The sequence below is a fragment of the Struthio camelus genome, chromosome 3 (assembly GCF_040807025.1).
Source record: "Struthio camelus isolate bStrCam1 chromosome 3, bStrCam1.hap1, whole genome shotgun sequence".
Taxonomy (NCBI): Eukaryota; Metazoa; Chordata; class Aves; order Struthioniformes; family Struthionidae; genus Struthio; species Struthio camelus.
In genome coordinates, this window is record NC_090944.1 from 46,337,804 (window position 1) to 46,626,161 (window position 288,358).

General features: G+C 40.7%; 1 protein-coding gene and 1 long non-coding RNA gene across 4 annotated transcripts; both read right to left on the reverse strand.

Moving 5' to 3' along the window:
• Positions 1-61,109: 61,109 nt before the first annotated feature.
• Positions 61,110-168,821, reverse strand: LOC104139890 (uncharacterized). The gene is made up of 3 exons (XR_693170.2): positions 168,650-168,821; positions 65,011-65,283; positions 61,110-61,868 (listed from the first exon to the last, which is right to left on the reverse strand). It is a non-coding gene; the product is annotated as an uncharacterized lncRNA (long non-coding RNA).
• A 305-nt stretch (positions 168,822-169,126) lies between these two features.
• TENT5A (terminal nucleotidyltransferase 5A) lies at positions 169,127-229,972 on the reverse strand. Of its 3 annotated transcripts, XM_068937630.1 has the most exons (5): positions 229,768-229,972; positions 228,428-228,626; positions 178,053-178,157; positions 175,090-175,556; positions 169,127-174,123 (listed from the first exon to the last, which is right to left on the reverse strand). In XM_068937630.1, exons 1-5 carry the CDS (start codon positions 229,786-229,788, stop codon positions 173,344-173,346), a joined length of 1,572 nt encoding a protein of 523 aa, XP_068793731.1. In that variant the 5' UTR covers positions 229,789-229,972; the 3' UTR covers positions 169,127-173,343. The 3 variants fall into 3 exon arrangements, with proteins under 3 accessions (XP_068793731.1, XP_068793733.1, XP_068793734.1); XM_068937632.1 differs by lacking the exons at positions 228,428-228,626; positions 229,768-229,972 and adding an exon at positions 178,621-178,750; XM_068937633.1 differs by lacking the exons at positions 178,053-178,157; positions 228,428-228,626; positions 229,768-229,972 and adding an exon at positions 176,396-176,716.
• Between the last annotated feature and the right edge of the window lie 58,386 nt (positions 229,973-288,358).

The following is a 288,358-nucleotide window of genomic DNA, read 5'->3' on the forward strand; positions in this document are numbered from 1 at the left end:
GAAGTTTGTCTGAAATCCTGAATGCTCAAAATTATCTAGAAAAAAGGATCATGAGAATGGATTCTCGTGAGATTTCTAGCACATCTGCTAATTGTCTTGGGTGAATATATTACAAAACCAATTTTAAAAATAACAACTACTTAGCACTCACAGCATTTTTGTCATTCTATTGTATCTTAAAGATATTTTAAATTGCAGGTGGTATCATATTACCAACATGCAAAGAAATCTGGAGAAGTTAAATATGTATGCTGTGCAACTTTGCTATTTCAACTCTAAATAATAGTAAGTAATTTGGAAAATGAAGCTTTTTTATTTCTTTTTTTTAATCTTGGGTTGGTATCTCCTGAAGTTTATAAGCCTTTCTTAATGTGTTTGCAAGTTAACAAGTGACCCCAGCTGTTACCTTGTCCTGTATTTAAACTCAGCCACAGAGCACCGTTCCCATTTTGAAGGAAAACTGGCCTATGTGTTATAACACCTCTAGTTGTAGTGAGCATGCTTCACATGCTGTCTAGAGCATCAGGGATTCATTCAGAGCTCAGAAGTAACTCCACTGGTTCTAAGTATAAAACTGTGAAAACTATAGATGGAAAGAGCCCATGAGGTTGTCAAGTCTATTCCCTTGCTAAAATAGGACTGAATTGCATCCTGCTTGCTAGTTTCTGTCTAGTAAAATTCTTCAGCAATGATTGCAGATCTTCAGGTACAGAAAAGGAAGAACCATATGCTTTCATTCTCCAAATTCTAATGTATTTGTAGCCTCTTTTCTTTTGTTTGACGCCTTTTAACAGTCTCAAAAGAAGGATTCCCAAGTAATCTTCAGAGATTTCTTTAAGAAGGACTACTCTCTAAATATCTTCTTAGAGATCATTCTCTGACTTTAACTTTTTCCCCCAAAGTATTAGTTTTCAAATTTCCACAAGTAACTGCTATTTTCTAAATTTCACTAAGTACCTTCCACCATTGCCTCAGCTATATCTATGAAGTACACACCAGGAGGCTGCTGCATAACAATTCAGAATTGTTTATCTATGGTTTGAGTTGGTTTCCAACCCACATGACCAGATTATGTCAAGAAACACAATATTGGTTCTGCAAGAACTGCTACAAATTGAAAGCTAGTTTCATGCAGAGCTCATCAGAAATTCTTAATGCTATTTCTTTGTAGAATAAAATATTTTGATAAATTAAAAATATTTTATTTCATTGTTATTGTTTAACTTTCTTGTTTGCTATATAATCAATGCAATGTATTGAAATATATATGTTAAACTATATGGTATAAAGCTCATCTGCACGCACAGAAAGGAGCACAGAGGCATGCTGGTGGTGAGGGGAACCCCAATAACTGGGTCAGGGACGCCTCGACCCAGCCCCCCACCAAGGCTGTCCCAGGGGAGCCATCAGCCCCATGGTGAAAACCATCACTAGGAGCTGACAGAAGAGGTTCCCCTGATCACCTTGCAGACTAGGGGGTGTGGAACTTATTATGGGATGTCAGGGAAGAGTATTTAGGGAATGTATAGGACTTATTATGAGATGTTTAGAGGAGGCGATAAAGACGGGAAAAGGGAGGGATCGAGGTGGCTTGGGAAGGAACAAGCATGGGAAAGTAGAAGGATGAGGGGAAAAAAAGGGGCCAGTGGTGTATTTAGAGATGGGCTGGTCACTGTGTTTATCTGCCCATGTCCTGCACCTAATCCCCACAGTCTATCCTGTCTTCTCACTAAACTCAATTTCTAAGTGTTTTCCTGAGTGAGATGCTCTCTATTTTACGTGCATGAGTGTGCCTGGAGGTCTATGTGGCAGCAACCATGGGCCATAGAGGTCCATGTATCTGTGGTACCAGCAACTGGAGCGAGTGAGGGTATGTCTGTCCATGTGCAGTCACTAGGCAAGTAGGTTAAGTGGCTTGAGAGCCAGATATTGAAGTGGCCATAAGTCTGGGCTGGATATGTGTGTCTCTGTGAGTGAGACAACTGTAGGAGCTGGCTCCTGGAGGGACCAGGAGGTCCTGGCTGCCTACTGGAGAGACCTAGAGAGTATCTTATTTTCCTCTTCTCCATTCCCTGAACTGACATTTGATCATAAATAAAAACTAATCTTTTTACTGAGGTTTGTTTCTGTATGTATTATGATCAGAAGCATTAATTTACAAAGTTAGACAGGTCCTATAAACAATCATTCATTTTCTCATCTGACACGGTTTTTATTGAAATCTTCATTTCCTTGGTAAAAGACTATCCTGATATTTCTGAGCTTTGCTTGTTTTCAGGAAGATAGAGTTACTTGTTTTTCCCATTTACTGTGTTACAGATGTTAGGGGGATGTTCTCCCGAGTAACCCATTAAGATTGCTTAAGGGTTGTTGTTTTGTACCAGGCAACAAAAAGCTTTCTAAATCTCTTCAGTTATTATCTGAATCTTTCTCTGAAGTCTCTTTGGAACCCATTTTATTTTTCTGTAATGGGATTTGGGAAAAGCTACATCTGTAAGTCAGTGACATACGAGGTTCCTCTTTTTCCAGTGGTTGTTAAATACAGTCCAACTAGAAATGTACCATTCACAGACTTCCCAATGTTACTTTGATTTAACTGAGTAGTTGAAAACTGTTGGCATCATTCCCACGGTGGCTATTTTTTTACTGAGTAGCTATATACATTTTAAAAGGCCAATTCAGCCGAAAAGAAACTGCAGCGAAAGATATCTGAAAAGACACTTCTCTCCTCCAAATCCCTGCTATAAGCTTCTACTTTCAACACACAAACAATTTAGCCAATAAATGTTTGGCTCTTGAAAAGCACTTGTAGCCAAAGCCCTTTAGAAAAGAGACTTTAGAAAAGGTACAGCAAGGAGATATATTTGGATATGCATTTGGTCAGGCTTGAACCCTACTGCCTTGACTTCCAGCTCAGGGCCGTGGCTACGGGAGAGGACATCCCATCCCGTGGACAATGCTAGAACTACAGGAACTGCTAGCATGATGTGATAATAATTACTAATACTGTGATTGTTTAAGATTCTGCTGAACAAAACCAGTTGAGAAAGCAAAAAAATAGATCGAGTCAACTGAGGCGAAACCAGCTGGCAAAAGCAAAAAATGTATGACAAAATGTGTGCTTTCATTTGTAAAAGCGTACAAACAACATAAACACACATGTAAGCAATTCCCTTTCATTATGGCTGCTTCCCATCTCTGTTTCCAGTGGTTCCAGCTTTACTTTTACTGTGATAATGCAGTTTGTTCACGTGTTCCCAGCATTCAGGATGAACTTGCTCCCACTAATGCCATACAGGAATTTTGCTCTTCCCTTTGACAAAATTAAAATCGGGACCGTGCCGCCCTATCAGCCTTGCACATAGCTTTAACAAATGCGCCCAGATTTTGCAGTTCGGGGGGTGGCGACGTGCCCTCCTGTCGAGGCAGGCGTCCCTTAGCTGTGCACCCCTCCAAAAACACTTTTCCTTTCACCTTACAGAAATACTTTTTTTTTTAACCAAAATAATAAGTCGACATATTACAGCCGCATAACTGTGTCAGGGCACCGCAGGGGCTGGAAGGTCCCCAGATTGGTGCCAGGAGGCACCTGGTGGGCTGCCTGGGACCATTACACCGCCCCAAGGGTGTAGGGCTGAAGCCATTCAGTCTAAACTTTTTTATTGTGTGCATAGAAAGAAGCAAAAATTAAGCTTGTTAAGGTTTGGTGCAACCCTAATGACAATATTCATTCTCCTTCAGCTGGCGCTAATGGTTAATCTGGAAACAAAATAAAACCCAGCCTGCACGAACTGTCAGATAATGCATGGAAGTATCAGTATCTACTCTCTGTAGACACTCCTTTCCGTACTTGAACTTCACTTTGCTGCCGGTTTCCCATCCGACTTATCCGATGAACTTCTTGGTGAGCTTAACGACAGCAATGAGCCACAAACAAAACATCCACTAAATCAGTGGGAAAAGTTTTATGTATGTTGCAGTTCTTTGCTGTTAGGAAAACAATCTTATATCCTGGAGTTAGAAAAGCTGACAAAGTGTCCATAGTGTTTTTTCTTCATTGTACATACAGTAAGTAACACGCTGACCCAGCCTAGGAGGTGTAGCAATATCCAAAAACTACACATTAATTATACTAGCTTATGGTATTACCTTGAGAACCGCCCTTAGGCTTTTAGCGGTAAAATTATGGTCAGATAACCAGTTACATTTTCTTACTCAGAGGATCCACTTTTTATTTATTTTGAAGCTGTAAGCTTTCATAGCCTGAGATTTGACCATTGTTTTAATCCTATTGGTGTCAGGAGACAACGTGGTAGCCTCAACAGGACTCTCACTTCTCGCATCCCTTTAGGGGAGTTATGTTAGTTCCACCTACTATCCATCTCCTGGTGAGGAGATGTGAGCCAGAAAGGCCAGTTACTTTCAAAATCCTGGTGAGACTGATTTTTGGCAGCCAAGAAAACTACCTTTTTACTTATAAATCTAGTCCAAGCCAATTTGAAGCTCTGAAGAGACAGGGGTGGAAGCTAACAGTGCCAGAGGTACAGTTTTCAGTGCGTACCATGTTCAGAATACGACATCACTTTAAAAACCTGATACGACCTCAGTGGATGCACGTCTGCTGTGGCCCTTTGGCATGGTGGAGCACCTGCCATAGATGAGGACAGCAATAGCTACTTCTACAGTCAGAAATCAGCAATGTTATATAGACACAGCTGACGGGCTCACCTGTCTTTTCTTACCAAAGCCAGACCAGGATTTCAGTTGTTGCTACACCGAAGGTAAACTACTCTTGTGCAGTGAAATTGCGGAATTAGTCTCTACAACAGCAGGGCAACCTGTGCTCCATCTGCTCTTACCTGGTAGCCCTTAAACACTTGTCTTGGAGGAGGTAATCCTCCCACTGAACACGACTACTAACAAAAGTACACCGACCTATCCCAAAATACGAGATCCCAGAGAACAGACAGCTCCCTCCTTTCCCTTGCAATTTTATAAAGTAATAGTTTTCTACAGAGTAATCTCTACAAGTCACCAGGCACAGTTCATTATAGGCTCATGATCCTACTGAAAAGTAAAGCAGATCCAGCTGCTTTCAAAAAGGCAGCTTTGGTTCCCCAAAGTGGAGCTCATGAGTAAACTACAGACAGGGCTGCAACCATGCTCATCTTAGCTACATGCTTTGGTTAGGAGAGAAAAAGGAATTTCACTCCTTCTCCTAACCGCATCCCAGCTTCAGGAATTTCTGCCTGGTATGAACGTTCCCCTTATTACTACAACCACAGGAACAAAACATACCAAAGTGGATGAGAGAAAAGCAGGGCAATGCACCTATATCCTTCTCCCTAGCCCGATTTTATAGCCACAAAGAGGACAGCATACTGCAAGAGACCTTTTCCCCATCCCTGACGACTGAAAGAAATCTTAGATTGCCCCAGGACCTTCCAGGTATGGCTGAGTTTAATCATCAAAGAAATCTTTGCAGGCAGTTGTAGAATTTGCAAGAGCAAGAACTACCATTAGAAGAGAAAAGAATCACAGGAACAGACAGAGGGAAGCGTCACGAAATTCTGAGACCATGGGCACATCCATAAAACTAAAATGAAATCCAGAATTCAAAAGGAGAATTAACCAGAAAAGAATGAGAGGTTTATTTACGCATTTTCAAGTGGAACAAGTTTGAGCATAATGGTCACCCTTAAAAACTACCAAGTGACTCTGGAAAATAAATAACATTATCCCAGCAGTTGCTCTATTCTCCAGGTATTTTCTGTGGGAAAACTGTTTATCTAGAGCAAAACTGGCAAGTTATTAAATGAAGTTTTGCCAAAAGCTTTTGTTAACCATCAAATAGGAGAGTCTAAGAACATATGCCATGCCTTCTGGGCATGATTATAGTCTTATGGCAACATGAATCAGGATTTACTTCAGAAAAGCTGAAAAAGTTCTATATGAAAGCAAATCCAAGCCAGAGTGCTCCAAGCTGATTGGGATACAGGTGTGAGGGTGTTACAGCTCTGTAACTTTCTCTAACATATCGTTTATTAGGGTGACATGAAGCTGCCAAGAGCCTGGCTGTTCCGTAGGAAAAAAATACGGCATCAAGGTGAAGAGGCAATGCCCTATGAACTCTACATCTTTGTGCTACTTTTCCTCGAGCCCCAAGTGTCTTGTCTCTTTTAAGCAGCTGGCTGTGTACCAGATTAACCGAGCAGGGCCCATGTGTTTAGCAGGCTGTTTTCCTTCCATTGCTTCTAAGAACTGGACTTCAGAACTAGCACAATATAGATACTGGCCACATATGTTTGGCTAAATCTCTGTCAAAATTGTATAAAAATAGGACCCTTTCTTCACTCTCTCCCTCTTTTCTCTATAGTTCAAGCTATAATAAGAGGAATGAAAAAGTACTTAATGCTGATTCACCCTCATGTCCCAATGCCTATTTCTTTATGAATGACTGAAATTCTCCTGAAGCATGCAATGCTGGGAAGAAAAATAATCACACTCATGATTTTCCATACAGTCTTACGAGAACAGCTTAGCTAGAACCTTGGCTCAGATGAACTAACTCGAATGTTCTTGTATGTAACAAACATGAAATAAAAGTTAGAATCGCTATTCCTTCCCCCGTACTCCCTCCCCATAGCTACCTCCCAAATTATCTGTTTTTGCAGGTCATGGATTCAATCGGATCATTGTGCAATGTGAATTACATTGCCCTTCCTCAGTGATCAGTGAATTATAAAAGCAAAGAGAGAGAGAGAGCCGTAAGTCTAGCTGACAGCCTTTGCTAACCCTTTAGGAAACACCAAAGATGGGCACACCGGCAATTATGGAAGGGTGCTTAAAAAGCAGTGTACAGCCCCATTCTCTTTTAGGTTGCTCTCACAATGAAAAAATCACCCAGTTCTCCATCACTCAGCCAGGAGACTAGATGTTTTTCTTCTTATGGGAAAGGTTAATCTCTCTGCTTCTGATCTTTTAAATGTCAGACAACAAACTGAAACGGTTCTGGGAAAATGAGTTTATTAAACTAAAACATATAAACAGTTTAAAATTTTTTATTCTACACAGAATTTGTTTAAGTGCTGTTTTTCCAAGAGACGTTTCACGCTAGCCACTGCAGTGTATCTTCTCCCCTGCTTAATGAATGTCAGCTTGCACTGGCCGTAGGCCATGGCTCTGCAAGGTCTCCCTCTATGGCACTCAGGCCCAGCTCGAAAACACAATCACTTCAAGATGTAAAGCGCTGAAACGTCCTACCAAAACACAAACTCAGAGTCGAACTGTGTCAAAAAACATTCTGAGGCAATAACTTTGTCCCAAGAGACTTTAAACAAGCTTAAGTATTCTCTCTGCCCTCCAACAGCCTAACGCCAGTGCAAAAAACTGTATCACGTGCACTAGCTAATTTGACAAAAATGTGACTGTCGGCACAGACTAGCTCTAGACCAAACCTGTCCCCATAGGTGAGACAGTAAGGCAGAGTGCTAGTGAACGTGGAACATGAACTGAGACAGACGTTTGGCTACAAATATGGTATCACTCAGACAGGGTGAAAACATTTTGACAGATGAGTTTTAAACCAGAAAATGTAATTCCTGTCAAAATCAAAACATCTCAAGGGAATGTGTTAATTGTTAAGACATTTTTCTGCAAGTGCCAAAATCTTTTCAACCGGTTTTTTTACATTTTGATAACATCAAAGTATTTTGCTTAGATAGAGCTAAAATTTTTTTTTTTGATTTCATCAGTTGGTTTTATGACATGCATTCTGACATTATATAGTAAAATGTATATTTATTATAGTTCGTAATTTTACATTATGATATGTCAACATAATTGTAAAATGCTGTCAAAGCATTCTAATGTTTCCAAACATAATCTTTTTATGTCTTCATTCCATAAAGGCTTCAAGAAATGTGTTTTGCTTTAATTCAGGATAAAATAAATGATGAAACATCATAATTTCTCACTGGGTAAGAATCCTATTTTGTGAATTGCTCGAGATATCGACCTTGATTTTATAAAGTGTCCCAGTGTAGAGAGCTTGGTTCACTTAAAAAACTTTCTCTGCCTGAAGATTACTGAAGAAGGTTCTTTATATTTTTAAAAATAAAGGAAAACTGAAAAAAAGGCAATTATTTATCAATATTGTTTTGCTCACATGTCTGAAAAGACCCTCAGTTTGAGATAAAGAAGGTGGTGGAATTCATTGTTTTTAGAGATTCTGATAAATGGCAACTGAGGAAGAATTTGTTCTAATTCCAGCTTAGGGATTGCTTTAATTTCCCTAGCTCTGGTCTCTACATCCTTAAGGTCTCTCTTCTCATCTGCCTCAGGGGCTGGCTCAGTTTCTCTCTATCTTGCAGCTTGAACCTCATGGCAAGTAGGCTGGACCAGACCTTTAACCAAGCAGAACTGGGCATGGGCTCAAAAAGGGCAGACTGGGAACACGCTAAGGGAATCAAGTCACAAACTTGGGAACACACTAAATGGGAATCAAGTCACGAACTTGCCAAACTTCTGTTAAAATATTTGCAGAAAGAAAATCCTTGTCATCATGGCCAGTTTCTGCCTAGCACTTAGACCTCTGTCTCTATAATCCCCGTGGTTCTGCCTCTGCCATTCAGGAACAGCTTCTTCCAGTTCTTGCTGCCTCAGCATTCCTGAGAATTAAGCACACGAGCCTCTTTTCTGTGAGTCCAAATTTTCAGCCCATATTTCCAATTCTCTCTTTTGGAGTATACGGATGTGTTGGTGACCTTATTCAGAAATTCAGTACAACTAACACGCACTACAGAAGAGGACTGCTTACCAGTGATGACCAAAAGAATTCTATGATAAAGTTTTCTCAGGTACAGAGAAAGCTTTTAATGGAAAAAAAATCATTGCAAAGCAGTAGGAGGAGAAGACATTTCTAATAACTAAGTACTGTGCTGATTTTTAAGCTTTCGTTGATATAAGCCTAACATCTCCCTTTTCAATTGTGCATATTAAATAACACACAAAATGTTTTTTTTTTTTTTTGGATTATTATTTTTCTATTCCAGGCCCTACGTACAGAAAATAGAACCTCAAAATGAACTGGTAGAATCAGATCTTCAGTTTTATAGAGAAATCTGCTGAGGACAACACCAAAGCATTAGCACATTCGTGTTTGGCTGTACACAGTAAACACAGACAACAAACTCAACTCACATCTTACTGTTAGCTGTCCTTACACACTGACACATCACATATCTACCCAGACTGATAAAGTTAACTGGACTCTTTCTCTATCTTTTCTTTTAAAGTAATATATATTTTAAAAAATGTACAACTATTTCTAACCCAACTACCTCTCTTCATACCCTGCACAACCAAAAATGTGGTCTTCTCCCAGGCCCAAAATTTAATAAGACTTGAGACGCAGGAGCAAAGAAGCAGATGTCAGTCAGACTTTTGGTTACTAAAAATAACTACTGCTTAGAGTTACTCCAGCGTCCTTTAAATTTGTCACCAAAAAAGCAAAGAGCAAATGAGGATGAGGATGGTTTGAAGAGAGAAGATTTAATTGCTCTTTGGTGCTTCACATGCCCAGAAGTGAGGATGTGAGGACAAGCATTTCAAGAAAAAGTCATTCTTAAGTTTGAATGACTGACGTGTCAATTATGGGGGGATGAGGAGGGGAGAGCTGTACATTCTTGAAAGATGATAGCAACCCTTATGTTTTAATGTCACAGTCCTGGAGTCAATATCTTTAAAAACAGCAGATACACACCAGTTAATGCAATTGCAACACATGTGCTTGCCGGGAAGGAATAATGTTGCAGTGGATTACGCGCAGCACACGAAAGGTCCTTAGGACCTTACATAACCATTAGGTTCATTACCCACATTCCTGCATCTCTTACTTGAAACTAGACTGATAATCCTGGGGGGAAATGCCCCCCCTAGGTAACCTGTTCTATTAATTTTGTTTTCAATTTTCAGCATAAAAGATGAAGAAAGAAAGATTGGAGCAAAGATGACCTTTGTCAGCCTCTGGGCCAGCATGCTACTTGAGGAATGTTTAGCCATCCAGTAGAACCGGGACTAAAATGGACAAACTTTCCCACAGATTCTGCCAATGTATTTCAGTTCGCCTAAAATAACAGTCCTGTTATTCCCAGTACCAGGCCTCTTGTGAACAGACAATGTCAGCTCTGTCCAAATTGCATAAAGAAGAAAAATATGTACCGAGATGTAAATTTTAACTTCATTTCCCTTTGTGTTTTTCTACGATATCTACACAAACACTGCTAACCTCTCCGTCAGCACAACAAAAGCATAAATCTCTAAAACAAATGGAGCTGCTTGCTACTAGGGAAAAGTGGTCTAATTAGCTGTTAATATTTCAGCGTCATGCAGCCATGGGACGTCTAGGCAGCACTCACACCCTGTTTAAGCGGAAAAGAAAGTTAGTGTAAACATGACTGAAGCAAAGAATGGGGCAAAGATGACTTCAGCTGTTCTATCTGAGGGTAAATAAAGTACCACAGTTTTCATTTTCTGCCTTAGAAATTCAGAAATAATCATGATGTTTACAAAGCCTCTGTTTGGTGCTGCCAGCAATTCTCAAATGAAGTAAATCACTATATATTTAGGAAAAATATTGAAAAATGTAAAAACTTTTTTCTATGTTTGCATTCAAAAGCTGATTTTTTTTTTTTATTTTAATGAGGATCTGAGCTTGCCAGGAATTTCCAGAGCATGTGCCCTATCCTTTTTATTTCAATCTGTGTACGACAATGACCTTCTTCCTGCATAATTCATCAGAAGGAAATATTTCTGCATGGAGACATCACTAAGGAGAAAAAATAATATTTAAAGCAAAAGTATGGTAGATGTTTCTATATAGATGTGATATTGGAATGCAGATCTGAGTTGCTATAGCTTTAAATAGAAAATCTATATGTCAAAATCCTCCCACCTCGACCTTTAAGAAAAAGCATGATGGACCTAAAATAGCAACTCACTTAATGATCTATACTACTGGAAAATAAAGGAAAAAATTACCAGCTGTTACCTAGAATGTACTACTTCCTTTATGCTATATAGTCATTATTTAATACAGTAAGTCAGATTTGCACCTATGCAGTAGTCCTGTTGCCAAATTCCCATTTCCACTAGGATCCAACTGGCAGCTTGTTGGCCAAATTCGGCCTTCTAACACTTCTTTCTGGCTTATGGCCCCTCTCTGAGAGCAGGCAGGAAACTGCACTATAAATGTCTCTTCCTGTGCTTGCAGAGAGCCAGGTGCTGAGCGCCTGAGCTGCTGCTAGCACCTCCATGTGGGAGAAGGGCACGGGCCTGGAGGACTGCTTGCCTTGCACGTGTTCATGGCTGACCTAGACCCACGAGATCTCTCTGGGGCCAGGAAAAGAGACTAAAAGCCAGAAGCGAGGTGCAAAGACAGGACACTTCACTCCTTGCCCTTGCCCCTTTGCCAGGCAGCTCCTGTAAGCAACAGCCTTTTTGGCACCACAACACAGGGAGAATTTTTTATGATTTCTCCACTAAATGGGGCACAAGCCATACGCTGTTACCTTTTGAAACACTAGGTAGTGTGCCCAGGAAAAGTACTTTTTTGCACATCTTCCTACTCTCATTCCTTAGGTGCGCTGAGACAGCTCGCCATGGCCACAGGCAGCTGAAGCTAGTGACCAGCAGGAGATCGACAAAGCCACAGAGATGCTGTTAAGTTGTCTTTAATTTCCATTTGGGCCCTGTTCCCAATACACCTGGCAAGGGCCCAGGATTCAGGGCTGCTTAACACATAATATCTCATAAGAAACTTAATTACTTTAACTACAGGTTATGAGAAAAGCAAACAGGATCAAGGATATAGCCAGCTGCGGTAGAAGTGTGTTCTGTGTTCGTCAATACCTACGTACTTCATAGCAGGCAAAGAAAGCCACTTGCTTGGTGACTCATTCAGTCCAAAGCATTTACAAGATGTTATATTCTATTTTCTGTTTTCCTTCTGGTATGGTGGAGAGGTAGGCTCCTGCAGTATTTCTTTTTCCATTGCAGATGCATTGGGACCCCAGCCTAGACCTTGCCAGAAGGCTTAAAAAGATTCACAGCAGAGTTTGGTGTGGGTCTGGGAGAAGTGAACATTTGTTTCTCTTTGTCTCAACAAAGCACAGTGCCGTGCAACTAGAAGTGCCAGGTATAGATCTGTCTATGTAGATGAATAGCTTTTTGGAGTGGGAAGGGGGTGAAGAGGAAGAGTCACTATTGGAGATGTCTCCCACAAAGGATTTTCTATTTACATTTGATTACATTTCACAGGATTTATTCCTGCAGTACCATACAGATAAGAGATGCCAAAACACTGTCAGAGGCTTTCCTTAATCATAAATACTACAGAGTGCAATCACAGTGTCAGTAGTGAGCTCGAGCTGTCCTGCATGTGTGTAACTGTAAGTGGGTTTGATCAAACTTAATGAACCTTGCTGCTTTCAGAGCACTGAGGGCCCAGGCTTGCTTCTCAGGATTTCTTCTAATTGTTTTGAAGCTCTCCATTGTCTGATTTAATAAAGACTGTGAGGGGAAAAAAGTGAAGAGGTCATCTAACAAATTTCCCAGCTGCTTTCAAGTCATAACTTTTTATGATATGCTCTTCTGAAAATAGGAAAAGTATGAGTAAAATAAAATGGTACAACTAACTAAAGTGTCACTGTGACCAAAGTCTCACTTTGGCGTCTCAAGATGCTGAAGATGAGTTATGGGGCAAAAGTAAAGGAGACCACTTTTTTCCCACAACCACATTCAGCACTATTGCAGACATGAAAAATATTTGCCATTCTATACAAGAACTTGGGGCAAAGCCTGTATTTATGCATCAGGAATGCCTATCACCGCTACTTTCTAAATAAACATAAAACACCAACAATGCCTAGTTTCATACGTGTATGTAAGTCTATATACGCACACAAGTAACAGAGAGAAAGGAGGCAGTTTACGTCTAGAAGAAGTATGCTGATTAAGTAAAGATTAAAATGCTTCAAAGACTCTCAGGAGATTAAAAGGTGAATTTCCCAGAACAAATGGCTCACCTACTACAGGCTGCTTCTGCATCTAATAAAACACATTCACATGCTAAAGCTTTCACATGTAACCTGCTACTGTCTTTTAAGGTAATCTAAAATCAGAAGGTATCGTTTTAACTCTGAAATTCCTCCAAATGCGTGGAACAGAAAGACTGAAATCCAGTTTGTCTTTACATCTCCAGATGCACTCATTCTCTCTTTTATGAAAAGAGAAACAAATTATGGTCTAAAATCAGATCAAATACTGGGATAGATGCTTTTCTTTCTTTCACAAAATATGCTTGAGGCAGAAAAGCAAAGCGAGATCTTCAAAAATCCACTTACTTCAAAAATCCAATCCCTGTTCCCACACTGTTCCAACCATTGCCCTGCAGTAATCCAAAGGGATCATCAGGGAAAATTTTAAGGCAGCAGTTTCACCCTGTAGAGTTCAGGTCAGGCAAAGGAAACCAACATGGTGCCAAGAATTTACCCTCCAGGATCTGCCTGCGCTCACCACTAATATGTGATCGGGATTTTAAAACATGGGGCTCTGATGCTGATTATTATTAGCGTTATTATTAGCAGTACAGTGGACTATTTAAATAAAACTTAATGATATTTAAAAGGATTTTTGATGGATTCTTAGTGTGATTTATTACATTTTTATGTTACTGGTGAAGAAAATTAATTTTCAGCATGTAAGCTGTAGCCAGAGAAAGTAATCTATCATTGAAACAACCACAGTCAAATTACAGTTCATAATTTATTGGATGGGAGTATACGATCTCCCTGAAATTTAAGTATCTTGGGAGATTTTTGTTCATTTTTCTTGGTAAAAATTGAAGAAAGAAACAATGAGATACAAATTACTTGGCAAGCTGTGGCTTTTCACAAAACCTATTTTTATTCTGATAAGAAGGGAACAATGCAAGTGCCAAAATACTTCTGATCACTCAGACAAAAATGCTATATATCAAATTACTTAAGGATGGATGAAATAAGATTAATTTTGAACAAAATCCCCCTAGTGTTATGCCATTGTTGTCCAGTACTCATATTTCGCCTACACTGAACAAGATTTCAAACCAATGTCTGGATTTACTCATTGAATTTACTGCCCTTCAATTTTCTTTTCCCAGGGAAGGCTGAGCATTATTCTCGCATGCGATAATTGCTAAATTGTTTGCGTCTGTGACTAGAGTTATTTGTTCAAGCCATGACATCCACTCCAGTCACTGCAGTCATAAAATCAAACCAGTAGTTTTTGTGTGAAAAAAACTGTTGGATAACTGTTGTCTATCCTATTGGATAGGCATGGATCCATTTTATTTTAAGGTCGTAATTGGGCAACTGGTGGGAAAAAATACTCATGATTAGCCTGTTAAAAAGGAGAAAAGTGACTAACGGTACACTTATACAAAGTAAAAATATTTTGGAGAAAGAAAGGCTTGCCGCGGTAACGTCAGTGGCGCTGTATTTCTTTACATTACAGCTTGCTATTTCCACCAGTCATTCTGAAGGCTGACCCTCAGCATCCTCCCAAATCTCATGCAGATAACTCTAGAGGATCCAAAAAAGTTCTGATGCATGGTAAAGTGAAGAAGACATGTGAAACCTGTGTTGCACCGTCTCCAATAAACCAATGCAGCAACGCATGTCAGAGTACCTGAACGGACAATTCCAACGGCAGCTCCAGCGGCCCTGAGGCCTCCTCCAGGTTCGGCCATCTTGTGCTACTGATGAAGGTTTAGTATGGCAAACTTGCAGCAAAAAGCCATGCTCCAGTCACTCCCCCGCTCCGTCTTGCTTCCTGCTTTCACATGCTTAAGGTTCATTTACTCTGTTCCCACACATGCAAATAGGTTATCATACTATTAATTCTTAATGTCATGTCCATTGTTAGTCAAATTCATTGCTGTCTTTAAAGTATATCAGTTATCTATTGGGTTTCTTTTCTCTCTAGGTGCAATACGGGGAAAAAAGGAACAAGAATGTCTCTGAAAATTACTCATAAAATGCAATTAAAAGCCGCTTTCCATTCCAGCAGAGGAGGAGGAGATTTCTGTTATTTCCTTGTGCTTCAGATAATATCCGTAACAAACTTAAAATGCCACTTGCTTTTGCAAACTGACTGAGAAAAGCAGGGAGAATCTCCTTGGACAATATCAGTTCCATAAAACAAGGGTTTGTCTTTCTCCCCTCCCCACCAGCGCTCCACTTCCTATAAGACTGTTTGTTACCGAATCTAGGGCTATTTTCACTAAGAGTCTGTTGTTCCTTCAAGTCATGCTGCTGATCAAACATCTGGAAAAATCTTCCACTACTTTGAAGGAGTAAAAGAGTCATGACTATATAGTAATTATATAAGAATAGGTTACCAAGTATTTATTTGCTAAGTAGGCTTTAATCTTTACAAAATTTTTTGTAAACTTCATAATTGTCATAATAGAATTAAAAGAGATATCGGTTCTTAGCTGAGTAATTTTGGCAGGCACTATCCTGCAATTGTCTAAGAGTACTTTTTTACCACTTTCAATTTCACAGTTCTCTGGCAGAAAGCTCAAACTGCTAGGCGTATTGAATGCATATGCCTTTTGCAAACAGGCGTTATGGGGGTTCATTTCGCTTTTTTTTCCCCAGCTACCAAATAAAGATGACAGAGAGAACTACATCTGAAGAAAACTGCAGGGACCAGCCATACAATTACATAGCTTCAGTTGTTCTCATTCTGCTCCCTCTTTAGTGTCAATAAGGCATTATTTTTATATCACAGAGTTGATTAGCCGGTATGGAAAATGAAAGACATTTTCTCTTTTTTTATTTTTTTATTTTTTGGAACACTGAAAGATAGACTGTTCTTGAAACGGTCTATGGACCTAAAAGGTGACCCACTTTCTATTTTTGAGTAGCAAAGAAAGCAGACTTCCCTTACACTTTTGCTGCCACTAGAAGCAATTCTTTCTTTGCTTCAGAAATAGGGTGTGAAAATTGATCTAGCTTCCAGAAAGACATGTTTATCATTTACACCTTTTGCTCTCATTTTATCAGTGAGGGTCAGATCCATCTCTTCCAGTATCAGCTATTCAAAAGAAAGACATTTGGATGAGGTGCTCATCTGGATTTCCTCTATATTCAGCAAAAAGAGATAAATACCTCACAATAGAATTGATCCCCTTTGAAAACCTAAGTCTGAAATAAAATGAATTACTCTCTGTGGAGGCTTCTGAGTCTATTGACCATGGAGTGATGCCGGCCACCTGTGTTTTAGGTAACTAAAGACAGTGAAATCAGTGCCATCCCTATGTATCAGCAACCTCCTCTTTTCACTTTCTCCAAGGTGTCAGTTCCTTCTCCTTTTATTTTTATTTTTTTAATTTCCTGACTTAGCTGTAGGATGCAGGTACTTTTCCTCACTAATAATGAATCTAGTATCCCAGCTCAGGGAGAATAATAGAAAGAAAATCACCAGCTTGTCCAGAGCATAATCAGACTTTCCCTTGATGTCTAAGGACACCTAAGGACATTTCCCTTGATGGCTAAGGTCAAGGCATCTCTCCTTGCCAGTCCTCCCCAATAACTGTGGAAAGTTTTTCTAGCTGCTGGTGACACATCTGGTTCCTACCCATACTGTCCTAGTTCCATCAAGTCTAGCAGAGTCCAAGCAGCTCCTCCACACTTCCTGAAGCAAGCTCAAAGACCACAGTCTTATCCTATCAAAACGAAACAAACTTGAACAGAAACATTATGCACGTGCGCACGTATGCACATGCACACACAAAATACGCTATATAACCATGTATATGTATATAAATATATATTCACATACCTACACACACATATTATGTATGTTACAGATAATAAGCTTTATACATTATATATATTATGTATAATATATATGCTTATATGACACACACATATAAAAATATAGGTTGAAACACACAATAGCTGCAGCTAATGAGACCTAATTCTTTACAACCTATTTACCTTGCAGCATCCTTCCTTGTATACTCTGCCCTAGTAAGACATGACCAGGAAAAATATTTCTCCGTATAACCAAAGCCTTCATGTTTACAAAGCCTTCTAGATCTGTGGTCCCAGAAGGCCCTATTTAGGTGTGTAGCATATTCTTTCACCCATTGACATCTGACCCACTTAACAACTAACAGTATAGATATTCTGAATGTACTTCCTTAAAATCATTTACCACATTTACTTTGAGTGTATGAAGTTTAAATACATGTAGCACACTTAAAAATTTCTTTAGGTCTCTGCAAGAGTCTAATGTATTTTATACTGACTGCCTCGTGCAACTAAATCAAGAGGGTTTAAAATATTTAATAACTATAGCTTGCTCTTTATTTAGCACGTTTGACCAGCAAATCTGTAAGTGCTTTAATGATCATGAGTTTACACACAGAGATAAACTGCAGTTCTGAACTGTGCAGATATGTTTTCTGTCACAATCTTAGCACTCTTACTTGTCCTCCCTCTCCTGTCTGCTATATAAGCAAAAGGAAACAGTGAAAACCTTAAGTTTGTAATGTTTTATTTGAGTGTGAAATCCTGGCTGCACCGTAAGTCTGTTCAAGAAACACCAGACTATGATCAGAGCAGAAGAGAAGTACGAGCAAAGTCACTATTTGCAGATTAAATAAAATTAAAAAATGAAATAAACGTGTGAACATCCCCACACACATCTAGACAAATAAATATTGATGCTGAACATTCTAGTGGGAAACATTTATACCTTTTTTGTGCATTATAACATCACTTCTGTGGCAAATTATTTTTGTAAATTAATTAAACATTTCATACCTTTTGAATTATTATATAGATGAGTAAGCAAAATAATAAAAGAAAGGTCTTTCTTACGCAGATAAAAAGGGAGTGAAGCATGTATTGAACTATTATTGGAAAATACAGAGATTATTTAGTAGTTTTGTCAAAAGAGAGACGTGAATTTATGAGTACATTATTTTGCATGTTATGAGGTCTGTTGAAACACTGGATTTTTGAAATAAGTACATTTCCAGAGAAATAACATTTTAGAAAATCTCTCGATATGAATAGAAATGGGAGAGCTTCTAATTTTCTTCTGACTGACTGGTTCTTTGCGGTGGAAGGACTATCATTTCAGCCTAAGTGCAGAATACTTGCCCTAAAAGAGACACACACAGTTCATAGGCTTCTGGTCAACAGCCATATCTAGAGAGAGATTTTACTGCTTCCTAAGACAGCTTAAAGATAGTAAAGTTGTTTAGCCTAACAAAAGTAATGAGAAAAACATGTAAAAAGTAAAGAAATGTAAATATTTGTGTCTAAGTGGAAAGTGCTAGACCACCAGATATAGGCAATTCTGCAGTAAGTTCTAGACAGTGAAAAGTGAGTATCATAAGTATCTCCAAAAGAGAAGATTTACCATGCAGAGTGTTTATACTACCACACAGGATGGTGACAGGGGACAAAACCAGTACAACGTAAGCACAGAGGTAAGCAAAAAGAAGGTATCTGCCATGTCTCCCAACAGCAACATGCAAAGCAGCACATGGCCGTAATGGGTAAAATTGATGCCTTTGACAGGTTTTTCAGTAAGGGTACCTTAATACAAAATCCCTGAGACTTCCTTTTGGGAATATTTATCCCTCTTTCAGGAATACACTTTTGAGTGAAGGTCTCTGAGACAAAAATTAATATGTAATATATTTAGCTTCCATAACATGGCATGTAAAGATCATATTTTTCCTTAATTTCCTCGGCATAGTAAGTTCCAGTGAGATATAGGGCTTCTTATAGTTATAATACAAGGTGATAGTCCTTACTATAAAAACATGCTAATCGTGCCATACAATAAAGCTTGTGAATGAGGCAGCATCAGCACAAAATCAATTCTAACTCATCCTCCCAAGGAAAAAGTCCTATCAAGTGAAGATGCTTACAGACTACCTGGGCTAAAGTAGAAAGACAGTAAAACAGTGGGAGAAAAACTCCGCTGGCATCAGCAGTCATACCTCCAGGCAAGAGTTCCCCTTTAGCATCTCTGTGAGTGCAGATGGACTCGGCCTCAGCCTGGGGCGATCAGGCAGATCTGCTTCTACGCTCCAGTGATATTCCCAGAGGAATGTAATCCTTTAGACCCCCTGGGATCATGCTTCATGCACCTAACAGCCCTGACTCCCATGTAAAGCGCTATTCTTCCAGCCAAGTGGCTGCTGAGATCTGGAATATGGACCTCACTGTTTGCCAGCCAACAGTTATCTAATGCAAAATGCCTAAACTGAATTGAGGTCACCCTCTTATTCTTGATTTCCTTCAAGAGTAGGCTCCACAGTCAGACATTTTCTTACTCTTCTGCTTCCAAGCTTTCAACATGTGCATGGGGCTTAGCTCACTTTCTAAAAAGGTAGGAGAAGGTTTCAGTCCTCTTGAACTGAGGAGGTCAGAGAACCTAAATTTCTCCCTTTCTGGATAACTGTCTGATTATGCACAGTACTATTTCCTCTCTATGTATTCTAAAACAGTGGAACCTTTCTCAGTTAGACATTTACCCTCAGCACTTACTCTTAAACAGGGAAATGAGGGTTTCCAAATGTATAACAATGTCTAGTGAGCTGCTGACCTCAAATGCATACGCCCCTCAAAAGTGTGATGTTTCAGCCATTTCTGATGGCTAGCCCCAGCTGCCTTCCCTCTCAGCAGTGAGAACTCTTGGTGCATAACTCTCTGAAGCACTAAGCTTTCTCTCTCACTGAAGCTGGAGTACATTTTTTACCTTCTTCATATCTCCCTGCTAAGAAGAGCAGTATCTTTTTTCAGTATTACAAAAGTCAAGCAGAAGGTGGCTTGAACCTTTAGACCTCACCTGGACACAAAAGATAAGATACAGATATTTTTGGCTTTGGTATTCGTGTTTTGTCACTTATAAATAGTTTAAATACCAACAAGAGAATTTCAAAGCATCAGTATAGCCCAAGTTCAGTAAGTGGCTTTCTGCAGTTTGAGGAATAATGATTGGTAGCAATAATAAAATCAACAGAGAAGACAGAAAACTGTCAAGGTAAAAGCATTGTTCTAAGGGAAGACTTGATGAAAAGTAGGATCCTAACAGGCCAGAGTGAAAGGATTTGTGCAGTCTGCCAGGATTTTAGGAGGACGTCAACGCTGTCAGGACAAGAGTGGGCAGCCCGTTTGGTCTGTCCAGTCCAGGCCATTCTCTGTCAGCATGGGAAGGTACCTTTCCTGTCCCTGAGTCCTCCTAACCGTGGAAGCAGCTTTGACGCATGTGGTGTAGTCAGAACAGGTTTAGTTTATTGTCCTGCTCCAGGCTGTGGCAAGCAAGCACAGGGCGGCCTGACAGGTGCCCCTGGGCAGCCTTGATTGCATCATTTCAGACCCTTGCATGCCTTTTTCTGTTTTGTGACCTGCTCTTTCTTTACCTTTGTCCCCACTTTTCCCACCTTAATCCTCTCACAGCTAGACAGCCTTGTTACCTCTTCTGCATTGGTCCAAGTTTTGCAACGTCTGTATGCAAATTTGGTATTTCTGACACCATTACCTAGGTAATTTTGGCCTTGTATGTTATTATTGCATGGTTACCTAGGTACTGCTGGCCTTGCGTGATTGTACTCCCAAACGGTCCCCAATACTCCTCTCCAGTTAGCTGTGAAATTGAGCCATTTCCTACAGAACTCTCCCTTAAACATCTGTGAAATCCAGATATCCGTCACAGTGTTATCTGTAACTTTTACCAGGTCCCCGCATTGTTATCTGTCACATCCAGCAATTCCTTATCTCATGCCTAGGAGTTTCTTATATCCTGTTCAATTAGGTTAACCACAGGCCAGGGCCCAGTCATCTGCCTGCAGCCCTGACACAATCAAGATGGCCCTTGACTTGTGTGCAGGTGCCAGATATGTGTCGAATGGATCAGCCAAACAACAAAGAAGATAAGCTAGTTGTGCATGAGGGAAGAATGGAGAAGTTTAGTTCTGGGCCATCTATCTAGTGTTTTTCCATGTACTGGTCTACAGAAGGGAGGAATGCTTTTTCTTTTCTCACAGACTTTGAGAGCAGGATTCGTGTCATCTAACATGATCTCTCTAAAAGTTATCTGTTTATTTAAGGCATCTGCACTCAATAGAAACAGGTAGATGGCTCCAGCTGGCAGTTCAGACACTGATTTAAGTGTGGGCTTAATCATCCCTGGTGTTTATTTCTCTCCAATGACTACAGAGAGAGCCTGCATAGGTGCCTTAGACCAATTGTCTACCTTGTAGATGGGCAAAGCTCAACCATGCAAAACCTATTTAACAAAGGAGTATTTTTCTCAGCTTATCTTCTCCATAAAAATTTGCACTGCTATTAAGTCCTATTACTATAGGTAATGGCAGTGCTGGTACCCTCTGCTTTAGGATATACGTAAAGGCCCGGAGCATTTAGAGGAAGCATGCAGAAGATGTCAATTGTATAAAAGGCAACTAAGAGGAATATGTTCTTCCTAATTTGGCTCACAATTTTTCTCCCGTGTCTTTGTCAATAAATTGGAATAGGTGCATGGGAGTTTCTAAACGGGGGAGAGAGATGGTTACTTAAAATCCAGCTGCTGCTTTTGTTCATAGGTTTTTTTGGTAGCTGCATTGAGATAGTAGTGCTTGTGCTTCCTTCTTTCGTCTCCTTTCCCAACCCTGAGAGCTTGTTATACAGCTGAAGACCCATTCAGGCAAGTCCTTTTTCCTTTTCCTGTTTTGTGTTTTTCAGTATCAAACGACTACAGCAAAGGAAAAATCTCCCTCTGGTCATCAGCACTAACCTACAAATCTGAAACACAAAAATATACACCAAAACCAGCCTACACACCAGCAGCAGGCTACCCAGCGAGATGCCTCTGGGACACAGCAATGTATCAGGCTGGAGGAGATTAAACTGCTTGTACTGCGAGGGGCTGGCTGGCCTATAGGTTCACTGGCCTATAGGAAGTTTCTGCCTTGTCTAACCAAAGACCGCTTTTTCTCTGCAAGCTGCAGGTGTACTCCAAGGAATGTTGCCTCCCATGCCATTCGTATCACCTGTTTTTCTTGCTCTCTTATTTCTTTTTTTTCTGCTCTCTCCTACCCTCCCCGCCGTGTGAAAAAGCTAGGGAAGGTTAAAGAGAGACGGAATTGGAACCAAAATCTGGGGCATTAATCTGTATTCTTTGCTTCCAGCACTGGGGACAAAAAGAAGTGGGAAGAAAGTGGTGGTTGTTTACTAGCTTTGATTGACAAGTCTATTGCCTTCTTGCAGTTTTATAGGTGAGGTCATCATGCTGGGTGTAATTTTGGGGACAGATGGTGGAATTGGGACAGACAACAAAGAACAGATGGCCAATGAGAAGTACCAGAATAAAAACATGTGGTTTGGAGCTGGAGAGCCTGTTCCTCCTTCCACATCAAACAGTCTAAGTGTTAATCTACTTAATTCTAAATTTAGGTTTTCCGTTAATGTCTTATGGCAGTTACAGTTGGTAACATTCATACGTTTCAGTTCAGCATTTTCTCTTTTGAGGCACATACTCTAACTCACAAGGGGAACATTAGACTAATATTGTCTTTTATTTCAATTTAAACACTAGCTGGAACTGAGGAAAAATGCTTTTAAAAGAGCCGTTGTGTTCCTTTTGGCAGTCACTGATTTCTATTCTCTCCATTAATCTACTGCACAAGACTGCTATAGTATCTACAAAAGGAAGACAGGAGATACTTGGATATGAAGGTCATCTTCACCCTTTTTTGAGAATGCGATAGTCTACGTTTAGTGACATTTTTGAAATCCAGCCTTATTCATCTCAGATTAATAATAGCATCACATAGACAATACAGTCAGAATACAATAAAGTGGAATGATTATGTCATTCAGATACCAATTTGGAAAATACTTTCAGTATTTTCTCAGTGAGCTTGGCGTTAAAGCACCATGTCTTGGGAAAAGATATGCATGGAATAGAATGAAAGCTCCTCTGCAAAAGATGATGTTTAGCATTTCGTTTACTCTTGGAAATACAAAATTCAGCAAATTCACACTGATGCATGTTAAATAAGTAAGTTACAGTCATATGTGGCCTTATACAGGCAAAACCAGCTGTTATTCCACAGCTAATCTGGTTACAGAAGCCTGATGGAAACAAACATTGATTTTTATTTTTTTTTTTTTTTTACCCTAGAGAACACTCTCTGAAGAACTAGAGTGTGCCGCATATGGCTAATAATGACTTTTAAATGTCTCAGGTATTCTCATAAAACAAAGTAAACTTCATTAAAAAAAATCTCTGATCTTATTTACGTGCAGTATAACTCTGTTTACATTAGTGAACTCATTCTTGATTGACAGTAGATTGTATGATCACAGTCACATTAGAGCTGTGGTTTGTTTAAATGCAACACGTGATTTTTGATTACTCATTTTAGTGAAGCGACCAAGGGTTTTCATTCAAAACTGAGAAAGTGGAAGAGAACTGGAGAGAAAATTAATACAAATTAGCACAGGTAGCTTTTGCATATCTTAACCCCAGGTGAAGAAATCTAATTGTCAATACCAAGTCTGATATGATATCAAAGAAGGGCAGGAAAAGACACAGCCATCCTCCCATAGTCAACTTCTATGTACACAGGAGAAAAAAAGTTACAGTAGTAACTAGTTTGGTTGCAAGAATCCATCTATGTGCTGGGTTCTAAAACAACTTCAAACTGTTTTTTTAAATTTTAGGATTAGCAAGTGCTGATCATCTTCTACAATATGTCATTTCCCTTAAATCTTTTTTCAAGAAAAAGTCCATTTAAAAAAAAAACAAAAATATTTCCCCTCCAAATCAATAGAAGCATGCACTATATAATGTTATTCCTAACCAGTTTATTTGAACACAGGTTTGGAAAAATATGCAGCAGCTCAAAACTTGCATTTGGCAACTACAAATAGGAATTCAATCCTCAAAAATTCAGAATCCTAGTCCAAGATCTAGAACTAATGCACCGGATTTTGTCTCCCAAAATTATAGCAAGTAGACAGGTTCAAGACAGGCTGAAGGTCATGGTCCATAGACTCCCTTCTCCTTGGCTGAGAATTGGCAGAGAAGATCTCGCCCCTGCCCAAGTCTTCTCTTTCATAAACATGCAGTGCCCTCTCTTCCCTCCTCCTCCTCCAGTCGGCTCCATCCTGAAGAGCTCTCAGCAAGGTAACTGATGCCACATTACAACCTCTTTGCCTGTTAAGCGTTACTAAAATCTCTGGAGAAGACAGGGACAAATCTTCTACAAAGGAATTCTAAATTTTGCTGAAGGTTCTGCAGCTGTGAAGTGAAGTGTGCAGCTAAAAATCTGAAGTTTCCAGGATATCCACCCAATGTAACTGAAGTGGCTAATGCAAGACAATGGAGCAACTTGAGCTGTGGGATGAAGTTAGAGGAGGCACGCTGGGTAGGACAGACCCAGTTCCTCAAAATGCAGTGTCCCACAGGGATTCCATATTAGAGAGACCAACATAAGAAAGTTAACATTGTTTGTACAATTTGCCTTTAAAATCACCCGCTATTTTATAATTCGTGGAAGTGATATGAATATTCTGAAACTCTCCTGAGCCTTTAATGAATTAAATAAAGTCTCAATCCGGTGATTAATGAGATCTCTTTGCACATTCTAAAAATCCTAACACCTCAGTCATCTTTTTAATACAAAAAAAAAAGAAGTGTCTGTTTCTTCTGAGCTTGACAGAACTGTACTTTATCAGTGGTCTGCTAAAAGAAAAATTTCTACAGTTCATATATCCTTTCAAACTATATGCACTGAATGAGATAAGAATAGTATATATTCTGTGCTTTTAAATTTGCCATCTGTATATTTTACCTGTTGCAAGACAGTTTTGTATTTAACTGGAAAGCCCTTAACTATTTATCTGGAGGTAAGAATAGAAGCTATTTATACGTGAGGTGTGCATGTAGGTGTGCATGTACCGTTTCATTTTTAAGACAGGCAGATGGCACAATAATGAAGACTGTTGTTATCAACAGTTGTGCAAATTTCTCATTGGTAAACACATACACAAATACTCTGTCTACTCTGACGACAAGAGTAAATGTGATTATGCAAGTGCAAATGCACCTGTGCACAGGATATCTTTTACTGTGGAGTCTGCATAAATAATAATTACTTCCAACCTTAATTATAAGGTAGATAAATATTATCATTATTTTGCACATGGCAGAACTGAGAAGTTAAGTATCTTTTTCAAGGCTACTCCAAAAGGAAATAGCCTAGATTAGCGCATTACTTAAATTCACTGTGGACTCAGCTGTCACACCATGCTGTTACACCATGCTAGATTGGGTTTGGTGTGATTATTTCTCCTAGAAGACTCTCCAGTAGATCAACAGGAAGCTTTTAAATGAGAGGAATTGTTATTTGCCATCTTCAGACAATCTAGATACAAAGATGATTCATCTGTTGAAAATTTAGCTAAATTAGTAACCATTAGTTCTTATTCTGCTCATAGAGGTCACACATATCAGTTTTGTCTGTTAAACAGCCTTTTATATAGTGTCAACCCTGCTGCCACTTCTACCTTTCCTGCTACTTCACATGTGTCAATCTGAATCGAAAGCTTTCTCATAGATCAGCCACTCAGCCCATCCTTGTGAGATGGACTCCATCTGAGTTCAACAGGCATTTGAAACATCATCTCATATGCGAGGACGTCTCGATAACATCACAACAACAACCTCTTAACATCAGTTGCACAACCCTTCACCTTCAGAAAATATCTATTCCTGTCTGTTTCAGACAGGATTTCTATCTTCAGCAGGGAAGATGGGGATGACTACCACCTAAGCCCTTATCTCTTTCAGATCATCTCCAGATCCTCACTCAGAGCTGCTGCAGTCAGTACTGTTGACATCTATATGAATCACCAATGCAAGGTGCTATCAAAAGAGCTGTTGGCCCTTGGCAGCCATTGTATAATATTTCATCTGGGGCTCCTTGGTAACCGCACTTTTGTGGACTGCTGAGGGTGATCAATGGATGAACCATTTCTCTCAGGAGAAGCAGCCAACCATTTCCAACGCCTTTTGTTCCTCTCTGACGTGCACTTGTGAGGAACTGCCCAGCTCTTGACGTGGGTGTTCCTGCATCCCCCCAGCATCAGACCCAGGTCTCTATAGACTGCTGTGACAACAGTCTAATTCTTAAATTCAATGTAATGGGCTTCTAGCTGGGGGTGACCACTGCATGACCCCACGCTGCACTGTGGGTTTTGCCACTGCCCTCTGATCCTATTTTTCTTCCTTATCTCTGGAGGCCTACATGTCAGTGGAGTTCATTTGTTCCCAGGTGCTTTTCCCTCCAGTCATTTCTTGCTGCAGCTTCTCCACTTGCTTGCCGAGTTCAGGAAAGAGAACCCCTTATGTCAACTTCTTGCTGGTTTTCACTGTGTGGGACACATTTTTTCAGCTACAGGCCAGGACTTTAGTAAAGACGTCCAAGCTCAGAATTCCTTTCCAGGAACAGACCCCGACACGTGCCAGAATATGCGAAAAGAAAAGAAAACTATCAGTGAAGATGACAGAAGATCTTTCCAATTTTTGAGGTTCTGCCTACCTTAGTGCCTATTAACTTTTTAAATCTCCCTTGCCTGAACTCCCTCACAGTCCTGGCTTGCTTTCTGCACTTCTCTAATACCCACTTCTCATAAAGTCTTCACTTGAAGTCTTTTTCACTTAGGTCACCCTGCCCCTGTGTTAATTGCAGTAGCAATCAAAGGCCACCAACTGGGGTAGCAACTTCGGGCACCCAGTGCCTCCTCAAGCAGCAAAGCTCTAGACCCACTCATGACACAGTGCCTATCCCCAGGCAGACACATTACAAGCCACAAGCCACCACCAAGCAAGGCAAATTCACCTCCAAGAACTTGATATTCTCTTACTTGGATTTGATTTCTACGAATTTCTTCACTCTGTTTCTTAATCATATGGAGCAACATGTCATATCCTCACTTTGATCCTTTTCCTTGAACACAGAGTTAGGTGGGATACACTCATACCACACAGAACAACTTAGTTAAATGCAAATTGAGACAGATGTGTATAATTAGTCAACTTCACTCACTTTCTCTTTATTATACTGCTTTCACAAGTAAGCATGTTGAAATTTAAAGCAGAGTGAGAAAGAGTTTTTGGTCTCCTGAGAGGAACTGTTGATACAAGCTACAAAATGAGGGCTGAGAAAAAAATGCTACCGTACGTGCTGATAGAGCACATGAAGGATTTATTAGGGGCTAGCTACGCAAACTGAATAAGAGGGCTTTTGTCTGGACTGACGACTAATTGACACGAATTAGATTACGAGATAGCTGCCTCAGAACCTCTACAACCAGAACTGCCTACGCCATTAGGGGAGGGCAGCTACTCAGCACAGACCCTCAACAACAACAAAAAAACCATATTTTGCATATTTTGTGTCTGACAGTTTTCAAAAAGACAACAAGGTTCTGTTTGAGTGGAATCCAGTCCAAAAATTCAGTGAACAATTTTGTCACTGGAAAACATGAGAGTTTTTGCATCTTTTGTACAACCATCACTGGTCAAATTCCTCTCTCCATGCACTGATTTGTATTTACAGAAAGTAGCAAAGTTTTTTATCCTTGAAAAAACAGGGTGAGATGGGGGCACATTGATAACATGTGGGAGATTTGGAGTGGCACTGCTGTTCCCAGCACAGGTACTGCAGAGCACACAGCAGCCTTTGCTCCCCCAGTAATTCCGAAGGGAGCAGCTCACTTCTGAATACAAATGTATATTCCATTATCTTCCTAACTTAATATCCATATCTTCCTATCTTAATAACAGAAATTAACTTAGAAGGAAATTATACCTTTGAGGACACTCAATATTATAGTTTATGTCAAACACAGACATTTTGCTTAAAATAAACAGAACAGAATCGATTGGGGAGGGGTTATTGTTCCTCATGGTATGGTTTTCATATTTTATAAGGTCTGATGTAAATGTTAAATGTCTTCAAATCCATTAAGAGTATTTTATGCTCTCACTGTTCAACTTCACTGTGCTTTCTCGTGTTTCATGAAAACTAATGTCATGAGCCCCAAAAGGACCATGAAGTTCAGTTTCATTGAGATGATTAGAATACACAGAATACCGTGGTCCAGAAGCAGCAAGGTGCTCCAATGTTAGACTAACTTTGAAGGTATGAATTGGCTTGGATTTGGGTATGGGCTAAAATGTCTACCTGAGGTGGGTCTGTAAGATTAGTCATAGTGTCTCCTTGTCTCAGGATTTTCAGATGGCTTTCAGAAATGTATTAGGCTCCTTCTGTTTAAGAAACAAACAAAAAACCTTGAAACCACAGAAGACGACCTTTTTTCTTCAGAGACCATGCGAAAAACTCTGAGGCCAATGAACTGCATAGCACAAAATCTGTCTTTCTCTTCCTCTGCCCTTCTGCTCAAGCTGCTTCACAGATGTACGTATTCCCTCTGGTGAGAATGGGAAGAACATTTCAAGTGAAATCTCAGTTCCACAGAATCAGTGGGATTTAGCACTCCCTTCAATCGGGCCAGAATGTTTTTCGAACTGAAAGCTTTGAGTCCTCTCCTCTCCAGAAAGCTTCCTTATCCAAACTGAGGAAAGCGTGAAAAAGAAGGAAAGGATTCACCAGCAAACAGTTTCAAGTAAATGAAGCAAGTTAAATCAATTTTTATTTTAACTTAAACTGCTATTAGACTTACAAGCAAAGAAGGTTTTTATGACATTCTTTCTTTGGCAGTTCTTTTTTAAAAGACGCCTATCTTTGATCGTGTTGCTTTTGCATAACTGTGTTGGTTAGCACTGTTTTTTTTTTTTATTTTATTTTTATTTTTTAAACAGAAATCAGTTACCTAGAGATAGGATAATATTACTAGTAAGAAATGAAATACAGTTTTTGCTCTGCCTGTTCAATAGAGTTGGTTTTGGCATGTTAATTACAGCTAAAGCATGAATAAATATACCTCATCTATTTTTGGACTTGTGTTGTGCTAAAAGCCAATTTTAAACCAGGGCTCAGCCTAAACCATACAGACGGGATGCTAGAACACTCCTCTCTTGTGATATAGGTTCACCTATAATGGTCCATTCAGGGTCAGGGAGCCCAGAGCAAAACAGCTGTTTCATACAACCTCTGACTCTCTCATAGTCAAAAGCTCCATTGAGGCATCTCAGCAGTACAACCAGAAGAGCACAAACCAGCAGGGAAGAAAGCAAATGTGAAAAACAATAATGATTTATCAACATATACCCACGTGCAGTTGTTCAGGTCTACCTGGGACAGACTCACCGAAGTAGAAGCCAAGATGCAGTGCTACAGAGCTGGTCTGCACTTTCATGCATGCCCCATACTGCAGGCAGGCTGCCTTTCCAGCTATCTTCCCTGCTCCCTCCCAGGTAGGCAGGAGCGATGGAAGTAGTGGCTGCTGCATGAAAAGAGCACTGATAGCTGCTAACCATAGGAATCTATGGCTAAATATTTCTTTCATGTTCATTGGCCTGGGATAGCAGTTAAACAGTCCTGACATCCATGAAAAGCTACTAGTAGAAAAGCTGTGCCAAGGAGAGAGGGGGAAAAATCCTTCCCACTAGATAAAAGGAAGGTACAACAGAATTATAACCAAAGATCCAAGTGCCTCGCAGGGTGAAAGGAGATCTTTGGGAAGTGTCCAGGATGTAGATCGACAAAGAAATAAATAACTGAGATGAAACGATACCAATACTCTAGAATTTTTAAAGAATCTCCCTCAGAGAATACATATACAATGATGGTAGTGTTGGATTTTAATTAATAGGTAACACTGGATGTTTAATCTTGTGTCTAGTGAGGGAATGTGCATGCTTGTAGCTCTCTGACCTGCATACCAACTCTGCAGAGGGCTGAGGGCAGGTTAGAATCAGGAGTGGTCCATAGGCAGAAGGTGAGAATAGTGCTGCAGAGGACAGAGCAGGGCTGAGTGAAAAGCTGCCCTGGGGGAGTCTGAGCTGTGCCAGACTAGCAGCCTAGTTGTCCTATAAGCAAGCTCCACCACATAGCTAGGGTTTCAGAGTAGTCACAAAACCTGCACTGGCACAGTGCCACTGCCCATGGTGTGGTAGAGCCCCACCATGGAAGTTGCACCTGGACAGCCACAGTGATTCAGGCTCCACAAGTCAGACACATCCATGCGGTAGTTGTACTAAGAGAAAAGATGCATCTGTTAGCTGGTTTAGTCTAGGACTTGCAAAATCTGAATTCTCCCAGTCTTCTTACTTGACCTTGAGCAATTCACTTCATCAATCTGTCCTCTAGTTTCTCAGCACACACAAAAAGAAGAAAATTTTATTATCCTACCTGGATATCTTGTCTTTTCAGAGTGCAATGTCTTTAGGATGCAGAAGTTCTCACACTGCGGGTCTGAGCTATGCTTACGTACGAGAGAGTGACTGAGGCTTGCAGGCACTACTGGATCATAAATATGGAATAGTTGCTGAAATCTAAAGGAACACGCTGAAAGAGGAACTAGGATGAAACAAACTACAGGTTGAGAGCCTTCTTCCAGAAAAGTAATATTCTAGAAGCTAAATAATTTGTTCTTTGTTGAACTAAATATAATCCCTCTCTAGTTTTTTGAGAGAATTAAATTTGTGTTCTAAGAATTCAGAATGATTACAGATGGACTGCACGAGAGAGGAGTGAACCGCATGCATACAGAAGTTCTCCTAACATTAACCTTCATTAATATATCTCCTGGGTTAGCATCTGGAAACACATAAAGAAAACCGGTGCTTGCTGTTACTCGGTACAAACACATAAAGACCTCATAACAAGAAAAGCGCTTGTATGTCAAAGGGGAAGTATCACTGTCCCTCTGCTGTTTATCAAGGGCATTCAGAACCTGTGATAACTCTGACAGAACGCAGCTCTTCTTATTCCTTGATTCAAGGAGTATTTTGTTACAGAATCAGCAGGACAGGGCCAGGACTTACAGCTTAGCAGTTTCATCCTATTCAGCAGAGGACAATGGGCACAGACACAAAATAATGTTCAAATATTATAGGCAGCTATGCTTAAAAACAAGACTGAAATCTCCCCCTCCACCCTTTGACTTTCAGTGGGCATAAATATTTCCACTCATCTGCAATTGTAACTGTGAAGTACAAAATGATCTTACACAGCATTGCAACACCTTTCCAAATGAAAAAGACATATATATCATCTTCTGCAGGATTTTTTACCTTTACCACTCTGAAGCTCTTAGATCATTTCCTTTGAAACCTTATCCACTCTGAATGCTAGCATTAGCCCAAAAATGAATAGTCAGGCTCTTTATTACAGAGCTCTTCAGTCTCAATAGTAGCTTGCAGGAGGACCTAGATATTGCAGCAGAGATGAATGTAGCATCCGGAGCTCCTGGAATTATATTTGGAACAAGTTGCACTTGTCTTTGTATCTAATCAGTTGAGGTATCCATAGACACACAACTGTTTAAATCAGGCTATTCCTTTTCCAAATGCCTCTGTCCACTTTAATGCCAACGTGGAATTTGACGTATTCCACAGACAAAGCTTGCAGCGTTCCCTCACCCACATTACGGAAATGATGCTGCTCTTCAGAGCCCTGAACCAGATCCCCTGGGTCCAAGAATTTAGCCACGTCTTACCTGGTTGAGAATCCCCTTGCTAAGGGGAAGGGGAAAGGGGAACTCCTAAGAAGTCAACAGCGCTGGCTGAAGTTTCATATCCATGCTTCCTCACCTCCAATTAGAAAAAAGTAATGGGGAAAAGAGAACACTGTTAGTGCTGAGGAAAGGTGCAGCTCTGCCAGTTTGCATCTACAGCATACTTCTGTCCTGACAATACTGAACTAAGTCCACCTTAGTGAATTTGTTCACTAATGTGTTCAACATGGTCCAAGAAAGCTTGAGAATCGGTGACCCGGATTTCGATACTTGAAGTCTTTTCCTTTAAATAAATGGTTAGTCTACATAAATCTGCATACTGCCCTCTAAATTAAGTCTACATAAATAATGCAGAGAAAGAATCTGTCTTACAGTGCCTGTGTGACCAGTTTATTCACCATCTTAACACATCTTAATAAAAAGCTAGCACACTAAGGGACAAATGCATCCTATTGAGCTTCTCTGGGGACTGGAAATGCTTCATTTAACGATACATCCTTTCAGGAAAGCAGCATGCACAATTCCTTCAGTTCTGACCTGTTTCAGGAAGAGGAGGGGTAGTGGGAAATCATTAGGCAATGGCTATGCCTAGGTCACTGAAACAGGGGTAACAATTTTGAACTATTCTGTTCAAATACATAGAACTGTTTTGAACCGTTTTTGGGGAGCTGAAGTACAGTTGTGGACAAGTCTGTATAGGCTTACAAATAGCCGCTTGAACCTTCCCCTCCACAATTAGACCGTCTCCCTAAATCATTAAACAGTCTCCCATGTTATATACATAAGTATCAACAGCTTCCTCTTTGCTAAAATTTTTGCTCCGTAAAATGTTTTGTTATCTTAGCACTAATATGCGAATACCGATTGTCAAACTTTCTTAACATTCCTGTGAATACAGCTGCTTTATCTATTTTACTCTGTCACAAAAAGTGGCTAATAAAACTGCAGCCATTTCATTAAGCATACGTGTTCTCAAATTGTATTTTTAACAGAAATCACCATATTGTTCACAGTCAATACATTTTATAACAAAGCTAACCCCTCCTCTGTTCAGGAAGAGCAAATAAGCCTCCCTATCTGTGGCAATCAGGCAATATTCACTTGCACATTTATTGCTATTTGTTGTTTCTAACTAATTGCCTCCACCACATGATTGTTTTCTCCATCCCATTTGGATGATGGAGACCTTGTAAACAAGCGAAAAGATAGATATAAAAAAATACATGGAGAGACAATGAATAGAGATTACTCTAGACATAGAACTCTTCTTTTGTGTAAATAGTCACTTTGCAGATGTCTGCATGAACAAGTCTATATTTCCATGAATGTTTTAGACAGAAACACGAGGAGGCATGGACCGAGTGGAACTATTATCGTGAACTGGAGTAGGCCTGGACGTTTGCAGAAACCCTTCACCTTCATTTGTCCTGCCGTCCTTCAAAGTTGCATCTGTTTAATATGTACAAGAGGATTCTCTTTATTAATGAAACTTCCAAAATATGCTTTCCGATGCATATACCACATCCATTTGGAGATAAGTTGCTAAACTTCTGCTGCTCAGTAGAGATCAGTGGGAATAAACAGGCATATAAATTGGGAAGAGTATTATTCCATAAACTTCACTGCTAGTGGTAACAAAAGAATTGGGAAGAAATCGATGTGAATCGATGTGACTTTCACATCCCATTTTGTGGGAGTAAGGTGGTGAAGAACTGCCACAGCTTTAACATTTGCGAACTTCATAAATTCTGATCTGGAAATAACAAAGACGCAACAAAGGGATCCCAGGAGAGTATTTCCACAAGTACTGCGGAGTGTAACAACACAGATTATCTCAACACGAACAATACGCACATTAGGTCCCTGGAATTCTTCTTCCCTAGGAATTCAGTCCTTTGCCATAGTACAGTGGCAATCCATGGGATCCTCTGAACTTTATTGTTCTACAAATATGGCTATTTGCAGAAACAGAAGAATTCTCCAAACATTTGAATGAACATAAAAGTATATATGAAATTGTACAAAATAAGGAAAAATTTAAAATGAATGACATAGTCCCAGTGGCCAGACTATACAATTTTTTTAGAAGTCTTCTTATGTATGCTTCTAGACTATGCACCACATTTGTTGCTGCATCCAAATGTGAAGTGCATGATCACTCCATAGCCTGGTTTCCAAATGCAGCACAAATCAGTTCAGAGCTATCCCACATCTTCCTTTCCGCCAGATAGTCAACTGCAAACTGCCTGCGGAGTAGACATCTGTCCTCTGCAGTACCTCTCAAGCAACACATTTTATCACCTTCCTAGAAACACCCATACAAAGGGTAATATACCAATTGCCCCTGGGCAACACGAGAGCAAGAGGATGATGGATAAAACAAAAACGAAACTGAGTCTTATGATCCACTTTCCATGAAGCAAGGGAAAAATCTTTGAGGATCCCTTTACCAGTCTAGTCACTACTAGGGGCTGTTATGTCTCTTCCAGCAGTCAGTTTGGATAGCTTACTTTCAAGCCTGCAGAAGTATCTGTCTCGTCACAGGGATGAACACAGATGAGAGTTTCCCTGTTCTTCTGGGCCTTCGTGACTTGGGAAAGAGGCACATCACAAGGCGAAAAGATTCTCACATGTGCATGTGTGTTTGTGCACTTCCTGCCCTTCAAAGCTATTTAGTTAATTTCAAAGTCTCTTTAAAAGTCATAGTTTTACATAGACTTTTCATGAATGGAAAATGAGTATAAGAAATATATAAACTAATTGCTCTCATTCTGACTTTTTAAACATAACCTGCAGTGAGTAAGTTAGCTGGTTGCATTGTCAGAGATTTTGATGTGCCTATCTTTTGCGTTTTTCAAGTAGGATGCAAAATATATAAGTTTTAAAATCTCACATTGAATTACTCAATTTATGTTCCTGCACATACATTAATTTTTAGTACCATGCAAATGTTTTTATTGGCAAAGTATCCACCACTCTTGAGAATCTAGATTCACAAGATTGTTCAAAAATTGTTATCTCTCTGTTAATTTAATCCTTTCACAGTATATGTTAACACATGACTCTCTAGTAAGAAAAGATGAAGATAAATTTACCCTCAAAATTAGATAAAGGTTTGTAACCAATAGAGAATTGAGATCCTGAAAAAAACCTTTCAATAAGTTTTTATCCTGATTATTTCCAGCTACTCATAGTGTAGACTTTGATCACTGTATATGGGGGGAATTATACATATACCAACATTGGCTGCAATAGCAGAGCTTTGGACTCGATGACCCAAAAAGATCCCTTCCACGACTATGTTTCAGTAAAAATGTTCTCAAATTAGCAATAACAGCAAAAATGCAAGGAAGCAAGCATCTCAGCATATTTCCTACTGTATGTAAACACTCCCCTCACAAATTATTAAATGTGGTGAAACAGGGATTACTGACTTTCACGTTTTTTTGATTTCAGTGAAAATACAGTTTAAGATATATTATAGAAGACCAGAGTTTTTCCCCAAAAGTAAGGAACAAATAGAAAGTGCTTGTCAGGCTTTTTTATTACATATGGTAAAGTGAAAATTTTTGGCTCTTCTGCTTTAATTTAATTGTGATTCTTTCTCTTAAACTCTGGGATGAGCTCAAAGCAGTCAAGCATGTATAAAGATTAGAAGACCCTTGAAAGAATATCCTGTTCTCTCACACAATTTCCTCCTCCAACTCACAAGTCTTGCCCATCAGCCTCTTTCATATCCCCTTTTAGGTGTTCAGGATCTCTGTGCATTCCTTTTAAGTTTCCAAAGGGTATAAAGGCAGGAAAATGAAAGTGTCAGAGAGGAATCAGACTAAGGAGAACCCTGTAAATGGACACTTTTTTTTTTTTTGCAAATATTTGTTTTTCTCATCTTGAGGCCTTCAGGTATGTTTGATTTAAGGCACTGAAAGAGCAATCAGTCTAGCTGGTAGAAACTTTTTCACTGAACAAACAACCACAAGGACTAGAACGGCAAAAGTGTTCACATTGCATCATACCTGGTTGGTAGTAGTTAAAATCTCCCCACTAAATGGCTCAAAGGGGTTGCCAAGTCAGCTGAGGAATCTCACAGGTATTTTTGTGACATTTTACCAGCAGCTCTGATGATAAATAAATGGACTTCGTAAGAAAGCAAGTGCCAATTTCTACTGATAACTTTTGCTAGTATGGGAAAAGATACATTTGCAGAAGTTTTGTATTGACTTATTTTTATGCAAAATCTGCTCTGCGTACACATGTGTTTTGTGCAAACAAAAATCTATTGAGATAGATATATTCAGATCTTGTTTGCAGACTTCTGCAAGTGCCTTTCTAAAAGCCTAAATAAAGAACTTTGCATACAGTAGGCATGGGAAAACAAGAGGTACCTGTTCTGCCAGAGCTGAGTCCTATGGGTCTGCGTGATATGTTTTAGCAGTATCATTCCAGGGAGAAGAATCAGCAGTAGCCTACAGAATAAGAAAAACTTTAAACCAAAGATTTATCCATACAACTCGCTGAGAAAAATCAATGGGAAGTAGGTGGAAAAATTCCATTAAAAATTTCAAAAGCTCCCTGTTAAGTGAGTGAAACTATATTTGTTTCAGGCAAAAATGGCACTGTTGCCCTCCAATAGGGTGGGTGACACTGAAGCACATGGCCCACAATGTCAAAGAAGTTTAGTTTATATAAAAGTTAATTTATATTAATTTATACAAAGGTTCTACATTGTAAAGGAGAAAGAGATGTCTGGTCTGGTCCAGCAAGAGTCAAGCTAGAAACAGCGGTGGCAGTGCGTTACTTTCCAAGGACTCTACAAGCTAACAAGATGCTCTTTAAGGCTCAGGCTTCCCAAAGCAGTTGATCCTTTACCCATATTGTTGCCATTCTCATAACAGAGTCTTTCCCAGTTAACTCCACCCCTTGAATGAGTTATTGCAGGGGAAGTAGCAAATCTTTGCTGGATCTTCCCTAACGGACAAATGCAGTACAGCTGGCTCTTTCAAAATACTCTGCTAACATGAGCTAGAGCTGCGCAAAATTTACTGTGAAACTACAAGCCTTAAACATTGACCCGCACACCATCAATCTTCACCACTTTTAAGGAAGATACACTGACTCCTGGAGAAGTGTTGCTCATCCAGGAGCTTTTCAGCCTGATTTGGAGCCTGGTGGGGCTGGCAAATGGCATAATTTCAGACTCTTCAGCTGTGCCCTGCTCGGTGACTACGGCAAAGGCAGAGTGGAGAGCAGCCCAGTTTGCTCAGACTTATGCCCAAAGCTGGAAGGGTTCTCGGAAGCTGAGAGAGTTAGTGGCAAAGAGTGTGTCAAGCCACATTTTGTTCCCATCATGTGTGCTGGTTTGAGTTGAGAGTATGGCTAACATCTCCATTCTGGAGTCACCTCTCATTCCAGTAAGAGACTGGTCACATTATTAAAGTTTCACAGTGAGCCATTATTTCTGCACTGTAACAATGCTAATATTTTAGCATACCATTAATGGAAACTATAATTTTTATTACCATTTTCAGGTAGCAGAGCCTGAATATTAACTTTAAGGATGCTACCTTGACATGGATATTACTGCACCAAGGAAATAACACTTGAACCAACAAATCACAAATACCCATTATGCCCCCTATGGCAATATAGTTTCTGGCTGATGATGATCTGGGTATGACTCATTCTCTGTATGACATTAAGTCATTTAACCTATATTGCAACAGTCGACTTAGAAGAGTAACACAGGTCTTCAAGCTACATCTCCTCCTCAGTTCAGAAGAGCAACTATATTAGATCCAGACCTCCCTTGCAAAGACATGAGGCATTACTCTATGTATGCACAGTCCCACAATTTCTTACATTTTCAAAATAAAAAATAAGTTAAAACTCCAAATTAATACAACTAGGCACAAGCCCATTTAATATTTTGAGATTACCTGCCTATTTTATGGTGGATAGTCAATGGAAGTGTTTAAGAAGGAAAATAACAGGTCTGCTACACAATGTTGCCTTGTGGCCTTCCTGGCTTTACTTTTGTCTCGATTGCCTTGGGAAGAGTTGATCGTTTTTCATTGTTTTCCTGCAAATTCCATCTTCTTTAGCTATTTTCTTGAATTACTTTTTCTCCCTCTACAGCCAGAAAATGAGAAATTTTTTCTTGTCTTTCTGCAGTTTGCCATTGCCTCCACTAGGTAACTTAGACAGTATTTTTAATTCTTTCTTGAATATTTTCACCCAGAAGCGGTCATCCATTTGTCTGTCATGTACTTCATCATGTACATCTGCTAAATCTAGGAGTGTGAGAATTGCAATGTAGGACAGTTTCCCGCTTCATGCTGAAAAGGCTGGAGAAAATATTAAAAAGTTGAAGCCTTTTCAGGTAGAAATTTGCTGTGGGAACCAATTGCTTAGCATTGTGTTTTCCATTAAAAAATGTTGTACTATAAACAAAATATTTAGCTTTCGGTTGATTAATCAATGATACTGTTGTACTAGCTCCAGGTCATTTATATCCTCACTGTGTACTTTAGGCCCAGGTCCTCAGTCAAAACATGGCTCCCATGATGTGCCCCAGTGTTTCACTGCCTCTGTGAGGGAATGATGACCTTGCAGCACTCCTCTCACTCAAAAGAGGATCATATTGGAATGGGCCACTGTTGATGGAGCCATAAAACAAATAAACGGGAAATCTGTGGCCAAGACAATAGCTGCATCAATATCTTTCTAAACTGAAACTATTACTGACAGTAGTTTAAAGCAGCATGATGCTTTCTAGGCAAAGTTTTGCTGTTTTTTCCCCTAAAAATTGGTTATGTGCTTAACGTGCCTGAGGAATTCACTTGAATTCTTTGAGGACTGCCATCTTGTTCTCTTTTCCGCACTAAGAAAATAAGCCAAAAAGGATCTGAAATATTCTTACAAGCAGTAAAAGCAAGACATTTCTTAAGATCCCTAAAAGCAGAAAAACGTCTCGTCCAGGAGCATTGGGCTCCAGCAACGGAAAACTTTAGCAATACAATTAGCTGGCCTTTAAAAATCCTATATTTTTGCCTAGAGCAAGCTGAAATGATGCTTTTTCTCAAGGTTGTTGGTGTTTTTTTAAGTAACTGGAAGTTATGGTTAGAATTTTCATAGCAAGAGTAGAAAGTTCGTAACATGCGGAAAGCAACAAAATATGGTTCCAATACTGCAAAACTTTCACCAGGGAAACTAGATAGGAGCATACTGAAAATTAAGTACAGATTGTTGGGTCATGAACAGCACAATCCTATACTTGCTAAATAATATTCTCAGTCATCTCAGTAACATTTGACTTTTAAAAAGCTGCACTGATTCAGTTACAGCAGATATGTAGCAGAAACAGCCTGGTTGGTGGTCTTAGCTTTTACAGACTGTTGCTTTAACGCAGTCAAATAGAACAAATTCTGGTGATTTATTGTTGGTCTAGACTTCACTCTCTGGGCAAAATGCCATGAATTTGGGGTCAGGGCTATGTAGGCTGCTTTAAACACATCTTTTTCAAACCAACAGGCACATCTGAGTGCTAATCTTTATGCACTATCCACTAGATTCTTACTGGCCTTCCCTCACCCATTATTCACTGCAAATTTCTACATACTAAGAAAGAATAATAATTGCCTACCAAAATGTCATAGGGAGTTTGCTCATCCACCAGCAAAGGCATAGCTGACACTGAAAATCAGAGCTGTGTGAGGAAGCAGCAAATATGCCATTATACTCACGGGTTTAAAATAACATGTATAGTTAGTATATTGCTTTACCCTTGATCTTCCACCAACACTAGTGTCCTGAAGTGTTGGGACTTACTCCTGTGCTTCAGATATTCTCCCAGCATAGAGATAGACCTGAGACAACCAGCAGAGGTGCCTCCGAAGCACGCTGCTGAGCCATCTGCAGTTCTGCATGCTTGCCCGAGGTGAGGCAAGAGTCAGCAGGTTCCCTTGGGAGAGCAAAGACGTGTTTGGGTGTCTCCAGAAGGGTCAGAAAGACACATCAGTGAAAGCTGCTGGTTCAGAAAACTCAGAATTCGTGTATGAGCTCGAACATCAGCTCATACAAATTGGCTCTATGGTCTTAGTTTAAGAAAAAAAAAGTCAGTAATCTTCAGATAGTGAGGAACCAATTAATAACCTTCAAAGCCAACAAATCAGGTCTTCTTGGATGGCAGATGTACTCAGTACTTCCCTCTGAATAATTCTGGTGCCGGGATTAGATAAAACAGCTATCGGCATAGCAGGCAACTATGCATAAGCTGCCCTCACTGAGCACATTGAAACTTCCTGGACTGCAGTTGCAGAGTTTTGCCTGGAATGTTTTACTGCTGAATTACACTCACTAATTCTTTATATTAATAGTGAGTTTTCTAGAGTAGCAGAGAATAAGACACTAGCCAGATTTCCAGTTGCAATCCTTATTCGACAGGAAGTCAATATAATTATATTCAAATTATTGCAAAGCTAGGTACACAGCTAGTACTGGCAGTCTGTGGCCTATAAAACAGAACTGTATTAAATGATGTGATTAAAAAGAAGCTCAGACCTCATACAGAAGCACTTTACTGAAAGACCTGTGAGCAATTACCACGGTTCTGTAGTTATCCAGTTATTCTGCCACAGATATTTAAATCCACCCAGTATTAACTGCTGCATCCCCCCAAGTAACTAGCACCATCAGTCATATCTTCTAAAAGCTGGAAATAGTAAAGGAATAGAGGCTTTTATAAAGGTTATTATGTGTAATGAATATCAACACATTATAGTGTAGTGTGTAATTTCAATACCCTATAGAGTATAATATCATTATTTGCTAATGTATATGAAAAAGCTTAGCAAACAAACAAGCAGCATTTCCCCTTGGGCTTTTCCTAGGACGTATGTCTAAATGCTCTCCCACACCACTATGCTCATTAGGATGAAGGCTACAGCCAGAGGAAGTATCGTGGCTGGTTCTCGAAGAAAAAGGCATCTCGGACTGGTATGTCTACGGATTAACAAGTAAACAGCGTTACATACAGACACTGCAAAGTAGTTTAATTCCAGTCTATTTCTGGTACTTCGCTGGTGTGTAGTGGCAGCTAAGGCTAAATATTTTGCATACCAGTGCTGTCATCAGAGAAGGTACGTTACTGTTTAGGAATTCTGTGGAAGACATTAGTACCAAAATGCAAGAGAAATAAAAGCGATTTGTAACTAGCAAAGTCAATAGATTAACACTACCCATAGTTAAAACATGATAAGGCAAGGTGAATGTGGCACTTAAAACATTTAGTCCCGGTAAAAGACATTCTATTTTAAAGTTGTACTTTTTTTCTTCAAAACTCAGCCTATTTCTCTTTACCATGGAAAAGTGAATTATTCACAACAGATAATTTAATCAAGAATTTACCTTTTTCTGCTCCTAGCTGGCAAAATCTACCAGTAGACCTCATTTTCTGAAAATTATCTGACATTTTGGTCTTCAAGTATTTCTAGAGATGTGGAGCTGTCAAAAATGTTTAATATAAATTCTCTAGACTGTGTCGATCAATATAATCAATTTGGCCAGAAGAGTTTTGTAGCATTCTCTCTTACCTCTCCCAAGATATACGTCCAACCCATTCCGACATGAGTGATGTTATCAGTTACAATTTCAAAATTGTTTCCAATTAATAATCCTCGTAGTCTTCACTTTTCAAAACATCTCACGCTACGAGAATTTGATAAAGAACAGCCTTGACACATCATCATGATATCAGAAATGAAAAAAAACCACAGCTACTTAACTGAAAAGCCAGAGAAGAGTGATTTTTTTAGTGATTTTTTTTAGTCTGTTTATTTGTTTTTGCAATTTTCTGCATGGAAGTATTTCCTTCTATTTTCCCTCAGTTAGGAATACCTACCACCACCACATGGGAAGGATAGGCAAAAGCAGTGAAATCTCCCTGGGTAAAATAAAATCAGCATATGCACAACAGGCCTGAAAGATGTAAGAAAATATTACCAAAACCTTAAATGAACTTATGTGAAAAGTTATTTTAGGGAATATTTGATGCCGTAAATAAAAAGTTGCAGAGTTAAATCTAAGCATAAGGAAATAAACTAATATGATACACAAGGTGGAAAAAAAGAGGGGGCAAAAAAGATGCGAGTAAAATAAGAAGTATTTTTGATTTTACGTTATTCCTTGCACAAAGATATTTGAGCTTCATTATAAATAGAATTATAGGAGTTATAATCAAAAAATACAATATTCAACTGAGTAGGAGAAACTAAACAACTATCTAGAGAGTGAAATATTATACATGTTTGACCCTTAGATTTGTACAGCTGTTAGCACTTAAGAATAAAGTTGCTCATGTGAAGTAAAAATATTCTAATGAACTAAAATCTGCACTGAAAAACTCCAGGGAACAACTCCTAGCTATTTTAAAATAGGTTCTCTCTGTGGATAGGATTCCAGGTCACTTTGATGAAATCATTGTAGACCTTTTATAAGTTTTGGCTTCATTTGGTAAAATTAATTTTGCAAAAATATTTTCGCAATAGTTGAGGTAGCAAAGACAATGGTAGTAGCAACCTGGAAGATGGCTGTCTCACTGACTGCTTTCTCCTCTTGGGTATTTTATACTGTGATCCCAAGAAGGAATACAAGCATGAGAGGAGAAATCTCCAAGAAGCGCGAAAGGTGTAGATCTGTACACCTTTGCGACATATAGACTCCAGGCTTGTTGTAAGGAGAAGTAGGGGATGCAGTCAGCTGCAAAACACATGAGAATGATAATCAGCATTCAAAAGACAGAACATATTGGCCTGTACAGTTCAAGGGTAAGTATTTGAGACCGTTTTTCTCTCAATTTCCTTCTGTCAATTTAGGCCTTTTCCTCTCAATTTAGGCATTAAATATCCAATAAGGGATCTTGGAAAAGTCACTGTAGACAAAGGAAGGAACTTCTAAATAAAAATGTAGTCTCCTTTTACCCATAAAGAGCTTGCAGTGTTCTCAAATTCCTTATTTAAAACAATTTACCAAAAAATGAATTGGTTTTTCCATTATTCGGAAACAATTCATAGAACATGTTTTATATCTGGAATTTAAACTGCATGTGTCACTCTTGATAGAACATAAAGATGGTATTATATCATTTTAGCTCTCTGCTCAGTTAAGACACCTTTTCCGAATAGAGAATTCTTTGACGCTGAAGCTTGCTTTCCCTGATCTTTCATTAATTAATTTGCTTTTCTTTTAAACCCACAGTTTCCACAAACATATAGCCCAATAAACTTTATCACCTACATGCTCTCACAAAACAAACACAAAACAGGTGGAAGTGGAGGTAGGTATAAGGTTTTATTCAAGGAAATAACTGTGGGAAATCACATGAATTTCCACCTCCCAAAGGCGGAGTGTCTAAAAAGGAAAGATTAATTACCCTTTGAAGGTGCCTATTTCTATAAGGGGAGCCAAGGGTAACAAGTTTATACTTAACTTATAAATATCTGAAGGCAAGTAAGAAACACGTCCCACATGATGCATTTTATCTCTTTATTGTAGGCTTTCTTTGTAGTGCGGCACACCAGATTTGAATAAGAAAAAGCCAGGCATAACTACCTCAGTAAAAATGGCATTTTCAGTACTTTTGAAATTTGTATATAATAAATTTAAAATGAAACCTTCCCCAATCTTTCAAATAGCAACATACTAAAGCATTGCAGTAGATTGCCTAGGAAAACTGTGAACTCCTCCAAGACAGCAAGTCAAGCAAACATCTCATTAAGTTTTGCTAGATGCCCTCTTAGGGTCCTTTCCAGCTCTCTCTACATGATTGCATGCAAGAAAAAATAAATTACTCATTTTGACAAACTTTCCAACATCTTCATGTTCAATAGTTCTCCTGTGTGTTCAACACTCCAGCTAGAGAACTGCAAATTTTTTCTCTGTATGTACAAATGTACATCTCTTTCTACGTCTCCAGTCCCATTTTTTTGTGATTTCCAGCAGGATTTACCTTTGGGTATTCAAAAGAAATTTTAACGGAGGAGCCACCCCTGTTTCTAGTGCTCTCCTAGTTCCACATTAGCTTAGGTGAAAGCCAGGCAATACGGATCATACTTTCCACCTCCAATAGATATCTGTGCTGGTATAGAAAAAGAGCGTGCCTATTTTATTTGTTTTTTCACTGTGTGCTTTGTCAGAAGAAGTGGAAACCAGACTATCAATAAAATGATTACATAGAACTACCTCCCATAAGATTTCCTATTCTACTGTCCAGAAGGGAGTGACACTTTCTAAAACCCTACTGGAGGTTCCTCTGATTACAGACTGAAATAAACACCAAAACTGTGCTTTTAAGGTCTCTTAGAAAGGTTAGATATCCTGTTCAGTGAACATGTTTGATCATCTCTGTAACCAGCTTTCAGAAAAGCCCTGTTGTGCACTTTGCTCCTAAAACAATACTGGAAAATGCTTGTTAGATTACAGATGTGTTTACAGATATTAAGCAGAGTATTGCTACATCTCATTTTCTGCTTCTAAGTTGGAACACGTGTGCAACCTAGGAGCCCCAAGGGACTGTAAGTCAAAGTAGTATTCCTGCCCAAAATGCGACATTATTAAGCTAGAATTTCTAGAAAACCCTGGGCTTCAAAAGACAGCAAGATTAGAGGCATGACAAGAAAGACTATTCCCGATTTATGCAAAAGATATGCAATAGGTGTGACTCATTGAACTCAGCAGTTGTTTAGTGAAGGGTCATCCGTAGGCGAGCTTCACCTGTAACTGAGCAACTGCTCTGCATGTTTAGACTGACCCTTGCCACAGCACAGACATTTGTGATCAATATGCAGCAGATGATAGCAGCAGAGCTATCAGAGCGCAAGTGTATAAAAAGCAACTTTAAATCCCTCTTTTCAGCCACATTTTGAGTTTGCCACCAAAGAAAATGCCTATCTGAAAATGCAATCCAAATGCCGAAGTATTTTGTCCCATACGGTCTTGGAAGATTTTACAGCACAAGCCTAAAATACAGCAGAAGCTGTATTTAGTTCAGCTAACTTTGCTTTGAGGGAAAAAAAAGAAGTTTCTCATATCACACTTACTGGTGTATAGAAACCAAGGCTCTGAGGAGCCATAACCCAGGAACCATAGCCCAGGTCAAAGGACAGAGGACATGCACCATATCCTTAGGCACTCTGTTTTCCATAACTTCAGCTACCTTTCACTGACCTTCCAGTAGCTGTCTTGCAGACAGTCTCCTGTTTGTGAATGCAAAAGGTAGGACCATTTCAATTATAAAAAGTGTCCCAGAATCTCAGGAGAATTACTAAAGTACCTGAAATGTAAAATGCCTCTGCTGTGAGGATTTGGAAGAAAGCAGGATAGCTCGTATACTTGTGAACTGTGCTCCAGAGGACTACCTGAAATGTGGTAGCATGTGCAGAAGTCAGATGCCCATGATCTCCACGTGGTCTTTCCTGGGTGAGCGGCCAGTCGGTAGGCAGTACAGAGGTAGCCTGATGTTAAAGAGACTACTGGAGAGCTCAGTGCTGCAGAGCAAGGGGTTAGGAAGGTCAGGGCTTATGAAGATGATGGTCTCTATGACAGCTCCCTTCATCACAATTGTCCATTCTTGGTAGTATGCTATAGCATTAAGTGCTCAGCTTTGTTGGGAGGGGGAGGTCTCCAAAGGATGTGATCAAATCCAAGATCTCAAGTCTGATGCTGTCTCCATACTTTTATCAGGCAGTAAAATTGTACTTTTTGTTTTGGGGAACTGAGGCAATAAAGTATGTGGGATTTTCTTAGGCCATGGGGACACACGAAGTGTCCATCTGTTTCTGGTGTGGCCTCTCTTCAAGAGGGGAATTGTTCAAATGTAAGCTTTTCTGAAGACAAAACACTTAGAGGAAATTTAACAGATTGCTAATGGACAACAAACTAAGAGCTGCTGAAAATCAAGCTAACACTAGGATTAAGAAAAAATAAACAGAGAACTCCGAGGGTGGATCAAAGAGTTTTCTGGCAGACTGAATTCAAACACTGAGGAGCTCTAATCTGAGTCACAGGCAGCTGAGAGAAACTGTCATGCAGCTTTACAGCATGAAACACAAGGAATTGTAGGCTAGGTGAGTAAATATAGGGACTAGAAGCCACAAGTGGGCACACTTTGGTGCACAAATGTACACATGCGGAACCAACATCTGGAGAATCTTTGTAAAAATGGAAGGGAAAAGAAGAGGAGAGGAGAAAGCACGGAGAGACAGAGTGTGACATATCCAGGTCCTAATGTGACATACTGTGGTCCTAATGTCTGTTCTTCTGTGCACATGCCTTCCACAGGCAAATGCTTCAATAAAAAAGTTAAAAAATAAATAATAAATAAATAAAAAATAAAAATAAAAAATTCAATAAAAAAGATCCAAACACAAAAGAAGAAAGCATATGCTGCTTTCCATGCTGTGCCGGCTTCTGCCTAATTCTGCATTCGTGTGTCCATCTTTAAAGCATGACCTCTTTCAGCAGGAGACTGCTGCTTCTTCTCTGTCTGAGAGGCCCTCAATACACAGGTGTGCCCAAACGACAGCCACGCACCTTTGGTCGGAAGTCCCTGCAGTCCAGGAAGCAGATGTTGTTTTTTTTTTTTTCTCTCTGAACAAAGTCAAAACAGGCTGAAAAGAAAAAGAAGCAAGCAAAACAAGCAGCGCAAAAAATCTACTTGTTTCTAAAAGTGATTCTGGAACACTTTACGTCAGGTCATACGTTCTTTTAATTTCTAATTAGCTTGAAATTCCCTTTGAATTGAGGCAAGTGAATAAAAAGAAGATACGAACTTTGCAGCTTAATTCTACATGCAAGAAGCAGGTGACTTGAATCACTTTTTCACTGTTGAAAATAAGAAGCAGCACAAATACAAATGCAGACAGTACTGAGACAAGATCAAAATTACTGCCCCAGCAATTTAGTTCTTCTTACAGATGTTTCAACTCTCATTCAATTCTATGAGATTTTTCCTCATTATCCTTAATGGTTGACTTCTAAAATAGAATTGCCAGGGTTTTATTTCTGTGCTCTTCATAAATAAACATTTCTGAATGACCATTTCAAGTGCTTTGGAGAAAGCTTGGAAAGAGCCAGCAGCTTTTCTATCAAATCTGTTGTGGAGCTAACCCGCAAGTGCTTCTGTATATCAAAGAGGAAGGATTTGACGAAGAGTCCAGCTGCCCTGTTCCTCATGTCAAAAGTGTTATTTTCTTTTCAACTGTTACAGAATAGCCTCAAGATTACAGCCACTGATTCCGATTGCACAAAGTACTTTTTAACAATATATTTTTCTTTCCTCATGATCTTCTTTAATGACTCTTTTTCTCAGTGAAGAGGAGGAAGCAGTGAAGTGAGAAACTTTTAAACAAAGGCATCATTTAATATATGACACATTATATGTCAGAAAAACTCGAAGAACTCTTTGGTTCAAAGCCAAGCATTTAGAGGTCGACGAAGGCCAGAATGAAAATTGCTTGGGCAAACTCAATCAGGCAATACAGACTTTCATTACATGAATGCACACAATCATTTCTGTTGGACCCCTATGCTCACTCATTTATTGTGTTATGCTCATTACTGTGTACTACACATAACCTGTTTTTAACTTCTTAGAAGGAATTGCCTTATACCTCTCTTTTGATGGTACAAAGCTTTATTTTCAGTCCCAGTGACCAAAGTGGAACCAATCACACCCGCCTAGATCACATGTGAGGTGCCATTTTCAAGAGGAAAATGGCTTTACTGCTCTAGATGAAGGGAACTTGCTTGATTATCCTGTAGAAACACCATGGCGTCAAAGTTTGCCTCTTCCTAGAGTCAGGAAGGGACTGAGCATGATGAGTAGGGACAGATGTGCAGAAGAAACACCTACCTTACTCTCAGATAAGGCTGACTTTTCCAGCAATAAAACAAAAAACATAACCTGAGGCAAAGGTATGGCGTGGAAAATTTTAGTCCTAGCCTGGCAAGGTTAAAAGCAGCGTTAAAAGCAAGGTTAAAAAGAGTTTGATGATAGGAAACATCAAGCAGGCTTAACCATAGACAATACCACTAAGTAAGCTTGCCAAATGTAGAGATCTTCTTACACTACTTCTCTTGGCAGATAGATACTTCTTTCCTAATAGACTTCAAAGAGTTTTAAAATAAAATTACTTTCAAACAAAAAAGAAATTTTACCAAGATCAGTCAGCTTTTGTATGTGTTTTTCCAGTTCCTAATCAGCTCAGAATTTCCTGTGAAAGTCCTAAATCAGATAGACATAGTTTATCAGTAAATAAACAGATGTAGCACAGGTTTTCCCTTTCTAGAGTTCCCAGATTACAGACCTATAGAGCACTTCTACTGAGTGCGGGAAGTGTACTTTACAAAAGTAAGAGAGGCACAGTCTGTGCCCCCAAAGACTCTGCAGTCTAAGCTGGCCACAAATGTTTTTCCAAGAAATTCCTAGCTTATCTATCCTCCCAACTGAACACAGCTTTCTAACAGAAAGAGAGCAAGTTCATTGGCTCACCGGTATACTTCCGTGTCTTTATTTCTATCAGCTGTACAGGTAACAAACCATTTGAAAATCTAGCACTTCAATTGGAAAACCAAAGTTGGCTGACATCATGAAAGGAATTTGAAATCACAGGAATTTCTCTACCAACCTCTACTTCTGTTTTTCTTTGACTTAGCAGCTTTTCCTGCTATTTCTCCATTTTGTGAAATAAGTTCATTGGAATTGGGGGTGGGGAGGAAGGGTTAGTGATAGTCAAGTCACGTGTCTGCCAGAACAGAATACCATATTGCTTGCTATATAATGACTAACTCTCTTCAGTATTTCTGTAACCCAGGTAGGCATTCCCTTCTGACTACAGTTAGCCTTAGGATGAGCCAAGTAATCCTGTAGCCATTTTTAGTAGAGAGGACCAAATTTCACAGGCATACATTGCTCTTTCTTCCTATTTACACAACCAAATGGAAAACCACGTTGCCCTGGAATCTCAGTACATTATACGCTACCACGTTATGGCCCTCCTCAAACAGCATACACGAAAGTCCCATAAAAAATTCCAGAGCAGCAGGACCAGCTGTTTAACTGCCTGTGATAAAATTTTGAGGAAAAAATCACCTTTCAGAGCGTGCTCTCACAAGATCTGGGAAAACCTTAACAGCATGAAACACACACGTCTAAAGACCTCGTTGTGTGGAAGAGAGCACTGAACGATGGGCACCTTAAGACAATGATACTGATCCAAACCTTAGTGATTTTACTTTGAAAATACACATAGTAATGCTTAAATTTGTTTGATATTATTTCTGCACAAGTATAGCCCTCTGCAGACACAGGTCTAAAATACTTCACCTTTCAACTACCACTCAGCTGAGCATGAGGAAAATGTGTTTTATTCGTGGTGATGTATATTTTCTGAATTCCTAAAGAAAAGGGTAGAAAGAAAAGCTACTCATTTTTTTTCTTACCTATCCACAGATTATCATACTTTTCCTTTGCCTAGTCAGCTCAGCTTCTAATGAAAATAAGAAGAAACGGGAAAATATGTAAATGACTGCTTTATCAGAGAAGCTAACAGCAGTATTGGGGTCCCAGACAGGAATCTTCCCAAATTACAGGGCAACGCTGCTTCTGCAGCAGTAACGGAGGCACTCCTCTAGGAGATTCTGCTTAAATCAGTATGTTGCCAATGTATGTGAACCACAGCTACAGAGTTCAGCTTGTAACCTCCAATGTAAACTGAACCCATCAGGGGCAGTACAGACCTACCTAAATGGCACGCAAAATTATTGCAATATTTTTGAGCTCTAAGCCCTCTTGAGGAAACAATCACCTTGACTTCAAACATTATGTGTTTTATATTCTGTAGCAATAAATGCTGAAAGACGTCAATATTGACCAAAGTTTTTCAACCATGTCACCCTAAATGTCCTCAGTATGTTACAGCAGCAAATTGAGTGCAGGTCCTATCCGAGGAGGAAAATTTTCTTTGGCTACTCTCTTGCCAAGAATAGATATAAAACAAATATTGCTTATTACAAATATTTCTGCTGAGATCGTTTCCCAGACTGCTAAGAGATTTATAGCATTTTCCCCCTTGAGATTGGCTCATGTACAAAAATGTCTTTTTACAAACAAGTCAGATTAAAGGGTTTTTTTCTAGATCAAATATACACTACAAAAAACCCCCGTATTTATAAATATATATAGTTTAATTATCAGAAAGGAAGAGATGGCTAGCATGCATCATTCATCTGAACAAGTAGTGCTAAAAGCACCAACGTGCTTTACAGAATAACAGTAAGCAACCTGGCACAATGTTGGAGCAGTTAGTGAGTTCACCCTAAAGGACCTATAAATTTTTCCTAGCTCATGATTAGTGCTTTTTCTCTAAAAATGTCTCCACATTTTTGCATTCTTTCTATTTTACAGGCAGCAAAACCAAAATATCGAAGGGAGAAAGATGCCTGTAAGTCAAACTAGTTGAGCCTACATTGGATGGCAGGTGCAATCTGTACCTTATCCATATGGTTCTGGTCTCCCAAGCAAACCTTGGCCACATCCTGCCTCCAAGTTTGCCATGACCTGACCATGCACTATGCCTTTGTCCTACAGGGTTGGTTTTGGAAGGAAACATAGATATAGGATCAGGAGATGCAGTGCACTCCAAAAGGTCCCCAGTCTATATCGTTAAGGCATGATACAGAGAGTACCCACCAGAGGTCATCTAACCCATAGTTCGGATTACAGCCACTAGGGTTTTCAAAGGCCCTATGCTTGGCACCTGCTTCGGTTTAAATGAAATAAAATATATTATTGATTTCCACCGTGATGAAGAAGATATTAAAACTTTCCTTAAAATTAAATGACCATAACAATTTTAGTAATCTAATTCGGCCATGCTAAGCGGAACATTTTCTACAGCCTTTTCACAAAAGGAATTTCATAACACTAACTTTATTCTTGTTTTATTTCTGTTTTTATTTTCTGGTTTTGCTCCTTAAGAAGTCCACCCCTCCCCTGGCCCATTTGTTATGTGGTTTTACATTCCACTACATTTCCCAGTAATCTGCATAGCCACAGTTCACCAGAAGTTAACTTTTTCTTTTTTTATGCCAACTCTTCATGCATTATGAATGCTACGAATCAGCTAACATTTTAGGCGTGTAGTGAGATGCAAGTGTTTGCACATGATATTTGGAATGAATCCAGTGAAATCAGAGCATTTTCCAGAACTGACAATGTTTCTGACGTATCTATGCTTTGACTACTACAAATCATTTCAATGATTTACCAAATTTACTTGCTAAACCTACCTAGGAAGAAAGAATCTCTTCAGGGAACAGTGGTAGTTTTACTAATGGCAGAGTATAAACAGTGTCAAAGTTGCAATAATTAGTCATCGGTATGTTTGTTTTCTTCTACTACGAAATATCTGAATTATGCAAAGTAGAGTGGAATTATATCATAATATATCCCCGGGGCATGAATCATACCTTGCTGTAAGAAATTCTCTGCCAAGTGTTCTGTAAGAATGTAGAAAATAAGATTCTTGGACTGCATGGCAGCTCCCACTTAACATCTGAAGTTGAGGAAGATGAGAGAGGAAGTCTACATGCCTTTGCACCCTGCTAGGACCTCCAGGATGTTTCATCAGAGCGTGCGTCAGTGGCACCCTAAGTCTTTACCCTTCCAAGGGGCTCTTCCAGCCTATGTTCTCTGCAACTACCTACTACTGTCCGCAGGTGCCACTACCTGCCACAGCCCCCTTTCTCATGGGTCTATGTGCACCCACCTGGAGGGACATATACTGCACATGAAAGAGTTGTTTATGATAGCTTTTCAATATACAGTTTCCACAGGAAATGATATGTTCAACAACGTCACCAAGGACATGTTAATAAATGTCACCTCTGGTTTAGAAACAGAAGTAATAATATGATTGAATCTTGTGAAAAATTTCAACATCTCTTGCATTGAGAACCTGAAGTTATGGAAATGTTTCTAAAAGGATTCCACCAGTCATCATTCTTAGAGCTATGTGTGTGCAAAAATAAAGGAAATGTTACTTTATTCAGCACAGGAACTGCACTTCAAATGCATGTAATTTTAAATGCATAACTCTGACGTTTTCCATTTTCCTTATGAGTTTGCTTCGGCATCAAAATCAAGTGACAGTGACTCATTTCAAAATTCTATTTCTCTACCTATATGTCTACATTTGACCTGCATGTTTTCCCTAGGACCAGGAGCAAAGGTTGAAATCTGAATCCTGATTGCATTTCTACTTTTGAAATCGCAAGCTTAGGCCTTTGCTCTTGGTCTGCATTGCAGAATCCACCAAAATGATACATCTTAAACCACCAACCTAACTGTCTAATGTATCTGCTTTTTGACATAGAACAAATAAGTCCAAACAACAAGAGCACATGGTCAATGTATGTTGGACTTCATACACATTTTGCATTACGGGCCCTTATTTTTTATTTCAAGAAAATGCTAACATTGCTCGGACTACTATGAGGGCAAAATAATCACAGACAGAAGAGCAGTCTGAATGTGCATTGCCTGTAGTAACTTTTTTTGGTATGAGGTATGACAAACGCAATAGCTACAGTGGGTGCACGTGCTTACCTCCTAACAATAATAGCATGGGTTTATGCTTTGACTGGAGTTCCAGGAAACAGCTTTGAGTCAGCTCCTGCTGCAGGTAAACTGGTTTAACAGTCTCACCTGAAAACGGAGACGTTGCAAGCACACAACATGTTATGAAAAGATACGCTCATTTTGTCAGGAGGGAAAGAAAAACACAACTGAACTCTTCCTATGGTCACAGATGTCTGTAATATTTAATGTCAGGTCGTATCTATAAAGGTGAAATTTCTGCAAACTGCAGGGAAAAGCATTGGATCTGTCCAGTTCTCAGTGCTCTGAAGCATTTGACATTTGTGAGATGAAATGATTGTGACACCATGAGCACTTTTTTGGCAGGTGGTGACAGTTCCATAGTAACTGGAAACTTGGTAAGAAATACAAAACTTACATAAACATAATCACACAAGTCAGCCTGCTTCTTCTCTCAGTAGCTCTATGACTGGTGCCATTCATTGTTGCTTTGAAAGCAGCCAGATTAGTTCAGGCTCCCTGTCATTGTCAGAGGACAGAAAGATGGGATTGTATGATGTGGTGGAAAGGGATCTTTCACAGCCACAGCTTAAAATTACTCCTAGACATCCTTGTGTTATTTAATTGAATCATGAGAACAAAATCTTTTTATAGCAGTTCTTTTTCCTGTGCTAAAAGGAAACCCTTCCCATGTTCTTATTTTATAGTTACTACTGCACACCGGAAGCAGTAACTAGAAGAGCTCCTGCCATTCTTTATATGACATAAACTGCAAGAAATCAGCTGTAAGGTTTTTAGCCAATCAAAGAAGGACTTCTGCAAATGATCAGCTGTTCTCTACAGTCTAAGCAAACTTTACCCACAGCGACTTTCATGCCTTTTACAACTGTCTCTGCTATACTCTTTGGAAAGATAAACAAAACAGGTAAAGCAGATCTTTCTGATTTGGTTTTAGACTAGCAGGTAAGCAAGACCCATACACAGACCCAGCTGCCTTAATCACGACAAAACTGTATCTCTACCTGCTGCATGAATGAAAACTCCAGCCAATACCTTTCTGTATAAATCAGGACCATGACAATATGTTTCAGTTCTTAGGACACTCACTTTTATACCCCTGAAAAGGATTTCCTTTTTGGCCATCTCTTACCTCCTGCTTTTCTCCTTCCATTTGCTACTGTGACCTGCTTAGTTTGCAGCCTCTTGCCTTGAGTAGTACTAACCCTGGAGCACTTGAGTTTTGTTGTCCTCCTTTGGTCCTCGGTTAAACAAGCAAGCCAAAAATGTACTTCTTCTCGCCCTAGTGCTTACTAGAGAATACTCTTGGCCCTACCACCCAATTTCAAACTTTCTTCAATAAGGCAGCTAGGAGGTTGCTCAAAAAGGCAACTAATTCTCCCACAAATTTCCTCAATGCCATTATCCCAACAATGGCATCCATAGGTGCAGTACTGGCTGATCCAGATCCAGTTATATTTTAGAGTACCGTCTTGCTCCTCTTCACAGAAAAGGAGGCATGACTCCTGGTAAACTCTTCATAGAAATTGTCATCTCTTCCTAGTTTCTTGCACTTTTAAGGAAATAACCCCAATAATCTTCCCGAAGCTTTGACATGCCATATCTGGTGAATCAAAGCAGTGGCAATCCTGTGGAGTTGTCCCTTTTTGAATGACTGAATGTTTCCTAGAATTGTCAAATTTGACTTTATTCCAGGGCTTGCTTCACTGTCACTTCTTGATTCGTGTTTTTACAAAGTGTAATTTGTAGACAGTAAGTAGCATTCTTTTAGTTCTGGTTCCTTCTGGAATCAAGTTGCACTATTGTTATGGTATGGTCTACATCTTTAAGCAAAGCTGTCAACTAGTTCTTCAATAATATTTATAAGGTTTTTCATATACTGTTAGCTACAATGGAGCAGATATTTGAAAAATATTTCAAATCTGTTTACTTAGAGTCATGGAAAAGGACATTAGCCTACACTGCTTTCAGTTACAATCAGGAACCTTAAGCCTAGGAGAAGAATGAATAAAGACAGAAAAGTCCCTGCACCGAGCATGTTATTATAACATCCAAATGACTTTTAAAAGTACATTGAAGTGTTTCTTCTCTCGTCCTTTACCCAGGAGCGTGTAGAATCAGGTGTCAGTTGGGATCTGAGTTGGTTCTGTAACATGCAGACCTAGGCATTGGTGCTAGGTATTTCTGTATGAGAGAGGGCAAGGTTAAAGAAACATGGAGAGGAAGTGGCAAGATTAATAATGTTCTTTAGATACTAGGAAGCTCATTAGGGGAATTCTGTTAAAGGGTGTGGGAGGAATAATGCAGATAAAAAAAGCAATAACATTGGTTTGACTGCAACTACCTAAATGAATGTAAGAAATGTCCTGTGGGTCAGACCATCTGGTCCAGCACTGTTTCCGATACCGGCCTTAGGAAATGCCATATAGAAAAAGCACTCAAGCTTCATTGCTATCTGTGATCCAGTCCCCTCCTGCTCCAAAAGCGCTCAGAGTCATTGGATTAGGGACATATTCCCTCTAGTATTTGGCTACGGACTGGTTGTCCAGACAGCTGACCTTCACACACAAACACAAGTTTCACTGATAGCCTTTTAACTACCATCTCTACCAATTATTCTAAATGTCCTGAAGGCAAAACTCTCTTTATCACAGCAGTACTATTTCCCTGTCCACCATCCCACAGGATGGTGTCAGTGGCTCTCACATGCCTGTCTCCAGTCCCCTGGGAAGTGCTGCCTCGGCCTGTCCTGTGACTTTACCATATAAGCCCAATAATACGATCTCACTTTACGCAGTGGCTTAAAAGGAGGGACTTCAAAAAATCAGATCAGGTCTGCTGGCTTCCTACATGCCACAAACAGGAACATCCTTGTCCTGTCAGGCAGCCATTTCTTTTTCCACTCTTGGAAAAAATCCTCACACTCAGTACTTAGTGGAGGGGAACCAAAAGGTGACTATTAAGCAGCAGCCCTGTTCCCATCTTTCCGTTCATTATCATTGCCCAGTCCTAAAGTCTGTAGAGTTCAAAGGACCCTTACAGTCCCACTAGTTGGATTAAGATCTGTGCCACTTTAGCATATAATCAGGGTAAACAGGCTTATTAATGGAGAAAACAGCTCCTTTCTTGCTGGTGACTCTGTCCACCTGGACTTCTCAATAAAGAGCTTATTCAGATGAAAAAGCACTACAGCCATTCCTTCTTCTGCTTTCCAGCAGCAGGGACCCAAGGACAGTTGTCCATCCTGTACCATTGCAAGCAACAAAAACATTTTAAAATATTGTTTTCAAGCTTTTACCAAAAGCAAAGGCATGGACTGAGAAATCGCACTGAAAACATTTCATGAACAGTATGTCTCAAAAACTCATCTAAACACAAGGAAGATATTAAATAAAGTTGCTTTCCAAAGCAGAAGGGCAGAATATTCAATAGTCAAACACTTAAAAAAAAAGGAGAAACTGGCAAATAAAATATGTTAATGACCTATGCAGGTACATAATAGCATAATTTGCTTCTTAATCGTGTGAAACGTGCTCCTGTAATTCAATTCTAGATCTTCTACAGTGATAAATGAAGCATCAGGGTAAGGAAAGTAAGTTGAACAGGTCTATATATCTAAAGAGAATAGGATATCTCTGAGCGGTTATTCTACCATGAGTCTCGATCCAGGTAACTGAAGATCCCATCATAGCCTAGCGAGGCCTGAGTTTCTCACCCACCTCTGCTACTTCCTGCGGCAGCACTAGGGGCAATCACACTTCTGTCACTCACTGCACTTCTTTTCCTCTGGCTCTGAGAAATCCCATCCTCCTCATATCCACCCAGGATAGTATTCAAAATACCAGTTTCTTCTTTTCACTTCCCCTCCCTTTTCATTGCTCTAATATAAGCTACTTCTCTTTACTTTCAAAGCTCTTCACAGTTTATCAGTGTCCTCTCTATCATTTCTTGTTCAGTAACCCCCGAGCTCAACCAGCTTACAAAGCTAGTCTTCGTTATCTATTTATTGACTTCATAAGCAAAAAAATTTTCTGTTCAGTTTTGCAGGATGCATCCATAAAGATCTGCATAGACATGCCACCTTCCTTCAAAGCTTTTCCCTTATCTCTCATTTGCTGTAAGGACTTCAAAAACATTGAAAAGGGCACTGCGAATGCTGCCTGTAATGACCATCTTACTTATTCTATTCATGGGGCACATACTGTCTTTTAGTTCTATATTTATATGCAAAAGTATAAAACCTAATCTATAGTAGGAATTCCTCATTTATTGACAATGCAAACAACAGCCATAATTTCAACTATGAAAAGAAGCCAATTTTCTTTAAAAGAAACCAATTAACTTATTTTGCAAAGAATAGTGGCAGTTAAAGATTATAGCTAAAAAGTATATTTTGTAAAAGAGTGTAATAGTGAATGATTTTTTGCCTTGCTAATTTCTCTAGGAAGAACTGTAGAAATAATTATAAGCACCATTCTTCTGTAAGCATAATTCAAACTTTTCATTCATATTCTAGAGCATATCAGAAGAAGGATATGAATATCCATCTCCATTTTACAGCCAAAGAAACTAAAGCAGAGGAGAAATGTTTGCCATCTAGTCACAAGGCAGAGCAATGGAAGTCAGCTCTGTCCCCCAAATAGATGCCTTGTCCTTTGTCTTTTGTGCTACACAGTTTCTCTGAGCTACAAGGGCATGACTGTTTTAGAAAATGCACACTAAATAAGATGGAAGAATCAATTCTCTAGTTTTCTAGCTTTAGGAATATTCAGATTTGCCATAAATTTCACACAGAAGGATCTATCAGAACCAAGGTGGGGGTATTTCATAGGAATTGCAAAAAGTATATTTATTCTCTGAGTACTGAAAACTCAGTTTGAACCCACTGTGTATTTGCCTAAGATGAAGAGAGTGAATTTTTCCCTGGACCTAGTCTTTATTTATTAGGTGTGTCAGTTTGAGGTAAAAAGCTATCAGCATCTGAATCTGAAATGACTGAGTGAAACTATTGAGGACTTCCAAGTAACCCTTTATATTCACAAGTGGCTTACTTTCATGCCCAAGCTTACTGAAGTGTTTACCTGGTAAGTTCATAATACATTTTGCACTACGTAGTTTATTTTTTTCAAAAACACGGAACAATGAACTCCTTCAGCATATCACGGGCCATAGAAGACAAAACTGACAAAACAGTCAGTGATACAGTCACTGAGGAGCTTTTTTCTTTTAGTTTTTCATTTGTCTCATATCTGCGAGGTCTGTGCTGTTCCCTGAATGACTGGTTTTAGAATTAAGTAAGAGAAAAACCTAAAGAGGGCTTTCTTGGCTCTAAAGTAAGCAGTCAGGAAAAACTTTGGGGCTTGTGTTGATGAAGTGCTTGAACTGGCAACTTCTGTTGTTACTTCTGGAACAAGCCTGAGCAGGAGGGAAGACTGGCTGTAATTAAAATCATTACACATTCAAATAAATAGAGCTGCATATATCATTACTGGAGATTGCCATTGAAAGGGTCTCTATAGTGGAGATGAAAGGGTAGGTCACTGTGGAGTCAGGAGAGTTTAGCATTTGGCAAAGATTAAAGGACTTCTTCTGCAGGGCTTGAGTTGAGGGATTTTTTTTTAACAGATTTATGAGTCTAAAATGTATAACTTCAATTGATTTTTTTTTTTAACTCCATAGGTTCAGGTTTATCAATCGTCACTATGTTCCCCAGGTGGAGGTCTCCAGGGACTGACCACACAAGTCTGGTGACTCATACTGCCAGGATGATTATCTTTTAGCAAACAGTAAGGTATTCTGGTTACATATGGTAATGCACCACACTTCTCACAGTACAGCCAAAACTGGAACTTATTAGCTAATGGAAACAGAACATCACATTGCTAAAAGTCTGCAGGGATGGATGTGACCCCTCCATTGCCATCTGAGAATGGCGAAAGAAACAGTTCTAACCCAATGTCTCACACTTAACATGTGCAGCCCTGCTAGTTTCTCTAGTTGGGCTGAAGTGTTAAGCAGAGGTGAAGGCCCCAGCTCCTTCTAGCCTACAGGCCCTGTTGGCACAAAATTAGTTTGGAGAACAGTAAATATCCAGTAATCCCAGAACTGGTAAAAGTTCTCTGAGATTCTGCTAACACAGCCCCTAAAATTTCTCTCATAGGATCTCTGTTGGATGTATACCAACGTTTCCAACACTCCGTAGACTCTCTGAAGGGTTTTGTTAGCATAACAATCTAATAAATCATAATTTGCTATAATAATAAATCATCAGCTGTGGAAAGGTTCAGCTTATATATTGTGGTGGAGAGATATTCCCCTCTTTATATATATTAACCAAATAAGTTTTGATCTCTTCAGTTGTAAACAGTTATGGGGATATTTAGAGGTGCCCACACACACGCAAGATAAAGAGTGAGGCTGTCCTCTGTTTAAATGTCTGAGTAAAGCACCTCATATATTCCAGAGTACTCGAAATCTTCAGTAGCTCATTGAAATGAATTTGCTCTGTGCTTCATGTAGACGTGAGGCCATGAACAGCAGCCATTTGGGGTAGAATTTTTGCTGTTATTATTTTCTTACCCATAGCGTTCAAACAGCTAGCTAAAGATGGTAGTGGATTTGTGCCAAAGCAATAAATCCGTTCCACAGGGAATAAAGAGGCATTAAGATATTAGGTAGAGACTACATTATTCAACATTGTTCCCCTCATGAGGGAAGCAATCACATGTGCTTTTCTGGGGCTAACTAAACCATAATATTATGTTATTTTCCAGGGTAATACTCTAATATTTGCCTTCAGCTTCATTATGAGATGCTTGAACTCTTCAACAATTGTTCATTGGGACCTCAGGTTAAAAAGCAAAACATACTGCAAGCAAACTCAAAGCGTATTTGTTCGGTCAGGTTTCAGTACATGAAGAGCATAGCAAGTTTGCTATCTTAAGCATTAACTTGTTTTGAAACAATGTACTAAGTCATCATTTGAACTTAATCTGAACTTCCTAAGATCATTTTAGTATAGTTATAGCAAGTCATGGCTCCTCATTGCTTATAAAATTAAAGCAAAGCCTAACCCTAAAGACTTTGAGATGAGTCAACTGCATTTACTGAGCCATGGATCCTATTCAGCTAATCCCCCCAGCTTCACTTTAATAAATAGAGCTAACTAATGAGCTTTAAAAACATTGATTTTTGTTGTAGTTTTCTGAAATATATTTTTGCTGCAAAATTCACTTTAGCAGTGTTAGAACCTTCCTATGCATTTGCATGAGCCCATATTATGGTTATTTGTGTTTCTAAACACAGTGTCTGTGATGTGAAGTGAGGCCGCAGAAACACAGTCCCCTCACCCTTTCCCCTGTGAGAGTTGATTAAACCTAGAAAGTCCCTGACAAATATGCAAAGGAATACTATGAACATCTGGGGAAAAAAAATCTGACTATAAACAGAGTACATACTTTATATAGAGATATATATATATATATATAAAGTATAAACTTTAAGTAAAGACAGACTTACATGAAGCAGACTAGTCAGCCATGTGCTGGAGAGGACTGTGACATTTAAGAAAAAGCGGACAACTTTGCCCCACTTCTACTACCTTGAGTTTCTCACAGGTCTCTCTTTTTGAGGCATTTTATTTGGTTTGTAAAATAGCATTTCTGGAAAGTAGTGGACTTGGAAAGGATGGCTTTCCAAATAAGATCATTTGCATTTATCAAAGTTATATATGAAAACTTGTGGTGCTGCCTAGATTTGGTGAACTGTTAACCACGAATTTAGTACAAGACAAAGGAGTTTGTAATCACAATAGTTTTTCCTTATAGACAATAAAAACACCACATGAGTTGATGAGCACAGTACCGGATGATCTCAAGTCAAGCTTTTCACCTACTCAGCTAATATTGTATAACTGGAAGCGATGTTTGAATTTACAATATTATTCTGCAGTGTCTTGGAAAATTGGTATAAACGTGTGGCGCTACAACTAATAAGGTTTCTAAAACATGATTCTACTTCATTTTTAAATTCATATTTATCCAGGAGACAAGGCTGACTTCTGATAATTTTACCCTTACTGAGTTCCAAGATGAGATTTTCCTCCCCAAAATGACATCAGATTAAGCTTAACTGTCAGCTTTTAACAAATGTTTTTTCCTGGCTCTTGGTGGTTTGCATTGTATTTAATGCTCTTCTTAGTCAAACAATATTTCACACAAAGTAAGAATGAATTACTCTCTGCTCTCTGCTGTTTGTGTCTAAATGTTCTGGCAAACTAGGTACAAAAAAATACTTGCAGGTTTGTTTCTATTTACTTTTTACATAGACATTGAGGCTAAGAAATCAGAAATACAGTTATTTTAGAGAGTTTCACATGTGTTATTGCTACTGACAAAATATTATGAAGAAAATTGAAAAATCAAATTGCTTTCATCATTATACTTTTCAAAACAGTAAAGTCCATATTTATAAAGCTATTTGCTCTAGCATGATAATAATGCCACACATTTGCTATAGAAAAATCAGTTTGTATATAGATATCAAATGTCTACTGAAAATCTGATGTTTTTATACCAAAAAGTAGAGATATTTAAACATGTATGTTGTAACAATATTTTTATAGGAATTTTCTCTTTGAAAACATGGAAGCAGGTTCCACTGACCTCAGTGAAAGGCAACTGTCTTCTTTAAATGATGGCCATTCAAAGATTTACCTGTGCAGAGGACCGCATTTAACACATACTCTTACTGAACAGGTATAACTTTCTCATTCTTTTTTCAGTGAAAAATACCAAACTGCAAAACCGTTTAGATAGCCAAAGAGCTGGGCACCATTCCAGTAGCTCCCATTGCAAGACTGGGACATGAAGCTAGGCAACTGGTGCAATAAAAACTGGGTTCATAGCTGTCTTGGGTGAGCTTATAAGTCACTTATAGGCATGATTATATCATATGTTAACAAGCGTCCAGTTTGAATCTCATGCAACACAGAGGAGGGATTGTCTTTCCTTTCTCCTTTGTTTTGTTATTCTTCAGCCTTCTTCTTTCTTCTATGAAATTAGGCCAAAAAATCCCTCTGTTTATTTAGCTGCTTGCACGATTCTTTAAATTCCACTCTCAGTAAACTTTACACATGGAAAAAAATGTAACATTGAAGATAATTGCAGTAGTGTCTCTACTACATATCCACTTCATATCATCTGTGTTGCAGCTGTATTGCCATGTCTTGCATTTTCTACTTAAGTTGAAAATAAAACAACTTTAGCTTCTAGCATTGCTCCATCACTCCTCTCTCCCAATGGCCTGTTCTTCGGCTTCCATTCTCAATGTCCAAAATGCAGGAGAAATAATGGAATCCCTCCTCTACAGTACAAAAGGCTTCTCCTAGATGTTCATTCCCATCCGCAGGTTTGCTGTTAGCATGCCAAAAAGATAAAAAATGCAAGTTACTCAATACAGTCTGTCAAAATATCAGCATTTCACAGTACAAAGCACATACACAGATGCACCTAAGATGATCCAAACCTTCCTTTTCCCCTTTTCCAGGTTTTGAATAAAGAATTAAATGGGAACCTTTGTTATTAAATCCATTTTCCCTCAGTAGGTTCTATTTCTAGACTTTATGAGCTTTCAGCTTCATCTAGGATCTTTCAACAATACCAAAATTCATTTCTAAAAAACCAGGAAAGCAGGGGAGAGGACATGCAGAACTATCATTCCAACTTTTTTCAGGGACCAGCTGTGATACAAAAGGAAGGGGTGGGGACAGGATCAGTAAACAGCCTTTCATTTCTCCTGCAAAGCAAACCAGAATTAAAACCAGAAAGCAAATAGAGCTGACGAGAAAGGGGGAGGAAAGGCAAAAGGAAAGAGGAGAGGATAATAATAATAATACGGGGAGGGGGGTTAGATAATACTTAAAAGTAACTAAAATGAAGATCTGAAAACAGAGTTTGGGTGCGTCTGAAAACTGGGAAAAGGAAATGGTAACAGTAAACAAGAAGCAGACTCCACAAGATGAATAAAGGCTGATAAACAGGTATTTTATACCCCTTGCAGTAAGGAACGCTACAAGGGCAATTCTGGTGATGAACTGCTGTTTCTGCCTAGGCTGTCTTTTCTGGTTGATCTGCCCTGTCCAGCGAGGAGGGCAGCGAGTGCGAGCAGCCAGGGTGCCCATCCCCTTCAGTCCGCAACCCTCCCAAAGACGGTAAAAAAAGAATCCAGTATGTGATGGTTACTTCTCTCACACACCTCTTCTTCTAGACAACACCACATCCTACCTACAGCCGAAATAGCCGGGACCTGCATGAACGTGGTGGAGCCAAGCTCTGCTATGTCTTATCCTGATGGATCACTTCAGCAACACAAGTGGGAGCCTTGCCAGCCACCTCTTCCGGGCAAGGCTCCCTGGGAGCAGAGATGGGAACTAGTCTCCTACAGCTGCTGTCAGACATTGAGGAAAATTTGAGATGCAAACAGTGTAGTTCAGCCCAGAGACTCCTCTGCACTGGCAGTGCCCAAAACAAGAAGGTATCCCACCTAGAGAAGGACAGAGTGCAAAGGTAAGGATTGAAATGCTATAGGCAGGCTTGACATGGAGTATGTGAGGCAAAAACTACTTTGTACCCCCTGTACTTGCTATCTTAGTGTCACAATCATTAACATCTTTGATGCATCCCAAGTTAGCTTTCTGAAGCATCTGCTCAGGGTGGTCACAAAGCCAGGATCTCACAGAATCACAGAATCACAGAATCGTTTAGGTTGGAAGGGACCTCTGGAGATCATCTCGTCCAACCTCCCTGCTCAAGCAGGGTCACCTAGAGCATATTGCCCAGGATCACATCCAGACGGGTTTTGAATATCTCCAGGGAAGGAGACTCCACCACCCCTCTGGGCAACCTGTTCCAATGCTCTGTCACCCTCACAGTGAAGAAGTTTTTCCTCAGGTTCAGATGGAACTTCCTGTGGTTCAGTTTCTGCCCATTGCCTCTTGTCCTGTTGCTGGGCACCACGGAGAAGAGGCTGGCCCCATCCTCTTGACACTCCCCCTTCAGATACTTGTACACGTTGATGAGATCCCCTCTCAATCTTCTCTTCTCCAGGCTGAACAGGCCCAGCTCTTGCAGTCTTTCTTCATAGGAGAGATGCTCCAGCCCTCTAATCATCTTGGTAGCCCTCCGCTGGACTCTCTCCAGGAGTGCCATGTCTCTCTTGGACTGGGGAGCCCAGAACTGGACACAGTACTCCAGGTGAGGCCTCCCCAGGGCTGAATAGAGGGGCAGGATCACCTCCCTCGACCTGCTGGCAACACTCTGCCTAATGCACCCCAGGATCCCATTGGCCTTCTTGGCCACATGGGCGCATTGCTGCCTCATGCTTAACTTGTTGTCCACCAGCACTCCCAGGTCCTTCTCGGCAGAGCTACTTTCCAACAGGTCAGTCCCCAGCCTGGACTGGTGCATGGGATTATTCCTGCCTAGGTGCAGGACCTTGCACTTGCCTTTGTTGAACTTCATGAGGTTCCTCTCCGCCCACCTCTCTAGCCTGTCCAGGTCCCTCTGAATGGCAGCACAGTCTTCTGGTGTGTCAGCCACTCCCCCCAGTTTAGTATCATCAGCAAACTTGCTGAGGGTGCACTCTGTCCCTTCCTCCAGGTCATTGATGAATATATTGAACAAGACTGGACCCAGGACTGACCCCTGGGGGACACCACTAGCCACAGGCCTCCAACTTGACTCTGCGCCATTCACCACAACCCTCTGAGCTCGGCCATCCAGCCAGTTCTCAATCCAGCTCACTGTCCACTCATCTAGCCCACACTTCCTGAGCTTACCTAGGAGGATGTGATGGGAGACAGTGTCAAAAGCCTTGCTGAAGTCCAGAAAGACAACATCCACTGCTCTAATCTCAGTTACTTGCTCTCTACCACTTGGCAGGTGGCTCCTATTTCTGGAAGAGGAAATGCACACAGGTTGGCCGAGGGGGTTGACATATCACTGTGAGGAAAAAAAAAAAAAAACCCTCCGAAAAACCTTATGTAAAACAGTGGCCATTTAAAGTGATCCTTCACTCCTCCCACTGGCATTCTGGTCAGAGTGACATTCTGAGCTGACCCACCGTGCTTTGAGTGCAGGGAAGGACAGAGCAAGCCACTTTTAGCCTGACAGCCACACTTCAGGAAAGGCTCTTGTCTCGCTGAAAGATCTTCTATCCAAACACTGTTGCTAGCAGGTTTCCAGCACTCATCAAGACAGTTCACAAGACAGTGGAGGAGTTAAGAGCCATGATTTCATGAATAAGGTGAAAAGCAAGCTATTGACATTCAGTTAACTGGCATAAGGGTGAAGAAGATCTACTTGCCAGTTTTGTAGAACAGGCTGATCTATATGAATAGAAAACTAATGATACTCTTCATAACCCAGAATTTTAAGCTCATTGCCAAGAGCTCTGACTCTCACAACGTGAAGCCGAAGGCTCTGTGACGTGCTCTCACCTCCTGTACGCCACAAGCCACCCATGTCACCCTGTTATCCCCAAGTGGAGCCTACTAACCTTTGTTCAGCTGAAGCACATCTCACAGAAAGGTGGTTTATCTTCATCTGAAGGCATGAAGAGATGGAAAGTTCATCATTTCTCTCGGTAGCTAGTTTCAGTTGTTAACCAGCCTCACTTCTAACGGCATATGTCTCATTCACTGTTTGAATCTCTCTGTCTTTGACTTGCAAGCATCATTGTTATGACTTTTTCTTGTAAAGCACCTTTTAACACCTGCTGTTTTCCAGACGTGCTGATGCACTACATTCAAGTCACCTGTAAGTCTTATATCTGTAATTAAGAAAGACTGTATTATCATTTACACTGCAGTATTTTCCAGTCCTTCACTCATTTTTTTAGATTTTCTACTGAAACTTAGCCAATTGTTAATGCCTCTTTTAAATTAAATGCTAAATCTGCATACAGATTTCCAGCTTCTTTCTCACGGGTGCAATGTGCAAAATTAAGGACACTTCCCTACTCCTGCTGCTCTGCCTTTGTTTGCTAAGCCATCAAACTGGACAAGTCACATCACTTTACCATTTGGCTGTTCTCATCCCTGAATCTGTTTCAGCATTATGGACTGCCGGTTCCCGTTTGTCAATACAGACTGCCTTCCATGCTCCTAAATGAACCATGTTCAAATACATTTTTTGCACGAGTCCAGGTTAATAAGTTGTCCAGACTATCCTATCCAGAGCCTTATCAGCTTGTCAAACTTACTTATCAAATGACTTGATGAATCATTTTTGTGCTAACCACAGAAATGATCAGCAAAATAGCAGATTGTGTTATCACTTAATGTGACAAAATGTATTGTCATTTAATAAAGACAGCTTCATAAGCCCTTAAGTTATGCACTTCGAAAAAAAGCACAGAACAGCCGAAAGCATGGAACTTGGAGAGCAATCAGAAAGTGAGTAGCCAGTACTTTCTTTAACATAAAAAGAGGATAATTTTAAATGCAAATAGTCATGAGGAATATGAGCATGTTCCGTAACTTTATGTTTTGGTGCTAAAAAAGATACAAGTCTTAGTATTAAATACTATGAATATAATTAGAGTAATTGTTGAGACAATAGTGAAGTATGAGAGACAGTTTAGGAACAGACGTAAGCTTATTCGCTTACTCTATTTAAATTAAATAACTTTGCCAGTTTTGTTTCTAATTCCCTCGTTCCTTTCAGACAAAAAGAAAAATGGGGGAAAATTATATTACTGGAAAGAACTATTTCATCTCTTTAGAAAATCACTTCCTACAAAGTCCAGTTACAGTAGCTTCCTTTTCAACCATGGCACAGGGTTAAGTAATTGGTCTTTTTTCTCAGACAGCTTTAATAGTTTTTGTCACTTTTAACTGACTTTTCCTAAATGCTGACCTGGTTAAAACTCTTGAATAAAGTACTCCTTGGCTTTATGGGTAGCTGGAATCTGAACTCAGATCTAGACCAGACACAATCAGCAAAAACTTTGAAGGCTCTGAATTTAAACTTAGGAAATAGATGAGAGAGAAGCACACAAAATCCAGAGCTAAGCATTCTGTGTGCATGTTGAAACTTTTCTTTAATCGACATAACTCTGTGTTCTTTACAAATATTCCTTCCATATAAGAACTCACAGATAGCTAAGTAACATTAAGCTGTAATTGAAAAATAATTGGGTTTGTTTAGTCTACAAAAGAGAAGCCTGAAGGAAGACATGATAGCAGTCTTCAAGCACAGAAAAGGCTGCTGCAAGAGGTAAAGGAATTATCCCTTCTTCATGTCCTTAGTGATAGGACAAGAAGAAAGGCATTCAAATCACAACTAGAGAAATTCAGTTTAGATATCAAGAAAACCTTTTAATCTGTAAGAATCACTAGGCATGAGAAGAGATTGCCTTGGGTCACTGGTTGTTTCTAAGGGGATAGAAAAACATTTGTCAGGGAGGGCACACCTATAGTTGAATTTTTGAGGCAGTGTGTAGACTACACAACCTCTCAAAAACTTTTCCAACTCTGTGTGTTCTTTTCCTTAATTCTGCCAATTTATGGAAGTTCTGAATATTTACAGAAACTCACTAATTCCATACCTCATTTGAAATGTATATTTATTCCTGAATTGGCATAAAGTAAGCAGAGTGAAATAAGGCTTGTAAGGGCACAGAAAGAATGAAAGTTAATAGAATATTTCAAAAGGCATCACATTACTATGACTAGAAAGAACCCCAGAAACTCATAATGCAACATTCCAATTAAAATTTTTCCTGAAAATATTTCTCAATTCTAAAGAAGAAAGGCATCAGAAACCATGGCTTTGTACCACCTACTTAACATCTCCAGTTTTTAAAGCATAACAGTTCCTCTAGCCCACACTTTCTCTTGAGAAAGTCCAAAGTTCATAAGGAGGAGAGAAACAGATGCACTGTCCATATCCAGACCCGATGACTAATTTTGTAAATAGGCCAAAAAGAAAAAAAAAAAAAGAAGATATCTAGGGCTAGATCTAATGATTTTACACAATATTAAATGACTTTTTTAAAGCCATATACCTGATTTTGACATCCTTACTAAGACACTATGGCCTGAATGACTGATGCACATCTTCTGATGCAAAATTCCTGAAAGTGGATAGTAAAACAAACCTTTTACTTGCTCATTTCATAGTCTTTTCAAGAGAACAATGAAAACATTTTTACCTTTCCTCAAATACCCCCTCAGCCTACATCACTGTCACATTTATGTTGGTAATATTATAGCATAGGAATACTCATAACATGCAAGATCTTTTACCAAAAACATTGCAAGGGCAGCCATGCAATCTCATCTACTTTTTTTTTGTTTCGAAAGCCTTTGCATCCAAATAGACTTTTACAAAGTCTGTCCTACAACCAAAAGTAATACACTCATATGCGTAGGGTTTTTTTTATTTTTTTGGAGGATCTGAATCAACTCTCTTTGATGACAAGCATGCTCTTGGCATTAATGAAAGCAAATATGGTCCCAAATTGGTCATTCAGAGCAGCAGTCAATGGCAGTTTAGTGAGAACAAGGATTGTATTATAAGGACAAACATTTGGTATGATTCAAATCTTATGCAATCTAGAAATAAGCTTAAGGCAAGATTGCTTTTGATGCCTTAGTCAGTCATCCCCATAGTGTGACTTGTCATACTTTTCCTTGCAGAAAACTACAATGAAGAAGTAAAAGCAAAGGGAACATCCAAGCGTGATATAATGGCCACAAATGACAATGGTCACACTATATGAAGAATCAAATGTAAGAAAAAAATAGATAACTCATATACTAAAATATACATCTGCCATACTAGGATTTGTCAGGTCATCTCCAAAATCTTGCCATTTCTTTTTTTTTTTTTCTTTAACAAAAATGCTTGCATAGGAACAATTTGGTTTAGGTTCCAATATAAAAATAAAGTCTATCTGTAGGAAATAGATTTATTAAAGCAATCTGTTCCAGCATACACATAAATCTATTCAACTTGCTACTTAAGCATTCAGAATGCAGCTGTGTATATTACAAAGTTCCCTCACTCTCCAGTTAGTTCATGGCAACTTTAGATAGAGACGGCAGTAGGCAGTTTTTAAGCGTTGTATTCATCAGCACCAAGATGATTACATGGCTCCCTGTGCAGCCACTAGATATTATTATTTTCCTTGTCTTTCCTCTCCCTTCATTTTCCAACTTTTTTAAAAATTCTGACTAATTACACCCTTTTTTATGCACACAGGGATCTAGCTCAGTTTTGGCGTCTGAATGATGCCGAAGTGATTAGCACACGAATTGCAGGGAAAGTCTGTTCAATTTGTGCAAAACTTCTAAAATTTTCACTTGTTTGTCTTCTTTGTGAGGATACGTACTCCTTAGGTTGGCTGGGTTACAGTTCTTCGTGCATTTGGCGTCATTTTCTAACCTTTAGGTCTTTGATACTGTTGCCTGTGCTTTTGCCAATGTTTAAAACAGTTAAAAAACACCTAGAACATCCAAAAACTAAGAACAAAGCATGTTAATGACGTTCACAAACAGAGCCTGGCATGTGCTTTGTACCATATGATTCTAGTAACTATGCAAGTTTGAGTTTATAATCTGAAGCATTCAACTCTGACACTAAATAAGCAAAAAAAAAAAAGTACTCCATGTTTTCAATGAAGTGTAAAGCGGTTTGCATATAGAAGCATTCCCCGAGCATAGTTACATAAATACACCAGTCTTAGTGTCTCTACAGAGGCACAGTCCTGGCTGACATCAGCTGGAAAAGTATTGGAATAACCGTTGAAAAGTATTCTAGAGCTGGTTTTATTGCCAGGAAGAATATTGTCAAGAAACGAAACTACATGGTCAAAGAATATTTTTATACTATTTAAAAATATGTTTCATATAGAAGCATATAACTATTTTCTGTTACATTCTACGCATTTCTCTGCCCTGCAGCAATTGTACAACTAATAGTAAGCTATCGCATCATCTGTTTTCAGGAAAATAACATGGAAAGTGATCTCCTGTGTGTTCAGAAAACAGTGTAACAATATTTTAACAACAGAAATGCAGAGAACAATAGGTATGTTACCGAACGCCACGTTTCTGCCCCAATCCATAAGCAAAAATGCACCAGGACAGATCTGCGTTTGGAAGAGAAATACAACAATAAAAAGCTGTGGAAAATAATGACGGTACCATTGATACTAACCTGCTCTCTAAAATTTTATATAACAAGCGAGCTACCAGTAGTCACAGGCAACATCTAAGAAAGTTGCTACGCTTGCCATAGACTTCTGATAAAAATAGAGTTCAAAGTCCTCTTGAGTGTGCTATTGTTCTTCACTTCCCGTCCTAAAATGTGTTAGTATCAGCTACTGAGCAGCTGTCATGTTGCAGCTTCCCAAGATCTGGCTCTCTTTCTTTGATGAGTGAAGCAATTCCTATATATGCACATATGTACATTGATGTAAAGTTTGTATCTCTTCGGGAATTAGACCTTGATATTTAATCACAAGATGTTGTTTTACTGCTATAAACACCCACCAGTTTTCCCCAGACTACTCAGTCTTGGAACTATGGTACATTGTTTTCAAGAAAAGAATGCTTATTGAGCTCATTTTACATTTCCTAAGACGAGTTTACACATGATCCTCAGCTGGACAGTAATGAAGAGGCAGTATGAGATATAAACCTCCCTTGGCTCATTTACAAAACAAGCTGGATTATTAACGATAGAGCATTATATGCCTCAGCCCTACCAAATACATAAAAGGGAAAGAATACATCAGAAGACTTTTATGGAAAACCATCTATCTGTGACCAATTCTATGAAGCAATGTCATTACATTTTTTCAACAGATGCTTTCTTATTTTCCTATAGTGCTTTACTGGCTGTGCCCTTGAAGAGAGGTCTCCCCTCCGTCCTCTTTTCCTCCATTCTCAGCAAGTTAAAGGTTAGCCAATACATGAAGATCTTTGCCACCTGACGTCTCCAGGTGGTCTCACAATATCTCACCCATATCAGTAGCTGAGGAATCTCAGCATTTACTGGAGAATAAGAACAGCCAGCACTGACCTCAGTGTGTCCCCCAGGACACAAGGGCTGCATCTGTAATCCTCCAGAGGGGATACCTTTAGGTCAAGAGCGCAGAAGCGCCTTGTATCCCGGTTGCGTAGGGCTGGTCCCTCTTTCCCCAAAATAAATGGGCTATATCATGCCAGATAGTGCTTGGCACGATTTCCTTTTGGGCTCCATGCATGGTAACTCTGGCTCCAGGACAGACTAACAATTTGTCATCATTTTCCAGTTCACAATGCCCAAAATAATGCGAGGGCTGTGCTGCAGTCTGGCACAGCTTGCTTTTTATAGCATGACACCAAGGATATGTGCTGCATTACCACATGGGATAATGTGGGAGGAACGTCCGAGATGGATGGAGTCAGACTTGGCGTGGGCTGTATCCATACAGTCTGTCAAGAACAGACCCTGGAACAAATTATCATGTCAATTGGTAACTAGGTCTCCTTTTGGAAGGAAATAGCTAGCTCACTCCAGAATGTATCCTGGGAGTAAACCAGGAAACAAAGTTAGTCTGTAGTGTGGATGCACTCAATTTCACCTTCTACAGAACCAGATTTTACACTACTTCTGAGCACCACTGAGAGAATGCAAATTCTGTCTCTCATATTCTCCATCTTTGAAAGGCATCTTCAATTTTTTCTGTTTGATATTGTAAGCGGATTAGCTCAGAGGAGCATAAACTGCACTTTGTTGTAAAAATGATGAGGCCTACCGCAGTTCTGACCACTTGCATACCAGCACCCAGGAACGCAAACGAACTGAGGAGAAATCCCTGCCCCTCAAGTGCAAAAAATCTCACTGCTGAGGGTAACCTTCCCCTGTGCAGGCAAAACGTGGAAAGTCAAAAGCACACAAACAGAGAAAATGCCTTAAGTCACTTGGGCAGTCCTACAAAGGGCTTTGATGTAGGGCACTGAAAACTCCAGTCTGGTTCTGATTTTGACAGGGATCTACCTCCAGGGAGCAGGGTATGGGGGTATTGTCTTCTCGTCAGTCTGTGTTGCTCATCTGCTGTATGCTGAACTAGTTGGAGCATTTTTCAGCTTAGTCGTCTCATTCCTGTAGATAATAATCAAGCCCAGAGGTCACAAATGCATGTGAGAATCTCTGCTCCCGCCACGCAAGATTAGCCAGCGACCGTTGATAGATCTGTAAGTGGTGTATTGCACACTATGGTGCTCAGGTGAGGTGACAACCAATCAAAATGGGTTAGCAACACAGACAGGAAAATCTGAATTTTATGCTAGAGCAATCATTCTCTCCTCCTTACCTTTCTTCACAGTACTCCAGAGGGGTGAAAGGATTAATCTTTGCCTTTGGACTACAGCCGCTGGCTACATTACGGTTACATTTCTACTTAATCCTGCACTTCTCAGTAGATGCTCTTCAGGCTTTGACCTCAAGGCAGGGAGATGACTTGGAGATGCGCTGCTGGCACCCAGACGACCACTTGTCCACCATTTGGAAAGCTCTCAAGGTTCAGGATCTCAGAAACAAGCTGCAATACTCCTTTGCAGCTAGAGACATGCACCTAGAAGATCACAGAACAGCATTTCCAAAACACGGGACTCATACGATCTCACCAGCTACCTTCTGGGACACTCTCAGACTCAGGCAGCCCATTGCCTCTAAGTAATTCAAGCTCAGCAGTTGCCTATTTGGATGTAATGACCACCTTGTCAGGCAGCGTTCGTCAAGTGAATGTGCGCTGACAGAGAGGCATTCACGACACAGCATTTTTCCTAGCAATAACTCCATAATGTTTTCATGATCTGAGTTTACTGGTTACATTTAAAGTGGGCTGTTAACATTTCTTTCAGCATACAAACTGGGTTCTCATTCCGGATTACTTGATTATTGTGAGATCTGCTAATACACATTTGTTGCTTCTTAAAACTGTTGAGTGATAACGTAAGCCAATTGCCTTAAAAAGAGCTAATATATATAGCATGTAGTTTCAAGTCAAGGAGTCGCCTCAGTCTTAATAAGAATGATGTCCTATATCTGGAAAGTCCTTGAATAACCTTTTCATAGAAGCATGAAACCAAACCTCTATTTCACTTTATCTTAATGCTGCGGGTCATTATCCAATATCAGAAGATATATGCAGTGCTATTTTTTTTCAAATAAAGTTGCTTGTCCTAAAAACAAAGGCAGTCTGCTGGACTTCAGGTTTTGCGTTATCCCCATTAGCCGCATGAAATCATGTGGCATGTTTGTGTGCTAGGACTTTTAGGTTAAATACTGCATATGTTCTATAAAATATTTAATCAGTAAATGGGACCTTGCCATGCTGGGAACTGATTGATCTTTTGTGAGAAGTATGCTGAACAAAGCTGTAATTTAGTCTTTGGCCTATGTCACTTTCCAGCAAGAGATGTATGTTTTGGGTCTCACGTTAACCTTATAATGGTGATTATGGACAAGATGAAATAGATTATCTCTTCTAGCTAATATACTTTGTAGTAGAGATATTAGTTTTAATGGTGGAAATGGAGAACACTGACAGAAAAAGAAATGCTGTTGAAAGTTACTGTTTAGCATCTTTTTAATAGTATTTCCTTAGTAACAGTTGGACAGTAGACAAACAATTGGTTTGTCTACTTGCAAGGACTGCATGCAAGGACTATGCATGCTTAGCTTTTACATTATTTTATCCTGGAACATGTCCTATCAGCTTTGGTTAACAGCCCATCTTAATCTGGGAGCTAAATCTACAACATCTCGAGTCAAACTCTGTACTCTGGATTTTTGATGTTTCATCTTGGCAAACTGTCTGTTTATTCAGTTTCCAGGCAGGCACATAGGGTTGAGGTAATAAGACCAATGAACCAATTTTCCTCAGGAGAGCTGAGCTATCATTTACAGATGTGCTCTAGGCTTTTTTGATCTCAGACATTCAAATCCATTCTTTTAAAGAGTGAAAAATAAAAACGTTTAGCATGCTTCTGGTGCTGTCACTTCTTTCTTCCTTTATTTTTGACATATAGATCCAAGGAAAAAATAATGGCATGTTTTTGGATTCAGGATTAAAGCAACTATGAGACACTGTGGACATGGTTTGTGCTTGTAATTTGTGGAATCTGTGGCTATATGGAAATTAAAATTTTCACTTGGAAAGGCTGACAACAACTACAATATATTTAGTTAAAACACCAGATGTACCTACTTCTCAATTAAATGCTTAGGCTGACATTCCTTAAAATGGAAAACATATGCTCTTTGTAATCCAAATGTATCCAAATCAGGGCCCCTTTCAGTGTGCTTCAAAAAGTCACGTCCTGATGGAATAAGGAATAAAAGAAAATTTCACCACCACTAAAAGAAGTCATATTAATAGGAGTTCAGTTGTAACAGTGTTTTACATGGCTGCCTTTCATACATAAAAAGCCACCTGCAGCTGCTCAGGATCCCAGGCAGCGTACAGCGTACCACAGAGACTCGTCAGCCTTATGGTCACACTGAAGTCACCATGGGGCTCTGCTGCTGGGGCATCCCGATCGTGCAGACTGGGAGCAGAACCCTGCAGAGGGGCAGCTCATAATTCATTTTTATCCGCTCCTTGCAACTTGGGTCTCTGTAAATCAAGGAGCAGAATTCTTAGTAAAGCCCCAGATCTTCAGGAAAAAAATGCTTTATAGCTAAAGAAAAATGTCCTTATATAGAAACTATTTTCAGCTAAAGAGAATAACGGTTAAAAGAGGATTTGTACCCTAACTGAGCTCACCTCTGCCTGAAGGCTTGATCCAGCTGATCCCCAAGACTTTGGCAGTCTGATCTCTAAATTTGACCTGATTCCTCTCAAAGTCAATGATGAAACTCTCTCTCATATCAGTGGTGCAGGACTGGATCTTTCCTTATTCTTATTTAACAACAGTCACAGGAGGATATGGGCAACCACGGACTTGGGGAAATATTAGCGTCTCTGATCCGTACTAGAAAAAAAAAGGTAAACTAAGTGTTGCAGCATTAGGCATGATGAGTTTGTAACAGAAGCTCTCTTATTTCACTTTATGTGGACAAATTCATTTATGGCGCAGTAGGATGCATTAATGCACTCCTTTTCTTGAAACTTAAGTAAAAAGAATGAGCTATCAATCTAAAAAAGCTCCAAATGATGATTCTCGTCTTGAGTTTCTGCAACATCTGTAAGCTGTAAGTCATCAGTTTTGTCCCTATGTATGTGTAAAATCATATATCACTTGAGCGTGTTTGTCCCACCGGGGAGCAAAGCCATATTTTGACATAACATGGAGCCCTGCAACTGACTCATTCACAACACAGGTTTGATCTAAGTCATTTTTATCAATCGCACCAATATTCCCTTTGACTGAGCTCCTATTTCTGAACCAGCTTCAGCAATGTTTCTGTAGGCAAAAGTTTGACCGCAGTGCATGCACTGTTCACTATCAAAAGCGAAATATCTCACCTTCAGGATATCTTGGCTTTCTTTTTGGGACTGCAGTAAGTTAAGATTCACACTAATTTCTGTATATGTTTTGGGTGTTAGAAAGTGTATTATTAGTTATTCTAAGGACAATAAACTCATAATTTCCTTGAGCAGCTTGGTTCACATGACCTTACTTGTATTTTCTTAGGAATTTTTCCTGGAAAGTTCAGGCGTCCTAACTCTCTTCCACTTCAGTCTTTCTGATGGATTTGCTCCCAGAATAAGCTGTAGTTTTCAGATGGCTGGATGGAAAATTTTCTGTGAACCTGCCCTGCTATTCCTGAAGCATCTGGCCCATGAAGGCTTTTCAACAGATCGTCTGTTTTGGACTTCTCTGTTCACTCGGAACCAAAAGGAACAGTTATTTCTGTTTTTCGTTTTAGCTGCTTTGCCTCCCAGTTCAAGCCCTGTTTGAGAGTCTCTCACTGCAAAATTCGCAGGGCCCCATGCTGAATACAAAATAAGATAATTCTCAGATAAGGAATTCAATGCCTCATGGAGCTAATTTTACTAGAAAGAAAACATTTGTCAAATAATATAATTATTATTTCATATTTCACAATAATCTAATACAAATATTTTGTTTGGGAAAACTTTAGTTCATTCTGGAAACAGTTCCAGGGATCTCTCTTCAAATTAGTAAGAAGTTACAGGGATATATTTCCTGGTTCATCCTGTTGCCATGTAATCACAGTCACATAATGCTAAGTCTGCTAAACTATCAACACTATCAGAACACCCTCTGTGACTTTAAATCCACAGATTTAAATGCCATCGTATACCTTCAAATACTAATACAAATTATACACAATAAATGAGACAGTGAAATTTTTACGGCTTTTCCTCCAAATATATAACATACAAAAGCATTTTCTCTTAATCAGAGAAGGCTTTTGACTCATCTGCTGTGCGTATCCCCGCATAGTTTTTTTTTCTTTTTTTAGTACACTTATTATTCAGAGTAACGATTTTTATTATTTCTTTTCATAGTCAGACCTGAGAATTCATGAACTCTCTTTGAAATGTGAAACTCAAATCTGCTTGAAAGGAGGATGTTTAAAAAAAAAAAAAGAGGCATTGCCATTTGAAAAAGATGTTCTTCAGAAGAACAGCCCAGCTTCCACCTGATCTGCAGAACTGTTCTGCAGTGCAAGTCCCAACAGTAACTCATGCTATCAAGTGCTTTCCTTCTAATCTGCCTATGTCCTTGCTTCTAAGGGTAAACAAAATTAACACGCTCATAAAACTTATTCAGTTAAATGACCTTAGATTTCCTCTGCAGGCAGTGTAATAAGCTGGCAAGAGAAATTTGTCTTACTACATAACACAGATTTTCATTGATGGCAAAATGCAGGTGCCAGACACCTAAAGGTGCTCAGTCTGTCCCACTAACCCTCAGAAGATAGCTCACATCCCCAAACGTCTTTCATAACACTGAGATGTCATAAGATGGAGACTAGCTAATCTTGAACACCCATAGAAATCATAACCATTTACACTTTACTTCTGTATTTAATCATTTTCTTTGATTTGCTTTGCATAAAAGACTGGTTAGGGAAGGAGACACTTTTTTCTGGTTTTGAAAAGACTTTGATACTGAATAATCATAAAGCAATAGTTATAACATGAAATATTGTCTTCCCTCTTATCCAACAAAGTTACACCAATTTCTACAGCTGATAATCTGAATCATTGTTTGTCAGCAAGTATTTGCCTTTCGTTGCTCTCCTGGTTAAAATACTTCTTAAAATAGTTCAGTCATCTAATCAGAGAGTTGAATCCATGCCCTGTGAATCAGTCGACTGATTATATGTAAAGAATAAATAATTGAGAATAGGGAGGACTCAAAGTCAACAATCCATGAACCATAATAGGGGGAAAATTGTTGTCAAACCTACTCAGTGACATGTTATGATTAATGCATTTGTATGTATGATAAGCTTGCAATTGTTTGTGAATATAAACAAGAACAAAGGACATCAATTTCCAATATAAATTCAATTGGCTGCAGAGAGGATGTTCTCTGCAGAAGTGCTAAGTGTATGCAAGAGCATACCTGGAAAATATCAACCTTTTACTTGAAACACAGCAAAACCATTTATTTGATTATTTCTTTTAATTAGTGATAACTACATATTATTTTCTGCAGGGCACACACACCTATCTCCTAACTCACAAAAAAACAGGCAAGGTATTTCCTGAACTGGCCCCAGGGACTGAGTATACATCAGCAGGGCGAGCAGTCTGCTTCCCCACAGCCTGCCTCAGGGCACCATTGCAAGCTTCAATCCATAGGGCTCACAGCATTTTTTTTTTCATGCTATTCTGTCAGTCTGTGCCCTACTTGGGACAAAATCACTGACTGACTGATATTCCCGTGACACCAAGTATGGTCTCTGATCTCAGGCAGTTGAATCTAAATGAGTGTTCTAAGTAGGTGACTGGCTGAGGAATACTGAAATTAGGAAGCTGACATATACAGATTTAAAGCAAACAAGGTACCACATTGGCTTATCATTTGCTGTATCCAGAGGTGTGGTCCTACAGGAAAGGGAAGGTGAAATTACCACACTATTCAGGCTCCTGCATTAGCTAAACAGCCAGGACAGCGAGGAAATGTCCAGTATCACCAAGACTGAGATATGTCAAAAGGCCCTTTAACAAACCTTACAATAAGGAGGTGGACCAATGGCAAGGCTGAGATAAGACTTGCCATAGCAAGATCCTGACAGGTCTGAGAAGATGCACTGGGAAACCAGGCAAATCTGACAGGAATGACACAGGTCCTACATCTTTCTGAATTACCTATGGGGTCTTCTCTACCGTCTGCCCTCCCTAGTGTTGGAAGGGCACATGTGGACAAAATCATTTAAATCCCTCCCTTTGAAGTTTTGAATCTAAGCTTTTGCACTTGCGAAGAAACATGGTAAATTCCCTACATTTATTGCCAATGATTTGCATAGCTACATATAGCTGCATATAGCTGCACAGATCAGGTTAGCGTGTGTTAATGCATTGTATTTTTCCAGGCACGTCAGATTTCCCCATACCTTCCTAGTTGCTCAGTGCCCATTCTATAGAATTAACAAGGCACTGAGCACACACTGCGAAAATTTATAAAAACCTCTCAGCTCTGCCAGAACAAAAATAGATTTGGTCATCATCCTATGGCTAGCACAATAATTTTACCATTTTGATGAAATCATGGATTTAAACTTACATGAATTCAAGACTGACAAAAACAGGTAAAATCCAATAGCTAGTAGTCCCAAAGCATTTAGAGGCAAATAAGAACTCCACGCTTATTCATCTATTTTTCTTCTTAAAATGAACACTCTCAACACTTCCCTTGGGGAGGAAGAAGGATTGTCAACACAAAAGTGACATAAATCTTACAAGATTTTATTAGTCTGCAGTTTTTGCAATGATCCTAGTTTAAATCAACTGGGGCAAATATAGGAAATTACGGTCTAAATGGAGAGCCTTTTAAATTTTCCTTTTGCTATAAAGTCACAGAATCACACAGAATCACAGAATCATTTAGGTTGGAAGGGACCTCTGGAGATCATCTAGGCCAACCTCCCTGCTCAAGCAGGGTCACCTAGAGCAGATTGCCCAGGATCACATCCAGGCGGGTTTTGAATATCTCCAGCGAAGGAGACTCCACTACCTCTCTGGGCAACCTGTTCCCCAGTGAAGAAGTTTTTTCTCAGGTTCAGATGGAACTTCCTGTGGTTCAGTTTCTGCCCATTGCCTCTTGTCCTGCTGCCTAATTTATCTGCCATATCTGGGCACCCAGAAGAGAAATAATTAGGAAGGGAGAGAAAGAAAAGCATAGGAGGAAGTTATGAAACCTGACCCAAATTCTGTAGCTGACTTTACCATCTCAGATCTGAGAAACACACACATGCATGCACCACTACTTTAAATTATAGGTGTTTCTACACTTGGCAATGTTCCTCGTTAGCTCCTCGCAAAGGCATTTCTATCCAGAAACCGCATGCTCTTCTTTATCTTAACCCAATGGAAGTTGCTGATCAGGAGCAACTCCCTCCATACTTAACTCATTAAAATTTCAGCTAGCTAAAGGTAGAGACATTTGGTCACAGAAAAAACGCTATTCATGCATAGGACTATCTACTAAGGAAACTCATTGGATATTTTGAACTATTTGACAAAGTATTTAATTGAACGTGAGAGTGAATTTAATTAACACTGCATGCTTGCGGACCCTCCCTTTCTCCTCAAAGAGCTGGCACAGATGTACCAATTGCACTATTCTCCAGGTGCCCAAAGCATTTGCAAGCCAGCTTTAGCACACCAAGAATCTGAAGCTGCAGAGACCCCTCAAACCCAGCCAGCGTAGCTCTTCAGAGCTTTTTCAGCACAACAACAGAGAATTACAACAGGCTCCACGAATTTCTGAAAGACTCCTGGTTCTGCTTTTCTTCTGTAGCAGTTTAAAACTGCTGGGTACAGCAAGTGGCCGCAGCAGAAGCCACCAGCTGTGGGAAATCCTAGACATAAACCCCTGGAAATCAGGTCAGGATGACGGGTGAAAAAGATTCTTTTTCCCAAAACTTAATTTGGTAGCAGTTTAGGGGGATAAGCATCTTTTGCATGCATCAGACCCCGTATAGCTATATAAGAAGCTTGCCAAGATATAATCACATTTTAGCTTCCCCTGTTTCAAGTAAAGAGACCTGAGTGGAAAAAAAAAGAGTTCTTAATCACTTCTTAATTAGAAAAAGAAAACTGTAAACTACTATAATTATCTGAAAAATCTCATTTGTGGAAATTGCAATAACCAGATTGCAAAAAGTACAAAAAAAAAACTAAACAAAAAAACTGAGCAATGAAAATTTTCTCTTTGGTCTATGATGAATTTGACAATGTTTAGCAGGTAGAAAGGCAGTAGTCAAACTCCATTTCAGCACATCGAGTCATTTTTTAAATCATCTCTAACTGAAGTTTAGCCTCATTTTGTAATTTAAAAGATAGACAGTAGATATGCTCTTTGTCCCAGTCAATCACTCTTTTTTTCAATATGCTGGATTTTCCTGGGCCAATTTTGCCACAGAATTCCTCCTACACCTTCCTTTAATTTAATATAAATATAGTTACAGTTATTTTTAAACAAATTAAAAATCAAATATGAATTTGGGTGGGGGGGAAGGCCTAATCTTCAGCAGCTTTGCTATATAGAGTCTAAATAATCAACTAGAAAGTCCACTGTTTGTCATTCTTTTGTCACATGTCCAAAAGGCAAGCAGGACAACATTTTCAAAAATTTGCATGTGACTGAGGGATCTAAGGCTGTTTGAGTTGGGGGCCTTTGAAAGTGTTCTCCGGTTTACAATGAATGCGGTTTTTAAAGTTGACGAACTCCTTCAGTTCTCACTGATTTCAGATGCTATGTAAGTCCTTTGACCACTGAGAAGCTTGAAACACTCATTTAAATGCTTCCACACACATTTAGAAATCAGTTTTAAGCATCTCAGTGTGAAACTTTTGGCTTCTACATCCAAAGAATCATTTTACAGCTGAAAAACAAAACATGCTAAGAGCAGTCCAAAGAACAACTAAGCTCACACACCAGCTCACTGATAACAAGCCAAGACTGTAGTAAGACCTCATTAAAAAGAGTGATAGAATTTATAAAGATTTAGTAGGTCACAGAGATCATCTATGTGAAGGACTGTTCACAATGGTATGGTCATTGTATTATACGGTTTTGTACTGTTTAGTTTTGACTTTCTCAATAGATTTTGCTTCCCTTAAGAGACTATTGCCTTTCTAAGCTACTATGCAATAATTTAAAATTATAATGCTGTGGATAAGTATACTGCACTGTTTTGCCGGGGGCAGGGAGAAGGATGATATTTTCCAATTACAGGAAAAATGAACATATTACATAGTGTACTTCATATAAAGATTTATGAAAGATCATTGCAGCTTTTGAGGCTAAAAACTGTGACACTGGGAACCATCTTCTTTTGACCTAAGTCTGTTTGTTTTCCTCTCATTTGTAGCATGCACCTGACCTGTATATATGCATACGGCCCAGTATGGTAGTTATTACTGTTTCATAAGGTACTATAGCTTCTAGTTACAAGGGCCCCACTTGGATTGGCTTGTAATTAGGCTAGAAAGCATTGAAAAGAAAAAGATTTTTTCCTTTAACTTTTGGCATGTTTAAACATTGTGACTCAGAGCACCAAGGGATCAATAAAAATACATTTATCTCTTCAGTTCCTTAAAACGAACTCTAATCCTACTTTCTGTATTTCCTGTTTGCAAGAGAATGGGAGAAGATTCCTAAGCAGCAACGGAAAAAAAAAATCACTTTTTTTAAAAGTTACTTTTTGATTATAAATTGGGAAAAATCAAGCTCTTTCTGGTATTTTCAATAATTATAAGAGAGCTGCAACTCATTCTAGTGGAGGAGTCAAGAGATATTGGATCTATAGGGAGGCCGAAACAGGCCTAAGCTCTACACAAGAAGGTTGAAAGAAATGAGGACAGATCAGGTCCTGAGCTTACACTGCTGTAACTAGAAACAGAATCTGGCCCAGCAGTTTATGGAAGACTGCCAAGAAAAATCTTGGCATCCTGAGTTAGAGCTGTAGGTGGTTAACAGGAAGATTAAGGTCAAATAAGGAGACCCTCTGCTGGCCTTGATTCCATCAGATAAGACAGCCCACCAAGTGAATGGCAGTCAGATTTCAAAATTTAAAGGGCTGCTCTTCACTGGAGTTCACGACTTTGTCAAACAGAATGTTACATTTCTAGAATAACATGAGTTTCTCCAAATAATGAAACTTAATCATTCTTTATTAATGTGCCAAGCTATTGAATTAAAAGCAGCATTCCCATCATAAATTGAGTTCTCTTCCATTCCCACTGTGCCAGGCACATATAATATATATCACATGGGTGAAGCAGGAAAGAGAAGTGCTTATTTAAGCTATATCTTCCCCATAGTTTGAGTTCATTTGCAGTCTTTGGTTGAGCAACAGGATGGAGGTGCTGGGAATCTGTTGGTGGGCTGGTCAAGAGCCCTGCTACTCCCCAGCCACCTCAAAGGAGATAAATCAATAGCAGATGAATGAGCTTTTGCGCATCTTTCTCCCAAGACTTGTACAACATGTATTCTGGGTCCTCGTTCTTTTTAAAGAAAAGTGCCTAACTCAAATGACTAACTGAAAATCTCACTAAAAAGTAAGACTCTCTATATTTCACGTGGATCTGCAAGCCAAATTAAAGCCTGGGCTCTCTAGGGGTCCTGTTACTTGGTGTAAAAACACAGACTTCACGTATGGACTTTTTTCAAATTGATAGTATGTCACTATTAAGCTTCATAGCTATTTCATGAGTTAATTCTGCCCAAAAACATATCTGGGGAAAAAATGACACAGTCTTAAATTACTGTCCTATATAATATTTTCTGGCTTCCAGTCATCAAGATTTTGAAGAAGGAAATATACTATTATTATTTTCCTTTCACAGGTGCCAGAGCTCAGATTACTGGCCTGTATTCAGCTGCTTTTTTGTTACTCCCATCAAGCACTTTGCCCAAAAATGTCCTGGATTACCACCAGCTTTAGGATGATAACAGCTTAGTCTCTGCTGACTGATTTCCTTTCTCTGTGTGTTGAAATCCCTGAAGACAGAGTCATAAAGAATATTTATCTCATGAATGAGGATTCTTGTGGGCAGAGCAATATAGACACAATCACCTACGTGCCATGCGTATAAAGCCAAACACGTTCTCTGCATAACAATCCAACCACCTCACATGAGGTTTGATCACCTCTCACCTATGATCAGAACCTCATCCAGGTGCAATCTGAGGCTAGTATACACCAGGTCCTGTCCTGCAATACTAATGTCAAGCATCCATCTTTTTGCTGTGCCAGAATCAGAGACTGCTCCTGATGCAACTGACTGGCCCTGAAGAGGAGGCATTGAAATGATCTTGCTCCTCTGATGCTGTAAAGCCAGCAGTCGTTTCCAGCTCTCTGCCTGTTGCAGTCAGTTATCCATCTACTCATGCCACCTACTACAATGCCTTGCCCAAATATTTAAGAATATCAGCAATCGAACACGTCAAAAAGTCATACTCTAGTTCAGTCCATAATTTTAGGCGATTAAAGAAGACCCTCCTCCTCCATGCAATCCCTTTAGAGGTTCTGGCTAATAGAAGTTCTTTACTACTTGCCAACAAAGCCTGCCTCCCGGGTGAAACAAGTACAGGCACTAATGCACCCATGCAGTCCTGGATGCAAAGCTAGCTCGCATCTCCCCAGCTTAGCGCATGAGTAGAGACAACACATGATAGTCAGCACTGACATCATAGAGGGGTCTATGATCTGTAGTCTGTTCTCTGTGGATAAAACACTCTTTGTATCACCACATATACTTTCTCTGTAACATAATAAAGAGATCACGCCAAGAAGTTATAATACTGTCACATGTTAATGCCCCTCTTCATGGAAGACAAAGCACAGAACTCAGCTGCTGCACGCTGCAACAACGGCCAGATATTTATTTGCCAAAATAATAGCATTTTTATTATGGAATCATTTTATTCTGGAGACTATTTTTTCTCGTATCAGACTATTTGGGAGAGAGATGTTGCCACCGTCTTTGATGGATGATTGTTTTAGGAAGGGTAGCTGATAGATCTGCTGATTCTACAGTTTTATTAATGCTCACTGTAAATGTCACACCAGAAGGATTCCTTTATTTAACATCATTGCTACTCAGAAGAAAGCTTAGCTATAGAGAGAATACTTTTATTAAAATGCTCATCACTTTGAAAGGGGAATGAACTATTCACTGGGTCAATATAGGATCACTAGCACAAAATATCACACAGAAAGGGAACATATGGGGGGAAAAAATCAGGATTGACATTATACAATAGGTAGTAATTTACCAAAAAAAAAAAACTTATTTCAAGGCAAATTCTAATAGCACATAATATTTGGATAGAAAGGTGGTTTTGTTTTCACCTAGAATCTACACCTTCTGCACGCAAATGCAGAAGGAACACTTCTGGAGCTAAATATTTGATTACTTATATAAACATTAATTCTATTCAAAATATTTTTAAATATAGGAGAAATATATTAATTTATTCTAAATAAGCAACATTTTTAAGACTTTTCTTCTATAATTCATTATTATATGTCATCTGTCAAAAACTAGCAAGAATCATTTAACAATATCGTATTTGAAAACTTAGAAGAAAAAAACTTTACGTCCAAAGAATTTTTGTTATCAGTGTAGTTCTTTAAAGAAACAGCAACAAGCAATGCAGTTTCCACATGTTCCAGTCTTTACTTTCCAACAGAGAGGAATCTCTTTTATGAGATTTGAAAAATAACTTCATGCGATGGTCAAGTTTTGCTCCAATCTAACTAGACAGTCAAAGTCCTCCAGGAAAGACTGAGCCTGAATGAACCCTTAACATTCTCTGTTGAAAGATAAACATACTCTTCATAAACTTCTTGTTGATCTAAACATCTGTTTAGACTCATGAACGGCTTTTTGGCCAAGTTCAGCCACAGGGAATCTGACATGTATCTTTTTTTTGCTTCCTATAAGTAACAAAATTTTATTTCTGCAGTCAACATGATATACCAGAAAGAGACACAATAACTAAACCAGACCAAGAAAAACACAATCCAAAAAATAAAATAGTTAAAATAATAGCTTGCATACGCTCCTGTTCTCCCGTTCATGTATATATAAATAAGTCCAGCCACGCAGGATCTGAAAGCAGGTGGGTCATCCCCTGCCCTGCTTCTGAATGAGTTCCTTAGCCAGTGTATTACAGTATATTTTGTTGTTTCTCTGGCTCAGTGAATAATGAATTTTTCCGGGCAAAACAGAATTGCATCAAAAAGACCTGAGAAAAGTATCACTCCAGAACATCTTTTAGGTGAGAATGTGGATATATATGTTCAAGATCACTCAGGTGGAGGAAGCCATATACCAGAAGACTACTTTCACCTCTGACCCAAAGGTGGTTTGCCTGTAGACTTTGGGCCATTGGGTATCTGGAGTTTACTTTAAGGGCTGTGCAAACGGTGATCAAAAAATACAAGTCTGCCATCACATAGTCTTTGATTCCTTGTGCAGGAAACGCACAGCTTGGAAACAACCACTCTGTGTTACAGAGCAAGGCAGCATCTCATTCTTCTTCCTACATTTGTAAGAAAGGTACATAAATAAGCCCTTTTTTCAAGAGTCTGAGACAGTGTCTAGATTGCTGAATATACATAATTCACAGTAGACCTCATGTTACTGGATCATCAGTCATCTATTTCAAAGTAGTTGGAGGCTGGGCATTGCCCCAGCATGTATGTGGCAAGAGTTTGATATCTCTAGCTCACACAGACCCCTGGCATTTCTAATAATCTAATTTAAACAGTTCATAATAGTAGTTTCTATTTTGAAGGCTTCAATCTTTCTGCAAAATTCAAGACGAATTTTTGATTCTGCACTCAGAGCCACAGAGTCCCCTGCTCACCAGAGAGTCTTAAAGTTGTACCACGAGCACCACCATGCTGAGGTCTAAGATGCTTGAGAAATCAGTGGCATTCCCGGCACAGTTTCCCCTCTGCTTTTCAAGGAAGACGAGAAAAGACAGAACAAATAATACAGATGTGAACGAGGAAAAAAGAAAATTAAACATTAAGAAAACTAACTGCACATGTTTAATATTAGACATGATAATGAAAAGTGAAAACATAATTTTTTTTGGTTAATAATGATTCATTGAAAGATAGGGTTTATGAGGGCCGGATCAAATTAAATGCCCTGAAAATGATTTTATAACCATGGAATGGAAAACAACGGGACAGTAGAAAACACGTTTGATCTGACCTTCCAAATCTGCTAAAGCGGGTCCATCAGCACCATTATTTTTCCTCTGACCTCGGATAAACTCAGTGTCTGCACAGCATCTTTTCTTCAAAATCAGTAAGGACTGAGCCCAGGGAGACGCTGAGTCCTGTCCGGGAGGTATGGAATTCGTTCCAGTCTACCAAGCCACTTGTGGATCAAACACGAGTCTTGGCACCTCACAGTCCCACCCTTTCAAAGAATGAATCAAAAGTGTCAGTTTAACCTAGTTAAGGGAAATGTTATTGTTTCCATGCTAGATATGGCAATAGAGTATTCAGTAAAAAAAAACCTCTCAGAGAGCACGTACAATTTATTCAATGCCATGCTCCACCCTTGGATTAACATCTTAGCTTTCTGTTCATGACAGCTTCACAGCCAGGAGAATTGGTCCTGAGAAACGTGAAATGAAAGTTCAGTTGCTGGAACAAAATGTATTTTGTAACCCTGAGACCACAAAGCAGAGCAAGGCCAAGATACAGAACACTGGATGCCAAACTAGTATGTATCTGAGTGCGGTTCTTGCATGCATTTTTAGCTCTGATATACATTTGGGAATGGCTACTTCTGTCCCTCACATACTTAAATAATTGCCACTACCAAAGTGAAGTCACTAGCAGCTCAAGGACTGATCTTTTGGGGTTTTCAACAGAGATTCTGGGACAGAGGTGAAGTACAGCATATAGTGGGTTTCATGTGCATTTAAGTATTATTTTCACTACTTTTGTCTAGTATGTGAACTTTGCTGACTGTCACATGCTATATGGCAAAGTTTATCAATTTTTAGCTCAATTATTGCAGGGCACCTGCATGTAGTGTCCTTTGTTAAATTTTTTCATAAATAGAAAAAAAATTTTTTTTTTAAGTAAATAAGAGCATGATGGTTCTTCAGGTTTTCTGGATGAAATGCCATCTAGAACAAATGATGAAAGAAAGCCTATTAACTTAGGGGCTTTATAATCAGATGCCGTCTACTCTGAATAGAGGAGGCAGAACTGGGTCTTATCAAGAGAAGACAAACTTTGTATTCCTTGTCGCTACACTTAAAAAAAAAAAAAAAAAGAAAGAAACATCTGTACTGAATTTGGTCATCATCTCAATTCCATCACTTTACCACTTCCATTCAAATATAGGACTCTCAAACATTCAGTTTTTCAACCAGTTTTTTAATCCTCCTGGAAGAGTAAGAGGACTTTGACATGGAGATGACTTTTCTACTTCAGAACTCTCTTTTCTAAGTCCTCAGAGAAATTATTTAATGAGCTTATCTTCATGTGCGCTGATGGCACAATAACGAAATATATTTCACTTTTTTAGGTTATTGATCATCTCAGAGACTAGAGTTCACAACAACATAGCTGAAATGCTTAAAATAGAGTTCAGTGAACCTTTTGTCATGAAATAGTTATTCTCCTTAAAATGCATTCTTTTTAATTTATTCACATTCAAAAATTATTTCTAAAATAATTTTCTTCCTGATTTTTCAAATATTTGCTATATGGAATTTGACCTTTTTCCACTGGAAAAAGAGGCCACATGGTACTATATGAGTCACTTACCTGAAGGAATAAGCTTGTGCCATTTTCAGCATGAACTCTCAACCATCAAAAATACAACTTTGGCTTTCTAAGCTTGTCATAGTTGCTCGACCTTCACTAGATCTGTAAAAATTCTTGCCAGTAAATTTGTTTTTGGCAAATGCTCTCAAACAAATAAACAAGAAAGGTACAAGCACTGCCAAAGCTAATGTGCTTCAAAACACAAAGAAATATTCATACAACATTTAAATTGTGTCCTGCAAGCATTTCCCTTTAATCACCTGACACAGAATCTTTTTCCCTACCTTGCGTATCTGGCTGTAAATCATTTGTGTATTATGACACACGGGCTGCTTGGTACCATGCCATTGCATACAGCGAACACTGCCAGACTACTGTCACGCTTCGGAAAGAACAGTTATTTTGTTCCCATATGCACCCTACCGTTCAAGCAGCATGTGCTCTCCTATGGCAAGGTCACTTCTCTCTGTACCCCTGAGCTGCAGCTGCAAATGGTAGGCGTATCTGAGCAGTCAGTTCCCAGGCAGAGCCAACAAGGGCCAGAGAAAAGCATTTGCAATGGGAAGCCTTCGACTCTTCCTGTCATTTTCACTGCAAAAAATGTTTCATCTAAAAGATTTGCTCTCTTCAGAGCACAACACAGGACTCATCTTCGTTCAGGCTGTCTAGGACTATACACATCCAGGAGAGTCTTTTCTGTATACCTAGGTGCTGTGCCCACTGTTCAAATTCCCCTCAGCCAGCCCTGGACAACATTCATCACCTCCCCTTTTTAACTCATTTGAGTTTTGCCAAAGAGCACAGAGGGAAGAAAGTTCCCCAAACCGTGCAAAAGCGCTTTTATATTTCTAGTTTGGGGAGGAGGAGGAAGAGCTCAGATACTGAGCCTCTTTAGGTCTCTGATACGAAACCTAATGCTATTTTTCTGCATAATATCACCTGAAAAACCTGAATGCATCATACCTTCTTAATTCTTCAGACTTTCAGAAATGAAGTGAAAGATTTTTAAATTGATGGAAAACTTTCATTTGTGCCTTATATGCCATAGATGCTATGCAGTTGATATTAATGTATAATTAATGTCAACGTTTTATATTTAAATTGATGTTATCACTATAAGGAGGTGAAAGACCTATCACCTGGTACGTTGCAGTTAGCACAGGAGACACAGATATGACAGTGTTACTCCTGAATGGCCTCACATTCATCAGCTGTAAAGTTCATTGCAAATCTCACATTAGCTATTTGCTTGAAATAAAGCCAGCTGTAGATTTGTTTCATCCCTCTGGATTCCAGAAAGCTATCAGCTGTTTCTTACAAACTGCAGTGCTGTGTCCCAGAGCGAAGGTCCTTGTACTCTGCATCCTTTCTCCAAGAGCCGCTAGTGGCAGATGTTCACAGAACAGCGTAAGAACAGAGCACACGTACATGGGATAATCTCCTGTTTCTAGCTACCAGTGGTAGTGCCTGAGATGAAGCTGGCATGTAAAAGACCATATTTAATAGCCACAATTGGACCTAATCTTCTTGTATCTATACAATGCCTTTCCAGCTCTGTCTATACTTTTGGCCTCCACAATGTCCCCTCAGGATTCCTGCAATTTAATTACACATCATAAAGATTTCCTTTTATTTTCTTTACATCTGCTGCACAATAGTTTCTCTGGGGCCTGCCAGTTCTTGCACGGTGAAAAATAATCACTGATCACTCCTCCCTCACATTTTTGACCTCATTCATGATTTAACATGTCTTCAGCATGCCCCTCCCCCAACTTTGCTTGCTGTAGTTTATGAAGGTCTAATTTAATTTGCTTTTATATGCTGCTTTTATGCGCTTCCATACAACTAAAGACAAACCTGCCTTCAAACTGCCTTTGTATTCTAGCCAATTCCTACTTTTTTTTTAATCAAGGAACATTGCAGAAGAATTCAGTCCAAATGAGGTAAAGCGAATAGTTTCAGTATAAGAAAGATCCTTGCAGAATCTTTTATATTATCTTTCGCAAAACTGTATCCAAGTTTCTTCCAACACTTCAGTTCCCTAGGAACCGAAAACCACAACCTTTACACCAAAGTTTGGAAGAATAAGATTCGCTATTATACAGGAGTTACTAGTAGGACTTCATCATGCTAGGAGATGGAGAGATGAATTTCCATACCCGGTTTCTCTTCCTTCATTCTTGAAAAGCATCATAGTCCTGGACTATCCTGTAGTTAATAAGAGCCTGGGAGGAACTGGAAGCAGGTACCAGGCAGGTAACCTGCATACTCCAGTGGCTTTAATAAGGAGCATATTGGTTTGTGATGCAAAAGATTAGCACAAGAAAAGCAGACTAACCAGAAAGAGAGACAGGAAACATCTCATGAATTGGCTTCTTAAAGTATATTCTCTACTTCTCTTATGTGTCTGAAAAGATGAAGACTTGAAAACTTCACCTGGCAAATCGTTTCACCATATTACACAGAAGAACTGAGCATCACAAGCTTTTCTGCTAACGTTTCAGCTAAGTCATCTTCTGTTGATCCCAGCCTGCTGCTCCAAGGTACATTATGGGCAAGGATACAGCAACCATTCTGGCTTTATTAGGATTCAAATATCTCAAACTTTATTCCCTATGTTCAAACCTGCCTACTTTTATGCATTTTGCTATTCTCAAGATTTCTTTAAAAGCACTGCCCTCTTTGCTCCATTTACCTTTTTTGCTTCTAAGTAATGCATATTTCTTTATCCGTGGGACAGATAAAGCTGAAGTCAGTATGTCTGACCCATCACTTCCCTGCTTGAATAAAAGAGTGTTGCCAGGCCTCTATCATCATGGCTTATTAGGAGCTGGAAAGTCATGCCTAGAGCATTAGTCTCTACTGCTTCTTAGTTTATTTGGGGACTGTTGTTTTCTAGATTTCCCCATCAAGCTATAGCTATGTTTAAGTTAATTTTCCCCAAGGAGTACTAAAATTGCATTTAAGCAAATTGAACGTCTTGTATTATTTCTTGTTGGTATTTTTATTTTCAAGACTAAATCTAGTTGAGTATATGGTTTATATGAAATGGTCAGGTATTATTATACTAAGGGAAGTATCTGAAGCTCTATATTTTATGAGAGACAGAAAAATGTTAATTACTTTCTTAACTCTATTTAGTGTTGCCCAGATATGAACCCCAGTGAGGACATGGTAATACCAATAAATGCTCACAGAGAAGTTAAAATTGTCTTAAGATCAAGTACTTCTAAAATCATTGCCTATATCATATCCATTATTTTGAACAGGTATGCCACCTATTGTATTCCTTTCATCTTTGTATCTGCTGTCTTTTAATTCCCGGACAAATTCTCCCCCTCCAAAGTTAAACAAGAGACTACAGTCGGTAGAAGAATACACAACAGTATACGGAAGAGAACTATAAAGACATTTTCCGTCACTGACAGAGTGCTATCTAAAAGAGAAATAATGCCAAGCACATGTCATAGAGTGTAGTTCATCTGGCCTTTTTTCCCTCCTACGTACCTCCCTACTGAAAGCATTGTGATGTAAGTTAATGCTTAGATCTACCACACAAGAGCAAGAATTCAAGATTTCTGTAACAAGACAGCAGTGACCTGCCATAGCACAATGGTGATGGTTGTTTCATTACCGTGAGAGGCACGAGCACCAGAGGGAGTTCTGATCCAAAGGTCAGCAAGTGATAAAATAGTGGAACAGCTACCGTAAGAAATGACATTTGAGAGGGTTGGAGAAATCTGCACAAATCCATGACGAGCATAACAAGAAGCTGAGACTCAGCAGGATAAACGAAGGGTGGCAGGGAGGAAACCCAAGACAGGCATGACATTGTGCATCTGTACAGCTAGCGTTTCTGGTTTGGATCACTGGAAAGAAGTGTGGCGTCAGAGGTGCAGGCTCCAGGAAGCATGTGGGACATGACCACAGCATAGACAAGCATTTTAGAGAAAGGGAGAAGTGGTTTGTTGTTTTTCTCTAGTGAAATAAAGGGAAAAAAGCAAGCTTTAGAAGGTGTGAGGAAAATAAGAGATTGGTTTGGTTTACGATGACTCAGTGACTGTGTTTGTGAACGACTTGGCGTCTTCTACGGCTGGAGGAAAAGTAGAAGAACAGGAGACAGCTTGTTTGCTATATCTCCATTTAATTCGGACAGACAATCAGTTCGCACGGGCAGTTTGTTGAATCTAACAGGAGATGTGGCTGTTATGAGCAAAAGACAGTATTTGAAGCTGTGGAAGGACTATGAGAGGACACTCAAAAAATGAGGGGAGGAATACAAAAGGATGGCCAAAATAACAATAAAAAATGAGGCTTGAGAGAGCATCATAAGATATTGCATCAAAAAGGTAGAATGATCTGTCAAATCAAAGGCTTCCTACTGTCAGGGAAATGTCACATCAAATTCAGCACAAGATTGTTACATAGAGCCACAATGGATTTTTAACGTTGAGACTTTAATTTAGCTTAATTTAATTTACTTCTTACTTTAATTTACTTGAATTTAAAGAAATTAATTTTCTAAGGCAATCTCGTCTGTATACGTAAATAAAACAATCTTTTTATTAGCTCACTCAGCTTTTCACCATTTTAAAAAATAGGATTGTGACAAAACATAGGGGAGTCCAAGATGTTTCTCCCTCTTTATCCTTTACGTATTTACAATAAATAATGAAGTGGTGGAAAGTGACTGCACCATCTCAATATCAATAAACCAAAGAATTGGCAGCGTTAGCATTCAAGTAGCAGGATGCACAACATTTGTATGCAAACATATGTGAGGAAGGACATTATCTCAGAGGGAAAAGTTTACAAATATAGTCTGCTTACCACAGCTGAAAGAGCTTGGACTGAGATGAGAGTGAAAATAGTGAAAAAACAACAGTCATAAGGAACGGTTATGCATCTCTAGGGCAGGATTAGAAGGCAGAACAGGAAGCATTTATGCATGAAAAAAGAAGACTTGTAAAAAAGCCCAGACATTGATCATGGGGATTTCAATTACGCTGACATTTACTGGAACGTAAGTGACAAGTAAAAGCATGTTCTCAAAACACTCAAGGCTCTTGCCATATGGAGCTTTCTGTAAAGTTAACCAGACTGCACCTTCTCGGCGCTGCTGATTTCTAGGCAATATCTGCAAGGTGGCAGACGGGGGGGGTCTACGTGGGTACCGGGCTTCAGAGGCTATGAGAGCTGTAGCTCACAGCAACGCTGCAGTCCAACTGGCTTGATTAGCCACCTCCTTTAGCAGCCCTTACATTTTTGGTAATTCTAGGAAGCTCACACGCAATAGGTGCCCACAGCTGCGTGTATTTTACAGCACTGTGAACGAGAGGAACAAGTATGATGAGGAGAGAGGCAAAAAGCGCACTTCAAAACATTTTCAGATAGACAGCTAGATGGAACTTCAAAAAGTTTGGGGCAGAGGAGAGAGGCTAAATAGTTTAAACCATCACTGAGAGTATAAGCATTCACTTATCCTTGCCCAGTTCATCAGCGTCACTGAACATCCTCTACTTAGAGCAGACACAAAATGACTTCGAAGAAAAAAATCTCAAAAACCAAAAAAAAAAAAAAAAGTTCCCAGAGAGTAGCACTTGAAGGGTTAGGTCAAAGAGAATTGTCTTGGGTGTTGCTCTTGTAAGTGCTTCCTATCCAGCTTGGTCTTGATAATTTCAAACGGTAACACTGCTACGTTTTTACCAGCAATCTTTGCTGCTTTATGCAAAGCTAGTGGTTCTTCTTAAAAGTACAAAGTATAGATTGGCAAACTGTGTGGGATCAAAATGGATACCCATCTAACCTTAGCTATCCATATTTTATTGCAATGAAGTTATTCGCCCTTCTAGCACTCTACTAAGCAGGGCTGGGCCACAACTGTGTAACAAAGACAATAAAACAATAGAACACTGAGCAGAGATGTTTCAAGACAAAAGAAAAAATAACAAAAAAGAGCAAGGAAAGAGCATGAGCAGACGTCTGAACAAGCACATCAGAAACCCCTGTTAGGTTATTCATTTCATTTTTCAGGTTTGTACATACATAATTGGCTGGGGGAAGCAAAGAAACCTCATTTTTACAGGTTGCAACTCCCAGTTTATAGTGAACTCCCTTCCATTTGCCTTTCTGTGTCTTTTCCTCATGATGGCAAGTGTTTGCAGACGACTAAGTTGAACCAACAATGATATTTACATATTTACAAATATTTATCAAGTGGAAAGTTAGCCCCACCTTGGAAAAACCTGATGTTAGCACCAAGGAAAAAAAAAAAAAACTGGTTTGTTTTCATGCAAGTCCCAAGGGCAGAACCACACTGTTAAGCAAAGAGTGCAGCATAGGAAGAGGAGCCAGGGCAGTGCATTGCTCTCACACAGCCATATCTGATTTTTCATGGACAAGGGGAAGGATAAGACCAGTGTGGGCAAGAGCATCCCTCCTTCAGGACAGTGCTGGCTACTGGGATGCTGAAAAAGGCAAGAGGTTATTTTTATCACTTAAAAAAAAGCTAACGAAAGTTCACAATTTTTCCAATAACGCAAAGAGAGTCAGTGAGAGGTTCAAGTAGGAAACACAGGTTAAGTATAGATGGTACTGAGATCCTGGGTTAATGGTAACAATATAAATGCTTTAACTTAGACTGTTAGTCTAAGTTAACAGCTCTTAAATTTCAGCTCTTTGGAGAATCATCGTTTGATCTTTTCTAAACTTTGGAGAGTACTCTGTTCCAAAAATCTCTTCTTAAAATATCTGTGGCTATAACCTGTTTCAGAAGGGTGGGATGAACAGATATATGCTTATATACATATAAATATATAGACATAGATAGATGCACATCAAAACTTCTGAATAGTCATAACGTAATTCAAACCTGAGGGATGTTAGATAAACACAGAGCAATGTGCTAAGAAAAGGTTTATACACAGCTATTAATCTAAGTAGGCAATAGGGTAAGTTTTTCCTCAAGTTCAAGTTTGTATAGGAAGAAAATTAGTGTTGTTACAGGAGATGACTGGAAAATAAGTAGTACAAATTTTTAAAAAGGATAGATGAGTGTGATCTGACCCAAAGATGTAGCTCAGGCGCCCAGCACAAGCTAAGTATTTCAGATCGCTTTATAGTCAATACAAATAAACTGGTTACTAGGCTGGAATGAGGGCAAGCAAAGTAAAGCTTCCACAAGTAAGATGTATGTGTATGTGCATATATGGGCACTTCACATGGGGCTAGTTTCACAAAGCTAAGGATGTATCTACTAAGGACAGATATTTTTAAGATAAGCAGGACAACAAGGCTTGAGTCTAATATTTGTTAAAGGGCTGACTGAAATGATTTCAGAGTTACTGATATTCATGTGTGGTAAGTCCTAGAAAATGGGGAAAATCCCAGAAGACTCGAAAACTATAAGCCTCTTACCAAAAGGGCATCATGATGCTCAAGATCACCTGGTATCAATCCCAGACAAAGTGACGGAAGAGATGACATAAGATTGTATTGACAATGAATTAAATGAAAATGACTAACAGGTTCAGGAGATAATCAGCATCAGTCACTATGGTTTTATGGAAAAATAGCCATACAACAAACAAACCTGATTTCAATTTTTTGAAGGAAAATTACATGCTTGATTGATAAAGGCAATTGCGCTGTTTTATGTTTAGACTTTTGTATTTAGACTTTTGTAAAGCATAAGCTGTATGCCTTAGCGGTTTTACGAAACAGAAACAACTCATCAGGGATATGTATTAACAAGTAGCTAAATCATGTATAAAAAAAGTCATCATTGATAAAAAACGGGAATATAGTGACATTTCTCCAGGAAGCCTAACATTCAACTTTGTCATAAGTAATCTGATAGTAAAGATAAAAATTACTTCTGATAAAGTTTACTGATAGCATAAGTAGACGGACAAAATATTAAATGATAATAAGGTCTGGACAGTCACACAGAATAACTGGTACTTGATTAAAGAGAAATACAAGAATTTATCCTAGTATCATAGATCGCTGGCTGGAAGACATGCCTGAAGGTCATCTGCTCTGGCTTCCCATCCAAAGCAAGCTACCTCCCACACAAGGATAGATTCAATCACCTGAGTATCCTCTTCCCATGCTGCACTACCTGCCTAATGAAAAAGTCCTTCCCAATGTCCTGTCCAGTCAACCTCCAGAACTGCAGATCTGGGCCTGTTTGTATCATCTACCACTAATGAGAAGAGCTTGCTTCCATCATCTTTGTAACTCCCTGCAGGCAGCTGTAGACACCTATTAGACTGCACCTTAGCTCCTCCTGCCTGGTTTGACAAGCCTGGCTCCTTCAGCCTCTCCTCGTAGGATGCGTGCTTTCGGCCCCCGACCATCTCGGCAGCCTTCTGCCCATCGCACATCCCAGTCAGCCTCTTAACACCCTGGCACCCTGGCCCTGGCAGCAAGGTCCCCATAGCTCAGTATGTAGCTCATCTTATTTGTGATGTTTGCTCTCATTCAGCCTGGCATCTGCTGTAACCCCAAATCTTTTTCTCGCAAGATGTTACTCAGCCTGTCACTTGCAAGCCTGTGTTTGATGTTTGACATTGTTTTGTCCCCAATGTGGCATTGTACACTTTTTGCTGAACTTCATGACATTCCTGTTGCCCAACCTTTAAGCTTACCTTAACTGAAGTTCTGCCATTTGCCATGTCAGTCTTCCAAATTTAATACTATATTTATGTATTCTTTTAAGGCTATATTTACATTTCCTAAGCATATTTATCCTCCAGATGCTTCATAAAGTTATTTAATAATATGGACCCCAGTATTTATCCCTGTTGCACAATATTTATCCACACATTACTAGACATCAAGTCACCCTTTAAAGCCAGTAATCCAGCCAGTTTCAACCCATCTGAAATAGTCCATTCATCTAGTTCATACCTCCCGCAGCTTCTAAATAAGGTTGCTGCAGGAGGCAATGTCAGTCAAAAGCCTTGCTAAAGTCACACTGGGTTACGTCTATTGCTCTCCGCTTGCCCACATGGACAGTCATTTAATCATTGAAGGCAGTCATGCTGGTCAAGCATGATATTTCCTTGGTAAATTGAGCTGACCTTTCTGACTGCCTTCTTGCCCTTGAAAATGCTTGTAAATTCAAATAGGACACTCTCCAGGATATTTCCAGGAACGAGGATGAGCTTGACTTGCCTATAGTCCCAAGTCAACCTTAACTTTTTGAAAGCTACCTTTGTCTTTTTTCAGTCATCATGAACCTTCCACAGTTGCCATAATTTTTCACAGGTAATAGACAACAGCTTTGCAATCACAGAGCCAAGGAGTGAACACAAGAGAGAACATTAGTTGGAATACACAAGATTTAGGTATAGTCAGAGCTTTGAGGCACCCCAACCTGATCTCTCATGCTAAAACAAGAAGGATGTAGGTCAGCAAGGAGAAAGAAGAAAGAAAATGTGACACTAGTTGTATGTAGAGCGTTGGTAAGATTCATGCTGGAAATATACGGTATGTTTATGCTACTCTTACTGTAAAGAGGATTTTTGAAAACATTGGCAAATGCAACAAAGATCTACAGAAATGACTGAGAACACGTTGCAGTCAGTTTCAACCTGCTTATTTACTGCGACGATGATGTAGACAGTTTTGTAATTACAGCACACGCAGGCTCCCAGAAAGGGAAGATGTTGGGGATTAACTTCTCTAACTTTGTCACAAAGGTGTAACAAGAGCCACCGGCTGAAAGCTTTTTTGGATGATATTATTTAATCAAGCTCATGACATTTGGCTAAATATATTAGTAACTGGATGAAATATAAGGAATCCACAGATCAGAGAAGGTGATAGAACGGCTCCTTTTGGCCTTTCACTTTATGAATCTTAAATTTTTTTGTAGTACCAATATTATTCTGAGAATATTAAATAATAGCCAGTAAAACCTTATCAGACTGTCAAGTGCAAATTTTCTGAAACTTCTTTCAGAATATGTGACCTACTGAGGAGAAAATCAAGTGCAGACTAACATAGAGGACCTTTCCCCTAAATAAATTAAAATCCTAACATTTTTCATGTGATAAGATTAACATTGTGATCAAAGTGCTGAAGAATTTAATGTAATATATATATATTTTTAAAAACTACTTATACCTTCAGATCAAACACATAAACAGTGTGGTGCTGCATTGTTAAGTGTGATACAACAAAAATCACTAGATTGTTTATGTAATGAGGGTTACAGTCGGGTATCCATATATCCCAGTAGTCAAGCAGATGGGCACCTACATCAAAGCACAGAAAGTTCTTAAAATTGAATCAACCCCTGTCTGAACAACAGATCATAAGATAATGAAGATCTATGATAAGCATGTGAGAAGATAATGAATTAAGTTTCTGTAGAACAATAACACTCTACTGCCTTAACCCTTTGATAAACCTTGAGACATTTCCCAAAGCAACAATTATAGACACTGATGAATCAGTCTTGGCCAATATCAGTCCGAATAAGAATACCAAATATACAAAGAAGCCTAATGTTTCACTTTTTTCCGTGTATTCTTTTCAAGTGACCTCAAATTTTCATGCTGCTAATGAGACCTCAAAGGAGGGTGATGCAAGCTCCCCAGAAAGCCTCTTTTAAGAAACCACTGAGAAGGGGGTAGAGGTCCCAAAACATTTTTCCTTATACCACACAGTGCCCAGCTGGCCAAACAGCATTCATTTAGTTTGTGGATAGCATGACAAATAGAAGAAACAAGTAAGGGGCACAGAGAAATGAAGGATATTGCTGGAGTACAGTTCCTGGGGAGAAGGACAGAGGAAGCAGCAGAAAAGAGGCAAGAGAAGCAGGAGCTGAGGACACTGAGGTTATATTACAACGTATAAAGCTGTAAGATACATGGTTTCACCGACTTTGCCGTTCAAAGAACTCCTTGTTTTTCTGAAGCGTAGCAGTGCCCACTGTCACCCCAATGCCAGGTTAGCTTTTGAATCGTAAGTCTCAAATAGCCCTATTCTTGCTTGCGGTAGTTGCCAGGCCAGGATAAAAGTGGGAAGCCTTAAACAGAAGGACAAGCGTGTCTCTGTCCCCTCACATACACAAAGAAACTGAGAAAGACTATAGCTAGATTAGAGAACAGTGGAAAAGGCCAGATTGGGTCCAGTTAGCCAACGTGAGTGTGGGAATGGTGGGGGTAAGACACCCATCCATTCACAACCTTGTAAAGCCCTCCACAGATCTGATTTACATATGCAGTACAGTCCCCATTCAAACAGCATGAGGGAAATTTGAGCCAAACTGCTTTGTTTTTCCTACTTGCCTTGTACCATTGAAATTTCCCTTGCAGTAAATTACCATAGATAAACAAGAAGTGTCTCAAAAATTAGCATCTGATTGCCCTCGAAATAAACCCATGCTTTTGCCTCAGAGAGTGTAGAGCAATGCTCAGTCCAGGAGCAAGCAAATACTGTCATAGTTTTAGTAGAATACTTTACTAGAAAGATGTCATACAATGCTGAATCTAATCCCCTAATGACATGAGGATTGATAGACAATTACATAATGAAATTCTGTGGAAACAATCAATGAGTGCATTTCTCTGTATTTATATTCCCAGTGTACTATTTACCTTGGTTTAACTAATATTAAACCCACAAATCCAGGTGATGAAAACAGACACCGCGCCAGTGCAAAATTTTACTTAGCTCCTTACAGTTTAAACATGGAATAAATCAGAATATAATTTTGGATGCTATATGATTATATGTACTACCAGATTGGATGGGAAATTCAGAGAATAACAATATTCAAAACATAGATATTCCAGCATCTCCAGAGAAAAGAAAGGTGAACGTAGAAAAGGAAAAGACTGGGAGGAAAATTTACAAATACACTTAAACTTTAACAAATTGGAGAACTGATGTCTGTAAATATTTTCAAAGTAGGATAAGAAGACTGATCAAACAAAATATTCATTCCCATCTTTTGTACTTCATCGTTCCAGATAAGGATGGCCAGCCTAGTTAGGAGGAGTACAACAACCTCTCCTCGTCAATATTCAGGTCACTGCAGAAATAAGCTAAAACGCCTCCGTTAAGTATAAAATAGGGATCTGAAGTTCCTCTTCTGGTCTTCTAAGAAGTGCCGCTGTCCCTGGTCCAGGAGTATCTATGTTCTGACTAGGACTTTCTTGTATTAATATGTGCCTATGTGTTTATGCGTCTCCTTTTATGATGCAGTATCTGACTTCTGAATACCCGGTAATTTATACTCTAGCATTTGCAGCACAATAATGGGCCGAAGTTTCCTGTTCACAACGGGACACTTTGGCTCTGCTCTTCTGAGATGCTGTTTCACAGCTCAGAGCTTAGCTTTCCTTCGTGAGATGCTGCACCTAGAAGCAGTCCATGATCCCTTATATGCTCTTCCCTCTCCCATCCTGAAGCCCCAGCTCCCAAGAAGGAGCCTCAGAGCTTGCTTAACCTGGTATGTTTTAATTCAAAACGCTGTCCTTGTACCCAGGACCAGATCCTATGGAAGAAACCTCCTTTCTTGCCCTCCCATCCCTTCCCCCAGGAGGATTCTGACCTGCCTCTGATCCTTCACTCATGAAATTGGTTTGCAGCCTGTTTGGATTGCACTTTTCAGGAAGCTGTAAAATTATTTCAAATGCATTATTAAAAAGGCCTTTTCACAGCTGGACATTCAAGATTTCGTAGTTTAGGTAGCATTGTAGGAAATATCTTGGCCAAGGGGATTTTATCCTGAGGATCTGAGATCAGGTTTTAGTAAGGAATTTGTTCCCATGCCTTCTAAGACTTTATCACTATCTATTTCTTTGCTAATGACCGTAACACCTTCAGAAGTCATTTCAAATATACCGCTCTGGCACTAACAGCCAGTTTTGTTTTATCCTTTTTCCCCTCAAATATCTTTATCTTGCTAACTTTTCCCCTCTGCACACAGAGCCGCACTCATTTCCCTCTTAGACGCCCGAGTGACTCAGATCTATAACAACACTGCAGTATATCCCACCCACACTAACCTGAGTTCACACCTCAGTTATTTTCATAGAGCCTATTCATAGGCCAGTGTTTGCTAAAGTTTGTAATAAGACGAATAGGAAGAATACTCCATTACAAGGCTGAATACTGTTTAAAACTTAAAAATGTCGGATAGATGCTGGTAACCTGAGTACGTACTACAGTAGATTTGCATAGATTATTGCCAAACGCTATCTGAGAAAATATACAGAGAAAAATAATTCAAGGTGCACAAAAGACACACTTTGTGAATTTCTCCTGTGGTTTTGAATTGAGTATGGAAGGAGAGATTTCTATCTTGACTTACAATAGCATCTGGCTGCAAAACGCCAAATCCTATCTACCAAGTTGATTTTGCACTTCCTTTTCTTCAGTCTTTCCTCCTACTTTTACATTTACCTGTGGATGCTTTCTATAACTTATCTTTTCCATCATCTTTTCTCATTTGTTTGAAGCGTGGATTTGAATTGGACAAAACAGTAAGGGGAAGTGGCTCTCTCTTTAGATAAAAAGGGCTAAAGGTACCTGTGAAAGGCCTGTTTTCTGAAATGCATTGGCTAATTCAAAGTTCACAAAATTCAAAGGAAACCTCACTAGTTTCCGCGCTAGGCAGAGCCCCTTTGATTTAAATATCAAAATAGGAAGAGAATACTTTCCTAAACTACAATATGTAGATTGGGCAGCTATAGTGGATCAGGACATTTGCTTTTTTAGGCAAGCTATTCCCTATTTACATATTTCTGAAGTGAAGAAAATAAAAATAAAAGTTAGCTTGCACACACAGAATAATTTCTGTATTTGCTTGTTTGACCAAAAGGCGTTGTGGGGGGAAGAATTCTTTTGAATGGATTTTTGCTCTTTGCTGGCCTAAGAATAAAACTTTCTTTTGAGAAAGCCATTGACAAGAGATGAGAGATTTCACCATATACTTATGTTTCCAGCATGGTTTTACCAATATTGCTCAGACTTGCCATCAACAAGAACTTGGAGCTTTCTCCAAGTTCTCAAGCAAGAAAAACAACAGTACCTCTTTGTTTTCTAACTAAATATCTTTAATCTCAATTAAAATGGGAGTTTTGGGGTTCAATTTGCAGAGTTTTAAACAGCTAAGGATCTGTCTAGTGTGAAAATACACAATATAAGTATCATTGCTCCCAGTGAAACAGTCTTGGACAAAATACCCAGTCAGTTCACAAGCACAGGCTTTGCTGCAAGCTTTTCCAGGAAGCATCAGAACTTTTCTTCTATTCTTCCAGAAGAGCTTGACTCCACTAACCTATACAATGTAGTAAAAGATATGAGAAAATATACAATATTTCTGAAGAGCGAAATGAAGAAATGAAGTTCCCTGTGGAAATGAAATATTAACAGTGGACTGATTAAATGAATAAAATGGAGTTTGAGAAAGTGGCTTAGGATTTGAGAGAAATAAGCAATCTTTTCTTTTTGCTTAGTTTTTGTATTTAAAGCCATCTACTGTGTGTGCTTTAAAAAAAGTCCAGTTAAACAGAATGAAGAGCTATATAAACACAAATACTACTGGTATTGGGATCCAGCTCAAGAAGGTCAGGTGCAAAAGTTGTCTGGCTACAGTGAAAGCTGTGATCAAAAACTGATTCTGTGTGCATGCCCCAGCACAAACCTTCTGCTACCCAGAATGGAAGGATTCTTGGTGCTTTCCTGTTATGATCTCTGGATTTCAGATTCATAAAGTTTTTTTACCCTCTTATTTGGGGAGCAGGGACAAAGATGGGTTTGGGGGATTGTTTTTTTCAATTAGCTTTGCTAACAAAGTATTACTCCTGCATTCCTTATCACCCTATTATAACTATTTCAGTACAAGTATAGGAATGGGCTTTTTTTCCATTTTTTGAACATGTTATTTTCTGTCTTTGATTTATTCATAACCTTAAAACTCTTGATTACAAAGGGTTTCTTAAAATCTTGAGGTCATTCTTGTAGAAAGGTTTTCCACAACTAAAGAATTTTATCGCAACATTAACAAAAACATACAGAGAACGTATCCACTATTTTTAAAGATTTCTTTTGCTACCCGCCCACGTGAAAAGCATTAGTACAGATTGTGGCGTGATTCCTGAGAGAGATTCAAGATGCTTCATGCCTATATCCAATTTGGACAGCCAGACAATCAGAGGCAGCAGTGTCAGCCAAAGATGGGGATACACAGTCTGTAAACGATACATTGCATCATCACCTGAAGTAATAATTGGTGTCCAGGTACCACAATAGGACAGATTCAATTTCTCAAAGTCCTTCTTATCTTACAGCTTACACACAAGAACATGATGTCCAGCTGAGGACTTGGCATTAACCAAGGAAGAAAAGAAGATTTCCAGCTGGATCCACGAAACACTTCCTTTCATCAGGGAGCACAGTATGGTTAATGTCAAAAGAAGTGTTCAAATAGATTAGCAAAGATCTGCTTTGTAACAAACACATGAGGAGCATGCAGTGTACAGCAATACTCAGCACTCTCTCCAGATAACAAAGCTGTGGCATAAAATATGAAGTTAATAGGAAAGGAAAAGTGTGAAAACAACCAACAATTTGGTCAAAAAAAAAAGTACTCCCAAGCCTTTACAGAATTTTTCACTAAAAGATCAGTTCAAGCACTATTTTTGTCCTGAAAATGAAGTTACAGTATGACATCAGGCATTTCCCAGTAAAATTCAGTTAAAGTGGTTCAATCTTCAACGACACAAATGCAAAAAAACTCTTCAAAGGCTAATTGGGAAGTTTTCAAAGGAGAAAAAGAGAGGCATAGACTTTGTAAGTCAAAACAACTGGGTAAGTATAAAAGCACTGATGAAACCCATCATTTTAATGGTTCTACAGAAGAAAGCTTCAGAGGAGGGACAGCCAGCCAAACTCTGCATGTGAAATGGGGATCAATGCCTGTGCCAATGCACGTGTTCCAGCTGAGTATTCATTACGATCTGAGGGCAGTATTCATAGCGAGAGGAAATGAAATGAAAGAGGTGGATACCAAACATATGTAAGGCTGATCACCGACAACATATTTGAGAACCCTCACAGGACTGGCTTATGGCATTGTATGGAGAAGAATATGTTTGCTGGGGACATGTGCAGAGAAACTGTGCTGTAGAGACTGCTATAAAATTTTTTTTCTCATAACAGTGGAAAAAGTCAAGATCGGGTGGGGGACGGGGAGATAAATGGTACAAATAGCTAAGAAAGTTGGCTCACATCCCTCTGAACTCTTGCCATAAACAATGTCTGGGAATGGCCGGAGGCTCCTCCAGCATAGAAGCTGTGCTCGTTCCAATGGCAGAAAACTGGAATTTCCAGTGCGAGTTCTGTGTGAATTATAACAGGGTCAAGCCGCCCAAACCTACACTTTTCTGAAGATCTGCAGAGAACAGAACTGAAATGCCCACATTTAATTCCACTGTTATTCTTGTCCTGAGTTCTCAGTGGACCCTAGAGAAAACTGAGACAAGCTATCTGATCTGCAGAGCCAAACTCAGCCGATAAGGCGGGAAACAGTACTGGGTGGTTGAAAGATAACATCCCTTTTAAGCTTTACCTCACCAAAGTAACCTTGATTTTTCGCTACCATTCAGCATAGTTCACCGCCTGCTCTATCACTTTGCACAATCAGTGGGAGCAACAAAGTGACAGGCTAATTTGCTTTTAATATATTATTTGAAAATAATATGAGTACAAGAACAGCTTAAAGCTTGTTTTCAAAATCTTCAATGACGGTCCCTGGAAATTACCATTCAAGTCATATCAGAATTGTTTTTGAAGATATTCTCCATTCTCTTTGTTAAAATTACTTCAAAGTGGTATGAATAATGTCTGTTCTCAATTTGTTAAAATAAAGAGTAACTTCATATGTTTCAAACTCCAGATACACACCAGGAACACTAACACTAATAGCACTTGGATTTTATAATGATGAATTAACAAGTAAACAGGAAACCATCATTTTGAAAGTCTCATGAGGCAGATAAGGAATGAGAGAATTCTGGCTCAATATATATCTCTTCACATATTTCCATGCATACCGAATAAATACACGTTACATAAACACATATATGTTTGAGTATACACAAATGTGTAAAGGCTCAAACAGACAATTTCCATATTAGCTTAAATAATAAATACAAACAATTTTAATTTAATGGAATACAAGGGTAGCACAGTTAAGCTTTAAATATTTAAAATGTATCCAGACAAGTTTGCACAGGAAACCTTACATTTTCCTTTTCTGTGCCATATGCCAAGACAATATTTCATTCAAGTATCATGCACTTATTTTTCCCCAGAGGATCTCTGTCCATTTAATGCACAGCATGGACTATTCTCAATGAAAAAACACTTAATGAAAATAAATAAAAATATTTAAGTGTTTAAATATGTAGTCTCATGACTTATTTAGATCATATTATTGAAAACCTGCTCTGGAGACATAAGAAGTTCCATAAGGGCTTATTTCCATGGGATTCATCAGCATAATATATATTTTACATGAAACAGTTATTAGTTAAACAAAACCAAACAAACAAACAAAAAAAACACACAGCCAACAGAAATAATTGGAAAAATAGAAACACAAGCAAGAACTCACAACCAAGTCACAAAAGCCATCTTCTCCCCTTCAGCAGTCCCCTACCCTGAACTTTATCTACCTCCTGCAGCAAAGGAGGGAGAGATCCTGCAGGCAGCAGCTGCCTTTACTGCACAGCCCTGATTCACCCTCTGAGCACTGGACACACTTTTGTGGAAAAAATGATTAGCACTCCGGTAATTCAGACCTGCATTACTGTGCCTGCATACACACATGTAACTCTCCTAAAGGTTACTTAATGGCAGCATTAAGCGCTAGACTTTCAGCTGTCCTATTTCCAAGTTTCCCAGTCTCCTCCTGCCGTGCCACCTCTTTGCTCCCTCACCATCTCAGTACTCATCCTGCCATCCACACCAGGGTCCTTTTATGCAGTGGTTGGGTCCTTCCCCTCATCCCTTTTGGATCCCTTTTTGCAGCTCACTTTTGGATCAAGAGCTTCAGTTCCCACGCCCAAAGCCGCAGCGGTTCCTGGCATTGAGAGGACCGAAAGGTCCCACAGGGCCCCACCGCGCCAGGAGGGAAGGTGCTCACCCAGCTCAGCTGGTGGGACCAGGGTGCTGCAAGGGCAGCATGACGGTGGCAAGGGGTAGGGGCACACGTCGTGCACACCAAATCCTTGGGGAAATTAACTGCAAGCTGTAACAAGCCTGAGCATCAGCATATGGATTGTCAAAGGCACATTACTTGGCCAAACACAAGTATATTCACAAAGGAACAACCCCCAAAAGCACCCTCCAACCCACAAACACCCTCTCCTAATATACTCTGCTTGATCCCAAATGGGACATTTCAAAAATATGTGTATTTTTTATAACTGAAAAATGGATCGTTTTTTTGCTAGCAACCATCATTCCTCTTTTTCCCACTCCTTCTCACTCCAAGGGGGAAAAAGGTCAAATATTTTGTGTGGAAAATTGCAAACAAATAGGTTAAAGTTTGCAAAAGTTATAAGTCATTGAAAACTGTTTTATAATGGAAATTGCCAGGCAGCTTTAGTTATAGTTACCTCTGCCTGAGCCATCTGTAGCTAGCTAAGCAACTCTGATCCGTTACAACAGCAAGCGCTAGCAGGCATTCACACTCTGCAGTGGTGGTAATGGTAAGGCTGCCTGTAGAGCGTTTGGGATATACATTAGTCGAGAAGTCCTAGCTAGCCTTGTGGTCTGCGAAGCACTTGCCTCTGGTCCACAAAGAACTGCTTTGTTACATGATGCTAGATCTCCTCGTTCCCAACTGCAAAGTTGCATTAAAGGACAGATCAGCCTTTCTAATATTTGTCTCAATGGACACAGGCCACCACAGGAAGAAATGTTAGTATAATTGTTTGGAGGAAGGGAAAATTAATGTCATCACGGATGAAAGGGAAGTATGTTCACAAGATGATCCCTCTCAGAGGATACGGTCTGTGCTAAGAAATGATGGGAAGCCATTGCATTAGACCATTAATCTCATTGGTATTTTTGTATGATGAATCCTTTCCCACACCCTTCTACCTCCCCACAGCTTGCAACCAGTTCTTTACTGCACCAGTGGGAAAATAGTAGAGATGTCCTCAGTGAACCCTGGGCCTTACTGACTTCTGTGGGAGTCCTCCACAGGCACGGAGAAAGCTGCCTCGATCTCTCTCAATTGCAATAGAAATAAAACGGTTATTTGCTATGTAAACAAGCTCTGTCACACTCTTAGCAAGACTTTATCTGAAAACTCTCTTTATGAAAAAAACTATTGTAACAAAGCAAATTAGTCCCCCAAACACATCATTTAGACCATTTAGCATATTCATTACAATACAGGCACTTCACTGAAAACACAGACAAGAGGAAAAGGGAAACAAAAAACAGAAATAACTATTCTCTCATTCACATCTACAGACAGAAGAGAATCAGACAGAGTAGATCTCATGTGGTGAGGCTGGCAAATGAAGAAGCAGTAACTCCAAGGGGGTACCTCGGACAGACAACTATGTACCAACATACCACAAACTTAGAATGTCTCAAATCAGGACAAAGAGGATGAAATGTGTTGCCACTGTCCACAACATTATTTCCCTTTGTTGATATGGGAATCGCAAGGTATACAGCAGCCCTTCTCTACAGCACTACTGGCCCAGGATGCACTGGGCCTTTCTGTGTTGAGAAGAGCACTCTGTATGCAAACAAGAATGAAGAAGGTGGATCTGTGGTCTTCTTCTCTGACATGTCTGCTGACAGCCAAGAAAAGAAAACAGGAAGAGAAAATAGCCATCAGTGCAATGTGGCTGCATGAGTCTGACTAAAGAAACTTGAATATATGACATTATCCAAGAAAAAAAAGCAAACAAATTTAATATAAAATATCTATATTAATGCATTAATACATTGAAAATTCATATATGTGCACACATTCCTGCACAAACTTATGTGTACACACATACAATGAAAATTGCAATAACTTCTGCAACTTTTGGATACATTGTTATTTATCAAATATTACTTACGGAATCATAGTTTATCTTGAAATTAAACATAGAATCAAGTTCCTGCATCTGAATTCATTCTAATACTGCAGTATTTATTATATGATATTTTTGGAGACAATTATTTGAAAGATCATAGTGTGAATATACATTTTTATCACTAAAGAGAAAAGGACTTTCTACTGGGAGGACTATAAAATTGTTATGCCAGAGAGCCTTCTAGGGGAAATCAATTATAAGAAAGTAGCTGCTGATTTTCTATTCAATATTTCAAGACATATGTTTTCAATAGCCTGCCAATGGATAAGAAACTTATTAACATGTTTTAAATCCTAGAGAAATCATTAAGAACATCACGAGTGAAGATTCAAATAGCCAAAAATTTGTCAACCCAGAAAAAGGCAGAGGATAGTCAGACGGCTCAAGAGAAATGAAACGCAAAATATTGGTGTTTCAAGCACTGACACATTATCCATTTAACTCAGAATGAGAGTCCTTTCACAGCAGAATGTTTCTCATTTTCAACTGAGAACTATCTTAAGCAGCTTACTGGAATCAAAAACCAGGAAGACATGCTATTTTGTCTCAACAAAAATCAACCTCTGCTTGAGGAACTACAAACCAGATATGCTAGATCATCTCCTTGAATTGCATAGAAGCAGGCTGGATTTTTCTTCTGAATGGCAGACAGGAAATACAGTCTGGAACCCAGAAGTGTATGTCAGAGATTATGGGTATAGTCCTCTGCCTTCAAACTGAGGAAAACAAAAGGCCAGACTTCAGTCTTCATTGGATTGCTAGGGATAAAACACTTTGTGTATCACTTTTTTTTTTTAACTAATTCTTTTGTCTAGTAGAAAATAAGTATAGAAATATTTCCTTTGAAAGGTTTTTAGAGTTCCCAAGGTCTGAATTCATCCCATCTAACTTCAGACTGAGGCACTGAAGACTACTTTTAATCAGTGGAGACTACATTTCTGCCAATCTGAAAAGATCTCTTTCTGTCAGCTGCAGAGGAAATCTTATGGGACTAGCTTTCTTATGCAGATGTCCCAGTTAAATGCCTAAAGTTGGGTGTGATAAAACCAAACTTAAGGTTGTACGGCAAGGTTTCCAGCTTTTTATGTTCCTAAGAAACTTTAATTCTAACCGAAGGATGAAGAGAACAACCCCAACTGTTTGTAGCTGTCAACATAAAATAATGACAATCTCTATAAAAAGAGTTCACCTCAGCCACGTATGTCCACCAGTGTCTCAAGAGGTTTGGGAAGGGTCTGGTTCTTTTTCCCTCTAACCACATCCAGAGATGATTGCTCTTTCAAAGCCACAATGTAGTCTGAAGATATCTTATTAAACATCTCATTTTACCAAATCTTTTTTGACAAAAACAACTGAACCCAGCCTTTCACTAGCCCATCTTGGTCCTGTAGCTCAGTATAGAACAAGACACCTTTAGTCACATGTTATTTCAATCAAGGCTGTGTGTCTTTTCATGATGGATCCTCTAGAAATTACAGGGCACAACTCAGAAATCATTTGATGAAACTGTACAGCCCATAATACATGCACGTCAAATCAGGTAAGCCTGGCGGGACCCATTTGGACTGACATCCAAGACCACAGACCTTTCATACCTGCTCCCACTGCTGTAAATGACTACTTTAGAGAAGGGTACCAACCACAAGGCTCTTTTACAGGGGCTGAGAATAAGAGGTTGGGTCTGACAAAGGCAGCAGAATAACAAGACAGGTAGGAAGGAGAATAAGCAGTTTGCTGGAGCTGACAAAAACATTTTATAAAGAAATCAGCATCCATGCTGATTTTTGCTTTAAAGTGTTGAGAGTTTGATAGCAGCCAATTTCTTGATTGTCAAAAGAACAACTTAGCATTCACTCATCACATGAAATAAACACTGCTTGCCTCCTAGGCAAATCCATAAGATACACACTGTATTTTCCTCTGTTTGCAATTATTCGCTATGAGCTCGACCTGACAGTTTCAGAGCCAATGCCTCACTAGTGGCCCCTTTCCCCCTCCCTGGGCCTGGACCAGATGGGAATGGGGGTACACAGCACCATACTGGTTTCCTCACAATCACATGGGTCTCGTGGGTACGAAAATTACAAGTATGAGGGGTAACGTAGCCCTGCAGGTAGGGAACGGCTGCCACGAAGTGTCCACAGACAGAGATGCAGCGTGAGAGGGAAGGCAGGTCACGCCAGCAGGCTTCCCCCATTCACCACTGAGCTGGAGGGAGTAGGAGGACTCCAGTGTGACAGACCATTAGGTCTGCATCTGCCATGCTAGTCACATTCCCAGCATTCCTTTTTCCTCTTCATGTGTGTCTATTAACTCATCCTCTTTAGATTTCCATTTTCTCCTCAACCATATAAAATATTAAAAGACTACACATAGAAAAAAGCAAGAACAGAATGATTTTAAGAGACTTTGGGAGGTGGTGCATTGGAGAAAGAGACCAAAACATAAACACATACCACTTTCAATGTGAGAAGGCCTTTTTTAATTTTTTCTAAAGGGAACTTCCTCATTTTGGTCACTTCCTCTTCTCTTTTTCTCACTGATGCAAACATATATGCACATGTATACACGCCCACAGAATACTCCTGAACTTATAGTCCTTTAAAATCTTTCTCTCTGTTCTTATTAGCTGACTTTTCTTTAGAATGACTGAGATTAAAAAAAAAAAAAAAACCAACACAACAGAGGAGGCAAATCTGAGGTAGGAATGAATGGCCAATAGCAGGACTATGGAAAAAAAATGCAGAAGCAGTGCCAGATAAAAACTTTCCTCAAACTATACTCCTTGCAAGTCTATATTGCCAACAGCCCATTGAATCAGCTGAGTTTTGCTTGGGGTTAGATAGCTCTTAAAGAGTGATTTGTAAGGTCAGTGTTTATGGTGGACAAAAGAGGAAATATCCCATGAGCTAAAGCCCCGTTACAGCAGTCTTCACATTATGTCCTCACAAAAGAGGAAGACAGAAAAGAAACAAACACAAACAAATTTCTGGACAGATTTGAGCATTAAAGTACTAAGATTAGATGAAAGGTACAGCTTATTTAAATTATGAGCATTTGGAAAAATAATGTCTTTTGTTTAATTTTACTGTCTAATGCCCCGTACCATGCAATATGGAAGAATTTAAGAAGAGTTGACTCTGTTTAAGCACTAAGGAGTGAATTATATGACCTTTTTAGTCTGATATTTTATAATTCTTCAGCTCATGACTGGAACTTTTGCTACTTTTGCGGTGCCAGTAGGGAAGGTGCTACAATATCACAAATAAAAGTAATGGGATCATCACTCCTACTAATCCAACCTGGGTTGTCATTTCCAGTTCTCCAGTACAGAGCACAGCCAATATAGTAGAATTTTAGACCATTCTCCAGCTTTCAGTTCACCAGAAACATCCCCACCCACCTTAGAAAACTTTTCATATTCAAGATAAGAAACTTCAAGAAAAGTGATATGTCATAAGAAAGGAGGAGGGTACAGTTCCTGCAATAGCAGGCAATTACTCCAGTGAAGATGCCCAAAGATTAAGAGGGTCCAGTCATTGCAGCAGAAGGACCTAGACCGTGGTTTTGAGACTCTGCTCCTAAGGTGAAAAGGAGGTGGACTAGCTGGAAGCTGGCCTCCAGCTAGACCAGAGAGGCTTAGGTTACTCCAGGCACTGGACAGTGCTCAAAAAAAAACCCAAAATTCCCAGCAGTTCTTGTAAATCTGATTTGAGAGTAAATCTTTTCTGGGCGTTATTTTAAATCTGACTACATGAGAAAGACATATCAAGACGCACCTGAGATTTACAACACAAAGGTAAAACAAACAAATATCCAGAAGACAACTTCAACACTTAGCAAAATGAGATGGAAAGGATGTCTGCCTGACCCTGTAGATGACTAGTAGTAAGGCTAATAAATGTTAGTGTTTGCACGCAAATGCAGTCAGCTAACACTGACTAAGTCTGCTTTCATCACTCCCTTGAGAGCATGAGTAAGTCTCAACACCCTCATACACGTGGTAGAGGTGAAGGTGGAAATTGATATCGCCCTTCATACAGTTGCCTCCGTGTGGTCAACAATCACCTAGTATTATTTATATGCTTATTCTTCACAATTTTATTCAGTTTCATATGACCTATTCATATGGTTATTTATATGATTATTATTCATATTTTAGAGTCCATATAAAAAGACATAAGGCAGGGGGAGGATGGGAATTCACATAGTCTTTTCCCTCTCTGACTTCAGTGATTCTACCATTGAATGCAAATATTTCTTGGTCTGTGAGAAACCTTGGTTTACTCTATGAGAGTAAGTCATCGCATAAAATATTAAAGAAATTCCCCTAACAGTTCACAAAATACTTCCTTTTAATTAAAAAATTACATACTTGAGGTACATATCAACATATTGAGTCAAGTCTTTGCAAAGTCTTTGGTCTCACCTAAAAACTAGGTGATAGAAAACAAAGTGATTTTTTTGATAAATTTGAAGGAGGAATATGATTTTGAACTCTTAGTCATTCTCATGTAAAACTCTATCCACAATCCTCAGATGCATGTGAGGTTTAAAATTACTGCGATGTATAACCACAACTGCTGCCTCTAAGATATGTGGAAATATCCTTCTGCTTTATCAGTCCTGATAAAGCCTCAGCTTAACACTAGATGTGATTTGGGAAGCCGTACTTCAAGAAAGACGTAGTTCAACTGGAGAGCATCTGGAGGAAAAAAATGAGAATACTCATAGTGGTGGAAAACTCCACCTCCAAAGCACAGGCTTCTAAGCCTATGAAGAAAAGACCAAAGAGTATAAACAAAACAGGAAAGAGCATATGGCTCTGAGTGTATAAAAAGCCTCCAGCAAAGGTGGATCTCAGTGCTTGCAGTAGACAAGATAAAAGTAGGGTAAATGATGAATGAAAGTAGCATGGAAGATACAGCTAGATTTGAGAAAAAGCTTTCTAATTATAAAGATAGTGAAGTATTGGAATAGATAGCACATTCTAGGCCTTTAATGCTTGCATCTATAACTGCAAACATCTGTTAACTTATTTAAAAGCCAGCTTAATTAAATCAGCACAAATCCCTGTGTGGCATTTCGTTGAGTTAGTTAAACTAAAAATCAGAGAATCCTAGGACTGGAAGGGCTCTCAAGAGGTCACCTAGTTCATTCCCTGTCCCCAGGCAGGATCAACTTGACTTACGTCATTCCTGACAAATGTTTGTCTATCTTGTTTTTAAAAGACCACCAAGAATGGAGACTTTATAACCTCCTTAGACAATCGTGTTACTATAAGAGCGGTTTTGCTAGTCTACACAGTACAATATTACACAGCAGTAGCGAACTAGGAGCATACAGTCAGATACCAAAGTGATAAAAAGCAATGGATTAAGCAAAGGTAATTGCTTGTAATCTTGTGAACATATTTATTACCATCTTTTAACAAATTACCATGCATCAGCTGACAGATGGTAACTAACCAAGTACACACACTACCCTATCACAAATACGAAATAAAGTAGATTTACTTAAAACGAAGTTAAGCCTTTTACCTCCATTTGCTAGGGGCTAAAAACATGTACATGACTAATTATTTTTGCTCAATTGGCAGCTGGTTACTTATTAAGTCAGGATAACTCTATTTTGCCTCTAAGCTCATAAGTAATTTACATTATAGGTTGATTTAGATAGGGCTATTTGAGAAGAAGAAAATTATTCTACTTACAGTGTTTGCATACTTTTCTTTGCTATATTCATATGACTAACTCTGTGAGCTCTAACAGGGCATCAGTAATGATACCTAAAATCATCCTGCATATAACAGCCAACAACACTCCTAACCACTTTTTCCAAAACTACTTCCCATACTTTCAAGACACAGGCACCAATACTGTGGAGTGAAATCTGGTCTTACCTCTGTATTTAGCAGAGAAAGAATGTGCTGGAGAAAGCATTACTCTCCTCAAGCATTTTTTCTTTTCAGTTTAAGCCTGACTCACTTTGCAGTTGCATTAGTGCAGCATAATACCTACACTGCTAGACTGCCCTGGTTTCTTAAGGAAACACCTCAGACAATTGCACTGTGTCTCCATCAGTGCTGACAATAACTTTTAGATGCACTGGTCACATTCACACAAATTTGACAAAAAAAAGATTGAGCCTGGATAGAGGAAAGACATCCATATTACTGCCTGGACTAGGGCAAGGCCATAATAACTATATTGGACTGCACTTCAGCAAGGCTTTTGACACTGTCTCCCATCACATCCTCCTAGGTAAACTCAGGAAGTGTGGGCTAGACGAGTGGACAGTGAGGTGGATTGAGAACTGGCTGGATGGCCGAGCTCCGAGGGTTGTGGTCAGTGGCGCATAGTCTAGTTGGAGGCCTGTAGCTAGCGGTGTCCCCCAGGGGTCAGTCCTGGGTCCAGTCTTGTTCAATATATTCATCAATGACCTGGAGGAAGGGACAGAGTGCACCCTCAGCAAGTTTGCTGATGATACTAAACTGGGGGGAGAGGCTGACACACCAGAAGACTGTGCTGCCCTTCAGAGGGACCTGGACAGGCTGGAGAGCTGGGCCGAGGGGAACCTCATGAAGTTCAACAAAGGCAAGTGCAAGGTCCTGCACCTAGGCAGGAATAATCCCACGCACCAGTCCAGGCTGGGGGTTGACCTGCTGGAAAGTAGCTCTGCCGAGAAGGACCTGGGAGTGCTGGTGGACAACAAGTTAAGCATGAGGCAGCAATGCGCCCATGTGGCCAAGAAGGCCAATGGGATCCTGGGGTGCATGAGGCAGAGTGTTGCCAGCAGGTGGAGGGAGGTGATCCTGCCCCTCCACTCAGCCCTGGGGAGGCCTCACCTGGAGTACTGGGTCCAGTTCTGGGCTCCCCAGGACAAGAGAGACATGGCACTCCTGGAGAGAGTCCAGCGGAGGGCTACCAAGATGATGAGGGGACTGGAGCATCTCTCCTAGGAAGAAAGACTGCAAGAGCTGGGCCTGTTCAGCCTGCAGAAGAGGAGACTGAGAGGGGATCTCACCAACGTGTACAAATATCTGAAGGGAGGGTGTCGAGAGGATGAGGCCAGTCTCTTCTCCGTGGTGCCCAGCAACAGGACAAGAGGCAACGGGCAGAAACTGAACCACAGGAAGTTCCGTCTGAACCTGAGCAAAAACTTCTTCACTGTGAGGGTGACAGAGCACTGGAACAGGTTGCCCAGAGAGTTGGTGGATTCTCCTTCCCTGGAGAACTTCGAAACCTGCCTGGATGCGATCCTGGGCAATATGCTCTAAAGGACCCTGCTTGAGCAGGGAGGTTGGCCTAGATGATCTCCAGAGGTCTCTTTCAACCTCAACCATTCTGTGATTCTGTGATTGTTTTGTGCAGTGAGAAAGACACTACCATGTACCTACAGGTTGCCACCAGCAAGCATATAACTCCATACCAGTGACAACATATACTGCCCTTTGCCAAGCCAACAGGAGGCTACCTGAATCTTGCAGGCTGGAAAGAGAGAAGGATGAGATTCATACAATTAGGACACAAACCTGTAGGAAATCAAGCTTCGATAGCTCCACCATTCTATGAACAGGTTTTTTTTTTTTTTTATCTATCTCATGCAAAATAAATGAGAACTTTCCTTAAGAAGAAAGGGCAACTACAAGCTGCTGCCAATGCATTTTCTTTTGTGAAATTCAGTTTTTAGTTCGTTGGTACTGTACCACCACTTAAGCATATTCAAAGTTTTCAAGCAACTGGGCTGATTTGTCACAAGGGTGATTTTCACCCACTCAGAAACTACTGAAGTAGTAATGATTAGAACACATACCTAAAGACGCTAAAGTACCAAAGCATGATATCACAAAATGAAATGAATATAATACTAAAGTATTATCTCACTGTCATAGAATCAATATTAAATTAATCTTGAACTATTAAGCTGGCTCATTTCCTTGTCTAACAAAAGACTCAGCTGTTCAGTCATCAGAAGTCACTCTATGTGGAGCACAGGTTCCATCCCAGTTACTGAGATGTGTATCATATGGATACATCACTTTTTATGGCATTAATATAAATCTAGAATTTATATTTTAATTTTTCACAGATGTTCATAATGAGATCACGTACATTACAGAAAACAGTTCCTAAATTACAAACATGTCCCCAGCTGATCAGAGTCACCATACTTTCCCTATGAAAGGGTGTCAGTGCTTTAAAAGTTTATGAGAAACACTAACAAAGGTATTTCATCAGTTAAGATAATGTGAAAATTTCTGTTTTGTGTTTCATTTTATAAGATTTTTCAGGGAAAAATGTTTTAAGGAAATAGTTTATTTCTAGAAGACCTTCCAAAAAATCCCAATGTCCTTTCAACAGTTTTCTAATCTGGCAAAGAAAGGATAAAATGAATGACATCATAAAATCCTACTATGAGAAGTGACCCGGAGTGAATTAACTGCTGGCTATTTAAAACTGTGCTCGTGCTTTAAGGTAATTAGTTCTAACATTTTCAGAGAGCGAAGAACTTACGAAATCATACCATTCTCTGTACTGCGTTACTATTGATGTTTATGACGCTTGATGATTCTCCAGACTCACGTGACAACTTCTTTCTTGTACTACTTTTTAATAATCATCAGACTGTGGTTAAATATGCTATGCCTATAAAGCTGATTTAGAAAAAGTGAATTTAAAACAAAGAAAGCAATTAGCAGAATACAAATAATCTCATATATTTGTACCTTTACTGTATATTATATATCTGTCCAAAGAATATGTAAGGTTAACACTAGCACACATTAGCCACAAGAAAGATTATTGGGCAACTTACAGTCACTGAGATGTTTCCTTGGGCATTAAAGATAAAACTGCCAGTCCTCATGAGGCTAAGCCTTAGAATGGTCGGATAACCATCACTGTCAATTACCTGACACTGGCTAAATGTCTAAGGACAATCTTCTGCCTTACTTATAAAGAGAACAACAACAAAAACTCCTGTTTCTGGCTGGTTTACATTCAGGTTGTTTCCTCGCTTCCAATCTTTGGTTGACAATTGCTCCAGACCTGAGAGGGCATTGCAAATATCTTTGAAGAGTCCCAGAGGGTTGTCATCTTCTTGATAGACTTTAAGAAAAACAATATAAAATAAAATGCTTTCTTACCAAAGAGGGACACTTTAGAAGTATATTGATTTAAAAAAAAAAGAAAAGGAAAAGAAAAAAAAAAGATCTATTTAAATCAAGTAACATCAATGATAACAAAGACGTTCTTTACCCGGAAGAAAGTGTCTTTGGAAAAGATTTTACCATTTTTATTATTCTTTGGATTATAATATGAGCTTTGCTAGAGTTTGGTGATTATTTTCTTAAACTGTTAAATACTTTGAATCTAACAGCAACTGGCTAATGAAAGCTTGAGAGAAAATAACTTCTGCCATTAATCAAGCTCATGAATTGGATGCAGAATAGAAAGTTTGGCTTGGTTCTTTAGAACTTAAGCAGATTGTAAATTATTGAGCTCTAGAGCAAAACACATCAGCATTAAAGAGCTGTGTATTTGTAATGCACATGAGGTAACGCACTGGTAAAACGGATGTGCTGAAGTTTTATGCTGTAGATAAGTGTTCCCAAGACGCTCATTATCTGAGCATCTGGGTACACATCTTGTATTCAATCGAAAATACGTTTCAACAACTCACTGTCACTGAGATGCACATTCATGACTTGCTCTTCTGACTAGAAATTACGCGAATGTATCTAATCAGTCAGTAAGTCCTGAAAATCCAGAAGCCATCAGCAGGGGGAACTACCAGGTAGAAGAGTAAGTGAGTACATACAGTAAAGTAAATTGTTAGAAATGGGACCAGCTTAAACTCATGCAGATGGGAGACATATTTTTGAACTTGTAATGTCACACGTAGCCACCATACACCTTGTAACTATCCCCATCTTGTTTTAGGGAATCACTAGCTGTAACATGGTAAATCATTTCTGGGTTTTTATTCCAGACAAACCCTAACCAGATATCCCCTGCATTTATATAAGCTACCTATCTCCCAGATATATCCCATGCATTTCAACTTGGTGCATTTTAAGTTAAAGAAGCTGTTTTCTGAGGAATACCTTTTTCCCTTAATGCCATATGGAAATGTGATACCTTATTAGTAGTTCATTAGATCAGATCTCAGAAATTTAGTTATTCTGTCTTATATTTGTACAAGATCAGCGAAAAAAGCACTTATTTTACAAAGCAGGTGTACATTAAATTGAGCTGCTTTTGCAGGTCAATGCTCAGCACAGACACAGCTACTTTTATGCGAACGTCTGGAAAAGACAACCACTGCTCCTCAATCCCCAGAAGACTAAGCAAGCAGAGAGCCCTTGTCCAGTATTGTACACTTCAGTAGGATTCATCCCTGGGACTCTAATAATCTTCAGTTTCCTCATCACATACTAAGATCATTCTTAAGACACATCTGACAGGAAAGAAAATCACATTCACTTTTGATCTATTCTGCTGGCAGCGTCAAAAGGAACATAAGTTAGGGCATTAATTTAAGAAACACAAACTTGCCCTTGAAGAACTAAACTGAGATTGCACAGGCCCCATAGAAGGAGCTTAATGATTTATTGGCTAGGTTACACTTCAGTGGGAGTTAACATCAACTCACTCCAAGTCCAAGTTTGGTTCTGTATGTATTTACTGTGGGATCACACAACAGAGTAGTCATTAGCCTGGCCTCACTGCTTGCTGATGTTGACCAGAGATCCTGGCCCCCTGCCTTTTATCTTCTCCTTCATAGTAAGGAAATTCCAGAAAATTAAATTAGACTGTGGATCTTGAAGAGCCACTAATTTGACAGATCACGGTTAGAACGTAAGCTGCCATTGTCATCTTTTTAGTATCTTTCATTTTGTGCAATCTATATCAACAGTCAAGCTAATTTTCTACAGATCTATTAATTTTGTGGTAATGCAAACACTAAAGGTTTCACTTTTAGACATGTTTGACTATACAAAAGGTCGAAAAAGTCTAAGGGAAAAATATCCCCACTTTTATTTATATTTAAATATTTGTAAGAGACATAAAGGCTTCCTGCTTTTCCTCAGCAGAATAGATAGAAAAATGCATGCCATCTGAAGAGCTATTCATATGAGTTATTAGGGCAGGCTATTCATTAACTACTCATTTGTCTGTGGATAATCAGTTATACACTCAGATTACATGTATTCCCCGTTTTTCCAGTTCACATAGGGTTCCAAACCATCACTCCATTCACATACGACCATGTTCCATGTAAACATGTGCAAAAGAAAAGAAAATAGAATTAGCCCCAAAACAGCTGTTTTAACTAAGGCTAGGGGGAATGTTTGCACTTTGAAACAAGCTAGCTATTGCTTCAGTCAGTAGGTCACAACTCTAATGCGGATCATTCATCCGAGCTATCTCCGGTAGAACAAAAAGAGAACTTCTTTATAAAGAAGTTTTATGTTGCTTCACAAAGCATTTCCTTCTGTTCCATGATCCCCTTGAGTTCCCCTGACTATCAACAGCATTTCAGATTAGATAAACAGAGAAGAAAAATATAGCAGCCAGGACATCAGGTTCAAAACACTGACTTATCACTCTTCTCTCCCCAGTCCCCCAAATCCTTAAAAAGAAAACAAAATAAAATTTCTTAGACCTTCCTGAAAGGCATGAGTGGTCATGAGAGTATTTTTAAAGTGTATTCTAGGAAGCATCTGTAAAATATATGGGAAAACAATTGCTTTATTGCACTTTTATTTGTTTAAGCGAAACAGTATTCTACAAAGATAAAAATTAAAATGCCTCAGTTTTTTTTTTTTTTCCTGCTTCATTTTCCTCTCTGAGACATCTGGAATCAATGAAATACATTCTGGTTGACAGACAAAAGAAATACATATGCTTTTAGTTGTAAGAGTCAGGCATATTGGCAAAAGTTTTATTGCTCTGACAAAATACAGTGAAAGCTACAAAAATGCAAATCTTTAAAGCAAAGAAATAACCACTGTTCTTCATCTTTGTTAATATGTACCAGGTCAGACCCAAGGGCCCGGTATCCCATAACTAACAAGGAGCAGTTGCAGATGTTTAAGACACTTAAGGTGTGTGTGGCAGGAGGAAGCACATAATAATACTCCACCAAAAGCTTCCTGAAACAGTGGTGATATCTTTGCATTTAATTGCCAGGATGGATTTCCTCCATGAATTTCCTCGATCAATTTTGTAATATAAAATATTAATATCTGCAGCATTCCATGATAAGGATTTCACAGAGTTATTACATAGTTAATCAAATATTACCCCTGCCTGTCAAGTTCACTCAGTGCTTCCCAGCTCTTGCACTGAACAAGACTCCGAACAATCATTCCCAGTTCATTTTCTGCATAGTGTTTAATTCTCTATAGTCTTCTATCATCTCTCTATCTAGTTATCTCCCTCCAGGCTGAAGATTTTGAGTCTTTGGCTATCCTTGTCTGCTCCCTTTGTTTCCTTTCTAGCCGTACCAGATCCTTTTGAAATAGATACCTAGAGAAGTAAAATCAGTATTTAATGGGTAGAAGAAATACTGATTTATATGACTTTTGGTACTCTATTTCTTTCATAACTCTTCTTAGCATTGTTTACTTTATTTCCCTTTTACCCTTGAGAAGCAATGAACTAATGGTTTTTCAGAATAACCTATTTCAATTCCAAGATCTTATCTGTGAGTAGGTTAGCCCAATGCAGAGCACTGCAGATTTGGATTGTTCCTCCCTTCACCTTATTTGAAATTTAATTGTGTTGAATTTGAGTTGTCATTTTATTCTCCAGCACCATCAGCTGCTTCTGCAACTCTTCAGTCAGCCGTTATCATTCTGAAGAATTTGGTAACATCAGCAAATTTTGACACTTCACTATTTTCCAAATCAGTTACTAATATGTTGAGCACTGCAGACCCCCCGCACAGATTCTTGTAAGGTCCCTCTAAGGACATAGCATATTACAGTCTCCTAGCTTTTAACCAGTTTTTATCCTTATAAAGAAATTTCCTCTTATCTTACAGAGGAAATTTCCTCCATGTCCTCCATTTCTTCCTCTTATCTCCTAGATTCCTCAATTTTCAGTGCATAACTTGTTAAACACATTTGGAAAACCAGCTATACCACATTAGCCAAGTCTCCTTGGTCCATAACTTCTGCTATAAATTTTTTAAAGGAGTCCGAGCATTTGCGTGTTCCGTCTATGAACACCACATCTGCCTCTTACTAGTAGCCTGCTCACAGGGGGAGATGACTCACAGACACATAAATCAGATTCAGAGTTCTACTTACCCAAAATTCAATGGTCTTCGAATTCAGGGTTTAGCTCTGACTTATAAGAAAACAACAGTTTTATTGGCATGAATTTAGTCAAAGTGACACAATATTGGCTGTTGGTCCATACAGGCTATTTTGATTGAATGAGCGGTTCCTGTGCTGCAGTCTTCATTTTATTTTACTAGTGCCATATCAATACAAAGACATATAAATTCATTCATACCCTTGATTACTGCTAATGGGTTATTGAAAACAAATAGGCTTAATACAATGTAAAATGAGGGTATGATTGATGCAGTGACAAACAAAAGACAAAGCACCACTGACAGAATTTTTCTAGAAAGAAGAACAAATAGAAACCAGTTTTATTTGGATTCCTTGATGACAAAGACATTTAAATATAGTCATCTGTATGCTAAAAAAATGATAGCTTGGAAGCAGAAACTTAACCAAGAGAAAAGCTGAGCACAAGCAAAGTGGGAATCAGCAATTGAAAAATCGTCATGCAGGATGTAGGAATCCCTGTCATCTTGTGACTGGAAGCCTGGCCAGCGAGATCCTGAACAAGTTATTCATCCCATATGTAATACATGCTCTGTTTTGTTTAAGCTGTCAATAAATCAGCGTATCCCATATGACTGAAATGGTTTGGGGTCTCACTTATTACTGCTGCCTGTCCTCCTATAACTGCTGCTGCAACAGGCTTATCGGAGAAACATGTGCCAGAATGAATCCAGATCACAAGATGCACCTCGTTAAAAAGATCCGAATTAGAATGTCTTCCATAAAAAGTGACAGAAATAAGTCATTTGAAAAGAAAATACTATTAAGCATTTGGAAACTTTACAAAAAACAGTCACAGTTCTGGGTAAGTCCCCCAAAAGAAGCCTGAAGTGCCTTACGGTCCCAGAATGATGGTGTTTGCGTCTGAACTGAGAGGGTCTAACTTTTTTTCTGCACGGGTCAAAGCATGAAATGTAAACTTGGCTGACCTACTTTTGAGAAGTTACTCATACCGGGGTGTGTTCCTTAGTAGCCTTCTTTTTTCCAAGTAAACCCCAGTTAAACTCAGTTAAGTACATTAAATAGGAATCGCTGGCATGATGATCGGTCTTTGTTTCCTGGACAGACTCTCTCGCTCATTACATGTTGCAGTTGACGTAAGAGGTGGGGCACTAAAATATATCATTTTGGGGCTGCTACTCAGACCAAGATAACAGTCAAGCCCATTAATCCCTCCACTTACAAAAAAAGAAAGCATTTTAATAATGCAAGTGCCATGTAAGTAAGGTTCCCCAGAGAAGTGCTCACACTGTTTTTCATTTATTTTGTTATTCACTGCTATTTGTTCTGGTCTTTATACTGTTTCCTGCTTCATTCTAGCGTTGAAAGGTCTGGAATGGACTTTCTTCTGCCTTCTCAGAGGTGGCACTGTAAGAATATTGAAGGAATTAGTTCGGTTCCAGAGAAACTTCTGAGTAGGTTTGAAATAAGCTACTTTCTGTCCTGTCTCTGAAAGCTCAGCTAACCCCAGAAGAAGATGGAGGGACATTGCCGAGAAGTGGACACAGGTGCAGAGAGTGTCCTAGCAGTGACACTGCCTTCTTTCACCAGTGCTAGTTCAGAATAATGTAATTTGAGAGACTAGAACAGTTTAATTTTCCCCATAGATACTAGGACCATTTCCCAGTATTATGCTGTGCTATGAATAAGATACAGACTATAATAATTAGCATTTCTCTTTTAAAATTGATGAAGTGGTTTCCCAGCTTTCTCATATTCTGAGTAAGTGCACTAAAATGTTAGTGCACTTGACTCTTGCCAAGTTTATGTTTTCAAACGAACTAATATGCCAATTGTCCTTCTTCTTTCTGGAGTTTTTCCCCTTTGACATATCACTCAATATCAGACCGTTCTTGACTGTGACAATGGTCTTCCTCACCCCAAATTACTGGTTGCTTTTATTTCCTTCAGGTCCTCAAAGCACTGCGATACAGTTCTTTGGGTTTCTCTCACATACAGAGGAAATCCTCAAAAGATTTCTGGAATGATTATTTCAATTCTTCTCAGCACCTTTTTAATGGAAGGAAAATCTGAACATTCAAATTTCAAATCTGAAAATTCAAATGACTTCCAAAAACTTGACTTCTACCCAAAATGGAAAATAGTCCCCACTGTTGAGCTAGATCCTGGACTTTCCCAAATCTTATATGTAACACCTAAGGGAAAGGGCATTACTCAGTTCTCTTAGTCTAACTAAATCCTGAACTCATCTATTCTAGCTGCAACTCCTTTGTCATTAATGAACGGAGATAGGACAGTTGTAAGCTAAAGGAAAAGATGCCTCTTGGACAACAGATTAGATCCAATTGCTGTACTCCACAGGTAGGCCTGGTGAAGGTGAGGTTAATAAGAGGACCCTCTTCTGTTCCACCACTGTCCCACCTTCTTGCAGGTTCTTCCTTCTTCCAGCAGCTGCGTACTCTAGCCCCTCTTTTATCAACTCCTCACAGCTTCCCGCCCCCCTTTTCTAGCTTCAAATTTTATTTGCATTGTTAAGAAGTTTTGAGCTGGCTCTGCTCTGCACGGTTACAGAGCTTATGCGCTGGTAGTTCAAGCCTCCACAGGTTTGCATCTCCCAACCCCCTACTTTTTATTTCTGTTTACCTGTGCATACCAGCCCTGCACAGGCTGCACAAGCTCTATCAAGGTCAAAACTCAATATAACATAGTTGAAAGGAATGATAATAGCTTTTCCTTTCTTTCTACCTTCTTCCTTTATTTTCACTCCATCTTTGGTATCATTAGTCATACATCAACCATTTGCTACATGAAGCAGAAAGTAAATATCTGACAGAAGATTTAATGCAGTATTTTTAAATGTTATATTAAATTGAGAAATACTACATAATCAGTCTACCAACTGAATGCAGTGGACATGAGTTACAGAGCAGAAGTGTAGATATTAATCAGATATTTGAAAAGATATGTTCCAGTGCAAACTACATATTACTGGGCTCAGTGTGAATGCCAGGCTCTGTAATGTGGGTTCTGAGGTTGAGCACAACCATGAATAGTGGTCTTCTGTGGGTATGAAGGGAAAAAAAAAGAAGTCTACCTAGAAGAGTTGCTGGAGAATATGGTTTCAGCAATGCTAAGTTTTAGTAAAATTGGATAATGTAAAAATAATAAACTGTTGCACTGCAGGCCCCAAAGTTCAAAGATGTCATATTTCCATCAATAGCCCAATTCATAATAGTGTTATATTGTTAGCTGCAAAGAAAAAGCAATTATAAATAGGAAATTGCATTGAAATGAAAAGAAACAAAAACAAGCAAACAAATTATCCAAATCCACACCTCGTATCCATCAGATTCCAGTAAACACCTTTTTATCAGCTTTACAGCATCAAATGTTGAATATGTTTTTACCAATGTTTTTGATAAATATAGATAGCAAAAGCAACATCAGAATAACTTCTCTCGCATGGACCAATACTTTTAACTCACATACAAGTTTAATCTGCAGTGGATAACCATGCATATTTTCCATGCTTTGATATACCAAGGAAAAACTAGCCAGAACCAAAATTAAATATTTCAGATTGCATCAAAGTAACGGGATATGAAGAATACAGTGTCTTAGTCACCCGGAACCGAATTTACAAAATGGCACTCTGGGCAAATTATATCGTCATCGCATTATCCATGGTATTCATGACTGCAGAAGCACACATGTGAAAAATATGCCTAGTGGCAAATGGCAGCTTATGAAGATGTAAATACCTGGATATTTTTCATATTAATTCTTTCTTGCACTTAGAGCCAGAGTATCACACATAGTTCATATTATAATACTTGCATACGTGGATTGCTTTCTAAGGCGTTTTATACACTGGTTAAGAACAGACAACCATGTGGTCTGAGATTCTTCAAAATAAAGCTTCAGAGGGATTTCATTCTTTTTAAATTTTGAATTAATCACATGGAAGAAGAACAGAGATGTTAGAGGGAAAAGGGTGCTGGAGGAAAGACCAATTTTATCTATTTCCCACATAACAGAAGCATCACATTTTGAGAGCAAAATCTGAAAAGAGGTGGTAGAACAGTAGCAAATAATACTGTAGGCATTATTTGGATGTCTGTAGTACTTCATTACACTGCCTTGGAAGTTCACATCCAGTGGAACACTAGAGCTGGGAGGGAAAGAGAAACTGGGAGAAGAAAGATCCTCTCCAAAGAAAGGTAGAGCAAAGATGTTGCATTAACTCATAGCAATGTTGCTGAACCAAGAATGCCACCATAGGAGCTAGCTGCCATGGTACCATGCATTGAGCTGCAAAAAGCTCCATATAAATGTTAATTCTGTTTTTAAATAATTCTCAGATCACCGTCATAAGCTTCTAGGTTATTAATTTTCATGTATGAACTCTCTTTCAAATTATTCAATCTCAGGGCAAGGAATTAGCTGTCCAGTTGAAAGACTATACAAGTGACAAAAGTTACCTACCTAGCACTGCAGTGCATATTTTACAAAATCTCAGACTAATTCAGTCAGCTCTCTTAGCAACCCAGCATATCCCAAGCTGCTAGGTGAGAATGTCGTAGTTTTATCAAATATTGCAAATATTGCAAAAATTGCATATTTCTCACAGCACAGAATTAGAGCAAAAAGTAAATGGCCTTTGTACAAGGACCTTAGAAAAGATTAAAACCTGTTGCATGAACACTTTTTTGGCTGCTACAATATCAGTGAGGAACTGAAGAAATATCCTACTAATGCCAGTACATTCATTACTACCGTTACACTCCATATCAATTTGTACTCAAAATGGGGGGATAAGCTAGTCAAAACTGGCATGTTGATCACATGCTGTCATAAGGCCTTGCCAGCAAAAGCCTTGCCTGTGCAATTAGAAGCCTCTAGCACTACATGAAAAGCGCAATTTTAAATAGTGATGCTAACAATTTTGACTAGCAATACTGGCTTTTGCAGTGTATAATTTCAGACAAGAGTAAGCAAAGCTCACTTTACATTATCATTCCAGGACCAAAAAATACCCAAAAAAGTTCACAAGGTAGCATACACTAGACTTGGGGCTGTGACATGCAAGCAGGAGATGCACACATAACATGACAGCAAACTGCAGGCTTTGATTACATGATCACGTGATGGGTACCCAGATCCAGTGTAACAGAAGCTAACCGAAGCCAAATGAACAATTCTGTTCAGGGTGGTAATGCTATAAGGCGTACAAGACAGACTCTACTATCATTTTGGGAAGTGGCAACATACAATTTTATACAAATCTCTTATAGATCATATGCCTTGTGCACATTTTCAAGTTCCCAAAATGGGAGTCCAATTGACTTTCCTGGGGTATGAAAATTAAACTGGGTGTGCTAGCAGTTGCTGCACAATTATCTCAAAAAAAAAAAAAGTGACGATGACCTAGAATTTTTTTGTGTAATCGACACCCTACATACCTCAAGGACAGCATTTTCTTATCAGATTTGCATGAAAGCAAAATATAATTCCTGCTCTAAATATGCTATTAAATAATACCTATTGCAATTTACCTGTTCCTTTTGTTCCTGGAGGTTTTATGTTCCCAAACCATAAACATTTTCATACATGCACAAACACATAAAAAGCCCAACATACCTAGTAAAATGTTCACAGCCAATAAAAAATACAAATTGAATATTTGAAACCATGACGAAAACTCTGCTTTCAACCAGTTGGACCTCTTAATTTACCGGAGAGGAGTGCCTCAGCAACAAAATCTATTTTAAAAAAAGAAAACAAATCTTATCCCTTACTAAGAATTAAAATAAAACAAAATAGGAAACCTCATTCATTGAAGTATGTGACTAGGGTAGCAAGCTCTGACAAGCCTCAGACGTTATGGATCTTTGCACAGGGGATGTATTTGGCATCAAGCACTGCAAACGCAAAGCTCCTTGCTATTGCTGCTACTGCACTGCTGTCTGCCTTGCCTAATTTTCCATTCAGTCTGCTCTGCTTTTCATTCCTTCATGCTGAATGTCAGACCATTTAACAATCTGGATTTCTGTAGCTTCTTAACTGTGAGATAAGAAGCAGAAAGAGTCAAAGAGGAAGCACAGTTCTCCCCTCAGGTCCTGGGCAGGAGCTCATAGCATGAACTGCAATCGCCATTGCCAAGCAAAGGAAAATAAACAATGGGAGAGCAGCAAAAGAGCCTGCCATTATTTCTATGGAGTCCATTCAAATGGAAAACACACAGTGTGAGCGACAACTATTTTTCTCTTGATGGTTTAGATAAGCTTTCATCATATGCCATAATCTGTCAGTGGTAGCCAAAAGTTAGACCACTTTTCATATAACCTCTAAGCCTGTATCAATAAACAGAGCTGTTAACAAGGTACTATGGAGCAAAAATGGGGGAAAAGAAAACCTCTTATTTGTTTAAATTCATTAAATTGACTAAACTCATCCCCAGTTACACCAAATTTTATCAACATGACCTGTCCTCAGAGACTTTGCTGGAGAAGAGAAAACTCAGATGGCCCTGCAGATCTTGCCCTGCAGACTCAGCACAGCCAGAGAAAGGGAGGGTTAAACAGCCTGAAAGATAAAAGGACTAGGGATTACGTGATTAGGGATTAAAAGGACTAGGGACTGCAAAAATTCATCATATATTTGCTACAACATCTGCCAGCAGGACTTCTTCCTAGAGCATGCCAGGCAACAAGCAAACTCTTTCAGATACCTTGCCAGGGCTCCCTCATAACTAAATCCCCTGCTTAGTGCAGAGCAATTTTACCGCCTTGTTTCAGAGTATGTCAGGGCCTTTATTCTGCTAATGAACTCTGTATGTCTGTTTTAGTAACGCTATCTGCCGTGCTGAGATGGAAACGCTGTTGCTCAATTACTCTTGATTTTTACTTGGAACATCTCCCCAAGCACTTTCGATCCAGTTGGAAAGTGGCAACCACCCTAATGGGTAACCTCCATCTAACAGGAAACCGGTTTATTTTTAGAATGTGATTGTTAGTTGTGCAAATGATATGGCAAGTCAAGCTTGCAGTTTCCCAATGAATCAATTGGAGAATCATGCACTGGCAAAGCAGCATGATGTTAAGACATCCCCTTGGCAACAAGAAGCCTACGAAACAAAAATGCAAAGAAACACATGCACAGAAAGGAATCTTCGGCATGCTGTCATCCAGCTTGAAAATAGAGTAGTAATTCAAAAGCCTAGATGTCAAAGGGAATAGTCACAAGTAGCATGCATTAGCCATACGTAGCAAAATACGTAGGGAATATCATATCAGCAATGCATCAGCTGGCAGCAAGAAATCAAATTTAATAAATCACTGTGTCACATGTTCAGGAGCAAGATGCCGTCTTCGGTACATCTCTAAACTCTATTAAAGTGCATGACTACTATGTACAGGACACCAGCCCCATGGGTACTGCACAGAGGTCACAGAACCACAGACCCCACTTCCTGCTGCTGCCGTCAGCTTTCAAATCCTTCATCACTTCTGTAAGACAAACCACAAGGAAAGGTGCTGATGGTCATGTCCCACAAGGAGAAAGCCCAGCACCTAAGACCCAACTCCATTAACTCTTCAAGAGTAATGTGATTCCTTTCTTCACATCACAGTCTTGCCTAAGAAAACCTGTTAGTGCCTTGTACGACGATAGCACTTGAGCGGGCTCTCTGTGTGAGCGCTCAAGGCTCTCAGTGATGGACAACCTCTGAAGGCTTCTCCTTCATGAGCACAGAAGTTAAAAACTGTCAAGGCTTCTTCCTTTCTCTCATCAGCCTGCTGAAGCTTTTGCTTCATGTTACTGTCTCAGAAAGTGGCACAGCAAATAAAGTAGCAGGGTACCATAAAGGCCCGGTTTTTCCTCCATCTGTGTTAAAGCTCCATTGTCACTATGGAAATTTTCAGACCATAGCTTTTTCTGTGGCCTCGAGATTTCTGTTCTGTAGAGGGCAGAGGAGGAATAAAGAATGGAAACGCGTGCTACCAAGTGTCCTAGACCTTGCTATAGGCACATATGTTGTTATCTGCAGGAGAATAGGAATTCCCTCAGGAGACTTGTTTGCTACCGTAGGTGTGAAGCACAGCGTCTCTCAGGCCCATCAAGTACTGTTCTCCTTGCAAGGAAAGTAGCTGCAATATCATTGCCAGCTGATAGTCTACTGCTGGAGGACCATAGCAAAGACCTGCTTCAGTGTTGTTTGTTTTCCCTGCTTTCTGCACAGTGAACTGGATGGGGCAACGAGCTTCCCACGATAGCACACAAGTTATTCATCAAGACAACTTAAATACAGGTTGGTGCAGCAGACAGTCTATGTAGGAAATCTACAATGAGTACCAGTGTTTATAGAGCCTGAGTCACGGCCTAAAATAAGCTTCAAGGAAGGAAGCTACAAATGCTTTATGATAAATACCCTACACACGCACACGCACGCACACACACACAAACACACACACAAATCCGGTTCAGCTAAGCTGAACAGCACGTTGGCACCTACAGGCTCCTGTAAGTCGTAACATTTATTCCACTACAGGATAATAGCTCAAGGATAAACCTTTTCTGATGTCAATGGAAAGGGGAAGGCTATGGATGAGTCCTCCATCTCTGCTCGTTCTTAAACGTTTAAGAGCTGCTGAAAATTAGCCCCCTGTTTTGATTTTCATGTCTGCACTATTCAATTTTTTTTTTTTTTTTTTGCATTTGCTGAATGGAATTGCCTCTGAATATATGGGGCTCACAGAACAGCCTAGTTTCACTAATTTATATAAGCTCTGTTACTAAGGAAAGGGGATGCTAAGTTATCACAGGGTAATAGGCTGCAACACCCCCAAAGTCTGGGGAAGGGGTCCCTACTCATGGCATGAGTTTAACAATATACATTGTTACAGCTGTAATTCTGTGGTCTATATCCCAGAGTTTTCCCCTTTAAGTTCTGCCACTGCAACGAGCACCACCTTGCCGGCGACAAAGTTCATGAGAAGAAAAAAGGACATGTGTCCACAATTGTTGCCATCTCTTATCCTCACAAAGCAGCACACAGAATTGCATTTGCTCCCAAAACCTGTTTGCAGGATGCAAACTCATCCCTACCCTCCACCACCAACCAAAAAAAAAAAAAAGATGTGAAGGGACAGTGAAATGAATGCTGAATAACAGAGCAAGACAGAGCCGTCCTCTGCCACACCTTAGGTGCAGGCCCCATTGAAGGGAAAGGAATACTTACTGCTTATGACTCTACTGTCTTTACTATTAGGGCTAGAAATCCTGTATAAGGTCTGGCTCTTGTACAGACTATCCACTGGTTGAGGCTGTGTCTTCCCATCAGCAAAATCACTCTGCTCGCTCCATAGCAAAATCTGGGTGCAAAACAATATTTATGTAGCAGCCTACCAGGAGAGTACGGCCTCAGTGCAAAGGTGGTCAAACGAGTCTGACAGTCTAAATGCACAAGAACTCTCCTCCTGAAAAAAGGATGCCCCATTATGTGATTATCTCAATAGATAAACCCATCACTCTCATGCTCTAATTTAATGCTATGTAACAAGACCACTCTCTTCTAAGAAGCAGAAGGGTGGAAGAGAATAGCAAATAGAAAAGCCAGCATTCAAATATTTAGAAAAAAAACCTGGGCAATAGAGTTCTCTGCTTGGCCATTCTCTTTCTGTGTGCAAGCTAGTTCTTCTCTAATAAAAAATTTCTACAAGTCTACAAGTTGCGCATATTGTAAGTTTCCTGAAGCAGCATACGGTTCCGGCATTGACGTATGTCAGGTCTCGTAGAAATGGCTAAAAACTAGCCATATTTTTCAGGCTGCATACAAAACAACTCCATTGCCATAAAGTAACTCAGTCGTGAGTTGTAAAAGGCACAGAATTAACCTGTGCTTGAAAGGTTTCCTCGGGGAAGTTTACAAAGACCTCACTACTTTAGATGTATTTCTGATACATTACAGAGCAATGTTCCTGCCACAACAACAGTTATTTTTGTTTGTCAAGTGGTTTATTTATAGTAAAGGAATGTTATTCAGTTACGTTTTCTTCTTCCAATTACTACTTCTAAAAAGTCTATTCTTTTTCCTCACTAAAACGTGTACGGGCATGACAATGTTGCATCTCATTTTAAAAAATGCAGTGCACGTTGGCTGAGGCTCCTGAAAACATTTAAAGGAGAAAGTAGTAAGTCAGAGCAACTGAAACAACATAAGAGGTTTTACGAATATGCAGTTTTCTAATCACAATAACAAAACCTTTAAATAAATTTAAAAACATCTGACTGTAAGTTCTCAAGTGTTGTTTTTAACCTGTCTATATGGTTTCCTTGACTGTGCTAGAATTTATGCAGTTTACATAATACCGTAAGAGTCCCTGGAAATGCCTTGCTTCCTGCACCGCAGAGCCGTACATGCAATACATTCAGTATTGAGCTAAATTCCTTTTCTCACCCATAGAATATCACGGCTTGAATTACATCCCTGGGCTTCTGCTTTTTTACTCCATATCTGAATGCTATTATACCTTGGCGAGAAAAAAACTGACCCGTGCACGTTGCTAACTAAGCATTGCAGATCCCGGAGAAAACACAAATGAGTTTGTATGTCCTGGCTCATGGATTTTCTGCACCGATTTGCTGGTCTAGGGGTCTTACACAGACTCCTTATTGTCTCAGCAAGCAAAAACAAGCAAGCATAAAAACTGCACACTCCCTAATGAACAAACTGCAGTTTCACCACCAGCACTGTCCAGCTCAGACAGAGCCAGAAGAGACTGTAAAGTCCTTGAACAAATCATTTATCTCAGAGAAAGTGGAAGTTCACCCCACTTCTCAGCAGAAAAACCTGTTAAAAAAAAAAAAAAGAAACAAAACAAAACAAAAGGCAGAAGGACCTAGTGTGAAATTAAACTTCAGCAAGGCAGACTTTCACCATTGACAAATGCAAGCAGAATCACATGTGCCTTAGAGGCAGACACATTTTACTAAGAGCATTGACTTCTGGAATGATCAAGCCAGAACTGTCAGCTTAAATAGAGCAGGTCTGCTCTGGTCACTTAAATGAAAGTTAAACATATCTCCGAGGGCAAGATTGAGGCCCACTACATCAAGAGCATCAAGTAACTAAAGCATAAGCCTCTGGTCTCTACAGAAGGCTCCATGTGCTGTCAAAAAAAAAGAAAAAGAATTAGATGCTTCTGAAGCATACTCATGAATGCCTTGATATGCAGAGAGCTGCCTACGGCTATGCAGAAGGAAAATGCTAGATATTTTGATGATGTCTGAACACGTGAGCTCCCTGGAGCCCAGATCAGGTCTATATGAAATATTTTCATTCAGCTGGGATTTGGAGCGTCTAACTCATCACAGCTGATACAGAAGCATGTCCAAGAAAGGCTGAGATGGTGATCACTGCCTTTTTGCATTATAACCTAGTGCTTAGAGCATTCATTTGGGTATGAAATGAATGCATTGGGTTCAAACTCTGCCAGCCTGAGGAGGTTCAAACCTGTATCACTTATCTCCCAAAAGGATCTTCCTAGTTATTTGGTTAGCCTGGATTCATGTGTTTTCTACTGTCTTTCTCAGTCACGAAGCCAAGAAGTCTCACATCACTAGAAGCTGGAAGTGCATGAGGCATCCTGGCTCTACTGCACATAGGCTATGATGCCCACTGACAAAGGGCAAACCTGAATTCTGCTTCCTTAACAAACTCTGAGGGTATGGGAAATGCATGCAGATTCCTGGAAGCTGGACCCTTCAGATATTGTCCTTTCCAGCTGAGCAGCCAAACCACTAGAGTCTTCTCTAGAGGGGCTTCTAGAGAAGTGATACACCTGGGACCCCACTGGAAACACAGGGCTATGAAGTATAGTCACCAGCGATACAGAGAGAGAGGGAATTAAGAAGTAGCATTGCAGCAGTAGCCACTCTGAGCAGTCCTCAATACCCGACTGCTATATGCCCTCTCCATCCTCCTCCAGCACTACAAATAGGTGGCCTGAATATTGCCCAAAGAGCTCTGCGGAGTACAGCCAGTGTGTTGTTTTTTGGGGTGTGTGTGTGGTTTTTTTTATCCTATACTGTTAAGGTTACAGATGTGGGTACTGCTTAAAAAGAAATGTCTCTTCCTCACTCAGATCAAACCAGACATGAGGAAAAAATTTTAGTGGTTTGAAAAACCAAATGTTACGCTTGGACATGCAAAGAGATGCAAGCTTTGATTAGTAAAGCATCTATCAACATGAGGTTGTAGATGTGTAGCCAGCATGCAGGGAAGTTCAGAAGAACGTCAGCAAATGGTGGGATTTACTACTCCCACCCATCCTCAACCAAACAATATATAACCCCATGGAGATATCTAATTACGTTTGTATACAGTGTAGAGCCAATAGAGCTGCAGGCTTCCAGTGTAAGTGTAAGTGAAGCACTTCCACCTCTGAAAATCAAGCCCAATGGTGGGTACCACAATCTGAAAATGCTGGTTTCATCCTATCAGATATTTAGCATCTCTTGAATCTGGCAGAGAGCAAGTATATATTTTTCTCATCCTTTCGAGAGTAATTCTGTGGGACTGATATGTTCTTAATTTCCTCACTCTTGGCAGCACAGATAATAGCTGCTGGTACTGGCACAATTCATAAATTTGCTCCTGTGCCCCTTTCAATCTTTATTAATTTGACATTTTCGGGCAAAACCTCTTTCCAAGGATTTAAGACTTCAGATTTGGTGAGTTTATAAGTGAAGAGATCAAGAAATCCATGGATAAAAACAAATCCCCTAAAATCTTGCCAAATATACTATGGGATTCCCTAAAGGCTTACTTGAGGGAAAGAGAATCATTTATTTTTCCTCAACAAGAGCCAAAACAACAGAAAGAATAACACTGTAAATTCTAAAAACAGATGACAAAAAAGAAAAAAAGATATATTTGGGGTTAGCATTAATGATGACAGTTCTAGCATATTAATCAAATTAATATTTAAACTGTGTGGTGTAAGTCAACTCAGAGCAGGTTTCTTAATAAAAAAAAAAGGTCATAGAATGATGGAGGTAAATTAAACAAATAACAAGTAACTGCATGTCCAGTTTCTAGGAAAAAGTTAGGCTTAGTAATGACAATGAGATAATAAATGAGTCAAAGTCATGAAAAAAATAAGTTCTTAGATGCAGTATCAGAACACATTTTTGGCACCCGTTCATTATGATCAGAATTGTATTTTATTTTTAAGAATTCAAAAAAAAAAAAAACAAAAAAGAATTGGCCTTGCAATTTGTTGTCTCTGTAACTTAAGCTTAAGGCTTGCACTCCAACATCTCTACTGGAAAAGTAATTCTAAAGTACAATTTATCATCTTTCTATAAATTGAGATTGATTGTTACTGCTTGTTTTTTTATACAGTATTTAGAATTTTAGATTTACTTCAGTAATAACATATATACTGGCTAGGGAAAGAGATCCCCATCTGTCACACTTACAGAACTTCAAACTAACTTCAGTAGAATTCCTCTGGGGTTTTTAATAAGGATGTGGACAGTAAAGTTTTAAGTCTAGTAGAATTTAATAATGGAAAAGGTTCATTGTTCCCTTTTGTGGGATCTTTTTGATTTACAGTAAACACAATGTTACTGAGTTACCATTAGCAGACTCTTAATTATATTTTGATGAAAGGCCAGTTACAAGAGCGTAAGAAATGGTATGTATTACCTGTATGCCCCAACTCAAAGACCCCCTTTATACCAAAAGCTAAAAGCAGAATTCAGTCTCAGTGCAGTTTAAGATACTAGCCTAAACGTTTGATTTGAAAATATGCTATAAATGTATATCTTATTTATATTTATGCAAGTAAAGATGCAAAGTGCCTAAAATAAATTCTAGAAACACCGACAATCATTAAAGATACAACTTATTCAAAAACAACTGACTGAAAGGAAAATTAAAAAAATTGGATGACTGAGCATAGGGTTTTCATTTTGAATATGAATAGCTTCAGAGCTTTCTCTTGCTACTAAGTTTAACTGCTTCTTAGCAACAGTCCCAATGCACTCTAAGCAAATATTGTCCCTTTACCATGAAAAGCTTCAGCATGAGCATTTCCTTGAGAAGATCCTGCCTCAGCTCACACAAGCAGCGAACGCCGACATCTGCTTACATCTCTCAACCGCAAAGGTGGATTTCTTAGGTTCAGTGCTAAAGTCTGGCTCTCATGTAGCTTTAAAGGGGAGGAGGAGGAAGGATGGGACTCAGAAAACAAGAGCTCCTGCTCCCAGCATGTACCGAGTCGAATTTGCTTCTTTGGCAGAGTCCCTACTTTCTCTGCAAATTCTAATTAATTTTTCACTCTGCCTCCCTTTCTGCCTGTCTCCAGCCCTGTATTAACACAGGGCCTTTCACAACTTAATAACACATGCTTTACATCTCCTGACCTGAAAGCAACACACACCATGCTCATCAACCCCTCTATTCTCTCTCTTCCTTCCTCCACCCCAGCTGCATCAGCAATTGAACCTTAAAGAGCCTTGAGAGTTTTCTATCCTCTACTAAAATCTGCCCTTGGTCACATCAACGAGAGGCATAAACAGTTGTTGCAATCACCACTCTTTCTCCATCACCGTTAATGAGCATCAGCACTGCAGTAGCACTGATAACCCTCAAACAGCTGCAGCACTACAGCAACAGAAGCTATATAGATGTATAGTCTGATCCCCCCAAAAAGTCAATGTGACTCCAAAGCTCATCCACATTCCACAAAGCTATATGGCTTCAAAGAATTAGCATAAAATTAACCTTGCAGTTTTAATTGGCCAAAACCCAGAAGATGTCAGGAGAAAGGAGCTTTCCTTGACACAGTCAGTGCACAAGAGCCAAGCATGACAGCCAACAGTTGCTGTAGGAACCCGAACGTGGGCTCATAAGGCACGTTCAGCTTGCCTGCCTTAGCATCTAAATTCAAAACAGCAATAAGCAGCTCAGACCTCTCGCTGGATGGATGCCAATACTTGGCTCTCTCAACAGTTAACAGAAAGATTGGGGGGCCGCATTTAGGTGTCACAAGGTCTAATTTATCTGAATATGGCCCCAGTCCTCAGAACAAAAAAAAGTGTTGCAAAACACACTGACATACACTCTCACATTTTCCCTGCATCTTCTCAGAAATGTTGCTAAGTAAATGAACGAAAGCAATGTGAAGCAATCTGACCCTGAAAGAAATCATCCCACTGCAGTCAGTGGCAGACGCAGCCCAAGGAAAGAGGTGCTGTCACAGCTCGGCTCTGCGGCTCAGAACGCTTACCATGACCTTGGCACGGCCATCCCACTTCACTGAAAATGCTTTCTTCCAGAACAGAGGTTTTTTCTCCTTTACAAGGGGTAAAATACACAAATCTTAGCATTTCTCCTATTAAAAAAAAAAAAGTATAAATTTCAAGTGGCTGATTTATATATTTATCTATCCAGGGCCAGGAAGAAAATGTGATCACTTATAGAAATAGATATGCTCCTTAATGCTATTCAACACATGTATAAGACTTGCAAGTCCAGGTTTTCCTTCTATTTTTCTTCTGCGGTGCAGATTTTTATTTCTCATATGTTTAACAGATACTTTAGGTGGGTTTTACAAAGGCACTTAATATATCCGTGGAGGATGGAGGAAGGTAGCAGATGGTAGATACAGGAATCCTAAGTGAACTTTGACTTTTAGGACAGATATAGACAGATAATAAACTGGCCTCTGCAAGGGCTGAACGGTAGATGGGGAAAGGGTGCAGGCAATGTCTGAGGGGAGTGAGCTGTTTTATTCTTTTCCAATACCTACTGCAGGGTCCTTTTTCTAAGGCTTGAACATAGTCTTTCCCCCCATTTTCCACCCAACTATCTGTAACACTACTCAGTCAAAACTCTTCATGTATTGTACATATCGGATTTTAAGGCATCAAAACTGCAAGATAGGGAATGAAAAGTTAGCGAGGAAATCAGTGGATTATTACTCAGGGTGATTCATTTAAGACAACCTGTTTATGTAAATATCTATTTTCAGACACTATGATTCAGTTTGATTTGAATTGTTTTTTATTGAACTTGTAACCTTTCACTCCACCCTCTCCCTTTCGAGCCTTTTGGGCCTGAAGTCACTTGGATCCCTGCCATAACATATACAGGCTGCAAGCAACGGTGTAGAAAAAGCAGTACAGAAAGGCTGCATGAAAAGAAAATTTGGCATCATTTTCAAGGAGAAATAGAAGAACTTTCAACTTTGCACTTGAGCTTCTAGAACTGCTATTTTCTCCTGCTTCTCAAATATTAGATCAAATATAAAAAAGCAAAAATAAGTTTGGTCTGAAAAATGTCCATTTACAGAATCACAGCTTTTGTTGTAAGGAGTCTTGGATCTGGAATAACAGGCAAGTCAAACTCAGGAAAGAAGTTAATTGGTAGAAGTATATGTGAAAAGTAATATAGCCTTTACTCATACTTCGTCAGTTGTCTCTTAGCCTTTGCTGTGTTAATAATTATTCACTTTCAAATGCAATTTTTGCTTATACGTTACAGAAACCAAGGGCAGGAGCACTAAGAGCTCTCGCTATAGTATTATGTGGATACAACTTCTACATCTAACAGTAATTTATTTTAAGGTAGACTTTTCATTCCTTAGCTTCCTAGTAAGAGTTTCCATTCAGATTCAATAGGAAAGCCAGGAGAAAGGAAAGATAATTGCACGGAGTGAAAACCTAACTCGTATCTCTTGGTTCATTCATCTTGGACCATAAATCTATGCATTTATACACGTAGACCATTTATCTTTCCCACCTCTACCTTTCACTGACTTCAGTTTAAGCAGGAATCAAGGAATTAGAATGCATAGATGTGAAGAAGGCTTTTCACAGAAGTATAAATATTCAGAAGAGGTATTATTATTATTTCCCAGTCTCCATATGGATCTGGTGATGACAGGTGAGAATGTATGCCCTGTGCAGCACTATTTACCCCTGACAGATTTAATATAGGGTAAAAAAGGAATGAATAGTGTAAAGTTGTACTCCGTAGTGGTCTCTGTGAGATTACATTGACTGAAAATGGAAATTAGAATTTCTTTCAGCACCTATTGTCTCTGTGCTCAGAGCCAGAGGTCTGCGTTGAAAGAACCCACTTGGCATACCAAATGCTTATGTTACCTTTAAGTGAACAAGCCACACTCAGCCTTCCCTGTCTCACTATGCCCTCCCCAAACCTCACTTGCTTAGGAAATATAAATAAATAATGCCATTTTAGAAAGACTGCAGGAAGCCAGGAAAAGTAATTATGCAGCCTGATGACTTTAAACCACAGCACAAAATTTAAACAGCTAAACAACATTAGGTCCTACACAGAGTGTAAATAACTTAGTGGAGATCTTCAACTCTAGTGTAACCAGCAGCATGGTTAATTTAGAGAATCTCCGTGACTTTGAGGACACCCACATGAGTAAAAATTAAAGACTAATATAAGTATCTACTGGGAGAAGAGATGTTAAAGTAGAAAATGTTATAAAACAGTGCACATTATTGGGTATTTATAATCTCAGTTTACTTAGAATAGTCCCAGCTCCAGAAGATGCCAGGCTCTTTCCCAGCTACATAAAAGGCTTGCAGTGACAGACAGTTGGATCACTGCACAGCTTCTGGGCGTCTTAAACTTATCCCTGCCTCAGAATATGCATGAAGCAGTAACCTAATAGTGGATTATTATTTTTGACTCACATGTCCTGCCGTCTTTTCCTTTCAGCTCTTCAGCAATACCATTTAGCTATAACCAAATAGTATAGTCCAAAGCCAAGAGGGGCAATTCGGATCATCTGTTCTGATTTCCTGGATAACACAAGCCGATCATGCCAGCTCACCAGGGAGTTGAGCTGTATGTCCTGAATTTCTCACCATGACAAATCTTCCAGACAACCAAATATTCCCTCATTAACTAATATGTCTCCAGATTGCACATTCATGTTCTGCAGCCTGCACTCTATGGAATTCATCTATTATTACTGCTAAACTCTCTTAGGAAACTACTCAGAAAGTTTACAGACCTGTTGACCTTTTCCCTAGCAGTCCCGATTTAACAGAGCTGCTTTAAGCAGCACTACCTGTAATTCAAAGGACGAAAACTCTGTGTCCAAAAGCAGCAGTTCAACAGAAGAAAAGATATATAAAAGAAAAAGAAAAAGAAAAAAAAAAATAAAGCCATCAGTCTGATATACTGAGACTTTAACTGGAACTTGATGAATGCTGTTCACCTCAAACGACTGTGATGACAAGCCTTCATTTAGGCTTTTTTCATCTTCCTTTTGACATACATGATAAAGCCTCTCTTGACTGCAATAGTAACACTAGGAAGTTTAGATCCATAAGACTTAAGACTGCATTTTTCAATACAGTAGCAAAGAATCTGAACTGTACAAGTTAGCACTAAGAATCATGAAACCCTAAACTCTGCCGCTGGAAACTGGGAAAAACACTGCAGCCTTACCACAGAGGCTGTCCTTATTCAGCAATAATGGACGGACAGAAAAAAAAAAAAAATTGGGCACATTTTAATAAACACAATCTATTTTTTTTCCAAATGCCTCAGAACAGCCCCTTCATCCTGCTTAGGTATAAAATGGCCTTATAGTTTGCATATATTTTCCACAGGTAAAACTAACAGAACTGGTTTAGTTTTGGTGTGATGGGTACGGCCAAGAGAGAGAATGACAGTGCCTCTGAGAGCAGCTTCTGCTCAAAATTCATAGGACTGACGAGGGTGCTTGACACACCAAGAGGGCTACGAAGGTAGTTCATCTTTTCTGACTGCAGCAGACTCCAAGGCCAAAACTGCTCTCAGCAGAAGGGAATTTATTTTTCATCATTCAAGAACAACATTTGCAGTTATAATTTTCTCTGCCACAAGGCCTGATCCTGTGAAGTGGTGATTAATCTCAGCAATATGAGAGACTAATCCCAAAGGAATTAGCTCCATTCAGCATATTTTCTGTCATGATCTTACAGATCTTGACGAGGCAGATATTCCATTTTGATGATTGAACTGCATAAACCTTCTTAGCATCACTGCGCAGGGATACTCATTCAGCCCCATGTCCTGCTGGCAAAGCCTCATCAGTCATTTATTCTAGTGAGAACCAAGAGGTATCCCTATTACTTCACAGGCAATTTGGATCAGAAAATGTATACTGCTCATTAGAGAAATTTAAGAATGCTTACTGGAAAACAGGAGAGAGATTTTTTTCTCATTTCGTAGTTTCTGGCCCCTCAGGTTTTTTTCACCATATTGTTACTTTTCCAGTCACTGATCTGTTCAATTCATCTGGAAAAGGGTATTTTTTGTTTGATTTTTCCCCCCCATTCTTCAAATGGTCACTTCAGTTCAATTTCATGATAAAAATTCTGATTGCTTACAAAATGCTTTTCCTCATGTAAACTTCTCCTACCTTTCACTCTCTCCTTTGAATTGTTCTACTGCAACAATACGCTATATTTTCCCATTGTGTGGAGTAGCACATACCACAAAACATTGCAGAGTCTGTTTGTCTTCTGCATTCGCATCAAACCACTGTGCCCTGCAAACCTGTAGGAAAACTGTAACTTTCAGGTAAGATAACATAAACCTTTATTGACAATTCCTATTCAGCTAACTTGTGAAACTTCGGTCTTCACATTTCTTAGAATCTATATACCTCTTTGCATGTAAGCGAATGACATTGTCAGCTTAAAGAGCTCAGCAATTAATCCACCTTGCAGCACCACAGTTTAAGGAAATGCTATTAATACTTGTGCTTATGCATGGATAGGTTTATAGATATTAAGTTCTCTAAAACTCCACAGCACTATAAACAAAAACACATATTAGAGAATGCTATTGCCCAAAGACCTACAGGAATGTGCTACCTCCCCAGAGGTGCAGGAAGCACAGAAGCAGATGGAGAGCAGCAAGGGCAGCCAGCTACCAGAGGTGAAAGGAGAAAACTATAATTAGCTGTTTTGAAGGTGCACCCAGGTGTTACCACCAAATTTAAAGGGATAGTACTAGAAAAGTCTTGCTGAAGACGTGTTTCTGTAAGAGAGTAATCTTACATTAATAAGCTAGTATGAACTAAAACAAGGAAGAAAGGGTGGTTAGGGGAGAGAGACGTGCAGAACTATGTCTGCATGCCATTACACATCCTAAAAATGCGGTAACATAAATTCTCAGGATGTGTGAAGGTAAGTAGGGAAGACACAGTAGCAAAATATGTAGGTTACTAGGGTTATGAGTGCCTCCACTATGATCTCATTGTTTTCTATTACTTTTATTATGGTTGCACTTAGTTGCTCAGATAAAGACAAGGGACTTACTGTTGACATAGAAAAAACTGCGATGGGAGTCTTTTCGCTGCTCCATGCTTCTTATATATACTTCTTGGAAGGGCATGTGACAAAAGCAACAGCTCTACGTCTGCCTCCTGCTTTTTATGGAAAGCCTTTTTCTGCAGCCTTTTTTCTATCCTTTTTCTGACGATATCTATTGGGGGAGGAATGGATCATCTGTAATTGGGCAGGGATTCTCATGTCTATTACTACAGCTCCCAAGACTTCATATCCCTGACAGAAGTTTCAACATGCAGAGAACATGGTGAAAACAGATCTTTGAAATGTGTGTTCCTCCGGAGTCTGGTCACAACTGAGTGATAGCTTTGAATATCTGCAATTTGGAGTCACAGTGGCACTCCTTTTGCAGATCTAGCTCAAAAACTACTCTGTGTCCTGGGAAACCGAAAGTCTAAGGCAGAGCAGTGGTGGGTACATAGGCAGTTCCTTTGGCATTTTGCAGTTAAAACCATCATCATAAAATCTACTTCTATGAATCATGTAGTGTATCAAGTGACAGCAAAATTAAAGATGTATGAGTCAATAACTACTTTGCTTCTCTGCTCCATTACCAATAATTTAAATATGTGCCCCTCTTCAGTGTTATTCTGTTCGGCTGAAATTCCCACACGCACGAGCTGTCTTCATTCTGCAACTCCATGCATAGTTTCTTTAGTAGCATATTGGCAGAGATATTTTCTCTCCTGTCTGTCCCTTTTCCTCTTCATTCCTAAGGTGTATGAATTCAAATCCCATGGGACTTTTCAACTGAAAAGTGCCTGCTAATTCAGGGAGATAAGGTGCACGATGCTCTCTTTCACTTAAAACTAAAATACATTTGGAATTTTGGAAAAAGCAAGAAAAGGAACCAAACAGCAGAATTTCACCTTGCAACCTGAAGCTCATGCATTGCTTCTGTGCATTTCTCTGCACAGGCGTAGCTTGTATTCCTGCCCTACGAAGCCACGGGTATTCTCCAGTTTGATACACTGCGCATAGCTGCAGCTGCTGAAAACATGAAAATACAGACAGAGGACTAGGATCTTAGGACTAGAGATCTAGGCGGGAGCTCTCCAGCCCGACCTCCTGCTCACTGCAGGGATGGCAATGAGGTCAAACCAGGGTGCTCAGGGCTGCGTCCTCTTGGACTTGCCCAAGGATAGAGACTGCACAGCCTCTCTTTGGCACCTGCTTGCTGCTTGGCTGGCCTCACAGTCAAAAGGTTTTTCTTATATCCTGTCTGAACCTCTCATGTTTCAACTTCTGTCTGCTGTTTCTCACTGTCTCACCACACACTGCTGTGAAGAGCCTGGCTCTGTCTCCTTGATGCCCTCCCACTAGGCACCGGAGGGCTGCTCTCAGGTTCCTCTCCCCCTGCCCCAAAACCGTCCCTTCTCCAAGCTGAACAAGCCCAGCTCCCTCAGCCTCTCCTCACAGAGCAAGTGCTCCAGCCTCGACCATCTCCCCACCGTCTCACATTAACATCCATGTTGAGCTATGTCTGATGTCAGGTCCAGCAGTTTCTCACTTCCTGCTCACTTACTTAGCTTACCCTCAGGCCAGGGCCTGATCAGCAGCTCAGTCATTTGCCTGGGCTCTCTGTAAGGATGGCAGATAGCAGTGCACTGTGTCAGCTTCTCCAGGTCATTGAGAAAAATGTTCAACAGAACAGGTCCCAGATGTAGGACAAGCACCTGATATCCCTCTTCTTTTTTGTCATTAAGGAAAAGAGAGAAGGAAGTCATGGTTTGATCTACCTGCCACAATTGCTGGTCATCAGAAAGGACTGGACAAATCAGAAATGGGCATCCTGGGACTTATGAACCGCTCATACAGCCCCCAAGGGTGTCTTTGAATTGCGGTAGCCCTCTGAGACCCACTCTAGCACTCTTGCTGGACATAATGCAACTGGTGCTCACTGGTGTCTGTACTGCTCCCAGTCGCATGACACAGACAAAGGCTTCCCAAGAGACAGCCCTGCTAGCAGAGTGAAAGCCAGAGCCAGTGAAGATGAAGCCCGAAGCATCCTCCTTCCTGCAGAGGTGTCACAGTCACTTCATAATGCCTCCAGTTACCACTGCAATAGCTTCCCAGCCTACAAAAATAAAACAGCCATGCTGATATGCTCTACAGAGAAGACTTTTCTGGAAGAGAGAGGTTTTTTAGAAGTAGGTGTAGGCATCTGACTGATTCTCACTACCCTCTTGCCTGTGCTTGTGACTGCAGGGACGGTGATTTGCAATCACAAGAACTCAGAAGAAAAAGTCACTTTTGGCCCAGATCTATTCCCACTGAAGTTCTGTCACTAAACATCTGGGTATTTGGATGAAGCAGCCTAAGGCAGTGAAAAAGGTTATTGGCTTACTTTTTAATTTAATCTTCTCATACATCTTTTATGCAGTCACAAAAGCACCTCTTTTCATTTTTAAGTCAGGTAGAAAATCACCATCTTGACTCAAATGGGAAGGATGAAATATCAAAAATATCAGTATCCACCTAAGTAATTTCTAATGAATTGAGTCCTTTGTCCAACAATAAGTGAACTTGACCCTCTGGCAGAGTAATACAATCTAATCTGTTCTTTTTTTTTGGATTCATTTCAAAAACTGTCTTTCTGCATTTCAGAGTTTTCTCTTATCTTCCTATATAAAATTTTTCTTTTTTAAAATAAACTGTAAACATTATGTTCACTTTCCTTCCTAATTTCCGTTTAGGGAAGATTTCTGACTGTAAAAGAGCTAGATCTAATCTGAGAAATTGTTGCCAATGTATAGGTTAAATTTGAATTTACCTTGCAGAAATATAAAAGGTAAGCTACTTCATTTGTCCTGGCTTGAAGTATGTAGATCCTGAGACTCTTGATCTACTGGTTTTAACCTGATATATATATATATATATATATATATAATTATTACCTGGAGCATGCCATACTTTTTTTCCCCAGTAGATCTTCAGGAAAGTGTGAGAGAGACTTTAGTGTCATAACATTCTTCCAAAGAGTATCTAGTATGGATTCTGTGTGCTTTGTATAGGTTTCAAATCTGGGAAGCTTGGATTCCCTTTTTCATTATATGCAAGAGCTCAAATTAATATATAAAAATATATATTCTGTGTACTAAATTGTATCAGTCATAAACATCTTTAAAAAAATGTGTTTTAAGACCATCTACTCTCAAGAACCTTCTTATTTTCCCTGTCACATCACAGTTCATGACAAGTTCCTTTGTCTCCTTTTCATGATATGCAGCTATTTCTGTTTTTGTTCACCCACTGCCAGACTCTGATCTCAGTAACATTGGTGTAATTCCAGTGTAACTCCAGAGTGGCCCCCAGTGTCTGGATGAAAGTTTGATACTCTTGGTTCAGTCCAGATAAAACAGGAGTAATGCTTGCTGGCAGAAGGAAACATTTTTGGGGATTTGACAAGGACTGTGACCAGACTTCAGACTGAGGGCAAACACGTATATCCATCTGTTGTCAAGAAAATCTGCAGTCGCTGGGTCTGTTGCATTTGGCTGTGTTGGGTCTGCTGTCGGTCCCCTGGGTTGAATGCACGGGGTACGTTCTCAGGATCCTGCGCTCCAGCATTCGTTCCCACCGCTATCTACTAGACCCTGACTTCTTGCCAATTTTTGTGCACTATGTAAAACCTCCCTGGACCAGCTTCTTCCTCTTTGGCACAAGCAGTGTCATACCCTTGGGCAATGATCTCTTTCAGACAGTGCTCTGCTGGGGGGTTGGAGAGGTGGCTTGTGCTTTGCAGAAGATGGGGGCTTTCTGAGGACCTTGCAAGTCATCACAGTGTAGGTATACGTTCTCCAGTTTGAGCTATTTAATTATTTTAGTCATGGCCATACAGAATATGTGAGGACTTTTCTAAAAAAAGGTGTAATGAATTAGGGTATTACTTACATACATTGAGCAATGTACTGTAATATGAAACTATCCCTTTGTGAGCTTTCAGACTCACTGATGGCAGCATCCCATCAGAGACTATCGAGACCAAGAGAAACGAAAGCAGTTGCACCCTGACAAAGTATCTCACTCTTTAAAGAAGGAGCTACCACTAGAGAAGACCATGTCATTTTTTTTTTATGAAAAATCTAGAAGTTTTAATGCAAACTAGATGACTATGCTTGAATCTAAGTCAACATTGACAGGCTGGGACAAACAGTGGAAATGTGGGGTGACAAAGACACTGAAAAGCAAATGTGTGGAGAAGAATTCTTCCATTTTAACCTGGCCAAATGGACGCCCCGTTTCCACAAACTGAGAACCTTTTTTTTTACTCTCTGAATACAGCTCAACTATTTTCACTGAAATATGTTCAGTTTCTCCTGCTTGATTTGAGTTTTGTGGGTCAAGGATTAGCTATCTTGTATCTGTAATTTCATTTGCAGCTACAGAATTAACCTGCTTCATTGACTGGTCTGTCTTTTCAATCTCACACAATTCTTCCACTACAGTAAACCTCTATTTCCACTATAGTAAACCTCTATTTACTGTACCTTAAAGATCAATGATGTTTTTGCTAGCTGACATATCCACAGGCATACAGATTTGTCTCATTTATCAAGGCCCTTCCTCTTCTGAGATTTTCCCTACTATTTTGTGCTCCACAAAAGACTTTTAAAACATCTCCTTCTACTCCTTTAGCTGCTGAGACTAGCTTCCATTAGAGCATGGGGTCAGAGTCTATCGATAGATGCCATTTGACAAAGTATTATGTTATCTTGACTCTTAAACTGTAGTACTTGCTTGTCATTGTACTGTTAACACTTTTCAAATGGTTTTCATATCAAGTACAAAAGAATGATTGCCTTAGCCTTCTGTTCTCTTTCTTTATTTGTTGCATTAAATAGTATTCAGGCAAACACAGTACAGTGCTCCAGTTTCCAACATGAAGGATAAAAAAGTACATAGTTAAGGTTGGCTGTGTATACCAGTCCAGGCTTTAGAGTCCTCATACAATTTGCATTTCCACCTAGATCCTTCTCCTCTCTGAAATTTAACTGCATCCAGATGTGATTTTTCCATCATATTTGTTGATCAAATGCTGAGTAGACTCCTAGCTGGTGAGGAAGTTTCAGATGCTTCTTATATTACTAAGATGTCAATGTCTAAGAAAATCAACAATAAAGTAATTCTGTTACCATATCCAAGAATTTCCCAAAATCTATGGGCTGGTGAAGAAAATTCCAGGCCATTTCAAGACAGACTGTCCACAAGTATCTACATGACAATTATTTTTAGTTTTGTGAACACCACCATAGTGAATAGCAATAGCTGACAAACGCTGTATGCTCTGACAAACCTCATAGGATAATATTCCTTACTGTGTTCAATGGGACCAAGATTCACCTGGGAGCATCACCCCCTGCATCTTTCAGCACTCTGCATCACACACTACCATTTTGTGAATCAAAGGCACGACGCAAACCTGTCTTGATAAGTCTGAAAGGGAGAAGCAAACTTCACAGGAATGCCAAAAACTCCTGGTCAGCGTCTGAATTCAGTATATCAGCAGTGATTGCTCTGTAACCCTCACACTAGGAACCATCTGCTGCTCACATACGAACCAAAAGTTGTGAGACTGTGATAGCAGCAAATTCATAATATTATCAAAGACAGTTAAACTGTATATGTTCTCCTGCTTACACTGAATATTGGTTGAATATCTTTCAAATTACAGCAAGTGATCAGATGATATGCAGTACAACAGGTGCTGTACATGTCACCCTTTAAAAGGTGTGAGGGACTCTTAAAACCAGAATTACACAGCAATTACAGCCCACTTCAGTTTGCAACAGAAGTCACTGGTGAAACTAGTGTTTGGCATCTGGTTTAGTTGCCTGATGCTTTCTGGAGACAATTTGCAGTTTTGCTCGCTAAATACTGGATGGCTTGGACTCTGGTCCACTATGATGCCACCACTACACTGGTTAGTGTGGCCACAGGAGATGAAGTCCCCACAATTTAGCATAGAATGACTTGGCATCATGATGCTGTGAAGGACCCTTGGCGCTGTGATTTATTCCACTTGTTTGAGTTGTAATAGCTTGAATCTATTTACCTTCAAGGCAAATTTCATTTATGAATAGCAAATGCAAGACACGGCTAGTGTTTATTCCTCACAAGTAGGATACTGCTTTCTCGACTTTATTTCAATAGGAGGCATGTGTGAAGACTGCTGTTTTACTTGTCCTTCATTATGCTTTTTTACAGTAGAGTACTTGGAAAAGAAGATAGGAACTTTTAAAATGTTTATACTAGTTGCAAATTAAAGTAATAAATTGCACAATTATCTGCACACACACACTGCCAAATGGAGCACAGCTCCTCGTGCTGCTCAGTCGCAGCCCCACAGTGTGGTTACACACCAGTACTGACCCCACACCCTTCCCCAGTGTTTCTTGTTCCAGGGTTTGAACAGATGGAGACAGCTTGTCTACACTGGCATAAATACACCTTCAGCTTTCCAGAAGAGTCTGGCAAGGGCTGATTCAAGTAGTGTAGAGGGAAAAAAGGATAACATAGCCACACACTTACTGTAAGCCAGCAGCCCCACTCCTAGTTTGCACCAGGCTTCCTTCCAGTTATCACCTGACAGGACCAAATGCTCAGTGCACCCATTGCACCTTCCTCTTTTTCTCTGTCCTAATTCAGGAAGTAATCTCTATTTGGTGCAACACTAACGTGCAGGTTCAGGTGTCGGTAGAGCTGACTAAGTAGGGCTACAGGTGATACCCAAGTAGCCCTGTGGAGGGGTTACGACAACATGCAAGAGTTGGATACTTAAACTCAATCAAAAGTGAAACTTAGGTGCCAAAGTACCCCAAGAGTTGAAATTAATCTTTGGTGCGAGCAAATAAAAAAGTCCAACTTCACTCCGAAAAAGCAACATATGGTAGGTTATTGCAAGGGAATTAGAAGCAGAAATTAAGATACTGAGCGACACGAATTAGTGCTCAGGTCAGCAATGGTTACTTACTAAGGGTTCATACAGTCTCAGGGTAAACCTATGAAAAATGTCAGGGGCCTAGATTCATCTCACGTCCTCTTAGCTACCTAAAAGCTAAACATCTAATCTAAGCCGAACATCTAGTCACTCTCTATAGCCAAAGGGTGGGAGACAGGAGCCTCTGAACTTTGTCCTTCCCTTGCTCCTACAGGCCTGCCTAGAAATGATCGTGTAGCCTCTCTAGACACCTATTTCCCTCCATAGGCTAGAGACAGCTCACAGGCACCTGGATGCCAAACTGCCAGGTCGTTCACGCTTGGGTGAGGTGAATACCAGAACAAGTGAATCAGGCTGCAGTGTAAAACCCAAGGTTGACTTCAGCCTACCTCAGCATTCACAGTGAGTCAGACAGAGGTTCTCTTCCATTTTGCTTTCTGCCCCAAACTAGATAAAGCATTATCATGAGCGATGGCAGATTATTGCTAAGTAGTTCGTAGCTTTGCCACTGAACTGAGTAATGAGGATAGCATTGCCTGAGGGCTCTCTGACTTTGCATACTTTAATCAAGAGTAGAGGTCAACATAGAAATATTAAAGTTCTCATTTTTCCAGAGGATGTAATTTATCTTATAATTTAATCAAGACTAACATGCTGCTTCTTATTACTTAGCGTATCATTTGTGATAAATGGGCCAAATTTCCACTAGGATTTGGGCGACTGAAGACAGAGTCAGGCCCTCAGTAGCTTTTCAAAACCATCTAGTGCTTCTGAAAACACCATCAAATATATTTTAGTCTGTAGGCATCCTTTCAAAATCAGGTCCAAACCATTAACTCCTAAAGCCAAAATCAGAGGTAAAGTTAGTTACATGGTATTAAATCAGCAGGGGAGCAAACGTGAAATGAATGATTTAACGGAAGAAACAGAAAAGCAGGGCTGCAGCCAAAACAGTAACTAGCAAGTGTGTATAAGGAGAAAGGAAATCAAATTCATCTCTTTGTCAGACAAAATCACACACTTGCTTTCATTCACTGTAATTACCTCCGCTGATCCAGCCCTTCCTGTCTGCTCCCACACAGAGTACCCGAGGTCTTGTGCTCTCTTCCTTTACTCTGCTTTTATGGGGTAAAAGGACTAGAAAACTGCTGTGTCTGGCTATCTAAGACTCTCATATAGGTGTCTGTGAAGAAGTTGTGCCACTGGCACATCACATCCTACACACTATTATTCAGTGGCTCTGCTGATTGTACATTTTTGTAGTAATGTCAGTAAGAAAGTAGGAAGCCCAGGGTCAGAATTATATCTTAATTTGCATAGGAGTAATGTTGCAGTTTGGTGGAAGATGCTATGGAGACTTTAAAGAGATTTCTGAAAAAGCCAGGAAGTAGTGAAATGCAGTGCCTGCTAAGGCCAAGGGGGCTGGTTTTGCTCCTCTGGGCTCCGCTCTACAGCAGTGGCATTGAGCAGCACCGTGATGTACTGTGGGTGACAGCAAGGCTTTGGCATCCCGTCACGCCACGTTCCCGCTACGGGTCCCATTTGGAAATGCGGCCGTGGCCTCCCTGGCCCACGTGCCTTCCCCTGAAGTCAGTCAGGGAGCTCCGTTGCAGGCTCGCAGCTGGCAGGAATAGTTCTTCCCCAAAATAAATAACATATGTCATCTATATCCCTGCTTGTACTCCTATTCTCTGTGGACATGTAGGACTACAAATGAAGCATGACGGTACACGGGGACCCAGCGGGAAGGCAGCACCATTTGTAGGGAGACTGCGTAATCTGCATTTCTACATTGTTGTTCTTGCTTCCAAACCCACAGTAAACTGTCCTGGGATTCCTTGGAAAGACAGTATGAAGCAGAAGCCATCGAGAAATTTTGCCAAAGCAGCTTGGCTATACCGACACCAGTGGGCTAAGCAGCAGTGGCGAAAAGGCTGTCAGAAAACTGTTTACGCACCACCAAGACAGCTTTTGTCAAAGAGATTTGTCCAGCAGAGCCATGTTTGCCAAGACAGGTGGTGAAAAGTGTTCGACTCCAGGAACCCGCCTACATAAAAACTAAAATCAAAAGGTTTGTCTATTGACTGTTCTGCTGGTAGTTTACGCAGGTAGCTCTCTCTATCAGGTAACCGCATACTTGGATTCACCCATCCATGTCTTTTCTGCTACCTAGAAATCTCTTCAAGACAGAGAAAGAGCGCTTTGGATTTCAGTCCCAGATGTCCCAGGTATTTTATCCTTCACATATCCTGCATAGATCCCTGCAGTTAACACAAGGTACTGCATGTCCAGGGGGGTATCAGACCTCCTGCACATGCCCTGATGGGTTGCAAAGGAGCAGGACTTCAACCCAGTCTGACTGCAGCTTTCTGTACTGCTCCCACAGCCCACTGGCATGTGTCAGACACTTCACATGCACACATAAGACCTGTGTGGGAAATCCCCTTCTCCCCACAAATCATTGGGACACCTGAGTCCCAAACCGCCTCACATAAGGCTGCTGTTTCTAACCATTTTTAATACTCTAGTTATCAAGGACAAAGAAAGTACATTGAATTTCACAGGGAAAACTGGACATGCTGAACGTTAATGAACTACAGGCTTTATTTGCTCTCTATTACTCTTTTTTGGTCTACTGAAATCAACCTTAGACATTCTTTTCAAGTAATCATCACTTAAAGAATAATGAGCCTCTATTATTTCGATGTTTTCTTCATAATTAATCAGAACTATATCTGCAAAAACCTTCATGTTTCTATAAAAGGTCAGCCTACCAACTCAGTTGAATTATATGTTCAGATGTAATATGTGGATACTTTAATCAAAGCCTCTTTAATTAGCTCAGTTATCTAAACTGGCATATATTCCTTTCACTAGCAGACAGAAAAACCTACGTAAGCTAAAATACGATATTAAAGATAACCAAGTGTGCTTCTACCTTTGTCATTCTAACACATTTAAACTGAGCCAGGGACCTTGCAAACCTAGGAAATAACTAAATTAATGTTTTAAAAAACTGGTACTCAAGTTTTAATAAGTCTAATTTTAAGTTATTTATGAAAATAGAAAGGCCTTGTTGAGTTTGCCTTTAAAACTTGTGACCTCAGAAAAAACAATGCAGATGAAAGGAAATTTGTCTATTAATTAGCAACCTGTCTCCTTCAGCACGAGGGTCTGGCTCATGTCTGAGCGTCTGCTGGCACAGTTACATTACAGTACCTATCACAAAAGATCCTCTCAGCTCAGCAGCGGGAAAGGCAGGACCCATGTGGGGTTGGGTGGGCATTTTGTTGTTGTTGTTGTTATTGGGGTTTTTTGGAAGTTTTTTGGGGAGGGAGATTTGGAACTGGAGATCTCCCTTTTATTATTTTTTCCTAAGCTATAATCCAACCTGTATGACCTAGAAGAAATCCCTTTAAATAGTATTTTTGAGAGGCCAAGTAGAAAAAAGGTTGAATTTGGTGGGGGGGGGGAGGACGGCATTTTAATCTTGATGAAGTAAGAGGACACAGAGCAGGAATGGGACAATCATCTAGTGGCAGATGTTGCCTAGGAGTGCTACACACTAGTTAGATCAGTTGTCCTTGCTCCAAGCTCTTCCTGCAGATGCAAAAAGGAGCAGGGGCTCTTCACGATCATGGCTTATCTGCTATTTTCCAGCGTGTTTCTGCTCATCCCCTTTCTCTGCCAATAGGCCAAGCTGTTCCTTGTGGGTTGGATGTAACCGACAACTTAGGACTAAGAGCAACGGTCTTGAGTCTGCCAGGACCTGCTACATCCAACTCGCAGAATTTCACCTCAAAAGGTGGGGAGAGAAAACAAATCAAAAAAGGTTTCCCCCTCAAGACACTGTGCAATTTACTAACTACATTGTGGGTTTTTTTCATGTCTCACTGAAGCCAATTTGCAGATTTTATGGCAAGATAAGTAGCCAAGCTAACTAGGAAGGCATCAGGAGGAGAGTCACTAACCACAATGCTGCCAGAAATTTCAAGTGGATATATTGAATCATGGGTCCCACTGGTATGAAGGATGCTGAAAAAATCATGTGGATTCTCAGAGATAAAAACACAATGAAATGCTGCCTAAACAAAGCTCTCCTCCCAACCCAAGTCTTACGCTTAATAGATTTATTGAGAGCTCATCTACAATTTCTGAACTGTCTCTACAGGGGCAAGTACAATTTGCCTTCTACTTTTAATTAGATTGTTCAACAGGTCCATCGTCCCTCAAGTTGGCTAATACGCGGATGCACTCTGCTGATCTTCTAGGGACAAAGTTAGACAGGACTGGTGTTATTTGGTCTTCTAGACAAATAACTGAGGCTGTTAGTAAGGGCTCTGCTGCCCAGGGCTGAACTGCCGACTTGGAGCCATGGCATATTGCATTACGAAACAGACAATCACCACGTCTCCAGATTTGTTTAAACAAAAACAGTTTTATCTCTTTAGCTTCCTCCAGTACATTGATGACTTTTCTGCGAGCATGTAACCAGATCTGCGTGAAATGATCAGTAATAGCAGCCTGGAGTAATGGGGGAAAAAAAATTTTTTCTCTCACATAAAATGTCAAAACATGGTTCAGACTGACGGAACATCCAGAAATTCTTTCCATCAGATCACCGGATTTGCCAGCCATTCTGGGATGTTTCTTTCAAAAAATGAAGACAACTTATGAAATTGTCTAGCTTGAGTAAAGACAGATACTGTTTCCAATAGGAGGGGAGAGTTTATTTTGGAGTTTTAGATTATCTCTTTTTAATGTCTTCCATTTAAGAATGGCTTTTCATTCCAAAATAGTCAAAGATGCTTTATATCATACCAACAGGTCCCTAAAAAGTATCTTTTTTGTTTGTTTAAATAAGACATTATCTTATTCTTAACATTTAATATAATCCTTTTGGAATCCATTAAATTTTGTCCAAGTTACTGACCATGTAAAATTCCAAAATATATAAAAAGAGGCCAGCAACAGTACAAGGATTAATAAACAAAATACAACTGCTCAACTTTATAGGCAAAGCAAAGTGCCCATTTGAGTATTTCTTTTACTTATGGAGGTAAAAGGAGGAAAAAAGTAAGTTGATTATCTTTGCAGAGGATAACTAGTGGAACTGTAATTTTCATGGTAAATGGCTCACTAGTGATGAAATTGAGAGGGGAAAAATAAAAGTGATACAGAATCTTCAAAGATTTATCAAAACAACTCTGTTGAGGAAAGATTTTTTTTTCCAGCAAGCAGAGTAAAAACTGATATATATCATTACTGACCATACTTGATAGTGTGTATAGCAGCTACAGATGGTAGTGACAAAAGTCAGTCAGGAGCTTTCTATGCTCTGTATCCACTCTCGGCAAAACCTCAGGAATAAACCCAAGCGCATTTGGAGAGTCTGTGCTGGCCATGCTGAGCCAATCTGAAGCTTGACTGATTAGAGATGCGGTCAATGAGAATAAAACCTCTTGTAGAGGTACATGCTGCATATGCATGCTGCACTGAATGAGCAAAAAATATTTACCATCTGGAGAAGTCATAGCTGGAGAGCGTTTGTATGCTGAAACAGCTACAAAATAGGAAATCTGACATTATTTTTCCTACCTTTGCCAGTGGAGCTTGTCAGTGTGTCCTTTATGTCTTGTTCGTAATGTCAAGAAGACGTGCCACCTTTAGACCTGCAACTTCTCAAAAGTTATTGCCTCTCAGATGAGGGCAACGCAGATCTGAGAGCCTTCGTTCTGTTTAATACAACCAAATAGCCTAGCTTTGACCAAGAAGAAAACCGCACTCCTCTTAATCCGTCTACCAAATCCTCAGACTAACTCCCCTGGTTAAACCTAGCCTGTTCTTCTTCCACTTCACTGTGCCTGTTGCCTTTCTAATGCTTACCAAGCTCATGTTAACAACTGAAAGGATCGATTATCCCAAAACATTATGTATTATTAGCAGCAATAAGGCCCTGCGCTGAATACACAAAGGGACCTGTGGCTTGACTCTGCCTGGGCTCAGGTTTTATCACACACAATCACAGACTAGTTGGGGTTGAAGGGACCTCTGGAGATCATCTGGTCCAACCCCCTGCTCAAGCAGGGTCAGCTAAGAGCAGGTTGCCCAGGACCTTGTCCCATCAGTTTTGGATATCTCCAAGGATAAAGACCTTGGGCAGCCAGGTCCAGTGCTCAGACACGCTCTGTGACGCGCCCTCTTCTAGGGGCTGCACCATCCTGAGTCCCACGCTTGCCTGTGCAGTGCCTATCAATCATCCTCACAGCAAAAAAGTGTTTTATTATGTTCACGTGGAAAATTATGGTGGTGAAATACCATGATTTCTGTACACACACTCCTATTTCACACTCATGAGAGATTGTATCTTTGTATTAAGTGATTATGAACTAAATCAGTTTTGGCAAGAGACTCCTGGTTTTTGAGGCTATACCTCACTTCTGGGTGAGCTGCCCCAACATTGGCACACTGCTTCTGCTCCACAGCAAGGCTCAGGACCCCGCTCGCTCCTGCCAGCCTCCTGCACTGTGAAACCTGCTGCATTTCAAACTGCTGGGGAGCTAAGGCTGGATCAGGTGAGCAGCCTGGCCAGCCATAGGAAGCATCACTTATTTGTCAACCTAGCCAGATGCTTCAGGCAAGGACAGAAGGCAAGCTTTAGTCACTGCTGTAGGACAAGAGGAGTTGGAGGAGAAATCCCCATAAAGGTAGCACAGAAGAGGCCAAATTTCAAGTATCTTGCTTTTATAGATACTGGAGAAGATGCCTAATACAAAATAATGGTACCAGGATTTTTGCTAGGTTACTCATTGTGGGTTTGTAACATCCTACTTCTATAACAGGCAATGCAGAGTGTGTATGCCCATGATTCACCCTTTTCCCCTGCTCCCCCAGCTGCAGTTTTGGGCCTGAGGTTAAAAAGTAAACTCTGCAGATGCAGCAGTAGTTACTTCTATTCACTCCCTTCCAAGGAAACAAACCAGGTGGCAGCTTCAACCAGGCAATTTTCTGTCAGAAGTCAAATTTACAAAGAAAACATTTACCTGAAATGACCTTAGACTGAAGATGTAGCCACTCCTCCCAGCCTTCATCTTTGTAGCAGCAGATTTCTAGATGAGTAAACAAGCCAAGATCCAGCTATTGACACCTATACAGAATCCTTTCAGAGCATTACAGGACACTGTGCATAAAGAGACAATCTAACCTGAGTACTTGAAATGAACCTAAGTTGCTAAGACTTGGTATTAGCAACTTTTCCATAGGAAAAGTGATATTTCTAGTGGCAATTTCCAAATGCAAATACAATACTACGGCTGGAAAAATATACATACTGGAATTCACAAAATTCCCATGAAAACAAGAGAGGAAGTCTTCTCCTAGTTTGAAGCTGTATGTGGAAAAGACATTAGATACTGTCATAATCTGAATTGAAGCCCGATATCTTTACCCTGTGATTAATGTGGAAAAATGGTGACTTAACGGGTAAAAATAATGTCTATACGAGCAGTCTTCAGTTTTTTATTTCAGCTTCTAAGAGAGTGGAACTTTAGGTACTCAAGCAGAGCACATAACTGGAAAATTCAGCCAAGAAATGCTACTGTTTAAAGAGAATATCCGAGGGAAACATGAAATCGATTTTATTTTTTCTTTTTCTTCCTTTCTCCTGAAAGGATTTTGAGAAGGTTAGTGAGCTCACAAGGAAGGGAAATGAGATAGCACAGAATTTGGGAGGTATTTAGATATACAGAGAAACCCTGGATAAACATCCATTTTGAGACGGTAAGCCAAATCCAAACCTTCTCACATTCATCCATGAGGCTAGGTGACAGTCAGTATCTCACCCAATAAACAGCAAGAAGAAAGTCCACAGATTCATGTAACGCTCTGATTTTATTTCTCAACAACCTCAGAAGAAATGCCAAACTTGTTGACCTCACGTAAGGAAGTATGTGCTTTATACTGTGTGAACATTGTGAGTAAGAGCTGGAGGCCAACTAAGAGTCCTACTTATTAACCAACAGTCAAAACCAATTGACTGCAATACGTTTTGGGTCACGTATTTGGAACCTGCAACCTCTGCCAAATCCTGGTTAGCAACAGTGGTGAAATGAAATGCATACCGCACTGGAAGCTAGAAGAACACAAAACTTTTGTGGCAACTAAGCAGAAACAATTGTGCACAAAACGCACAGAGATTCGGAATGCGAGGCTGCCTGCAAACTTTTTTCTCACAATAGAAAACGTGGGCAACTCAGAGAGATCGAAATTACTGAGAGTCTGCAAGTAATCGCCCGCTGGAATGCTGGAGCCCTGCGCGCTTCGGGGACGACCCGAGAGCACGGCGCTGCTGTCACAACTGGTTTTAATTGCTCCAATTACAGGACAAGAAACAAACCGAGGTCCCATGGAAGCCAATGGTAAATCATTGGGTTTGGCTCTGCAAGCCTGCTTTTCTCACCGTTAAGTTCTCGCTTTTCAGAAAATGGAAATTGCTTTTAGCGACATTCTAATTTCTCATTAACATGCTGTTGTTACTTGTTATTTCTAGTCGATTCTACAGCCCTACATGATTCAGTCTACAGAATCAAATCTTGGCCTTGGTGCAACTTTGAGTTTTGTGCTTGCTATTTGATTAAGTTTCAGATTTCTCATTATGTGTACTTACAGATTTAGTGACAATCACTTTCTTTTTCACACTTTTCTATGTAACATCATCGGCTGACATTATCAGTTTACCAAAATTCCAGTATAATCTCAGGACTGTATCCTGCTCTGCATTATATTCAGCTGGCTAAAGGTAATTTCCAGCTCAGTTTCGAAAGTGAAGAGTTTTCTAGATAGCATGTGCAATTCCAGATGTGACAAAGTCTAGCCTTCAGATTCCCCATCTCAAAGTACTGCGAGGTGCTGATAGCTTTTGCTGAGCAATTGATTTGAAAAGGAACAGGAGGTTTAAATCATCCTATATTGGTAGAAAAGCCAGATGAATGGGCAGCTCCCACAATCTCCAAAACTTTTGTGAATGTCTTCAGTGTTTCATAACCTACACACTTGTACGTCAATATTGCCCTAAAGGAACTTCTGTGGTTCTCATTACAATTTCTGTAGACTGTACACTGTTTACAGCTAAAGGCCAAAGATGGAAACAAATCTCTTAAGAGTTTAAAAGTGTCAAAACAGTAAAGTGACAGACTAAGAGGATGAGAGTGGCAGTGAACAGAACTGGTTGAGTAAAATATGAACTACCACCCATCAACCAGGCTGAAGGAAAGCAGACACAGGAATACAGGCTCCATCAGGCCTGTTAGGAATAGAAATAGGCTGCAAATGCCACACACTCCAGACAGGCTCTCAAAATTAGACCTATATCAAGAAAGCTGGCTATTGCTTCATCCTGTCTTCTCCTGCTACTACAGCCAGCAGCATCTGCAGTAGGTGCCAGATCTTGAAAAGAGCTTTTATGGGAATAAGATGTCCTTACAACAGTTTCCATCCTTTGGTCCTTCTCCGTGAGGTCACAGGACTCGGAATCCTTTTTCTTTTTTTTTAAATAGGTAGTTGGTAATTAGCGCTTGGAATCAAAAGCTGTGAGGGGAAGAACAGATCAAACGTGTACTGTGTAGCTGAGCAGGAAGTGAACTGACTCTGCTCCAACTAATACCCTGTTTAACATTCTGCTCATTTCAATAGCTGAGCCGATATTCAAGCATCTAAGGAGAAACTAAACAGAATCCACTGCGTGACTGACTGCTGTCAGCACAGCTCAGTGTTAAAATGCAATAGGAAATAAATGTCCCGGGTGAGTCTCTGCAGCACCCGATACACTGCACCTGCTCCTCAGTGTAGCAGCTTGAATTTGTCGTTTACAAGCTCCTAATCATTTCTCTTTCTTCACAGCCTTTTCCAGCAATGAAGCCTGATACATAGTCTAACAGTGCAAAAAAAAAGAGTCTTAGCAGCTTCTGTTTGGGACAGTTGTAGTGACTAAAAGTAAATGGGAAAGGAACATGTGGCTGCCAGGCACATGAAAACTATCAAGAGAAACTATCAGGAGAGAAGCTGGGACATGGTAGTAGGGCTGGAGGCCAACAGCTTGTTATGAGCTGTGCCTAGGAGAGTGGGAACAAACAGAAGAGGGTAACAATTGTTTCAGGGAAAAAGACAGAAAAACAAAATGCAAAGAGCAGGAGAGAAAGGCAAAGACAGGCACCTTCGTACTGCACTGGTTTTAGCGAGTTAATAGTCAGGACTGGACTCGGGGGTGTAGCTGAGGAGCTACTACCATCTCTTAGGAAAGGTCCCGTGCTACAATATAGGGGGAACCATATAGGGGAGATAGCAAGGTGGTTTCAAAAGCAGGAGGTGGTGCAGGATGCAAATCCTCCACATCCTGCACCAGTAACTGTACACACGAAACAAGCTTGCAAGCTTGGGCTCTGTGATACGCCAGCTCCCACACCGGCGTCCTTTAAAAGAAGCACACAAAAACCCAGACAGCAATGAGCCACCCTGATGTTATCTGTGCGAGCCTCATCCCCGCAGCCGTCCCCAGACCCGACCTCCGTTGCTCAATCTTGAACGTCTGGATTTTCCATCGCCTTTTCCTCTTCCCCTTGGCAAGAATGAGCTTGAGCCGGCGGGTGCTGCAGCACCGTGCACATGCGGGGCCTCCCTCCCGCGGCCGCCTCGCAGCCAAGCGCTAACCGGCGCGGCACAGCCAAGCAGATATCGATGCGCCGAGAGCCACGGGAGAGAGGCGGCAGCACGCAAAGACACAGCGATAACCTTTCATGTCACTTCTCCCAGGATTTCCTGACCAGTGCCTTAAGCAAAATGCCTCTGCCTTCAAACTGCCTCATCCAGTTTCAGTGTCCAGCCATCTCAGAGGCCGTGAAATCTCAGGGCGCAAACAGATCTGTGGGCTGGAAGAAGCCTTCAGTCTGCAGCTACTCCCTCTCCGCATCTGCTGCTCAAAAGTTTTTAAACAGAAAACTTTCCGCTCTGCCTCTCCCGGCCAGCTCCGGACAAGACACACTGATCCCTCGCTTGCACCCATCCTCAGCTCACGTTGTTCCCGATTAATCTGAGATATGAAACACTAATCACCTGTCGGCTCCGGAAGGTGATGCATTAATACCACCGCTTGCCCGGCTGGGTGAGGAGCGGGACTCTCGGCTCCCGGCTGCCGCACAGCCCAGGCGAGCGGAGGGCTCCTGCGGCAGCGGGGCGAACCCACATCGACTTCCCCCTCCCCACCGAAGGGCCCGCTGCAAGAGAACATGTCAGATCTTTGTTTGCTCCAGCTGCAAGGGCATAATGAGAAAGGGTTTAAGGACAGCTGATCCTGCCTTCGGATGAGGGGACAGTGCAAATACTCTGGCGGGCTCTTCCCACCCTATTTTCTCTGATAAGGGGATTACGCAGACTGACGATTTTGGAGTTTCACGCTAATAGCACCGATACGCTCCCCCCAGCCCCAGAAACGGCCTTTATAAAAAGGCCTTTCCCCACTTCACCTCCTCCCCACGCCCATGCGCTCAAGCACCCTCGGCACCCTCCAGCGGGTTCGGATGTTTCTAACGAAGGGTCGGGGTCCCCTCGGAGGAGCTGAGCCGTCCCGCGGCCGAGCCAGGCACACGGCGGCGCACAGAAAGGCGAGAGCCTGGTTTGGATGCGGTTCACACGCGTCCTCCAAACCGCCCAGCTAGGCAGCGCGCGCCCTTCAGCAGCATCGCGCCGGAGCGGGTGCACGTTTGCAGTACTTTCCTGGCAGCTTTTCTGATTTTTTTTTTGGCATGCACTTTATAGAAGTAAGGAATGGGAAAAGGAGAAAGAAGGGGCGACCCCCGAAGGCATGCATGCGAGCGGCTTTGCACGGCCGGTGCTGTTCGCCCACGAGCAGAGGGCTCGGCTTCACGACAGCCGGGCTCTGACAGCAGACAGCATTTGGCAGATTATTGCCAAAATCGCAGCACCTGTAAAGCAAGCTGGGAAGCATCCCCTGGGGAAAGAAATCCCCCTGCCTTTCTGTTGCTTTCATGAAAAGTTAATAAATGTCAGAGAAAAAAGCTGAAGATACCATAAGGGCTGTGAGGATTAACTTTCTCTTATGGCAGCAGTGCCAGACTGTTAACTGGAGACACGGCTTTCCTACTTATTGGTTTTTTGTGTTTGGTTTGTTTGGTTTGGTTTGGTTTGGTTTTGCCTTAAAAATACAAAGTCAGTGGTTTATGAATGAAAGGTACACTGGGAAAAACAAAGATCAATTTGACACACAAAACTACATTTCAGTTTCAAAAGGCTTGCATTTGGCACACACAGGAAAAGCATATTTAAGGGAGGCCTCCTACTGCAAAAAGGAACACCATAGGAGATTAACGAGGAAATAAACAGGATTAATAAATAAGGAGTAAATAGGAAGGAAGTTTGGACCAGAAGAGATTAATAAGGACCATAAACTTGGTCTTGCATTGCCCACAGATGTATGAGCCAAATTGTGCTTTATGGCTTTCGAGGTGAAGGGAAAGTGCCAGAACAGCTAAGAAACTTCCGAAAGAGTTGTCACTTATAGCCTCTGTGCGAATTTTTCCCTCGGAGACTTAAAAGGCTGCACAAATAACACGCTAACTCTGCAGTTTTGTGTGACGAGCAGGGGAAGTGCCTACAAACAGCTTTTTTGGCTGTGCTTCCTTCCTTCTAGCAGGAGACAGCCATTAAAGACGATCTGGTTTTGTACAGAAGCCACTGAACTGCGAGGGGAGAGGCCTTCGCTAAGATTGCCTTTTAAAGCACTAAATTGAAAATAGTGAATAATATCCAAAAATGCATTACATTGTGTACACACACACACACACACACATTGTTGGGAGGAGCAGAAATATTTGCTATTTCAAAACAAATTTACCACACAGCTCCGGATAAATATATAGGATATAAGATGTCAAAATACATAACGTTATTATTGTGGAAATTACTTTTTTTTTTTAATTCCTACACTGAACTCTGCTTTTAAAAAAAAAAAAAGTTGAAATAAATTTTAAATAATTTGTTTTCTTTTGTATTAAATAAACTGTCCTAAGTGAAACTAAAATGAAACTGTGTTATTATCATTTTTCCAAAATCAGGCAGAGCACCCTGGGGCGAGGGAGACGGGTGCCCCGGAGCAGGCGGGGGCCGCGTGTGGAGCAAAGGGAGAGCAACGTTTCGGGGAGAAAGAGCAGGAACTTGCCCAGAAATCACGAGGCTGCCGAGGAGATGGTTTAATCTCAGTCTCCAACTTTCTCCGTCCCTTGGCAGGGCCCTGGGAAGCTCGCAGCGGTGCCGTCCCCAGCTCCCGCGTCCTCGGCCCCCGCGGCGCGCCGCGAGCAGCTACGCCAAAGTGCATGGCGCTGGGTCCCTCCTGCACAGCACAGGGCCAGATTTAGCCTTCCCCAGCCTTAGGCTGTTTGGACCATGTGCAGGAGGAAAAAATAAATGCTCAGTCCTGAAAATGAGCTTGAATGGGGTGAATTTCTGCTGTTCCACCTGGCATTTGGGTGCTCCTGGGTTGCCACCAGTGAAGGCCAGTGGCATGGTATCGCTTTGCCTGACCCGCAAGGGCTGTTGATGCCAAGGATGAATTTTGCCCAAGAAGCATGGGAACAGGCAGTAAAATGTAAAAAAAAATAATAATAATAATAGTGAAGTGGAAGCTGTATTCCCTCCTTCCCCAGGACCCAGAGAGACAGGACGTATTGTTTTCCCCTGGCCCTCCTGCTTTTCATCTACATCCATCCTTTGAAGAAAATAGAAACGGCGACAACCCCATGCTGGTTGGAAGAAGGAGTCTGACCCATGAGCTATCACTGTCTGGAGGAAAGTCAGCTTCGACCCGCAGGAGGAGGATGGTCTGTCTGGCGGACTGGCCATATCTCTGAGTAACTAATCAGTTACTTTGCAAGAAATCTGTGGGTTTTTACATTTGCTTGTTTTTCACTTTTACTATACTTAGGAAAAACTGGATCTGCAGTTATTAATGCAAATTAAATGTGTCTGATCCCAACCTTTCTAAATAAGAACATTTCCCTCTATTGCACCATAAAAATGAGTAATTCTTGAAATCTTTTTTGTGAAAAGCTGTCCTTCTGGTCTTTCTCTTTACACTCTGTAAACTACACCTAACAAATGGATTCATTTAGAAATCCATATGCCTTTCAGAGAGTAAATAAAGTTCTCATTTGGACAGGGTCTTATATTTGTTGCCAAGCTCTGAGGGAAAACGTCCACTAACGTCTATCACAACATCAGAAACATAAGTCAACCTTTTGCCAATGCACTACATTACATTTTATCGGGGTAGGCTGGGAGGATTATATATTGAAGGAGGAGCTAGTATTAACCAGTAATTATACTGGGAAAAACTGCAGTTTTCATGAAAGCGAAGATCACCCCACAGCCCAGAGGCCTCCCTGATGCACAGCACTGCACAACATGTTGGCCTAGCAGGGAGGCAGACCAGGCAATTCCAGTCCTAACGCTGAATTTTTTGCCTTTTGTGGGTTGAAACCACATGCGGGCTCACCATATTTCTACTGTGAGTTTTACAGCCAAACTATAAGCCCTGGAAATAGGGAACGATCATGGAAACTCAGACTACCCCATAACCACAGAATACGGCTCTCGCGGGCGCCACTGTAGTCACCAGCTTGCAGCTGAGCTTCAAATTATTCTATTGAATTACTGAAAGGGCTGTTATTAGGCTCCCCTCCCCCAGCCTCATTATTTACAGTGGTTTGCCATCATTAAACCCACTTTCTAACAACTTTTGTCTATAAACTGCTTAGCATATCAAGATTTTTCTGAACATTGCAATTTGATATATTAAGGAGATAATACGCATTGAGTAAGACTGTGTGGCCCACAGTAGTGATTTTCCACTGTCAGTTATACATTTACAACAGGGACTATTTGGGGGAGGTGGATTCCCTGGTGGAGATAGCCCTGCAGAGTGGTGGCACAGTCAGTTTTTGCTTGTGAAGAAAACCCCTGAACCTGCTGCGTTTGTCTGGTAGCCAGCCTAATAGGGGGAAAAAAAAAAAAAAAAAAAAGAAGAAGAAGTATCACCTTCATACAAGTAGAAAGCAATAAACCCACCCAGGACACCCACTCACTTTTGGGAAGTTCAGTGTCAAGAGATGCAGCTTTTTCAGCACGTTTATAACCTCTGGCTCCACAAGCATATAATATTGCCATATGTGACTCAATCATTGCTTCACTTCACCTCCAGAAGTGATTGTGATTCAGAGGGGAAAAAACGCACCTATTTCTACATTATTTACACTATAAAGAAAGAGGACTGATTTCACTTATCAGTGACAAAAATGTATCACCTCGAGCACTCAATCTATAGCTTTTTAAGCAAGCAAGTGGGTTCAGCTGTTCATGAAGACAAGCTGAGATCTTGACATGACGTTCTTAGTCAGTGAACAAATTTAAAAAATTCAACCTTTTTTCATGAAAACTGCCTCTTAGGAACACTTTTGCAGCGTGCATCCCAATTCTTAGAGAAGCGAGGGCTTTCCTTAAGCCAATGAGTTGACTTACTGAGAGACTGGTAAGGAAGAAGAATGGACTCATTGAAATCCCCATGCGGAGAAGCTCCAGGGGAAGGTCTTGCACACGGGTGTTTGCACAGCGCCTGGTACAATGGGTCCTAACCTGGTCATGCCCTTTGGTTGGTATTGCAACGCAAACATTCAACAACAAAGAGCAAGAAAGTACTGCTAGGGTCAAGCTCGGTTATTGACTCTCTGCATTGTATGCTCCCTGCGTGCCTCTACGAGCACTGCAGCATTGCTCCTATGGCCTCATCCAAAGGCCTACTAAATCCAGATGACAACTCTCCTATTGACTCCAGGACGGCTTTTGGTTAAGTGTCAGGCACATCAGCCAGAATTTTTTTTCAGATCAACTTCATCACTCATTTACTTTCCCGTGGCTGTAGGAAGGCATTTTTGACAGCACGGAAGATTGTCACCTAATAGGAAAGACTGTTGTGCAAATGCCTTCAGAATCTGAACGGTGAGCTCCTGACAGTGGAAAAAGCCTGGTGGTCATCTTTTTGCTGCTTAACCAGAATACCGCCTGACCGGTTAAAAAGCACAGGTTAAAACAGTACATTCATGCATATTAGTCAGTTATCTGCACTAGTGACAACTGAAATGCAAGTAATGTATTGAGAGGTCTGCAGCAAATATGACTACTGCCGCAAAAGCTCCAAAACCCAAATGCATCATGTTCAGCATTGAGCCTCTTAGATACTGTGCATGCATTTCACAGAAAAACTGCCAGTAGTTCCTCACTAACCGGAGCCCATTATTCACCCTCAGCAGAGTACATTTGGGGTGGCCACCAGTCCAGCCCTGCAGAAGCTGTGTTGCCCAGTAAGTTGCCTATGTACAAGAGACAGGCACTGTAGTCCTCCTTGGCATCTGAGACACAGATCTTCTCCTTGCAGTGGGAGAAGGGCAGGTGACAAGTGGCCACAGACACAAACTTAGGGTCATCTAGGTTTCGGGTGAAATTTGGCTAGTTTCAAGTTCATGAGACTTCTGGGATTTTTGAACAATGTTATGAAATGTGACATATGCGAAGACCCGCGGGGGCTGCAAGAAAACAGCTGCTGCTCCCGCAAGCATCCCATACACAGCACCAATGTCTCTTTGCTGCCCCACTGGGGACTGTGAATTCAGCTCACACAGATGCAGATTGAGTTTGGCAGACTAGAGAATTCAGCCTTTAATATTTGACATCATTAGTGGCAGAGGAGGGAGAAAAGAAAAGCAATTTGGAAAGCTAAATCTAAGAAAAATGTGCAGTTCAATTTTACAGTTCCATAAAAAAGGCAAAAAAGCAGTTCACAGCTGGTAAGAAGGAAGGCCTCAGTTCTTGGTTTCACTTCTGCCACTGGCTGACATTTATAGGATTACTTATAAACAGCATTTATAAGAGTCAAGTCATAGTTCACAACACTATCATAAAGGAGAGGAATTTTTGCCATTTTCTAAATGTGAAAGTACTGGGTAAAGGACATCACAGGTACACATCCAGCAAGTATTTTAGCCCCAAGCCAAGTGTCTTCTTTGCCAAGGGTATGAAAGACTTAGGGTAAGCCAGAGAGAGGTTTTCAAGCTGAGAAAGAGCTTCTCTACTACTTTAGGTGCTGACATTTTTAATAAGTACCTTGCAGTGCACTTTATTCCTGTTTTAAGCATAATTGTTGTTCTGCTAAAGTTTTAATTCCTTTAACTACTATTTTGCACTGCTTGTGATGCCTAAGTAACTGCTTGTACGAGCCTGCATGGATAATTCCCTCTGTTATGAGGAGCTGCTAGTGGAAAATTTGATTTCAACTATTTCTGAAGAGCATTTCACAAGAGACTCAGGATCCCCATCTACCTGGGTATGCCCCAAACCTCTTGCAAAACCTCAGCTAACAAACTGAGCAAGGAATCTTACATCGGTGGCTGTCAGACAGCAGATATCATCAAAATTACTGATAGCCCGAAGAGCACATGGTGCTGATGCCTCCAGTTCCCATTCAAGAATCAGGATGAGGAGGGCAACAGAGAAGCATGCACAGAATAGCAATGCAGAAGTGAGAGCAAGAGAGATTACTCAAGAATAAAAGTTTGTTTTTTTTTTTTAATAGTGGCTTTGTTTTTTTCTCAAAGCACGAGTTGAATTAAGAATAGTTACAATTATAGGAAGATGTCCTTGCAATTACTGCTCCATGTCAGAACATGCTGCAGAAACTCCATGGATCCTGTGCTGTCTGGGACTGGGGCAATGCGTCAGTCAAGGGAAACACGTTTTTAAAAAGTCCATATGGCCAATGCAGATGCAAAAGTGCTCTTGAAACACTCCTTTAAAGAATATGTTTCCTGAGAGAAAGTAGTTGGAGAGTCCCTGTGCATCTCCCTCGGGAATTCCTGTCTTCCCAGCTCAAGGTATCTCTCATCATCTTCCTTCACATGGCAGAGGGGGTAACACACACTCGAGGGGTGAGCTAGGGGTCTCCAAAACAGATTTACTGTGTACTGGCTTTGTTTTAGTGGCGTTTTCGAAAGCAACACTGTTCTACGCCCTGCAGGAGAGAAGCCAAAGAGAAGAAAGCCTGTTTACGTTACATAGAGAGACTTTCACTTTTTAAAACTGCTGGTCATTCTGGATTTCTCCATTTTCAGGAAGACAAACAATTGCCAGAAGAGTTGCCCACCTTCAAGTCCAGCAGAAGGCAGTGTATTTTTGGGCACACTACCCTCTTTGAAAGCAGGGATTTAGGCCCTTCAAACCGTTATCTGAATCAAAGGGATATTTTTACTCTGGAGAATAACTGTTTTTCGCACACAACATTGAAGTGTACATTTTGGGCATAGTTTTTCCTGGCAAAACAAGGCAAAAGGAAATTTTCTGGCATGCACTGAGAATGCACAGCCATACGGAGCGGTGGACTGTTGCACCCACAAACCAACCATTCTGAACAGCCTGGGCTTGTGTAGGAGATGACAAGGTCTGTTCATCCTGTTTTTATCAGGCCTTTGAAGGTTTAAGATTTCTTTTCTGAACGGCAGTGCAGATTCTGATTTTGTGTTCCTGCTCCTCCGATGAGAATTAGACCCCCCCCCCCACACACAGAATTGCTTCTGTCGTGCCCCTACAGATGCTCTGCAGACGATCGCTCCAGAACTACACCAGCTCCGGTGCAGTGGCACACTGCTATGGACTGTACTTTATCTAAGGGCATAGGGCTGCACGCATTGAACAAAGAAAGAAAGGGGAAGAAGTTGCCTGGTGGCAGCTCCAGGAAGGCATGAGCAGATCCACACAACCACTTGGCAACAAAACGCACACAACTATGCAAGAAAAAAATCTCTGCAGAGGTTTCATGGGGGTTTCCCAAGAGCAGGTTTATAACACTGAACTCAGTATTATTAATTTATTGCTTTCCAGGGACTCCAGCTACCTCTACTAGAGGAAATAGGGTTGATTTAGCCTACGTTCAGCTTCATTCCTGGGCAAAAGGGTTCCTGGGGATTTTTTTAAATGAAATAAAATAAAAATGTGCAGCGGCGGTCAGGAGAAACTGCAGGCCGTTACTTACCGGTAAAAGTGACAGCTCCCCCTTACTAGCTCCTTTTAGCAGGGAAAAAGTTAAAGACTTGAGCCATTTCTCCCCTCCCAATTTAATCTGTCAGCCTCTCCTGGAGCTTTTCATGCTGTTGTCGGTCAGGTGGTTCACACCTCACATGAAGGCTGTGAACCCTCCCTCTTCTGCAGTCCTGAACCCTCCTCCCTCCTCGGAAATACAACCTACCAAACCATAGCGACCCACTAGCTCTGTCTCCATTGCGTTATTCCACCGTTCAGGAAGAAAGACTTGTGTCCAGATACCTAATTGGCATTTGTCTCTCCCCCCCCCCCAAAAATAACTAAGCACAGAAGCAGGAAATAACTCAGTCCAAAGCGTACGCGCATCCGCTCAGGCTTGCGTTTTTGACAGGCACACAAAGGCCTCGGTGCTTTCCCCCGTGGGCGCTGCGGACGCCTCTTGTCAGGTCGCCTCAGCTACTCTACAACTGAGCCAAGCGAAGCTAGGAAGCCTCGGGCCGCGTCCCCCTCGCCGTGCCGTGGGCCGACGGCGCGGTCGGGGGGACGGCGCGATTCCTCTCGTCCCCCCCCTCCCCACCCCGGCCACCTCCCTCGCCAGGCGAGCCGGCGGTCCCCTGGCATGCCCGGGAGGTGTCAAAGGAGGCACTGTGCAGAGGGAGCCCTGCGTCCGGCCAGGGGGCTGCTCCGGCGCTTGGAAAAACCAGCAGTTCCAGGAGCGCGTTTGGTTGTTTGTTTTTCTAGGGGAATACGGGTTCACTCATCATTACAATAAGCATATTCAAGCTCGCGCTTCGCCAGCGTTTAGTCTTCCAAGCCGAGAGCGGCGTATGAATGAGCCTAGTAAGAGCTGCATACTGCGGAGTCTTAGTCAATGTTTTTCAAATTTGGGTCAGTCTGAGGCAGCCCGCTTTAAAAAATATTGCCACGAGCATTGTAAATTCATATTTTATATTCCCTTGAAGTGCCTTCTGAGGAAATTAGCCTTCATTACAGAGGCATCTCCACTGTAAACACAGCAAGCAGAAAATACCTCGGCTGACAAGGATAGCATTGTAGGGCAGGAGAGGAGACTAAACGCCGAATCTGAGGGAAGGAGCGGGTCCATTCAGCAGCTGAACCGAAGGGGCTTGTGAAATGCAGCTCCCCGAGGTGAGAGCCGCGGGGACCTGCCCCAGCTGCAGAGCACCTCGCCTTCACCGCACCGAGCGGGACCACCGCGCGCACCCACCGAAAGGCTCAGGTTGAGGCGCCGGCGCCTATCGAACACGTCCCAGGGGCAGCAGGATCCCCGCTCCGCTGTGTGCAGGATGCAAGCGCCGAGCAGCACGAGAAGGTTTACATGCCGCTGCGGGGACCTAAACCGAGGAGGTGGCGAAAGAGCACAAGGCTGCTGCTGCAGCTCGGCTTCACCAGGACAGCCCGTCTGGTAAAGCACAGGATTTCAGACCATTTACACAGCTCAATTAACGTCCAACCAAGTATTTTTGGCACTGGCTGGGGAGGTTCCTTCATAGCGGAGCAAACCCCGTCAAATTTGGCCGGCAGAAGGCAATGCTTTTCAAAATTTATTGTGCTCCGATGGGAAAGCGGCTGAGGGCTGCTCTTCTCAGAAAAGTGCTGCCCTTGTCCTTTTTAATGAAAGCGAGTTGGCACTCATTAGGAAGCGGCCATAGCTATTTCAGACACGGAAGACAGCAGACACAAATCAATAGAAAAAAATAACTTCTTTTTATTTACAAAAAAAAAATCCAAATATTGGATGCTGTAAACAAAATTCACAATCTGTTCCCTCTAGAGTCTGGTTTCCATCAGCTCTTTTTCTGTCTGTGACAAAGCCTATAGTCAAAATGTTCCAAAAGAGCAATCCAAGGAGCAGTTTGCTGCAACAGGATGCCTTGCAGAAGGCAACAGTTGTAAGGAAATCTGAGGGAAAGCAAATCTGCACAGACTCCTACAGACTGCAGAAGCTTGCAGTGCTTTAGCCAAGCTGTCTTGAAATTTGCAGGCTTTTTTTTTTTTTTTTTTACTATTTATTTTGTTAGCAAACCATTATTACAACAGCAAAACAGTACACTGATTTCCTTTCTTGCAAAGGAAACTCTCTGCCTAAAGAAAACCATACTAAAGAGTATATTCAAATAGGAACTGAATATGCAATTACATCTTTTCCTTTGCTGTGCAGTTTTATCTAACACACTTCGTTTTCTCAGTTAAAAAAAAAAAAAAGAAAAAAAAAAGAAGCTTCTTTTGAACTGGTAAACTGGTAGGAGCCTATGACATGATGCAGACCAAGCATTTAACAAGAGGTATTTACAAGATTTGTGTGAAGGCTTTTGTGCAAGATAAAACAAAATACATTTTTAAGTATGCGAAACTACAAAAATATGATTTTTTTGGTGTTCTAATTGCCCTCCTATTTTTAGAAGAAATTTTTCTTGCGTTTGGGGGGATAGCTCCATCTAAGGAAAAAAAAAAACCCATTTCAAAGCTCTCAGTTGTTTCATGATAGTTACATTTAACCAAGCTTAGCTCCCTGTTGGTTAGCAATAAATTCAGCTGTGGCACAAACAGTTTTACTGTAATCAGGTCAATGTTTTTAATCAGTTCAGCTCTTTAAAAGGGGCACTGTCTCTTGTAGCAAGGTCTAACCTTACATCTGATTGGATGGGAAAAACGAAGTCTACAAAGCAAGAATGCGGTTGTTAACTTTCAAAGTACCAGTGTGCTGAAGAGGAGAGGAAAAAACAGTTAAAAAAAGTCAGACTTCATGCAGGGGAAGGTGTGCAAACCACAGAAACAAACCAGCTTTGAAAAGGGTTTCTTATTTTACCCTTGGCCTAAACTCATGCCTTCTTCCCACCACTAACACCAGGCACCTTTTAAACTACCAGTCACAGATAAAACAAAGCTCTATCAGTTCCAGCACTTGATCATTAACATATGCAAAACAGATCCGTAATACCTATATAATATATATAAAAACATATTATATATGTATCAAAATGCGAGCACTGAAAGGTGCAGTTTAGCTCAGAGCCCTGCTGCATGCACTATAAGATAACTAGCTGCTGTCAATCATAAACACAATAAAATCTGAGCTGAAAGGAATTAAATCAAAATCCGCTTTTAAGCAACGGGGAAAAATAAAAGTCCTTCAAAGGCAAAATACATTGTGTCATGTACTATCAGCATTTTGTGGTTGTGGCACAGCTATAGATTCTCAAACCCTTTTAAATAGCGGATGACTCATTTATTTGCTGCAAATAGTTGTGGCAAGAGAAGACATACCACATTACCAGCTGATCCTATTTCCCCAGCCCTCCCCTTCGCTTCCGTCAGGAACCCTCCGAGGAGCGACGGGGCGAGCGTGCCGCTTTGACAAGCGCGTTTCCGTCCTGCTCTACAAACGGGAAACCCTGGGCCACGAGAGACAAACCTGGCCTTGGCACGGCCGGCGAGGAACGGCCTTCCCCGGCCAGCGCGGCGGGGCGAGAAGCGGCATCCCGCGCGGCGGGCTGCGGCCAGCGCGGCAGGAAGGGAAGGAAGGTGGGGACGAGGTCTCCGAGCAAACCACGCGAAAACGGCAATGAAACAGCTTTTTACGGTTCCCCAAGAACTCACAGGGAAGGTGCTTCAGTAAACAAAGCGGGTTCCGGTTAAATTGCCTTCGGAGATAAAAGTACAAAGCGTGACAAAAATAGATGTAGCTTGGTTGCTCTGCAGGAAAATTCACTGCCAGGATACGAGCCCTGTCCCTCGCCCTCTTCCCCTGCCTCCTCAAAACCACCACCGTGCCTGCAACGATGCAGGTTGCATCACGTTTTCTTTCCAAAGCCTGAATTCCCTCTTTTTTTTTTTTTCCTCTTTTTTCTTTTTCAGTAAGAAAAAGCAAAATATTAGACTCAAGTGTCATTTAGTCATTAGGTTTTCAAAGCCCAACAAAGAATTTAACACCTTCCGAGATGTCACTGAAGTGAAAACAACAGCAGAGGTTCATTTTCCTCCTGCTGACCGTTTGGGAGAGGAAATGAAAGCGAATAGTTATTGTTCCAATGTAAAGTGATTCCATTTAAATAAAGTACAGTACTGAAATTGTAAATGCAGTGTGACAACCAGATCAAAGATGTTTAATATTTGCATAAAAATATATATATATAATATATATATATTTATAAAATATAATTTTAAGCAATCGTGCAACACTCTTAAAAAGGGTTCATTTCACATTTACTAAATTCTAGTGGTCCTGGAATGCATAACGCATTCTATTAAAATATTTCTTTAAATATTAACAATTAGTGTTCAAATCACCAACTAATACAATATTCTTTAGCTGTCAGGGGGTTTAAATAAACCTATCTTTGATCCACGTTCCACTGAATTATACATCATGGAGGTATGCAGTCACAACATTAGTGGGTTAAATGTCAACATGGCATTACAGTACAAAACAGTTTAAAAAAAAATCAGCTAGTCATATGTTTCTCCATTTGTGGAATTATTATGGCTCACAAGCAACCCACTGAATTACTGTAATCCTTGTTCTTGCAACCAAAGACATTATCTGAATCCCACCTTAATCCTGACTGGTTTATCTACTCCAAATTATTCAGGTGTGGGTTGAAAAAATTCACTGCAAGGTACCCACTGTCCTATGACATCCTGTTGCAAACTGGAAAACACATAGTACTTTATTTAAACATTCCTTAATTGCTACATTTTCCTAGACCATATTAATATATATTGTGTGTGTATATATATAGATATACACATATAACATGTACATATATACACACACAAACATATATACACACATACACACACGTACCTAGGATAATATCACACCGACATAACATTAATTCTACACAAGTATTTGCCAAGAAAAAAAATAGGGCATTTCCTCCACCACTTATTCACAAGCTTATGTTATTTGTTTTTAATCCTTGTGTCCCTGATAAAACAAAATGCATGGTTAAACCACAAAACTATATTTTCTCACTTCAAATTTTATGAAGGCATCAGGCACTTTTGATTACTATTGGTGTGTACAAATATAGCAACATCTTCTTTCTTTTATTTATATATATATATATATATATGTGTGTATATATATATACTCTACTGTATCTTCTTTGCTCGGATAACTTAACTGTGAAATCTTTGGTCCTTGAGTATATTTTGTTTGCCACAGCTGGTTCTCTTGCATTCTCACATTTTTAAAATGTGAGGCATGCACACAGCTGGAAATAATGGACTTTTGTCATCATACGCGCTTCTGTTTTTATAACTGTACCAATCTACTACTGTTCATTTGGAGCAAGCTGTTTCTGTTAAAGCATTTCTATTCAAGCAAGCTATACATTCTGCAGGATCATTCCATAGATGGCACTTGCTGCAAGCCCCAAATGCAGTAATTCCAATATACATTTTTATTCAGCTTATCTCTGCTTTATGCCTCTACTTTTAATTCCTGAATATATATATAGAATTGTTTTTGTGATTTTTTCATTTTTGTTGTTTTTTTATTTCTTTCATATTCTCCCTTTTGCAGATCCCATTCTAAAGTAAGAATAAAAATAATAATAAAAAAAAAAAATAAGGCTTTCCCACCTTCTCTATGCCAAAGCTATGGGAGCAGGTATTGCCAACCCATATTGTCATCAAGCATTCCTCCCTCACTTCTTTCAGGGGAAGCTGTTTGCTTTTAATGACAGGCCTCTTGTGCTCTGGGGTAGGATCCAATTGTCTGGGGATTCTTTCTAGATCATGCTCCCGTTATTTATTAGAAGAACCACAAGCCTTTGCCAAGCCTGCAAATCAGAGCAGATCATCATTGCACAAACACCCCATTTCAGAGGGGCGCATCGCCCCTTCCTACATGTTAAGAAACGTTCTCCCCACCAGGTCTGCTAACCGTGGTCCTTAATTACAGGGCAGCCAAGTAGAGTAGGTGTGCTGCTGGCAGGGGAACACCGTCTGAACCTGGGCAATGTAGTAATTGCTGAAGTTGGCATCTGCTACGTACGGGGCTGGCTGGTAATAGCAGGTGACATTGGCCACATTGGGGATGATATTTTGCTCGGCTAGGACGCGGATGGCCAGCATGGTGATCAGATTGAGAGTCTGTCTCCTCTCATGTCCCATCAGGCACACTGTGCTCTCATTCACCACACCATGAAGGGTCATGAGATAGTCATACTTGCGGTCCTCTAATCCCACAAAGTGGTTCTGCAAGTAGGACTCCAGCTTTCTTTGCTGCTCTCCAATGTCTGAGAAGTCAATGAAAAATCTCGAGCACATGTATCTCTGCAGGGACTTAATCTCGGATTCGGAGGCAGCCCTAAAGCCCCTTACCAAAAGGTTGCAGTACTTAAGCAGACCACCTCCTCTGATTTCTTCCGGGTTTCTGGTGGCGATTATCTTGTTGCAGAGGTGATCAAAGGCTTCTTGGAAATCCCCATAGACGCTCTCCCCAATGATAGTCGGGTGAAAAGTTTCAGTCATTGGATTCTCTGAGCACTCATAAAAGAGCAGCAGGGAGTCCAGCTTGATTTGAAAGGAATCGACACTGAATTCAAACTGCCGCCTCAGAGAGTCCACAAATTTCAGCTCCACGTTTTTGCCACTGTTGTTGGACAAGGAGATGAGACTCCACCGATCTGAATCATTGCATACTTTTACCATTTTCTGCACATACGCTTCCTACAATCGGAAAGACAAAATCAGCAAAGCAAGACACAAACGCAAGGGATTTCCCTTTCGCAGCATTCGTTTGCATTCTCCCCCACCTCCACCCTGTCCTAACGTTTCAGAAGGGATTTTAAGGAGCCTGCAAACCCGATACAAACCCGAGGAGACATGCTTAACGGAAGAGCTCAGAGTGTTGTTATCGCACGGGGAAGACAGGGGAGGACGTTCTGGGACTGCGTTGTGCACAGGAAGTATTTTGCAACGCTGCTTCTTTGAAGCGCTTCTAAATATATCTATACACAAAACTGGTGGCACACCCACCAAATATCCACGCACTAACACACAAAAAGTCACCGCTAAAATAAGGTAGGAAATCATTTTTTAATCAGTTTTCACCGCCCACCCACTCCCTCAAAATAAACTTTGCAAGTGTTCCCTCTCCTCAGTCTTGGCTCTTTTCAGGGCAGGTTCTGCAAATCCACTCCATAGTCCAAAAAGCCCCCCCCCCCCCCCCCCGCAAAAAAAAAAAAACAGAAACGAAAAAAACCCAAAAGCTTACAGGCTTTTGGCATTCAGCCTAACTAACTCCAGCGACCTGTCTGTTGCGACCGGGGGGGGGGGGGGTATACGCCTCTCCGCCGGGGCCCTTGCCCACACGACAAAGCGCTCATTGCCAAAGGTATTTTCTTCCTGCGGATATCAAAGCTACCTACGCTCCCGCGCAGCCAGCCGCCTGCGGGGCCGCGGCCGGCGCAGCAAGCTGCTGCCAAGCCGAGCTCTGCCGCCTCAGCGCCCGCCAGGTAAGCCGATGCCCCCGCCGAAATTAAGCGACAGAGAGGGAGGCGAGGTTAATTAACGCCGAAGGGCACCAGGTAGGGCACCGCTTCAGCGCCAGCTCAGGAGCTCCTGAGGGCTGGTGGGGAGGGGGAACTCTTGCGCGTGTCCCCCGTGGGTGCGGGGGGCGCCGCGCCGCTTTACCTTGAGGGTGAGCGGCGTGATCTTCTCCTTGTTCACCCCCTCGGGCAAGAAATCCAAGAGGCAGTCCAAGACCACGTCCTTCACAGTCTGAAACTCGGCTTCCCCTTTGAGGTCGGCGCAGAAGATGAGGTCCAGGTCCTTGTAGCCCAGGCCGCTGTGCTGGTGCAGGACGTGGCTGGCGGCCGAGCCGTTGAGGCGCACGTCGCGCACGCCGATGCCGCGCAGCTCCAGGCGGCTCCGCACCACCTTGACGATGAGGCGCGGCTGCATGGCCAGCGTGGGGAAGTTGCCGCGGCCGTGGATGGGGATGGTCTCGCCCAGGATGCGGTCCAGGCGCTGCACTTGCTCCCAGCTCAGCACGTTGCAGTGCGCGCTCTCGCCGCCACCCGCGCAAGTCCCGCCGTCCTCGGCCATGGCACCGCGCCGCCGCGCCGCCGCCGGCCCCGGCGGCCGCTCTTCCTCCGCGCCTGGCAAGGGAGGGGGGGGGGGGAAAGCCCGCGGTCAGCGGCGCTGCTTAACCTGCGCCGGAGGCCGGGCAGCTCGCGGAGCGGCCGCGGAGCAGCGGCGGAGCGGGGCCCGCTGCTGCCGCAGCCGCCGGGCGCGGAGCAGCGCGGGGGGTCTCTGCGGTGGCAAGGACAGGGCAGCGGAGGGGGGTGGAAGAGGAGGGAGGGGGGAAAAAAAGGGAGGAAAAAAAGCGCGGCGCAAGCAGGGAGGCGCAGCGGGGAAGGCGCCGCCGACCTGCAGAGCCGCCGTGCGGCCGCCTCCCCGCCGGGGCAGAGGCCGCCCGCTGCGCTGCGCTGCGCGCCGCTCCGCTGCGCTCCGCTCCCGGCCGGCCGCTGCCGTCTGCGGAGCCGCCGTGGTTCTGCCCGAGGAAGGTCCCCGGTAGTTTTTATACGGGGTTTCTCCGCTCTTCCGGGGCTCCGAGTCACGGCGCCCGCGTCCCGCCCCCTCCATCTGCATGGCCGGCCTCGGCGGTGCCCCCGGCACGCCCACGCCGTGCGCACCCACGGGCCGCCCGCCCCTGCGCGCCGGCGGAGCGGTCCTCCCGGCCCTGCTGGAAAACCCGCGCAGCGCAGCCGCGCTCCCGGCGGCGGGGGGAGGCGGGAGGCAGGGAGGCCACGGGTGACCCCGCACACGCACCCCGCGGCAGCAGCGCGGGAGGGCCCGCGGGTGGCGCAGACCTGCGGCTGCGGCGCGCCGCCTGTGCCTTCCCCCTGCCCCTGCGCGCCGGCGGCGGCCGCGCAGCGTGTGGCACCGGCCCCCAGCTGGCGTTCCCGGTCTTTCCAGGCACGGCCAAATTTCATACCAGAGCGCTGGAATTTGGCAAGGGAAGCGCTCCGAGCAGATGCGGAGGATCCCCCGTTATGTGGTTTTAGCCGCTCAGCTGCTGACATTTTCGGAGACATCTCCCAGCGCTAGGCACGCCGAGGCGCCCGCCCAAACCTCCGGGTGCGGCGGGCCCTAGCGAGCGAGCCGTCCGGGGGGCATCCTGCCTGCAAAGCGAAACTGCGGGGATTTGGGGGGGGGAGGAGGAGGGGGCAGTGCGAGAGCGTGCGACACGCAGGCCCCGCCGGCTTGCTCTCCACCTGTTCCCATGCGAACCACCGGCGCGTACCCGGGGCTGAACACGACACCTGGGGGTCGGGATTCGCCAGAGCGAGGGACACTTCGCGGCTCCTCCCCGGGCCGTGCACAACCACCTCCCCCCAACCCCCCCCCCCAAAAAAAACCGGGCCGTCTGGGCAGTACCGTGGGGGCGGGGAAGGGGGGGGTCACTCAAGGCTCCAAGCCTTCAACGGGGCGTTGCACAGCGCCGAGCCCCGCAGCCCTCGGGGCGGGGGGGGGGCGGCAGGGCGCCCCGGGGGAGGAGGGGGGGGGGGAACCACCTCGTCCGCCGACGGCGCCGCGCCGCGGGGGTCCGCCGCTGCGTCACGGCCGCCGGCGTTCGAGGCTCTGTGACGCGCTCCGCGCCAGGCCAATGGCGACGCGCGCCGCCGTGACGCGCGGGCGGCGGCGGGCGTGTGAATGAGCCGAGCGACCCCCGCTGTGTGTGTCTTTCCCCCCCCCCCCCCACGAGCCCCCCTCCCCAAACCCGGCGCGGGGCTGCACCCCGGGGAACCCCCCTCTCCCCGCGGTGCTCCGCAAGCCCCGAGCTGTCACCGGGGGGGGGGAAGGGGGAGCCGTGTCCCCTCCCCACCCCGAGGGTCCCGGTGCGGAGCGGGTGGGGGCGCCGTCCGCTGCCCGCCCGCCGCGCGGTACAAGCGGGGACGCCCCCCCCCCCCCCGCGCCCCAGCCCCGCAGCCGCGTGGCACGGGCGCCCCCTGGCGGGCGCGGAGCGCGCTCCGCGGGCCAGGGTTTGAAGCCGGGCAGAAATACCCCGCTTAAAACCTGCGCCTTGCGGGGGGGGGGGGGAGGGTTGGATTGAGCCGCAGTGATTTGGGTGCGCGGGATGGAGGGGGCAGCCGGCGTCCCCGGGGGTTTCGCATCCGCGCTTCTGCGAGCGCGCTCGGCCTTGTAACATGGCAACTCCAGTTTCCAGAACTATATATGGAATGTCTCATGTGCCGGGATCTCATTTTGTAAGGGCTGCCTGGATCCCTCCCCTGCAGTCTGCTAACCCCCCGGGAAGCGAGGTCAGTCTTCTAAGTTCTTTTTTTGTTTGTGTTTTTTGGTTATTTTTTTTAAGCGCAATGGTGGAATTAGCAGAGAAGCAGGCAGCTGCACCGCAAAACGTTCAGACCGGCTCTGAGGCGTTCAAGGGGCTGCGCTGCGTGACTATGCGGGGTTTTGACCCAGAGGCACGTCTCCTCACACCCCTCTGGTGCACTGAACAAATACTCTGTCTCACGTTGCTTCATTATTCAAACATAACTCCTGGGCTGGAGCAAGTCTTGGTTTTGGATGCTCTGCAACTCTCAGGGGCATGGGCTGTGCACAGCCTTCCTGCCCGCTGCCTGCCCTACCTTGTCGCGGGAGGGCTTTGCTGCCGCTGCGCGCCGGGCTGCTGGGGGGGCCGCGGGGATGCCAGCACACACGAGTGACCGCGTCTCGGCACGAGCCTATGGTACCTGTTGGAAAGCCAGGAAAGAGTTTTGTAGCACCTTGTGCCAATGTGTTTATCCTGCCCCCCCCCCCCAAAAAAAGCAGAAATGCAGGAAGCTTTTAAAATGTGAACGTGTACAAGTGAACGCAGCTTAAAAGCAGCAGTGGCAGACTGTGGCAGACTGAACAGAGTCTGCCAGCCTATTTACTTATTTAAAATAAATATTCAGACTACGAGGGGCAGCAACTAGCTTACTGAAGGGACCCTGCGGCCGAGCGCCGGGAGCGTCGGAGCTGCAGCGCCGCCCGAGCCCCTCTCTGCCTGTCTGCTCGTGGGCACCCTCCTGCTCTGCAAACAGCCCAACCTCTGGACTTGGACGCCCACCAAGCTTGCTGGGAGCAGCATGTGCTCAGGTCCTCCGCGTGTGAGGCCACGTACCCAGTCCCTAAATGCGGATGCAGGTGCCAAGGGCAGGCCCCAAGAAGCACCTGTTTTCTCGGGGCAGCCCCGGGGGTGCAGGCAGAACGGGTGCTGGCGGCTCCCCAGGCCGGACCCAGCAGCGCATGGGGGTCCTGGCTCGCTGGTTTGCATGCCTGCGACACAGGCAGCGCTGCCCTTAGTTTGTGTTTAGGAAGTTTGGCGAGGTTAAAAGACAACCAAGCTGAGGAATTCCTGGTTCCCAGTCTTGCCTCACTCCACTGAACCACAGCTCGCTATGGCACATGCTTTAATATTTTACAGCAATTAACTACCTTCTTATTCTTAAGCAAATTAGCAATATCGCTGAAGCCAGATAACTGGTTTCTAGAACAAAGGTGAAGGTCAGACCTGTCCTCTCATCACAGTTTAAGCTAGGCCGTCCCATAAATCTGGGAGAACAGTGGCTAGAAGAAGTTAACATTTCATTTGACCTGTGCTTCTGAGCGTGTTGCACTGAAATTTTACCAGTATTTCAAATACTGCAGAATGTATTGGTACATTTACACTGGCCAGTAGGATTTAATGCTGTTTGAAATGAATCATGTTGCATTTCCCTTAACCTGTTACCACTTATAGCTCAAACAAGAAAAATAGGTAGACGATCGTTCTGGAGAGTACTGTTCTGTTAAAGAAAATGCGAATATAGTTAAGAAGGAATCCATTCACACCCTAGGTATTTGTTGAAGGAGCAATGCGAGCCAAGCTCTTCTCTCATGATCCCTTTCTTTGTGTAAGACGCCTGCAAATTACATCCCGCTCACTTGAAACACGAGGAGACATCACTTCCAGCCACAATCGCCACATTTACACTTTTTTAGTTCAGAAAGATACACAGGATATTAATCATCATGCTTTTTGTATCAATGAAGCATTATTTAATCAACATGAAATTCTGTTCACTTCTCTTCCCCCAATTAACGGACACTAGATGGATGGGGTTTTTTTTCATTGTCTAAATACAGTGGAAGTAGAACATTATCAACAGTAGGTGTACTGCAGATCTTTTGCTTTTATGCCCTCCTCAAAAGTGAAGGCAGATTACAGAAGAATATATTCTGAGAATCCACCTCAGAGTGTTTAAGAATATGTAACTGGGGAAGGGGAGGGGAGAGAAAAAAAAATTGTTAACCTCTACAAGAATGATTCAGGATTTGATAATGTGCAGTGCACAGAACAGCATTCTAAAACATCACATTACTTTAAATGAGTAGAAATCATCCAGAATTGTAGCAAGAAACTTAATTAGGGTTAATTACATTGACAGAAATTTAGAAATATCCGCATGAGTTATAGAGATGGTTCTAATTATGATTGATATCGGTAATGTAGCTGCTATTAAAAGCATTAATTCAACTCATGAACATTTTCTCTGTCCCTTTAGTGACAGTCACTGCGAACAGTAGTTCTTTGACAGACTTTTGACCAGCTTACTCAAGCACATTGCTTTTATTACCCAAGCAATTAGTGGGAATGTAAGATGTGTGATATGAATCGTGTCTTTCTGTATGTTTGCACAATATTGTTCAGTTAGTACCTAGACCTCACCAATACTTTCAATCCTGCCCCAAAACAGATGAAGACTGATAACAATAATGTATTTTTGTATGCGTTTGTGTATACTTGTCTAATAAATTCCTTGGTATGGGCTGTTCATTCAGCTTTGCTGCATAAGAGTATATTCACCAGGTGAGTCCCATTGAATTTAAGAATTCTCAGTATTTTCTTGACCAAACCATATATACTTTGGCTGTAACGTGATTCTGTCTCCCTTTCACCTATCACATGGGGCCTAAAACAAGAAAGTACTCTCTGTGTGCAAAATAAGGAAATAAACTTTGCCTGTGTCTATGTTATTTTGGAATTAGGTGCAATAGGAGCGGATCCGTAGAGGAAAGCAGTGGCTGTTGAGCCTCCTGCACCTAGACTGCACGCAGCTTTGGACTCCATTTTGTCTGGTTTCCAGCGGCCAAGTATCCCCACTGTGCCTATGTTTCAAAGCTATCTATCTATCTGAAGGGTTAGACCACACAGATCATTACGTATCTGTGAGGTGCTGGAGCGCTTCTGGTGAACAGCCAGGGCACAACTTTGGGGCAAAATTTCCAACTTAGATTTTTTCCAAGAGGAGTCCAGTTTGTATGCTACAGCTGCCAGCCGGTGTGCAGTACATGGCGACAATGAGGGAATTCACTTCCGAGCAACATCAGTTCAAAATACTAGTATGGATTCAGCCAGAGGTGTTAGCAGTCATTTTTCTTAAACAAAATCGTAATACATATCAATGCTGTCGTCACCACTAGATAGCAAAAGTAGCGACCTTCTGTCTTGGATTGACTTGGCAGAAGCAAAGAAGGTCTCGGAAGGGCCTAGGACATCAAAAAATTGCTGAGAAGTTTAGACGCACAATAGTATCACAACTGTATCCCAAAAAGTTCCAGTAATATCTTTCCTCCTCTCATCCATTTCTTTCTAATCCTTTATCAAGGGCAGCTATTCACAATGGAGAGAGAAATGGCAGGTACAGCCATGATGTTTTTTCTTAATGAAAACGTTGCTCTTGGGGATGTTAAAAATGAAAATGGATGTCCAATACATTAAAAAAGCAATAGGCTGTAGCAAGATGAGGCACCAAGAGGCACCATTTCCAGGGGGGTGAAAATGCAGTTTATCAAGTGTGGATTAACAGTGTGAGCAGAAGGGAGCCTCAGGGCCCTCCTTAGCCGGGGCGTCTCAGTGGGGTGCTCCCAGTCACCCAGCGATATAGCACCCCACAATCCTCCCACCATTCGCACCGCAGCTCTGTCTGTCTCTGCTTATTAGTACTTTAGTGTGGCTGGCTGCTGAATTGGCCTGCTTCAATACAAGAAGCAATTAAAACATACAAGAAAAAAAAAAACACCTTGACCCGTTTTTGTATTCTCTGCCTGCTAAACATGGAAAGACATAGCTGGGCACCAATCCTCTGAAAACTTCTTAATATTATTCACTGCACTGCTACACAATTTTCTTGCTGGAAACAGCCGATCACTGCATCTTAGCTGTTGTCCACCCAACTAACACCTGAATTTCTCAGTTCATCTCCAGATGCACATTCTCCCTACCTTCACATTGCCTACTGTGCTCTTGGTAGCTGCTCTGTGCAACCTTGGGCTCCATTCCTTGTCTCCCTTCGTAGCACAGGTAGGTGAAGCATCAGTGTGCTGGATTCGTTATGACCATTTTCTGTGAGGTTATACAGCACACTAGAGAGGCTGGAGTGTTTTTTTTGTGTCAGTACTCAAGCCTGGCATTAAAGCCTTCTTCAAAGACCTGTCTTTCACACACATGCACAAAGTCATCCTCTGATACCTGCATGTCCTATAGTTAGCACCGATTCATTTCCGAGATTTATTTCCTCATTTGATACCATGAAAAATTATTACATTTTACACTTGGATAGTCTGTGAGCATTATTACAGACAAAAGAGACTTCAAAACTAATGTTCTTTTAATAAAATGAAAATCAGAGTTATTTAGAAAATGATCTTTCAGAGATAAATAGAAGAAATCTTTGGGCTGTCAAAGTACTACAGTTATATTACTTTTATTTTCCCTCTGCCAGTTTTTACTGGAAAGATGTTTTACTCATCCTGGGAAAAATGTCAATGTTTGGATTAAATGCTGTGTTGTTTTGAAAAGGTGCAGTTTAAAGTAGGCCAAATTATCAGAATTTTCTGATGAGACTGCCAGTAGCTTTTTGCAATTCTGCTGAGAAAATGTGTGTTAAATGAAACATTAGCATCCAGCATGTCTATTGTTGCAACAACTGTAGGCCAAATCAGAGATCAGGGCACCAAACAGTTTACATAGATCTAACAAAAGACATATTCCGGCCTAATCCTAAGAATTTATAGCCAAAATACATCAGTTAATAGCAAAATAGCAAACCCATCACCATTTACTCCCAGAGGAAGCAGTGTTAGGATCACCTTCCGAACAGGATTTTTCAGAGCTGGGGCAGACACAACAGGCAGCAGAGATCTCAGCGGCTTGAGACAAGGCAGGGGCTACGGCAGCCCAGCCCCTCCTAAGCATCACCAGAACCTCACCAGCAGCGTTCGGTGCTGGGAGTAACCCCACGCTTCTCCTCCCTGTCAGGCACAGCCACCCTGTAAGGCATGGAAGGACGCAGTCCTGGCAAGCCCCCTCTTTCAAGCTCACCTGCATAAAACATAGCTGTGCTCTAAGACTGAATGCAGTCCTACAGTTGTCATTTAGTCCATCACTCGGCAATACTGGTCCCTCGTATTTAAATGCAATTAAAATGACTCTACTAAGTACTCCTATTCAGCTGGGAGAGGAGGATAAGACTTTTTTTATTTTAATTTTCCATCTGTATGTGCGAAAGTTTAAAGCTTCATCTCTTCTACCCACAAGGAAGGACAAAGCCCCAGTGTTTCATGACTCATATGTTCATGCAATCCCAGTTGTATATGACTGATAGGATTTCATTGCCGATTTTACTTTTCCATGTTTTGTTTATCCTTCAATGCATTAAGCTCATGTGGGAATACTCCAGTGCATTTCAGCATTCTGCATTTTAATCAGGAGAGCTGGAGAAATACATTATTTCCGATTTAAACAAGCTGTCCTGCATTTGGAACGGTGAACTGCAGTGTGAAAATACACAATGTGAACTAACAGGGAAATTGGGTTACTGTTCATTCAAACAGAATTGGATTCATAAATTCAAAAGCCATAATTTAGTTTCACCTACTACCTAAGAAAAGCCATAGCATTTTGCCAAGTACTATCACTGTCAAGAATATGACTCCTGATGGAGTTAGGATACCTTTCAGTCTTGATTTAAAGTCTATAAATGATGGAAAAAGAACTGTATTCTTAGTGAGAATTGTTCCAGTGCCTAATTACCCTCACTGTTAAAAAGGTGCATAAAATTCCTAGTCAGAGAGCATGTTTACACAGAATGGCTTTGTACTAAATTCCGTTGCTGTACATTGACAGGACATGTATTCACAGGATGCAATTCTTAGCAACTATCAAAAGGTGAGATATATATATTCTGTGCTCCTGTTTAAAATTGCGTATTACAGTTATACTTACAAGTGACTAGGTAGAGGCACTACATAAATTCTTCAGCTGACATCCCACACTGCTTTGCACCTCACCCACGCTGACCTCTCTAAGTCCCCTGCAGATAGCAACCAGCTGTGATGGAAGGTTACTTTTCATCTAGCTGCTCCCGGGGAGCCCAAACTGGTCCGTTTACAGCTACACATATGTCAACAGCCAATACATAACTATTATTAACAGCCTACAGAAGGCTTCAGTCACCCATCTAGAGGTGTGCAAATGCCCTCGGCCTTTGGGTCAGAGGCAAACAATCAGAGTGCCTTGAAGACAGAAGAATGAAATCCAACATTTGAAGACAAAATCAATAATGGACGACGCAAGTGGGCCCACAACCAAACCACTGACCAGAAGGACGAGCGAGCCCTCTTCCGAGGAAGCAAAGAACTGGAAGGTACCACAGTCCATTTATGCATATTAGGAGAGACAAGTAGGCTCTCTGGTGGGCCTAGTGTGCCACCATCTGAAAATCACAGTTTGTGACCTCAGCCAACAATAACTTTTCTGGTACCCACTGGACACCACCATGCTGGGCCAATGTTCACTGCTATCCCATCTGGATTCTGGTGCTGCCTTGGCATTCCCAAAATGGCAAATAGTCCGTACGGATCTGTTCTTAATCCTAATCTGGCTTGTATATTTCTCAGTCTACAGGCAAGCTGTCACCCAACGAATAACATGTCAGCCCTTTCATTTTTTGTTTCCTTAATCCTTTCTTTTTGACTGAAGGTCATTTTCAGCTATCCGCACGCTAATGCTGGCAGTTGCAGCAAGGAGCTGGTTCAGAACCATACTGCTGTAATAAGTAAGGATGCAATAATGCACTTTACCAAAGCACAACACTCCTTTTTCTTTCACAGTTTGCCTTCTTCTGCATTGGAAACCCTGCTCCTCACACCCTACGCTGCTTTGGTATGCTAGAGTCAAAGAGCAAAATACTGTCAGAGAAGTGTTTAACTGGTGAGTATGGAGAATAAAGAAACCAGGCAATTTATGAAGTACATTTCAAAGCAAAAGTAAGGTATTCTGCAAAAACTTTTTTCCAGGTAGAAAGCGGAGCACATCATGAATACAAAAAGGCATTCTTTTCCCATGCAAGATTTCTCTTCCAAACACGAAAATGCTATGGATCAGTCCCTGAAGCAGGCCACATGCCGACACTTCACTCAGAAAGGCGGAGAGCTACTTCTGAAGAGGAAAAGACTGCATTCTTCGCTGCCGTTGCTCTCGTTGAGATCCTGCAGGATTCCAAATGGAGCGGCCTGAATATATAGCCATTGCCTCCCACAGCTGCAAGTTATGCTGATCTTATGGCCGAGACAAGGCAGGGGCTACGAGACTCCAGCCCTTGCTCAGCATCACCAGAACGGCACCAGTAGCATTTACTGCTGGGAGACAATGGCCACCACACTGCCACAGCTGCAATCCAGTTTTAGCTTAGAGAGGGCTACAAACTCTTGCTGCTCAGGGAGGAAAGTTGTTGCTTCCCTGAGTTGCTGGAGTTCCCTACGTTGCTGGAGCGTAACGCTCTTCACTGAACTCTGTCACTAACTGAGGCCTGGATCTCGCAGCTCTTGAAGACCTCAGAAATCAGCAAGTCCTATGAGCCAGGAGCCTTTTCCCAACTGCGAAATTGCTGATCCCAGCTCCTACTCCCACGCCTACTGAGTTCAGAGCTCGGCTGCAGCCCCATCTTCTTAAGAGGCAGAAGCAGCCTCTTCTTCAGAGCAGCAGTTTCTGGCTCCTAGGTCCTGCTGAGCTCAGCAGCAGCCCAGCTGAGCTCTGAACTGTAAGCTGGCTTTGTGCACTGACAAAAATAGTAAGGCACGAATAACATTAACACTGAAATAAGAGCAAATGTTGCCTATCTCTTCGTTTTTACTGTGAAGCCTTCAAATGGCTAAAGGTGCAAAGACGAGAATTCCAAGTGCAAAAACGCTCTCTCAGCCACAGCACTGCACCTCTGTTGCACTTTTCACTTGCTCCTGGACAGGATCCTATGGCATGCACAGTTTCAGCTGAACTCTACTGAGGAATAAGGAGGCATCCCAGAGTGTAACGCCAGCCCACCACTGGGATTGGAGGAAGGATCTGAACTGGTGAATGGAGCCTTTAGTCCTAGCTCTGATGTTGGATGTTCCCCGTCACAGTGGAAATCTCTTAAGATAGCTCCTCTGACACGATGCTGAGCCAAAAATGCGAAGAACAGTTTGTGCAATTTCATCCATTTGAAACAGTGCCCTGAGCTTGCCTCCTACTCAAACCCAAGCCTAATCTAATCCTGAGCAACAGCCTCGGCTCACTGCAGGTCCAGATCTGGACACTGTCTGCTCCTTGGGTCCCTCCTGACGTTAAGGAATTTCACAGTGGTTGTAGCATTGTGCATCTGAAAAGGTAGCCGAGTGCCACAGTCCTATGAAGAGACCTGGTAAATGAAATTCGAGTGAATAGGATACTAATATTATCAGACCGTTTTTGTTCCTCTTCTGGAGATCAGCCTTGCCTTTCAGCATTAGCTCTTAGAGGCTCTTATTCCTCAGTGTAACCTTTGTTTCATTTGCCACAGAGTTCCAAATAACGCTTGGCCCAGGAGACCTGCTGTCCAAGTGCAAAGCCTCAAAGAAAGATTTATATTCCACAAGTCAAATTTTGCTCTCCTTCCTACTAGAAAAACAGAGGCCGGATTTTGGCTCTAGATACACAGAACTTTATCGAGACACAATCTGTGCTTCTGCACAGAAGGCTCAGCACATGCCACTGGATTACTCCTTGAGGTGATACGTTAAGGCCCACTGTTCAGGATGGCTCATTCCCCAACAGACCCTTCCCACCGTCTCAGGGTATCCTTTTGATAAGAGCCCTGTGCTTTTGACCTGCCTAGTGATGAGGCAACTTCTTATGGAAAAGCTTCCCACGCCAGGCATTGGTCCACCAACAAGGGCATTTCACAGCAAGGAACGAGTGGTGCTTTATTCCTTTTTTGCTGATTACATCACACTGTGCGCCCACTTGAGGCAGGTAATACATTTTTATCACTTTAAGATGATAAGTATCCACTGCATAATTTATGGCACTTTATTACTCTGAAAATTTGTGCTTTGATTGCTATTAAGAAGCCCATGCCTCATAAATGTTTTTATACCATGCACCATTCCAGCATCTGTCTTAGATTACATTATCCATGTAAGTAAATCAGTAAAATTTTAAAAGCAGCTTATCCCCTGCAGGCAAAGGGACTTGTTTTTCCCATTAATTGAAGTGTGCAGCTTTTCATCACTCTCTACCCTCACCATCTTCACTTCAGTCTTGCAGAAACTTAGCACTTTATTATGAACCACACTGACTCTGGATGTGCCCACAAAGCAAACAAGATCCCACTGCACCAGCCGCATAAAAAAGCAGAGGAGCAGGCATCCCCCGCTGCAAAAATCAACTGACTACTTGGAAGCAAATTCCACATCAGCACTGCATGCGGGGCAGAGTGAAAAATAAGTCAAACAGAAAACCAAAAGCCAGGGTGAGGGGAGGGAACACAACAGATGAGAAGAAAGAAAAGAAGAAAGCCTAAGGGGAAGGTCTCAAAACTCAGAAGAAGAGACTGACCGGACAGGCAGTCACCTAGAACAGAGGCAATCCAGATCAAACTGAAGAAAACACTAAGGCCGTTTCTGCTTTGATGGGTTTTGCAACTTTTGTGCCAGCGTTTGTGTCTGTCTGCCTTCTCCTACATTTTGTTTCTTGTAGGTGATGCGCTGGGGGCTGGGAGGGAAGAGCCAGGAGCCTTCTAGGAGCGCTTGAAGCTAGCTACTCACCGTAGTTGCCTCTGACTGCTTATGTGCTTACACTCTAAAAGCTCAAGATTATTAAATGCCCTTTAAAACACCACACCTGGCAAATGCACAAAGCTCAGGATGAACAAAACTGCTCTCTGCTAACAACAAAATGGAAGTAGGGGGTCAAAAAACAGCCTGGAAGTGATTTTGCCATTTTGCCTCCCATAAATTGTAATCCCAAGCTGATTTGTTTTTAAGAAGTCATGGCATTGTTCCAAAGGGCTGCGTGTTCCAGCTATCCATTTCCTCTGGTCTTTTTATCATGGCTGCAGCTGAACTTTTAAGCCAGATCATCCCAATTTACCAGGTATGAGATTATTGCTAGTGGGCAAAATGAAGCAGAGAATTAAAAATAACCATGCTAGTAGACGTGAAGTCGGCTGCTTTAAGGCTTAGTTAGGGGTTTATATGTCAGTTACAACCACTTGACTTCCAGAATAGGCCATTCAATAAGTCTGTACTGTGGGAAGCAATGCAGTACAGACCTTTTTTGCTTTTCATCGGTCAACGTAGGATATAGAAGAATGGGGTGGGAGTGGGGGAAACAGAGGCCTGTTTTAGAAGTGAACAGGTGCTTTAATTTCACATTGAAAAGCCAGTAGCGTACCTGCACATACTTAGATCAACTTAGCTCAAAGTAACTGTATTGTGTATGGGTTATACTATACCATACAGTGCACCACAGCAAACCCGTGGTCGACAGGGCTGGAAGCGATGAAACCCAACCACATAAAAAAAAAGGGTATGTGAAATTTCAAAAATCTAATTTCCTATTCGTTTATTTACTTTTACAAAATGCATTTTTTAAATGTGAGCATTGTTAGCTAAGGAATTAATTCAAAAAGGAGAGAGCTTTCATTAGCTACCCAAGAGAAAGAAAGCAAAGTCTCAAGGCAAGAAAAGAGCACGTTCTTGCTCCCAGAACTTATCATTTTAAATATGGAAACCATTTGTTTCTCTAATTATTTCTTAGTTTGTCCAGAATATACTTGATTCTTCCTTTTTATTGCTGGGGCAATGCCACCTATTTAAGTGTAGTTCATAATTCCTCTACACCTACTAATGAAGAACGCATTTGCAGCCCTCAAACACAGTCCAAACAACTAAAGTCATATGGCAGCAGAAGCTGTTCACATTTCTTAAGTTTCTCTTGTTCATCATCTCTCTCTCTTCTGTATGTGTTTTTATTATTTCCTAAGGAAATAGGACTTTCTATGCTCTTTCAACCCAAATTTAGTGCAAAAGGAGATTACTTCACATTTCTCTTGTGCTTTTGAAAAGAGGCTCTTTAGCTAATTTCATATGCTTTAGTATTCATTAACAATTCATCACAAGGCATGTATAATTTAATGTATCATTTTGCATTTGGATATTGTTACCTTTTCTTTACATTAAAAGGACTGCAACTTTACGGCCAGTCTGCTGTGTACCCAGTTAAAGGGCTCTTCATTACATTTTAATTATACCCCCCTGAGGACTGGGCCTGGCAGTTGAAGCCTGTGGTCACACTGTGGCAGAGAGTGGTCTTTCTTTTTTAGGGGAAAAAAGGGATGGTTAGGTGTTAGAAGCAGTTTTTAGAGGAGCTGATGTCTTAACTCCGTTCTTCTTGCTCAGCAGTTGCCTCTTTCTTTCCTCTTGCTAGCTAATGTATGTCTTGTTTTGGTTGTTGAGCTTCCTAAAGTTTTAAAGCTAACCTTCCTAAACTACAAATGTAGCAGTTAACCTTAAATATCTGGCAGGTTTTCCACCACTTTATTTGAAATATCCAGCAAGTTTTGCCCATTCTAATTCTAAGGAGAGCCAGAAGCCAGAAGTAGCTGTTCTTTAATCGTATCCATCGTATCCAATATGGCTCAGTAACCCAAAAGAAGGGCTCAGCATTTTAAACTTCTGTGCAGCTGGTTTCACTTCTAATTCTCTAGTTTTTAACAGGCTGCGTCACCCCGGTCCTTTCTACGCTGACCAGAAGGAACCTGCTTCTTTACAGCACCTTCCCTTTCTGCACGCATCCTGGAAACAGCGACCTTTGTTTGAAAGCCAGGTAACGCGGCCAGGGAGCACAGCGTCACCAGCCACAGCCGGCCCTGGGGACGCTTGCAACTCTGTGCAGAAAAGCGCACTGGACAGGGTGACATATGAACTGCACGGGCAGATTATTTCAGGCAGCTCAGGCGAAAACAGATCCATTGTTTTAACAGTCCACAGACCAGGTAACCTTGTTGCCCATGCCAACAGTTGTCCTATTAAATATGCACTTTTCATAGACGTAGCTCCTTGCGTTTCATCTGGTGTGTAAATATCAGTAAAAAGAAGGCCATTTGTAAACACCTCTTCTCCTTCCTCTTCTGCCTGCCTGCCCTGCTACCAAGATATGCCTTTTGGCAGGGTGAACCCTGCCTGTCATAGACTAATCCACATAACTCCAGAGCAAACAATAAAGTAGCGAAAGGCATAACGGTGGTTGGTAATGAAAGACAAAAGAAGAAAAAGGGAGAAGCAGCTGTGTACCTATTGATACATACAAGTCACCCACCACTGACTAGAACCTCCAAATACACTTCGACTATGGGATCTCCAGTTACAGAGCGCCTTCCCCTACATGCACTCACGTGTGTTTACTTAAGCGCTCACCTTCCACTAGATTTAAGCTGCCCCACTGATTTCAAAACTTGACATAAAAAAGGCCCCTCTGGGACCTCACAGTTATAGCAAGCAGTGCAATCTCTGTAACAGCTGTTTTCACAGAGGCTTCCTGCCACGCAGGGGGTCCCAGTTCTTCCAGGGACACTGCTACGCTGGAGTAAAAGTGAGGACCGTGTACACAGACACGTCTGTCTGCCCCACCTGCAGTTACAAAACTGGGGACCTGAGGTTCTGACAGGACACCTGGACTCTGGCATACCAAAATCCAGTGCCACGGCTAGCAGGAACCACCGGGGGCTGTGCCATTTCAAGGCCACCTGGTACTGGAGTAACCGTGGGAGTTCAGCTCACGGAGGAACACTGAAGAACGAGATGGCATGTGTGTGCCAACTTTATTTTCTACTCTTCTGCCTTTCTGCCTGTGTACTGTATGTCAAAGGGATGGAGGGCTGTCATTCATAACAGTAATCTGGTGCCAATCCTGTAAAAACTTCCTTTTAACAGAGATAAGATAATGCAGTCTAACAGTTCTTTAACTAAATAGGATTAATTAGCAGGAAGCTGACTGCTTAATTCACCACTGACCTGTAAAGCCTAGTAAGAACAAGGTCACTGGGAATAATAGAGCTATTTAGGAGTTTAGGTCAAACTCTAATAACAGAAAACATCCTTTAAAGATCACTCTGATATAACAATATTTGGGGTAAGAAAATATTACTTATTAAGGAGAGATCTAATCTTTAAAATAGTGTGCTCTGTATACTCAAAAGTGTATTCTTTCCAAAACAAACAATTGCAACATGTAAGCATTCAGTATCAGTGGACACCAGACTTTGACATTCAAGCCCATCCAGTTTTCGTATCCTTTTCCCCCAATTTTTTTTATATAAAGCTCACTTTTTGGTGACCTAAAGACCTTACAGAAGCTTTGTATTGTAAGAATCGTGCTTCATGTTCAGTGCATACGAACCACCACTTCGCTGGGCATACCTTATTATCTTGATTAAACAAAGTTTTTTTAAGATCAGAAAAAATAAACAGTGTGCGCACATTTTCATAGCTCCCAAGTTGCCTCCAGCTTCAATCGACTTTTTCACTTGGATTTTTTGACAATAGCTATCTGTAAGTGACAGTTTCTAGTACCAATGTACCTGTGCATCTAAAGTATTTCTGCTAAAACTGCATTTCTATTTTCATCTAGGAATCTCCGATGTCTTCCCTAAAACTATGCCCTATCTTCTCACTGTATTGTTTAAAGTCAGGAATATCAGGTAGGTTTTCAATTGATTTACTTACTATAGTGTAAAACATTTTCCAAAGAGGTGGGTACAAAGCCATTTACAGGTCAGAAATGCCACCTAAAATAGCCAGTCTCAGAAACGAACTGCACCTATTTCAGAACATTGTGGTCATGTACAATCCCGCCACAACATTTGAGCTTCAAAACAGTGAAGAAAGTGTTGATTTTGATATATCAGGTCTATTCACGTTTCTGTTTCCAAAGCAGAGGGGTGAATGGTTGCCCCTTAGCTATCCATCTGGGAACAAAAAGATTTTCCTCTTTAATTTTTTCTTTCATTATTTATTTCCTCCATCTTCAAAGTCTTCATGTAGTAACTGGCTAGTATCCCACCTTTGCCTGCCAAGGAAGCTTGAACATATTCCTTAAGGTGGCCAAAAAGGTCGTTATAGTTTGAAAGAAAATATTTCTTCTACCCAGGAGCTCAGCACACCATGTCCCCATTTCTCCAGTCTGCTGCCAATACTGAGAAGTGAGATCGCTTCTCAAGCCTACAGTTCTATAATGAACGAGTCTACTCCAAAAGATCAGGAAGCCAGACCCACTTTTTTGTTCACTACATAGAGCCAGATTTTCAGCTGGTATAAGCTGAAATGGCTCTACTGGGGAGAAGAAAAATATACTGATTTACACCAGCCAAGGTTCTGCTCTACATATTATGTTTGCCGAGTAAACGGTATAAATCATGGAAACGGTGCATCTTTTTTCAATTTCGAGACATTCTACCTTCAGCAAACCCTGGGAAAAAATTGTTGTCTTTGCTAAAAGTGCTAAGGATTCAATTAAAAATGTGTTTCCATAAATTTCCAAAACTTTTCTAGCAATTTTCATCACAGTCACCTCTACAGCCACAGAGACAAAGTGATGGAAAGCTTTCTTGCCTTGTCTAGTATTGCTTTCACATGTCAAAATCAGATGTACATGTGGAGGGAGGAATGTCCACGCACACACACAGATACACTCTCTGTCGTATCTGTATGCAGGTATGTGACAGAACTCTAGCTACTGAAATTACCATTAGTTCCAAGTATCCAAATGGCCAGGTGATTCAGCAGTAGAGAAGGAAAACATCTAACCTTTATCTGTCTTTAAGGTAACATTCTCGTATGCAAACATTATTGGTTTAGGAAAAAGTGTTATGCATAGAAAAAAAAGCGTTGCTGAGTTTTACCGAATTAATCCATCTTTCAAAAGAACAGGGCAAAAACTATGTATCTTCACCTTTGAACAGGTGTTATTAAACAGGTAACAGGTGTTATCAAGTGTTATTACAGCTAAAAATTTAATTTGTTCACTAGTCTTATTTGAATTTCATACCTTCAGCAGTCCACTGCTCATACAATATTTGCGGATATGAATGAAAAATGAACGGCACTTGCTAGTAAACTATTACTGCTTTGATTCAATTTTTAAAAAGTAGACATGCAAATCACTGCAACAGTCACAGTGAGTAAACAAGTACTCCCACGCTGTGAGAGAAGATAGGGATATGTACAAGCTGATAGCACAGACAGTTTACTTTGAACTTCAAGTTAAATAGCATTTTCACTGTTTGATAGATACCTGAGTTTGCAAAAATGAAGGGAGTGAAGCGGAGCAGAGAGGAGAGGAGAGGAGAGGAGAGAGGAATCTACTTCTCAGGATAGCAATGAACATACAAGTCTTACCTTGCTAGTTTGCTACGTTAAATTCATTCAAGCGTGTGGAAGATCTAATCAGGTAATAAAATATTTAGCAGCTTTTATAAAAAACAGACTCCCAACTAGGAGGATTTTCTTGAGAGGTGGGATCCAGATTGCTGGAAGAAAGAAATCAGGCTTGAACTTGTCTCTCACTAGAGCTCTGCAAGAAAGGCTGTTTCCATCCCTCCCGTGCCCCCCTCCCCCTCAGTCCTTCAGAAAAATACAAAGTTTCCAAACACTGGCTAATATTCAGTATTTTGAACACCTGCTCCACAGAATTTTGAGTAAGTCTTAAAATACTGGAAATAGTCTAGTACATCAGGCTTTCCCCAGGGATGGAAGAGCCTGCCGGAAAGCTGAGACTGAGCCCACTCACTCCTGCCTGCTTGGGAAAGGGGAAAGAGGAAGAGAAGAAAGAATGGGATCGTCTTCTTCTGTCTGTACAGTTGACTCTTGAGCAGAGAAATCTTTTCCAAAAAAAAGTTGGAATACACTCCCAGGATTTCCCGTTCCTACACACATCCCTCTGTCATTCTAATAAAAAAGGCCTGGCAATGGCAAGAGGTCTCACTGCTCCAGATTAATCCTCCCTAGCATGCTCCAGTTGCTAGGGCTATAGTCAGATAAGCTTTAGTAGCCTCAGCAAAAATCCAGACTATGCCAGAAGCAAAACCAGTCCTCCCTGAGGACCAGCATTTTAGAAGCAGCTGAAGACTGGTGACATGCCTAATTGATAGAGTGCCTCATATTTAAACAGCTTGCTTGCCTAACTGCCAGTGACAACAGCAGGAGTCAAACAGCTTCGTAGTTTTGTACATCCTCGTAGGATTGTACAGAGCAATGATCAGGCTGGGTCAGGACAGGATTATGCCACCAGCCACAGCCGGGCCTGATAAAACTAAGGGGAGTCCTCCTACAGGCATCACCCAGGCTTCTTGGACGCTTCTCTTGGCGGTCAAAGAGTTATACATGCTCCCATAAAACAGAGGAGTCCCCTGTCCTCCTCTGGCATGGCCCCTGTGGCCTAGACACCTTCTCAGCCCCCTGAGAGAGACATCCACCCACAGCTCCTCCCCGGTAGTGTCAGAGACGTGCAAATGGTAAGCTAATACTTGACGTCCAAGAGGACCTGGTGGGAAATTTGGACTTCCGTGGAGGTTTATCTTCATAGCCACACACAGCAGTTTGGAGATCATTGCTTCAGCTCTTTTCCCTCCAACTTTTTTTTTTTTTTAATTCTGCTTCCCAACAGATACTATGTTTGTGGGCTCTGTCAGCATCAAGATTTTATTTTTCCGTTTTTTTGCTCTCCCTCTTTACCCAGTTCATCTGTTTTCCTCCTCCTCTTTCTTTGCCCTTATGAATTCAGAAGCCTGGAACTAACACTTATTTCAAAAGTGGTGCTACAGCCATCAGCTAAAAGTAAATTTTTTTCAAAGCCTTGAACATCTGTCAACAAACATTGCAGGGGAGTGCTTTTTACCGTAACAGGCTGTGTGGAAAAACACAGCAATGCTGTTCTCTCCTCCCCACAGTCTTCCTCTGATTTGATAAACCTGGACTGTGCTTCATCTAAGGCCTATAAAATGAGTGAACAGAAACCTTTATCAAATCAAAATGAGGGAAGACATTTTAGGGAGTAAGGTTATATGACTGAAGGGAGCGCAGGCAAAAAACTTGGCATTGGCAGGCCTAAAGAACAGAAATTATTGCAGCAGGCTACTGCTGTCATTTCTACCAAGACATAACCTCATTTATGAGTCACCATATTGCCACCAATGAGAAAATGAATGAAAACAGTAAACAAAGTCAATTTTCAAAAGAGAAGTTTAAAAAATAGCTGTGTGCTATATCCCTCTGGGTATTCACTGGTGGGCTGTAGGATCATTTCTTGCCTAACAGCTTATATGTGAGAAATTCCAGCGAGGAGTAGAAAGGTGATCAAAACAGACATACCCTTAACACATCTGCTAACATGTGTCAGCCTTACATTATTCTTTCATTTATTTGCCTTTCTTAATTAGAGATACAAGGTGCAGAGAAATAAGCAGCACAAAGCGTTACACCCAGGTACAAAATGTAGAACTGATCTCCTGTGCAGAAGCAACCCTGACTTCTAGCTGTAAAGTATTTGACTAAGACTAGTTTATTTAACCTCTAGGACCTTCCATGCAGGTGCTCTGTGTTCTGCTGCAGCAAAGGAAAAGTAAACATAGTACATTGTTACTTTATTAAAAACATTTATTCTAGCGAAAGGCTTTCTTTAGGGTACAAATGGCCCATGCCCTTTCTTGCACATGCACAGGGAGTTTGCGCTTCCATAGCAAGTGCTATGATTTAAAAGACAAATTTCCCCAGAATCAAGGCTGGCTATGGCAGGGGTGCCTCCCCCTCCCCACGTGCAGATATGATCCAAAGCACACTGAAATCACTGTGTGACTTTCCACCTACTCCATTGGGCTTTAGACCAGGATAACTACACCTTTGTCTCTTTGGGTAGGGCTAGTGCTGAACTCACTAGGGAGTCAAAATTAGAAATTGCTTGATACAGGCTGATTGGAATTTGCATGACATTGGCTTAGAATAGATTATAACTCTGCAGCTCTGGCATTCAGGCTTGTTCTGTATATTTAATTTAATGGAGACCTTGCCACTGTATTTTACTAATAAATATTTGCTGTCATGAACACAACAAACATCTGTAAGGGTGAGATAAGCTGTAATGGGGAATGCTGCTCCTCAGAAGTACAATCAGACTTGGCTCTACAAGGAGACAGCAATGCAGAAGGAGGGAAGGAAGTTGGGAGGGAAGGAAGGAGGGAAGAAGGGAAAGAATGAAGCAAAGAAGAAGGAAGGAAGAGGAAGAGAGGGAGGGAAAAGAATCATCTTGACTATATTCATTCCCTTTCTCTTTTATTTATTTCTTGACAGTTTTTCTGTAACTGGTATTCTGTCATACTGATGAGGTCCACCCACTGTCATTGCTCTCTATTCCAGATAAATGCTAGCATTAGTAGATGACGTATTTGTTTTGTATCGTGTGTGCCATAAATAATATGAAGACGTGTTACTGTGTTCTGAGACTGAGTTTGTCCATTTGCTGTTGCTGTTTTATGATGAGGAAGAAAATGAAAGTAACAGCAAAAATACAGAGAAAGGATGTGACCCTTTTACCCATGCACTGTGCATATATATCACTTGTTCCCCTTTTCCTGAACCAGAAAGCAGCAAGCTTCAGTTGAATTTATATGTTAGGTCGACTTAGTGCTGGTGTTGGTAAGTCTTGCTCAAACAGAGGCCATTCATCCCCACGTGGAGGTATCATCATTTCAGCAGCAGACTTTTGAGGCAGCCTTTGCATGTGCCTGCTTATGTCTGTGGGCAGCACAGAGCTAGTAAATCTCATATCTTTTCCGTCAAATTTTCTTAGCTTCTACATGTGATGGAGCAGAGTCAAATGCAGGCAATATTTCTGGACCAGACCATCAATCCATTCCTTCCTTGGTGCAGTGAGGTGCTTATACACTGCCCCTACAGTATCTGTGCTTCAAAAACTGTTTTGCCGTTGGTCTCTGTGGTGCTATTTGTCAATCAAGGTAACAATCATCAGCTCCACGTGAGCAGTATTTCAGCAGTCCAGCAGAGCTGTCCTCTGTGGGAGACAGCTGCACCTTCTTTTATGGCTGCATGCTGAACATTTTCTCCACAGCCAGAACAGAAAATCTGGCTTTGTTTTTTTTCCATAAAGTCTTAAATGAAAAAAAAAAATTGTAGAAAAAATTAAATTTGTAAGGCTCTGAAGGTTTGAAAAAGCTGCTGTCTTCCATCTCCTTGCCCCCAGAAAAACTAAATCTAAATCTTTACATTTGATTCCAGTAACAGATAGATTTACTCAGCAGAAGTCCTTTGGCTGAGGGAAAAATGCAAAATTAGACTATTTTCTGCATGAGAAAAAGCAAATCATTGCTGCCTTCATAGTTTATTCCGTTTATTAAGACTGCTGGGCCAAGATTTATTTTTAATGAACTCTGATCAGTCACAGACAGTGATTTCACAATTCATGTTAGTACTGTAGGCATGTGTTGCCCTGCAAACAGCTCATTTGCTTATTTTCTGGAAGAATTTTTTTTCATCTGCTTTGAAATTGGTCACACAGACCTCTACAGGATTTTCAGGCTAAGTATTTTTGTTCCCATGGATAGAGGCCATATGTCAGAATCCTTTATTGTCACCAAAGACAAACTTCTCTTTTTTATTCTGGTAAGACCTTTCTTTTTTTTAGTGTTTACTGTGCCTTGACATCCTGTCGCACTAAACTATACTTTATCCTTCTATTTTCTCTAATGTGCATATGTGTGTAAGGGAAACCACACATTTACAGATGGGAAAAGATAACATATAAATCAAACTGTATGCCAAAACAGAGACAGTCATAATGAAGGTTGCAGAACCACGTGTCTGCATTATATATAAATTTTTTTTTTTTAAAGAGCTTTGAAGTAGAAATCAATCTGCTCTGACTTTAACCAAAAAAGCTAAAATGCCTTAAAAGCTTTTCAATAGAATTGCAGCTTTTGGGCTGCCTGTTAAAATGGCAAACTGTGTATATTAAAGTGCCAGCAGAAAAATGAACCAAACTGCCCATTTTTTTCTTGGGTTTTGTTGTTGATTTTTCCCTCATAAGTATTTTGCATTTTACAAAAGCAATAAATGGCTCATCAGGAAATGCACTTCAGGACAATTATTGCATGCTTCAGGTGGCCTAAGCAAAGCTATAATCACACATCATTTAACTGTCGTGTATTTTGCTTAATGGTATGGATAATCCCTCCCCCAAAAATCAAATAGAGGCCTTAGCAGCTTGGAGAGACATGTACCCCAGGGTCTGTAATTCTGTCAAATCTTAGGCAGGCAAACAAGTTCTTCATCTATCCCATGACTGTGAAGGCTGGTTGAGGGCTTTTTCAAGTTTTTTGGTCATGGAACAACGCAGAACAGGCTGCACCCCAGGGCTCGGGGCCAGTGCAGCGTCAGTGCGTGGCCAGCAGCACCAGAGCCACGCTCGCCATAGCCAGGTCCTCCGCTTCCTCCCTGCGCTCCACGGCATCCAGGGGAGTGAAACAACTCACTCCGATGCAGTGTTTACTTTGGTTTCCTAAAGCAACTTTAAAAGCAGCTGCTTGAGTGTGACTGAACAAAGTATTACAGAAATGGCTTCAGCCCCGGAAAAAATCAAACTGAGCAAATGTTGGCACCAGGTGCCCGTTTGAGACCTGCCTCCGGGCCAAGGAAGCAATGGTGATCGCCACCAGCCATGAGCCACCTCAAAGAGGGGTGTCCAGCTGCAGGGCTTTCCCACAGCCCTAGCAGCCTTATCTCATACCTTCCTCCTCCCTAGAGCACAGAGTGCTTATCAAATGGACATCACCCCTTTAAGAAGCAAATTATGCCTCACTTGTACTGCACATCTGCACAAATTACTACTTCAAGATGAGATTCTTGCCAAGCCTCCCCTGCTTCTTCTCCTTTGCCTCCTTTTGTTATGATACAGACTTGTCTTACTTGAGAAACCACGGCCATTGGACCATTCAACACAACTGCTGTATTTTTGTCATTCTCCACATCTCGATCCCCTTGTTTACGGTCGCATGTCCATGCTGAGGCTGCCCACACAGCTGACAGTCAGTGGCAAGAGCAGCAGTAATATCTAATGGTATAAAAGAAGGGGGATTGGATTGACACCTGTGTTATTCATCTTTATGTCTGCTTGGAGGTCCGGTCTATGCCACAAAGCTGTAGCCAAGATATGAATTTGGAGTATGCTGGAGGTTTAATTTCTCCTGCATCCAGAGTTTAGTCAAACGTGTTTGTGTCACTATACACTTTAACACTAATAATGCTGACCAGTTCTTCAAGATGACAGGTATCTACTAGTGATTTTAGTAACATGTCAGGGAATGTTAACTGTAGTCCTGGCCTCTCTGTGAGGAGCCTGGCTTCAGCGAAGCCTAAGGCAAGGATTTGTCCCCTTTGCATCTGGGAGTTCCCCCTCGAAAAGACAGGCTGGAAGAGCAGCAGTGACATTCAGAGTGGAGGGAAGTTGCCAGTTTGCATCTGAGCTATGGTCGAGGTACGGACAGATCTTTAGCGGGCTGGCTTGTGCCTGCCTTCAACGTCGACATGAAATACCCAGCAATGCACAGTCACACAGACTGTCCAGACCAAACTCAGACATCTGGCAATTTTAGTTCATGATACAGGCTTTGTATTATTAGTTTTATTTTATCTAATACTACCAGATCAGTTGGTTTCTGCTACATTACTTTATAAAGAAAATAGAATTTACAAACAAATGAAAATACTTAAAATCCCATGTAACACAAACATTTGCACAGCAGAAACTTAGCTAGAGCCATCTATCTAAAACATGAATATTTGCTTTTGCATACTAGTACTCTAGCACTTCAGAGATTTGAGAAAAAAACATGCTGGCAGCAGAAGGCACAGCCATACTTGTACCACAGAGAATAACGACACTGTTTTCAGACACCAAATCAGAGAGACTCCTGTGTTTTGCTTTTTAACATCAGTGCTTGAGGAGATCACTTGATATGGGAATACTTAAACCTGGATAAAGCTCTGATTCATTCTTACTTTGCTTTTACCAAATATAATTATCTGTCAGCTATAGAATTTTTCTGTCTTTGTTTTCTAAGATGTTTCATGCTGACTCTTGAGGAAAAATCCACATTTTTCTCTGAAGTTTTTGCAATCTTTAATCGAGAAAGGTTTACTTTAAAAAATATTAAAATACACACTATAAATTGCAGCCTGAGAGTTTGCTCTAGGTGCCAAATCTCCAGCTTGTAGCCACAGTGTGACCAGATGTCCAGGGGCAAAAGAGAGGATGACTACTTTTGCTTAGTGGGATTCCAAGACTTATACTACCTCGGCGCTCCAACAAAGTCAAGCAATATATGCCAAGGGTAAAAACCACTGTCGCTTTAGGGACTTCTCTTCTCCAAGAATAGCCTGTTTAGTCTAGCAGTGTAGAATGCCTAGGAAAGATTAATAAAAAATGAATCATTCTAGATCAGCGAATGACATTGCTAAGTTAAGGAATAGCCCTCTAAAACTTCTCTCATATGGGCTACCCCTTGTCACCTGAACCGTCCCATTAACTTCCTCAAAGAGCAAGGGCCTGATCCAAATTCCCACTCAGTCAAAGAGCTCTCAGTGATGTCTGGAGTGTTTGTACCTATGATCATTTTTCAAGGTGGGAAATTAAGAGAGAGAGAATACAAGTCATAAGGTAGGCAATAGCATCCGTTCTGGAAATGTGGACATTACTGCCTCTTCTCCCAAAGCTAATGCTGGATGTGTTTGACCTGAATTCAGCCTTGCTTAGCAAATACTGTGTCTGACTCAGTGAAAGAAAGGTCAGAAATAAGGATGCACCTTGTGCTGTAAGAATCTCAAGTTTTTTATTCTAGGGGTTCATAGCTCTGTGTTGTTTAGGAAGAGGTTTTTGGATTTAGAATGCAGCTAAGTCAAAAACCCCAGTTTTCACCCAGTTTCGCTCAGTTTTATTTAGAGAACAGCAGAAAGGCTCATAAACTTTTCAACAAAACTCAGCTAAACTTTGAATGTGTAACAAAACAGCTGAGTCTTGGATGGCTTGGAATAGAAAAATCACAAATCTGGAAGTATTTTATATGAAACATGCAGATCTGTTTTAAAATAAACATTGCAATAAATTCAGCACTGAAGTTGTTGAACAATTTAATAGACCTCACTTCCTCCTCTATCAAATGAACTGTTTGCACAGGACAATTAGCTTGAGGTTCTGCAAACAAAACAAAAAAGAGTACAAAACTGTTTTTTTCTTTCCCCACTTTTCCAAAACATTGTCTGAGTCTTATTAAAATCCATAGGAACTGACACAACCGTTTTAATGTTTCCCATCGCCTTTTGTCTTCACTTTTGCAATTTGACTTGCTGCTCTATTATTTTCCTCTTAATATCACAAGTGACATTAATTAAGGCTTTAGGCTCCCCTGCTTGCCGAGTTTAACAAACAAACCTAAAGACTAGAGGCTCATTTGCTCAAAGGGGCACATTCATAGCCAAGTTTCGAACTGATCAATTGTGAAAACCACTAGCATGAAAAGAACGCTTTTGCAATGGAAATCTTGCCATTTGGTGTTTTTCTATACCACCACAATAATTTGCTGTCCTATTCTTTCTCAGTTTTAGTCTTAACACTTACTTTTAAAATGGTCAGATAAGTTCCGTATGACTGCAAGGCAACAATTATCATTTATTTGTGGCTTAATCATAGAAACCTCATTCAGTCAAAACTCCCACTGATTCCTGGGAGATTTTGCCCAGCAGGGATTCAGGACTGAGCGTGAGGATCTTCTCAAAGTAGGTGGCTGATCAGTTTTCATAAAGTAAGTCCTGGTCATCAGTAGAGCTGGCTGAGAACGATCTCACTAAGGGGCTACTCACCAGAAAATGGGCGCTCCACTTTCAGAAAGGAAGACGTTCCAAAGCAGTATTTATGGTCAGAAGAAGAGAAAATCAGCCACTGAACTGGGGCAACAGTCTGGCACCAGGAGCCCTTCAGTGTCAGACATCCTCAGTTCCCGCTCCTAGCCAGGCAGAGAAGGAGCTTTGGTATGATTTCCCACATCCCATGGAAGCCCTAAGCTCTGGCTACTGATGAGCTGCTCTCTGTCTTTTCACAAAATACTTAAATTTCTTTGTTTCGTCCTGATGTACACCAGGCCTCTGTTGTTGCCATGCAGGGGCCCTGAAAGCAGCATGCCTGCAGTCCATAGTTTAGGTGCCTCTTTCGCAAGCAAACCAACAATGAAAATCATGAGCTCTCTCAGGCACTTCCTTTTTTCCTCTTGCAATGACTTTTTTGATGCCTTCAAGGCATCACCTCTCCTGCATTTCCCCCTTGGTATAGCAGTACAATTTGTAATAGGGATCAGAAGGGCTGGGTGTCTCAGATCATTTGTTTTCCAGGACTATACTGACACCAGGGGAATCAAAACCATGAGAAAATTTGGTCTTAATAAAAATCTACATATTTCAATAAATGTACAAACATTTCATTTGTAGTTAGCAACATTTATTTTAGAATGGATAGGCAACCTAAGCATGCAGAACAGCAGTGTCCCTTCACTTCTTACAAGTGATTCATTGCTACAATAACTGACTCCCCTTTTTTTCTCTCCATAATAAATATTAATCTAGATAATGCTAAAATCCCTGACAGATAATTCTACCAGATAGAAAATTCTGAAAAGCCTGACAAATCTACGTGATGTAGCCTTGGTACGCAACACGGTAGTTTACCTGTGTCGTATCTGAACCCCTGTCTAAGTACTGTGGTTCAGTACTGTACAAGACATGGTGAAAGAGAACTGCTTTCAGCAGGCCACAGATTGCTTGAGCTGTATGTGTGGTATGTTAGCTAGACAGCAGACCAAAGAGGCCTTTCTGAGTATTTGTTTGACACTGATAGATAATGAGTGGTGAAAATATAAGGTACCAACTCATCTCTGAAATAGCACAACACAACAGCCTCAAGCTGAAAAGCATTTTACCATTCCCAAGTGAATTTCTACACTTTAGTATGCTGTCCCCAAACCTGCTATGTAGCCTTTTGTCAGATTAGGCAGTGATATAAAGTGTGCCACAGAAACAGGCTAGAGAAGATATGATTGGCATCTAAAAATAACCTACTGCCTTGTCTTGTGCACATGTCCAGTGATGGTCAGTAAAGATCTCGGGAAATGAAAGCAGAAAGCAGCAGCCTCCTCCTATCTGGCATGGGGTAGCTGCAGGTGGTTTCACTTTCCATTTCCTAGTTTGCTTGTAGACAAGCCAAAAGAATGGTAACTGGTGACACCTAGCACAGACATGCTGACAGAGGACTCTTTCAGCACGGTTGCTGACATAAGTGAACAGATGACTGGCAATAAAATATTGTTCTTTGCTTTCAGCCGCAGAGTTGTCACAGCTGTCCATTAAAGATGAGCACTGAGATCTATACACAGAATCAGAAAGCTTATTTAACTTGAAAAAACTCACTGCAAGACCTTCCAAGATAGATCAGTTAATCCTTGTCCCTGTTTTTGAAAGAACTCATGCTTTCTTTGTCCCTTTTCCACATTTAATAGAAGATTACTTGTTCCACCTGGGCTAACTCTGCTTAAATATTTATTTTACTGGTTTACATTGTACAGTACATCAGATATCTGCAAGGAGAACTACATAAAATAAAAACCGATAACAAATGTTTTTAAGCATGAATAAGAGCCTTCTCTATCTGCTAAGCTTTAGCGATCAAATGAATGTAGTCCACTGCTTTCGCACTGAGAGTCTTCAAAGCAATTTGTGAATAAATAGATTTCTCTCTCTTTACAATATAACGATACAGGAAATTGAATTTAATGGAAATTACTCTGTGAAAGACAGATTATACCTCACGAAGCTTACTTGGCAGTGTTGCCATCACTAAGTTATACTACCAGCTTAGCTTTTTAATTGGGCCTACGTTCCATTACTAGCTGGATGGAGTGATAAAACCAGGTATAAATAGTGTTGGGGCTTTTGATCTGTTTCCTAGCAGTTTAACATAGGCATAAACTTACAGTATCTGGACAGTCAATCTCTTGAAAATCCTGCAGTAGTCACAGAATAGTCAGAGGAGTCTTGATTATACTGTCTGAGTGTCTTAGTAGGTAGGCAAAACAGCCAAGTTAAAATTGAGGAATCTCAAGAAGTTCAGAAGCTAACTAACGTGGTACAACTTAAACAGTGAAATCATAACTGGGAGACAAGGGTTTTTGCAGTTGATGGCTGGAATTGCCACATTGCCATATGGAGATAGGCAACTAAGCACAGAAAAGCACCTTCTTCAAAGAAGACAGTAGGAGATTTAGGTCAGCAGCCATCAGTTTAATATTATAGATTAGAAATGCATGTTTTTTTCTGCTGGCAAAATATGTGATCTATAAAATGGCTGTTTGATCTCCCCAGACTTGTAGTCACATAACAACTAACAAACCCCATCTAATGAAGGTGCTTCCACTAGAAAGAGAAGAATCAAGACACCACCTCTAAATCCTGAAAGTCTCTGTTTAATCCCAGCTTGCGGCCTATGACTGAGCACAGAAGGATGCCAGACTGGAAGGAAATCTACCCTTGATTTTCAGAAATAACTAACGGATCTGATGGATTCCAAATGTGAGTCCCTAATAGGGGCCTGGTTTTCATAGGGTGTTTGGCCATCCTGACAAGAAGCTATCTTTTGAGTATCCCAAGCTGAGCACCCAACATCATTATGAATTATATGGTTATTATAGTCAGTCATGAATTATAAAGTCATGTAAAACTCCCGCATGGACAGATGGCTACATGCACTGAAGTATTTGCAGATCTGTACTTACGGGGAATTTGCAATGGGTTCATATGGTGACAAGTCACTTGGTCATATGGGAGACATAATAAGATAACTGTGATTTAAATCAAGCATGAACTATGCAAATGCTGTCAGTCAATTCTAGATAGCTACAGTATCGGCTAGCATAATTGTTTAAGGACTAAAAGGGTTAACTGCTGAGATTCAGGATAAACAGATCACAGAAGACATGCAACTGCTCAGAGCGCTGTGTGCGCTGTTTATGCTGTGGCTGTTAATTTGGACACAGAGCACGAGGTCTGGAAAATACTTGCAGAGGCAACGGCAACAGATAGGTGGATGCTGGAGTTCTCTGCTGACAGGGAACCAGTGTCCTGAGCAGGGAATATTCACCTCCCCATTTTTATTACAGTTGTCGTCAACCTGACTTTGTTACCCCGGAACACAGCATGCCAGAGTATCTGTGTTAGGTATGTCTTCAGCCAAATCTACTCCACCTAGCCCTCATTATCTGCATGGCTTCAGGCTGGACAACGAGCAGTGGTAGCCCTTTCCACTTGCAAAGGACAGCGCTCGGCTCACACTGAGTAAACAAGCAGGGATCTTCTCAGAGGTGGTCCGCCTCCTTCAAGCTCCAGATCTGTCCAGATAACTTCGCTTTTTTGAAACATAGTTATACTGTTGAAATCAAAGTACCTGCATACAGCAAGGATATCTTGCTTGCTTGATCTTACAAGATATCTGTTTCCAAGATTGAATGCAAACAGCCCTCATTATATTTGGTGTACTTTTGTCCTTGTTAGCTTTAGTGAGTGAGTGGAGCCCACTTGCTTTCGGCAAAGGCCTATTCTGCAGCATTGCAGGGGTGAAGAACCTGCCAGGTCCAAGAGGGCTTAGAGGAGCACATTTTGGCGCTAAAGAACATGTACAACAAAGTACAGAGGATTGCAACTACTCACATGTGAACTTACTGAGCTCTGAGAGGGATCCATTTTTAATAAAATAACAATGCTTGCGCTCTCAAGCAGGCAAAAAGTAATTTAGTTTCTTTTTAGTTCTTTGTGGCAATTGTAGCAAAGAGGTTTCTTGGCTTTGGATTTGCTTTCAAAAGCCAGTTGGTCTCCACTCATTGCTCCTGCCCAGTTAGATTATCTTTTATTGCGTAAGGGTACATAACTATTTGCAAAACAAATGGAAATTCATCTATTAGCACAGTTAGGGGAAACAAAAAAAGAAAAAGCAACACAAACTCTGCATGTGTTAAGCATCTCTTTCATCAGTCCACCCTCTTCTCTTGGACTGTGACCAATTAAATAATACAGTACATCAATCTTTTTCAAAAAACAATGTAATTCTTGCAAAGTGTAGATGGCTTCTGGGATTTGAGACTATTTACTACAGTTTCTGAAATGTTAAAACAATGTTTATGTAAACGAAAATATTTATCTAGGTTACTGCTGTCAAGTACCCAGTGAGAAACGTTTTGCATTTATAGATGACCTTAAGCAACAATAGCAGTAGAAATTACCACCAGCCAACATTTGGTATAGGCATAAAATGCTACATAAATCTAAAAAACAATAGTCCAGATTCTGCTGTTAGGGACCACCTACGGCTCTTGACTACTCAGCTTTAATTCCCATTGGAAACACAGAATTTTGCCTTTAAACTATAATTTTATGCCACAGAAATTAAACTTCAGCAGGTTTCCTGAGAAGCTGCAATGCTAATTCATGTCATCAGTGACAAGTTTTATAGAAAGTTACTGTTATATATTTTATGGCAAAGGTGAGGAACTTTTTTGGTGTTTCAATATATCTTAGAATTATCCAATACCACAAAAATAATGTCTGGCTGAAACAATGGAAAGATATAGACAGAAATTATGCATACTCATTTATTTATCAGATGGAGCTAACACAATTTCCTTAAGTCTTCTTGGGAGATAGCAATGTTATCATCATTCTTCAGTCAAGTTTCAGTTCAGAGAGCTGAAGGAGGCTTTTGAACTCATGCACAACCAAGAGAAAAAATGAAAGTATGGAAGCAGTACCTATGCGGTCTTCTCCATCCTTCCAGTACAGAACTGCTCTCTGCAGAGCAGTGTGCAATATACTCTTCTAATTTACTCAAGACAGATTTCCACTTGCATCAGGCATCAGCTGCAGAGTCTGAGGCCATAGGTGCACATGCATTTGTGTGGCTGCAGCACTGCCCTAAGGAGACCTTGTCCCTGATCACTTCTTGCTTCTCCACCACTCCTGCTGCCACAACCTATGCAGTTGTCTGGGTGAGCCACCTGGGCAAAACGATCAAGCTAAAAAATAGCACACGAAAAAAAGATTTTTTTTTTTCAGACAGATCATTTCCTTAGACCACAGCAGACAAACCCATAAACATGCTGCTGGCACCATCTGCCACAGTATGGACAGGAAAAGGAGGAGCTATGGCAAAGCGAAATAGGAGCTGCTTACAGGGCATTGCCCAGCATCAGGAGTCTTTTCAGCCTAATGCCATTCTGTTTTCATCCCAATGCTCCTATTTATAATCCCTTGTGTTACCACACACTTCTTAGTTTGACACCTACTGCCTTCGAATGTCTTTATTCTATGTATTTATTTGCACAAAATCACTGCAAGTCACACCTTCAACTATTATGTGGCACATGCCTTGTGACAAATGACTTCCCTGCTGAGGTGACTCATATCAAAAGCATCCCTCATAGGCATGGCAGTCCTCATGCCAACATGAGAAAGACTATCTCCTCCTGATCTGTGAAGCACTCTGCTATCCAGGCATTGCTTTGTCACCTCACTGGTCAGCCTCTCCTACTCCAAGGCAATGTCACTGGACAACGGCTGTGTAGCCTCAGGGTCTGCCAAGAACTTATTTATTGCTCAGAATAAGTTGTATTGGACTAGATGGCCCAAAGCAACAGGTTTGTTAGGACACAAGCCATTACACTCACATGACAAGACAGCCCATAGGGAAAGTAATGGTAACAGTCTTTTACAGAAAATAGCTCCTCTGCACAGCCAGCTGCAAATTGTGATTTGTCAAAAAAGAAACATTTTATATAATATGTAATACATATGTACATGTGTGTGTGTGTGTATCCATACATATGTATGTATTTGCACACACATACACACACACACACACTCACACAAAGGCCAACACAACAGCCAAAACAGTTGAATTCCCAGTGATGCTAAAAATTCTCATCAGAATTGTTATAGTGTTACATTTCCACCTATGGACAGGTCCTCCAGCTTCATACACCATTTTCTCCCCTTAAAACAAGGGGAGTATATATATACAATAAGAATTACATCATGGGTGATGCAGCAGGATCAGAAAACTTGATGCCTAGAAGAAAATGGAAATGTGAGTCCATGTAACATCCACTCCCAAGAGATGTCCACTGGATTAAAACTATTTATTTTTCACTATTTCAATAAACAATCAACAATTTTCTGAGAAAATTTCACCACCTGAAAAAAGACATTTTCTATAAAAGTTTTAGCTGAGAAATACGTTTTGCAGTAATTAAGCAATTCTAACAGAACATATTCCTCACCATGAAGGTGGTCAAGCAGTGCAGCAGGCTGCCTAGAGAGGTTGTGGAGACAAAGTCCTGAACCATCTCCTGCTTGAGCAGGAGATTGGACTAGTCCACTCCACATTTTTTGTATGATTCTGTGATTTTCACCTAGCTTTCCCAATTACCACACCAAGGAAGCATATAGTTTACGCTGGCCATATTGCAGACTTTTAGCACCTAAGTTTTCTATCAAACCTTTTTTGCAGTCCTTAGCCGTGACTAGCATACTGCAGAGTTTTCAAATGATCTAGAAAGATTCCTGCTCTTAGTTGTCATCTTATCTCACCCTTAGCCATGTCTAATCTATTACTTTCTGGCTAGCAGGCTAGCAACAACTGAAGGATGAGGACCTTAGTGAAGTGGTACAAGCTTGTGCAACTCACAGTCTCACTGAAACACGTTAAAAGGAAGCTGGAAGCCACTTAGAAGAAAATTCACCTGCTTCAATGTCCCTTTCAGAAAGACGGATGGAAATACATGCATTGCTCAGTCCCTATCCTGCTCTCTCAGGAAGTTCTGGATGTAATTTGAGAGGCCTGATTCACCATTTGTCCCTCTCTAGTGTAATATATCAAATATATGATATTGAAGTCAGTGCAACTCATTCTTCAAAATCCTCAGAACACATAGGCTGGAATACCACAAGGATTGCCAGAACGCCTATGTGAAAGCTTGAAGATTTGGTACAAGGCTGAGAAGGGGCCTGGCTGCATTGTTCTGGGCACAGTGTGACCTGCTGCTTTGTAAAAGTCTTTTCAATATAATCATTCCTTTTTCCTTTCTAGACTTGGTAAGAGGCTCCCTCCAATATGATGAGGGCCTTTTTTGCTCCCTCCAATATGATGAGGGCCTTTTTTTCTGCCTTGTTTTTCTGAATGTCTGCAATCAATACTCATTTAAGACCACAAAAACTGGGATGTGTTTTCATAGATTTGCTCTGTTTGCTACTGTGACTTCTCCTAGAGGAGAAATATGACTGTGCTCCTCTTTCCACCCTCTCAGAAAGACATATGTTACCCCATGACTTGAGGGAAGGCTGACTGGCTTCGGATTAACATGCTATGCCAGGGCTATTCTTACCTATTTCATGCACAAGCTATGCAGCACGGAGGGACTTAGCAGGTGCCACAGACCTCGTGACTACTCATCCTGGCAGGACCATCAGAAAAAGGGTTTCCGATGGCCCATCCTGCCAGCCAAATGCTGCTGAGTGGCTGAAACATGTGAGGTATATACCTCAGCCTCTCTTAACATTTTCAGTTGATACTGTTCTGGTTTTTACCTCCTGCTCTCATTTCACTTTGGAAACTCCCACCTTTCATGTTCTACCTGTGCAAATAAACAAGAGATAATATTAACGCTAATTCATTTAGCAAAATTTAGCCTTGGCAAAAAGGGTCATTTTCAAAGACAGCTGGCAGCAAAATAAACGGGAGAAAATAAAAGGGAAGCACTACCTTTTTTCTCTGAGCTGCCGAATTTGTCTTTGATCTTTCTGGAGCTAATCTTTATCCAGGAGAGGCAAAGAAAACTCAGTTGCAAAATGAAGGGAATTACATGGCTAAGTTTACCTAGCAAGTGTATATTTCACAATAAAATATTATATAATTCAAAGTAGGAAAAGTCTGACATACTTCAAACATCACGGCATTGAAGACAGAATAATTTCTAAGTAATGCAAAGGTATGAGCAGCCCTTCCCCAGCATGTAACAGCTATTTGTTCTGTCCTCCTCCAGCAAGAAATCAAATGGTTCAGTAACAGCCAAGAAACTCCTGGCTTGCACGTTACCACATAAGCAGGAAATTCCAATAATGAAAACATAATCCAGTAATAAAAAAAAAGAGAGAGCGAGAGAAAATAAAAAAAAAATATTTGCAGCTCTGAGGAAGGAAGAAGAAATATACAGACTTATAATGCCTCCCTTGCACCTGTTAAACACAGGAGCAAAATCATGTAGTATATGATTTTCTCCCCATCTAGGGGACCAACATACTTTAGCTTTCTCTTATTGACATTGACTGTTACAATAATCCCCTTTTTCACATACTCATAACTTTCTGGAAAAACAATTTATTTCAGGGACTAAAATTCTTTAAATTTGGTCCCAGCCCAGAGAGGAAATTTGAACAAGATGCTGTCAAGTATTTCTGAATTATACATAGATGTCTGTCAAAATATACATTGCAATTTTCTTTTTTTTCCTCTTTCTCTCATTCACAACTTAAAACAAGCTAATTTTTTATCGCGGAAGTTCTCTCCTGTGACTATACACTTTTATGGGCAAATAAATCAGCTCCTCATAAGTGATTTGAAAATGGCTTTTTATGTATAGAACGCTAGTATATTAGAACTATTCAAAGCTAAGGATGGTTCTGACTGCAACATGAAGTCAGTATCATAGATAATGTTAGAAGTTTTCCATGTTGAAAAATCCATTTTCCCAGAGGCTCACCAACACAGAGTCCACATGGAAATATTTTTTTTCAATTGTAAAATAAAGGCAGTTAAAATAAGCAGAAAAAATAGAAATGACATGCCTAATTTTTAAAACAAAAAATTCAAAATAATCACAAAATATGACATTTCAAAAACACTACCATGTTCAAACATACAGAGGCCTCTGCGTAGCGTGAATACTGAAAAAATATTTGCTGGTAACCTCGTCACAAAGCATCGTGCCATTTGTTCAGTACAGGATCTGATCAATGTTACTAGAGGTAAAGGTTCTTTAAGGAGCTTGCAAAAACTGGAGATTCTTCCTGCCTGCAAAACTGGCAATGCTGGTGGATACAAGTGCAGGGTGTCCGCCTAGGCAGAGGCAACCTTTCTGTGAATAATTCAATCAAATTCACATAGTCCACCTTCAAGGGAGCCCCACCTTGAATAACGGGGTGAGAGCGGTGGCATGGAGACATTTGTTCCTGCACTAGTCCAAGCAAGTGGGTCATACGGCAGTTTTGCTTTGTGGGCTGGGGCTCCCTCCCCTCCATACCACGTCTATAAGGCAGGTGCACAGCATGGGGCAGAGCCGTCCTGGAGAGCACTGAGCCAAAGGGGTCCCCAGTGTAGGCCCCCCGCCGCAGTTATTCACAGCAAAATGTGTCCCTGATGCCAGAGCTGGAACCCTACTCTTACTACAAATGCCTTGTGATTTTCCATGACCGCAAGTGGTCAAGTCCTTAGTTTTAAATTTCATCCATAAGCTGGGACAGGTTCACCAGATCAAAAAGAGAAATGCCAGTGAGGAGGGAGAGGGCCACGGATGTCTGGGAAAACTAGCCCTTACAAAAGAAAAGAGTTCAAATTCCCCATAGACAGTCTGGCTTTGTGTTTTGAATGCCGCTCATTTAAACTGGTTGCCTGGTGTAGTTGTATCTGCTATAATTGCAGCAGATTGCAATTGCAGAAACATCTCCTGCATACATACCCTTTTATTATGGCATATAGGCACAACATTTCCAGTAATTTAGGGGCAGCTAAAACCTTCCATTCCTTGGAAGCTGCCTTCCCCGTAGTAGTTTATGCAGCATCACTGGAGCAATATAAACCAGAATGAAGTACCAAGGTTACTATGTTAGAACTTGATGTCACTAGCTATAAGCTCCTACTTGGCATTTAAAAAACCCCAGTCTGTTAAAATCCAAAAGAGAAATATATAGAACTGTGCTCAAAGTTCAATTAAAAAAAACCACTGTGTTTTTGTTTCTCTCATTGAACTGCAATGTCAATCTGACAAACATAGTTTCTGTCTAGCCCACTAAAGACTCATGATATATAAGCTTTTCCTTAGCATTCTTTGAAGTAATAACTTGTTTTTAGGAAAGAGCAGGTTCTTTTCCATGATATTCTTTCATAACAACTTGAAAGGCAGCATGATTCATGGGAAAAGAGGCCCAGGATGAGCAGCCCGAGGCCACCAAATCACGGTGATCTCAGTGTCGCTAACTCTTGCGATATTGACTGTTTTTTCTAGAAGCACCTGCTATTGGAATTGTCTTTCATCAAAAAGAAGTAAATTGTCAGCTGTTATGGATTTGGAAAGACACTTGAGAGTCTGAAGTGAGTACACAAACCTTGAGGCAGAAGTAAATAAAAAAAACCCACCCATTTTGATTCTCATTAAATCTTAAAGCAATCCCATGATTTCTTAGGATATGCTTCATGAGTTTTGATCTTGCACGGCTGGCAGTACTGTAATCCTTCCCTAACTATAATGTGGCTTCTCTTTCTCATCGTTTTATTGTAATATATCATCTCTTAATGAAGGCTCAGCTCTTGGAGTTATGTGATTATAAGAAAATTTGGGAGGGTCTCCCTTCCCCCTCCCCATCATTGCAGACAAAATCTTGAAAATATAAAGCCTAAAATCTAGGATATGAAGCCAAAAAACAAATGAAGTGCTACATTTTTTTTATCCCTCAATACCTATACCTCATAGTCTTGTGGAAAGCCAGCTTATGGTTTTTGGACCCTTGAGGTGAGCATTACTGCTAGTTAGCACCCAAAGGAGGAATTAATTGTTGTTTTCTAAGTGCCTTGAAAATGGAAAGTACTGCTTGCCTAAAGTGCCACATATTGTTTATACTTTCAGATCTCTTTATTATTTGTATAACAATAGAGTCAGGAAGCCTGCAATAATCACAAGCCTGTTTCACTAGTTACTACACACAGCACAAGACAGCCTCTGCCCTTAAGATCCCATGGCCTAATTGGATTGCCCTGGTCAAATTGTTCAATTAAGGTGCATTTGGTTTTACTTTTCTTCACTAGTGCAGAGGGCACAAATTACGTTTTATCCAAATAAGGCCCGGGATGCTCAGAGGGAGCATGGTTATAGCCAGGAGAAGTGAGCTGCTGCCTCATCCTCTGCTGGAGGAGGCTCTTCAGGGATCTCTGAGTTCTCGTTCCAGGTGGGGACGATACGCGGGGAAGGCCACAGGGCTCTACCGACTGCCAGAGCAGGGCAGAGCAACATTTAAAGGTGTCTTATATACTCCCTGGCCAGGCTTTTTACCATCCTACAAGGGTTAGGTACACGCAAGTGCAGCATAATCCAGAACATAATCAAGGTATCAAGGCATCCACTAGCAATTAAGGTAGTGCCTTGGCCTTCCTGTGGCCAGTGGGAGCTTTTCCATCAGTTTCAACAGGGCAATCAATGACAGTTCAAACACAGCATACAACCTTTGTGTCCGAAGGGAAAAGCCATGCCCCCTCTCCTCCCCTCTCCCCTAAAAATAAATACAACTGAGGAGGCGTAGAGAACAGAAAACAAAGAAATGCCCCCACTGAAATATAGCACCAGGATGGGAACCAGCAGTGCAATAAGATTGATTTCCAGCCCAATCCTAATCAGGTTTTGCAAGACCTTGCAGCTGCCAGCCATTCACAGACTTTTTTTTCAAAACAGCTCCAAACCATTCCTAGCTGCAGAGCTAAAAACTAGGGAACCGATAACACAGGAGCTGCTGGTAGGAACTGTCATCTGCCCAGCTAGGAAGATATTTATTTATAGAAAAGCCTTTGAACAGACCACTACAGTTCAGAGTAGTAATAACAAGTTATAGTGAATCAAAGAGTAGCAGGGTGTAACACAGCCATGCATTATATACCCTATTGTAAGTGGTCTCTGAGGGAAAGCCTGTAATTTAGGGAGGTTTGAATGGCAAAACCTGGGTCATTGTAACAGATACTTTTTCTTAGTTATTTTTATGGAGAGGGTGAAAAGAAATACTGGCCTGAAGAAGATAGGCAGCGTGTGTTTTAATTCAACCTTAGTTAGCTATGAAACCTCCTGCAGCTCAATCCCCCTTGGCCAAATATTTGTTTTAAGATTAATTGTTCACACAGGAACTAAAGAGCAACTCGCTGAATGTGAAGGTCCTTTTAAAGGAGATTTGTGTTCTTCCTTAGGAGTTTTTACTTGCGTGTTGCTGGCTCTTTCATATGTTTTGTCACCTTCAAGAAGCAGGATTCAAACAGAATCAAGGAAATGGCTTTTCTGTGTGTTTGTTTGTCTTTAAATTTTATCCACCTATCTGTGTTGGTTTTAGGTTTAATATTGCAGCAGAACAGCAGAGACTCACTCAAAAGTCCCTGTTGTGTTAGACAGCTCCAATGCAAGCACTCAGTAGGCGGCCTACCCCAGGGCACAGCCAGGAGTGATAGCCAGACGGTACCGTCCCCATAGTTGAGCACCACCTCGTGTTGGGGCAGTAGCTGGGGCACTCAAGGCAGCGCAGCTTCTACCTGCTCCCCCTCACCAGGTCAGCGTGCTGGCAAGGCACGAACACTCACGCTGCAGAGTGGCCTCCACTATGTTTCCACGCTATGCTCGACCCGGTCATACCATGGGAGAGGTGGTTGCTTACTGTCCCGGTCAGGCTGACATCTAAAGACAAAAGAAAATGTTAAGCGAGGAAGCAAAAGCTCAGGCAGTAAAATCCTGGCTGTCTGGAAGTGAACAGTTCAGTGGGGCTTCCTCGACTGGTGAGCCAGAAGAGCCTGGTCTCGCTTCTTGTCCAGTCTCTCACTTTGTCAAACTGCTCCCTCACAACCTAACCAAACATAAAATCTAAGTTCTTGGGGCCGCAGAGTCAATATGCACTGGGGTATTCTATTTTGCCTTAGTAAGCCATGTCTTAGACCCACGTTCTGGTTAGATTAGACATTCTCAATCTTCTTCTAGTCCCAGGATCTGCATCTTAAGTTTCTCTTAAGCAGTTCACTTTTCACTCCCTATCTTCTCCGCACAGGGGATAAGTATTGAGGGCTATTTCCTTCTTTAAACTTAGGCTGCAAATAAATATGCAACCATGTGCACAGTTGACGAGATGTGCAGAATATTGTCAAAAGGGTTCTGCGGTGGGTGGAATTCAGCCTCCAGCTCTAGCCGTGCTAGTGAACATGTCCCTTCACAAACGTTAGAGTTAAAAAATGAAAGAAGCAACCAACCAAAGCCAAACTCAAATATGAGAAACCAAGATATGTAACATTAAGACTTCACTAAAGCAATATAGTATGTTCAGGCTAACATCACTGAATAGGAAATTAATATGAACATATCACAGGACAAAACTGTTTCCCTGTCACCAGAAAATGGATTTTTTTCAAATGAATTTAAGGTCTTCTCATCTCCCTCTGTTTACTATTTAATGAAATTCTACCCACAATAGGTACAAATTCTATCTGCATGATATCTCTCACTTCTCTTATCCTAATTTCCTGTTGATATCGAATAACGATAACTATAAACTAGAAGAGAGCAGAGAGAAGAGATGATTTAAGAAGAGCAAGATAATGATCTTCCTTTGTTCATGGATTATGTTGATCTACTGAACAAATTAGTAAAATAAAAGGAAGTCATGTCATTACCATTACTTTTAATTGCCTTTGTGTTTTATACAATTCTTTGTAGCCCTTGCTCTCTGGCTTTCAACAGCCCCATGATTCCCAAGACCAACATTCAAAACCAGGGCAGAGCATAAAAAATGAGATTTTACAGCCCGAATCCCAAAAAAAAGTGAAAAAAAATCACATGCTTTTGAAATGGTGCAGGATAAGCTGTTGGCATCTTTGAAGTTTTATCAAATCAAGCATTATATTTCTCGCAGAACATTCCAAAATTGCAAGCTTCCTTTTTTTTTCCTTTTAGGAGGGATGCACAGTGGTAGAACTACATTGAGTATCACCAGAACCAAAGGCTGAGGAACTGAGTATGCAGTTACCTACACATGATACCAGTTACAAGGGAAAATATCAGCAACAAGTATTTGGTGTTTTATACAAATGGGAGTATAAGGCACATATATGCTATGGTGAGCTTGATTCTCATTTACTATAAATCACTCATTCATTACTCTGCAAATCAACCTACCTGAAAGTGAACATTAGCCTTACATGAGAATAAGGCTCTATCTCCATATTGAAACCCAAACCAGAAACAACTAAACAAATAGGTTCTAGACAAAATTCAATAAATATGACATTGTTTCAGATAATCACAAGAAAGTGATAATTAGCCATTCTCCCTAGAATGCCTAATTAACTCTAAGGTATAGCATATCGGCACTAGCATTCACTTTTATGCAAAAGACAATTTAGTTCTATTAATTGAATTAAAGGAATGAGCCACTGATCCAATTTTGTCTCCACTAACACAGATTAAATGAAAAATATGACAAAGCACTGCACCAACTTCCATTGCAGCAGCATGATGAAAAAGGAAAAGCAGGCTCTATGTGACAATCACTGCCTCTGTGGGCTCTTGCAGCAGATTGTATATGGTAATGTGAAATACGTATTCAGGACTGAAAGCTAGGGTATTGAGGTCTGCTAGTTTCTACAGTTTGACCTGCTTCAGAGTATGCTTAAATCTTTTCTAAGGTCTAAATTAATAATCTTACCATCATGCAGTAATGTCGGGAGTTTTCCTAACATTTGCATTCAAATCACAGTCCAGTTTGTGCTCAGCAGGAGTTAAGGACCATCGCAAATGCACCCTCTAAGTTTCACATGTCAGTCTCTGCTAAACTCTCCCCTATTTCAGTATTCTAGTTTAACACCAAATACGCTATTCATACAGTTCTAGTACAAACAGTTCAATTTGCACTGAGAGTCATTCAATAACACTTTTTTCAGCCTAACACTGATATTATACAAACATATGATGTGATTGGAAACTGCTAGCAACCAGCGTCCTGCCAGATGATAATACCAATTATTAACAAGAAAACTTTGAAATGCTGCTCTTTTCCCCCACAGTCTTCTTGAGATAAAAAACAGAAAAACTGTGCATGCAGTGTGCCTTGATTTTGGAATAGCTAGAGACAGAGACTCTCTGTGTGAAATATGGATTTTCTTTAAAATAAGTCATTAGTGCAGCTGTAGAAAGTCTTTACACAAATCTAATTACTGCTGAGCTATGTTTTCAGAAAGTAACATTCTGTGGCTATCATCTTGGTCACAGGATCTGTATCCCAGGGAGAAATATTATTTCAAACATTTATTTTTAAACTCTAGAGGCTCAAAAAAACGTGTCAAAATCAGACACAGCTCCTGGCCAAGATCATGACTGGAATTGACCCAAACACAAAAACAAGTGCAGCTAAAACCATGCAGCTATTTCCTGGCTTTGCGGGTGAACGTGCCAGTCTTATGTTCCTAAAAGTCCAGGGATTTTCAGTACTTCCTTGCCTCGCCTTGCCTTTCCTCCCTCCTTATAGACTAGGCGTACACGGAGCATAACATGTAAATAGACACTGGAGCTACAGCCCCGGTTTCTGGAGGAGCCTGGCTCGTGCCTGGGAGGGCGGCTGAACAGCATGAGAAGCAACGTGAGCGACGCCGAGCCACCCTGCTGCCCCGCGGCGAGCCTGGAGAGCAAGGCACTCCCAGCAGCGCCGCAGGGGCAGGGATAGGCTCGTGCCTGCCGCTGACCCGGGAATCGAAACCTGTCGTGGCTAGTTTCTCTCCAGTATCTGCAGAGGGAGAGCTGCATGACTAGGTCAGATTTAGACAGTTAACATTTTTGACATTTTTGACCTTGTGAAGTTAGGCGCGATGAAGCCAATCTGAAATCACCACAGAATACGGTAAACGCAAACAGCATCTTTCAGCGGTGGGCTGGATCGAGGTAAGGGTGCAACACCAGTAACAGCGCTCATCAGGAGAATGTAAGCGTGCCAGTAAATGCAGCATGTGACCTCTGCACCATACCCTGCTGGCCGTTATTACGCTTTTGCTTCAAGGTACAGAGTTTTGCATAACCTTTGGCTCTGCTCAGGGAAAAAAAAAAAAACAAAACTATAGACTTCTATAGGTCTCAGACTTCACCACAGAGTGGTCTATGTAGGTATTAAAGCCAACCTCCAAGCCTCCCCATTTTGCATGCACTCAGTGAGTATTAGTCAATCAATCACCTAGATTTTTTTCTTAGATCTTAAAGGTCAAAAAGCAGCAATATGCCAAAGGCCAGTATCCAGGGAATTCAAAAGAGGCATGAGGATTTCCTCCAGTAATTCCAACATCTGACCCAATAACTTGTGTTTGAAATGGAGCATACCTTTTTAAAGGTTTAAAATAATGAAGGCTCTGCTTTATTCCTCGGCAGACTGTAACAGTTGTCAATGGCCCTCACTGTTGATGAGATGATTGAATTTGACTGTGGTGAATGCATATATATATATATATATTTACAAACATATATGTATATGCTCACATAAGGAAAAGATATCCAAAAGGAAAATATTCTTTAACTTCGCAGTCACAAGCAAAGTTAAAGAATATTTGTGACTGGGTCAAATTCAATCATCTCATCTTTTTACTAAACCCAATAGATTAAAATAGGAGCAGAACACCATTGCTGCTAACACTTTTAACTGAAAATACAAGTTTTTCTCTGCACAGTCCAGACACTTCTAGATTTGAGTGTTTTACAAATACTCACGAATATCTGCATCACAATGGAGGAGTCCCCCTTCCTGCAAACCTCTTGAGAAGGGCTGGGAGGGCAGAGAGCATAGGCCTACTGATTTGAGAAAGCCAGGTATTTTCTAACCCACTCCCTCAGCATTTTTAAATCCTTCTGCAACTCATTGCAGCTGATTTGAATCACAGTCAGGTATACATTATATCAGAGCACTCTGAATTTCTAGTGTGCAAAGAGGAGCAAGTCTGGCATTCACTGCTTTACTCACACACTCCCATATACCCCTAATACAGGGAAAGGCCTTTAACCCTGAAGTAAAAATATAAGACTAACATGCAGGGGGATGTGGTTGTGTGCAGGTTTTTTTTTTTTTTTTTACGCAGATACTCTTCTAGATCATATTCAAGTGGTGTTGGAAAATCTTAAACTCATCTATCCTGTTAGTTAAGAATATTCCAGACGCTTCATTGAGTGGAGACTATAAAGATATTGTTAATTCTCCAGTGAGACCTGCTATTTTGTAACAAGTTGATTAGTCATCTGGCAACTACTCAGTTTGATCTAATCATCCACAGAATGCAACTGGCAGAAGAGCCAAAATACATCTCCTGTGCATGGCAGTCTTTCAAGTCTGAAAGTTGTTTCCAAAAATAACAAGAAAAGAAAAGAAAACTAGACTTACTTAGTACCAACACTAAAATTAAAAAACTGTGGCAGAAGATCCATTGCATGTGATTTTTTCAAAAAATCTTTTCACTCTCACTGTGTTTGATCAATGCTCAGCTTTTATAGAGTCTTATGGGGAGGTGGGCACAGCTGAGGAGATGACTGTCTGGATGTTTACCTTGAGGACAGTTCTCAGCCAAGGCAATTCTGCCAAGAAAACACAAGTTAAACTGTAAGAGTGGGAGCCACGGGAGAACAGTACAGCTCAGTAGCTATATATGGAGAGTCAGGCATGGGAACAGGGCATTCCACTGCACTGTATATGCTTCGTTGCTTTACTCACAGCTTAAAATAGACTCTCATGCACAGTAATGCCTATGTGCTGTGAGGCCAGGTTTATTAAGGAGGAGAAAAAATTTTTTATCATGCAATCTTCCTCTACTTGACTGCTTTAAAAGCTGTCTGAACTTTGAGTTCAAGGACCAATTTAAAAATATAGATTCTCTCCTTTACTGCTTCATAAAGTTTACAAATTTGCTGTGAAGACCACTTGATGCTATTCATGTCATTGTATTATATCCTAACTTGAGTCCAACATTACAGTTTTTTGCAACTTAAAATATATTGGGAATATGGAAAATGCCAAATTTCATTAGCAAGAAAAATGTGTCAAGTCCTGAAATCAAACCTTAAGCCTAATCTCCAGATTCAAAATATATTGTTACTCAAAAATCATTTCTTGGGAAAGAATAGGTTTGCTTTGGATCTGATGTAGTGGGAACTGCTTACAAACAAAACAAACAACTTACAAAACGAAAATTCCTCTACACATGAACTAGATACATCCAGGAAACTGTCTGATAATATTTTCACTAAGATGAGCACAACAGTTTAGTGTAACCAAACAAAACTGTTGATTCTTAGCCACCCATACAGCAAGATTTGAGTAACGTTATCGCTTTAGACTTCCAAAGAAGTATGTACTATATATTAACATATACACAATAAATATTACATATTTGTATAATAGCTACTGTAACACTGAAATAGAAGAAGTCTGGTTAGGGGAAGAAGATTTAAACAGTACTGTGTCATAGATGCAGTATGAAGCAATTTCTCCTTGCTAGGTATAAGTTAGGGATATGTAACAGCACACTTTTAGCTTTCTAGCTATTTTGTTTTACCATCAATATCTGAACCTATGGCCAAATATCACTTCTCTCATGGATTCTTGGTAGAGCAATTTCTGAAAATCATTCTGATCCTAACCCAAGCTGATAAAATCAGGTAATTTGCTAACAAGTGAATCTCACAATTGTCCAAACCAAGGCCCAGTGTGAGCGAGTGCCACAGTTTTGAAAATTTAGTGATGAAATTCTGCATGGAAACAAACTGGTTCATCTTTTTGGTCCTCCAGAAAACGAATGCAATTGGCTCATCAGCCTAACCCTTGGACAAATCTAACTGCTCACTGTCCGACTCAGTGTGCTCAGTCTGGTGGATGTAGTTACTTGAGTGTCCAGAGCAGGTCCTGTTCTGTGTTTGTAAGTCCTGAAAACATTTATATAACTTTACATATAAATATCATGACAGCAAGTCACCCTCTTGATGCAGTGGCACTATATGCTGTAGTAAAGTTACAGCTTACGTAAGTGCTTGCAACCTGTGGTTAATGGATTCACGGCTGGGAATATGTTTTTGCTAATATGTGCATATTGTATTTAGCACAAACATGCCCTGATCACTCATGAGGACTGTGAGGCTTCTTCCAAATTATATTTATCACACATGAATGATGCTTCATAAGATAATTTTACAAGAGAATCTGCTTATGTGCAAAGTCACTGTGAGAGCACAAGGCAGACAGTCTGAAGGGCAACCTTTAACAAAAAAATACATTGAAATTATTTAGGATGTCCTCACTCCCAAGCTGTTAACAATTCTTAAGTGAAAACTAGATTGGGGTGATCGAAAAGCTTTTGGATAACTTTAGAAGATAACAACTTTAGAAGATAACTTTTTAAAAAACTCAATGTACTCACCTTAAATAATAGTTGTGACCACGATACATAAACGTTTTCTCTATTACTGTGTTCTCACCAGGAATTTTAAGTTATGATTAAAAAAAAATTTCAGTAGAAAAGTATTTTTCACATGGAAAAATTCCAGTAATAAATTAAAGGTGTTCTCAGTGAGCACACTGAACATGTGGGAAAGTGCTAAAAATATGATGATCTCCTGTAAGCAGTTAGATGTTATCTTATTGATCTAGTTTTACAAGCTAATGATCCACAGGACACTCTCTCATATTAATTACAGTGTTTGTTGTATTATTTATTGTCAGGTATTACAGAATAAATTTTAAAACCATTTAAAACTTGGAGTTCAGGAAAAGAATAGATAAAACAAATTTGCCTGGGATGAGACCATTTATGGGTATTTCTAATACAAAAGTCATTTCATACTTATGTTGTACAAAAATGTGATTCTTTTGTTCCAGGAACTGAGACTTTCTGCCAGTTAATCATCTCCTTTATTGCCTATACTTATGGTATGTGATGCTTACCCTGATGATATTTCACACATGAGATACAGTTACGCTTTCTCCTTTCTCAGGTACTCCCTGCCATCATAGGGTATAATGCCATCATTCAAGGAATAAGAAAGAGCTGCTTATTACCCCTTAACTGGCTTACACACCGAGCCTCTGGATTTCAGACACTTAAGCTCTCTCAGCTAAATATTAAACGGGACTTTAAACTCCTCTCTTTCATTCTCCTATAGAACTCGACGTGCACTGAAATCTGCAGAAATGTTTCAGCTGATTTCACTAGGCTTCTAGTCAAAACCAAATTATTTTCAACATCAAAACAGAAGAGGCAGATAAGAAGATTCTTGGTTAAATAAGCCAGCTCCAAAAGCCAGGCTGCTCCTAAACTAACATGCCAGATTAATCTCACCCATGCATCATTCTGCAGTTTTGCACCTACCACACATACGTGCAACTAGCAATTACTATATGAGAACTGAACTGTCAGGAATGCTCAGGTACCTAAGTTAGGAGCCTAGAAAACCTCAGCAGTCTATGAAGAAAAGTAGCGTAGGTCACAGCAAGAGCATAAGCGTGCGTTGAATCAGCCTAGGAAGCCATCCCTTTCAACTGACCATTCAGGTTAAACGCCTGGATACAGTATGAACACTCCCATCACAGCGCTGTGATCACTATATTTATATAACGTATCCTGCAGCTAGAGGAGGGGTGTAAGTTGGAAGATTCTTCCTGGCTTTTGTTAGCTCTTCAGAAGTCTGCTGCTGAATTACTGCGCAATAAGTGACAAACCTAAGTAAAATCTAAGTACACGTCTATCCCTCCATGTCTCCTCACCCTTAAGATCTAGTTTTAGGGGGCAGGACGTACATAGGCCCACTGTTCCCAGTGAACTCTCTCCTAATAGGGTCATCATTAGCAAGATTTGAGATTTGCAAATGTCCTCCTTGCTTCTCTGGTGCCCTAGTTTCCCAGTCTAACACCTGTCTGATAAGAATACAGCAGGGCTTATAACATCCAGGTGCAGAAATCTCAATGTTAAAAATACTAACTTTCTGAAACTTTATGATTATATTCAAGTACATTGCAAGAATGAGAAGGTGCATCCTAAGGTAACAGTGAATCAGCTGAGACAACTGAACATTTCAGGTACCAGCAGAAAATCTCACTAAGCGGTCGGTAATCAAAAATATTGAAGTACCTGACTGATACCTACCACTAACAAAACCATACATGAAGTTTCAATATGACTAAATTTTCCCCAAAAATGCCAACCCAATTCCTTCTACCAATTCTCTTTATGAAGCGGAGTGATTTAGCAGCTCTCCTGAAGAAAAGAGACCAAACAACTCCTTAGCCATAATGCTACAGAAACATAAATGCGAAGAGAACACCTACTGCTTCTACAGGTTCCAGCGGTTCACAGCTCAAAGGCACCGTAGAGCGAGAGATGTAACAGAGACCCAGGAGCTCAGGCAAACTAGAATTCGGTTGCTATCGCCTTACTGAATTTTTTCCTAAAGTTCAAATCACTTCTTTGAGATTCAGCTTGCTCTTACTATAATGTTCTCGTTATTTTTCATTTGTGCATTGTTCTGCCCTTCTCTGTTCCAGCTGGGAAGAAAAGCAGAAATACAGAAAAACCATATGAAAGGTTGAGGGGTTTTTTTTTTCATTTTTTCTTTGTTGATGTGAAATAGAAAATTCCAGAAATCTCTTGAGTGAGCCTGTTTTTATAAGATTCTTAGCCCAGTTTTTCAGATAAGCAAGCGTTTCTTCTCTCAGTTAAACCACCAAGCCTTTTGAGATGCGGCCAATTGTCCGTAACATTTAACATTCGAGTTTGCTTCCCCCTGTTTTTTCCTCTGAAATATTGCTAGGATGGATCTATTCCAGTCTGCTTTAGCAGACACTCTAATTTCTCCTCCATTTCTGTACTTTGCAGATGAAGAACTGAACCAAGCCCTACATTTTACTCTGATGGAAAAGTTATCAGTGAGATCAAAGAGGCAAGTCATAAGAAGAAAGAAGAAAGTCATAATCCCACATACTTGCTGGGGTGGGATGTATAAGAAGTTATTTGAAAAAACGAGAATATGAAGGAAACCAGTGTGTTTGTTAAATGCCTTCAGTAAAAATACTTGCTGCGTTCTATCAGGCACAAAAGTTGCAGACTGCCTAAATATACACTTCTCTATCTACATTTTTACCTTTGCAAAAGGAGGAGGATCTGTTTTGTTACCCTGAGCTTATACAGCTTGTCTCCTTTTTAGATCTTCTTTACTGATATCAAACTACTGAGCTTGTTGAAGCTTCAAATGTGCCAAATGCTTTGGAGCGAGGGGTTGGACTCCCGCCCAGAACAGGTGCACAGGTGTTCACTGTGACAATATTAAAATATTTTACAAACAAAATCTCTCCCTAGACAGCTACAATGAGCAGCCTGTGCCCTTTTAGATGCTTTCCGGGGCTTGGGAACACCTTTCTTAAACAGGCAGTTTATTTTCTGATAAGAAGCAGAAAGACTTCATTTACGGTTGCTTAATGCTATTAGAGTCTGTGCACGCAGTTTCTATAACAAGATAGGAAAAACAAGCCAAGTCTTCTGCGTAGGATTTTTCTGATCTCCAGGATATAGGAACACACCTATGGTATCTTGGTATATGACTCACTGGGTTGCTGATGTCACACAGTATCTACTGCTGGGCTCGGGTAAGTGATAGAAAGAGTTCACCATAGGACAACAGCTTCTTGTACGCTGCCATTTCACCTCCCCATTCTAAAAAGGTAATCGGGAAGGAAGTTACTTTAAAACATAAAACAAAACTACGCTCAGAGACAGAAAAGAAACACTGTTTTCCATTCTTAAGGCAGTGCTGTTAATATTGCAGGAAGCATGTGACTATAATGCTGAGCATGAAAAATCAAAGGCAGCACTGCCCTTTACCCCCAATCTATAGGAGCTACTGCTGGGCTCGCAGGGCACTGCGAGCTGTGGCTGCTGCACCCGCAGCACACGGGCAGCTAGAAGCACTGCAGGAAGAAAATGAATGCAGGAAGAAATATGAATGAGTTAGCTGACCACAGCACTGCAAAGAGGAACGTGTTGCATACAGCAGTGATGAATGTCCTTGGACATCCATCAGCCAGCTATGCTCTGTGGACTTCTTACATGGAGATAATAAATGAAATGGGTTTGATTAGATAGGTGGTCACTTTCCTCACCTGTACCTGTACATGCAAATGATATTAATCTTCTTAGAAAAAATGAATGTCAGTACTGTTAGGCAGCCAATACATTTCTAACTTCTCTCTCAGAGTTAGGAAGGAATCCAGCTATTTTCCACTTTTTGCCATGTGGATCTCTGTGTATAGCATGATACATTGAGGTTTTTTCTGTAGAAAAGAAGAAAAAGTGTTTGAAGTGAGAAGAAAGTCTATTCATCATTGTCTCTCCTTTAAATGCTCCCACACTTTCTCTGAATGGAACAAGCATACAATTAACAACCAAGGCACTGACCCAGTCTTACAAAGCTTGACATCTAAAGAAGAAAATACACACAGCTTGTAGAAGCTGGACCATGGCACACCCAGCTCAACCTGAGGCTCCACCTCCGCTTGCTGCAGTCCCCACCAGATCAGCACATCTAGGACTTCCACACACCGTTAACACGCTTGTGCCCTTTGAGGTTGGGACTATTAAAATATAACTGCTGTTCAATGTCAAAGACAGTTTTTTCCAAAATCAAATGTTTCTTTAATCCCTCCTAAATTCACAAAGTCCTTCTCAAAATCCAGGTCTGGTTCCCTGGAATTTCCAAGGGGCTCTTTCTCTTAATGCTCTGCTTCTCTTTTTCTCCTGTGTGGATAGCAACTCCAGCCAGACTCTTACATCTAGCTAGTGAAATGAGCCCCTTCCCATGTCTTCTAGGACCTCAGGTTTTCTGTGAATAACTTCTTCTCCTTACAAATCTCCGTGCTTTTGTCTTCCAAAGAATTGCTACCATGGCATCCTATCCATAGCAAGCACCCAGTCGCTCATTTACTCAACTCATGCTTTTCTTTGAGACTAGAACTACTAGAAAATAAACATGCTGCCGCCCATGAGAACCCAGAGCAAGAGGAAGATAAGTTCATATCAGAAACTGAAACCAGGACTAACGTTATTACTGTAAGCAGTACATGTTACCAGCCACATTCTCTGATTTTGCTGTTCAAAGTATCAACCGCTTAAAGCAATCCTGTTAATATTATTTAAAATTTATAATTTTACAAAGAAACCATGCACTAACTACATGCTAACCTTCCCTCGGGAACAGCAAATGAGCACCAGTCATAAAAGCCATCATTCTTTTCTGGACAATTTGCAAAGAAGGGGAAAATAGCTAGTCTCACAAATATTCACTATAAATAGCTTATACTTGTCTATCTGATGGATGAATAGAGGAGCAGAATACATCCTTTAGTGCAGCTCTAAACATCTGCCTTGAATATTCAGTTTCATGATGGCTCAGCAGCTGATAACAATCTGAATGGCTTCATTAGTGAAAACAAAACTGCAAGAGGGAGCACCAGAGCATAGTCTCAAGCATTGATCTTTTTAACAATAGCAGATAGGAAGAAAATCTTTCTATCTCCCTACTATGCTATACAGAAATATTTAGTAGAAATACTTTGTCCGAACATTTACAGATCATGCAGGTTACTTAGGGAATAATTATTTTAACACATAGAAAACATATTTTGCTTATGCTATGGTGATTTAGGGACCACGAAGAAGCCTGCTGCCCAGTTAGTCCTTAGGGAACATGGACCGTGCAGCTGGAGTGAACCTCTCTGTCAGGGGCATCAAGACATATACTGTTTGCTGTGGTTGTGTGGAAGCCAGGAGTAAGAATTGAAGCACAGGAAAGGTTATCCAGGGACAGCATTGGTCAAAGTTCCTTTGAGGAGAGCATTCTTGGGTGAACAAGTAATCATCTTTAACTGTCAGGCTTTCTCCGTGGCTCTCTCTCTTGAATTAGGATGATTTAACTTCTCTTCACTGGGCAAGGACCAGTTTTATTTTGAGTTATTGTCTTTATTGTTGCTGTTGTTGCTGCATTCAAATATGGAGTACATCATCTGCACTCACGGGGCTTAGGCAGGCTGACAAGCCTTTCTTGACAGAGTAACTAATGCTGCCTATGTTTCAACTATATTTCATTGACGTTTTACAGCTTTGGGAAAAACACCTTTCTTAGCTTCCCTCAGTATTCCTCAGAGCTCAGTGTATAGGCAGGAGCCTTTACAATGGGACTCATTCAGATGCTGAATGAAAAGCAGAAAATTATGAATATTAATATCCTGCTAATTGACTGTGATGGATTCCAGAAGAGTCATTTTCTCATAACTGATATATCAGTGGCACTAGTATGGCATCACCATTTGAAGTAATACAAATGCAGAGTGGCATTTATTTAGCATTTGTTGACTGGGCACTTCAGTATGCATTCCTCTTGCCTGATACCAGAATGCATAGACGACTGTGTGGCGTATTCATTTATTACTCAGAAATAACATATTTTGGGACCAGTCTTCTACATTGTTTTCCTTGGTGACCTGGGTCAAGAAATGTGGTAATGAGATTTGTAAACTACACAAATTGGGGATGTATCGTCAGGAAAGGATCTGAACAGAATCCCTACAAAATATTTTTTTTGAAAAGGAGAGTAAAGTAAGCAGGATGAAACAAACTGCAAGTTATGCAAGTGCAAGTGATAAAAGAGTATACTGTTTGATCTCATGATAGCTTTGAGCCATTGATGTAAGGCAGCCATGAGAGAAAAAAAAAAGGCAAATATAATCCCAGAATGTATTTAAAGGGGTATTTCCAGCTAACGCACACCCCAAGGCCTCACTAAGATCCACTCTGAAATACCTTGACCATATTGAGGAGAGAGGAATATGAACTGGGATACGTACAGGGATGGCTACTAAGATCTCTGAGAAATGGAGAGTCAGTCCCAGGGGAGAAGGCCATAGAAATTATTTTATCTGCTTTGTAAGAGGTTAATTAGCAGGGTAAGGATTGCTGCCTATAGTGCAGGAAAATAAACAGGAGAGTAGTAGGAGTTTATCTACAGTACATCCATGCATGAAAACAAAAGCGCATAAACTGACTGTGAAGGAACTAATCCAGGGAATTAGAGAAAAGAAGTTTTAACCAACAGGCTGACGTTGTATAGAAATAATAAGAGCAGAAGACTGATCTGGTTTTGAGCCCGAACTTGAGCTTGAGCTGTTAATTAACAACATGAAAAGCTGTTTACCGTGATAAGAGAAAACAGGGCTTGAAAATGCAGGCATTCTCTTCTAATCGGTATATTTACCTCTTGTTGAACTATACTTTCAAGGACTAAACTGAGCACTTTAAAAAGAGAGAATCGCTCTAATACTGTTTGCAGGAAGCAGGCAAATCCTTTCACATGGCCAGATGGAGCATATGACTCCACTGGAAGCCAAATCTTGCTGTCAGGCCTATGTAATCTTAAAATACCTCTTTGTCCCTCGTGGATCCCCTGGTGGTTTTGATGAGCAGGGAGACACCGAGCTGGAAGTTTGCTGGCAGCAGGCACGGCACCACTCTGCGCTCTGCAGCTCCCTTCACCAGCAGCCCAGCACAGCCTGAGGCCGCTGGCCTTCAGCGGTCCTGGCTGGCTGAGCTGTCCTCCCAGAAAAGCAAGGCGCTGAGTCGTCTGAAACACAGAATGAATGCAGGGGTTTGGTAATACTGATTTATGGCTGGGAATAAAGAGTCCGTAACTCAGTTTGCAAAGATGTCTGAATCCTTTTGGTTAGTAGAGATGGCCAGAGCAATGAAAGGCCACAGGATTTAAAGTACTTTAAACAAGTTAAGACCACTAGATTTCCAAAGTTGCAAGTAAAAGGCAGAATTTTACCCATGCATCATCCATTAATTCTTTCATAAACAATTTTCTCCTGCAAATGCTGGAATACTCTGTTGATGCACATTTCAGAGTTATACTGGCATTCATAAAGAAGAAAATGAATATCTGGACATAGTCAAAAATCTTACCAAAACATTGAAAAAGACCTGCAAAAAATATGGCAATTATTGGGTGACAATTTTCCAACAATTATTCAGCATGCTGTTTTCACACTACTGCCAGGACTCTGACTGAGATCAAATACAAACTCAAGTCGCATGAAAATTTATAAACCAGTCAACTAGTGAATGACAAAATAGAACGGAGTTCAAGTCAGTCGAAAAATAAAAGAGAATAAATAAATAATAGTTTGCATTAGTGGGATGCACAATATGAGCAGAAGATTTGAAGTTAGAGGAGATTTGAAGAAGGATGACAGAAAATGATCGCTGAAATCAAATACTCTTGAAACAAGAACTGCAAAGATTTGAACTATTTGTCTTGGAAAAGGTTCCAAGAAGTAAAGTTTCTGTTCTCTGTCATTGGAAACAAGAACAAAGAGGCATTCACCTGTATCAGGAAGTGACAGGTATAAATCTTGTTTTGCAATTTGATCTGGGAACTTTTTCCTCCAGGATGTTAGTGAGGCCAAAAATCTAGACTGCCTGGAAGAATAATCATGTTTTCAAAAAGAACCAAGATCTCCAGTACCGTAGCAGTTAACGTTAAAATTAAAGACGGTTAGGAAAGGATATAAAATCTTATTTTTGAGGGTTTAGCCTAATCTTTAAAACTTCCCAGGGGATGGAAGAACTCCCATTTACCAGATGAGATTCCTGCATTTTTAATTATTAATTCTTTTTAAATCATCTGGTTCTAGCCATCTTCAGACAGAACATCAAGAACTAAGTGTTCCTCTTATATTGACAATTCCAACATTAAAACTTACATAGACAGTGGGAGGCGGCATCAGGAAAATCTGTTAGCAGAAGAGAAGATGAATAGCAGTTTTAAAGCTTATTAATCCTTCTTGCTCCAATGTAGGCAAGAAAATCTTTAGTATGTCCCCTGCACTGTACTGAAGAATATTCCCAAACCTTTGCTTTGTCCCAGTATTATGGATTAGCGAGGATATGACATAGTTAGCTAAGACTAGCTAGGACCAGTTAGGTCCTGGCAGTCCCTATTAACCTTACAGGTTAACGAAGATAGTTAATACATCAGCCTTGATGGTATTACTTGGTGATAGTAGGTCAGGCTTTTTGCCAACCCTTACTCACTAAGCGTTCTTAAAACAAAAGTAAGAGAAATAAGAGACATGGCTGTCCAGCAGAAATGGAGTGAACATGAATTGGAAACACAGGTGATTTTAATTAAAAATTTAGTACAAGAATTCTTACCAAAGCTCCTCTGGAAGTCATGTATTTTAACACTTCCACTCCAACTTTCCAGTTTCAAAAGCTCATTTAACACTATAAATTAAGCTCTCAGGAGGCAGGATCGGTTTATCAATGGGACATAGGTGTGTAGTACTCTCTCTGGCGCCCTTTGAGGCAGCTATATAGGGCTGCTAGCTTTAATATAGGACTTAAAGGAGACCTCTGTCCCTCTGGAAGGGCAGTCAGAGGCAGGGCTGGCTATCTGAGGACATCTCAAACGGCACCAGAAATGTGTGGTCAACTGAATCTCACCCCTAGGACAGAGACCTCTGCTAATTTAAATGGAACGACATTAATTTATGATGACTGAGAACGTAGCTGAAAACATTATTCAAAACTAGAGCCCAGCATAATTAAAACCTCTTACCCAATTTTTATAACTAGAAGCAGGGAGAGAACTGTTAACACCAGGCTCAGATGTTATGCTAATGTTATTGAGGGATAATACTTTTAAACTTTTATCTTTGGTTCTGAATGCACATGACGTTGTTTATCAGCAATTAGAGAAGATACTTTCGGGACAGAGGAGGAGAAAAAAAGAATTAAGGATCATGTTACTACCCTTATGGAACCTATATAAAAGAAACTTTCATAGATTTCTTTAGGAGTTCTACATAATTCTAAAAATCCTGATTAAAACCTAACGGTGCTCTCACACTGACGTTTGTTGAAGTGAAGGATAATCAGTCAAATCTGTTATGTCCAAAACAAAAGATTGTTTTTCATAGTCATTTTAATATCCAATGAAATCTTGACCCAAACTACTGTCTGATCTGGTACATCCTACAGTTCAGTTCCTTTATTGTACAAAAATGTAAGTCTGGAAATGTCGTAACCTTCATAGAAAGGACCTTACATATTATTTTTCTCCAACGATAAGAACTGAAATCATATTTTATTAAAGCCGGATAAATGCAGTGTTACTGCAATATAGGTTAAACTAGAGCTGAATAAACTCATGCACAACACCTCTCCCTAAATAGCTCTTGGTATCGTTTGTGGTTTAATAGTCATATTCCCAACTCCCTGTTACAAAAGATTTTTTCTCTCCTGTTGCTGTGTGAAAGAAGCGCACAAACAAGAAATTAACTGTCCAGGAAAAACAGTAAACCAACTGTACAAGGTACTGTGAGGTCATGAAGTAAAAACAAAAGAGAAAGAGGAAAAAGTAGGAAATATGTTAATTGCCATTTGGTCAGTGTACATGGGCAACAATGAGAGGCAAACTTTTCTGACAGAATTTTAGACCTTTTTAAAAACGAAAATAACTCATGAGCACAAGATAAGGAATTTCAACAACACGGAAGCAGGAAAGTCTTTGACATGAAGTTCCTTCTTGTAAACTGAGATTTAGTTTTAGCAGTTTATTAGAAGAAAGAGAAGTCACAACACTGCCATGAAACCTATCAAGGTCAGTGACATACAGAACAAAATGGTATATAAAGATAGATAAACGAACAGACATCGGTGCGTGCACACTTGTTGACAACACCGAAGCAATCATGAGAACTTCTGAGGACAGATTTGAATAAAAGCCCATATAAGATATTGGTAACAGATGTTGTCTCCTGCAAGCATCCTGATAGTTTACCATTTTCCCCACTTGACGTGACAATGTTCAAAATCAGAGCATAAAGTTCTACAAATTCTAAATAAATGCATCCAAGAATCAGAAGCAGCCAAGAACCGAATCCATATCAATGAGTAAACTTTGAGCAGTGAAGCAGACTTCTCCCCGTTTTCAACCTTTCAACATGTTTATCTGGAAATGGACTTTTTCCCCTCTCTGTTTTCTACCCCCTTCCCCCCCCTCCCCCCCAAGGTGCTGGAGCAAGGCTGCTGACTCCAAGGGACTGCTCTCTCTCACCCAGTGCCTATGTAGCCCATCCCCATCCTAGATGAAGTTAGATGTACAGCAGGGAAATGAAAATGGCCCAGTTAACTCAACCGCATAGGAAGCATAATGAAGCACCTTTAGCAGACCAGCATGGCTCCTGTAGGTCTCTGCTGTCTCTCCTCCCGGAAAAGGGTGAGACTGGCTGTTTTCACTAATTCACTAGCCAGCACATAGCTGTACTGCTCTTCTGAGGGCAGGATGGGGGGATTTTTGCTGAGAGGATGCCGGCTCTGTATCAGTCAGCATAAATAAGCTTCCTTTTTTACTTCTGTCATTCCTAACAGAACTAGTCAAAATATAAGATGTTTTCTCTTTATTTCTCCCATTGAAATTTTGACAATATGCAAGGACACAGACTGCGTGGGTGGGAGACCTCTGCGCTCAGCCCTGAACCTCAGCAAGCCTCCATCTGCCTTGTAGGGCAACGCTGCAAGAGCTCAAAGCTTACTGAAAAGCCACAGCTTAGCTCTAAAGCTTCTGACCTTGCTGTAGTAGCAGCACACTTAATGGCACATCCTTGAGAGAATGAGATATTATAGCATAAATGAATCCACTTTGGGATTTCAGAAACTTCAGGAGATGGCATCATTATAAAAAAACTAGATAACCCCACAGCTAGTTTACTAGCATCCCCTGGTAGAAGAATAAATCTCATTCACATATAATGAAACTATATATCATTTTCCTGTTGCCAAAAGAGTGTCTGCTCATAAAACTTAATTAATCTCTTAAATATTAATAAAGTATGATTGGAAAAGCAGACACTTGAGAATGGTTAAGCATGGATACAACATCCAATAGGAAACCTTTCCTTGCCAAACAGAGAACACAGGCCTGGGATTTACAACTCAGTCTCTATCGAAGTGAAATTGGACTTCCTTGCATCTGGGTAACAAAAAGCATTGTACTCCTCCTCCCGCCCAGTACAACTATGTAACATAGCTCTAACTGTTCTTTAGTCCGGGTAGTTTCAGATTAGCCCCTCTAGCAGGTAATATTATTACCTTTATCTTCCCACTTATCAGCCAAATTTCTAAACTTTAAACGACCTATCATTTCTAATTGAGTAACAAAATAAACAGTGTAATTCTACCAAGGCAATTGAGCAAACATTGCACAACATCACCACTTGAGATCGTTAGGCTACCAGATACCTCCTATCATCCCAGCTAACCCAACTGAAACCTGAAATAATGAGGAAATGGAACAAAAGTGGCTCCTGAGCTGTAGGAGAAAGCAGGGTGGGAAGAGCACTAAATGAGGACAAAAGATGGACGTTGTTGACCTTTGGAGCTGTGGGTCTGTGCCAGTGACAGTGGATGTGGGTGGGGGGCGCACACACAGGCAGGGAGCAGGTTACTCTTGGTGTCAAGTCTTAGCAGGATTCTGGTGAGGGCTACATTTAGGTTAGGTTTTCTATTTTAAAAAGACTACCTGGAGGAAAGGGAGAGCAGTATCTGTTTGTCTTTGGGCCTTCCTGCACTCTGCTTTTATGGAGGCAAAAAATTTGAGCCTTGAACTAAAAAGGAATCCAATTATATGTTATTGTATCTTTTGAAGCAAGATGTTCAGGAAGTTTGTTGAGGAAAACTAACGTGTTTCATGAGTTTGAGCTGGGCTATCATAAAGCACTCAGAAACAGCCAAAGTACAAGAGAAGAGAGTTTGTGGAAAAAGCAAGATGAAACACCGTGATTATTTTTACAAATGAAAGAATAGTAGAAAGGGGTATTTATTCATCAGAGGAAGAGACACCCAGTTTTCTACCAGAGAACTGAGGACCTGTAGGATGAGGAGATGGAAATGATCATCCCAAAGGAATGCCATGGGCAGATATGCACACGAGAATGCAATGTACCACCTTAGGCTGAGTTTCAGTCTGAGAAGACAAAAAATGACTGAAAAAACTATTCAGTACATTTAGAGGGACAGATAGCTAGAATTCACCTAAATAAACTCATAGAAACCCAGATGATTCCTGTATGAAATATGGATAACAAGCGTCTTTAAATTTAAATATGCTCTTTGCTGTTCTTTGTTCACTTCTATGTTCTGTTTTTCTATTTTGCTGAGTCTAGCTTTGAATGCAATACACTGTGAGGGGTTTTACATTCAATTCTATTTAATGGCTTATGGTCTCTTTGCAGCTAACTCCATCTATATCATCCAGCCTAAACACCCTTCTTTCTTATTTCTGTGATTCCCTATAGAAGTGGTCAAAACAGAATGTTTTTGATTTTCTTCATTTCCCCCCACTGAAATTTTGAAAATATTCAGCCAGCTTCAGTTCCTAATTATCTCCTTTTATCTCCTTGGATTACTCATCTGGAACTCCTTGCAATCCATTTCCTGCAGATGCCACAAGTACTTATGACTCCCTACAGACTCATCATTTACCTGGGACTTCTATCATTTCTATTAAGCCATCTCATTACAACTGCATTACTGTATTGTCCTCTCCAGTTTTCCTCCAGATTTTTTTGGTGGATAAATGCTTAGAAATAACATTCCAGGAGCAATTGAGGGCAAGCTGGAATAGTATCACCTCACTTTTCGACATCCCATCCAGCTCACTCAGTGCTCCTCAGTACAAAACACATGTGCAAAACACACGTCTCTCAGGGGGTGCCTCGCCGCATGCCTCTCTGTCGAACCTCCTCAGCCAGTGCCCCTCAGTGCTTGGGTAATAGCAATTCAGACCAGAATAATTTTCTTGAGGTCATTGAAAACTATCGTGAAGAAAGCCTTTTCAGCAAGCTTCATGTCAACGTGTCAAAGTGGTGATTGTTTTACATTTGCAGTTGCGCCACAGCAACATGCAGCATGCGGTTTCTTCCCCAGAATGTTGGCCCCGACGGGTGCCAAGTCCCCGTCTCTAAGACGGATGGATGCTGCTCTTCCTCCTCGGCTGGCGTCAGCTCCTCACAGCACTAGTTCCCTCCATGCTCCCAGGTGTATCTGGGGTGTGACAACACAGCTGTCTCCCTGATACATCCAAATAATGAGCTTATCTTTAACTGGCCCCCTGGGCTCCCCCAGCACGCTCCCATCAGCACCAATGGCTTCAGAACCAGATCTAACTCCCCGCTATGCTTTCTGGAATGCTTTCACGCTCTCTGCATTTTGCCGATCTATGAATGCCTTTTTATTTCTATTTTTTAATCAATCTGGATAAATGTTGTCAGTGGAAGGTTGCTACTGTTCTCACAATCTCTAAAACTTTTAACATGTACCACATGTTCCTGCAGCACGGCTGGCTCACGCCACATTAGCGTATAAAAGATGTACTGCAAACCCATCCAACTCCTTTTAAAATCAAAAGGAATCTTTCCACTGAGTTTATAAGAACTGAATTGAGGCCTGTGACCCTGCTACGGTAAAGTATTTACACACATGCCAAACTCTAAGTATGTGAAGAAGCCCCATGAATTCAATAGGCTTATCAGATACTTAAGCGCTTCAGCCACGGCCTTAATGTTTTTTTAAGTTGTTGTCAGTGTCCCTGTTGTACAAAGCAAAATCCATGGGAGAATTTCCTCTGCTCCAATGAAAGAAGTAATAGGCTTTGAATATATATACATTTTATATGTTTGTGTGTGTGTATATATGTATATATAGGTATGTATGTATATATGTTTGTATGTATAAGGTCTGTGCTTATATAAATATGGAAACACATAAATACCTTTAGCAGCTCTTCTGCTATTCCCATTCCTGGAAGCAAAGTTTTTATCTGATTTAAATGATTAACTGCAAAACCCAGTGCTTGAGTCCACATTCTTTTCACTAGAAAAAACTTCCTTTTGAATGTCCTTGTCCCAGTGCTGATGGACGCTCTCCCAGCTGGGACACTGTCCCACAATAGACAAATTAAAAGCCTGAAGAATAACAGATGCCTGAGAGGCAGAAATATTGGCCTTGGAAAGTTAAAATAAGAATTAAAGAACTTAGGGAACATATTGAAAGATTTACCACAGAAACAATCAAAAGGAAGAGTCATTTCCTTTTCTGCTTCAGGGCAAGGTTTATTTAGATTAAAATATAAAAGGTACAGTGGAAATAAACGTCCTTTTTGTTGTCTATAGAACCTTCAAATAAACCTGCACCTTAAAATGGTATTTAAGTGAAGTTTTAGGTCTTTTGCCTCCGTCACATTTCCCTCCTTTATCTCTTCTTTTCCCTTCAAAAACTATAATGTGTAGGCTTTAGCCTAAAAATTCCCTACTGAAATTGAGAGAATTCATGCATATATATGCTGAGCAGCTGCAGCCACATGTGATTCAGAAAGGGGCAGTGGAGCATTTCAAGGCTGCGAAGTCTCCAGAAGTGAGAACAGAACAATGGGAGTTTGCCTTGGGATAAGGGGGAGCAGATTACCGCCAGAAGGGAGACTGAAGGAATAGGTCCCCAATTCTTCAATCTCCAAAGAAAAAGACTGAATTGCTACATTGCCTCGCTAAAGAACAGATTCCTCCAAATTCGCTGTAACTCATTTACAATAGTTTAGAAATAGATGTTTAGGTAGATACAATTTTTTATTTAAATAGTGAGTTGTTTGTCCTCTGTTTTTATTCGATTCTTCACAGTTCGTAAATAACACTCAGAACATCTGTGAACATCAGTGCCCTTCCTCTTAGCTGATATATCCCATAACCTTATTTTTTTGCCATTAAACCCCACATCAGTCTATTTTAAAACTTCTAACCTAACCGGAAAAATCATCTGGATTACAAACATTTTTTTACAGCAGAAAGTAGGCAGAGGCGCAAGCATACCAGGTCAGGGGTATTAAAAGGATTATGGCAACAGTTGGGTTTGAGGGGCTTTTTTGGAGGCTTCTCTCTCCTACAAGTGCAAAACAGCTGGGAAGGCAGCCAGCCAGCTCAAACAGGCTCTGGGAGATTAAAATTAGCAGAGAAGAACACAAGTTTATTCTGCCAAATCCTATGTTATGAGCAGGCACTTCACACCCACCAGCCAGGGGGCTCTGTAGATATTATGGGTATCATGAAAACCAGCTGTGAGTTATGTCAGAGAGAGTTTAATCAGTAGCAAATCCACTTCTGTACTCTCAGCACCTGGAAACGTACTCATCACAACAGCCCATGAGCTAACCCAGTATTTTTTCCTAGCTGTGCCATCTCTCATCAGGGACCAAAGAAGAAATGTAAAGATATTGTCCGAAGGAAGCTGTAAGAGGCAGGGGCTGGTAGGGGAGACTCCTGCAGCTGGTGAGGTCTGTGCTGCAGCTGAACAGGCATGTTGCGGTGCAGCACGCTTCTTGCAGCTCCATTAGGCCACAAAATATGGAGGTAGGTTGCTGGACTATGACTTCTCAAGAGAGAATTAACATTTTTTCCTGTGTTTTCTCTATTCAAAGCCTCTGAAATGAGGGAGATGGGGCCAGTGTGTTGCATGCCCTGGCTATGGCAACATGAGATTTTGAGAGTGAGAAGCTTTTGGGAGAAGAAAGGCAGAGGCAAACGTGTTGCAATTGCAACCATACTGTCCAATGGTAGCAGTTCCTAGGGTAAACTGTCACTTCCACCATGTTTAGGTACTATCTTGGAGAGAGGTAGCTGGAGCAGAGCCAGGGAGTGAGCTAACAGTTATCTGTACGTGATGACTGGAGGTCTATTACCTGAGCTCATCCCTTGACTCTTTCTGGACATACCTCCTTAGCCTAGATTAACCCTCACTCCACCGAATAAGAGAGCCATTGCCTTTAGCACCATTTATTCCCATGTCTGCCCACACCAGAAACGTATAGATCTAACTTCAGTTATGGGTCAGATGTGGAAATGGACTGGTTCTGCAGCCTGTGTTCTGGATGAGGTCAAAATACATAAGGGCAACGGTCCTTTCTGGTCCCCAGAAACATGAATCTCTCCATGAGAGATCACTGGCAGCCTTATATGAACCCATCTGCACACATATAAAATCTTTCCTGTGTTACTACTACATCACTTTTTGATTAGGTACAGGAGAAGCAGCAGCCACAAATCAAGCCTATGCTACACAGCCACATGCATCCACGTCTGAATCTGAACATGTGGCTAAACACACCATGCAAAGCTAGATCAAAAGATCTCATGCAGGGTAATTTGAGTGCAAGCTGGGTAGACAGTTGGAACCGTGCTGTCATCCTGGGCCTGTGTCTGAACTTCATGTACTTGCAGTACATGAGACAACAATACAAAGAGTTATCACCAAGAAGTCACTAGATCACGCTCTCCACTTTAACTCCCAACCGAAATGGTATCACTGTTACAAAAGCACAGGAAGCGTTTATCAGGGTAAAGGCAAACCCATCGCTGGAAGAGTTTCAGGCTAACCTTCACGTCTTTGCGCTGAACTCACTTGGAGCACAGACATGCTCAGTTACAGCTGATGTGAGATTGATGAAACGAGCTCCCCGCAGCTGCTGAGTCTGCCATCTGCCAGCCGAAAAGCAGGATCTGACTGTAAAAACTGCTTTGAACAGGCTTTGCGTATGTTAACATATTCAACATGGATACATTGCAGGCATTTGTTCTGTCTTCAACGACTTCAGGATCCAGTGCTCTGTGCACAATCCCACAGCCACATATCTCGAGTTTCAGCAGCTTTCTGTACACTATCCAAACCTATCCCAATTACGAGACTTATGATTTGTCCCTCCAACAAGCATTTGAGTTCCTCTGTGTTAGCCCCTTATATGTTTTACCTGAGAAAGACTGAATAATTGATTATACTGATATGGTTAAAAGGTTCTCATAAATGCTGTGATTTCCTACTGTCTATGCAATTTCTACTAATATAATGATTTTCAGCCTATGCTCCCACAGGACTCAGGGGTTATACAGTCAGGATCCATAAAATATGGCTCAGAAAAGCAAGCCATTTTCAGAAAGCTTAAATCACTTATACAGAGACCCACCAGGAATCCAGATGGGAAACTTCTAGTGGTTAGTATGAAAAAAGTTGAAAGCCACTATTACTCCAACACGATAGTTGAGTTTACTGATACTTTGTGTTGTTGAAATTATTCCTTTCACTCGGCAGTTATCATGGTCTGATGTTACTTTTAACCATCTACACTCAATACGGGGTTTATTATCCTTACTTTTCTAGTCTTTTTATACCAAACGTTTCAACAGTCTTTCTGCCATCAGTCTAAAACAAGAAAAGAGAACACATCTCTAAAATGTCCCATTTTTGCTGGCAAGTTAAGTAAATAGATCAAGAACCTGAAGCCGCAGAATTACTTCTACTAAACAAAAGATTATCACAGAATGTTGAGATTAACTTTCATGCACTTCTCTCTTGCCTGCTCACGTACTACCTCCCACACCTACCTCTTGGCAAGTCAACAAGCTCTGAAAGCAGTTAAGTCCGTGCTTCCATGACTCAGAATCTCAGAGCATTAAAGCCTTAAGCTTGGCAGGTGTCCAGGATGAAGAAATTTTAACAAATCTCTCACAAAGAGCACTCTAATCATAGTGAGCGCTGAAGCCTTGAACATAATACTTCCTCCACATATAAGATTCCCAATTTGCTTAATGGCCTTGCCTCAAATTTTTCAGTATGATATTGCAAATGTTCTTTTAAAAATCCCAAGTCCTCCCCCCCCACAAATTACCGGCATGTACGCCATATAAAGGAAAAAATAAAATTTACTATTCATTTCTGGCTTCTACTGAGAAGTCTTCTTCCAAGGCAGCATTTATTGGAAAATAAAAAAGAAATACCATGTTCAAGTTATCTTTTGAAGATGCCTCATATTGTAATTCCCACTGCAGCAACAGAGGCACATACTTGCATGAAACACTGCTGTTGATCTCGTTCTGGGTGACCTCATTGAAGGTTATTTGGAAGAAGATGGAAATGCAGACTGATTTATTGGTAGCTGGAGTCAGTGAATTTCATGCAGAAATACAAATGGTAGATTTTATAACTACAGCTAAAGAGCCACCATTTTGTAAGCTGTAAATCATTTCTATGCATATGTGGTCAGTTGTCTACACCACTCCATGCATTCAACCTTCTTATAGGTTATGAGATGGCACTGTATTTTGATAGCTTCATTCAGAGAAAGTATATTTACAAATAAATGTGATTGCACCCATTTTTGTTCACGCCTAAGAGATGCAAACAACATCCAGTTAAACTCAATTATATTGCATACATATTGAGGTCTATAACTATCTCTTTATGACAAATTACGCTTTAGTTACCTAGGAAGATATATAGCATAGAAGTTGTTCTCCTTATTTGTCTCCATTTAGTTGTGCCTGCCACTTTGCAGACATTTAAAATGCATGCAAGTGTAGAGCTATATTAAATAGTCAGCGAGTTCAGGGAACTTTCAAACAGATATAAGTAATTCTTTTTCCTGAAAGTTATTCTATTCTCAGTACTAATACTAATAAGTTGTTCCCTGATTATTTTGGATGTTACTTGCTCTTTACGCGTCATTCTTTGAGCAGAAATCTATCACACACTAAAAGAAAGAGCCATGAACAAGCATTTGGTTAGAGTGTGGTTAGCCCTCCAGAAAAGACAGGCTATTGAAGGTAGAAGCGTCAAAAGAAACACAAAGGCCCAGGAAGAAGAACAAGGCATTGCAAACTCCACAAGTTATGCAATGTACTGACACAATACAACTTACTGGAAATGAGTACAGTTCTGCCTCTCATCAGGCTGCATGCTAATCACAAAGGGCACAGCCAGCCTATACAATATACGTGCGTCGTAAAGAAGCACGGACTATAAGCCAGCTCTGGAGGAGGATGAGGAAATTCAAACCCTTTTAGAAAGGAGGACTGACCATTTTCGCATCCAACACATGCAAGTTAGGGAGCACCTGCTATTTCCCTAATACTTACTTGCCATAGAATGTCACAGCTGCATACATTTCAGCTACCTATGTGCGTAAACAGAGTGTCTTTTCTGCATCCCCCTGCTCAGGTCAGGTGCTCATGTTCACCTTACAGCAATACTTTACCATGGCCACTGCAGCTCAAGGCTGAACACACCAGAGGAGAACCTGAGCCGTGGCAGCTCAGCTTTGAGCCTGCTAATCTTTAGAGTGAAATGCTTTTGGACTGGTGAAGCTAAAGCCAATATAGCTCTTTATCTTATATTCTTCTGTGCATTTCTACAATTTGCTAATCCTAAATATCCGCTTTTCTTATACCAATTTTTTATGTCAATGGACAAAAATGCCTTTTTTTTGTTTTTTTTTTTTACTCGTTAAAGCATGGAAAAAGTAATGTCTAGAACACTTCATGCAGACATCTCTCTGAAATCTGGCAGTCATTAAAAAAGGATACAATGCACAATTCAGTAAATGTGGGAAGAAGTTTTGGTGAGTCTTGAATCATCACTCAGAGAATGAATGAGATGTCCAAAACCCATAATTTCCAAGTTCAAAACTGATGAGCAAATCCTGCCCTTACATGGTTCTGAGTGGTTGCCAGTGGCCGTTTCCCCACATCCTAGACAACAGACAAAATTTCAAGATACACATGACCTTCTTGGTGGAAGTGGCATACTACATACTTCTGGTGGGGGAATAGAATGTGACAATGACCACTGAGAAATTAATTTGTTCTTTTCATTTGAAAATGAAAGCTATTTTAATTTGAAACAAAAATCTTTGCTTTTTAAAACCCACCTCTCCTCCAGTTTAAACATAAATTTCTTTTGATAAATATATGCTCTAGGAAGCAAGGAATGGAGCCAGGGAAGATGGAGAAAAGATTCAAGAGCTAAAGAAAATCAAGACCTTTAGCTATACTAATAAAAGAATGGTCTTCCCCCTCCCCCAAGTCTTAAAAGCTGGTTTTTATTTCAGTCTTTCATGCATTTTCCATTAAAATCAAATGAAACATTAAGATTACCATTTTTCTTTGCAGCTGCATTTCTCAGTCCAGTATTAGCATTAAGCATTTACTGAATTTCTTTCAGAAATTAATTCAACAGTGCTTACCATTATATAACTACCATCTCATTTTCATTTAATCACTAAGGCATTATGATCTTCCAGAATGAGACTGTTTGAGAAGCAATAAAGATTATTTGCTAAAGTTTAATAATACTTACTTGGCCATGGGCATTAATTTCCATGAATAGTCAACAGTTTCTACATTGCAATATCGTGACATTAAATAGTCAGCTACTCATTTGCAAGACACCATAGTCTTTTCAGTAGGCATCTTTTATTCTTTTATGTCAACCTTTCAAACTAACCTAACTTATGAGCAACTAAATATGATCTATTTATTACATTTCATATAAAACATATTTCAGAATGGTCAGATCGTTCTTCAATTACATGTCTGCTGGAAATAATTTAATATGGCTAGTTCAATAAAGGATTGAAAGAAAAAAAAACATTGGTTGATTTAAGAGTTTTTTATGGCAGTTATATTCAGAAATGTTGCAAGATTGACTTTTCTCTTAGACCGTTTCTTCTAACGATATCTGTGGGAATGGAGAATTAGGATTCTTTTTGTATGCTCTCTACATACATAGACCTTCAGATGTTTTTCTTTAACAAATAAGTTAACAGAGATATTACAGAATAATATAATATAATACAGAAATATTAAATTTTTTCATTGTAATTTTTCCTGTTACCACCTACATGGCCCCCTCAGGATAGTATCAGACTACCTCTCAACCAAACACAACCCCCTAGAAGCAAAGAAATATCATCTCATCTCAGTTAAGTGAGATGGCTCTTGCCCTCCTACCACAGCATCTCACTTTTAGGAACGTGGTTCCAAGAGTGTAATAGAGTTACAGAATAGTTTATGTTGGTGGGGATCTGTGGAGGTCATCTAGTCACACCCCCAGACTGCCAAGGTTCTGCTGCATGGCAGCTTTACCCTGCAGTCTTTGAACTACTATCCTTAGTCACCCACAAACTTTACGAGGTTGAAGTCTGTCCCATCGCCCAGCTCATTGATAAGGATGTTAAACAGCATCAGGGCCAAGATCAACCACTCAGGAAAGTCACTAGTATTCAGCTGCCGGCTGGATTTCCAACCACTAATCATAACTCTTTGAGCACACTGGTCCAGCCAGTTTTCACCCATCCTGTAGTCCACACATCAAGTCCATATATCCCCAACTAGACTGCAAGGATACTCTGGGAGACAGTGTTAAAAACCTTGCTAAAGCCAAGGTAAATGACATTCACTGCTCTCCCCTCAACTCATCATAGATGAGGCTGTTAGGTTTGCCAGGCAGAGTTTTGACAAATCCATGCCAACTGTTCCCAGGCACCATCTCATCCTTCATGTGCCTGGATATGGCTTCTGGGAGGAGCTGCTCCACAATCTTCCCAGAAACTGAGGTGAGGCCTATAGTTCTCCAGACTCTCTTTCTTACTTTTTTGAAGTTGAGCGTGACATTTGAGTTTTTTTAATCTCCCCCAATTGCTGTGTCCTTTCAAAGAGGAGAGTTAGCTCCCTCGCGCTCTCAAATGCATCATTCCATTCCCATGGATTTGTATATGCCCAGCTCCTAACTTGGTTATTCTCTACTGTGGGTAGTACCTCTCTCCCATAAATTTTGCTACTGAGCATAGAGATTTTGGAGGCCTGAAGGCAGACCTTGCCAGCAAAGACTGAAGCAAAGATAGCATTGAACACTACAGCTCTTTTCAAATCCTTTATCACTAGACTGCCTTCCCCGTTCAACAGGGAAACCACATTTTCCTCAGTTTTCTTCTTTGCTGACAATACTTGTAGAAGCCCTTCTTGTTACCCCTTCCATGCCTAACTATTTTTAATTCCAGCTAAGCTTCACCTCTTCTAACTCCATCCCCACATGTGTGGCTGATGTTTCTATATTCCTCCTTTGTTAGTCCATCCCTGCTTCCACCTCCTGACACACAAGAAAGTTGTGTCACTTTTCCTCTGATCCTGATGCATAGGCTCTCAGCCGGCCCTTCCCTTCTTCCACCGCAGAGCTCCACATGTTTGGGCTGCCCTATTTCACAGAGTGCAACCCCTGACTCATCTTCTCTGCCTGTCCCTCCTAACCAATCTGTATCCACCCACTGCAGCTCTGCAATCATGAGAAATATCCCACCATGTCTCTGTAATCCCAAAGATGTCACAGATCTGTGAGTGTGCATGGGCTTCCAGTTCCTCCTGTTTGTTTCCCAAGCAAAGCATGCTTACGTACAGGCACTTGCAACTGAACCCCAGCTGCCCCGCTTTCTCAAGGGGAGTATGAGAGCTTCCCAGATGTCCATGTCCCATGCACACTTTCTCTCTATTGCCTGTTCCCTTACTTATGATTTCCATCCTTTGATGAACCTGGTTCAAAGCCCTCTTTGCTGGTCAGCAAGCCTGTTGACAAAGATGGTCCTGCACCTCTTTGTCAGATGGATCCCGCCTACATCCAGCAGTCCTCATTTCTGCCAGAGGGTCCTATGGAGATAGAAGCCTAAGCCCTGCCTGCAGTACCAGCCACATAGTCAAGTCTTGATCTGTGGGATACCTCTGCTCTACCCAAACACTTTGTTCACTGGCAGGACTGAGAAGAACACCACTTTCAGTCCCATGCCCTTCACCCTAGCCCTCAGAGTTTATATGTAAACATGAAGGAGGAACGGGCCCTAAAAGCAGTGGAGCACTGACAGGAGGCCATCAGAGCCTGTGAGCAACGATGTCTTAAATCCTTCTCCGGCCTGAGACTCAAGAGCTTAACCCTATGAGCTTCAGAGAAATGCAGACAGTAGAATAAGATGCACAATCTAAAATCTGCCCTTCAGCTTTTTTTTTAAAAAGGAACCACAATCAGACCTTTCTTTTAAAGCATGACAGGACGGAGATGTACTTTCTCTCTCTCTCTTTTTCTTTTTTTTTTTTTTTTTTAAACCAACAACTCCATGATTAGCACATTCACGCAAGAAGTGGGAACTCTGGGTGTGTTCAGCCAAAAGGAGTTCAAGTGCTCCGCCTTCACTGTCTGGGAGAGTGCTCTAACAGGCAGATGTACAGAGCATTTGAGGGAGAAGAAAATGTGCTGCCTTCAGTTCTTTCTACTGGAGCTGTTCCACCTTCAGAAAGGAATTCAAGATTTAGCAGTCCAGGAATGTTACTTTCCAGCCAAACCACTTAGGGCACTCTCTGGGAAATAGGGAAGACCTGAGTTCCAACCCCTGCCTCAAGAGACTGCCCTTCTTCTTTTTTTTTTTTTTTTTTTAAATAAGCAGCCATTTGATAAAATGCATGAAGACTCCAGGATACAATGTATGTGGCTCTCTGCTGGAACACTCCATTCAAACTGAAACACTGCATTCAAACTGAAAAAACATTGGCCTCCAGGCAGAACGGTTTCAGAGACAGATATCCAAGCGCTTCCTTCAATGGATGTCACTATTTTCAATCTAATTTGAATAGTACTCTCCCTTCTGAAAAGTCAAATTCCCCTACAGAGCTAACCTATTCACTCACTGAGTTGTTCTGTCCAGCCTGCTCTTTGCAGCAGTGATACTAACTAGGGAATCTGTAGATTTTCTGGCAAGAAATGTGGAATGTACCTGCTCCCTTCAAATCACGGTGTGTCTAGACTCATTTCCAAACAAACTTATTGCTGCTAAAACAGGGAAGCAAAATGCTTTTGGAAAAATATATATCAAAAAAAAGAGAAGTCAACATTTCTTTTTAGAGTTGTGAATTGCATAGGATGCGGTAAATTGTCCAGTCAGTGTTTGTCTACATGTGGTTTAAACATTTTTTATGAAGATCCTCTGTTTAAATATATATTTTTTTTGAATAAAGATTAAAATCCCAGGAGCTGTGATGTCAATAGCAAATTACAGGGCGTCTTCATCTACAAGATCACTAGCTTTTGCCAAAGGGTTTTGGGTACTGATTTACCCATAAATATGTAATGGAACAGTCGCCCTGCAGGAAACATATATTGTGTTTTCAGCACAGTTGAGGGCAAAGTTCAAAGAAAAATACAGATATGCACACTTTCTCTAGTCCCACTGCAGTGAGTGTACTTAACTTTAAAAGTATAGGGTATTTTATCCAAGGGCGTTCCAGGAATTAAACACTTTTCTATAGTAACAGAAGCTTCAGAACCATTCAGCGCTCTTCCATCTTGATTTGAATTTTATTCCTAAAATATTTTTTCTTAAATGATATACTGAATTTCACCATTTTATACTTTTCTAGGGAAAAAATAATCATTTATATGTAAGATGTCTTTCCTCTAGGAACTCTGATATTTATATAATGTTTGCCATCTCTTCATAACTGAAAGACGTTAGATATAGTCCAGAAAAGTTCAGTATCATATATTATTTGTCTCCTAAATACTTCTGGGTCTCCTATTAAAGTTGCATAGGTGCTCCTGATGTCCTATTATTTCCAGTCTGGAAAGGTCATTTTTGCTTGCTTAAAGAAATACAGTCCTCTCAGTGAAGTGTGGCAAACCCACAGTTTAAAATCTTCCTAGCTTGGATGCCGTTGCTCATACGGCCTTAGGCAGATGCACACAATTCATAGCATTCTTACAGAATTCCTATACCTTGGGCTATTACTCTTAGGGCAGAAGCTATCCTAAGACTATTTTTAGCTTTACATCTTGCTTTACTATCCTATATACTTTTTGATTTAGGGATATCAAGCCTGAAACAAGTCGAGTCAATATACTGGAAGCAGCACAGCCATTTTAGCAAGCAGGTTAATTTCTCCTGCTTTCAAACGATTGGACTTAACGACATTAAGCTGATACTTAGTGCTTTTTAAAATTGGGACCTGTATTCAATGTGAATCTTTTAAACAAATTAATTAAAATTTGGATGGGGTAAATACTGTGGCTGCAGTACAGGTTAATGCCATGTAAGCACCATGTAAGACACTATGTGATATATCTTTTTTCCCAAAATCCATTTTGTATTCGCCTTACCATGATAGCCTGCATCAGCAGTAGATCCTTCTATGGCTTGAACCCTGCTGCTTTAGAATGGATTAACCTGATTAACTCGATTAGCCAAACTTCAATCTGCTGCCATCTCTGCTGCTCTCAGTCCCATGCACTGATTTGCATATGTAGTGTGTTCAGTTTAGAAATATGATTTCTTTCCTTTTTTCTTACATCAAAATAATTATTCTGAGTGAAGAATAATTGACTCCAAGCTTACTGCAGAATACTAGTAACCATCATAGGGATTCAAATTTGCAGTAATTCTAGTGCTGATGCTGTCCCAAAGTGCTCAGCAAGGTATTTCTGTACATGGTTCAGACACTCTCCCATGCTAGAGAATAGTGACTAGTTTTCACTGATAAGCAACAAAAGACAAACATCTTATTTTGTTCCGAACTGTATAAAGAAGAGAAGTTTTCCCATTAAGGTCTTCTCTTTAGGATGTTCTTGCTTGCTGAAATATTGGGATCCTCTTATGACACGGCTAAGAGCAAATAGGTTCCCTGGCCAGAATGAGTCAGAAGACTTAAGTATTTCTGCAAAAGGCAATGGCTGACACCACCATGACTCAGAACAGCCCTACGTCACTACTTTCAGTCCCCCCCCCCCCCACTGCTGTACCATGCAGTACGCTTAGAAAAAAGTACTGCTATAAGAGAATAAAAGGCACTCAGATGCGAACAGCAGCCACATCAGGCTGAGATAAAAACTTTGAGGAAAAGAGGAACTTTCTTAAGAGATTGTAAAAGTATTTGCAAGTCGCAGGTGCTTGGGAATGCTATTTCAGGCACAGGAGTTGTGGAGAGCATGCTCTTGCTTCACAGCATCAGAGGGAAGTAGAGGAGGACAGGCCATTTGTGGGAAACCAGTCCCAGCATGCCTGTGAGGCAAACTGGAGGGCTTTTGCTATCAAGAGTGTAGTTTCAGCCACCACCAAGTTAAACTGGAGGCTCCTAGACATATTTTGACATATTTCTCCTCCTTTTCTGAAAGCAGCAATAAAACTGGCAGCATTCTGTGCACATACCATATTCTGATGTATTGAGAAGGACAGCGTAAAAGAATTATCGCAGCCCAGTTGAGAGAATTGGATAATGTGGATTTAAAAAGAAAAATCTACGCACAAATGGGTGGGGAAGGGAAAAAAAAGGACATTTTGTAGATGTGGCAATCCGTAAGGAAAGCAGGACTGTCAGCAACACAAGGCTGCAGTGGATGTAGCCCCCCAAAATCAAGACTGAGTTGCTAGCTAGTAGAGCAGAGGTGTCTTCTGGACCAGGATAGGCACTTCAGTCCTGTAGGTATTTGCCGAAGAGAAGTGGCAACAGTCATTTTAGTCACCAGAGACAAAGAATATAGGCAGGAAATATCTAATCATTACAGAAGTACCATCGGTATAACACTGCTAGTTAATATTCAAGATTGCCTAGGAAGAAAGAGCCCAATAGATGTTACGTGGGGTTCAGAAACAGAGCTCTTTTATAATCTACGCGTGCGCTCCTACAGCACCCTTGCTTCCCCTCCAAGGGTGGGGGGAGGTGACTCTCCGGGAGTGTCACTTTTGTGTCCGAAATCTCTCCACACGTTAGAGCATAAATAATGAAAGTGGATGGATAGTGAACCCATGTGGATGATGCATTCAAACTAGCTATGAAACTGAAATGAAAAATCAGTTCAAGCAAGACATTACAGTAAATCATGAGAAAACAGTTCCCTCTACCACCTATAGAGACCCAAATATTAGCAAAACAAATACGATATGAAAATAAATGACTAAGATAAACATAAATAAGATGGCACAGCAAATTCCTAAAGACTGGCTACATATATGTCTGAATTTCCTGAGTGACATCAGCCTAAGTGAGTGTTATACCCTCAAGACCAGTCACAGGATATGGGAGGAGAAGTATAGAACTAAAGGTAACTAACGGAAAGTTTGTCCTTAAGAAATATATTGATGTATTTCAAGGTCAACCTGTAACAAATCTGCACTTTGCTAATTACTGTCAGCTAAAAAGAAGATATTATACCTTTCACCTTAGAATGGTGCATATGTGCCTCTCTTTACTGAAATGCATACCACTAGGAAATTTTTAATATTGATTATAGTGTCATGATAGATCCAATGCACGGTGCCAGGAATAGTGCTCCGCCCTCTCATGGTAAGCACCAGACTAAAACCTGCTGAAAGTCTTTTCAAACAGTAATTCCCATATGTCTTTTTTCCTTATGGTTATTTTCTTTCTACTTTTACAAAGAAAACATAGCAAGCAAATAGAATTAATAGACGGAGATACTTGGAATGGGTAAACTGCAAAGATGCAGTTGCAACAAATTAGGATATTTCAATTATTAACACATATTTCCTTATTAAAGTGGGGGAAGAGGAAAAGACAGGTAAGGGGAAGCTAAGATAGACTTAAACATGTAAAGCAGAGGAAATTCAGTGTTACTGCTGCTGCTCCATTGCTACCATGACTCACTCCGCAGTGTCCTTGTTCTGCAAGGATCACAGATGAGAATGAGCTGTTATGTTCTACGTCCTTGTGCTAAACCTAAGCACAGCAGGACTAAATCACAGAGAAGACTCAGCTATCCTTGTGTTTATTTTTGATGCTTGTTATTTTATGCTGGTTATTTTCAATTGCTGTGTCATTTTAGCAGAATTTAATTACTTTAAAATGAAGGTAAGAATATTATTATAGTGTGCACAGGAGACTCCCAATCCTATAAATTACGTAAGGTGTCAAACTCACCCCTAGTGCCACTTTTTTAGCTCACTGGACTTGCACTAGATATGGTTCTACTTTATTCTCTGTTGTAGTCCACTGGACAGATACGTCAAGACATTTAATACAGGAATTATTTATGGGCGGAAGCAGAACAGATCCTTCTGAACTATCAATTGTGCCAATACTTATTTAAGCTTTGCTTGTTCGATTGCTGAAATAGTAGCTTATCCTCTTTTGCTGTTATGTCCAGTTATATCAACATATATTTAACACTCTGCACCAAGTACACAGGACAAAATGTATACACTTACCACATCTCTATGGACTTGCTGGATTAAAAGAATTACATCATATTCATTGTCATGAATCTAGGAAGACAACTGCAGTTGACAACTGCAGTCTCTCACACTACACTCTACAAAATGTCATGCCAGCTGCAATTCTAGGTACTCAATCGTACTGAAGTGACAGGCAGTAATGGGAGGCTGTCAGAGATTCTGCTTTTGAAACACGGGAAGGTTACAGAACAAAGTCAAACCAAGTGCTCGAGGCTTGGTGAGTTTTTTCTAGAATTGTGTATAAAAGGTTATCCCAGCCCAAACAATGACATAAGAAGGTAAGAGGACAGCTTAGCACTGTTTTCGGAATAACAGGAGTGAGTTTTGCTGGGAAGAATCGCAAAAACAAAAAAGTACGCCTTCACTCATTTCCTCTTGGCTTGGGGGCTCTGCATGAACAACAAGCAGAAGAAATTATAAAATGTGCCTGCATCCCCCTAGAAAGGTGCAGAGAACAGGGAGGATGAATAGGGAAGGTAGCATTTCAGTCATTTTTCATACAAATCTGTAAGGACCAGCACCTTGCAAAAGCAAACACTTTCCATAAAAGTTGAAGGGTTACAAAAATATCTCAGTTCATAATCTCTTCATGCTCTAGACTTGACTGTCATGCTGACAGCTGGGCTAATAAAACTAGATGCAGAGTGAAAGTAGAGTTTACTTTAGAGCTGGAAGGTTGCATGTCAAATCTGAACTTCCAGGTAACAATAAAGCCAGGACCAGTTCAAAAATCAGCCAGAACTCTGTTACAAAGAAACAGCTAAATCGCCTTTAACTCCTGGTCTCAATGGAACCATGACTATACAGCCAGAACTTTACACTTAGGGTACAGCTTAGGGTACCACTCAGATATGAGGGCTGGACTGGAGGACCTGTCTATAGCAAAGGATGCTGAGTATTAGTAGCAGGGCAAGAGGCTGAGCTTTCTACATGATCGAGCCTTTCACATGTTTGTGCAAAAATATGCATTGGAGTGATCAAAGAAAACACAGACTTTACCTCTTTATTCTAATCCAGCCCAAGCACAGACGCATACTCAGCTGTGGAACATTCCTCAGAGATATTCCCCAATCTGGCGTTCAGAAACTCAGATATGACAGTTCATCTGCCTAACTGTTAAAAGAAAGTAATTCCTACTATCCAGCCTAAACCTGTGTTGCAAATTAAGTTAAATATCTTGACGTTCCCCAGCAGCTATGAGAAACAACCCATCACTATTATAACTGATGCTTCCAAAGTCCACGCCAGTCCTCCACAGAAACCCAGTTTATTCATTTTTTCTTCACATGGCATTTCCTAAATTACATTTTTCAGTCTTCCTGTTATCCAAGTTGTCTAATCATTTCTGAGAGCAAAATGTGCAAAAGTTTTCCCACTGAGGCTTTTTCAGCTCCAAGACGACGACAGTAATACTCTCCCTGGGCTGACATTTGACATTACTGTTAATCTCACCTCAAGTAAGAGCTGCCTTTTTTGCAAAAGTATTATCTACTCAACTCCAGATTTCTTGATGAACCATTGCATTGGTGCCATTCTGTATTTCTCCATCAAGTTTCCTTATGCAGAGCTTAGCACAGTGCATGTCTCACATTTGAATTTCATCTTAGTGATTTCCCATTACCTCCTCAATTATGCAAGATTATTTTGTCTGCATCTTCCAATAGGGGTATGGTATAAAATACAGGTGTTGTATGCCGTCAGTGACAGCAATATAACTGTAGCAATACTACAGATTTCTCCTTCCTTGGATTTCTAGCAGAGTCAGTAATCTCAGTTTTTAAAATGACATCTGGCCTACTTTTGAAATTGGAAGGCTAGACAGATACCATAGGAACACAGCAAAAGATTGAACATTAGGCAGCAAGTCAAGTCAAAAAGTCTTGTCTGAACTGTGTGGCAGAGCACAACTTCTTCCTCATTCTTGATTCTCATAGAATTATACAACTGAATTCATCTGACCACGAGGAATAACTCACTCTCTGCCTGTTTAACAGGTAAGAGCATTAAAATTAGAATTTGATTACAGAGCAACAGTGTTAAAATATTAAACAATAGTATTCCTTTGCATGTTAGTTAGCTTTACGGCTAGACAGAGTTACTGGATAGAGTGCAGTCCCTGCTATAAGGAACTTGCATTTTGGCAGTAATGTTTGCCCTCGGTGAAAGTCGACAAAACATGTATCTTATAGTGCTGAAAACATATGTATAGTAAGAACTGTCTCTTAAATGAGAACACTCAGAAAAAAATAGCCATGGCCACAACTTCCTTTCATTCGTACACTGGGGCAAGCAGGGGGTGGGGAGTGAGGAACAAGCTTGAAAATATAATCAAGGCCAGATAGTAAGTTAGCACAAAGTAGAATAGCTTCACTGGGAACAGCCTAGCTATCTCAGTTTACTCTACTTAAAAACTTGGGCAGAAAAGAGATAGTAGATCAAATAGTAATACTTTATCAAAAACATTTAGTTTGATTCTGATCTCCAAGTAACAAATATAAGGAAATGAAAGTTAAAAGGAAAAGGTAACTGCTACTAGGAGCAGATTTCTGAGTGGCAAATGATGGATGCAGTAAGAAACACCTAAAAAAAACACACAGCTTTAATCTGTAGCTTTCAGTCTTGGAGAGAGAGCCTGCAAACTTTCAAACCACATGTAGTTAATTTCAGTGCAAGCAGAACTACTACTTTTGATTTTCTCCAACTGCCAAGGGTGAGGAATCTTCAGCAGATACTGTTGAAGAGATCCTCTTGCCTCAGAGGAACTTTCAAATCACTATAATCTGCCTCATTTTACAACACATTGCTGTTCAAGGTATAGAGAAGTCCAAAACAAACTGTTCCAGAGGGAAGAGACAGTTTAACTGAGAGGGAGAAAAACAGTTCTTGATGGACAGTCTGGGCAAGATGAAGGAAAAAACTCAATTTGTGTTTAAGAAGCAATGTGATGTTGATAGAGACCTATGACAGAAAGAAAAAAGCAGGTGCTTGTTTTTTCTAATGTTTTTAATAGTTCCTTTTCACTTTCCCTACAAAAAGACCATAAGGCAAAAATTGAAGTGAGAAAGAATGAAAAAAGCCTTTAAAGTTTTCCATGAGCAGTGGTAGAGAGAAAAAAATCATTTAAAAGTAGTATTAATACAATGCATGAATTACCACAACATCAGAAAACAAATCTAGATTTATCTCTGCATTTCAGGGAAATGAAGCCCCCAGAGGTCAAAGCGGTTGCTAAATGGGTGGGGAAGTAAAAGAACATTTTAGAAAATAGTCCTCTAATTTGAAGCCAAAGTCAATGATTTAAACTTTAATGCTCAACTTGAAACCGAACACACAATGAGCATAGGTGGAACCATCCCAACCAGCAATTACCCAGAGCCAGGCAAACAAGAGCTGCAGAAGTAGCCATTGCTGTAAGTGAATTAGCATTTTCAAACCTGACATCAACACTGTCAGTTTGCTATAGCCTCTGTTCATTTCCTATGGTGATAACTTGTTAAGCCACAATACTCAGCCACATGCCCAGCATCTAGCTATATCGGGAAATTGCAATTGCCACAAGCTGTCATACCATAGGCAGGCTCAGCTGCAGCCAACACATTAACACTCAGCTCTCCGTCACTTCAGAATTCAATCTCCCAGGCCATGATCAAAAATAAATGCACTAAGGGCCGGCTACCACTGTACATAGGAAGTTTGGTGCTTCTCTACCAGTGAACACAGCCAATTTCAGTCTCACAAATACGTCAGTAAAGAACTTCCCCAGCAGAGCTGAATAGTCCTGTAGGAAAGAGAAGGGGGGAAAAAAAACCCAAAACATTCATAATAGCTGCATTTCAGGACGTCTGACCAAACCTTCTCCATCACACAGTGGATCCCATTTCTATGTAATTATAAGGTTTTCAGCTCACTTTTTTTAAACCTAAATTTAACTCAGTCCACACAAACTGGTGTCATCTTAGTACTTATTACTGTAAATGATTGACCTCAAACATGCTGAATCATAAAACAGAGGTTCTAGAAAGCTTCATACAATGTGCTGCATGTTAAAGAATCCTATACCTTGTCAAGTTTGCACTATAGACATTTAGTTTCAGGCTTCTTGCTTGGTATTTTCGTCACATATTTGAAAGAATTTCCTTGTAGGGAAGCTGAGGGCAATATTCCAGACTACAGAACTTAACTATATATTTCTTATCCAAAGCAAGAAATTGATACCAACTGTAATGGGGCAGCTGGCATCTATCTAGGCAGAAAATAGACACAATATTAAAAATACACTTGCTGGGGGATGGAAAAGCACAGTGTTTTCACAGTGAAATCCCTAAGTGACCAACTTGCAATGAAAAATAGAAGGAGGCTGAAGTGAGGCTGTGGAGTTGGAACTACCAGGTTGCTAAAAGGGCTTTTTCAGGAAAAAAAAAAAAAAAAAAAAGGTAGTATAATCTTAGAATGAAAGTTAAAAGAAAATGAAAGCAACGGATACTGAATTTGCACCACATCAGGAAGATTAATTGCCATGCTGCTCCTAGGCACACATAACAGTGCTAGACCTCAATCGGAGTTTTGTTATCAGTCCACCCTTTTTGGAGATGGTCTGCATGGTAGTTCAACATGTTGCACACAGCCACTTTTGCTGCTTGGCGGATGAAAGCATAAATAATCAAAACAATGCATGAATGTAAATGTCACTTTCTAACAGTTATTTTTTTTTAAGTAACAGCCACCCACGAACCTTCATATTTAAGGAACATTGCAGGCTACCTACTCAGACTGAACACACAGTGATTTTCCAAGATGGCATTTTTTTATTAACAAAATGTCTTGAGAGGGAGAAAAAACTGCAGCACTGTTGCTATCAAATTATTCTGAACCTATGGCAACATGCATTTGACACCTCCAGGAGTAAAAGCAGAGGAGGAGGAATTTGCTACTGACTCCAAGCAGAGGTAGCATTCCTCCTTCCTTCCTGTTGACACGTTACTTTCTTCTTTGTAGCAAGCTAGCAAAACATATTCCTCTCTTGCCTTAGCATGGTCCTTCCTAAATTCATCTGCAGAATATAATGCTGCTGATGGCTTTAACTCTCAGAATATAATACAAATACAACGGAAGACATAAGAGCTCTCAGGTGCCACTAAGAGAGCGTTCCAAGAACCAGAGTAGAAATGTGCTGGTGTGAATGAAGTCTGAGGTCCCTTAGAAAGGAACACTTCAACTTTTCATACCATCACGAGTTATGACTCATGCCTCTGACACTGCAACCTAAGCTACTGGCGGTTGCCTCATTTTCAATTATGGCTTCATACAAGTAAAATCATCCACCACACTTGATCTCCAAGCTATCCAAATCTGGATCCCAGTGCTGGAGAATGTACTGGGGTGGCAAGAAGATGAGTGTCCAGAAGACTATGTTGTTTGGGGTGGCAAGAAGATGAGTGTCCAGAAGACTATGTTGTTTAACTAAAACTGCCCAATTCCAAGGGGAAAAAAAATAATAATAAAAGAAAGGAAGAGGCATGGGTACCTGGCTCTTACCTGTCTGTGTTGCTTCCAGGCTGTAACATTTTGTCACTTTCTCTTTCATACTGTGCATTCTCTGTGGTCAAAAAGCACTACCGCATCTTAAAGGTATCAAAATCGCATGGCTTGAGTGAAGGCATGGCTCATCTTCTGTGAGTGGTCAGTATAGAGGAATGCCATGATCCCAGTCAGGCTTAAAAATCACCTGTTTGGGCCACTGCCAAATAAAGAACAGTCTTCAGTTCTCACCGAAATATATGGTCATCCTGAAGTACTGGGCTATGAAAAGTTTGACAAAGAGACCAGTTCTGTGACCCATTTCCTAAAGGGGAACAAAGGAAACGTCTCCTCCTTTGGTTTGTTGTGTTCCCACACACCTGCCTCCTTCTTGGTAGCATTACACGTGTTCTGGAGACTGTTTAAAAATATACGACCAAGTACTAGTGAAAGCCCCAATAAAACATGGAATATTTGCAGTAGAAAAATCGACACTTGCAGGTCATTCATTTGTTGCTTTCTGCTGTCCTCTTCATAAGCTGTACCGGTGGCTGTTCTTCATCTTTGTTTTAACACTGAGCATGAGGAGTTGTTCAGATTCACAGGCCTAGAGAAACTCACTTTCACAGGAATTCATCTTCTCCTGTAGAAAAATGTGTGAGCCTCCGGATAGCCGGCTGGCCTTAGGCTGGTTTGGTGAACAGAGTAGAGATTTGGACACAGAAAGAAGCTCCTGGCTTCTCAGACAACCTCCATGACCATGGTCATGTCACTTAATCTGCACTGTGCCTCTGATCCCCACTTCTCATATGAAGAAAGGTGAAGCATTCAGATGCTTCCCTTTAAAAGGTAAGGTAAGTATCTCGTCTGGGGACTCTAGGCTGATTTTTCAGATTGTTATAGAGGATCCCTCTTTTCCCTTCAGGGAAGCATATTACAGATATCAGATCCCACAGAGGAGAGAAACTGAAGTTAACCAGAATTACAAGACTTTTGCAGTGCCTTTCACCTCCACGTGCATGTGTTTGGCCTGTTCCATACCCTGAAAATCTGTGGGTTTGAAGGCCTAAACACTTTCTGTTCCAAGGAGATGCTCTATCTCTACATAAACAGTAATAATTAAATTTCTAGACTTCTAGACCAAAAAAAAAAAAAAAAAACCACACACACACTTTCTCTCGCATGTCTACTACTTTATACTAAAAGTTCAGGTTTTACCATAAGAAATACAACACAAGGCTCAAAGCCTCTGGGACAGCACTCCACTTTGCCTGTAAATCTTGTGACTCTCATGCTTAAAAACAATAAGATAATCATAAACTTTAGATATCCAAAGATCCTAGTGTTTATAAAGGTTCTCACAATATTTTTTTAATGTTCAGCTCCAGGAGATAATCTCATCATTTGTAACTTTAAAAAAAGAAAAACTATAGCTTTCTTTTAGACCCATTTAGCTTAGAGCATGGCATAGGGACACTGCAGAACGAAAAGACAAGTGAAGAGAACTCAGTTTGTCTATATTCTTATAAAGAAGTAAATTCAACAAACAATTCATACTTATGTGCCATTTTGTTCAGCTTGCTTCCTGCTTGTTTCTGTCTTCTTTTGTTTTGTTTTCTAAATCAGGTTTGATCTCTGTCTCAAGGATCTGGTTCTTCTTGCGGCTCATGCTCAATTGGCCCAGCCAGAGCAGAGAGATGAGACAGGATATTATTTCCTTGGCACAATATTTATTTACCTGTTTCAATTTTTAATGACTGAATTGTATGAAAATATTATTCTTGACAGCAGCATTCAGTGAAAAGCAAGAAAGAAACATATAATGAGCAAAAATACTTAATTTTGCAAAAATTATTCCATGAACTGGCTGGTAAAAGATGTGACACACTATATTCTTCGCAAATGGAACTCTTGTGGTTGAACAAATGCTTTCAGTTAGAGAAACTGTTCACCAACCTGTAAAATGTTCAACAAATATTATGTTCTTCATAGCCTTAACTTTTAAGAAACGATTGTACCATTGACCTCAGATATCAGGCTCTGAGGTCTGATTTTCCTTCCCTTTCTAGGCCTTCTGAGAAGTACAGTGTATCTTCATTTGGAAGTGTTTCCTGCTCTTCATCAGCAGAAGCAATAAGAAAAGTTTACTTATTGAAATTGCACACCTGAAGCAAGAATTCAGACATAGTAAATTCCATTTCGGATTTTTGCTTTTAAGCAATTAATATTACAGATAAAAATCATATTATCTGAAGTTCAAGTTACAAAGTGTTTTAGAACAGCAAGATTGTAAAATCATTCAGTGGCTTTTGACAGAAGTATTTGCCATTTCAAAGACAGAAGAGGTTATTAGAAATTTTTACTTCATTTGAAAAGGTCGCAAAGGGGTTTAGTATATCAGTAGGGCTGCCTGCCAGCTTACGGAGGGACATGAATCCAAAATCTCATTATTCTGTCAGAAAGTACCCCTGCTTTCCTTTAGAATTTTTGGGGGATACTAAAGTGACTATCACATCCTCAAGTAGCAGATCTGTAAATAGTTAATTCTTTTAAAATAATTCCCTGAAGGAAAAAAGGTTTGCATTTCTGCCCTTAATATTCCATAGCCACAGAATATCCCACACGGTGAAGCCAATCCCGTGCTGACAGAATGTTGCTTGGAATATCATCAAGACAAGGCTCTCTCTTTTTCCATATGTTAAGCCTAAAGAGTTATCAAAGTGCAGTAACAAACAAACAAAATGAGTCTTACTGCCATTGATCTTGCAAGACCCTCAAACAACATCTTGCCTCAGCAATATGCTCCAATTAATAACATTTAAACAGTAACCATGTGACAGAATAGCCTAGCTGTTGCTTTCAGGAACAAGACGGACAAACACTCTGTCAGAGAGGTTAACAGAACTGAGTGTGCCAAAAGGCATCGTCTTGTTCTGCAGTTATAAAGACGCCTTTAGCCATATAAGCAAAAGAATGGCATTATCAGCCTACACGCTGCTCCTTTAGGAACCTAGGCACTCCTTGTACGGTACTCACAGTTCACCACAGGCTCAGAAGAAAATACTTAACACTTCCTACTGCAATGCTGTAGGAATGCCTCCAACTCCGACAGTAGCAAAAGATTAATTTCATTAGGCAACTAGGGAAAAATCAAAGGTGCTTATAAAAAGGCAGAGACAACACAAATAATTGACAGCTGTTAGCAAATGGAAATGCCATAAGAACACAGTATTTTTGAACAGGCTGCTTTAAAACAATATTATCACAAATTACATTAACATGTTGATACTATGTTAATATAGCCAACATGTTAACTATATTAACATAGCATATTAACCCAAACTATATTTTTTAGGTGAACCCAATCTAGGAATCAACAGGAGATTAGCCATGAAAGATGAGCTATCCCTATGAAGGAAAGGCCCATTCTCGTTCATAGCCTTTGTGGTATACTCACTTGTCCATAATTATCTCGAGGCACAAAACCGGAAATGCATGGACATTAGACACTCATTCTCAGACTTTCTGATTAGTAGTCTTCCTTCAAAAAAAAGGCACAAAACCGTAAATGCATGGACATTAGACACTCATTCTCAGACTTTCTGATTAGTAGTCTTCCTTCAAAAAAAAGGAGCTAGCAAAGGCCTGTCACCATTTCTCACAGCATTTTGCAGAAACAATCCTACAGAACATATCAGCAATGAGAAAGAAGATAAAAGGAAATGAACGTTACCCTGGTATTAAATATACTCCTTTTTTAGGCATTATATAAATTCTTGTGATTGGATTGGAAAACAGAATGAAATTAAGGCATGAGATTAACTACAGAAAATGTCACATTTTCCAGTTAAGTTGGCACAAAATCTTTATCTGTAGAGCTGTGACCACGAAGGAGGGTGGCAAAAAAGCTGAGTAATCTTGCTTGCTGGAAGTGAGCAAGGACTTAAAAAATGTATTTTATTTTTTGAAACAATATCCAAAGAATTTATGAATTCACATTGGCTATATAAAGTACTCTGTGCACTGGGTAAATCTCAGAGTTCCACCAGCTTCCTATTTTGAATTCCTCTCTTTTTGTGATGATTTATTGATCTCTTAAGTGCATGCATAGGAAAATTAAAGTAATAAACTAACTTTCATGAGAAATTTGTTGCAACTGTTATGTTAATAATAAACTAACTGTTATGAGAGACTTACATAACAAAGGACAGACATCCACAGGTAAAAATTATAGCTTCCTGTCCACTGGAAGGCACAGTAAGTACTGAACTGAAAGATGTTAAGGATTTTAGTGGGTACTGTACATTGACCCACACCATTGATTTCAACAAGGGAATCAATAATGAATAAAAGAGGTCAAAGCTGAAGGTTTCTGGGTTATCAGAAAAGCAAATAAATGCCAGTCAGCTCACACAAAAAGGGCAGCAAAAATTCAAAACTCACTGTAGGTATAATAAGGTATATTACTTTTTCAGCCATATTTTAGCCTTTTCTCTGGGCTATAGTCATGCAACTGACTGAGCAAACACTGCCAGTTGCTTCAAAAGGTCAGTAAAGGTAGAAAAAAAAATGAGACAAGTTACAACCAAAAGTAGAAGGCCACTATAATCAGCAATTGTCTCATCCCACAGATTTTAGATTTGTTACAATGACTCACAGTACTTCCCCTTAAAAAGCTGATTCAATGGTTAGGGGAACTGAAAACGTTTCTTAAAATTAGCCGCATGCAGAAGCTAGTAGGATTGTGATGCTACCTGAGACTTCTCCAGCTGTACTTTCTGTGTTAACTTCACAAATACTACTTAGTGTATTGTGCTGGACTGATCTACAGACAGTGATGAAAATGGTGTGAATGATCTCCTTCAAACTAAGTTAGCCATGTCCTCCTGGAAACCTGTGGCTACTGAAATTGGCCAGCCAGAATACAAAGCTTTGGAGAAACATCAGAAGGCCCCCATACATTATTCTCATTTGCTGTGCTTGTATCTTAAGTGATAGCAGGCACCCGTTCCCCTGTCAGGGTGCTGAAGGCTCTCCCAGCCGCCCCTGTCCCTGTCCACCTCTCCAGGCTCCCCCAAACCCAGCCCCAGCCCCCATCTCAGCCCAGCCTGGGGCCGTCAGTCCCTGCCCTGACACCGTAGCGGTGCCAGGCTCCAGCCCTGCCACAGCGCTGCCCTTGGCTGACCACGGGCCCCGCCGACTCCCAACCCTGGTCCCAACCTGCCTGGGGCTGGGGCTGCCCCGGTTGCTCAGGGTTGCCCTGTTCCCTCCTGGGGTGCTGGGATGGGCCCTGGCTGAGAGGCCCTGTCCTGCCACCACCAGGAACCCTCGCTGCAAGCAGCCCTTGGCCGTAGGGAGCTGCTGGCCCCACACTGCCCTGACATCCCCATGGCACTGCCCTATGTCCTTTATGTAGGGGTATAAATCTGCCGGGCACTGAGACAGCTAATTCCCAGTTCATTACAAAGGAGACAAAGAAGCTATTCTTCTTACCACTTCTTTTCTGCAGTTGACACACCAGGGAGTAGTCTCAGACTGTTTGTCCTAGCAAACTAAACAGGTCCAGGCTGCCGACAAATGCACTGACCCGTTGTCCATGCTGTTAAACTGTCAGCACAAACCCTGGCACAATTTTGGCCCTCCTTCACGCAACGTCTGGGCATTGTTTAGGAGTAGCACAGGCAAGGGACCTTTCCCGGAAAGTGTTTTGGATGCAGTTACCCAGCTTGAGGAAGTGAAAGGAGGAGAAAGATTTTAGCAATTTGGTGCAATGCATGCTCTGCCAGTTGGCTTCAGGGTCAGAAGATAGTTCTAGGACCATTTTATCTACTTGCATAGGCTCAGTCTGAGTCGCCAGGTAGACGCTGAGATTATGGTCTGTGCTAGTAAACAAAACAGAACGCAAACCATTCTTTGATCCTGAAGACCGCAGGTTTACAGCAGAGCTCTTGTCCATGCAGTCAAACTCTCCATGCAATCAAACTCTCCTTCTCTACAAAATAGGGTGGTGACATCCATATTATCCAGTTGGGAACAGTCTTCAGTCCAGCAGAGTCTGGCAGAGCTTTAACTGGCATGAGTCAAGACCATGTGAGGGATCATGGTATGGATAATCAGAGTCCACAGCTTAAGGCCTGACCCCATTTAATTTACTAGTTTAGATGGAGCCTCAGAATCCAACTACAGGGTCAGAATTTGGTTCTGTTTCTAAATACAGTGATATTTGAAATCCTACCTGTATTGCTGAAATGCTATTGCTTTTGCTTCTTGTTACTCACTGTGAGCCTATATAATCCTTAGCCCTAAGTGGATGAATAACAGGATGTCTAGGGAAGAGTAAGATCATAAAGAATGAAAACAAATATAAATGGTACTCCCTCCATACTCTCAGAACCAATCATTTTTTGCAGCTCTGAGGCTTCCTGAGCCAGATGTGCTTTCCATATACTTCGGAACACTCCATGGATTTCTCAGCCATGAGTTTCACAGAATCACAGAATGGTTGAGGTTGGAAGGGACCTCTGGAGACTCATCTAGGCCAACCTCCCTGCCCAAGCTTTGTCATCTAGAGCACATTGCACAGGATTGCGTCCAGGCAGGTTCTGAATATCTCCAGCCAAGGAGACTCCACCACCTCTCTGGGCACCCTGTTCCGGTGCTCTGTCACCCTCACAGGAAAGAAGTTTTTCCTCAGGTTCAGATGGAACTTCCTGTGGTTCAGTTTGTGCCTGTTGCCTCTTGTCCTGTCTCTGGGAACCACAGAGAAGAGTGGCCTCATCCTCTTGACACTCCCCCTTCAGATACTTGTACACGTTGATGAGATCGCCTCTCAGTCTTCTCTTCTCCAGTTTAAACATGCCCAGCTCTCTCAGCCTTTCCTCACAGGAGAGTTTACCTGGTATCTGTTTGGACCAAGCAAAGCTTGGCAAGCCAAGCTTTAGCAACCAATGCATCCTTTGGCAAGGAGTTTCACACGTGTGATACCTGCTGGGTAAACGCTGCCTCTTTTTGTTTACTTCAAACTAAGCTCCTGTAACTTCATTTGATACCCCCCGGTTCTTGTTTAGGAAGAAACAGTGAATCACTCTCTGCTACAACTGTGATCTTGGAGACTTATCTAACTCTTCCCCGCTCAAGTCATTTGTATTACATAGTTAGCCATCCCTCATTTCACACTTGTGACCGTCTTTGCTGCTGCCCTTCCCCAAATCTTTTCCAATTTTACCATACCTTTGGTAAGAGTGAACTAGAATTGCACAAGGTAATCAAGAGCTAGGTAAACCATGGACTTGTACAGTGGTATTATGACATTTTGTGTTTTTTTCTGAATTTCCCTTTTGAGAGTTCTTAACATGTGATTTGCTATTTTGACCACTTCTGGGCATTGAGCTGACATATTCATGGAACTATTTATCACAGCACTAAAGTCTCACTTCCAAGCATTAATGGCCAGTGCAGAGCCTATCACTGTATGTAAGAAATTAGGCTCTCCCCTAAAAATGTGCATCATTTTTAATTTATCTACATCGAATTTTAACTGCCATTTTACCATCCAATCTCCTAAGGTCAATTTGCAACACTTCACAGTAGTCACCCCTCATGCATAGTACCCTGACTAACTTTGTATTGCCAACAACTTTCTCATCCCCTTTTCCAGACCATTTAGGAATATGTTATACTACACAAGCCCCAAGAGAGACTATCTGTCAAACTACACTGGCAAACTTCTTCCAATGCAGGATCTGAACATTTTTCCTACTTTGTTTCCTAACCTTTAAGCAATTATTTATCCACATATACGCTCTTATCCCTGTCTGATTAGTGTCCTAAAAACACCTACACACGAGAGAATATAGGACAGAAGTCAATAAACTCAGAACAAGCATGAAGCATTGCTAGCTAATAAAGTCCTACTGAAGCAGAGCACACAAAATAGACAAGACCAAGAGCAAACAACATTTATGCGCTTCTATGCAAATGCTAGGAATCTTAAAAAAAAAAAAAAAAAAGAAAAGAAAAGACAGGGGAACTGGAATTCTGGCTTTGAATGAGGTTACAGTCATAACGGGTAGAAGGAAGTCAAGCACTGCAAAACTCTGCTACCGGGGTACAAACTGTCAGGGTCCTGAGTGCACCAGTAGGCCTTAAATGCCCTGACTGCTTCTTTTGGGACTTTTTTTTTTTCCTTTTTGCCCTTGGCCCCAAGGGTTCCAGTTAAAATCAGACTTGGACACCCAGTCTTAGCTTGTGCTGTACTGCAGGTAGTCTTGTAGCCAGCCCTGTCCTCTGCTACTCCTGACTGGATCAGCCTCATTACCTTGCTCTGGGCAGTCAATGGAAGCTGTCACTGTGACCAGCCTTTCTCAGATGCTGCAGGACTGTGCCCTGCTGGAAAGGGCATTGCCTGTGCTGGGGTCACAGAGCAGCAGGGCACGTGCTACTTTCTAACAGAAATGAGATAGGAAAGCAAGGTACATCTTGGCATTTAGAGTGATGCAATAACGCAAGACGAAAGAGAGAAAGAGAAGAGACAAAGTAAAATGGGGGAAATAAGGTTAAAAAGTTAACTGCATCCAGAAGGAATACAATAATTTGTACAGTTGCAAGTGCCCAGCCTTAATAGGAAAGATCTAGTATTGCTGTCCAGGGAGAATGCTAATGTGACTTTAATCTGCTTAGAGAGATCAGAGAAGGCTGCCAGAGTAGAACACTTAATAAAAATGGAAGAATTCAGTTATACCCTCGTAGACTGAAGAAATGGCATTCTAAGAAATGATACAGAGATGAAGGTTTTAAATATCATGAACGACTACTTGTTAGACTAACTAGTCAGAAAAACCACAAGTGAAGAAGCAATTTGGCTTAGTCTTGAGTGGACAAGCTGTGGTTTGCAAGGTTACTTCTGAAGAGTTGCTCTGTAATTGTGACAACTATATACTCAAAATTAGCATTCTTTACAAGAATAAAACAAATTTAATTTCAGAAAAGAGAACAACATGAAAATGAAGAATGTTGTTGAAAACAAATTAAAAGGAACACAAAGAAAAATAAAATTCTTGCAGGCAGCTTGGAGATTATTTAAAAACAGCTATCCTGGAGTCTTACTGTAAGTATACCTTCTAATCCAAGAGATCCAAAGAAGGACCCATGAAAGTCAGAACCATTAAACAACAGAATAAAGGAGGCATTTAAAGTTAGAAAGACATCCTTTAAAAAGCAGAATTCATATCTGAAGAAGGGAAATGGAAAAGAGTAGAAGTTTAGATAAATCAAATGTAAAACCATAAAAGGCAGACAAAAACAGATTTTGAAGAATAACTTGGTGAATAAGATCTTCTGGCCTCTCTAATAAAAAATATGCACAGTCTATAGGGCTAATAGAATTAAGTGTAAAAAGTTTGCGGAAGATAAAATCATAACGAAAAACAAGTCAATTCACTCCATCCATGTTCACTTAGGAAGACCTTAGAGAGACTCACAGCCACTTTCCTTATAAGGGAAGAAAGAAGTCTGAGAGACTCCTACTCCGACTCTCTCCTACTGAAGGTTCAGTAGGAGAGTTTAAGAATAAACTAATAAAATAAATGCTAAGAAATCACTTAGATTCTATTGCATTCAACTCCAAGTGCCACAAAGATTTAAAACGTGAAACTACTGAATTGTTGTAGTGGTAATCTACTGAGTAATTCAACTTTGGTACCAGAGGAATGGAGAGTAACAAATGAAATGCCACTTTTTCAAATGGAATTGAGAGAGGGTGCAAGTAACTTACACACCAGAAAGTTTGACTTTCATGCAGGTAAAGCTGGTAGAAACTATGAGAAATAATAGATCTCCTCAACACATGATGTACTGGATATACTGGAACAGTTTTGGCAGCAGAAAGTCAAGGTTTGCATAACTTTTGGATTCAGCAAGCATATTGACAATGGCAGTCTGATTCATAGAATAACTTGAATTTCCAGAAACTTTTTGACCAGACTCCCTCCATTAAATCTTAAGAACCTAACAAGTCAAGATATAGAAAAGAAAGGTTTCTTGTGTATTGATGATTAATTAAAAGCAGAGATCAGAGCGGGCGCAAATAAAGAGGACTCCTCAGGAGTCCCACAAGGTTCTATTCCAAAGCTGTTCAATATATTCACATATGAACTGCTGAAGGGAGTAAATAGAGTATGTAAAGTTGGGCAGTATAGTAAAACGAAAGCTATCTTTACATAAAAGTTGCATGACATGGCATGACTGAGCAATAAAATGGCAGATGAAATTCAGTGTTAAGTGCAAAGAAACACATACCTAATGATGGACTCCAAGTTAATCATTGCCACTGAAAGAGATGTTTTCACCAGACTACCAGCTCAATGTTCAGAGGTTAATAGGATGAAGGAATGCTAGAGACTATCGCAGCAGGAACAGAGAACACAGCAGACAGCCTACTTCCAACACCATATAAATCTAAACAGTGTGTGTGGTTCTGGTCCTTCACCTTCTCCAACATGGTATCATCAAATTACAGAAGACACAGAGGAATAACAAGGACAGCCAGAGGTATACACGGTCTTCTGCATGAGAAGAGACTGAACAGATAGGGAATTTCATCGGGGAAAATGGACAACTGAAGCAGCATATGATAGAGTCGTATCCCTCAAAAGATGCACCAGAAATGGTTATTGCATGTTTCTCATAGTGAAAGAAGTAATTAGTGCTAAATGAAATTAGAAGACTCAGTTTCAAAGCAACAAAGGGAATTTCATGAATGGATGTAATCCACTGAGCATTTATTGCCACAGGAATTTGTGGACACCAAAAGCATTAACAGGTACAAGAAGTGATTAAACCAACTAATAGAGAGGAGGAAAAAAAAAAAAAAGACTACAAAACTGTGGTATGACATGTGGTTTAACAAGGCCTCCTCCTTACTAGAAGGAGAGGATATATACCTAGGGAAAAGAAGTATGAATAACTATTTTTTATACGCTTCTTAGACATCCATTCCTAGCCACTGTTAGAGAGAGAATTCTAGAATAAAGATACCTTTGCTATTCCTGTCCTGAGGACTACAGTCCTGTTTCAAAAAGGCTGGCACAGCAATTAAAAAAAAAAAAAAAAAGTCACAGGCAGAAAAGCTAAAGTGTATTGCAACATTCCAGGAAGGGAACGATAAAAAGAGCAGATCCTTCTTTCTCCAGTATAACCTCTATTCAGCCAGCTTTTACGCAGAACTCACTGCTATGATCTCAGAACATTTCTTTTAAGATCTGCTATACTGAGCACTCATGACAATTACAGAACGTACGCTTCCCCTTTAACAGTGTGCCCCTTTGTGATCAAGATCAGTAAAAGAATATTGTTAAACCACAGAACTTTAATACATTTAATCTCCATATTCCAGCCTACAGATTGTTAATAACTGCCAAGCTTTGCCACAGGCCAAGACTTTGAGATACTCAGCCTTTCCAGCCCTTTTACCCTAGGGCAGCTGTAAAAGCACCTTCTTCAATGACAATAAAAAAATAAAGATCATTATTAAACCAAAATCAGGTTGTATTCTCACAACAAAATTGATAGCTCATTACTACTGAAGATACTGAAAGTCTCCCCCGACAGTCTGACAGTCAAAATAAGATGCAAAAAGTTTGTTTAATGTAAAAATATTTGTTTCTTTCCTTTTGGTCTTGAGGTTTCAACCTCAGCAGCAGGTGACATGCTCAAAAGTTCTTACTAAAAGGGTAAAAGAGATTCAAGACTTAAGTCACTGTTCTATAAATACTCAACACAATGACATTTCCCTTTTTCATGGTAGGCAAATCAAAAGGTCAAGGCTGAATGCTCATTTTCATCTCTTAGAAGTGTCTGTTCTTTCAGTGTTATTTCCTAGCAGCTGTGTTTCCATCTATACAGTGCATTGTTGTGTAACAATAGCTACATGAGGGAACATAGGTCTGGTTTTAGGTTTTGTAGAGTAAATGTGTTTCAAATCAGCCTTGCTGGCTGCTGGAATTCACATTATGCAACAAAACTTTACAAAGAATAAAAAGGAAAGCTGGAAAAAGTGCAAACCCAGGGCTGTAGTTTAAAATATTTTTATAAATATACATTATACAGAATAACTGAATGCAAATCTGCTATTGTCACTTGTTAACAGTGTCTTCAGTCTATTATATTTGCCAAAACTATAATTAAGTGCTCTCCAATTGTATTGGAGATTTGCCAGTCCCTTCTTGCACCACCTCCACCGAGGTCCCAAGAAACAATAAAACCGTACAGAGTATCCAGGGTAACAGCAAAGGAAAAGGATGTATTTAGTGGCACGGGTGGCTGTGGGAAGAGCTATCACTGGATGAAGATATGGCCATGATCAGATTTTTTGAATTGACAGTGTGCTCTGAATGCAGTTTCAGGCCAATCTCTCACTTAAGTGAAATATAGTTGGGCTGTTATTGATACTAAATAAGTGTTGCCAGTTTAACTTCACCTCCATTCACATTTAAGAAGATATCTTTATTCTGTGGCCTGCATCCAAATACCCAGCATTAAATCTCCAAGGTGTCACTTTTAACTGATAGCCTGCGATTAGTATTTGATGGCCCATAAATGCATTATGCAGTTCCTCCCTCAGAATGATTTGTCTCTTTCTTTAAATTGCTAGGATTGAAAGAATTATGTTCTAATCCCCTGCCTTCATCCAGTTCATTTTGAAACTTAATGTTTTTCAATTAAATCTCCCATTGGGAACTCATTCACTTTCATTGCACCAGCACAGCCAGGTTGCCTTGATTAATTACTAGCACTTGCCCTTCTACTTCAGTAAGTCTCAGTACGATGTCTAATAACTGCAAAGCTTTAGTAAAAACTACTGGGTAAATCAATGCTTTATGTAATTCCAAATCTGAAAGTTCAAAGAGTTTTACAAAACTGAAGAAAGAAGGCAGAGGATTATACAGAGCCAGTGTTTAAGAACTCAGAGTGTGTCAGGTTCAGAGCTGACTCAGTTCCCAAGCTAATAAAACCCAATTCAAACTGGAAAGGCAGCCTACGTAGGTAACACAATTCATCAAATAGAGAACATGGGTTTAGGAATTAAATTACACTTTCAGTTCTGGAGATGCCAGACAGCTGCCAGATTTACAATTCCCAATATATAGTAGCTGTATCTTAAATATCAGTGGGTTAATATAGGAAAGGAAGCTCTCCTCACACTCATGGCAGAGATTAAACTCAGTATTTTTCATTATTACGAAGCCTACAGTAGTGACTACATGGAGAGCAGTATCTGTTCTAAACTCAGTTTTGGCAGCAGCCCTTCACATGTAAGCCAACCTTTGCCCCCCAACCCCCTTCCCCCCCCCCAAAAAAAATTTCCAATTGAAATTCAGAGTGGCTATCCTTTAGCTAGAGGATAACTTGTACAAGAAATTTAAGATTAATAAAAAGAAACCATCTAAAAATTGAGAGTCTTATGAGAAAAAAGTAGGTATTCTTTTCCTGAAGTTTGTCCTCATTTTTTTTGTTTGCCATACAATATAAAACCACATTGGTTTTGACTTGAAATTGTTCTTTTCATTTATTGCAAAACAGAAACTAGCACATAAACATAGTTTTGTTTTGTTTTTTTAATTCTTTAGTTATTTTATAATATTTCCACCACCACCATAAACCTAAAAATTCTATGTTGCTATAAAATCATTTCCTGCTCAAGAGATTACAGGACCCACAGACATTTTACTGTGCAACATCAATCATCAAGATGTCAAGAATATCCACTTGCTTTATTATTACTGTTTTTATTACTACATCTATTGTACTTATTTTAAATTGATTCTTAACTCATTTCATATTGCAAGCCACACTGCTGTATTGGACTAGACAAAGGCCCCTTGCCAGGAGTTTGTTGAAATCTTTCTACTCAGTGGCAGACCCAGCAAAGGGCAGAGAGACTTCTTTTCAGTCTTCAGATTAAGATAGCACTTTTGCTCACTCCAGTTAAGGTGCTGAACCTTTGCTAAGGTATGAAGGTATCTCACACTTTAAGATCAAACGGTGAACCATATTTTGATGAGTCTGACCCTCAGTAACTTCTTCTCCAGATGAGCTAACTCACTGCAAGAGGTTTTATATCCAGCAATCTCACCCTTCACTCATCTTTGTCAACTGATCCGTCTCAAACATGCACCTGTCCCTTGATAGGATCAGAGCAGAAACATGGTCCCAAACAGAAAAAGGGCACTAACTGGGAACCATTGGAAGACGCAAAGCAGAGCATAGATACCAGTATGTTCAGAGCAGCCCATGCACAAAAAGTTTTACTCACATGAGCACCCAGTAGAGCCTCTGTACCCTTTCCAGTTCAATCTCGTGCAGCGCACCAGAGTTCAGATGAATGACCATAACACAATTTTTCCTGACTAAGCTGACGGGCAGTGGCTATCTAAACATACACCTTTAATCAGCAGCAAACACAAGTTAATTAAAAGTTATATGGCTTCAGTGATAACCAATTAAAGCCAACTGAAACTATGTTCCACTTACTGCGCGAGAACATGCATCAGCCATTGTCACCACTAACCCAGGAGCATAAAGCCATGGCAACTCGGCTCTCACAGCAGGGCTACCTACCCAGCTGCAAGCATGGGTCTTGACAGCGATCAGACAACTCATGTCCCCTCAATTCACCCTGCAAACCCCCTCAGTTTTCTCCCTCTTCTTCACGGATGCCCCCAAATGCACTTTTTCTCTACCTCTTCCCCCTTTCACACTATTCATCCCCTACTCAGGGTTTACTAATTCCCGTTTTTGTGGTTCATCGGGGCTGAGAAATAGTATATGCCACTTGACCTATAGGAGTAAAAGGAGATGGGACACAGAATGACAAGATCTGGCCCCCCATAGCATACCAAGTCTCCTGGCCAGCCATCATGCAGCTTCGGTTTGGGCAGCTGGCATCAGGATGCTCGTCCGCCCTGGCCAGCCACTACACAGAGATGCTTCTCAGCCACAGGAACATCATATACTGCTCAATCCCAGTGGGTCACACACACTTCCTTGTGACCAGCCAGTCCAAAGGCAGGTTTGCCTTAAACAATCTACGCCGGAAGCGCAAAATATATATGTAATTATGATCAGACCTTGAAACAGAGTTTTGCATCTTCGCGTTACCATTATAGTGAGCTGTCTCAAAACATCAGGCTTAGATACTTCCTGAACTGGAGTCTTCGTGGAAGGCAGAGTTGAAATTTGCAGTGTAATTTGGTAAATGCTTATTCCAGTTGTGTGTAGTTAGAATGCAAAGAGTTAGAGTACAAAGGCCAATAAAATTAAAATCCCTATTTAAGACAAAATGAAAATGATCCATTTGTTTTTCTTAAACGTCCTTGTTATTAGGATGTTATATTTTATTAAAAATAACCTTCTCAAGAAAGCCATAATTATCTTGAAATATGCTTTCTGATTTATGATAAGGAGTGGATTATCTTGAAAATGGGATGATGGCTTCATTTATGTCCCAGATCTGATTCACCTTTAAAACCGTCTTTGGTTTTGCTTTCTGGATGCTTAATAACATCCAGACTTTGATTTTATGATTAGTGAAGAGTCCTTAGCTACCACTGAAGTCAAAACTATCACACAAGGCCAGGTCCCAGCATTACCTTAAATGGAATTGGAAAAGTTTTGCCAAGGCACCACATTAGAAACTGGATTAACAGAAAAGTAGAAAATAGTCCTTGATTTGGCTTCCAAAACAGAACTGTACCTTTCTCAGATTACATTTCCCTTTAGTCAGTTTTTCAGTTGACTTCTGCCATTTTGTCTTTTGGGACTTAGGTATTCCTCCATAAAAATCAAAGCTGGCAGAGCATTTCTTTTAAGAAATATTGTTATGAAAGAGAGAGAGAGAGAGAGAGAGAGAGAGAGAGAAACAGAGAGGCAGGTAGGGATGGCTTTTCCCAGTGTGCTACCCTGAATTGCCAGGGAAGATTTTCAGCTTTTTTGGATGCCACAGCAGGACAGGCAGTGACACTAACACAGCAAAATAACATGCTGATACACTACCACAGAAGTCAAGTAGATCACTGACCATGAATTGCGCATACATCAGGAACACATCATAGCTCGCTTCTCCCTTGCAATAGCAGAATGGTGAAAGGGAGTAGTAACCAGCTACTCCCTTTCTTGCACTGCTCACCAATTACTTTACTTTCAAAAGATGTACTTTTCCTGTTCCTCTCTAAGGGACTGACACACGAAGCTCAATTTTGAACAGCATGGGAATGAGGTGGTAGTGCTGGGCCATCAAACTTAGTTCCCACAGAGAACAGGAGAAGTACTGAGACGTAATTCTTCATAAGCAACAACACACACAGAAACCATTTGCATTAGTTCTGGCTGCTGCTTATTCTATACCTCTGCTTTCTGCCACAGCAAGCCCAGGCCCTATCAGTTTCCACTATGCTTTCCTCTTTGGAAAGACAATGCTCATATATTGCCAGGCAATCATTCGCAGCATAATAATTTTTCTGCTCCAAGGGCAAGTTTCAATGAGGGCGCTGTCAGGCCAGTGTCCTCGTTCCCCAGTTAAATATAGAAGATTGTTCCTAAGCAGCTAGCCTAGCTTCATTAACAAAACTTCATTTTTATTAGACTCTTTTTTTGATTCAAATCTTCAGACTAGCAGCCAAATAAGTGACTTGCACTTATGGACCGTGGGATCGGTGACAACCGCCGTGTCATATCTCTTGCGTAGACACACGGATAAACAGAGCACAAATCGCTCGAATCTAAATGTCTGCCAGTAGATAAGCTTTGATAAGAGATGATACTGTTCATAGACACAATCCCAGAAAGGTACAGAGACTGGAATGAGCAGATCTGAGCTCAGCAAGGGCATCATGCTGAGGTGGAAAACTATTCCTAAACCAGTCTCTCTTCCCGCTCCTGTAGTTCTTTGCCTCGTCAGAGCTTTATAACTCAGCTGTTCCATTTCATAACTTGTCATCTGGATAAAAAAGATATCCATCTCAATGAAAAACTTCAGGACATAAATAATATGGGATAGATAACATAGAATGTTTGCAAACCAACTAATCTGCCACAGATTAGTGGCATCAGATCTTAAGAGAAAGAATTCCTGTATCAGTAGTACCAGATGCATTTCTATCCAAGCAAACAACACTACCCTCACTATTCCGGTATATAAGCACCTCCTTTTTAAATGGTATTGTGCTATCTACTTATGGATCCAATAGTTATATATGTATATTAGTAAATTAAACATGTTAACCATGACTGTAACCACAAATTGGGAATAATAATTGAACTGGGCCCAGACCTGCCCTAGGGATCTTACTAACAACTTAATAACAAAGATAGTCAAGCTCTACTTTGAATGATCCCTGACATTGCTTAATATGTTAGCATAAATGCAATCATTGTGGTTCTATGATGTGCTATAAAGTTATCAAGTACGCCAGACTATTTCCATACCCCAGAAAAGTTGTTCATACCACAATATAATGTTAACCTATCACAACCTAAGGGGTCTTCATGCTACTTCGTGTTTTTAACACCTAAGTCAGTCAAGGCTGGACTGTACCCTTTGAGGCACAACACTTCTGCAGCGGGGTAAAGAGTGGTTTGCAGCTAAGGAAGTACTGGGAGCCATTTTAGCTTAAATCCCGAGTATTCGCACAGCACTGGACACCCTCCCACCTGCCCTCCTGGCGGTACAACCTGCCCACAGGCGACCTCCATTGATGGCACAGCAGTAGCGCTTGTTCAGGAAAGCGGCACTGGCCCCTCATTATACTTCCATCCCCAGGCCCAGGGCCCAGTCTGCCACACTCACGCTAGACAGCCACTGCCCAAGCAAAGGAACTCTCCTGCCCCAACAAGACTACTGCTATGATTCCCACTCTGTGGCAGTGGCTGCTCAAGCTTCATCAGCAATAAAAGCAGAAGTGCACGGTAGGGAAGCAAAGGAGGGACATGCTGCAGGATGAGCCTTGCTGGGAAAGTGGGTGCCAGCCTGGGACACTAACAGGTGCGTTATTCTTTTAACAGGTGCTATTCTTTTCCACCCTGTTATACCCAGTCAGCATTTGCCACGAACTGACCGCAGTGCCCTAAAAACATGAGAGTACTCCTATAACAATTAACAAGACAACTGTTAACTATACAGGAATATGTTTCACAGAGGAGGCTTGCAACAAGCCAAGGTATGGTTAGCAAGTGGGGAAGGCAGTCTTTCGACCACATCTGCATCTTCAGATCCAAGGTTTCTCTCCTTAGCTATGAGAAGTGATGGCACAAACACAGTCTTTGGGAAGGCTTACACATACCTACTTGTAAAAGTGAGGGAAACCAAACAAGCCTAACCCCTCCTGAAGCAAACCAGCCCAAGCTGCAGAACCTCTTGCAATGGCTCTGACAGACAGAGGGACCTGGCTTGCCTCACAACAGTGTATGATGAAAACACCATCACTTTTAAAGTTTGGAGGTTAGCCACAGATTGTGCAGGACTGTAATAAATACGTTACAGAGAACAGACACACTTTGGCTTGCCTGAGGGGAGGCCAATATTTGCACACAGAGAGTCTGCACACAGCTCTCTCCCCAGATGTGACATAACAGAGATCAGCTGTGTCTAACAACTATTCGCAACTTTCTGCTCAATGCAGGAGGTGCAGGCCACTGGCCAGGGGTCACAGGTATTGTCATCCTCTTCCAAGCCAGATAGGAAAGGTGCATGTAGCTCCAGACCAAGAAAACCACTACTATGTTCTGAGGTGAAATATTACCAAAATGGCAACATTCCTCCAGCTTTTTTTTTTTTTTTTAATTGTAGAAATATTGCTCCTGCCTGGGGGGTAAGAGATGGACAACAGCTCGTGTTCACTAATCTCCCACATTCCTCCCTTCCCCAAATTGTAGTGGGAAGATTTCCTGAAGCTATGCACAGACTTACACCTCTTTCAAGTAAGCCTTCATCAATTGTCAATAGAGTGAAGAAGAAATATAGAACTAACTCAGGCCCAACATTTTGTTTTCATGATATTTGTCAGTCTATATCATATAATAGATACTTTAAGTAACACTCTAGGTAACATAGCAACCAGTGTAACGTAATGGCTGGAGTTAGCAGTAGTTCTAGGAGGAGGAAGCTGTATCAACTTTATACAAGCATCCTTTGAGTGCCAATCAGACAACAAGGACTACAAGAGAGGGAGGAGACAGGACACATTTGGGCACTCAGGGACTGTGGACATTATAGTAAAGTAGTCTGAGAAGTGTTAGAGCAAATTCAAAACCACCTGAGACTGATAGCTTATGAAAACACACCTGTTTGAAGCAGTAGTTTTGTCCATTTAATTTCTCACTCCTCCTTTTGTCATTTTAGTCATCTGTTTAATCACTGTTCATAGCCTACTCCAAGACATTTGTAACAAGGACTATCCCCAACTTAGGATTACCTAATAGCATCCTACATGCAGGAACCTTGATCAGTGCTGTTATGCTCCCCTCTCCATCAACAGGTTTTCCCCCCCATAGTCCCGAGCAAGTCAAGTCCTTCCTCCAGTAACCCAGTTTAAAAAAAAAGCTAATCTTTACCTACAAATTCTGAAGGAGACAAGAAGCAAGGGCAGCATATAACACAGACTAATTACTTCAGCTCATGATTATGAACACCTGATTATATACTACCAAATAGCTTTCACCAGCTTCAGTGTGAGACAGCTTGGTACTGTCTTAATGAAGGCCTGCCTTTCAAAGTGCACCTGTCAAATAGCTGGAGTTTCCTACAACCACCCTCCCAGCCTTATTCTTCCTCTCAATTAGAAAAGTTGGAGGAACTGCCACTCCTCCAATTGCTAATGTTATTTCACACCGCTTATTGTGGCTAGTGCATTTACAGCACTCAAAGCTAGATACAGGAAGTGAGATTTATTGTCTGATTGGGTAAAGTTCCAGAAGACAACAGTTAAAAGCATTGTTAAGCATAGCCTTAACCAAAGTTATTAAAATATGCTTTTCTACCCGTCTATAATTGTATATGGTACATCTTATACATACTAGTTTCAAGCATTACAAGCTTGTGGAAAGCTGTAATAGGAAAGTTCATCACTCACACTCTCTGTTCACACCTGTAGAATCATAAAGTAGAGTTTTTGGTTACTATCTTTTCCTGTTCTTTGTAACTTCAACAGCTGAAGTGGGCTAACATTATAAACCTATACATTTTCTTCTGTCATCTGTCACTCTATAATCTCACCATGCAAATCTACCCTCTTTATTCAGGAAAAAAATAGAATTAACTTGGAACTATAAGAAGGGAATAAGGAAGGAAATGGTAGTGGTTCCTGGCTCCTCCTTCTTGCCCTTTTGGAAGACTGGGGTGACATTGGCTTTCTTCCAGTCCTCAGGCACCTCTCCTGATCTCCAGGACCTTTCCAAGATGATGGAGAGTGGCCTAGCGATAACATCCGCCAGCTCCCTCAGCACTCGTGGGTGCATCCCATCAGGGCCCATGGATTTATGGATGTCAAGTCTGGACAAAAGATCTCTAACCTGATCCTCCTCCACCAAGGGAGAGTCTTCCTTTCTCCAGACTTCCTCTCTTGTCTCCAAGGTCTGGAATTCCTGAGGCCTTAGCAGCAAAGACTGAAGCAAAGAAGGCATTCAGCAACCCTGCCTTCTCTGTATCCTTTGTTACGAGGGCACCCACCCATGTTTTCCCTAGCCTTCCTTTTGCTATTGATGTATTTGAAGAAGGCCTTCTTGTTGTCCTTGACATCCCTTGCCAGATTTAATTCCAACTGGGCCGTAGCCTTCCTTGTCGCATCCCTGCACACTCTGACAACATCCCTGTATTCCTCCCAAGTGGCCTGGCCCCTTTTCCACGTTCCGTGTACTTCCTTCTTCTGTTGGAGTTTTGCCAGGAGTTCCTTGCTCATCCCGGCAGGTCTCCTGCCCGCTTTGCTGGACTTCTTCCTCAGAGGGATGCACCGATCTTGAGCCTGGAGGAGGTGATGCTTGAATATTAGCCAGCTCTCCTGGACCTCCCCTTTCTTGGGGAGCTTTCTTGGACCCCTCTTCCTTCTAGGGCCCTACCCCATGAGATTCCCCTAAGTAGGTTCCCGAAGAGGCCAAAGTTAGCTCTCCTGAAGTCCAGGGTTGCAATCCTACTCGTTGCCCTGCTCCCTCCTCGTAGGATCCTGAACTCCACCATCTCATGGTCACTGCAGCCAAGGCTGCCCCCAGCCTTCACATCTCCAACCAGACCTTCTTTGTTTGTTAGTACAAGGTCTAGCAGTGCACCTCTCCTCATTGGCAGTCAAAAAATTATCCTCAATGCTCTGCAGGAACCTCTTCGACTGTTGTGCCTAGCTGTGCTCTTCCCAGTAGATGTTAGGGTGGTGGAAGTCCCCCATGAGAACCAGGGCCTGTGATCACGAGGCTACTTCTAGCTGTCTGTAGAAGGCCTCATTGACTTCTTCCTCCTGATCAGGTGACCTCTAGTAAACCCCCACAACAGTGTCACCCATGTTACCCTGCCCTTTAATCCTTACTCATAAGCTCTTGACCCACTCTTCATCCACCCCGAGGCAGAGCTCCATACATTCTAGTTGCTCCCTCACGTGAAGGGCGACTCCACCACCTCGCCTTCCTGGCCTGTCTTTCCTAAAAAGCACATAGCCATCCATGACAGCATTCCAGTCATGTGAGCTATCCCACCACGTCTCTGTAACTGCAATGAGATCATGGCCCTGCGACCGCACAGAGATCTCTAATTCTTCCTGCTTATTCCCCATGCTGTGTGCACTGGTGTACCTAAAGATCTAAATTTTGTAAATGTTACAAAGTCCCAAAATTGAAGCCAAAAAAAAGTACAAATATCAAGAAAAATAAATTCAAATTAGAAATAGAAATGCAATGATATTTTTTTAAAGATGTGCATTATTGTTTGGCCAAAGCATTACTAATAGAAGCTACAGTGACAATGACAGTTAGGCTGCTCTTTCACAACAGCATAGCAGTATGCACTAGCATAAAAACTGAGACTGTCCACAAAGCTTAACCACTTGATTTCCTAAGTAACTGCCTTTTCTTTTAAAGACTTCAATTTGTTGGACAAGAAGGAAGTGGTAAGCCAAAAGATGACTGAAATCTATGATCTGTCACCACAGAAGGAGCTGATGCCTAGCCATCATAAAAACAAAAAGTAGTAAAACAGAAAATGAGATAAACCAGGGAAATTAAGTATAAGATGGTTGTCATTACTTGAATTATGAGAAAGTGGTGACTTCATTGTACATGAAGCTCTGTAAAATAATAGTACTTAGGCATGTACCTTTCTCATGTCCGTAGGACTGTGCAGACTGCACATGAAATTACCTATTCATGTTCTTGGGAAATAATGTGATTGCATCTCAACTGACCACATAGGGCAGTTATTTCTGGTGACCACGGATTGCAAGCAGTAGGAGTAAAACATGCACTAAAATGATGCCCATACGAGGCTCAGTGAGAAGGCTAGTGCCTTCTCTTCCTGCAGCAGTGCTTACTAGAACTTCTCAGCCAAAGACTTATCATATAGCATACCAGGGAACATTCACTTTTGTATGCCCATAATAGACCATTCAGCTATATCTTAAATATCCATTATACAGACCTCATAACTTTCCTCTGCGAAAATATGAATAAAATATGAATGGAACCTCGGGGGAGGGGGGCTAAAAAGGCTCTTTTCCTCTTTGATACAGCAAGTTGGGGTATATAGGAAGGAGTCTTGACAGACTAAAATACTTCGGTCATAAAACCAGTTCTTTTATCCAGTAGCTCTAGAAACAACTGCATTTTGGGATTTACTGATGACTGTAACCATAAACAAGCTATCAAAGTTAATATATGCTTTATTATTCCTGATCAGTGACAGAAACTTGTAACAGACATTTCCAGGGCATTTACGGGCACTGCTAATACTTCCACAGCAGAAGTAACAGAAATTTGGCAAATGCTGTATATGGCATGGAAGAGTTATACAGTTTTTCCTCTGCTGAACAGAGGAAACTCTTCCTGAAACTCTGTAAACCTTCTTCAGTTAAATAAATGTGGCTGAAAACAGAAGTTTTTCATTTCTGGCGGCTCCAGGACTGTAGCAACCACCTCTGAACTGAATATCCAGTCTCTCCACAGGGTAGCCAGCACTTTTTTGTTCAGTAAAAAGGATTCTCTTTTCTCTGAACTCCTAGCTTTTCTCTTCACCATATCTCTCTCTTTGAAGCAAAATTAAGTTGAATAGCACAGGCAAACCAAACTGAAAAGCTTGGGAAAAAAAACACTTTAATTATCAGATGAGGTAACAGTTTTAGTTTCTTGCTGACTGGTAAATCCCATAAGCAAGTATTGAAAATTTATCTCATATTAACAATACACCTCTGACGTATCCAAGATCCATATTTTTCTCTTCAGCAACATCTATTTTGCAGACATCGGTTGGCCTTGCCATCTCGGTTGCAGTTTCAGCAGCCTTGCAGCAATGGATGAAAAACAGATGGCTGAAGATGTTAGTGTCTCTAGCCACCTGCCTTCCCCCACTAAGTAAATCAGCTCCTGAACTATGATGGGATTAAACCAGCATATTAAGATCAACCAACATTACCGGACTGAAAATTGTAGCAGCAATGAATTTGCCCATTTCTAGTGACAGCTTCAATATTGAACCAAGCTGCTCAATATGCAAAACTGTAACAGATTTCAGCAGCTTGCAATTATAGCAGGCTTCTCCTTTTTACTCAGTCAGTGTTTTCATGCCTATCCCCGAAGGTTTCATACTCCGCTATACTATTATTTCAAAAAAAAGGTCTAATAAAGCAAAGTAATGCTAACTATAATGATAATTAGCATAACTGTTTATCATCAAGAGCATGTTTTAACCTTGTAATTTCCCTTACTGAGAAGCTCTTCCTAATGTATTCTTTATTTTACACTAACATACTCTAGCAAGTTTTGTTCTTCTATGCAGCTTTATCATTCTGAAGACAACAAAACCAAGGAGAGGTCACTCATGTTTAATCCCAAACTTCTAAACTGGGAGTAGAGAGTTTGAACACAAAAGCCTTTCTGGCCAGCTATCTGACCTTGAGACGATGGGGCTAACATCGCTCTTAGAGGAGTTTATTGGTGTTCTTCAGTGGAAATGGAACTCTTATAATCCAGCAGACACACATACGTGCCTGGACAACCCTGCCTTATCAGCAGGCTTAGCCCCTTCAGCATTTAATAATCAATTTTTACCACTTGAGCCCCACTAACTGGTAATCATAGAAAGCAAAAAAGAAATTCATCACAGAACTCTTCTCTCATCCTGCTATCAGAGGTTGCTCCACATGGAAGAAAGTAGTTGAGCTCAAAAATTTCACAGATAGCCTAAAATCTGCAGTGATTTTTCAAGGGATTAGTCTTGTGCCTATGGATCACAGTATCTTGGGGCATAGCTGCAACGCCCCAGAAAAGACAGCCAGTATGAGAGCCACACACCGGACACCTAATCAGCCACACCATCTCCCTTTTAACTCACCCTTCACCTCTGTTTTGGACCACTCCAACAAGCACTCTGTGCGACAGTGCCCAGACACACCAGAAGTTGCTCCCAATATAAATCTGCACAGATTTTGACTCCTCTCCCTGTACACAGCCCCTTAAACACCATCCCAGTATATACTGCATCTTCAAACACTCCCACATGTCCTCATACCACATCCCAAGGTATACAACACATACCTTTTATTTTGTGTACTAAAAAAACCCATCTAGTGGGCTGCAAGACAGCCCCTCTATTATTTAAGGCACTCCGAACTGTTAGAAAACATAGCTACGTCTTCAGGCCAGAGGGGACGGAGAGGACATTGGAGCCAGTTTCTACTTAGGGTGCACTAGAACTGGGACATTTGGTCCAAGGACTAGGATTTGATCCACGGCCATGATTTCTTTAGCAATACAGCCACCGCTTAATGTCCACTCTGTATTCCTGGGTGTCACAGACTCCCAGGTTAAGGCTGCCCTTTGTAAAATATGTAGTCCAGGTTACAGCTTGTTTACACAGAAATGCTCATGTATGCGTAATGCTAAGATATCATTTTACAGCACAAAAGATCTTCTGCACTAGTACAGGGCATAGGCACTCAGACTATGTTTATTCTCTCTGGCTCTAAGGCCATCTGGCACTACTGAGTCCATTATCATCCAAAAAAAGGGTGCCCGCATCCAAACTACATATTGGGCATGGTGCCTGGCCCGTGCTAACTCTCATATCATGCCCAAGAACTGTTTGGAAGAAGCCTGGGTGGACTTTCCAGGCAAAAACCATTCCAGGGACCACTCTAACAATTTAACAGTGTAGACAATGAAGTTAGTGCTTGGTCTTGTCTTCTGGCGTTTTTTAATTTCTTATATAAGCATGGCCTGTGATTGCAAAAAAAAGGCTGTTTCTTTCGTGAAGCATACTTCCCTCTCAGAGTGTCACATTTACTGCATGCTAAGGATGTCTCACAGAACAAAAAGCTTCTGGAAGGTAAACCACACACAACTTACCAGATCCCAGAAACACTGTAAACAAAGCACTTGAAAGTATGCCAATGGACCAACAAAGGAAAGATCCATAATACCATTCACAAACTCTCCTAAATAATAGGCTATTTGATTCAGCAAAATACACATGTATTTTTGAGTGTGTAAAATCTCTCACTGAGGTTCAATACATAGAGATCTTTGCAGTGGACAGAGCACCAGAGAAGCTCAGGCAAGCCTGGCTTCCCAGGGGGGTGCAGAGGAACAAGCTAATAACACTGGCCAAGCCAGAGAAAGCAGTCAGCTAACTAATCTAAAACCAGAAAGATTTGGGGACTCTGAGGCATCATACCCACACAGGTGAGCACAGCTTTTACTCATTTGGCTTTCTCTCATTTGTGAAGAGACCAGTTACAAATGGAAAAAAGTCAACGCATAAAAACAAACAGGGAGGCTTTAAAGGCTCCTGATGGAAGCTATACACTCTGTGGCTGCTCTAAACAAAGTGAGGCAAGCAGAAAAATTCAGCTTCTTCTCCTATTTATCCAAGCTTAATGCTAAGAAATTGGAACAAAAATTTCTGTAAACATGAGGTGTTTTTCAGGCTCCACTAGCCACAGTGCTACCACAAAACAAGATGCTTTAAAACCCCATTTCTTTCTGTTTTAAACTGCTTAGTGTATCACCACTTCTGTTATAACCACTGCATTTTCTGAAATAATTTTGAGTGTCCTGGTTTTGACAGCTTCACTCATCTGGGTATACACACATGCACACCCGCAGGACAGTGGCGTCTAATACAGCAACAGCCAATACATAGGAACTCCAGGGTGGAAGGGACCCCATGGACCACTGACTTCAATCCTCTGCTACTGCAATCAACCATGCCATATGGTTCTTGTCATTTATCAAGCTCTTTCTTCATAAGTAAGTTATTTACCCCCAAGATAGAGAGTATGTTCCCCAGTTTTTGCTCTCTGACAGTTCGAAACCTTCTCCTATTTTTCAAAGTGAATTTATTAATGGCAAGCACATACCATTCTCCCTTATTCCAGCATTGTCTTTCCTTAAATCATCCTTCTCCCCTCTCTGCTATTCACAGAGACATGACCTGTCCTGCTCTGAACCTTCGGACAAGCCAAACTCCTTTAGGATGTGTTGACACTGTCAGTGATAAAGCTGTAGGCACTGCTAGGGGTAAATCTATAACTAGCACATATCTTTTTATATAAAGTCTCGTTATATTATCAAGTTATCAGATTAGCTCAGCATAGTCTTTCTTCAGTAAATAGGCTGCATTTTACTTTGCTTTTCTTTCAATGCCATACCTTTAATTTTTCTTTCATTATTTATTCCAATATCCTGCAAAATACTGAAGTCAGACTAACTGATATGAAATAACTTTTCCCTTTTCATAGATACAGATATTATAGCAAAAGTTAATATATGGATAATCTCACATCAGTTCACAAAGATAGCATTTTGTAGCTTAGATTTCCTTATTTACTGTGTGGCTTTGACTAGCTTACCATTATTAATGAACATTATAAAAGTATATAGCACAAATTTTATCCTTTACCTGTTTCTTATCTTGTGGTATGTTTTTTATTATAACATGCATACTGAGAAAACCAGCAAGGAAGCTATCCAATACCGGGAAAAGCCATTGAAAATCTGATTTTTTAGCTTTGAGCTAAATTACATTATGGAATAAAGAGACTTCAATTATGAGAACATGTTGTGTCACTGATTTTTCTGTAATGGAAAACATACAAAATCTAGAACTGTTTGTTTGATAATTTTGTTAACACAGTTGGAATTTCACGGACTGATATCCCCAGACTGGATCCCAGTATGACTCTGTCTTTATAAGCAGTTACACAGCAGCAAATACCACTGAATGAAAATCTCAGAGTGCTACTGCAGTACAGGTATGAGTCAATAGCCTTCATAAGTTGACTTTGTAAGATTCAATCTGCTTGCAAGTCTCAATGGGTGCATGTTTCTATGTCCCTAAAGCTCAAGTGGTCTTAGCAGATCATAAAAGAAAAGGCATTTTCTCCATAATTTAAAACTCCTGAAGTGGCTTTATGGGTTTAATTGAAAGGACCTAGCGGAATGAACATTCAGCAGAGAGAGCTTCAGCTGAAAACAATCTGTTTGTGAAAGCTATAAGCAATAAAAAAAAAAATTGGATTGGAAGTTGGAAGCTAAAAGTAACTCTAGCAGCCACGCCGGCATCTGCCCTAATTTGCTGAGAAATGTTGAAAGTAGCTCGGCGAGTACCCTTCATCTGGGTACGCTTATTATAACATCACGTATCACATGCATACATATCACGTGAGACGCGTCATGGGTCAGTCATCTGAGCTTTTGACTGTGGGTGCTGCTTTCTAGTAAAACCGCAGGCAGAAATACTGCTACAACTCTGCCTGCTCTTAACCTCATTTCAATTCCTTTAGATTTATGTTTTGCTGTCTTTCCACAACTGTGCATCTGTTGTGACAGCTTCTATATTCGGGCTAAGTTTCAGTATTCCTTCCGAATTTGCATAAGTCACAAGTTGTTGCTGCCTGGTATTCAAATTAACATTTTATCACAAGCAGCCTTCCCCACTTCCATCAAACATAGACCATAGAACATAGTTTCTTACTTCTGCCACCTATATATTGACAAACACTTTCTTCTCTCAACTTATGGATTCGTCTAATTTTCCCCAAATTTTCCTTAAAATAGTCCAGCACCTACTTTCAGACTCTACTAGACACAGGCACACTTTCTCTTCTTTTGATGTTTCTTCTTAATGGTATAGTAATATATTACTAAAAAAATAGATAAACTAAAACATCAAGCTGCACATACACCTAGACATTTGCACTGATTTCCAATATGACTACATTATCTGTCTTTACCCTTTTCTTCATGCTTGCTTGCTTATGGTTAGTTTCATTTAGTTCCCCATCCCTTGCCCATTCAGGGAGTGCTCATAGTTATGCAGAGAAGCTATTCAATAGTCTTGTGAAACTTAAACAGCAAACTCTTCAGACTATGAACTATTTGCTTCTCTCACATTTGTCTTTATTTGTTTTTGCAGAGTACTAGACATGCCTAAGGCTGAAATACTAAGTATAAGGGCCAATGCAATTAACTCCTCAAAATGCAAAGTTATATACCAGATGAATTTTCAGGCTCTATATTCTCCATAATGTATAATATTAATCTGGTTGGCAACTAAAAATGTGAATTCCAGTCTCAGCGTTTCTCAGAGTCCAGGGACAGGTTGGATCCAGGGACTAGACTGATGCCTCTCTCTTAATTTTCACATAGTGAGATACTAAAGGTCTGGAGGAGTATGGCATATTGTGGGCAGAAATTTTTACATTAAGTTACTTTAGAGATGACAAAAAAGAGCAATATTCTGAACTTTAGTCATGTTCATTGCTGTGGAGATATGATGTCCAAGCTCATATTTCCCACACACCCAAAACTTCCACCAATTCTTGGTGCCACTGCATAGACTTGTGAGAATCTGCTGAGAAATCTGCTATAGGAAAACTATTTCAGGGGCTGATTTTGTCATCAGCAGGATCACATAGGTTCTGCTATATGTTTATAATAACTCCTTTTACTGAATTCAGTAGTCAACCCTCACCACACAGAAGCACTCTATGTTACCGCTACCATATTATCTCCTGGAAATACAAAAACAAAAATATGTCACCACAGTAAAATATCTACAGTAACATATGCTATACTTATTATTAATCCATGAAGATATTCTGTATGATTAAATTAATGTCCAGTATCTTAAACATTCACTTTTTTTTGGTAAATCAAAACTCACTTCTAACTCCCTTTTCCAGAGCAGCTGAATATATCCAAAAAACAAGACTAAACGTTACTGCAAGAGAAAATAAACATCAATCAACAAAACAGATAGAGAATCAGAGAGTACTGTGCAAAAGGAAGATTCATCCCATTTTGGAGAGGTACTTTGCAATAATGTGAGTCCCCATCTTGAAGTACTTACACTCATTCAGGCCTCTGTTTCCTGACAATACTTTTAAGTGCCTGTAGTTTGGAAGCTGTAGCCCTCACTCTGAAAGCTAACCTGGGACCCTGTGCTACTTAAAGAACAGCTCTCAGGACCAGCCATTGAAGACTCTGGCCTATCATGACTTCCAAGCTAAAAACCAGCTATGGGAAAGCTGGAATCTCTCAATCCCATCAGCTGCAGACTAATACACCCTTCCTTGCTTATATACCTGGACTGTTCCACCATCAGAGTAATTTTCATCTAGTTTGACCTACTTTGCACAAAGGTCCATTTCACTCATAATTGACACAACTACACATCACATTCTCACTTAATTTTCTTGCCCCACTTTTCTCAGTCTCTTCCTTACTTGCATATCATCCTTTTCTCCTTTTTATTGTTATGTTTTTTCACTTATAAATAGATGTCTTTTTGTATTTGACCTTTGGTTTGCAAAGCCTTCTCCGCCCTATGGCTCTGAAGAGGCCATTTCGGTCTTTCTGGTTTTGCAGTTCTCCCAAGAATGTAATTTCCTTGGGGAAAGGAAAAACAAAAAGGAAAAAAAAAAGAAAGAAAATCTTCCCCTTCATATCAAAATCCATTCATCCACTTCTAATTATAGTTTCCCTCAGTGAACATTATCCTGTAATTAAAATATTGGAAGATGAGAATATTATAGAGCTTTCCAGTTCAAGTGAACATTATTGTCTAACTTGATAATCTTGTGTCTGACAGTCTAGTAAACTGACTAACTGAAAACACGTAGAACTATCCAGACTAAGCATTGCAAGGATCACTTTACCCAGCATAATTCAGACAGACACCATTTCCATGGGTAGTACGTGCCGCTGGACCAAAAGCAATTAATAGTTAATAGAAGCCAACATACCAGGACCAATGCTGACATCTACCAGCAGATGATTTAACTTTCACAGACTTTCCTTTTAATGAGGATTCTGTACACTTTTTGGAGAGCCTTCATTCACATACATACTGAACATCAAGCAACAGGAGCAGTGCAGAACCAAGGTACCAGAATTACTTTCTTTCCATGGGGCAAACCTCCATATTCCACAGAGCTCCCAGTTTTCTTAATCGGTGAACAAGGGTTCAAGTCAGTACATGCCAACACTCAACAAAGCAAACTCCAGTGTCCACAGACATAACCATACACACATTTTTGCTAGTAGTACACTTTGTGTGAGGCCTCCTATGACCACTCATTCCTATCATCACCCACCTTCCATCTCACTAGCACAGCTAGTCTCACCCCAGCCCCATTTGTATCCCAACCCTAAATACAGCTGCAGCAGCAAAACTGAGTGAGCTGTGAGCTACATTACGGAGGTAAGAACAAATGCCGGGGAAGGATAGCACCTCTTAAATAGGCCTTATGCCAAATCAGATACAAAAAGGAACTGTCCCATGACATACATATCATCTGAATTTTTTGCAGTTGACATTCAGCTGTGACAGAACTACAAAAGGTTTTTACCTTTCGTTCATCAGAAAAATACAGAAGAGCAAATTCTGATTAGTTTTCTATCTGCCTATGTTAGAGATTTTAGCCCAACAGCTGAAATCATGGCAGATACTTCTGCCAAGCAGAATGAAGTGGGGAACCTTAAGGATATGAATAAACTTCAACGTGCACAGCCCAAGAGGGCATTAATAGTGTTATCAGTCCCTAGAAAATCATCCAGGATGTGTCAGAGAACATTCACAGCATGGCAGATGTTAATTTCATCCTCTTATCTACCTTACAAGGCAGAACCCCATCTAATTTTATCTGTTTACATCATCTTCCACCTCAGAGTTTTCTCTTGTAGTCGATACAAGTCTGAATCTGTCACTATTGGACTATACTTCAGGCCTTGGGACAGGTGGCGGGAGAGATCATTCATGTATCCTCACATGGCATCGCCTGGCGATAGTAATGTAAGGCTGTGGTTTCCTCTCAAAGTAGGGAAACTGTAAGACACTGGCTGCTTTTTGTTCTGATTTGTGCAGATGAGTGATTATGCACTTTGCTTTCTATTCAGGGGAAACATATTTTTAGTTAGAGAAAACAGACTGATTTAGATAGAAAACAGGGTTGTGTTTTTAAGTTTCTTGCAAACCAGATGTCCTACAATTCAACTACTTCTAGCTTTACACCCCAGCTTGCTTTAACATTTTACTGATGCAACAAACTGAACAAAGGCATGAATAGAAGACATGAATTTAAACAATGCTGATTCTGATTTGTCTGTTACCAGTTAATAACGTTTCCTTTGGGGATTCTGTGGTGACCAAGCCTCTGGGAGTTAGCAGGTAAATTTACGTAGCCTCCCTGTACTTGTGCAGATGATGTGTTCTCCTATTCCCTTTGGTGTTAGTTACTCAAAGGGGATGGTGGATGAAGAAATCAGTAGATCACGGACCCATCTTTCAACCTTTAAGTCTAGCTATTCCACTCAAAATGGTGCAAGAGCAGCCTGGTTAAAGGCTCACGACAGTTAAAAAAGGAAAGTGTTTTGCTTCTAGTGGGTTAATCAGGGCTGTGACTGAGAGATACACAGTATTTTGTGCCTCTGTAGTGATCTACAGAGGAGAAATCTTGGGAGAAGTATCAAGAAAGAAAGCAGGCTCTTTGCCTTAGTAGTATCCTCCCCTTACTTTCATTAGCTTGCATTATAGTGTACCAGAGAAGGGGCCTGCTCTCTTACTTATTCCTCCTGCCTGCATGACTAGCCTGACCTGGGAGCCTACAATGCCTTTTACAAACTAATTTCACGTGTCTGAGAATAAATTATTGGATTCCCAAATTCTAGCAGCTGTAATGTGTTGCCTGGGTTTTGAAAGACAGCGTATCTTCTGCACATTCCATCTTCATGAAAGCAAGTTCAATATTGCAGTCCCAAGAGATTTTCATGCATAAATCACCTGTTAGAGGAGAACATTACACACCTAGTAAAAGCGCACAAAAGGTTGGGTGAATCCACTAGCCAGTATTTTGCTACTTGACGTGAACTTGCTGCTGCTTGCCAGTACAAGAATATTTCCAGTGAAGGTATTCAAGGTCAGCCTGCACAGAAAA

Coding starts and splice junctions, on each gene's coding strand:
- TENT5A (XM_068937630.1), bottom strand. CDS start 229,788: ATGCCGCCTCCCACTGTCTAT. Junction 228,627..229,767: donor TGCCGCCTCCCACTGTCTAT/GTAAGTTTTAAT, acceptor TCTGTGTTTCAG/ACGACTCAGCGCCTTGCTTT. Junction 174,124..175,089: donor TCACGCCGCTCACCCTCAAG/GTAAAGCGGCGC, acceptor TTCCGATTGTAG/GAAGCGTATGTGCAGAAAAT.